The sequence below is a fragment of the Camelus dromedarius genome, chromosome 17 (genome assembly GCF_036321535.1).
Source record: "Camelus dromedarius isolate mCamDro1 chromosome 17, mCamDro1.pat, whole genome shotgun sequence".
Lineage (NCBI taxonomy): Eukaryota > Metazoa > Chordata > Mammalia > Artiodactyla > Camelidae > Camelus > Camelus dromedarius.
The window spans coordinates 27,623,496-27,851,093 of NC_087452.1; the positions used below are offsets into that span (position 1 = coordinate 27,623,496).

The 227,598-nt window shown below is 34.9% G+C and overlaps 5 protein-coding genes across 10 annotated transcripts; 3 read left to right on the forward strand and 2 right to left on the reverse strand.

The window, feature by feature from the left end:
- Positions 1-515: 515 nt before the first annotated feature.
- Positions 516-7,146, reverse strand: PDE12 (phosphodiesterase 12). Its single transcript, XM_010980914.3, has 3 exons — positions 5,708-7,146; positions 4,616-4,694; positions 516-3,955 (listed from the first exon to the last, which is right to left on the reverse strand). Exons 1-3 carry the CDS (start codon positions 7,013-7,015, stop codon positions 3,513-3,515), a joined length of 1,830 nt encoding a protein of 609 aa, XP_010979216.2. The 5' UTR covers positions 7,016-7,146; the 3' UTR covers positions 516-3,512.
- A 97-nt stretch (positions 7,147-7,243) lies between these two features.
- Positions 7,244-158,443, forward strand: DNAH12 (dynein axonemal heavy chain 12). Its single transcript, XM_064496402.1, has 75 exons — positions 7,244-7,792; positions 12,889-13,007; positions 13,843-14,045; positions 19,918-19,999; positions 20,183-20,209; positions 25,289-25,478; positions 26,119-26,191; positions 26,794-26,952; positions 27,169-27,364; positions 28,037-28,225; positions 28,773-28,929; positions 29,566-29,657; positions 41,389-41,567; positions 42,543-42,678; positions 52,288-52,413; positions 53,368-53,502; positions 53,839-54,032; positions 54,584-54,827; positions 59,837-60,022; positions 60,706-60,906; positions 62,577-62,771; positions 64,289-64,410; positions 64,505-64,787; positions 66,641-66,760; positions 67,036-67,192; positions 67,815-67,987; positions 71,311-71,463; positions 71,719-71,958; positions 72,325-72,570; positions 72,878-72,997; positions 75,019-75,128; positions 77,578-77,761; positions 77,909-78,049; positions 81,487-81,570; positions 82,123-82,311; positions 86,924-87,043; positions 89,275-89,463; positions 91,091-91,242; positions 94,880-95,018; positions 95,978-96,144; positions 97,829-98,084; positions 99,766-100,065; positions 100,607-100,785; positions 101,917-102,109; positions 106,619-106,780; positions 108,469-108,663; positions 112,861-112,994; positions 114,257-114,419; positions 114,703-114,783; positions 115,128-115,308; positions 116,398-116,525; positions 118,496-118,585; positions 119,239-119,379; positions 121,306-121,547; positions 122,505-122,652; positions 122,963-123,108; positions 128,585-128,799; positions 129,522-129,714; positions 131,059-131,251; positions 132,198-132,370; positions 136,129-136,269; positions 141,329-141,487; positions 141,650-141,794; positions 145,586-145,736; positions 145,960-146,213; positions 146,395-146,535; positions 147,569-147,706; positions 149,002-149,235; positions 149,512-149,700; positions 151,495-151,598; positions 152,778-152,982; positions 154,682-154,819; positions 155,283-155,374; positions 156,772-156,839; positions 158,027-158,443. Exons 3-75 carry the CDS (start codon positions 13,876-13,878, stop codon positions 158,215-158,217), a joined length of 11,883 nt encoding a protein of 3,960 aa, XP_064352472.1. The 5' UTR covers positions 7,244-7,792; positions 12,889-13,007; positions 13,843-13,875; the 3' UTR covers positions 158,218-158,443.
- Positions 158,444-158,592: 149 nt separating this feature from the next.
- On the forward strand, positions 158,593-182,926 carry ASB14 (ankyrin repeat and SOCS box containing 14). Its single transcript, XM_064496407.1, has 11 exons — positions 158,593-158,865; positions 160,151-160,294; positions 161,300-161,336; positions 161,773-161,914; positions 162,012-162,170; positions 164,411-164,656; positions 165,553-165,724; positions 166,194-166,737; positions 168,577-168,730; positions 169,446-169,645; positions 182,070-182,926. Exons 2-11 carry the CDS (start codon positions 160,173-160,175, stop codon positions 182,103-182,105), a joined length of 1,812 nt encoding a protein of 603 aa, XP_064352477.1. The 5' UTR covers positions 158,593-158,865; positions 160,151-160,172; the 3' UTR covers positions 182,106-182,926.
- APPL1 (adaptor protein, phosphotyrosine interacting with PH domain and leucine zipper 1) lies at positions 170,699-204,803 on the reverse strand. The gene is made up of 22 exons (XM_031470572.2): positions 204,611-204,803; positions 199,846-199,944; positions 198,547-198,606; positions 197,957-198,028; positions 194,086-194,173; positions 192,582-192,623; positions 191,955-192,013; positions 189,053-189,199; positions 188,075-188,157; positions 187,181-187,339; positions 186,298-186,486; positions 184,522-184,564; positions 183,210-183,266; positions 180,704-180,795; positions 180,132-180,314; positions 178,591-178,643; positions 177,822-177,996; positions 177,686-177,722; positions 177,051-177,197; positions 176,418-176,468; positions 176,024-176,113; positions 170,699-174,968 (listed from the first exon to the last, which is right to left on the reverse strand). The coding sequence occupies exons 1-22, from the start codon at positions 204,662-204,664 to the stop codon at positions 174,822-174,824; spliced, it is 2,127 nt and encodes a 708-aa protein (XP_031326432.1). The 5' UTR covers positions 204,665-204,803; the 3' UTR covers positions 170,699-174,821.
- Positions 204,804-205,169: 366 nt separating this feature from the next.
- Positions 205,170-227,188, forward strand: HESX1 (HESX homeobox 1). 6 transcript variants are annotated; one of them, XM_064496405.1, is made up of 7 exons: positions 205,224-205,304; positions 207,069-207,187; positions 208,160-208,285; positions 225,246-225,517; positions 226,071-226,270; positions 226,542-226,643; positions 226,740-227,188. In XM_064496405.1, the coding sequence occupies exons 4-7, from the start codon at positions 225,361-225,363 to the stop codon at positions 226,836-226,838; spliced, it is 558 nt and encodes a 185-aa protein (XP_064352475.1). In that variant the 5' UTR covers positions 205,224-205,304; positions 207,069-207,187; positions 208,160-208,285; positions 225,246-225,360; the 3' UTR covers positions 226,839-227,188. The 6 variants fall into 6 exon arrangements, with proteins under 6 accessions (XP_010979207.1, XP_010979210.1, XP_010979209.1 ...); XM_031470584.2 differs by lacking the exon at positions 208,160-208,285 and having other exon boundaries at positions 225,231-225,517; XM_010980905.3 differs by lacking the exons at positions 207,069-207,187; positions 208,160-208,285 and having other exon boundaries at positions 205,170-205,304; positions 225,231-225,517; positions 226,740-227,187.
- Positions 227,189-227,598: the final 410 nt, after the last annotated feature.

Sequence of the window (227,598 nt, forward strand, 5' to 3'; positions counted from 1 at the left end):
TGATCTAGCAATTCCACTCCTAGATATATGCCCAAGAGAAATGAAAACATGTCCAAACACTTGAACACAAATGTATAGCATTATTCATAGAAGCCAAGTAGTGGAAGAATCCACATGTCCATCAACAGATAGATAAATGTGCTATGTCCATAGAATGGAATATTCATTATAAAAAGGAATGGAGTACTGATAAATATTACAACATGGAAGAATCTTAAAAACATACAAAGTGAAGCCAGTGAAAAAAGACTACATAACTGTTATCCCATCATGTGAAATGTCTGGAATAGGCAAAGCCATAGAGACAAAAAGTAGGTAAGTGGTTGCCAGGAGCTGATGGGAGGGAGGATTGGGGAGTGACTGCTGATGAGCATGGGGTTTCTTTTTGAGGCCAGTCCTTGTCAATTGATTTGACATGCAATGACAAAAAGAGAGAAAAAGATCAATTTTGGATTGAAGGACCAAAGCATCATGGGACTCTCATTTAGGATAAAGAAAAAGGACACAAGCCAGGATGCAAAAAGCCATCTTTAGGTATGTAATAAAAGGATAATGAAAGGGGTAACATCATTCCATTATTTACAGTACTTAAAAATTCTACAGCCACAGCAGAAAACTTTGGCTTAAGATATCCAAAATACCATACTTAACCCTGTTTTGGGAGGAAGGCCAGCTATATTTCTAAATGATTTTACCCCTGGATAGGTAACACTATTTCTCCAAACTATTCCACAGGGAAAATAAAGTTTATACGCAGTAAATTATTTTAAAATTATGTATACTCTTCTAGTATAAGAAAGCCAGCTAAATAAAGCCTATCCAATTCCCTGCTGAACCATTTTCAACTATGAAAGAACACAAATGAGATGAAACTAGCAAAAATGACAACTAGGAATACATCAATATATTAAGATGTACATTAGCAACACTCTAGGATAACATTAAAGTGAGTTACTGGGTAAAATGGATTGTATTATATAAAACCTTGGACCAACAGAAAATGGACGGAAGATAGAGATGAATGATTCCATTTGTTTTGAGTGAAGTTTCTTAAGGAAATTGAAAATAGTCATCACCCAGTAAAATTCTTGAAAATTAGAAACAACTGACTTTAGTTTCCAGAATTTTAAGTAACATCACATTATAGCCAGAAATTATTTGCTAGTGAAATATGAACTACTAGGGTGTGTATCTGTAGTGGGAACTGTGTAATAACAGGATAATGTGTTCTAAATACTCTTTGTAATTTATAATCAATAATATAAAATTTTGAAATGTTAACTCCTATAGCAAGAACCTGTAACATCATAAAATGTGGTTCACCAAAGTTGCTAGACTTTCCATACTTTATTAAATGTACTAAAAAATCCAGATGTAATAGAAAAATTCCATCACAAAGATGTTTTTAAAACTCTTAAATATTTCTGAATAACACGTTATTCTAACTCATATACAAGGCAATTTGGGTATATTATTTATGCAATTTTCTTAGTGTTCCCTACCTTTGGACTAATATGAACATATCTGTATACTAGAGACTTGACTAGAGTATATGGCACTTCACAAGAGTATTCTATATTCTAATATTCTGAAGTGCCTATATACAATCTGATCACATTGTTTAGTCAACAAATACCAAATTTAATGAACCAGGATGTGGAATGTTTGATAAGTGTTTATAGAGTTTTTCTGACCAGAACTCTAATCTAGCTAGCCAAGGTGTTAATATAGGAAGTGTGTATTTTTCTCACGGGCATGAGGCTGTCTTGTTATTTTTTCTTTTATGTTTCTCTGCTTTTTGTTTTTTCTCAAGATATTGTAAAAATCCTGTCAATATGTTTGAAAGCAGACCAAAGCCAAATTTTTAAAAGGAAAAAAAGATTGCAAAAGAATCAGATTCTGGCTTTAATCTATTATTTATATATTTGTAAAATGATGTTAAAATGCTCTCAAAATACTATTTAGGAAGGCAAAATTTGGTAGCATCAATTTTTCACTCATAGTTTTTTCTAAACAAAAATCTCAAGAAACTGCCACCTTAATTTTTTCCTTCAAGTACTTTAATATACTTCCAGGTTCAATCTAAAGTGCAGGTAAAACCCTCTCATTCTTAAAATTACTAAACTAAGAGTAAACTATATTGGATAGTGAGCAGAATATGAAAGTACAGACTACTTTAACAAAAGAGGAAAGTTCTTGTGGCGTCAAGTTCAGAGATTAAAGAAACTGGAACAAAAGCTCTCATGAATGTGGAAAATCAGAGTTCTTCTTGAAGTAGGTGGGTTTTTAATATCTAAGCTAGAAATTAAATGCAGAAAGAAGAGGTAACATGGTTATCCTGAACATCAAGAAGCCAACAGCTAAAGTATTACAAATAAGGTATGGTGATTATTAAGTTAGAAAAGCTGGGTTACCATCCTAGGCTACGAACTAGTCAGTAAAACTACAATTTCTAATTTTAAAAGGAGTTTGGCTTCATATTTAATTTTTTTCTTACACTATATAAATTATATATACAATGTTTTCCTGTAACTCAAACTATAATGCTCAAGTCTATAAAAAGTTTATTCCAGAGATGCTCAAAAACTGTTACTCCCCTTTCTCCTGTTTAGAAAAACCAACAATTTCAAAAATACTTCTAGCATAGAAATCCTCCATGATTCATCCAAAATTTCAAGCCCGTATCAGTAGGCAGTTTCTCATAAAATGATGCATTGTGCTGTATTCTCTAATATCATATGGTCAAAATACCCTGTTGATTTATGAACATTTTTCATGGGTAAGAATATCAAAGACAACAGGATCAAGTTAACTGTGTTACTAGTCAGTTGGAAAACTAAACTGTGCTTGCATCCCCAAAGTTAAAATGAGCTGCAATAAGAATGAGAATATAAATATCTCCATTTGTACCATACACTAAAAGTTAAAATTCTAAAAATAAGAAAATGAAAATATCTTATGTTAATTGAAAAATGAAAGATGGCAAGCAATAGCAATTGATGATGGTATATTTTAATCTTTTGTTAAAACAAATTTAAAGTTGTATTAAATTGCTAACTAAATTGAGGTAGAGGTAGACTCTAATGTTATTCCTTCCATGTGTCAGAACTTAGGCCTCTCACCTTAACTGGTATGCACTTCCCCCTAATTATATATACTGATTTAATTTGAAATGTGTGTTATGATATGAAAATTATAGTATCATTCAAATGATTTGTTTTAAACAATTCTTAGTTACTAGCTAAAAAAAACTTATAAAATGTACACAATAGTTCAGTGTTCTTCGTGCTAGTTATAAATAATATTTGTTTTTCCTCCAGGGGTAGTAAAAAAGGGTAGAGGAACTATACTATGCAAACATTATGAACAGTCATGTAATAAAGACACTGGAACATAACTAGTAGGATAAGAATATTTTACCTTGGTGTCTAGTTTTCCTCTTTGAAAGTTACACAAGCTTTGATTCATATTAAATTTCCAACTAAAGCAGACAAATTCCATTAAACACAAACCTACTTCCATTTTAAATCACATACAAGTGCTATGTGATCAGAGGGATGGGAAACACTAGGTAAGGCTTGGTGGGTGGTAACTTCTTCATGACTAGGTAATGGAATCACCTGTTCAACCTCTAAAGCATTTAAGTCAATGAAAACATAATCCAGACATCCATGAAAGCCACCAACGTAATTTGTGTAAGCAGGTTCACCACAAGCACTTTTCAGTTTGAAGAAATGGGTAAGAGACATGTTGCACCGTTCCTCTTCCCCATTGGAAGTCCAGTCTTCATGATCCTCTGGAATGTTGCCATTGATGACAAAATGATACATTCCTGTTGATGGAGTACTATTAAAGTCCCCACAAAATATAACTGGTATGCCAGGATACAGATCACATGAGACATGCCTAATGTGAGCCAAGGCTACTGCCATTTGAATGAGACGAATGTACCCACCTAAGAATATAAAAAGCATTAATGTTAAGTACTTTAAGGAAAAAAACATATATACCTATACACATGTATTCTTTCTTTTTCAGATTCTTTTCCATTATAGGTTATTATAAGATACTGAGTATAGTTCCCTGTGCTATACGGCAGGTCCTTGTTTATCTAATGTTAAGTACATTTTAAAGTTGCCTTTAAGTTAAGAAAAGAAGAAAGATAGAAATTTTAAAACTCACTACACTATTTGGGTGAGATTCAAGATGCATATTTGTGTGGTGGGGAGGAGTTGCATGAAGGTGGTCAGAAGTTAAAACCTCCAGTTGTAAGATGAATAACAGTACTGGGGATGTAACGCACAACATGACTATAGTTAACACTGCTGTGTAGTATATTTGAAAGGTGCTAAGAGGGTAAATCCCAGAAGTTCTCATCACAAGGAAAATCTTTTTTTTGGTATTTATATGAGGTGATAGATGTTAATTAAACTTACACTAATCATTTTGCAATATATATACATCAAGTCATTATGCTGTACACCTTAATCTTGTACAGCACTATGTCAAATATTTCTCTAAAAAACTGCAAGAAAAAAAGATGTATTTGTGTAAAACAGCTTTACTGACCTTAAGCTACCATGTTCAATTCACTTGTGAAAACCAATAAACCTACCTTTAGGATGCCAGTAGAGATGGGTATTGGCAACACATATCTTTTTAGAAGAGTCCTTTGTAGACTGAAGAACAGAAACCTAAAATAAAGTGCCAGAGTTCAGTTGCTATTTGCCCATCTGAATTTTTTTTTAAGACTGTATGACAGATTGACATTTTATTCCATATCCTTCCCTACTGATGACATATGATTGAAATTATTAAATTTAACTTTTAATTTTTAGAATATACATGAATAGGACTTGGTGTAACACACTTTAATAATAGTCTAACATATAGAGGTAGCATGAAAAGAATACATTTTAGGTGATAACGCTAAGGTTGCAGACTGGTTTTGAGTGGGTGAGTGCAGGGTTTGGAGTCAGGCTAGGTTTGAATACTAACTACCATTTACAGCAGTGTGACCTGCAGAGAGTCCACACGTTTTTTTCCCCCCTAAATCAGCTTCATCATTAGTAAAAAACAGACAGTATTTACCTCAAGGAGGGCAATTGTGTGGACTCAGATGAGCTTACTCAGAGGTGCATGAAGCACAGTAGGTGCTCAAAAAATGGTTGCTATTATTCTTAGTATGAACAAAACCAATTACCTAAAAATTCTGGACAGAGTTTTAGAATATTATCTATAAAATGGGAACAGCAGGATTACTATGAGCCAAAATTCAAATAATAGCGAATATTTATGTAGCACTTTGTAAAGCATGCCAGCCACCTAAATTTTCTTTAAAATGTGTCATAATAGTGCTTGGCAAGTAGTAAGAAAATATTAGCTATTACTATTTTTCTTGTATTTAGCTAAACACACTAAATTGTAAGCACTATGAGAAGTTCCTGTTTGTCTTGTTCAAGGCAGCCTGTATTTTGTCTGGTGCACTACAGGTACTCAAGAATTATTTGCTCAATAAATGGATGAATTAATAAGGAAGGAAAGAAGGATAAACTATGTGCTGAAGATGCAAGAGCAAACACATTTCAGTAAAATCTGAACTGTTTTCGTCTCAATTATAAGCACCATCCGTCCAACCCCCCGCCGCTCCCCTTCCAGGGCCCTAAAAATGGACGAGTATGTAAGGAGACTGGCGGATTTACTTTACCTGAAGGACAGAAGATCTCTGGAACACCCTCTCTTGCGCTGATGGGTACAGAACTAGTTTCTCCAGCAGTTCTTTGTGAAGTGGGTCGGACTGCAGGGCTTCATGAAAAGCAATGTCATGCTGGCTAAGGAGGCTGAACTTAGACTTTCGGTAGAAAGTGGCCAGGCCTTCGTGCTGCTTGATTCGAAACACGCCCTCCAACCCAAAGGCCTCGAGGGCTGGCACCAAGCTGTCTGTAAACACGTTGCGGTCAACTTCCTGTAAACAGATGAGGTCGGCGTTGTAGCCCGTTAGTTCCTTTTGGATAAGGTTCTGGCGGTAGTCGAGTTCCAGGGCGTAAGGGGCACAGTACGGGTACAGGACTGTCCGCGAGAACTCAGTCTGGGCGTAGGTGTCGGCCAGGATGTTGTAAGAGACAGTGCGGATGAGAGAGTCGTCCGTTACCTTCTTGGTGTAGAGATGCCGGTGGTCAAAGGTGCAGGTGCCGGGCCCGGCCTCCACTGGACACACACTTTCCAACTCCCGGCTTGGGCCGAAGCGCTGCCCATTGCCTGGGGTGCAATGAAGCTTGAGCCGTAGCCCGATGTCAGCATTGGACGGGGTGTAGACGCGCTCGTCCACACCAGTCTCAGTCCAACCGTGAGAAGGCGAAGTGCGAGACAATGACGAGGGGCCTCCGCTCTCTGGCTCCGCTGTTCTGGGTTTGGTTTCCTTGTACCAGCGGAAGAGGGAGCCGGTAGGATCCCCAAACTCGACGCCGAGCTTGGGGCACACTGGGAAGCCGGCCATGATGTAGCGCGGCAACTGCAGCTCAGTGAAGGCTGGCGGGTTGCGTTCCACCTTGTACTTGACATCCCCGATCTGCAGCACAGCACCGTCCTGCCAGGCGTCCACATTGAGCACATCTTCAGCCACTGCCTCCTCCCGGTAGTACAGCTTCACCACAGGTTCGCTGGCCGCAGCCGGCTCGGGCCCAGGCCCCGCACAGGCCCCGCCACCACTTGCGTTTGGCCGGTTCTTTTTGCTCTTCTTGACGGCAGCTGCCTTAGCGTGGCCTTTGAGGGCATTGGTAGCGATCCGGTTGAGAGCCCGACCCAGCGGCTCGCTCTGGTCGCGCTGCATGTTCTTGTGGCTGCCGTCAGCCAGCGCGAACGACAGGCTTAGCTTAGGCTCCGAGGGCACACAGCGCACTACAGCGCGCTCCATCGCGCCCGCCGCGGTCTCAGTTGCCGCCTCGGCCCGACTGTGCTGCTCCACCGCCGTGCGGACCCCACGAAGCGCGGCGCGGGCGCCTGGGAGCCTCCACATGAACCTGGTGGCCCAGAGGCTGACGAGACCGGCAGCAGAACGGCCGCTTAGCGTCAGGTAGAAACAGAGAAGCAGCAGCCGCCGGTTCCGGGACCCATTGAGTCCGGCAACTTCCGGCCGGCGAGGAGAGGGTGCACGGTACTCCAGCGTGCACTTTCGTCAGGCCCGTCACCTGCTCCTTTTTCCCATAGCCATGTCTGTCTGTAATCCCTCCCAGCTTAATTTTTATATTCAACTCAAGTAATCAGGCGGGAAAAGTGAAGAAAGTAGAAAATATAGAGGTTCCAGAGGGAAATATTAGACTACATGGTTTTAACGAAAATGCAGTTAGCGGGAGGAAGAGTAGGTGCGCTCAAACCGGAAGTGGCTGAGGCAGTGTCAAGGGTTTCGCTTCCCCGAAAGAGGCCTGCCCCTTGCCTGGATTCTAGCCACCTGCTTTCTCGCGCCGCTTTGGGTCCCCTGCGCGAGTTCGTAGGGAACTCCACCCAGTTTGCTAGCTTGGGTTCGGGCGTGAAAGTGTTGTTCAGTTCCTCTTCACAAGATTCCTGACGCTGCTTGCCCTCTTCTGAGGTGTGGTGGGTTCGCCTCAGGCCAGCCAGCGCCGAGCGCGGAGCGGAACCTTTGTGGTAGTTAATAACAACTAACGATATATAATAACTCCCATTTAGTGAGCGAAGACTGCTAAAAATGTCTTGTACAGATGTGAGGTCCAGAGAGTGTTACCTGCTCAAGGCCAGACATTGCTGAATGAATGACAGGATACAGAATAGCCAGTGGGTAAGAGGAAATGAAAAGTGTTGCTTCTTTGAAAACAAAGAAAGTGAAGAACGTATTTCAAGAAAGAGTGCTTTTGTGTTAAGTGTAATTAATATTTTGTGATTAACTGAAGGAAAAAAAGACCCCTAAGATTCAAAGAACAAATTGAGAAGTGGCTTCTCGCGACAAATGATTTATTTGTGTTCACTCTCACTTATCCTACAACTGTACTGTTTATTGGGTATTTAATAAGAAGCCATACCTTTCCCCCTGGCTTACAATGAGGAAAATAAGCCTTTTCTAAAAGAAGGATGATTTGGTGGTGGGGGTGGTATTTAGGTTTATTTATTTTTAGAGGAGGTACTGGGGATTGAACTCAGGTCCTCCTACATGCTAAGCTTGCGCTCTACCACTTGGGCTATACCCTCCCCCTAAAGGATGAATTTTGCAGTCATTTGAAATTTATATTCCTGTCCTCCACTCTCCCTACACAGTGAACATTTAACAAGCCGACTGCATGCTGATGACATACATATATGTAATCTGTGGCTACAGTGTAGGGATAAAAATCATTACATTATGTCAATTGACTGACCTAAGAAAGGAAGAAAATAAGGTTCAGCACTCCAGTTTATAGTGTCACATTAGCAAACATAATTTTTGCTATGGCATTTTTCTTATGCACAGCATTTTCCTTCATGTAACTTTGCAGAACTCAATCAATCTTAAGTCAGCCTACTTAAAGAAAGATAAAAGCCCTGTTAGAAAATGACTTTCTTTCAAGTAAGCTGATTTAACTCTAGCAGAGTCTTAATCCTGGTTTTGAGACAGATGCCTTGAAATGTACTTTCTTTTAGGTTTTTTAATATATATATTTAAATTTTTTTAGAGAGTAAAACATATTCATAGTGAAGAAAAGTAATCTTCCCACCCTTGACTCCTATGCATACACAAACATTTATGAATTTATAGCCCTCCCCCCACTTTTTTTACACAAATGGAAATGTAATGTACCCCTGGTTCAGTACCCTTCTCTTTTCACTATCTTTTGTCAGTTTTTTCAAGAGAAAGTGTCTGTGGTTGTTCCAAAAGTGTCACAACTTCTCATAGAAAGTTTAATTTGAACTCAACAGACTTGAAAATAAGACAAAATAAATTGTATATTTGAAGCTATATTTTATGAGGCTAAATTGTAGCATAATTATATATATAAATTATATTCATTATAATTATATAATTAAAATTTGAGATTGTAAGTCTGAACCAATAATACACTTTCCCTGATACCAAAAGGAGAAGCGGCTAATAGAAATAATTTTATTCATCCATTCTCAGTTCATACCAAGAAACACAAGCTAACTTTCACTAAGCAAAAGTTAAGAGTTGATGGAGTTATTCTTGTTACTTATACATATATCTGCAGAGATTAGTGTGTGAAGATTAATTTCTTACAATTACCATTGTTTGGTTAGTAACACTGGCAGTTAACAGCATAGATCACTAATGTACCTCTATCTTTTCTAATTTAAAGTCAACATGAAGCTATAGCACTCAGAAATTTTGAGTAGTACCTGCTGATAGCACTTCAGGGTAATCTACTTCCTCATACATTCAAATTTTAATAATTTCCATTTGCTTTTTATTTAAGGGACCAACCTCTTTTTAAAAATTACTTCTTTTAAAATTAATTTTTTTCCAGTTTTATTGAGATATAATTGACATATAACATTGTATTAGCCAAGATGTACAACATATTTGATATATGTGTGTATTGCCAAATGATTCCCACAGTAAGTTTAGTTAATATCCTTTACCTCACACAGTTAACAATTTTCTTTTCTTGTGATGAGAACTTTTAAGATTTAGCAACTTTCATATATACAATTCAGTATTGTTAGCTGTAGTCATCATGCTGTACATTACATCCTTGGAACTTGTTTATGTTATAACTGGAAGTTTTTACCTTTTTGAACACTATCACACATTTCCTGCAATTCTTCCCAACAGTCTGTTTTCTGTATCTATGGATTAAATTTTTTTTAGATTCCATATATAATGGAGATCATACAGTATTTGTCTTTGACTTATTTCACTTAGCGTAATGCCCTCAAGGTCCATCCGTGTTGTCACAAATGGCAGGATTTCCTTCTTTTTTATGGTTGAATACTATTCCACTATATATCTATATTTATATTTACAACTATATCATATCTGTATGTATCTCACATTTTCTTTATTCATTTATCCATGAATGGACACTTACATTTAGGTTGTTTCAATGTCTCAGCTGTTGTAATTAATGTTGCACTGAACATGAGGCTTATGCAGGTTTCCTGGCAGGAGGAATTGGTGCCTGCCCACTGCTGGGTGGAGCTTGGTCCTAGTCTTCTAGTGGGTAGGACCCTATCTAAGGGCATGTCTAGAGATTGTGGCTTAGGATGTCTGCTGATGGGTGGGGCTGTGTTCCCACCCAGTATGTTGTTTGGCCACCAGCTTTTATGTCCACTGGATGAGCCACAGCCACCCCCTACCTCCCCTGGAGACCCTCCAAAACCAGCAGGCAGGTCTGGCCCAGGTTCCTATGAGATCACTGCCTCTGCCCTTGGACCCAGTATGAGCAAGATTCTGTGTGCGCTTCCCAAGAGAGTAAAGTCTCTGTTTCCCCCAGTCCTGTGGGGCTCCTGGAGCTCAGACTTGCTGGCCTTCAAAACCAGATATTCTGGGGTCTCCTCCTCCCAATGTCAGAACCCTGGGCTGAGGAGCCTCATGTGGGGCTCAGAACTCTCACTCCTGTGGGAGGCCTCTGCAACTTAATCATTCTTCAGCTTGTGGGCCGCCCACCCTGGGGGTATAGGGCCTGATTATATCACGAGCACATCCCCTCCTACTGTCCTGCTGTGGTTCCTTCTTTATGTTTCCAGTTGAAGATCTTTTTTGCTAGGTTCCAGTCTTTTTTTTCAATGGTTGTTTAGCAGTCAGTTGTGGTTTTGTTGTAGTTGTGAAAAGAGAAGAGCTCATGGTCCTACTACTCTGCCATCTTGACCAGAAATCCCAGAATATAAAGAACTTTTACAGTGCAGTGATAGAAAGCTGAATAATCCAACTTAAAAATGGATAAAAGATTTAAATAGACAGTTATCAAAAAAGAAGATATGTTAATAGATAATAAGCACATGAAAAGATATTCATTGTTATTTGTATTTAGAGAAACGCAAAGTAAAGCTGCAATGAGATACCACTATATGCCCATTAGAATAGCTGTAATAAAAAAGATAGGCAATACCAAGTCTTGGCAAGGATGTGGAGAAATTGGAACCCTTCTGTTTTGCTTGAAGGAATGTAAAATCTTCTAGCCACTGGAAAACAGTTTGACAGTTTCTTAGAAGGTTAAACAGACTTATCATTCATCCCAGCAGTTCCCACCATGTAATGTATGTTTATCCAAAGAATTGTACCTGAATGTTCATTGCAGGATTATTCATAATAACCCCAAACTGGAGGCCATCTGTATGTCCATCAACTAGTGAATAAATAAAACAAATGTGATACATTCATGTAATGGAAGACTATTTATCAACAAAAAGAAATGAACTTCTGTTACATACTACAAATGGCTGAACCTCAAACACATCATTAACTGAAAGAAGCCAGACATAAAAAACTCTATATGATTCCATTTATATGAAATTTTCAGTAATTGTAAGCCTATAGGGACTAAAAGCAAATCAGTGGTTGCCTAGGGCTGGAGGTAGGAGTAGGGTTAGACTGCATATGAGCTCAGGGGAACTTTTTGCAGTGATGGAGATGTTTTAGAACTGGATCTTGGTAATGGTTACACAACTGTATAAATTTACTAAAAATTCATTGAACTGTATATTTTGAAATGGTGAATTCTATAGTATGTACATTATACCTATAAAAACTGTAAAAAAGATGTACATTGTATTAGGTTAATGAAGGAAGCAGAACCAGTAGATTATACATATCCCCTATATGTATGCATCCATATATATGTATATATGTACAGTTCATTATAGGGAATTGACTTATGCAACTGTGGAGGCTGGTTAAGCAGGTCCAAGATCTGTAGGGGCAGGCTGTTAGGAAGGGAAGAGCCACAGAGGGGAGAGCAATTGTAGACCTAGCTGCTGTTTGGTGTCTGACTCAGGGCATTCCCAAACTTTCTATTTAAAAGGACTTCCACTGATTGAGTTAGTCCCTCACAAATAATATTTCCCTCCATTAACATCAATTTACCAGGGGACTTGAATTACATCTGGAAAATCTCTTCATAGCAGTCCTAGATTTGTGTTTGATTGAATAACTGGGAGAAGGTGTGCATGACATAAAAGACTGCTGTCCTCCTTTCAGTCCTTGTAGTTTAGCCTAACCAAATTGATGTGTCAAAAAACCACACAAGTGTTTCGTTTTCTCCGGACAGATGGTTTGTTATTACAAGCTGCAAGGATGTTCAATTTGTTCATTTAGTCACCCAGATGACATTTTTTAGAGGACCTACTGTGTGTCAGACACAATAGTGTAGGCTGTATTCTCATTAAAAAAATTCTTTACATACTGGTGGGCACATAGAAGATGCTCAAATATTTGTTGAATGAATATACCCATCATTACACTACCAGGATTTATTCATCCCCCAATTTTATTTATAAACATGGCATTTGAGAAAGCTTTTATCTTTTAGATGGAGTATCCATTATGCAGCCTTAAATAGCAAAGTTTCACATTTCTCTCTCCATGCATACTTACAAAATTTACACAACTTAACCTTTTTTTTTGCCAAGAGTTTCTTGAAGGAAAAGTGCTCTCTAAACAAATAACCACATCAAGAAACAAGACAAATTGTACTTCTGATTAGTTTTAATATTTACAGGGAAGTCGTTATAGGGACACTTGAAGACTTGACCCTGCTTTGAGAGCGAGTATTTACATAAATCTGTTTTCCAGCAGATCCAAATTTCCAGTCTTGCAGTTATCCACAATTTAAAGATCCTGATTCCCTGCCCCTTCCAAGGGAAAGTAGTTGGGGAAAGAATCTCAACCGCCACTTATTTAAGTAATGAATTATTGTTGTGACAGGTAATCCTAATCTGTTGCAGCTTCAGCAACTACTTCTCCAGGCAACATTTACCCAGTCTTTCCGCAGCGACCGCGACAGTTTCCATGGCGACAACTTTGTTTCTGCTCGGCAGCTGACCGCCCAGCTCGGCAGGAGTCGGTAGGGTTCCGGGTGTTTCACCCCTCATTTTCTCCTTCCTTTCACCACTGGAGAAGTTCACTGAACGTTTCCCTCTTAATGTGAGCAGCTGGGAAACTGAAAATAATCGGACAGGTACTTCCTTGGCCTGAGGTTTTTCTCTTCACCCCTCTCTCGGGCCAGGAGATTATGAATTGGGTGCCAGCAGAGTTAGTTTCTTCTTCAAGGCGGGAATCTCCAAATTGTGTGGGCATCCGCAGCAAATGCAGTCGATATGACAGTTAATTGTTCAGTATTTATATGACATTTTAGGTTTATTATGCATTTAGTATGCCTATTTTTGCTTGACCATAATATGGCTTTTCAGAAAGGCAGCAAAACTAACATACTATATTGATGTTTGAAAATATTAATGATGTAAAGTGTCAGTTTTTTGGGGGAGAGGAATTATACCTCAACAACTGGATTTTGTTTTTGTGAGTTGCATCTTAGAGAAAAATTTGAACCTTCAATTTTAGAACTGTAAGAGTGTCTAGAGAGCATCCGATCCAAAATTCCTTAATTTCACCCATGAGGAAACTGAAGCCTTCACTCACTGGGAAGTGACTGGCTTCATTTCTTCATAGCAATGAGTGGTGGAGATCTAACAGGAATCCCTACTCATTTATCTCAACTGCCATTCTCAGAAGGAAGATCTAAAGAGGCCTAGAATTTTTGGTATTGATGTGTAAGATATGTTATGAATATATTGAGGCTAGCTTTTACAATAATGGCTTTATGGATTTTTTTCTCCTCAGAGTATAGAGTATTTTCTTTCTTTCTTTTCTCTCTCTTTATTTCTTTCTTTATTTTTTAGAATATAGAGTATTTTCATCTTTAAGGGATCAAGATGTCAGATCCAAACAAAGCTGCCATTGCAGCAGAAAAGGAGGCTCTGAACTTGAAGTTACCGCCCATTGTCCGTCCCCCTGAAGACATAGGTGTTGACACACCAACACAGAGTAAGCTGCTGAGTTACAGAAGATCCAAGGAGCAGCAGAAGACAATTAATCAGTTAGTGTAAGTAGCATACTACTAAATAATCCTTCTTTGGAATGTGAATGAAATAATTAGTGTTTGTATTCTCATAAAATGTTTTATTACGTAGGTTGTTCATGGGCAAAACACCATCTTCAAATTCAATTAGGAAAACGATTTACAAAGTAATCATGATAGTAAATGTTATATAATGCTTACAGTGTTTATTCTAAGCATTGTTTTTATTGTTTTACCTATACTTCTTATAGCCCTATAACATGGATACTGTTGTTATCTCTATTTATAGATAAGTAAACTGAGATGCAAAGAAGTTAAGTAACTTGCCCAAGGTCACAGAGTTGGGGTTTGGACCCTGACAGTCTGGTCCTAGAATATGCATACTTTGAACACCATGCTATTCCTCCTCTTGATATATCATAACCATACTGGTCTCTAAAAGTAAAGCCAAGTAACTGGGCCTCTACAAATAGCATTGTATTTGAGCAAATACTTAATAAAATATCTTGAAACTACTTGTACTTAAAATTTTTTCCATACAAAAGGAAATATAGCCCAACTTCCTGTGCTTTCCCCTCCGATTTAGTGAAAATTAAAACTAATTTAGGTACCAGCTACCAAAGACTGTCATAAGGATAGTTCAGTTCAATTCAGCAGTTACTGAGAATTTCCTAGGTACCTGACACTGCTGGGCTGTGGGGATAAATAAGAAGAAAAAGACACTGAGCTCATCTGTAAGACTTGAACCTAACACTGAACTATAAAATAGGGGATTTCTCTCTAGTGGATTTCTGCTTCTCTTTCTGCATTCTCTTTCCCTTTTTGGTCTGCCTTATTCATACATATTTTTGGCAACTGACTTAAGTTTTACTCTGTGTTACATTGTTTGATGATCATATTGTTGCTAGTTTAAAATAATTTAAATTTTTGCTAATTTTACTTTCCTTACAATTGAACAGGTCTACTAATCATATAACTTCTTTAGATTTATATTTTTATTAGTCTATTAATCATCTAATCATATTTAAATCCAAATATATAAGGTATATTAACTAATGTCAGTATATATATTATTAGATGCCCTTTACTCCTTTCATTTGTAAAATGCTACTCAATGTTTTAGTAGACCTAGACAGTAGAGAAAGGGGTTCCTTAGGAGTTACATATTGTTCTTGTCCAAAACCTTTCATTATTTCAGGTTGTCATGTTGAACTGCTTGCCTTTCCATGACTGTATTATATTTTTTCAGTTTAGTGAAAAATAAATTTCATAATTGCTCCCTGCAGTTTCCTTCACTGGAAAGCATTTGTCTGCCTGAATATTTATACTAGCTCTTCAAGGCTTAGTTTTTGAATCACCTCCTCCAGAAAGCCTTCTCCTAATACACTTTGTGCAGCTTTAACCCTTTCTAAATATTTCTTTTACATCTATTTAAAGATGTTCAGTACCTACTGTTACACAGACACTGCTTGTTACTGGAAAGACCATAGAGAACACAATAGAAAGTACTGTAGACTTTCAGAAGCTCATATTCTAGTGGGAGGAGACAGTAAATATGTTTTTAAAAAAGAGTATGTTAACTCTTTAGAAGGTGATAGATACTATGAAGAAATAAAATAGTGGGATAGAGTGTGACAGGGAAGGTGTTCCTAGGAACACTGCAGGACAGTCCTGTGGAGATGATATTTAGTGATCTACAGAATAAGAAGCTTGTCATTTAAATGAACATGGGAACACCACTCTAGCAAAGGGGATAGCAAGAACAAAAGCCCTGAAATGTGAATGCTTTCAGTTTGTTCTCAGAACTGACAAAGGTCAATGTCAGTAGAGTATCAGGGGCCTGGGGAAGAGTGGTATCAGGTGAAGATGGAGAGAAAGGTGGAGGCAGATTGTAGGTCGCGATAAGGAATTCAGATTCCTTTAAGTGCGATGGAAGCCATTGGACTGTTCTAAACTGGGGAGTGACATGAAATCCAACTTACATTTAAAAAATATCACTCGGACTATTAGGAATAGATTGAGGTGGAGAGGAAGAGGGCAAGAATAGGAGGAAACAGAGCTCGGGTAGGATTTTTTGGGAGTAGTATAGATAAGAACTTAACAGTGGTTTGGATAAGGCTGGAGACAATGGAGGAGGAGAAGAGAAGTAGATTTATAGGGGATATTGGTTGGATCCAGAATCAGTAAGACTTGCTATTGGATTGGCTTTGGTAGCAAGGTGGATGGTAGTGACTATATTTATAAAGAATTGGAAGTTCAGGGGATGATGGGTGTAAAAAGCAATAATTCTCTTCTGGAGTTGAGGTTCCTCTGTAACATTTAAGGGGAAATATGTTAAGTAGGCAGTTGGTTATGTAAGAGAAGAGGTCTGGGCTAGAGATACAAATTTGGGATTCAGCAGAATATAGACAATTTTTTAAAGCTATGAGGAATAGCTGAAATCACCCAGAGAGAGAAAAAACATTGGGAGGAGAAAGCAGCCCAGGACTAAGCCTTTAGGAATTATGATGTTTAGGTGTTGCATAGAGTAGGGTCAACCCGCAAATAGGTTGAGGAAGTGCTACCAGTGATACAGGAGGAAAACCACAGGAGCAGGTGTCATAAGCAGAGAGAGCAGAGTACGTTATGAAACAGTAAGTATTGTTGTTTATTCTCTTAGTTGTTCTCGTCTACTTTACTGTGACATGCTTAAGGACAGAGATCTCAGCACAAAGCACAGCGCCTGGCATGTTATTGTTGGTGAATGAATGGGTGGATGAAGGAATTTTTGAAGGAGGAACTTTACCTCTTACTGTGTTTCATACAGGTCTATAAGTCGTACTTCTCTCATTTGATGAAATGAAAAATACTGCCTCAAAATTACCTGAAGTAGAGCACTGTATTAATACTGAGATTAGGATTGTCATGTGTTTTATATGGGGAAAATGCATTTGGAATTAGAGATTTTTATACTAGAAACACATTTTTCTGGGTGGCCATGGATTTTGTGATTGTACTTCTACCTGTTAGGTAACAGGAATGTAGACTTCCTTGTTTCAGAGATGGGATGAGCTCTGTGATGAGAGAGAGTTCCAGGAGTGAGGTGGGCTGTTAAAGGAGTCCTGGGCAGAACTGGGCCCTCTGCTGGGATCAGTTCCTGGGAACAGTTGGCAGAGTGAAAATCGAATGTAGTCTCTCACACAGTCCTTTGAAATTATCCAGTTTTTCTTCATTTATTTGTTTTTGATTATTAACACAGAAAGCAAAAACAGGGAGTGAAAATCCTCACTCTCATATTCTTGTCAGCTCTTTTTATTTATAGCAGTAGGAGAAAACACACTCCCAGAAATTGTTGCTATGTTAAAGGGTGGCATTTATACATAAAGAGCTCAAAGAAGTTAGGCATATTTATGTTGGGATCATTATAGTGCAAGGCAGCTAGTGCCAACTAGCATGCCAAAATAGTAGTCAAGTTCCTTGAAAGTATTGATCACTGAGAGCTACACTGCTCAGGGATAATGACGGATGAAGGAAAGTCCGGTCTGGGCCTTGATGAGTATCAAAGAAAAGAGGAGGCCGAGGATATTCCAGGCACATTTTCTGCTCCATGTGAAAAAGCCTTTGGAATTTTGGTTTAGTCAGACTCAGTAAGATTCAACATGGAAATGAGGCTACTCAAAAAAGCTAATTCAGTCTTAGTCTGTTTTAATAAATGAAGAATGTCTAGAATGTGGGAGAGAAAATTTTTACTCTGCACTGGTCAAACGACATCTGGAATTCTGGGATCATAATTTAAGAGGGATGTTGATAAACTATTATAGTTACTGAGGAGAGCAAGGAATTTTAAAACTACCTAATTTAAATGAAACTGATTCGCTTAATGGGTAAGAGTACAGACTCTGGCATTAGACAGGTCTGAGTTCATGTCCCGTCTCTGCAGCTTATTAACCTGGTGAGTTTGCAAGTCAAGTAACTTTACTTATCTTCACCTTCCTGTTCATAAGATGGAGACAATAATAGTGGTTGCCTCTTGGAATTTTTGTGAGCATTAAATGAGATCCATGCATATAAAGATCTTAAGCCGATTCCTAGAACATCATAAGCTCACCATAAATGGTAACTTTTATTGACAGGAATGGTTGAAGGAACTGCATAGGTATCATTAAGTTTTGAAAGAGTAGTATAGAAGAGGAATGTGGCTTTTTAAAATAAAGCTCTAGAGAATAGAAGTTACAAGGATACAACTTAATACAAGAAATTTGTTTCTAAGAATATGAGCTAGCTGACAATAAATTGGGCTACTTCAGAAAGTGATGAATGTCATCCCCCTTTACCCATCCTGAACTACAACTTGATATTTTTGAAAGTATCCATGCATCAAATAGGGTACTGACCTAGACATGCAAGATTTTTTCCAAATCCACTATTCTGATCGTTCATTCTACAGATATTTATTGACCTTAATGTCACTATGGACACTATCTAAATGATATAGATAGAGCAGTGAGCAAAATAGATATGGTCTTTATCTTTATGGAGTTTACAAGTTTTTGCTTTTATGGTTCCAGTGGACATCCTTTCCTTGAAATTCCTTTTGGTTCTCCTCTTGCCTCTCTGACCGTATCTCATTTGCCTCCTTCAGTTGGTCTTCCTCATTCCTGTCACATTTGGCATCCTCCAATCTTCTTTCTTAGGTCTCTTTTCTTTTCCTTGTATATTTTCTGCTTTGGCCATCTCTTCTGGTGTATCTAGTCTTTACAAACTGGTAGATTTGTCTTCCTAAAGATGTTCCCAAGCTTAAAAACTCTCAGTGACTCTCCATTGTCTATTAAATTAAAAGGCTGGCTATTTGCGGCCCTTAGCTAGATACTCCAAACCACTTCTGCAAACTAATCTCCATCTGGTTACATAAACTCTGGGCATATTGGATAACTCCTCATTCCTAATTTTTGCCTTTCGTCATTCCCTTTCCTTCCTGTTTCTCAAGATCTTTGTTTTTTCAGATCCATATACCCAGGAAAACCAGTCTCCACCTGAGAGTCTCTTCTTCATTGAAAGCTCATTGTAAATGCTAACTTGTCCACATAGCCTTCACAGATAGCTCCAGGTAGAAGTGAACTTGTCTGTCCTCTAAACCATCAGGGTGCCATACTTTTCATATAGTACTATGATCTTATCTTCCTACCCTTTCAATTTATAAATTCCTTGAAACTTGTTGCTGCTATATTTTAATAAAACTTAGTAGGGTATCTTGCAAAATAGAAGCAGTCATTAAGTATTTGGTGACAGATGAATGTATTATACAATGAAATACATATACACAAGTATAATGTGTACAATGATATAAATAAACTTTATTTAAAGAAGAAGTTAATTTTATGGGTGATAAATTCCTACATTCAAAACTGTTTATTAAGTACCTAATATGTGCCAGGTACTATTCTAAGCTTTGGGATAAAGCAATGAATAAAATAGTCTACCACATATAACATTGCAAGTGAGGGTAAGTTCTACGAAGCAAGGTAAGTGAGGTTAAAAGTGATGGACAGTGAAGGAAATACTACTTAATATAAGGGGTAAGGGAAGGCTTCTCTGACAGAGTGATATTTGAACAGAGATTAATACATATAAGGGCCCACAGTGCATCAGGATTAACTTAAAATTGTCATGTTATAGTTGTAAAAAATTTGTTACCATTTTTAGTCTCCTTTTATAGTACACATGAATAATTTGAAAATTAAGGTCTCATTGCTAATGGCTATTGAGATTTATTTCTCAGAAAATTCTGTGTGATAAAGAACTCTTGAATATCTCTTCTTTAAGTATAGCTGAAAAATGTTGAAATTGTAATGTTTTAATCATATATTTTAATGTTATATTCAAGAGAGTCATACATTTTTCTAACTATAAATTTCAGAATTGAGGGAGCCAAAAGAAATTTAGACAGAATACTGGATAAAAGAACACCTTCATCACCAGAGCCAGATTATCTCCCAACTGTAAGTTTATATTTTTTCTTTAAAAAGTTTACCCTTATACTATTTTAATTATTAATTATTTTAAGTCAATCTCAATATAACTAGTATTTTTAAAAAGCAATACATATATATAAAACTATTTATATTTTTAATTAAAAATTTTCTTATTGATTTAATTATGCTTTGTTTATTTGCTTTTGACAGATGACCAGTGAAATTAAAAAGAAAGGAGTGAGTTCAATTTTTTATATTTCTTGTTTTAAAAATGCTCAAACAAATGATTACAAAGTAGCTCCTTCTAAGACCACCTGCTAAATTCCATTCTAGAGGAGAAAGAAATTTAGAAACAGATTATTTTTTCTGCCAAAAGGAACAAGCATGTCCTGGATGACAATATGGGTTTTATTTTTGTTGCCATTCATTACCTGAGGATTAATTGTAAATATTTTTGTTCTTATTCCAAACAACTGAAAAAATATTTGAAGTGGTAGTTACAAAGGAAATACGTCTCCCTTTTTACTGTCCTAATATTGATAAAAGATGACTGCTTATTGACAATCCGTTGTGTGCTACCCACATGCTAGATGATAGAGGTTAAAAAAAAAGACACTGACTGCATGGTTGATAACATGGGACTATGATGTGATTTGTGGGAAGATGACAATATGTAAAATTTCTTTAATAGCAAAGGATATGGAAACTTCTGGTATTAGTTACACAAGAAAGGAATTTATGCAGCATGTTCCCAGATGAGGGGACAGGCTTTCCAAATCCATTAAAGTTCCCTCTTGGGATAGAGGGCTAAAGATACCTTCATACAGACTGAGGATCTTTGGAAGAACCTCATTTTAGCTATTCCAAGTTTTTTTGTCCTTTTAAAATACTCTTCCTCCTCTTTCCTCTGCCTCCCAACCTTTCTGGAGACTCTGGCTGTTGATTTGCCTCTTTCCTAGGTGTAAGATCTAATATAAACACCCCAAATATTCATAAATATTTAATGTGAGGCTGAGTGACTGCAAGATATTTTTGTCTGTGTGTTTAGGATCCTCACTCTTCCTCCACATTTCTTGTCTTTAGTGTCTTACAATCTAAAATAAGTAGCTGGATATGAAACAGTCATTCATTCCTGAATGCTATTGGCAGTCTGACTTCTGGGAACTCCACCACCTCATCATTAATGTCTGCGATGACCATTAGTTGCCAAACCTAAAGGATGTATTTAAAATACTTCTCTTACTACACCTCCAGCTGACTTTTAAAAAACCTTTTACTTTTAAATAATTGGACACATGGATGAGTGGAACAGAATAGATGACCCAGAAATAGACCACACAAGTACAGCCAACTGATTTCTGATAAAATGCAAAAATCAATTCAATGGGGGAAAAAACAGTCTTTTTAACACATGGAGTGGAGCAGCTGGACATCCATTAAAAAAAATAACAACAAAAACCCCCCAAACCTCAGCCTAAACTTAACACCTTGTATAAAAATTAACTAAAAATTGATGATAGCTTTAAATGTAAAACAGAAAGATTAAAAATTTTAGAAGAAAACCTAGGACTAGGCAAAGAATTCTTAGACATGACATCAAAAGCACAATCCATATTAAAGACCTAAATGTAAGACCAGAAACCATAAAACTCCTAGAAGAAAACATAGGCAAAATACTCTTTGACATAAATCGTAGCAATTTTTTTTTTGGATCTGTCTCTTAAGGCAAAGGAAACAAAAACAAAAATAAACAAATGGGACCTAATTAACCTTAAAAGCATTTGTACAGCAAAGGAAACCATTGACAAAATGAAAAGACAACCTACTGAATGGGAGAAAATATTTGCAAATGATATGACTGATAACAGGGTTAATATTCAAAGATATAAGCAGCTCATACGACTCAATATTAAAAAATAAACAAACAGCCTCATTAAAAAATGGGCAGAAGACCTGAATAAACATTTTTCCAAAGAAGATATACAGATGGTCAATAGGCACATGGAAAGATGCTCATCGCTAACCATCAGAGAAATGCAAATGAAAACCACAGTGAGATCACTTCACACCTACCAGAGTGGCTATCATGAAAAAGACCACAAGTAACAAATGTTGGTGAGAATGCAGAGAAAAGGAAACCCTTATACACTGTTGGTGGGAATGTAAATTGGTTCAGTCACTATGGAAAACAGAATGGAAGTTCCTCAAAAAAACTAAAAATAGAACTACTACATGATCCAGCAGTTCCATTCCTGGGTATATATCCAAAGAAAATGAAAACACTAATTTGAAAAGATACATGCACCTCAGTTCATAGCAGCATTATTTACAATTGCCAAGATATGGAAGCAGTCTAAATGTCTATCAGTAGATGACTGGATAAGGAAGATGTGGTGTATGTATACAATGGAATACTACTCAGCCATGAAAAAGAATGAAAATTTTCTATGTGCAACAACATGGATGAACCTGGAGGGTATTATGCCTAGTGAAATAAGTGAGACATAAAGACAATACTGAATGTTATCACTTATATGTGGAATCAAAAAATAAAACAAATGAATATAATAAAACAGAAATACATAGATATAGGAAACAAACTAGTGGTTACCAGTGGGTAGAGAGAAGGGAGGAAGGGCAAGATAGGGGTAGGAAGTTAAGAGGTACAAACTAATATGTATAAAATAAGTAAACTATAGGATACAGTGTACAGCACAGGGAATATGGCCAATATTTTATAATAACTTTAAACAGAGTATAATCTATAAAATTTTGAATCACTATGTTGTACATCTGAAACTAACATATATTGTAAACCAACTATACTTAAATTTAAAAAGCACAATCCATGAAAGAAAAAACCTAGTAAATTATATTTCATTAAAATTAAAAACTACTGTTCAGTGAAAGACCCTGTTAAGATGATGAAAAAACAAGCTACATACTGTGAGAAAATATTCACAAATCACATATCCAACAAAGGACTTCTATCTAGAATATTTAAGAACTCTCAAAACACAATAGTATAAAAAAAATCCAGTTAGAAAATGAGTAAAAGCCATGAATAAACATCAATAACATATGTGGATGGCAAATAAGCACACGAAAGATGCTCAGCATATTCATTATTGGGGAAATGCAAATGAAAACTATGGTGAATTATCACTACATACACATTAGAATGGATAAAATTTAAAAATTACAATTCTAGCGGACTTTTTGACACTGCTGAATATTAATTTCCTTCTAAATCCCCTTAGACTTATCTTTCTGGTCCTGTAACTATTATTTCTCTGTCATCTTCATGGGTGTTATTTGATTTCCTCATTTGTTTTTGTTGCTGCGCAGACTACAGTGTGTGGATATATAATTATTTAGCCACTCCTAAATGTTTCTAATATTTTGCTGCAATGAATAAACTGTAAGTGTGTTTTCATACAGTTGGAGGTGTATTTTCAATTTCTCAAAGTAGAACTGCTGGGTTTAGTTAGAGACTGCAAAATTTCTCTCCCAAAGGGTTGTTCCAATTTGTGTTCCTACTTGCCGCTGGTGAGAGTCCTTGATTCCCCACAGTCTCACCACAGAATGTAGGAATCATATTTTTTATTTTTTGTCAGTCTGAAAGGTGACAAATGGTATCTTCAACTCATTTAAAGTTTCTTTTTCTAATTATGAATAAGATCAAATACCTTTTCATATGGTTAAGAGCCATTTTTATAATATTTTCATTATGAAATGTTGGTTCATGTCTTCTGCCCATTTTTCTATTGGTTTTATTTCCCCCTGATTTTAAAAAATTGCAGTAAAATATGCATAACATAAAATTTACCATCTTAACTATTTTAAAGTGTACTGTTCAGTGGTGTTAAGTATTTTCACATTGTTGTGCAACCAATCTCCAGAATATTTTCATCTTGCAAAACTGAAACTCTATATTCATTAAATCACTCCCCATTTCCTTCTCCCCCCAGTCCCTGGCAACTACCATTCTATTTTCTGTTTTATGAATTTGACTACTCTAGATATCTCATGTAAGTGGAATCATACAGTATGTGTTTCTTCGTCATTGGCTTGTTTCATTTAGCATAATGTCCTCCAGTTTCACCCATGTCTTAAATTTTTAAGCTTTCTTTACACTTTATTTGAGAAGTATGTTTACAAGTATTTTCTCCCAGATTGTCAGTGTCTTTTGACCTTTTTTATTATGATTTTTTTTGCCATCGAACATTTAAATTTTTTTTAGTCAAAATTTGTCATTCATTTTTTAATTTTTTGTACCTGGAATTTGAATCATAGCTAGAAAGTTTTCCCCTATCTTCAATTATAGCAGAATTTACCAGTTTTTTCTAGTCCTTGTATAGTTTCATTCTTTAATTTAAATTCCTAATCTATTTGGAACTTATTCTTATGTATGTTGGAAGGTACAAGTTAAATTTACTTTTTTCCAAATGGCTAACTAGTTGCCCTAGAACTATTTATTAAAATTGTTATCTTTGCTCCAGTGATTTGAGATGCCACATTTATCATAATATGAATTTTCCTGTGTCCTGGATCTATTTGTAGACTTTCCTTTTTTTTTTCCCCAGTAGTTTGTCTATTCATGCTCCTGTACTACACTATTCTAATTAGGGGGCTTTATAGTATGTTTAATGTCTCCTACAGCTAGTCCTTCCTTATAGATTTTCTTTTTCAGGGATTTCTTGGCTGTTCTCTCATGTTTATTTTTCCACTTGAATTTAGGCTGTACTTGCCTAGCTCCTTAAAAGTGTGTGAAGATGTTTTTATTGGCATTGCATTAAATTGTTTTGGGGACAGTCTGAAATTTTCATGTTGTTAAAGTATCTTTACCAACATCAAGTGCTGTCTTTCCATTTGTTCATGTCTATTTTTGTCAGACTGCTTATTGTTATGGGATAATTTATGAAATTATTATACTGATATTATACCAGAATATAATCTTCAAGAAAGTGGGGCTTTTTGTGTTTTGTTTTCTACTGTATCCTCAGCATTTGGAAAAATACCTGAAGACTTGTTGAATTAAAGAATTAAATGAAAGAATAGTAAGTTAGACAAAGGATTTTGTTTTGCCTTGAGAACATGAAGATTACAATAAGAACATTAATTTGGTGAGAACTCATCATAAATAAAGAAAAATATAAAATAGTTTCTTTATATGTCATACTTTTGGATAAAATATTTGTATTCTGAAAATGTTTTTTTCCAAAATATTTTTACTCTGAAATGCTACAGTTGAACATACATCATTGAAATGCTACACCATTTAGAACATGTAATTTTTTCTTATTACATTCTCAGTTCAACTATCTTTATTTGAAACAATGTGTAGAAAGTAGTCCGATAGTACCTATTCAGCAGGAATGGCTGGATCACATGTTAATGCTGATACCTGAGTCTTTAAAGGAGGGGAAAGAAAGAGAAGAACTCGTTCAAAGTCTCATAAATGAGGTGTCAAGTGATTTTGAAAAAAGCATGAAGAGATATTTGGGTAAGTATCATTTAACATATGCCAAACTTGTTTGTTCCCTCACCTCTCCCAACCAAAAGTAGAAATATGAAGAATGAATGACGAACATTATATGTTTAGCTATAAGTATTTCTTAGGTATTTTTTTTAAAGTTTTTATTTTGAGCCTATAATCTAGTCAAAATCTTTGTAATTTAAGGGCACTTTTTGTAATTTTTTTATGTGCTTATTAACTAAAAGCTTCTTACTTTTTTACTTTGTCTTTATGGTTGTAGTTATACTATTTACAAGATTATAAGAAAATACTAATATGTTTGGGGAGATTTATTAGGGATTTAACCTTTGCAGTTTTAATTGGATCAAAATTTTTTAAGTGGCCATCCTAGTGGCTTTTGAGTAGATAGAATGAGAAAAACTGAGAACTTAACTAAAGTTTTACTGTATCTGAATTTACCTCCAAAATAGGACCAAAATAGTACCAAGAGCTTGACTTTGTTTCAAATAAAAGAGCTTTTTCTTATACTCATTTTTGATGTGTATTAAAGCATACTAGCCATTATCTGAAGTTAGAAATTTTGATTTAAGTTACGTCTTGCAGGGATTTTCAACAAGAGTTTATATATATGTTTGTTTGTTTGTTTGTTTTGTTTTGTTTTTTTAAGTGCGGAGTGTTCTTGTGAGACCTCCAGTTAAATGGCTTGAAGATGAAGGAGGCCCTTTGCCTGAATCTCCTGTGTGAGTAAATTATTTTAAAAACAGTACTGCATCTAGGTTTTGATAACAGATTGAAAATAAACTGATTTTACATTCAAGGCTACAATTGTGAAGCTCAGAGGTATTTTGAAAACATTAATATATAGCACTACTGTTTTTTTTTTCCCTGAGAGGAATCCTCTACCTTAAACTTGTCTAGTTGTTGCATATACAATTATGGGAACCTCTATGGATGTATATAGCTCAACTTGGTCTTAAGTAAGCTGGAGTATGCCAGACAGACTTCTCCATCTCTTCTCCCTAGTCCTAAGGACTGAGTTTGCTTATCTCTACTTAGGGTAACTTAGCCAAAACACAGTGGAAGTTGGGGCATTCATGCTTGGCTCATCACCCTGCCTTAACCACAGATGATCTCTGTTCTTACTGAACATAATGCACTCTCAGGATCTTCATGTATTTTTATTACATGCATATCTCATAAGTTTTCTATTGCTGACCATATTTCTATCTTCTTAATCCCCAGTCTTCTCACTTTAATACTAATTTCATGTCATAAATATTATTTCCTAAAATTTACAATGTGTTATTTGAATCCTGTTTGATGTGGTGTTTTGCTTTTCCAGGGGCCTGGATTATTCTGATCCTTGGCATTCTAACTATCTGCAGACAAGAAGTCAAATATTAGCTAATTTGCACATTGTTCATCCAACTATGAAAATGTTACTGGACCTTGGTTATACAACGTTTGCCAATACAGTTTTGCTAGACTTAACAGGAATTAGGTAAAATCCCATATTTATTAATTAGCATTTAAAATTTGAATGTCTTCTGCTTGAGTCTTTCTGATTTTGACTGTATAATATTTAAAACTGATAAATCTTCAGGACTTTTCTTTAGATTTAAAAAAATTTTTAATTTATCTTACTTGTTTCAGTAATTTGGATCAAGACCAATATCTGTTATTTGCTTTAAATCATTTTTATTTTTCTCATAAATAGAGCTAAAGGCCCAATTGATTGTGAATCACTGAAAAATGATTTATCAATACAAGCTAGAAAGGCAGAAGAGAAGATAATGAACACATGGTATCCAAAGGTTATAAATCTTTTTACAAAGAAGGAGGCACTAGAAGGCATTAAACCTGAGAAATTGGATGCATTTTATAACTGTGTTTCCACGCTTATGTCAAATCAGGTAAATACATTTTATATATTTTAAATGATAATGTTACTAAAATTAGTATTTTAAATAAATCTTATAACTTACAGTGTGCATTTCTAAGTTCCAGCTAAGTTGTAGTGGCTTCATCTTCACCTAGTAGAGTGCTGGAAATCTGACTCTCTAGGGAAAAAAAAAGCCCTGATTTGTAGTGTTTGCCAATTTCCATGGTGTAAATAATCCCACCATGGTGATTTTCAAGCATCCAAGGGTTTAGTAACTGGCTCACGAAATTCTTGAATATTTGACAGTTGGCTCTTGTAGGAGATAGCTCTAGTATAACACTGTCCCTCATCCCATATACACATCACCCCATGACACCCTCAACCTTAGGTTTCAGGCCTCTCCTCCCTTCAGTCTTCACCATGTTGTTTGGTCTTCTGGAACTTCTTCTGTACCAGGGACAGAATTATTAAAGAATTTAGAAGATTGTGAGTTGCCATTTTAAGATTGTTGATATTCTATAAAAAAATTAAAGTTTGTATATATTCTATTTATTTTCGTAGACTATATTTATGAAGAATATATTGTGCTGAATGAAGATAATTTTCAGGACTAAATGGATTGGTAGAGTGAAATAATTACTGATTTTAGTTAAAGTTTGAATTTCTACTTTGTAAAGTAATAATAATTTATGAAATCATGCAGCTAAAGGATCTTTTAAAGAGAACTGTAGAAGGATTTGTAAAACTCTTTGACCAAGAAGATCAACGAGGGTTGCCAATATTTAAGATGGAATTGACATTTGATGATGATAAAATGGAATTTTATCCTACTTTTCAAGATTTGGAAGATGTTGTTTTGGAATTGGTTGAGCGAATAGCTGAAGCTCTGCAGGTATTCCTTTATCCATCAGGTTTCTTTAAATGGCTCTTTTTCAAAATTTTAAACTGAGTTGAAGCTGTATAAAGTGGATGTGTACATAAAATGTTACAACTCATTTTATTTCCATCCTCCAGCTTATTTTAAGTTAAAAGTACTTTCGCTTTGAGAAAGTTTCTTGGCTTAAGATGACTTTTTTCTTCTTAGAACTTTTTTTACTATGGTTACGAATTGATATTTTTGTACATGTCTCATCTTCCCTACTGAGTTGTGAACTTAAGGACAAGATCTAAGTCATCTTTGTTCTTTCTAGAGCTTTTCTAGTATAATCACTCTGACACTGTAGTTCCTTAATACATATTTGTTGAATAATAGGAAACTAACACAACTAAGGTTTTATATTAGACTACAAACAATTTTAAATCACGTTACTTTGCATCAAGTTATCTTTTCTTGGACCATTGAGATATGAAAAAAAAATTTAACAATATAGTTTAAGATCTACATATAAATCAATTGCACAGATATTTATTTCACGAATTGTCATTTTTATTTATTTTAGAATGTCCAAACAGTACCCTCTTGGCTGTCAGGAACTTCAACAACTGTGAATCTTGACACAGAACTTCCTGAACACGTGTTACAATGGGCTCTTAATACTCTGAAGGTGGCAGTACATCGTAACTTAGAAGGTGCAAGAAAACATTATGAGACATACGGTATATATGACACATTATATCTCTTTTTTGTCACAAAAGAATATCATTTTATTTTTATTAGAATTTGGTCAGATATTTGGTTGTATGGATCTGTCATGAAAGAGCAGAGAGAACCAGAAGTGAGCATAGGCATGACTTTTGGCAGAGTCAAGGATCAAACCCAAAAAACCTGAATTCTGTTGTTCGGTCCAAAGGGTGAATGTTAACTGGAGCAGGGTGATAAAGCCAAAATGTAGAGAGATGTTGGCATAAGGAGAAAGTTAAATCAAGGGAGAAAGCAAGGTAATTTCTAAGAATAGTTTTTAAGAGCCTGTAGCTCAATAGTCTCCTCAACTGTATTATGGAGTCAGAATAGATGTTATTTGACATTCTATTAACTAAAAACTTTTATTAACTGGCTTATCTATACCTCTAAGTTATTTTACATACCCTGTTATCTTTATTTTAAAACGTCTGTGTTTAACCTGCTTTGCTTAAGTCTATTTTACGTTATTCTGTCTCTTCTTATTAAAGTATTTTAATAGTCTATTAATAATATTTAATTGAATAGACTACTCCATTCCATGACCATATGAAAAAAGCACTTTATTTTTTTAAAGAGTGTTTTGAGATTTTAATTAGATTATTAATTTTCAGTTGAAAAATATAATTGGCTCCTTGATGGGACTGCAGTTGAGCAGATAGAGACTTTTCAGGCAGAAGATCATACTTTTGATGAATACACAGAGGTAAGTGTTAATTCTGTTTTTCATTAATGTCTTTTGAATTTCTTTTTAAAATTAGGACCTTTTTATTATATAAAATAAGTGCTTCAGTTTAAGTTAATAGAATTTCTTACTCAAAACATCATTTTAGTAAACTCATAGGTTCCTCTAATTATTTAGTTACTCATATAACTCATTAATTGATTCAACAAAAATATCTTTCATCATATTCATCATACACATAGCAAGATTTCAGTGATGCAAAAATAAATAATACCTAAACATTCTCCTCAGGAGCATATATGTGGCATGGAAGTCAGACATAGAAATAACAACTATAATATATTGAGATAAGTACTAGAATGGAGATATGGACAAAGTGTTGTGGAAGCTCAGAAGAGAAAATGATTGCTTTTACCTTGGGAAATTGGTGAAGGTTTCTTGAAAAAGTGAAAAGAAAGCTGGACTTTGATTATAGGTGACAAGAGAGGGAATATAGCATGAGCAAAGGCCGGAAGTCTTTAGAGGTGTGCAGACAACATCAAATAATCCCCAAATAATTGAAGAATAGGTAACTAGAAATATAATATGTGGCAGATTTAGAGTCTGAAGTTGGAACTATAAGTTGGAGTCACATGGGAAAATCTTTCGGTATCTTTGCTCAAGAGTTTGTACTTTGTTTTGAAGGTTTTTAGCCATGGAAGTAATTTACTTGAATCTGAGTTTTAGAAAGATAATTCTGGCAGCAATAGGGGAGAACCCATTGAATCAAAAAGATTCCTATCTCCTGAAAGACCTTGTTCTATTAGTTAAAGTTAGGCTTCTGGCTCTTCATGGTCTTCCTTTCTACGGGGTCAGGGGCATCCCCAGTGCCATGTCTGCGTAAGGGACCCAGGTCTGCTTGAAAACTCTGCACCAGCACTTGCCCCCACTGAGTGCTAGAACTCTACTCCTTGCTTGTTTGTCTTAGAGGTGCAGGTTCACAAAGGCACCTGCGCAGCAAATTAGTCCCCTCTGCCTGTAAAAATCTCAGCCCTGCCTATGAAGTTGTGGAGACCCCTGGGTAGGGATTCAGGTTTCAACTCCACCTCCACCTGGGAGCCACACAGCGGGTTTCCCAGCATAAGAGCCCTCTTCCTCCTTTGCCACTCCCTCCCTGTGGGACAAGTCCTGCACTAATTTCCTTTTACTTTTTTTTTTTTCTTCTACCAGATTTTGTGAGGAATCTTGTCTTTTGAAGTAGATGATTTTCTGTCAAAGTTTAGCAAGTGTTCTGAGTGAATGGGTGGGTCTGTGGCTCTCTCTCTTCATGGGAGAGCCTGAGCTAAGAGCATCCTTCTACTCCTCCATCTTGGCACCCCGCCTTGTTATTTTATTCTTTTGATGCAGTATGGAATTGTTTTTTTTTAACTTATCTTTCTTTTATTATTAGTGTATAGAAACAGAACAGGTTTCTGTATATTAACTTTGTATCCTTCAACTTTCCTGAATTTATTTATTAGGTCTAACTATTTTTTGGCAATAATTTTAGTATTTTCTTCATGTATTATCATGTCATTCGCAAACAGTGACAGTTTTACTTCTTCCTTTCCAAGTTAGATGCCCTTTATTTCTTTTTCTTGTCTGTTTGTTGTGCTAGGACTTCCAATACTATGTTGAATAAAGTGGCAAGAGTAGGCATCATTGTCTTCTTCCTGATCTTAGAGTAAATGCTTTTAACTTTTCACCATTGAGTATGATATTGGCTGTGTGATGTGGCCTTTATTATGTTGAAATATGCTCCCTCTAGACCCATTTTGCTGAGTTTTTTTTTAAATCATAAATGGAGTTGAATTGTACCAAAAGCTTTTTCTGCACCTATTGAGATGATTGTATGGTTTTTATTCTTCATTTTGTTAATATGGTGTATCACACTGATTGATTTGCAGATATTGAATCATTCTTGCATCCCTGGGATAAATTCCACTTGATCAAGGTGTATGATGCTTTTAATGTATTGTTGAATTTGTTTTGATACTATTTTGTTGAGGATTTTTACATCTGTGTTCATCATTGATATTTGCCTGTAATTTCCTTTTTCTTGTATCATCTTTGTCTGGTTTTGACATCAGGGTGATGCTGGCTTCATGTAATGAGTTTGGAAGCATTCCTTTCTCTTCAATTTTTTGTAATAGTTTGAGGATAGGTGTTAAACTCTTCTTAAATTTTTGGTAGAATTCACCTATGAAATTGTCTGGTCCTGGACTTTTGTTTTTTGGGAGTTTTAAATTATTTATTCAAATACTTTACTGGTAATTGGTTTGTTCACATTTTCTATTTATCCTATTCAGCCATGGGAGATTGTACATTTCTCAGAATTTGTCGATTTCTTCTGGGTTGTCCATTTTATTGCTGTATAATTGTTTGTAGTACTCTTATGTTATCCTTTTTATTTCTGTTGTGTCAGTGGTAACTTTTCCTCTTTCATTTCTAGTTTTGTTTATTTTAGCCCTCTTTGTTTCTTAATGAGTCTGGCTATAGGTTTATCAATTTTGTTTATCTTTTCAAAGAACCAGCTTTTGGTTTCATTGATCTTTTCTATTGTTTTTTAAAATATCTATTTCATTTATTTCCACTCTGATTTTTATTTCTTTCCTTTTACTGTTTTAGATTTTGTTTGTTTTTCTTCTTGTAGTTCCTTTGGGTGTAATGTTACATTGTTTACTTGAGAATTTTCTTGTTTCCTGAGGTGGACTTGTATCACTTATAATTTACCTCTTAGAACTTCTTTTGCTGATCCCAGATATTTGGGGGTCATTGTGTTTCTATTTTCATTTGTTTCCAGGTATTATTTTATTCCCTCTTTGACTTCTTCAGTGGCTGATTGCTTGTTTCATTGTGGTTTTAAATTTTCATTTCACTGACAATTAATGATGTTAAACATCTTATAATGTGTTATTTTCCATCTGTCTTATCTTTTTAGAAGTAAAATGTCTGTTATAATAATTTTTACATTTTAAGCTGCATTTTTGTATTCTTAATGTTCAATTATAAATGGATTTATTTTATTGTGTTATATTATTATCAAAGTTATTATTATTGAATTTTAAGGAGTCTTTATATATTTTGAATAAAAGTCCTTTATCTGAAATATATTTTGCAAATATTTTCTCCCCGTATATGACTTGACTTTTTATTATTTGTAACCATGTCGTTCAAGGAGCAGGCATTTTAAATTTTAATGAATTTTAGTCTATCAATTTTTTTTTCTGTTAAGGTTCATTCTTTTTCTGTCCCATGTAAGAAATTTTTGCCCACTCTGTGGTCAGAAAGATTTGCTTCTAGACGTTTAATAGTTTTAGCTTTTACATTTAGGTCTATTACCCATCATACATAATTTTCCCATTTGGTGTAGAATATGGGTCATGGTTCAGTGTTCTCCACTTGGGTATCAAGCTGTTCCAACATCATTTATTGAAAATATCATGTTTTCCCCATTAAATTATCTTGGCATTTTTGTTGAAATTCAGTTGACTCTATATTTATGGTCTATTTCTGGATTTTCTATTTTTTCCCATTGTTTAAAGATCTGTTCTTATGCCAATACCATGGTCTTGATTTCTGTAGTTCTCTAGTAAGTTAAAATTAGGTATTATAAGTTCTCTACTTTGTTCTTCTTTTTCAAAATTATTTTGACTACTCTAGGTCTTCTCCATATACATACCATATGTAAAATACCATATTCATTTTAAAATAAATTTCTATAAAGAAGCCAGCCGGGATTTTGATTAGAATTGCATTAAATTTCTTGATCAATTTGGGAAGAACTGTCATCTTAAAACTGAATCTTTCAGTTCATGACCATAGGATATATTTTGTTTTGTTTGAGTCTTCTTAAATTTCTCACAGCAATGTTTTATAGTTTTCATTGTACAGTTCTTGCAAATACTGTTCCTAAATTGTTTCAGGTTTTCTCAATTTTCTTGTAAATGGTATTGTTTTGTAATAGGAATTTTCATTTTCATTGCCAGTATATAGAAATATAATTCTTACATATTGAACCTGTATCTTGGGACATTGCTAAACTCACTTAATAGTCCTAGTTTTGTTTTGTTTTTTAAGTCTTAGTAGTTTGTTCTTTCTTTCTTATTTTTTTTTTATTTATTTTTTAGGGGGGAGGTAATTAGGTTTACTTATTTATTTTTAGAGGAAGTCCTGGGGATTGAACCCAGGACCTTGTGGATGCTAAGCATGCGCTCTACCACTTGAGCTATACCCTCCCCTCCTCTTTCTTTCCTTTTTCTTTCTTTCCTTTTTCTTTCTTTCTTTCTTTCTTTCTTTCTTTCTTTCTTTCTTTCTTTCTTTCTTTCTTTCTTTCTTTCTTTCTTTCTCTCTCTCTCTCTCTCTCTCTCTCTTTCTTTCTTTCTTTCAACATTTTTTATTGAGTTATAGTCATTTTACAATGTTGTATCAGATTCCAGTGTAGAGCACAATTTTTCAGTTATACATGAACATACTTATATTCCTTGTCACATTCTCTTTCGCTGTGAGCTACCACAAGATCCTGTATATATTTCCCTGTGCTATACAGTACAATCTTGTTTATCTATTCTACACATGCCTGTCAGTATGTACAGATTTTGAACTCCCGGTCTGTCCCTTCCCACCCTCCTCCCCCTGGGCAACCGCAAGTTTGTATCCTACGTCTATGAATCTGTTTCTGTTTTGTACTTATGTTTTGGGTTTTTTTTTTTAGATTCCACATATGAGCGATCTCATATGGTGTTTTTCTTTCTCTTTTTGGCTTCCTTCACTTAGAATGACATCCATGTTGCTGCAAATGGTGTTATGTTGTCGGTTTTTATGGCTGAATAGTATTTTTATCCAGTCATCTGTTGATGGACATTTAGGCTGTTTCCATGTCTTGGCTATTGTAAATAGTGCTGCTATGAACATTGGGGTGCAGGTGTCTTTTTGAAGTAGGGTTCCTTCTGGATATATGCCCAGGAGCGGGATTTCTCGGTCATATGTTAAGTCTATTTTTAATCTTTTGAGGAATCTCCATACTGTTTTCCACAGTGGCTACACTAAACGACATTCCCACCAGCAGTGTAGGAGGGTTCCCTTTTCTCCACAGCATCTCCAGCATGTGTCATTTGTGAACTTTTGAATGATGGCCATTCTGACTGGTGTGAGGTGATACCTCATTGTAGTTTTGATTTGCGTTTCTCTGATAATTAGTGATATTGATCATTTTTTCATGTGCCTATTGATCATTTGTATTTCTTCCTTGGAGAATTGCTTGTTTAGGTCTTCTGCCCATTTTTGGATTGGGTTGTTTGTTTTTTTCCTTATTAAATTGTATGAGCTGCTTATATATTCTGGAGAGCAAGCCTTTGGTGGTTTCATTTGCAAAAATTTTCTCCCATTCCGTAGGTTGTCGTTTTGTTTTACTTATGGTTTCCTTTCCTGCGCAGAAGCTTATAAGTTTCATTAAGTCCCATTTGTTTATTCTTGCTTTTATTTCTATTCCTTGGGTAGATTGCCCTAGGAGAACATTTTTGAGATGTATGTCAGATAATGTTTTGCCTATATTTTCTTTTAGGAGGTTTATTGTATTTTGTCTTACGTTTAAATCTTTGATCCATTTTGAGTTTATTTCTGTGTATGGTGTAAGGGAGTGTTCTAGCTTCACTGATTTACATGCTGCTGTCCAGTTTTCCCAGCACCATTTGCTGAAGAGACTATCTTTATTCCATTGTATATTCTTGCCTCCTTTGTCGAAGATTAGTTGACCAAAAGTTTGTGGGTTCATTTCTGGGCTCTCTATTCTGTTCCATTGGTCCATATGTCTGTTTTTGTACCAATACCATGCTGTTTTGATTACTGTAGCTCTAGTTTTTTAAAAAAAGATTCTTTAGGAAAATATTACACATACACTCATACTGTAATAGATTCTGCAAGTAAAGATATTTTAATTCCTCCTTTCCTATCTAAATGTCTCTCTTTTTCTTGCATGATTTCACTGTCAATATAGTGTTAAATAGCAGCAATGAGAGAGGACATCTTGCCTTGTTTATGATGCTGTGGAAAACACATTCATATATTCACATTAAATAAGTATAGGTTTTTTTGGTAGATGCCCTTTATCAGGTTGAAGAAATTATCTTCTATTCCAAGTTTGCCAAGTGTTTTTTATTATGGAAGGGTGCTGATTTTTGTTACATACTTTTTGGGCAAATATTGAGTTGATCATATGGTTTTTCTTTTCTCTATTAATATTTTGAATTACATTTATTGATGTTCAAATGTGAAACCAACATTGCTTTCCTGGGATAAACCCAAAATTACCCCCCAAATTAGCAGTTTAAAATAACAAACTTTTGTTACCTCACATTATCTTGTGGGTCAGGAATCAAGCTTAGTTTAGCTTCGTGCCTCTGGCTCAGAGTCTTTCTTGAGATTTCAGTCAAGCTGTCAGCTGGGTTGTGGTTTCATATAAAGACTCAACTGGAGCAGAATCGTGCTTCTAAGTTCACTCAAGTGGTCACTGACAGGATTCATTTCCCCACAGGCTGTCAAAGTTCTATTTTTGTTTACATACACATTTAGGATTACTACATTTTCTTGAAGAACATCCTTTATATCATGAAATGTCTCTTTTATCCCTGACAGTATTCCTTATTCTGAAGTCTTTTTCTCTAGCTTTAAGTTAATACTCTCTAGGTTTCATTTAAAAAAACAGCTTTATTGAAATGTAATTCACACACCATACAATTGACTTGTTTAAGATACAGTTCAGTGTTTTAAAGTATATTTATAGAGTTGTGCAAATATCATCACAATCTGATTTTAAAATATTTCACCCCCACTAAAAAATTTTACACCCAATAGCTGTCACTCCTCATTCCTACCCCAAGCTCTAGGGAACTACTAATTTCTTTCTATAGATTTGCCTATTCTTGATGCTCATATAAATGGAATTATACGGTCTTTTGTGACTGGCTTCTTTCATTTTCAAGGTTCCTACCAGCAGTCCCCTCCTCTGGCTCTCTTCCTCAAACTAGCCAGTCTATGGCTTAAGCCCATATCTTCACTAAATCCCTGAATCTTCCTCACTGTTGCTCCCTACCACAACCTTCACTGTTTTTGAGGACACACTTAGGCTTGAACTTTTCTGTGCTCTATTGCAAATGAAGTCAGTTCCTTTGGGAAAAGATTAGGAGGTATCTATTTTCTTTTCTTTTCTTTTCTTTTTTTTTGTATATATTTTTATTGAAGTATAGTCAGTTTACAATGTTGTGTCAATTTCTGGTGTACAGCATAATGCTTCGGTGATACATGAACATACGTATATTCTTTATCATCATAAGTTACTACAAGATATTGAATATAGTTCCCTGTGCTACACAGTATGAACCTTTTGTTTATCTATTTTATATATATTAGTATCTGCAAATCTCGAGCCCCCAATTTATCCCTTTCCACCCCCTTCCCCCCGCCCCCATAACCATAAGTTTGTTTTCTGTGTCTGTGAGTCAGTTTCTGTTTTGTAAACAAGTTTGTTTGTCTTTTTTTTAGATTCCACATACAAGTGATATCATATGGTATTTTTCTTTCTTAGGAGGTATCTGTTTTATGACCTGCTTCCCCTTCACCCTCAGGAAAAATCTCTGGGCCAAGGCCCTGGAACTGGGAATGGGGATGTGATATGCTTCTCTCAGTGATAATCCCACTTAAGGAGCTGAACATTCAGTGGAACAGAGAGCAGTAACCTGAGGTTTTCTTGTCTTTCTTCTGGCATGGAACTGCCACCTTTACCAGCTGGGCAAGTGTGATTGGTGTCCCAGTATTCTCAGTGGTACCAAGACCAAGGTAGACCCTCCCTTCCATGAGTGGTATCTGGGTGAAACAAGGAGTCCTTGCCTCCCGGTTGCACTCACCAGGAATCTTGATTCAGCAACAGCTAGTTAAGCCCTTCAGCTGGAAGCTATGGGGAGAGAGAGCCCTGTTCTTGAGTGCACTTGTCTAGAGTGGAATTTCCACCTTGCTGAGCTGGGAGCAGGGAGGGAGGGAACAATCCAGGTTCAAATACTACAGAGTCTCAACTTTTTTTAACCAAATTTTAATGGATTTTAATGAATAGATATTTCCTCATTTTATGCATACTCTTATGACCATTTTCAGAAGCTTTAATTTAAATACTTGTTTTTAAAGTAATTTTCAGCAGGTGCACAGAACTCATGTTGTCATGCTGGAATTCTTTTCTGGGTTTCTTTCTGTAATGTTTTTAAAATCTGGCTTCTTTTAAGATTTTCTCTTTTTTGTTGTTTTTAGCTAGTTGATTGTCAAGTGCTTTTGCGTTGTTTCTTTTGTATTTCTTCTCAAAAAATACTGTTAAGATTCTTAGATCTGAATAGTTCTCACCAAGCTTGGAAAACATTCAGACATTATTACTTCAATTTAACATTCAGACATTATTACTTCAATTTTTTCGTCTGTCTTCCTCTTCCCCAATTCTAAAATTTCAATTATGTATATATTAGACTGTTTGACATTATTCTAGAGGTTACTGAAGTTCTTTTTTGTTTTTTTTAATTTATTTTTTGCCAGGAGAGGGAGGTAATTAGGTTGATTTATTTACTTATTTTTAGAGGAAGTACTGGGGATTGAACCCAGGAACTCTGCATGCTAAGCATGTGCTCTACCACTTGAGGTACACCCTCCCTCCTGAAGTTCTGTTCAGAGTTTTCAGTTTCTTCTCTCTATGCTTCATTCTGGATAATTGTAGCATCATTTTAAGTACATTAATCTTTTCTTCTCTGGTGTTAAGCTGCCCTTATTCATATAAGTAACATTTTCATTTCAGGTATTATATTTTACCAATTTTTTGGTAAATTTTATTTTCTCTTTCTTATGTTCATATTTTCTTTTACATTCTTGAACATATAGAGCATATTTCTAATAGGTTACATGGAGGCTGGTCTGCATCATTTCAATCTGTCATATAGTGCTTTTCCACTTTTCCCCCAATTTTTTGTGTTCTACAAGTCCTGTACTTGTTTTGTTAAATTTAATTTCTAAGTATTTTATTTTTTGAAGCTATTATAAATGGAATTATTTTCTTAATTTCATTTTTGAATTATTGATCGCTAATGTCTAGAAGTAGTTGATTTTTGAATATTGGTATTTCTGTATATATTATCCTACAACTTTGTTGAATTTGTTTATTAGTTGTCATAGTTTTATGTGTATGTGTGTGTATTGTTTAGGATTTTCTATATACAATATCATGTCATTTACAAATATAGATTGTCTTACTTTTTCCTTTTTTAATATGGTTGCCTTTTATTTATTTTTCTTGCCTAATTTCCCTGGCTAGTACCTCTCGTACAATGTTGGATAGAAGTAGTGAGAGTGGATTTCTTTATCTTGTTCTTGATCTTAGAGGGAAAACATTAATTTTTTAAACCATTAAGTACAATATTGTAGATTTTTCCTAAATACTCCTTATCAAGTTGAGGACATTGCCTTTTATGTCTTTTATTCCTGGTTTGTTAAGTGTTACTATCACAAAAGAGTGTTGAATGGTGTTAAATGCTGTTTCTGCATCTATAAGATGATTATATGTTTTTTTCTAGTATGCATACTTTTTATCTTACCTGGTTTTTATGTGTTTGTAAAAATACATAATGGATTCATAAATGCATTATTACTTTCACAAAGTCAGAGATGGCATATTCTCTTTCATTTTTATTTTATCATATATCGATACGATGCTGTGCAGAGAATAGGCACAGTAAATGTTCTATGAGCTAACAGCTACATTTTTTTGGTCCTAGCCATAACCTGTAGTATCTGTAAACCCTAAATATCTAAGCTGAGCATATGTTTCATTGGGTTTCACAATGACTCTTTCCTTAGGTCTAGTATTTTACTGTGAAACTTTCTAGAATTTTATAATTTCTGGATGGTTTACATAACTATATAAAAATTTACTTTTAAGTTTAGTAATAGATCTCTGGGTTTCTTTGTCAATTATGAGATACTGTAGTTGTGACTGGTATGCCTATTTGGGAGAAATAAAAAATATGAACTATAACATATATATAGATGAAATGATGTGATGCTTAGAATTTGTGTAAAAATAAAATGGAAGGGGAGTGGTTAGGGGTATAGAGAAAACAAGGTTGGCCATGAGTTCATAATTGTTGAAGTTGGATGATGGGTACATTTTGCCTACTTTTGTGTGTTTAAAATATTCCACTTAAAAAGTGTAATATAACTGTGAAATATAATATAAAAAAGTATATAAAGCATATATGTACAGATTTTTGTAGATAATTATAACTTAATAACCACCTAGATTAAGAATTAGAATTTTGTAGCATTTCAGAAGCCACCCATGTGCCTCTTTTCAACCATGATCCCCCTTCTTTATTGGTAACTATTATCCTGACATTTGTTGCTTTTCTTTCTAGTAAGCACCTATACATTCATCCTGAAGTAATATAGTTTAGTTTTGCCCCATGATAAGTTGATATGAAAGATATATCATATATATATATATATATTCTTTCACTCATCATTGTGAAATTCAACTATTTTTTGCATACAGTCATAGTCTGTTACAACATAGCACTCTAACGTATGAATATGCCATCCTTTCTACTGTAAATGGACATTTGTGTTGTTTCCAGTGTGCCATATTTTCTTTTATCCAGCCCATTTTCTTATCCATATAATTATAATCCAGAAAAACTGGATGATGGCACTTGAGAAAAGTGAAATATCTGTTCTCCCTTCTCTGGTGCCATCAGCTCTATCTACTCTCTATTTGGTATATTTCCAACCAAGAACCATGACTGCTCAATGTAGTCTTTGAACTAATTAATTAGTATCCTTGGTTCCATTAAACATTGAAAATTTTAAGCCCAACTCACCAAATACTGGAGACTCTAGAAAAATAGGGTAGCTTTGAGAAAGAAGGAAATAAAGAAAAACTCTTCTCAAGGCAGAATAAAAGCAACATGGGGCATTTTGGTGGAGGGTGGGGATGAGGTGAGGAGGAAGGTAGAGAGGGAACATTAAAGATGGATTGTGAAAATTCAGTCAAAGTTACCCAAAGTTGGTAGATATGTTTCATTTTCCATAAAACTTGTTACAATACAGTTTGTCAGGTTTTCTTCCATACTGCTTTGCTCAATTTTTAAAAATTATCCCAGTGTCTAGATATTAAGAATTTATATAAATTCCAATATCTTGGAACTTTGGTAAATAGCAGAGCACAGTGTTTCTCTCCTTCTGGATTATTTTGACCCAAACCAAATATAAGTGTTTCTTATATTTATTTCCCTGAAGATTGAATTAGAATTTTCAGTGAGGTATCAGTAATGGCACAAGCAACTATTAGTCAACTATACAAATTGTCATATGATATAGATTTGATTTTAAACCAAGAGCTGAGTTTACTTAGATGATAGTTTTTTTAATTGTTACTGAGGGAAATTTCACCTTGTGAAATGTCCAGATATTGATGGTATAAATGGCATTGTATTGGATTTTAACTGGTAAATTGGTAAATTCCTTAATGAAAGGACAGATGAAAAAAGATTTCATGTAACAATGGAAAAAATTTTAGTCACTTAGCAAAGAGAAATGAGTTTACGTTTATATCATATGATTAAGATTTTTCACCATACTATTGTACTAAAAAATCAATGATGAATTTGAAAATTCTAAGCATTTTTGTTTTAAATGCTTTTTTTTTTTTAAGTTTATAGGAAAATTTTTCAGCCTTGCTTCAGAAATAATGCTTTTGCCTCAGTGGGTTCATTTTCCTATGGTGCGTTTGGATTGTGAAGATTTGAAGACAGGCCTAACAAACAAAGCAAAAGCCTTTGCAAACTTATTATTAAATGACATAGCTTCAAAACATAGGAAAGAAAATGAATGGTAAGTAGAATTAGTTGCCAAGTAGAATTAGAAATTAGAATTAGTTGCCAAACTGAGAATTACAGGGCTAGAAGAGGTAGTTTGCTGATAACAATTCTTGTTTAAAAATAAAAGATTAACATGTAAGTAGTTACAAGTTTTTCTCTATTGATGCCTCCTAAGGAGGTTTCTTTGTGGTCCTGTTGGTCTGGTTTCTTCTCATTTGATACTGTATGAGACTAGTTTTGAGGCAACCCAGGATTTTTTTCAAATAAGAAATTGACATAAACCAGCATTTGGATACAGGTTGCACAATAATGGAAAGACCACAGACTTTCAGTGATATTGGGAAGATCTAGGATCATTCCTGACCACAATATTTACTTGTTGTGTCACCTAGTTTATTTTTTGCATCTGTAAAATGGAGATAGTAATACCTAGTTTGCAGCGTGGCTGTAAGATTGGATTCATGAACTACTAGCTGAATGTGTCATGCAGATGTGTTTTATGTGTCTCATATTGTGTTGTATTTTCTTCAAACAAATTTTGAATTTGCTATCAACATTTCAAACTTAGGAGAGTACACACACATACACACACACACGCACTCCAGATCCTTATTTCTCTTGAAGAAGTTGGAAGACCTTGCCACACTGGGCTTGCAGTGGTAAATGGAGCTGAGAAGCACCTTTCCCTTTGACAGGGAGAATGTCCCTGGTTCATTCACCCAGTGTTCAAGCAACTGATCCTCCAACTCATTTAACTCATTTGTTACCTGTCTGGCCCCTCTTAGTTTGTAACTTCTGTAAGGATGTGTAGATATAGATGTATGTTGAATAATGTAAGATAATTTATACTTAAGTATTTTAAGATACCTTAGTGAATTAATTAATTATTTTAGGATATTACAGTTTCTATTTTATGGTAATCATAATGACACTAAGTGTGATATGTTATTAGTTACTACAATTATAATAAAGCAGAATGTTATGTCAGTATTTGCAGTGAATTTGAAGCAATTAAAGAGCATGCATTAAAAGTCCCTGAGACAACAGAAGAGATGATGGATCTTGTATCTTATGTAGAAAAAGCCCGAACAGTAGGAATTCATGAGTTGGTTTCACGGATCAAGGTAAGAATTTTTAATATATAAGAATAGATAAAAAGCAAATTTCTTCTGTATAGCACAGGGGATTCTATTCAATATCTTGTAATAACTTTTAATGAAAAAGAACATGGAAATGAATATATGTATATATATGCATGATTGAGGCATTATGCTGTACACCAGAAACTAACACATTGTGAATGACTATACTTCAACTAAAAGAAGAAAAGAATTTTAAAAATTTACATATTTTAAAAGTTTTTTTCATTGTGAGATATGATAAACATATTGAAAATGTATAAAGCATATAGTTAAACAAAGTTATAATGGAGCACCTATGTTGCTACCACGCAGGTCAAGAAATAGAATATTGCCAGCACCCCAGAAGCCCTCTGCTTATGACTTTCTGATCATAACTAATTCCCTTCCTCTATCTCCTATAGATGTCCACTTAGTTTCTTGATTTATAATCATTTTACAATGTTGTGTCAAATTCCAGTGTTCAGCACAATTTTTCAGTTATTCATGGACATATACACACTCATTGTCACATTTTTTTTCTCTGTGAGTTATCATAACATTTTGTGTGTATTTCCCTGTGCTATACAGTGTAGTCTATTCTACAATTTTGAAATCCCAGTCTATCCCTTCCCACCCTCCACCCCCCTGGTAACCACAAGTCTGTATTCTCTGTCTGTGAGTCTATTTCTGTCCTTTATTTACGCTTTGTTTTTGTTTGTTTGTTTGTTTTTGTTTTTGTTTTTTAGATTCCACATATGAGCGATCTCATATGGTATTTTTCGTTCTCTTTCTGGCTTACTTCACTTAGAATGACATTCTCCAGGAGCATCCATGTTGCTGCAAATGGCATTATGTTGTCAGTTTTTATGGCTGAGTAGTATTCCATTGTATAAATATACCACCTCTTCTTTATCCAGTCATCTGTTGATGGACATTTAGGCTATTTCCATGTTTTGGCTATTGTAAATAGTGCTGCTATGAACATTGGGGTGCAGGTGTCATCCTGAAGTAGATTTCCTTCTGGATACAAGCCCAGGAGTGGGATTCCTGGGTCATATGGTAAGTCTATTCCTAGTCTTTTGAGGAATCTCCACACTGTTTTCCATAGTGGCTGCACCAAACTGCATTCCCACCAGCACTGTAGGAGGGTTCCCCTTTCTCCACAGCCTCTCCAGCATTTGTCATTTGTGGATTTTTGAATGACAGCCATTCTGACTGGTGTGAGGTGATACCTCGTTGTAGTTTTGATTTGCATTTCTCTGATAATTAGTGATATTGAGCATTTTTTCATGTGCTTTTTGATCATTTGTATGTCTTCCTTGGAGAATTGCTTGTTTAGGTCTTCTGCCCATTTTTGGATTGGGTTGTTTATTTTTTTCTTATTGAGTCATATGAGCTGCTTATATATTCTGGAGATGAAGCCTTTGTTGGTTTCACTTGCAAAAATTTTCTCCCATTCCATAGGTTTTCTTCTTGTTTTATTTCTGGTTTCCTTTGCTGTGCAGAAGCTGGTAAGTTTCATTAGGTCCCATTTGTTTATTCTTGCTTTTATTTCTTCTAGGAGAAAATTTTTGAAATGTATGTCAGATAATGTTTTGCCTATGTTTTCCTCTAGGAGGTTTATTGTATCTTGTCTTATGTTTAAGTCTTTAATCCATTTTGAGTTGATTTTTGTATATGGTGTAAGGGAGTGTTCTAGCTTCATTGTTTTACATGCTGCTGTCCAGTTTTCCCAGCACCATTTGCTGAAGAGACTGTCTTTATTCCAATGTATATTCTTGCCTCCTTTGTCAAAGATGAGTTGACCAAAAGTTTGTGGGTTCATTTCTGGGCTCTCTATTCTGTTCCATTGGTCTATATGTCTGTTTTGGTACCAATACCATGCTCTCTTGATGACTGTAGCTCTATAGTATTGTCTGAAGTCTGGGAGAGTTATTCCTCCAGCCTCTTTCTTTCTCTTCAGTAATGCTTTGGCAATTCTAGGTCTTTGATGGTTCCATATGAATTTTATTATGATTTTTTCTAGTTCTGTGAAATATGTCCTGGGCAATTGGATAGGGATTGCATTAAATCTGTAGATTGCCTTGGGCAGTGTGACCATTTTAACAATATTGATTCTTCCAATCCAAGAGCATGGAACATCTTTCCATTTTTTAAAGTCTTCTTTAATTTCCTTCATCAATGGTTTATAGTTTTCTGTGTATAATTCTTTCACCTCCTTGGTTAGATTTATTCCCAGATATTTTATTACTTTGGGTGCTATTTTAAAGGGGATTGTTTCTTTACTTTCTTCTTCTGTTGATTTATCGTTAGTGTAAAGAAATGCAACTGATTTTTGAACGTTAATTTTGTAACCTGCTACCTTGCTGAATTCTTCAATCAGCTCTAGTAGCTTTTGTGTGGACCTTTTAGGGTTTTCTATATATAGTAACATGTCATCAGCATATAATGACACTTTTACCTCTTCTTTTCCAATTTGGATCCCTTTTATTTCTTTCTCTTGCCTGACTGCTGTAGCTAGGACTTCCAGGACTATGTTGAATAGGAGTGGTGATAGTGGGCATCCTTGTCTTGTCCCAGATTTTAGTGGGAAGCTTTTGAGTTTTTCACCGTTGAGTACTATGCTGGCTGTAGGTTTGTCATATATAGCTTTTATTATGTTGAGATATGTTCCCTCTATACCCACTTTGGCGAGAGTTTTTATCATAAATGGGTGTTGAATTTTATCAAATGCTTTTTCTGCATCGATTGAGATGATCATGTGGTTTTTGTCCTTTCTCTTGTTGATGTGATGTATTACACTGATTGATTTGCGTATGTTGAACCAGCCTTGTGTCCCTGGGATGAACCCCACTTGGTCATGATGTATAATCTTTTTTATGTGTTGTTGGATTCTATTTGCTAAAATTTTGGTGAGGATTTTGGTGTCTATGTTCATCAGTGATATTGGCCTATAATTCTCTTTTTTTGTAGTGTCTTTGCCTGGTTTTGGTATCAGGGTGATGGTAGCTTCATAGAATGAGTTTGGGAGTATTCCCTCCTTTTCAATCATCTGGAAGAGTTTGAGAAGGACTGGTATGAGTTCTTCTTTGTATGTTTGGTAGAATTCCCCGGTGAAGCCATCCGGTCCTGGACTTTTATTTGTAGGGAGGTTTTTAATTGCCATTTCTATTTCCTTTCTAGTGATCAGATTGTTCAAGTGTTCAGATTCTTCTTGATTCAGTTTTGGTGGACAGTATGTTTCCAGAAACTTGTCCATCTCCTCTAGGTTATCCAGTTTGGTTCCATATAGTTTTTCATAATATTCTCGTATGATATTCTGTATTTCTATTTTGTTTGTTGTAATTTCTCCATTTTCCTTTCTTATTTTGCTAATTTGTGCTCTCTCTTTTTTCTTCTTTGTGAGTTTGGCCAGAGGTTTGTCGATTTTATTTACTTTTTCAAAAAACCAGCTTTTGGTTTGGTTGATTTTTTCTATGGTCTTGTTAATCTCTATTGTATTTAATTCCTCTCTGATCTTTATTATTTCCTTCCTTCTGCTGCTTTTTGGGGCTTTTTGTTCTTTTTCTAATTCATTCAGGTGGTGGGTTAAATTGTTTATTTGAGATTGTTATTCTTTTTTGAGGAAGGCCTATATCGCTATAAACTTCCCTCTTAGCACTGCCTTTGCTGTGTCCCATAGGTTTTGAGTGGTTGTGCTTTCATTATCATTTGTCTCAAGGTATTTTTTAATTTCAGCTTTGATTTCCTCATTGATCCATTGTTTTTTCAATAACATATTGTTTAATCTCCATGCTTTCCTTTTTTTCTCCTTTGTTTCTCTGTTGTTGATTTCCAGTTTCATGGCATTGTGGTCAGTAAAGATGCTTGAGATAATTTCTATCTTCTTAAAGTTGTTGAGGTTTCTTTTGTGCCCAAGTACATGATGGATCCTGGAAAATGTTCCATGTGCACTTGAAAAGAATGTATATCCTATTTTTTGGGGGTGTAATGCTCTGAAAATATCCACCAAATCTAGTTTTTCTATTGTAGTATTTAATTTCTCTGTTGCCTTGTTTATTTTCTGTCTGGAAGATCTGTCTAGTGATGTTAATGCAGTGTTACAATCTCCAACTATGATTGTATTCCCATCAATATCCCCCTTTATCTCTGTTAGTAATTCTTGTATGTACTTAGGTGCTCCTATATTGGGTGCATATATATTAACGAGTGTAATATCCTCATCTTGTATCACTCCTTTAATCATTATAAAATGTCCTTCTTTATCTTTCTTTATGGCCTTTGTTTTAAAGTCTATTTTGTCTGAAATCAGTACTGCAACACCTGCTTTTTTGGCTTTTCCATTTGCATGGAATATCCTTTTCCATCCTTTCACTCTCAATCTATATGTGTCCTTCTCCCTAAAGTGGGTCTCTTGTATGCAGCATATTGAAGGTTCTTGCTTTATTATCCAGTCTGCCACTCTGTGTCTTTTGACTGGAGCATTTAGTCCATTAACATTTACAGTAATTAATGATAGATGTGTGTTTATTGCCATTTTGAACTTATCTTTGCAGTTGAATTGGTATATCCTCTTTGTTCCTTTCTTCTTCCTTTTGTGGTTTGGTAATTTTCCTTTGTATTATCATGGACTTTATTTAATTTTTGTGACTCCTTTGTAAATTTTTTGCTTGTGGTTACCCTTTTTTGTAAATCTATCAACCCATTACTATAACTGTTTTTATTAAACTGATAGTAACATGATCTCAAACCCAACCTACTGTTAAAAAAAATTTAAAAAGAAAGAAAAAAATATTCTATATTTCCCTGCCTCCCTCTCCCACTCTCAGTAATTTGTATGTCTTCTTTTATAATTTCATGTTTACTTTATTTGTAATTCATGAATTATCACCATTCCTGTTGTGTGTTTCTCATTTCTGTAGCATCCTGCTGCTTTTCTATTTAGAATAGCCCTTTCAATATTTCTTTTAGCATGGGTTTAGTGTTGCTAAACTCCTGCAGCTTTTTTTTGTCTGTGAAACTCTTTATTTCTCATTCTATCCTCAAGGATAGCCTTGCTGGATAAAGGATCCTAGGCTGCATCTTTTTTTCATTCAGGGCTTTGAATATATCTTGCCACTCCCTTCTGGCCTGTAGTGTTTGTGTAGAGAAATCAGCTGAGAGCCTTATGGGGGTTCCCTTGTAACTTACTCTTTGCTTTTCTCTTGCTGCCTTTAGAATCATTTCTTTATCCTTGACTCTGGCCATCTTGATTATGATATGTCTTGGTGTGGGTCTATTTGGGTTCTTCCTGTTTGGGACCCTCTGAGCTTCCTGTACTTGGATATCTGATTCCTTCTTTAAGTTTGGGAAGTTTTCAGTCATGATTTCTTCAAAAACCTTTTCAATCCCCTTTGATCTTTCTTCTCCTTCTGGGACCCCTATGATGCGAAGATTGGGACGCTTTCTATTATCCCATAGGTCCCTTATGCTATTTTCATTATTTTTTATTTGCTTCTCTTGTAGTTCTTCTGAATGGGTGCTTTCTATCGCCCTGTCTTCTAGATCACTAATTCGTTCCTCTGCATTATCTAGTCGGCTTTGCACAGCTATTAGATCATTCCTCATCTCTGTCAATGAGTTTACCCATTCTACTTGGCTCTTCTTTATAGCTTCAGTTTCATTTTTGACATATTTTATATCTCTAAACACTATCTCTTTTAATTCCTTCAGCAATTCGATCACTCCTTTTTTGAAATCTTGATCTAGTAGGCTATCGATGTCTATTTCGTTGATCTTTCTTTCAGGGGATTTCTCTTGTTCTTTTAATTGGGAAAGGTTTTTCTGCTTCTTCGTCTTGCTCATACCTCTTTGGCATTGTGGTTTATGGAGTATCAGTCGTTTATTTTGGTCCTTAAGGATTTTATCTCTCTGATGCCTATTTAGGAATAGAACTTAGGAAAAAAAGAAAAAAAAATAAGAGAGAGAGAGAAAGAATTTTAAAAGAAGGGAGAAAGAGGGTTTGAAAACAGTGTATAATGAATAATAGAAGAGTGAGTTGAAGCAGAGTATTAATCGGGTCACTTAGTTTCTACAGTAATCATACTTTTTCTTTAATTCCACCATGTGTGCATCCTCATAAAAGTTTAAAATTTTTTTTCTCTTATAGTTTCTACATTTAGCAGTATGCTTATGCCTTCCCAGCACAAAGTTATAAACCTATTCACCTATATTGTGCATAATACCCTCTAGGCCCATCCATATTGTTGAAAATGGTAAAATTGTATTCTTTTTTGTGTCTAGCTAAGTAGTATTCCATTCCAGTATGTATCTTTTACCCATTTTTCTTTTGGGTTGTGTGTCCTTTTTTTTTATTGATTTGTAAATAGGTTTTTAAAAATTGTGATAAAATATAACATAAAATTTACTATCATAACCATTTTAAGTGTATAGTTCAGTGTAGTAGTTTTGAATATATTATTGATAAATACCCATTCCTTTACTTTGTAATTTATTTAAATTTTTATTGGTGTTTGATGAACAGAAGTTCCTAATTTTAATTTAGTCAAATGGAGCAGTCTTTTCTTTTATAGGTAGTGCTTTCTGTGTCTTGTTTAAGAAATCCTTTCCTGGGGGAGGGTATAGCTTAGTGGTAGAGTGCAGCGTGCTTAACATGCACAAGGTGCTGGATTCAATCCCCAGTACCTCCATTAAAAGCAAACAAATAAGTAAATAAACCTAATTACCCACTCCACCAAAAAAAAAAAAAAACAAAACCAAAAAAACCTTTCCTATCCATGGTCAAGATGTTTTTCTTGTATCCTTTTCTGGAAGTTGTTTAGTTTTGCCTTTCAGGTTTAGGTTTTCAGTCTTACTGAATTTTATTTTTGTGAATGATGTGAGGTGCTATTTCATTATTTTTTCATATGCATAAGCAATTATGTATTTATTGAAGAGTCTATATTTTCCTTACTGCTCTGTGATGCCATCTCTCTTATATATCGTGTCCATGTATATGCAAATCGGTTTTAAGACATTCTAATCTGTTTTATTGGCCTTTTTGTCTATCCTTATGTCAATACCACATTAACTTAATAACAACAGCTTAATTGTAATAGCAATAATAAGTCTTGATACCTGGTAGAGCATGTCTTCCTTCCCTGTTCTTCATCAGGTTTCTTGATTGTTTTTGGACCTTAGTATTTTCATGTAAATTTTAGAATTAGATGATCACATTACATAAAATAACCTTTGGGGATTTAGATTGAGACTACATAAAATTGATAATAAATTTAGAGAATTAGAATTAGCATTTTTTCAATATAAGTTTTAGAATCAATTTTTCATATTCCACAAAAATCTTCTGGGACTTTGATTAGAAATACATTAAATAGATGGGGAGAATCAGTACATGCAATATGGAGTCTTCCAGTTCATGATATATCTTTTATTTACCTCTTGTTTAACATCTCTCAGTATTTTATAATTATCTCTGTAGAGTTTATGCACATCTTCTGTTATACTTTCAGGTACTTAATCTCTTTTAATGTTATGTTAAATTATATATTAATTTTTTCATCTTTCAGTTACTTGAATACAAAAATACAATTAATTTATATAAATAATTAATGAACTTTATTTTTTTAGAACAGTTAGATTTACAGAAAAACTGAGCACATACTACAGAGAGTTCTCATATTACACACACAGCCTCACACACTCAATTTTCTCATTATTAACATCTTACATTAGTATGGTACATTTGTTACAGTTAATAAACCAATATTGATACATTATTAACTAAAGTCCATAGTTTATTCAGATTGCTTTAGTTTTTATTGAAAATCCTTTTCTTGCTTCAGGAACTCGTTGAAGATACCACGTTGTATCTAGTTGTCATGTCTCCTTAGGTTCCCCTTGGCTGTGAGAGTTTCTTAGACTTTCCTTGTTTTTGATGATCTTGAAAGTTTTGAGAATCTGGAAATTGGCTGATATTTTGCTCATGATTAGAGTGGAGTAGTGGGTTTTTAGGAGGAGGATCACAAAGGTAAAGTGATCACATCATACCAAGGGTACATATTATCAACATGACTTGTCACTATTGATACTGACCTTGATCATCAGGCTGAAGTTGTTTATCGTGTTTCTTCACTCTTTTACTCCCCCTTTTCACACTGTCTTCTTTGGAAGGAAGTCACCATATGCAGCCACACTTAAGAACAGGGGAGTTGTGTTCCTTTAAAGTGGAGTAGCTACATCATTTATTTGGAATTATTCTGCATGGGAGATTTGCTTCTTCTCCTCCAGTTATCAATTTATTCAATTATTTATTTGTATGAAGTTATGAATTTTTATTTTATACTTTTTACATATAATATAAAATTATTTTGTATTCAAATTAATAATTATCACTAAATTTTTTCTTAAATTTTTAAAAGATTTAAAATTTAAAATTTATATTTTTTATTTCTCTTTTTAATTTTAATAGTTTCTTTTAGCACATCTGCATTATATAACTTATAAATAATGACAGTTCTGGTTTTGTACTCATTAAACATTACACATTTTCAAAACTTTATTTTCTTTGCTGCAGTGGTTTGGTTAGGACTTCTAGTATAATGTTGAACAGAGGCTATCTTGATCCCAGTCTCAAAGTTAAAGCCTTCAAGATTTCACTCTGAAGAATGAAATTTGCAATAGGTTTTTTATAGGTACCCTTATCAGATTAGTAAATTATCTTTTATTAGATTTTTAAAAAAACATTATTAGGAATGGCTGTTGAATTTTATCATTTTTTTGCATCTGTTGAGATGATCATATGCTTTTTCTCCTTTAATCTATTAATATAATTAATTACATGAATCAATTTTTATTAGGTTAATTTCTACATGCGATATAATATATAATGCATTTTGCACATTATATTATATACATATACATCATACCTGTATCTCAAAACAAAAACCTTAAATTAGCCTTTGAATCTGTATTTCAGTTCTTAAAAATTACAGCACTGCATATGGATCAATGAAGGCTATAGTGGGTAAAGATATTAAACTTCTCTACTCAGGTAAAACTACTGGTTTTAAAGGTTTTGTTTTTGTTTTTTGAGGTTTGTTTTTGGCCATTCACTCCTAAACTGTTTCTGGAAAATTGTTATATGCTAATGGTAGGCAAAAAGGTGGTAATGTCATTGAAGATGCAAAACAAAATAAAGGATGCTAAAATCTTCATCTCCAGAGATTCAAAAATTAAATACATAAGAATAAAAAATGTAAAATTCTTTAAATGTAAAAAAATTTAAAGGGTTGCTGAACAGAAGCTGCATATTTGATCACCATTTTTAGTCATATACAAGGAGAGTCAAGAATACCATTACGTTAAGTCAACTGCAAGTAAAAACTTTTAAAAAGCTCTTTTGGGGGGGTGTAAAAATCTGTAATTGTGTGTTATGAAACCAAATAAATAATCCTATAGTTATTGAAATAACTGATTTGGGTGATATGAAATATCAATTAGTAATCTAAGTCAGATGGAAATTTGAGAGTATTAGAAATTACTGTTGGTTTTTCTCTTTTTCATAGTGCTTTAGATTTTCTATATGGTTTAATATATCTGGAGTTTCTTCCATAGGAATCCAAACGCCGGATGATTTACTTTTTTGATGTATTTCTATTTCCTCAAGAAGACTTAGCTTTAAATTCAGCTGTCCTTATGTGGCCTTGGAAAATTAATCCTGTCTTTGATGAAAATGATGAGGTAAATATATTTTTCAGTATGTATTTTTGTATTCTGATATTTTAAGCACAGTGTTCATTTAATGTTCATACATACTTGCCATATACCTTTAAGAAGTAACTTCATGTGTCACTATGAGTTTGGGGTTAGCAACATTTATGGTCCTGCAGGCTTCAGGCAGACTGTTAAGCTTAACTCAGAAGGTTGTAAAAAGTGGGATTGGCAGTAAGAAAGTCAGAATTATTATTCAAATTAATAATAATAATAGTAGTAAATACTGTGCTAAGTACTTTCCACATATTAAATCATTTAATACTCACTAAATTCCCAGGCGCTCCTATTTTCCCTATTTCATAGATAAGAAACATGTCTCTCAGAGAAGTTAAGTAACTTTTCCAGTCTCACCAAGATAAGGAGTAGCAGATTCAGGATTTTATATAAGACTGAATGTAGTTCAGATTTTGAAAAAGTCCTAATGTAAACCAGTTTCTCTGAAGTTGGGAAGTGAGATGGTATAGTAATGAGAAGCATGGACTTCAGTCAGATAAATCAGAGTTCTAATCCAGATTTCAATTTTCTGACATTGGACATGCCTCTTACCCTCTATAAGCCCAAGTTTCTGCATCTCTGAAATGAGGATAATAATACTTGTAGTAATGTAGGTAAGATGTTTAACAAGTCTGGAGGTAGCAAGTGCTCGATAAACAATAGCTTTTATTATTTTCCCAGAATCTGTTAAATAAAATATCTATTTAATAAATAAGAATTTTTACAGTCACTTTGGAGATATAGGAAGGGTTTTCTGTGTTGTTCATTATTCTTTGCATTTTTATGTCAATGTTTTATTTTTGTACAATGTTTTATTTTTACTGCTCTGATGGTTTTTGTTACTATACAAAGTGTTCAGATTTCTGATTTGATAATTCTTTGCTTTGTAACAAAATAATTAACATGTTTAAATTGTCTTTTGAAAAGCTCATCGAGAATGCTAAACATAAAAAAGAAAATGAGCTAATAGCCAAGAGAGAGAAACTGATTTTGGAAATAGAAAAGGAATCACGCCGTATGGAAGAGTTTGCAGAATTTGCAGAACTGGACCGCATGCAACAGGTCTGATAAATATGTAAGACAGTAGCTATGGCAGGCTCGTAGATGAATACAGGACATGTTTGCAATAATTTAAAAATACAGAAAAACATGTGCTTAGTAAGGCAAACAGGGGCCTGACTCTTAGGCCTGGAACTGCTGCTAATCTTTTTTTGTGATTTAGTTTCTATTTGTAAAATAGACATAACCATACCTTTTGCCTCTGTCTTAGTAATGTTGTGAAATTGATATTTAAAGCTGCTATATAAATGCAAGGACATAGCCTATGCTGTATTATATAATCCTATTTTTATAACGTTACTTGGCTATTTCTTGAGATAAAAAATTTTTTGCTTTCAGTATGTAACAGATGTAAGACAACTACAAAAACGTATCCAGGAATCTGAGGAAGCGGTTCAATTTATTAATAAAGAAGAGGAACTTTTCAAATGGGAATTGACAAAATATCCTGAATTGGATAAATTAAAAGTTAACATTGAGCCATATCAGAAGTTTTTTAATTTTGTTTTGAAGTGGCAACGAACAGAAAAACGGTAATTTCTGGTAATGTAATAAAAAATTAAGGAAATGATATAAAAAGATGTGTAAAATGTACATTAATTTTTTTGTTGGTATTTGCTAAGTTTAAAAGTAGGACTTATCTGTCCATTTGAAAGAAAAGCCAAATATCATATAGGAGAAGCATCAAATATTGGAAACTAACCTTACTAATATAATATCTAAACTCTCACTTGGGTTTTCCAGGGTTGATTCTTTTTTTTATGCAATTAATTAATTTGACTAATTTGACTAATATTTACACCGAAAATTAGAAGTATGGAGTCACATCTCCATTTTATTTGGATACCGTTAGTTGTCCATTTATAGTCTGATTCATTTTTAGGGCATGCAGCATAGCTGAAATGATGGTTTTAGTCTTGTCACTCAATTATCAGCTCTATGTGTATGGCTGAGAAAAACCATTAGTTGCTCCTGCTCTCAGTTTTTTCTCTTATAAAATGAAGGGCCTAGCCGAAAGAATCTCTAAGGCCCTTGCAGACACTAAAAGTCTCTGAGTTTATTATTATTTTTTCTCTCAATTCAGGTGGATGGATGGAGGGTTTTTGGATCTTAATGGGGAAAGCATGGAAGCTGATGTAGATGAATTTTCCCGAGAAATTTTTAAGACACTGAAATTTTTCCAATCAAAGCAAAAGAAGGAATTACAAGAAAAAAGAAAAGCAGCAAAAAGACGATCTCTGGAAGAAGAGAAACTTGAAGAAGAACCAAAAGAGAATCCTACTATTACTATGTGCGCTACAGTAATGGAGCAGATAAAAGTTTTTAAGGTATGAGCACATTTAATGACATTTTAGAAAGCCCTGATAGAGCTATTCACATCATGTGCTAATGAAGGCAAATAGAAAGACTGGAAAGCAAAATCAAAATTGAATCCAGAAAACTTGATCTGTTATTGAATTCATGCTTCATTCTTTCCTGATGAAGTCATTGAAATCAATTTCTTCATAGAACAATGCTTGACAAATAGAGAAAACTATAATGACAGCTACAATGATATGAAGAGGATAAAAAAATTAGTAGAACAAATCAGCCTATACTATAGGCAGCAGCACAGGGTAGCAGTTAGCTGAGAAAGCTTTAGAGTCACACTACCAAGGTATATATCACAATATAAATTTGCTTGGTAGTGGCAGTATGCCACTTGGGCAAGATATTTAGCCTCTCATCTCATTCATAGAGTTTCTGTGACAGTGGATAATGCATCCAACTTCCCAAGGCAGTGGTGGCAGAAGATGTATTGGTAGTGCCGTCTCCACTGTCACCATACTCAAGAGTGCAAAACTCTGTCCTGGGGTTTTGAGCATTGTCCTTGTCTGTGCCTAGCACTCTCAGAGATTTTATGAGCTGCTTGAAAAATTTTTTTAAGTAACAACTTAAAATTATTTTCAATATTTAATACACTTGCATGGTTAAAAAAAGGTATATCTGAAAATTCTCCTTCCTGTGTTTCTCACCTGTGTAACTTAGGTTGTCAGTGTTACTACCTCCTTGTGTATACTTCCAGAGTTTTTTACACATGTAATAATGTGAATATATATTCTAATCCTTCCATATTTTTACATAAAAATAGCATACTGTATGTATTATTTTCCCCCTTTATCTTGGAAACATTTTTTTCATTCTTTTTGTACCTATATAATATTATATGTTGGTGTAAAATTTCTGTGTATAAAGGTGTGACTACAAAGTAAACTGCAGAAGAGTAAATCCCAGGTCAGAATCTACAGTTGAATTACCTTCTGTGTGTGTTTTATGAGTATATACTTCCCGCCTACTTTGGTTTTTTTTGTTTTTGTTTTTAAACTTTTTTTGTTGAGTTATAATCATTTTACAATGTTGTGTCAAATTCCAGTGTAGAGCACAATTTTTCAGTTATACGTAAACATACATATATTCATTGTCACATTTTTTTCACAATGAGCTACCACAAGATCTTGTATATATTTCCCCGTGCTATACAGTACAATCTTGTTTATCTATTCTACATATGCCTGTCAGTATCTACAAATTTTGAACTCCTAGTCTATCCCTTCCCACCCTTCTCCCCCTTGACAACCACAAGTTTGTATTCTATGTCTATGAGTCTGTTTCTGTTTTGTATTTATGTTCTTTTTTTTTTTCAGATTCCACTTATGAGTGATCTCATATGGTATTTTTCTTTCTCTTTCTGGCTTATTCCTGCCTACTTTGACAACAGAATATCATCAGACTTGAATTTTTGCTGATCTGCTAGGAGAATTTTCATTTTTTTTTATTACATAAAGGGTTAAGCATATTTTTATGTATTTAAGAATATTTTATATTTCTTTGCCTGTGATCTGTTTGGTTATATTGTTGTCTATTTTTAAATTGAGTAATTGGTCTTTTTCTTAATGATATCTAGGACACGATCAGTCCTAGAAACAGGACTAGGGAGATTAGGCTTTATCTCTGATATGCTTTGCAGATATTTATTATTTGCTTTTTGACTTTGTTTATGGTGGCTTTTGTGCTGCAGAAGCCCTTTTTAGAAATGTAGTTATTAATTTATCTTTCTTTTCTATTATGTCTACTGGTTTTTGAATTATAGTTAGAAATGCCTTCCCCATTCTAAGACAATGTTTTTTTCTAGTACTTTAATATTTTTCTTCTAGTTTATTTTATTCTAGTTTATTATTTGTTAATATTTTATTGAGGATTTTTGAGGCTGTGTTCAGGAGGAATATGATCTTAATTTTCTTTTCTTATAATGTCTTTGTCAAGTTTTGATATCAGGATTATGTTGGCCTTATGAAACAAGTGGGAGGTTTTATCTCTATGTTCCAAAAGAGTTTTGTATAAAATTGTTATTTTTTCTTAAATATTTTAGAGAAACATTCACCAGTGAAACCATTGACCTAGAGCTTCACGGGAAGGATTTTGAAAACAGTTTTAACTTCTAAAATATATAGGGATATTTAGATTTTGTGTTTAATTTTGTGTCAATTTTGGTAAATTGTATTTTTCAAAGAATTTTTCCATTTTTTAAGTTGTTGAGTTTATTGCCATAAAGTTGCTCATAACATTTATTTATTATCTTTTTAATGTTTGTAGGATCTATAGAGATAACTCCTTTTTCATTCCAAATATTGATAATTTTAATTTTCTCTCTATTTTCTTAATCAGCCTAGTTAGAGATTTAGTTATAGTTTATTGTTAACATTTAAGCCTTTGATCATTTTAAAATTTATCCAGATGATACTCTTTTCCTTTCTTATCAGCACCATCCACTACCCCTTTCTTCATAGCAGTGTGTTACTATCATCTCTGGAAGCCATCTTGAGATGAAAGAAAAACAAATTGTCCCAATATCACCAGTAGTATCACTAAATTTTTTGCTTGCTATTTCTTCTTATTCTTTTCAGCCTCCTAATATTGGAAGGTCTTCAGGCTCATTCATCCGTCCTTTTCTCTCTCTACTCTCACTCTCTAGATGCTTTTATTAATCTCATTAAAAAAAAGATGAATTTAAATACCATCTATAAGCTAGCAACGCCCAAATGTTTAACTCCAGCCCAGACCTCTCTTCTAAGTTTTCCAGCTCTTAGTTACATTGATTTTTTTTCCTTTTTTCTTTCTTTCTTTCTTTTTTTAGTTTCTGTTTTATTTCCACTCTTGTCTTTATTTCCTTCCTTCTATTATCTTTGAATTTTGTTTGTTCCTCTTTCTCTAGTTCCTTCAAGTGTAAAGTTAGATTGTTTATTTGAGAATTTTCTTGTTTCCTGAGGTGGCTTGTTTGCTATAAACTTTCTCCTTAGAACCGTTTTTACTGTTTCCCATAGATTTTTGAATGTTGCATTTTCATTTTCATGTGTCTCAAGGTATTTTTAAATTTCCTATTTGAGTTTTTCAGTGACCCAGCGGTTCTCTTTTTTGTGTGTGTATCTGTTGTAAGTTTTTGGTTTGTGGTTGTCAGAAGGGTCATATATAACAATCTATAAATAGGTGTCTATTTTAAGTTGATGATGTCTTAAGTTTGAATGCCTTACATTTTTAGTAACCCCCCAAATGTTTTATGCTTTTGATATCATATTTTACATCTTTTAATTTTTATATCCCTTAACAGCTATTGTAGATATAATTAATTTTACTACTTTTGTGTTTTAACCTTCCTACTAGCTTTATAAGTGGTTGATTCACCTCTATTACTGTATGTTTGCCTTTCCGGTGAGATTTTTCCTTTCATTATTTTTTATATTTTTAGTTGTGGCCTTTTATTTTTCATTTAAGAAGTCCCTTTAGCATTTCATATAAGGTCTTTTTGATGGTGATAAACTCTTACAGCTTTTGCTTGTCTGCAAAACTCTTTCTTTCTCCTTCAAAATGATAACCTTGCCAGGCAGAGTATTCTTGGTTGTAGTTTTTTCCTTTTATTATTTTGAATATATTGTTCCACTTCCTTCTGGCTTGCAGAGTTCTTGCTGAAAAGGGTGCTGATGGTCATATGGGAGTTGCCTTATACGTAACTAGTTGCTTTTCTTTTGCTGCTTTTAAGATTCTCTCTTTATCTTTAATTTTTGTCACTTTAATTATGGTGTGTTTTGGTGTGGACCTACTTGGGTTCATCTTGTTTGGGACTCTATGCCTCCTGGACCAGAATGTTTGTTTCCTTCTCTAGGTTAGGGAAGTTTTCAGCTAATATTTCCTTAGATAAATTTTCTGCCCTTTCTCTCAATTTTCTCCTTCTGGGACCCCTATAACATGAATGTGAGTAGGCTTGATATTGTCTCAGACGTCTCTCAAACTATCCTCGTTTTTTTAAATCTTCTTTTTTCTTTTTTCTGCTCAGCTTGGGTGGTGTCCACTACTCAGTCCTATAGATCACTGATCTGTTCTTCTGTATAATCCTATCTACTTTTGATTTCTACTAATGTATTTTTCATTTCAGTTATTATATTCTTCAGCCCTGATTGGTTCTTCTTTATATTTTATAATTCTTAGTTGAAATTCTCACTGTGTTCATCCATTCTTCTCCTGACTGGATTGCTTCTCTACCCCTCCTACCCATCTTGTTGTCACTCCTTTATATCTTCAGTTATGGACATCTTTTCTGCTAGTCTTCAGGTCATTCTCATAGAGAGTTGCTCTGTAAGTAGTTGTAATTTTGCTGTGCTCATGGGAGGAGATGAGTTCAGGGTCTTTCTGCTCTGCCATCTTGACCCTGCTCCTCCCCCATACCTTTTATGTATTTATGTTACCTCAGTGGCTGAGACACTCAATACAGTGTTGATTTAAAGTATTAATAATAAGTATGCTTATCTTGTTCCTGATTTTAAAGAAAATGTTCTAATATCAGTATCAAGAGCAATGAACTAAGTTTTTTGTAGAATATTTAATTTTTATCTCCAAACAGTTACCTTTTGGCATTTTGGTGCAGGCTTTTCCCCATATATGTTATGTGTGTATGTGTATTTATAACTATATATTATAATATGTTATACTATATATTTCTCCATGTAATATGTAGAATAAACTTAACTTTGTATTTACATAATAATATGACCATTTTAATTACCATAGCTTTATCATATACTTTAATATTTTATAGAACATTTACCCCTTTGCTTTCTTTACCGTTATAATCTTCCTGGGTATGTTTATTTGTGCAGATGAACTTTAGACTAATTTTGTTAGTTTTTCTCCCACTCCAAATCTAACTGGATTTTGATTGGGCTCACTAAATATATTACATAATTTCAAGTGTTTATATATGGAAATCACATGAGTAACTCATTATTATTTCTATTTTCACCATTAGGACTATATCCCTACTGTCTCCATCCTGTGCAATCCTGGAATGAGATCACGTCACTGGAAACAGTTGTCAGAAATTGTAGGCTATGACTTGACTCCAGACTCTGGAACTACACTGAGGAAAGTTTTAAAATTAAACCTTACACCATACTTGGGAAAATTTGAAGTAATAAGTGCAGGTGCAAGCAAGGTAAATATGAAGATCAACTGAAATACCTTATTTGATGAGTTTGTTAATCAAATAATCAGTTTTTGTTGTGAATGTATCGTACTGGATAGCAGTGGGAGGACATGGGGGAAAGTGGTAGAAGATCACTCTTATTTTTCCCTACAAAGTACGTGCTTCTGTACAACTTCCTTGTCCTGAATCCAGACTACAAATTGTTCCTTTGCTGTCTTCTTGATTCTGCCACATTCTGATATGCATGGATGATATGCTAATCTTGATATATAATTTTCCATTATGAATACAGAATACGTGTGTGTGTATGTGTGGCATGTGATGTTTGTGTATTCTAGTAGAGTAAGTATGGCCTTCTAGTGTTCTTGAAATACACTGAAAACATCTTCAGACTGTAGACTGCAGAAAAACCACTTCAGAGAAAATCCAGCAGGTCTTTCATTCTGTTGTCTAGTTTGATACTGACAGCAGTAGTTTTCAGAGCAAGTGAATTTTTAAAAACTATGTTGTCATTCTCCATAGGACTTTTTAAATTGTTTTAAAATTTTTTCTGACTTAAAGACCGTTGCAGATTATCTTAAGAAAATGGCTGTGTAATGTACCAATGCTTACTGAATTCACTAGGGAAAGGTAATATAGTAAATAAGATCCTTTCTTCATTCTCACAGTCTTTATACTTTCTTCCCTTTTAGGAATTTTCATTAGAGAAAGCCATGCATACAATGATGGGAACTTGGGATGATATTGCTTTTCATATAAGTCTATATCGTGATGCTGGAGTATGTATTCTGTCTTCAGTAGATGAGATTCAGGCTCTGCTTGATGATCAAATTATAAAAACTCAGACAATGAGAGGCTCACCTTTCATCAAACCATTTGAAAAAGAGATCAAGGTATGTTAAATATGATAGTCAACTCTGGTTATTTATAAAAATTGCAATCTTATTACATAAATGCTCTTGTGGAAATAAATCAGTTTATTGGATAGCTTTGGTGAAATATAGGAACAGATTATGTAAAATTAATGTGAAACTATATAGAACAGATCTGAGACATTAACTCTAATGATTTTAAAAAGAACAAATGGTGTTTTATTAAGAAAAATATTCTCCAATGACAGTGATACACTTGGAAGGAAAAAAGTTGGTATTATTTAATCTAAGTTTAGACAGCCTAGATCCCTGTTTCATGCTATATTCTTGTAAACAGTAGTGAAGTTTTGTAACACCATTCTTTAATTGTATTTGTGAACAACAGCTTGAGGGTCTTTTAGAGTAATTAATGAATTATTGTCCATTTGAGAAAAACAAATGATATTTGAGGATAAGATTATTTAATATCCTTATAGTTGATGTGGGTAAATATAGAAAGCAAATAAATTATAATAACCAATAGCTTTATAGGTAGTATCTATACTATCTAAAATTCTGACTGGAGACTATATGAAATGGGAAAGAGATCAACAACAAATGGATTTTTTCCCCTGATATTTATTAACTTCTAAATATATGCCAGATACTGCTCTAGGGGCTTTGTATTTATTAACCAATTTAATCCCCACAGCAGACCCTCAAGGTAGGCACTGTTACAGTCTGCATTCATAGATAAGGAAAACAAGGCATAGGAGGATAGGTAATTTACCCAAGTTCACACAGCTAATAAATGACAAAGCTGGAATTTTAAACAAGGCACTCTGGTTTTAATTTAAGCATAAATGGTGTTTTTAGAGAACACCTTGGCTTTCAATATTTGGAGAAGATAAAGAGTTGTGTTCTTCCAAAAGACATCATGCTGCATATTTTCCCTTGAATCAGGCTGACCTGCCATTTCCTGATGGCTTTTGCAGAAATTTTTTCGTTTAACAAGGGTGAATTTACAAGACAAACAAAAATATGAGGCCCAATCTCTTGATAAACAGGAATTTAGGTCATGGATTTCAGAACTAAACAGAGATTATATGAATGAGCTTTGGCTAATGAAATATCTGCAGATTCTCAGAGATCTGTGAGAATAAGGAGACTCCCACCCCCTCAAATTGTGTTTACGTAGAGCAAGGTTTCTCAACCCAGCACCGATGATATTTTGGGCTAAATAATTCTTCGTTGTGGGGGCTGACCCATACATTGTAGGAAGGGTTTAGCAGCATCCATAGCCTCTACCCACTAGATATTAGTAGAACCTTCATCTCACCAGTTGTGACAAATGAAAATGCTGCTGGACATTGTCAAATGTCCTTTTGTGTAGGGGCAGAATAGCCCCTAGGTTGATAGCCACTGGTGTAGAGTAGAATATATTCCTGGATGCTTTCTGAGCATGGGATGGTTCACCTAGAGATTAGGAAATTGGTCTATAACTACAATTATTTGCAATTGTGAGTTTCAATGATTTAGGAAAACTTCAGATCTCCTACTAGAGTTTTTCTAAGCCCATGTGAAATGCCCATAAGTGACTTTGAACTGTTTTAAATTGATTTAAAAATAACAGTAAATTTTAGATAAATATTCCTTGCTACAATTTGTGGGCTTTGTATACCTGGAATTTAGTATAGTGTGTTTTCATTAAGGCCTGGGAGGACCGTTTGATTCGAATACAAGAAACGATTGATGAATGGTTAAAAGTACAAGCTCATTGGCTGTATTTGGAGCCTATTTTTTGTTCTGAGGATATCATGCAACAGATGCCAGAAGAAGGGCGTCAGTTTCAGACAGTAGACCGACATTGGAGGGATATCATGAAATTTTGCGCAAAAGATCCAAAGGTGAAGTGTTTGTTTTCTCTCTTACAAATAAAGGGGATTATTATTTTTGGCTGTTACAGAAAGCATTTGGCTTTTTTTTTCCAACTACAAAAATAAAACCTGCTCATTGTATACGAACTGGTAAGTTCAGAAAAATATAAAAAAGCATAAAATAATTTTACTTTTCAATTCATAAGATATGCTTACTCATAACTTTAATATAGATAGTGGAGCTGCTTCAAACGTACATTTAATTCACTTGGCTTCTAGTATGTATACTCAGTGGCCCCATCTTATAAAATAAATAGTAAAATAAAATAAAATGAAGAGAGCAAGAGGGTGGGAGAGAAAGAGAGAGAGAGAGAATGAATATGAATGCATATGAGTAATGCAGGTGATTCACCTGATATTCCACTCAGTGACTCTATATGCTTATGAGTGATAGAAAAAAGATATCAGCAGTTCTCTTAGCTGGTCTCACTTGCTATGTGTCTCTCCTAGTGAGTATAGCACCTTGTTGAGTGTGATTCTAATGTTGAAAGACTATGTATTTTTCATACACACAGAATACAAAATTCATACATATACATCCACTTTTTAAAATCTGGTATTCAGTTTAAGAAATAACAATTTGTTTCAACATTGGATGAAAAAGTAGCCATGCTGGACTTACTGAGGGTCAGTAGTCCATGGAAATTTATGAGTTTCAAGGATTTCTTGTACACATTGACTTTAGAACCTTTGTAAGACATTATTTCTTATAGACCAGAAGTCAGCAATTTTTTTCTGCAAAGGGCCACGTGGTAAATATTTTAGGCTTTGTGATACATACAGTCTTTTTCACAACTATTCAGCTCTGCTGCTGTTGTAGCGAGAAAGCAGCCAAAGACAGTATGTAACTGAATATGTGTCCATGCTGCAATAAAACTGTTTTTGGACACTGACATTTTCATGTACCATGAAATGTTATTCTTCCTTTAAATTTTTGAACCTTTTAAAAGTGTAAAAATAATTCTTAGTTTGAGGGCCATACAAAAACTGACAGCACAATGTATACATATATCAAAGCATCAAGATGTGTATCTTAAATATATACAATTTTTATTTGTCAGTTATATCTAATAAAGCTGAAAAACAAGAACAAGAACAACAACAACAAAGAAACTGGTAGTAGACTGGATTTAGCCCATGGGATGTAGTTTGCCAACTCATACCACAGATTGTTATAGTTGACCATTGTGAATGTAAAACTTAAATCACACACAAACCTAACAGACTTCCCACATCATTCAAAAGAATATAGCAGAAATGAAAACATGCATGATAATCTCAATTTCTCAATTGTAACTAGCATCTTTGGATAAGAATATTTATGATTTATTGAATTTTAATAGTTTTATATTACAAAAAATTTTATGATAATTTTCATAAATTTTTTGATGTCTTAACATTTTTAACATATAACATAAACTATTGTATAGATCTTATCATTATATCTGGTACATAAGTGCTGACCCAGACAAATGGGTTTCTTTTAGGTTCTTGCTGCTACTTCTTTAACAGGTTTACTGGAAAAACTACAGAACTGCAATGAACTTTTGGAGAAAATTATGAAGGGCCTGAACGCATATCTTGAAAAAAAAAGACTTTTCTTTCCTCGGTATGATGGATAATCAGTTGTGCTATAATTAAAGCATTTTTTGATGAGTGGTGAATTATAACTAAAGCTTTTATATTTGCATATTTCTCCCTAGTTTTTTCTTCTTATCTAATGATGAAATGTTAGAGATTTTGTCAGAGACCAAAGATCCACTTAGAGTTCAGCCTCATTTAAAAAAATGCTTTGAGGGCATTGCTAAATTGGAGTTCCTTCCCAACCTGGACATTAAAGCCATGTATAGCTCTGAAGGTGAGCGAGTGGAGCTGATTGCCCTTATTTCCACGTCTGCTGCGCGAGGTGCTGTGGAAAAGTGGCTCATTCAAGTGGAAGATTTGATGCTCCAGAGTATTCATGATGTGATCGCTGTGGCCAGGCTGGTGTGTTTCCTAGAATTTAATACATATCCTATATCCTGTAAATGCTTTCTTTTAGGAGATTTTGAATGGGTACCAGTAAATTAACACTTAAAGTTCTTACTATTTTAAGCCATTTATTATTTTCTTTACTCTTTGTTTCTAACATTGTTATTAAAATAATAATAGTAGTAAGAATTGTTAATAATATGTGATTAAGTGCTACAAGAGAAAAAAAAGGTGTTGTAAGAAAGAATAATGAGGTGTATATAATTTAGAATGGGAGAGGTGGGTTGCTAGTGATAGGCTCTTAAGAGGAAGTAAACTTGAAACAGAGACCCACAGGATAACTAGGAATTAATCAGGTAAAGAGCAAATGGGAGAGGGTCTGGGTATCCTGTAAAAAGCCTCTAGGATCAGAAAGAACTTCAGACATAGGGGTTAAATGCATGATCTAGTTTACTTATTGCTGTTTATACTCAAACGATTACTTAAAAACTCAAATGAGATGAACAAACATTAAAGGAGGACCTATAATATTTGAGGGAAAAATAACATCTAGGCACTACATGTGCCTCACTTATGCTAATGCAATCAACCTAATCTTGAATGATAAACATCAGTATATTTCTGCCTTTAGGACCAGAAAGGAACAGCTATGTAGTAAAAATGTCATTTTAAAAGGTGCTGCAGCCCAATGTCCAGCTACTCACTTTATATAAGTAAGGAATCCTTTTTCCTTCACCAAAAGCCCTATGAGACTTATCTTCTGGCAGTGACTATCCTGTTCAGCTTCAATGTTCCTGCAGATAAATCTTGACTTTTTCTCTCCTTTTTCGGTTTATAATTCCAAACAAACTAAAACACATAAGAAACAAGCAGCATTATCCATGAAAGTATTTCCTTAATCCATGTAGAAATTTACCTTCTGTGTTCCTAGCAATAGTTCATCCATTCTTTGAAATTTAACCTTCTTTGAAACTTAGGTTAGTTTGTTATTGCATTCACTTATGAATATTGCTAATAAAATGCATTTTAATAATATTTATATTCTCATGTTTAATATTCTTATATCTAAGATGGTGTTATTGTATTAAAAATGTAGTTTCCATTAGTATCAACCTCATACTTTGCAGTCATTTTTTTCAGTTTTTAATTTGGGATCTGCTATTATCATTTACTTTTGAAATGAGTTATTTTTAAAAAGATTATCCCCCAATAAATGCATTTAAATGCATTTTGAACATAAAAATGTTGGACGAAATGAAAGTGTACTTTGAACTCAAGAAGCACAGATTGTTCAATTGTGTATATTTGAAAACATATATAATTGTTCAAATTATATACTCTGGTCATATAAGTTTTTAGAAAAACTATGGATAAATAATAAAAAAGTTCTAGCTACTAGTTCAGCTTTCTAGTAGATTGCATAGTTTTCTTTTCAATTAAATCTTGGCATCAACATACATAACCTATAGACCGATTTATTTTTAACTTTAATAATCTCATATTTCAATATAAAAGAGTAATATGTATTCTATGTAGAAAACTTGACAACTCCCCACAGCAAAGGAACATAAAAATCCTATGAAAAACAACTTCCAGAAGAATCAACAATCAAATTCTTCCAGGGATAACTGATTATTAACATATTGGTGCTCATCTTTCCATTCTTTTATAAATAAACAAATATTTCAAAAATATAATCATAATTTGAAAAAAAAATTTTAAGGTCTCTTAAATAGTCATCTAAAAATTTCATGACTATATACTAGCCTACAAATGTACCAAATATTGTACTTGTCTGTTGTTAAACGTTTAGCTTTATTTTCCCTTTTGTAGCCTTTTAAAGTTAGAAATGCTTTTTAATTATTCAGGCTTATCCAGAATCTGCAAGAAAAGACTGGGTTCGAGAGTGGCCAGGCCAAGTTGTACTTTGTGTTTCTCAAATGTTCTGGACCTCTGAGACACAGGAAGTTATAAGTGGTGGGACAGAGGTAAAGAATTATTTCAAATAACATTCTTTTCTATATGCTTTATTTTTTCAAGTTAGCTTATCTATTCTCCTCCCCATTTCTACATGTAGCATTAAAATTGTACAATTATTTAAAAACTTGTTCTTAATATATTACTAGGCTTAGACAAAATCACTCTACTTTATAATTTGCTTCTGTACTGAGCTTCATTATGAAGCCACAGTTATTTTGTAAAAGAATAAATGTATAAAATACATGTTTTAGCTACTATATAACATTAGTTTATTATTTTGTAGGGATTAAAGAAGTACTACAAAGAACTTCAGAATCAACTAAATGATATTGTAGAGCTTGTAAGAGGAAAATTGTCAAAGCAGACCAGGATTACTCTGGGGGCATTGGTTACTATTGATGTCCATGCTAGAGATGTGGTCATGGACATGATTGATATGGGTATGTGACTTCGGTAATATTAAAGACAAAATATCAATAGCTTCTTGTGAGTGGGTCTTGAGATGAGTTAAGGCCATGGGACCCAAGGCCACGATCAGAGCACGTTTGTAGTATGCAGTAAATAATGGCTGTACGCATGCATCAATTATATAAGATTTAGAACAAAGGAAATAGAAGTACGCATGTGCTAGAGATATTCTGTAAGCCTAATGAACAAAGAAATTCACATTGTGCATGTGCTGGGAGAGAACAGATAAAAGCAGGACAGGTGCATCATAGGCGCACGCACCACCCTGTGGCAATAGAATAGAGTTTTGTTAACCCCATGGTGTCTCCTGCTGAAGTCTGTCCAGTGGTATGGCAACTTCTTGTGTATTTTTTCATTTGGGCCACTCACCTTCTAGAACCCCATGTCAGCCCCGCTGGCTGACACTTCTAGAAACAGACTTACACTATATGTCTTTTTCTCTCTCAAAATAATGTATTTCACATGATCTTTTCTATAAATTAGAAAACATGAGTTATTTTAATATTTGCTGTTATAAAAGATAATTAAAATACCTATTTTTCAAATTATTTCCATTTCAGGGTTATATGGCTTGTTTTGATTTATTTCTTCTAGGTGTCTCAAGTGATACAGATTTCCAGTGGCTTGCTCAACTTCGATATTATTGGGAATATGAGAATGCACGAGTTCATATCATTAACTGCAATGTAAAATATGCTTATGAATATCTTGGGAACTCACCTCGGCTTGTCATTACTCCTCTAACTGACAGGTGTTACAGAACACTGGTACGTGCTTAAATTATTTTGCTTTACACATTAAAGGTTACTTTTTGGTTTGGTGTCATATTTCTTGTCCAAATTTAACATGGCTGTCTTCATTTTATCCTCTAATCTGTAGGGTTGAATATAGTTTATCCTTTCCCAATTGCAAATTCCTCTTATGGAATATTATAGTAATGAATATTTATTGTGGCTGCTTTTGTGGAATTTAAGAGTTTGAATTCTAACGTTTGAAAATTGTGAGTCACTCCCATTGAGGATAAATAGAAAAAGAAAGGCTCTGGAGATTTAAAGAGGAAACCAGGGCTTCCGAAAAGGGTATCAATTATTGCAGTGGATTTCTGGGAGAGATGACAAGAAGATGAGGAAAGTACATGTGGTCCTTAGACCTCCAAGTTAGTTTTGTTGAACAGGAGGGGGAGAGCTGAAATGTCTGCAGGTGGTGCTGAGGTCTGTGCTTGTTGGGAAGCTATGGAAGACAAAGCCATGACTATTGGAAAAAAAAAAAACCCAAACCTGAGAATACGGTTGCCAGATAAAATACAGTACTCTCAGGTAAATTTGAATTTCAAATAAACAATGAATAATTTGTTAGCATAAATATGTCCTGATTATCACATTGGGCATACTTATACTAACAAATTATTTATTGTTTATCTGATTTTCAAATTTAACTGGGAATCCTGTATTTTTATTTGCTAAATCTGGCAACCCTGCCTGGGACTGGAGGAGGAGAATCAAAAGACACCAATTCACCTGTGCTGAGTAAGTAAATTAAAGTGGCTGAGTTCTCTGGAAGGAGAGATGAGATGGGATTATTAGGACAATGATTTTCAAGGGAATGCCCTCAGTGAAAACCTATTTAAGGAAGTGAGGAAAACAGAGGTAAAAGTAAGCAAAGATGTGGTTTCAGCAGATGCATGGCCTTAGCCTGATCTCACGGGGAGCTTTGGAGCAAGAATGGCATAATAGAGGTACCCCATTTTAAGGCAAAGGGGTCCAGCTTTTCTGTCTCTTGATTGTCATTGGCTTTGGTTCACTCCTGGGGCTGAGGCGGGCCGGGGGTTGTTTGTGAATAAGGGAGCGTCTATTAACTGAGGGCAAATCTCAGGAGAAAAGGGTAATTGTGAGCTATTTGTAGACGACACTCACAGCAACTGAGGTATAGATGCAATGACCAATAAAGGATTCTTGTAAGGTGCCAATGCATCTCTGATAAAATCTTTCACCAAATTCTCTCCTCAGGAAGCCTCATGAGGGCCAGGCCATGTCTGTCTTGTTCTCTGCTCTAGTGATGAACAAGTACATAGTTACTCCCTCAATATTTCTTGAGTAAATGTCTCAGACCTCAGTGAAATCAGAAGCTGTGAATATTTGTAAGGTGGAAGCTAACAACTTTTGAGTTGTAAAATCAAAGTTGTAAAAACTATAAAGGGGAGAGATTTCCAGCAATCAAGTTAATAGACATTAATAGTATAACATTTACTGTAAATTTAAAACAGGTAAAATATTATCGATATTGCCTTTATTTAATGAATTCTCTATTGTTTTATTTTAGTAAATGAGAAAATATTTAAGATTTTTATAGGTCTATTTATTATTATTTTAAAAAATACTTTTTTTAAGAGCAGTTCTAGGATCACAGCAAAATTAAGCAGAATCAACAGCGTTCCCATATGCGCCCTGTCTCCCCGTATGTACAGTCTTGGTCCTTCAACACTGTTTTATCTAAAAGGAGTTAAGTTTCACAAACTGTCATAGTGGTTTTCATGAAACAGACTTCATAGTTCGAAAAAGCTGACGTAATTTGCATGCTTCTAAAAATTTCCAGCTGTTGTTCTAGTCATTGTGGGGACCTAGAAAGAATTCAGCTATTGCTAATGTTACTTTTAAGAAGCTTAAGGACTAATTGAGAGGGAAAAAAATGTATGTAATTAATTGTATTATAAGTGTTACCAAACCAGGTTCACTTGCCCAACTTGCAGCAAGCCAAACGCTGAAATGCTGAGGTTTGCTCTAGGTTTTTGTGTGTGTGTTTTTTCTTTTTTTTTTTTTTTTGTGAGGGGAGGTAATTAGGTTTATTTATTTGTTTATTTTCTTCAGTGGAGGTTCCTGGGGATTGAACCCAGGACCTCATGTATGCTAAGTATATGCGCTCTGCCACTTCAGCTACACTCTGGCTCCATCTCTCCCACAACCTCCCCACCCCCAGATGCTGAGGTTTGAAGCAGAGAAAGGGTTTATTCACAAAGCAGTCAAGCAAGGAGACAGGAACACAGGTCTTAAATCTGCCTCCCTGCAGGCGAAGGGCTCAGGAATTTTATAGGATAAAGCTAAGGTGTGGGGAGCCTGGGGAAAGGTAATGGGAGACAAGAAAACTGTGAGGCAATCATTCCTCTGTGCATACGCAACTCCACAGGTTTCTTCATGGGACAGATGCTCAGGAAATGGTCGAGTTAGCATGCTCTGAGGGTGGAGTTTTTGGCCTCTGACATCAAAATGTCACCGAATGGACACTTGCCCAGATGGAGGGTTGGTGGTCTTAACCAGTCTTAATCAATTCAAGCTTGATTTGACACACCTGACTCCAAATTCCTAAAAAGCAACTTGGGCACACATCCCAGTGCCCAGACTGCGGGACGCTTGGAGGGCCATGCAAGCTTTTATAAAAACAGTGAAAATGATCCTGACCAGTGAAGACAGGTCACAGTTCACCATTTATCAATGGCTAGCTGATAATTACCCTGGTTTTCACAAGATAGAAAGTAACACTACTGGTAAGAGAAATACAGCACAGTGCTATGGGGATGGAGGAAATGAAGACCAAAACCAAGAGTGGAATGCAATAGCCAGGGGGAATCATAGACAAAATTACATAATGGGTTATTTGTTTATCTTCCAACTGATGGGTCCCTGTTTATTGCATTCACTTTAAGGTGTTCATTCTCTTTGCGGCTAGCCATTGAGATTGCCATTATTGTTCTCTGCAACCATTTTTGTAACCACTTCTAATTAAACCTTTCTGACCAACTATTAACACCTCAAGACTAGATTCTCTTTGTTTTTATAGGCAAATGGGATACGTATGAAGTATTAGAAGAAAAGGAGATTTGGATACATTTTCACTTTTTTAGATCTTTTAAACTGCTTTTTCTTTGTGCAGCTAAAAGATTGTGTTCTAAAAATTAACTAAATAATGTAATTGTATTACTGCCTCACTGAAGCTACAAATACGACTAAATCCATTTATAAGCAATTGTCCTATTATAGGGTTTTTGTTTATTTTCAGTTAAGCATGGATTTCTTTTCACATTTATTTTTCTTTTCAGATAGGTGCCTTCTATTTAAACCTTGGAGGTGCTCCAGAAGGGCCAGCAGGCACAGGAAAAACTGAAACCACTAAGGACTTGGCTAAAGCTCTTGCTGTACAGTGTGTGGTATTCAACTGTTCAGATGGACTAGATTATCTAGCAATGGGAAAGGTAAAGTTACACGTTAAATGTTACAAATTTATAGCTAGGTCTAACTGGGTAAACTGAAGCAAACTAATGTTTAAAAAACTGTTTGAATATGGTTCAAGCATTAGTTGAACCTTTTGTTTTTAGGGATAGAGACACTGTTTTTATCCTTAGGGATTTTATTAAGCTTAACTTTCAATTTTGACTTAAAAGGCTAAATATCTATTTTAACAAGTGATGCCCTTTCCTAAGAAAAATCATCTTTTTTCTTGTCCTTAGTTTTTTAAAGGATTGGCTTCTTCTGGTGCTTGGGCTTGCTTTGATGAATTTAATCGAATTGAGCTGGAAGTGCTGTCAGTGGTAGCTCAACAGATTCTTTGCATTCAGAGAGCCGTTCAACAGAAGCTGGAAGTGTTTATTTTTGAAGGGACAGAACTTAAGCTCAATCCAAACTGTTTTGTAGCTATTACTATGAATCCTGGCTACGCAGGACGTTCTGAATTGCCAGATAATCTTAAGGTAATATTTTTTAAGAGTGTAAATTTGGTAATCAAAAGTAACAGCATAATCTACTCAAAATGGTATAATTTTCTCACCATGTATCTGTAATCTCCCTTTTACCTTTTCCCATTTGCTGTAAGGTAAGCCTCTAAAAACTTTTTATCTGAATAAAGTTTAGAAAAACTTTTCAATTTTTTTTAATCTAAAAAATATTGGAATACATAAAACTGTTGAAGTGCTGCTGAAAAAATTAGAGTTAATGAAAAGGTGCTGCTTTGGAGGAATAAACTTAAATGTCAGCACATCATCTTTGGGTGCTTATGCTTAGCTTTAAAAATGGTTTTCTTTATGTAAATAATATATTTCATTTATTATATACTTCAGGTTCTTTTTAGAACAGTGGCTATGATGGTTCCAAACTATGCCCTCATAGCAGAAATCTCCCTCTATTCCTATGGATTTTTGAATGCAGAACCTCTGTCTGTGAAGATAGTAATGACCTACAGGCTCTGCTCAGAGCAGCTCTCATCGCAATTTCATTATGACTATGGGATGCGAGCAGTAAAAGCAGTTTTAGTGGCTGCTGGAAATCTCAAACTAAAATTTCCAAATGAAGATGAAGATATACTTGTAAGTATTCAGTGTATACATAGTGAAAGTTTCAGTAGAAAGATAATTTTTTCAGCAAGGTTGATCATGAACTATAAAGAGAGTTGTTGCATTGAGCCTTTTACATGGGGTTGATAGTTTTGGCATTCTGTTTTTCATTATACTTTATGTGAATCCAAAGGCCTTTTGGTTTGATAAGCGTAACATTGGCTTTTTACTATGGGGATTTCATGGAGCAGCATAAAAGAAACTTTGACTTTTTGTGGGGTTGCGGGGGACAGGCAAACACTGGCAATTAACTTACATTGCACTTTTTGGATGGTTTTAGCTTCTTCGATCAATTAAAGATGTAAATGAACCAAAGTTTTTATCACATGATATACCCTTATTTAATGGAATAACTAGTGACTTATTTCCCGGTGTTAAACTTCCTGAAGCTGACTATCATGTAAGTAAATCTGTGAGAATGACTTGATCTGCAAATAAATTCATCTGGTGACAATAGTTTTCAGAGTTTTATTAAATGAGTGTTTTAGTTTGTTTGGAGGATAAACCCCTATTTTGGCCACTTTAATTAATGAGGAAGAATAAATTTTAGTGCCTTATGTTATATGATACCTGGGTTAACAAGATTCAAAGATAATGTTCATTGTAAGAGAGTAAGTATTTTATTTCCTATCTTGTGATTTATAATGTTTACTACTATATACTATATTATATACTTTAGCAGATAGAAAAGATGATAAACTTAAGTGGCAGAACATCCTATAGCTAATCTAAGTATTTGGTTCTCACATTTAAGTAATGTGCTGCCTTTTTTTATGAAGGAAACAAACCACGTGCATTTCCAATTTCATTTAAATTATATAGACTTTATAACGAGAGCTACATATGTATACACATAAGAAAAGTGCCTACCTCTTATAGATGTTATATAATGTAAAATCAAAATAAATCTTAAACTTAATTACAAAAAACAGTCTCAATTTAATGAGATAGATGATGTATGGCTGAAGCTAAACTATTCTCAGTAATAATCTTTTAAAATATTTTTTCTACCCTGTTTTCTGTCTCCAGTTTTTCTGGGACTCCAATTACTTGTTATGTTAGACCATTTTATACTGTCTCACATGTCTCCTATGCTGGGTTTTTTTTTTTTTAATCTGTGCTTTAGTTTGAACACTTTTATTGACGTGTCTTTAAGATTAATAATCCTTTCCTTGGCTTTGTCCAGTCTGCTAATAAGCCTAGCCAATGAGTTCTTAATTTCACAAATTTAATTTTTTTGGTTTTGTTTAAAGACTCCATTTCTTCGCTTAAATTCTTCATCTTTTCATCTGTTTTTTGTCATACTATGTATTTTCTTGTCATACACATTTACAAAGCTTATTTTAGTGTTCTTCTCTGCCAATTATGACATTTGGCTCACCTGTGAGTTTGTTTTATTTACTTTTTTTTTCCTACTGATCATCATCTATTTGTGTTAAAAAAATTGTGTAGGAAATAATTGTAGAGGCTGAACTGGTATTATTTTCCTGCAGAAAGACCATGTTTTTCCTTTGTTAAATAGTTAGATTGAGCAGCTGATCAGTTCAATCAGGAGTTGACCTGACCCAGAGTTTTTGTTGCAGAATTATTGAGCTTTAGTTTGCCTCTGGTTTCAAATGTCTTTAGAGTGAGAATTGTCCTACTGTATAATACGGTCCCTCCTCTAACAACATTTTGGCATATAAGCATCCTAAGACTAAGAAAATCTTTCTCTGTGTGCCTTTCCAGCTAAGCCCTGGATATCTCGTGTTACTTCACACTCAGCCAAAACATGGGTAGTGGAAAACCAGCTTTGCATCTGAGGCTCCTTCAGATTCAAATCTGTCACACAAGCCCAAATGTCCATTAAAATATCTGTTGGTTTCTCCTTACTTCAGCAAAGTCCCTGTGCGTATAGCAGGCCCAACCCAGTGTCCAACTGCGTCTATGCTTGCTCCCAAAGGCAAAATTAGCTGTTGACCTGTGTTCACCTAGGAAAGGCTCATCCTTTTCTGAAATTTAGTTTCTTTAGACTGATTTGTACCCAGAGCACTCCTGTATCTTTAAAATTTTTATTTTTATAGACTCTGTTTATTTCTATTTACTACAGTGTGGAAGGTTGTTTGACATGTCTTTTTGTATTCTAACCAAAAGTGAAATTCTAGAAAATACTATTAAGAGGCGTGTTTGCATCCAGCATACACCTAATGCTATGGTGCCATGATCATTCATAACTTACAATATGGAATACTAATATTTTTAAGTATTTTAATTCTATTTATTCCCCCTTTTAATTAAAAAAATTAAGTTTTAAATAATTTATAAATATAAGAAGATACAACTTTCTTATTTCTAAATGAAAAGTCTACATTTGTAAGACATATATGACATGATTTATAATAGCATTTTATAGAAATGCATTCCATTTTTCTTTGATTTTAGGAATTTTTGGAATGTGCTCATGAAGCCTGCAGAGTACACAATCTTCAGCCTGTCAAGTTTTTTCTTGAAAAGATGATCCAGACATATGAAATGATGATTGTTAGACATGGGTAAGATTATAGACAGTCTACCATAGTTACATGTTATTTTTAAGTTAGATTATTAAAACAACTAAAATTTGTGAACCAAGACTCAGCAAACTTTGTGTCATAGGTAGGCTAGCATACCCCCAATCTCCATCCCACTGGCTTAAAAACAAAGATTTGTTTCTCTCCCATGCTGTATGTCCAAAAAGGATTGGTAAGGAGTGCTCATTCAGTGATAAAGCACTAGTGACTGCCACAATTTGCCCATTTGATCATCAAATATGTTATTTGCTCTACTTCATGCACATAAAATATGCTTTTTCTTTCTTAGGGAAACAACCTAAAAGTTCCAGTCAATCAATGAACCAGACTCAAAGTTCAGGATCTCTAGGAGATGCATGATAGTTGGTGTATCAGATTTAGGAGTTGTTCCACTTGATCCGGAGACCTAAAAATTGCAAAAGACAAGTTATCTGCCCTGCACACATCCAGTGTTACAATAGTGGGTTTACCAGAACAAACACTCCCATTCAGAAACCGAAGAATAGGAGACAAAGCCAAACTTGCTGGTAGCAGTTCTGATACTCAGCTGGGCATGTGGGGTCCCAGTTCCAGGGAGAGATTGACTGTGAAATTATTGGAGTTTAAACTTTAGAACCTGTTATTTGTAGAGGCCCCTTCAGGGAGTCATAATCATTTTATACATAATCTATTATATAAGGTGTTGTTAAAATGACTAGATATTTTATATTCATAATTACATATATATGTATATTTTTCCCTTAGAGAGCCTCCCCCAACCAATTGTATAAACTTAAATCCCCATAAATCCTGGATCTACTTCTGCTTAATTTTGCTCCCTGAGAGGCTTTCCAGTAACTTATCCTCTGTGGACTTTGGTTCAACCTTCTGAGATGTTTTTCCATCTCCATTTTCTTCCCTGACCACATGTGACCTGGACAAAGGAGAAAATATTTTTGGGAACTGAGAAATATTTTCTTCCTGCTTACTGCCTATAGAAAGTTGAGGTCTCAAAGGTCATGATTTTTTTGAAGGCAGAAGTTTTTTAAAAACCCTTTGTATTATGTACATTTTCAAGCCTTTCTAAACTTTCTTGTAGTATCCTTGAACCTATCGGGCTTAGGTGAGAGGGCCACACTTTTACTCTATTTTCCCTGAATTACTTTGTCATCCTGAAATGATTACTGGGAACCATATTAATCTTTCATAGGTTTTAATAAAGTTATACAATGACCCTACCCTTGGTTTGATCCTTGATGCTAGACTGAGTTGATCTTTGTTGTTCAAAAGTTTTGTCAATTTATCTTTTATTAATTGCAGATGAGAATAAATTGTCTCATTTAGTCCCTCAAGTCTATGAATTCTAGACTCCCTTGACTCATTCCTGCTTGCAAACTGACCATATTTTCCTGGACTCATTTCTTTTGTAGTTCCTTGTTAAATACAGCCATAAGCTGCCAATATTTACTAATAATACTCTGTTTACTATCATTTCCCCCTAAAACTGCAGTTCTGTTAGGTATATTATCTATCTTCCAGGTTATCTCAAGTGATAAATTTACCAAATGTTTCATTGTTACATAACATTAATTGCCAATCTTTCAGTCTCCGATAACAGTTAATTTGCCACCCACAACCTAGCCTGTAAGCCAGTGCCAGTTATTTTAGTCTTTTGTATTATGGCAAGAATACCTTCCCCCACTTCTAGGTACCAATTTCAGCCAGTAAGGATGGGCTAGGTTATTCTGTAGAAACAATTAGCACCCAAATCTTAGTGACTTAAAAAGAAAAGTGTATTTCTCATTCATACTGTTTCCACTATAGTTTAACAAGGAGGTTCTGCTCATCATAGCTACTCAGGTCCCAGGCTGTTGGAGCACCAGCTTCTCAACATTATGGGTCACAGTTGTGCTAGAGGGGAAAGAGAGAGGTCTGTAATTTCCCTCACTGGCAATTATCTCACCTCTAGTAGGAAGTAACACCCATCATTTACACATACTATTCCTTAGTCACCTAGAATTCCCACAAGAGGGTAAGGAATATTGCCATGTACCAGGAGAGGGGAGATTCAGAAGTATTTGCAAAGAGCACTAATAACTTCTATAGCAAGTGAAAACTTGAGGAAAAGGGGATCCTTTCTACTTCTCTCCTTTGGAGACCCAAGTCATTTAAAAAATTTTAAGAGTGCACAATTATTTCCATTTTCATTGGAGATTTTTTTATTATACTCTTTTGTAGAGAATGGTATTAATGTTGAGAATTTGATTTAGAGATCAATCAGTTAAGAAGTTAAATTATTTCCCTTATGTTTTAGAAAAACTCATATAATTTAAAGATTATGTGTAGTAATGATCATAGGGTAAAATGTTATATACCAATATATAGGCAAATAATTTAATTAACCATTATTCTTTTAGAACCTTATTGTGTAATTACTTCTTTTCCTTAATAGTTTTATGTTAGTAGGAGAGCCTTTTGCTGCTAAAACAAAAGTTCTGCATATGCTGGCTGATACTCTAACTCTTATGAATGAACGTGGCTACGGAGAGGAAGAAAAGGTTGTTTATAGGACTGTAAACCCCAAATCCATTACTATGGGCCAACTTTTTGGACAATTTGACCCAGTGTCTCATGAGGTAAACTGCAGTATAAACATTCTCAACTCTTGCTGACAGTGTACATTAAGCCAAGAAATTTGAAATGTTTTTGTATTATTTTATAATACAAAATGTACTTTATAGTTTTATAAAGGAAGCTTTCCAACTCTCTTTTTTCCTCCTCAGTGGACTGATGGTATTGTGGCTAACACTTTCAGAGAATTTGCTTTATCAGAAACACCTGATCGGAAATGGGTTGTATTTGATGGTCCCATTGACACTTTGTGGATAGAGAGCATGAACACAGTACTGGATGATAATAAAAAGGTAAATCATCATGATTAAAAGCAAAACAGATGCATGATATGAATATACTTAACACTACTGAACTGTAAAGTTAAAATGGTTAATATGGTAAATATATGGGTTTTTTTTTAATCACAATTAAAAAAAGGTAAAGCAAAGCAGATGTAGACATGCTTAAGCAACATTATGTGTTCAACAGCTAATCATTTCATACTATATATCTAAGATGAAGGATGCAGCAAGTTGACTAAGTTTATAGATTACCTTTTCAATGAAAACTGTGCTATGGTAAGTTCTTTGCTTCATTTTTTTTTCATAGAATATGAATATATTAAAACTGCTTTAGTAGGAAGGCATAGTAATATAATGGGTGATAATAAGTTGTTAAGTGACTCTAGTCTTAAGGTTTCTTATAGAACTTTAAACTAATATTTTATGAGAAAATTAAAAGCCCTCATTCTTTTTTGAAAAGGTCAACTGCTTCTGTGCTTATATGTGTTACATTACCTTAGAAACTATGAGATATACAAAAGAATGACAAAATGGAACTCTTATAGTGTTTATTTTAATTGAGAGATTGCATATGTAAAGTATAAAATGTGCACTAATGTTAAGTTTAGATTCTGATTTTTTTTAACGTATCTGTACACTCACATAACCATCTCCTAGATAAAACTGCATAAAATTTCTTGCACTCTACAGGGTTCACTCCTGTCCCATTCCAATCAGTACAACCTCCCCAGGGGCAATCATTGTTCTGACTTCTATTGTGATAAACTAGTTTTGCCAATTCTTGAACTTCGTGTAAATGGAATCATACTCTTTTGTGTTTTCCTACTTTGGGTTGATATAGTAATCTGTGATATTTATATTAGAGTTCCATTTTATATATGTATGTATTCTTTTATGTCTGTACTAGTATTCCACTATGTTAATATATCACAATTTATTTTTATACTTATATGAAATAACTACTAAATAAGCAAACAAATTTAATGTTTTTAATGTTAATATGCAAACATATACTCCAGTACTTAATCATAGGTGGTTGGTCATTTTTTTCATATCCTTCTTTTCATTCATTCAATCATATTGATTGAGCTAAGAGGCAGAAGTAAGCAGACAAGAAGTAGTGATGATTCAGAAAAGAGAATGTTAATCAGTAGAGTCAAGTCTAAGGATTCAGAGTCAGGTGAAAGAATAGTCTCATGTTGGATGAGACGGAGGCAGGAAAGGTGAATGTATGGATTCGACAGTGGAAATTTAAAGGCAAATCCTTTCAATGATTTATTCTTTCTTTGTGAAGTGGTAGGCCCTGGTTCTTTGTACACTAGAGTAGAAAGGGGAAGATTTAAATTAGCCATTATGGAAAATGAGAAAGAGAGCTGACTAGGAAAACATAGAAGCACATCTGAGTGTTTGTTATAGAGAACATGATGGAGTTGAAGACCATGAATTATTTATTAATTGTAGTGCCAAGGTCTGCCTTTTGTGAGATTTTCTATACCAGTCTAAGCACTTTGGATGTGGGTGTAGATAATGTTGCTAGACTGAAAATAGAGAAAGACTTTAAAGATACTGGCATGAGAATGATAGAAGTGCTAGACCATAGAATAGAAGCTACCTAATGAAGGAAGTGAAAACAACAGAGATATGATAATCCCTGTGAAAATGAAGAGCAAATGTAGTAGGAGTCAATGAGTGAGACAGCTGGGATGGATAGGAGGTGATGAGCAGAGACTGGAATGCTTGAAATTATTATTTCAGAATTGCGTGGTGTTCCAGGAGAGAAGGTTCTGGGTATATAAAGTGGATGACTGGAATGGAGTAGTAGGGGAAAGATACATGAAGACAAGGTAGTTGGGTACTGGGGGGCTGCTGTGTTGAGATGTTTCCCTTCATGAACACTGACTGGATCAGGACAGAGTTATAGTAGAGAGAAAGAGATTGAGCCAACCACCAAAGGCTTTATTTAGCCAAGCAAGGATTGTCAAAGGATCAAGTGTTGTACTGGAGGGTGGAGTAGAAGTGGTTGGGAAATAGAATAAGGGAATGAGGAAAATGTTGACTCCACCTCCCCAAATTTGTAGCAAGCAGGAGAATATTTGCTGAAATAATCTGGTAGAAAGTTAAAAGTATTCTGGACAAGCCCTGTCCAATACAACTTTCTGCAATGACAGAAATATCCACACTGTCCAATAAAGTAGCTACTAATCACATGTGACTATTGAGCATTTGAAATGCAGCTAAGTGCAATAGAAGAACTGAATTTTAAATTTTAACTAATTAAAATTAAAAGAAATAGCCACATATGATTACTAGCCATCATAGGGGACAGTCCAGCACTAGGCATGCATTCATTTTACAAATAAGAAACAGATCCAGAAATGTTAAATGCTGCATTGTTGACTAACTAGATAGGGGCAAATCTGGGAATAGAGTAATGATTGTAGAATTAGAGAGTAAACACTGAAAAATAGAGAGAAAGAATTTAAAAGACTTAATAATGTAATTAATTTGGAATATCAACAATTTATAGTTACTGACAACGTTATTAAAACTTAATGATAATTCCAAAGGTGGAAGCCAAGGAGACTGAGAAGATAGAAAGGCTTTAACAATAATGGACAAGATAGGAATTAGGCAGAAAGGATGCAGTTGATAAATTCAGCTTTTTACATATTTTATTAAAGAGGAATGTTTTAGATTAAAACAGACCAAGGGAACATAGCAATCACAATGCATGATCCTTGATTGAATTTTGGTTTGAATAAGTCAGTTGAAAAGACACTTCTGGTACAACTGAGAACATTTGGGTATTGGCTGAGTATCAGATGACGTTAAGGAATTATTGGTAACTTTGTTAGATGTGATAATGTTACTATGGTTATATAAAAAAGTCCTTGTTTTTAGAGATGAATATTGACATATTTGGTTGTGAAATGCCATGATATCAGTAATGCTCTTTAAAATACTTTAAAAAAGAGACAAAGCAAATATGGCAAAATGTTAACATTGGGTAAATCTAGGATTTGGATATGTGAGTGTTCATATTATTCTCTATCTTTTCTTTTTCTCTTTTTTGTTAATAAAAATGTTTTATGACAACTTTATAAAATCAGGAATATTTTATGTAATTTTATTAATAACAAAAACTGACATTTGTTTAGGATTTTATGGGTTTTTTTTAATGTCATGTAGTTCCCCTCTTCCCTAATTCTGTGAGAGAAAAATGATCCCTTTTTATAGATGAAGAGACTGAGACTCAGAGGTATTATGTATTTGCTTACCTATTAAGTAATTGACAGAGCAGGACCTACAATTAAGATGTTCTGGCTTTCCTTCTAATACTTACTCCATTATATCACAGGAGATATTTTAACAAATAAATAGAATAAATTTTTATTTGAGAAGTTTGAGATTAAAAAAATTAACATTTGAAAAAAAATTGCCTTTAGCTTTGCCTTATGAGTGGAGAAATCATTCAAATGTCCCCTCAAATGAGCCTCATCTTTGAAGCAATGGACCTTTCCCAGGCCTCAGTAAGTCCATGATTTAATCTAACAGTAATTTGTTTGTTTGCTCATTTATTCATTTGTTCACTTAGTCAATAAGTATTTTTTTATTATGTATCAGAAAGTGAGTTAGGCACAGTATACAAAGATGAATAAGATACAGTGTGTGCTCATTTAGAGAGGATGAGAAGTATGCTAATAAATATATATATATGTATATATATATATATATCCCAATATAGGGCTACATGTAAGTGCTCTAAGAATATGGAGGGAGTGAATGCCCAAAAGGGGAACTGTAGAGGAGAACACTGAAAAATGTTTTTTGATCTGATTTTGATGGGTAAGACTTTTCCAGGGAGATTGGTTGAGGCTGGGCATTCCAAATATGCCAAGATGACTTGTAAAGACTTGGAGCCATGACATTTCCAGGGAACTGTAACTGCAAATAGTTTTGTCTAGTGTATACGAGGCTACAGAGGAAGACAAAAGCCAGATCATGAAGGACCCTGTAAGTCACGTAGGGAAGTAGTTAATAACTGCTAGGTTGGAGAAGGAAAACTTGTCTTTTTTCTCTAGCCTGCCACTGTCAGCCGCTGTGGCATGATTTATTTGGAGCCCTCACAGTTGGGATGGAAACCGCTTGTGTCTTCATGGTTGAATTCACTGAAAGGACCTCTACAAGAACCAGAACATCAAGCTCTTCTGAGGGGACTTTTTGACTGGTTAATACAGCCCACATTAAATCTTCGTAAGAAAAAATGCAAGGTAACACTATAATTCTCTTACCCACTCAAGTTTCTTGACTTCCCATTCAATGTGACTAAGTCTAAAGTCAGAATGGTAGGATAAATAAAATCAGTTTCCCCTTAGACATGTATTGAAATATTTATTGTGACAATCCATGATTCATATGCAGTTGTAAGAAATAATACAGAGAGATACCATGTACATGCCACCTAATTTCCCCCCATGGTAACATTTTGCAACATTTTGTTGCAATAATATCACAACAATTGACATTGATAATACCTACTGATCTTATTTAGATTCATCTAGTTATACCCATACTCAGATGTATATGTGTGTGTATGCATGCACATGAATTTATCCCTCTGTTTAATTTTTTAAACTTTTAAAATAAAAATTATATATACTTAAAGTGTACAACATGGTGATTTGATATACATATATGTAGTGAAATAATTACCACAGTCAAGCTAATTAACATATCTCTTCAAACAGCTGCTATCTATGTGTGTGTGTGTATGTGTGTGTGGTGAGAGTACCTGAAGTCTACTCTCAGCAGATTTCCAGTACTGATACAGTATTGTATCGATATAATTAACTATAATCATCATACTGTGCATTAGATCTCTAGTCTTATTTATCTTATATACCTGTAAGTTTGTACTCTTTGCTAAGTATCTCCCTATTTCTCCCAACTCGCTTCCTGCTTCTTTCTATGTATTCAACTTTTAGATTTAGTTTTATTAGGGTAATGCTGGCTTCAGAAAATGAGTTTAGAAGTATTCCTTCTACTTCTGGTTTTTTTTTTTTTTGAAGAGTTTGAGAAGGATTTGTATTCTTTGAATGTTTGGTAGAATTCAGCTGTGCAGTCATCTGGTGCTGAGCATTTCTTTATTGGGAAGTATTTGATGACCACTTCGATCTCCTTCTTTGTTATTGGTCTGTTGGGCTTTCTATTTCTTATTGATTCAGTTGTGGTAGGTTGTATGTTTCTAGGAATTTATCCATTTATTCTAGGTTATCCAATTTGTTTGCATATAATTTTTCATAATAATTCCTTATTATTTCTTATTTCTGAGGTATCCATTGTAATGCTTCCTTTTTCATTTCTGATTTTATTTGAGTCTTCTCTCTTTTTTTCTTGGTTAGTCTAGCTAAAGTTTTGTTGATTTTGTTTATTGTTTCAAAAAACCAACTCTTAGTTTTGTTGACTTTTTCCTATTGGTTTTCTATACTCTATTTCTGCTCTAGTCTCTATTATTCCCTTCCTTCTGCCAAATGTGGATTTAGTTTTCTCTTATTTTCTAGTTCTTTGAGTTGTAAAATCAGGTTGTTTATTTGAGATCTTTTTTTCTTTTTCAATGAAAATGTTCATTGCTATAAACTGCCCTCTTAGTACTGCTGTTGATGTATCTCATAAGTGTTGGTATGCTTTGTTTCCATTTTCATTTATCTCAAGATATTTTTGATTTCCTCTTTGACCTAGTGATTGTCCAAGAGTATTTCATTTAGTTTCCATGTATTTGTTAATTTTCCCATGTTCTTGCTATTTTTGGTTTCTAGTTTCAATCCATTTTGTTTGGAAAAGATACTTGATATAATTTCAGTGTTATTAAACATGTTAAGACTTGTTTTATGATCTAACATGTGATCTATCCTGAAGAATGTTCCTTGTGCACTGGAGAAGAATGAACATTCTGCTGTTGGGTGAAGAGTTCTATATGTGTATATTTGGTCTATGGTGTTGTTCAAGTTCACTGTTTGTTTACTGATATTGGAGTATTGAAGACTCCTACTAGTATTGTATTGCTGTCAATTTCTCCTTTCATATCAGTCAATATTTATTTGTTTTATATAGTTAGGTACTCTGATGTTGGGTGTATATGTATTTATAACTGTTGTATTTTCCTATTCAACTGACCATTTTTATCATTATGTAATGACCGTCTTTGTCTCTGAGACAGTTTTTGACTTAGTCTACTTTAAGTGTAGCCATTCCTGCTTTCCTTTGCTTACAATTTGTGTAGGATATCTTTTTCCATCCCTTAACATTCAGCCAAATGTGTCCTTGAATATAAAGTGAGTTTCTTATAGATAGGGTACAGTTAGATCTTTTTTTTTAAATCTATTCAGCCACTCTGTATCTTTTTATTGAGGAGTTTAACCCATTTACATTTAAAGTATTTATTTATAGGAAAGGATTTACTATTGCTATTTTTAAAACTATTTTGTGTTTATTTTGTAGTTCTTTTGTCCCTCTTTTTTCTCTTGCTATCTTCTTTTGTGTTTTGTTGTTCTTTTGTACTGATAGGTTTTGATTCCTTTCTCTTTTTCTTTTGTGTAACTTCTATAAGTATTTAGTTTGTGATTAACAAGAGACTTGCATGTAATATCTTAAAACAGGCTATTTTAAGCTGACAATAATTTAACTTTATTTGCATATGAGAACTCTTCACTTTTATCTCTCCTCCCCCCACATTTTATGCTATTGATGTCATAATTAACATTTATTTATAATATGTATCCACTAATATAATTTTATAGTTGTTTTTAATACTTTTGTTCTTTAACTTTTATAGTTGAATTAGAAGTGGTTTACCCAGCACTGTTATAATAATATCCATCTTTGGTTTTATATTGCTCAAGTTATATCTGAATAAGCCAGAGGTAAAATTTATTCCAGCTATACTCTTTGGATAAAACTATGGTGACTAAAGCTTTGAAAATCCCAATTATTTCCCATATTTCAAAAGTATTTTAAATATGTACCTTTAAAAACTCATATATGCATGCATATAGTATTTTATGAGAAAGTTTTACATATTGTTTTAGTTTCTTAGGGCTATCATAACAAATTACCACAAACGTGGTGACTTAAAGCAACAGAAATTTATTCTGTCTCACAGTTCTGGGGCTAGAAGTCTGAAATCAAGATTTTGACAGTACTGTGCTTCCTCTGGAAGAAGCTCTAAGCAGAATCTTTCCTTACCTCTTCCAGCTTCTTTTGGCTCCAGGCTTTCCTTGACTTGTGGCTGCATAACTCTAGTCTCTTCATTCGTGTTCACATGGCCCTTGTACTTTGTGTGTCTCTCCACTGTGTGCCTTTTATAAGGATTTATGACTTTGAATTTAGGGCCCACCACATAATCCAGAATGATATCCTCATCTTTAGATCTTTAACTTAATTAAATCTTCAAAGACGCTTTTTCCAAATAAGAGCACCTTCATGGCTTTCTGGAATTAAGACATGGGCATATCTTTTTGGGGACCACCGTATACACACACCCATACATATATTAGTTACTTACATATAAATAAATATATTGATATAGAGAAGGGAAAAGGGTATTCAGTAGATTTTCATCCTAAAATACTATTTTGGAGGTAGGAAAATCTCCTGCATAAAAGAAAAAAAATCACTTTATGAAGATTCTGTACAATGTCTCATAGTGAAAATATACAGATAATCATTTTTCAGTTTTGTAAATTTTAAAACTATAATACTGTATGTTGTAAATAATACAAAATTGACTTTATCTTTCTGATAATGAGCTTTAGATTTTCTTTTCATAATGAATTCCCAACATCTATTGACTTTCCTTCATTGCTAACTTTTATATCTGTCCTCTCCTCTCCATGGCAATTCCTTTGACCACCCCCTTCTTCCTGTTGTAGCCACAGTTCTGACCTTTTTCATTTCCTAGCTGAATCAATACAGTAGAGCTACTCTGGTCCAGTCTACATCCTGCTACCAGAATGAGTATTCCAAAGCACAAATTCATTCCATTTACTCCCCTACTTAAAACCCTCCATTGGCACCCTCTTCCTCTTAGCATGAGATCCTTAATACAGTCTATAAAGCCTTTCAGGATCTGACCCCTGTCTCCTTGTCAAGCTTTATTTCTTGCCATTGCTCTCTCACACCCTATTTTCACATCCTGCAGAACCCCTTTAACACAGTGTGTCTACCCACATCTCCATGTCTGTGTATAGGTGGTTTCCCCTGCCTTGAACATCTTTCCCTTCTGCACCTGGATAACTCATATTTTCCTTCCAAATTCAGCTCAGCTATTTTTTCATCTGGGAAACCTTCCTGAATTATTCCTCTCCCATTTCTCTGTTATCTTCCTCCCTGGTATCTGGGCTAATTGTTTATCCTGAGTATTCTGGTAGCCTTCCATCACCCTGGGACTTCCTCTGTCATGTCATTATTATACTATATGATTTTGGTCTATTTAATTTCAATGCCGCTTCTTTTCAGAGATCATCTGTATTATTTTCATATCCAGCTTGGCATGTAGTTATATGATGTTTTTCATAAATGTTTGTTGAATAAATAAATGAATAGATGGCTGTTAAAAACTTCATTTCTGCTGTCTCTAGAACACAACTAGTTTTCATTTCTCACAGAATTTGGAATAAGAATATGTTTTGCACAATTGTGTAATATAATATGCTAGACTAAAATATTTCAAAGATTGGTATTGTGCTTACAATTTGAATTCTTTAAGTTAAAATTCTGTTAAGACTTTATAAATATGAGGTTTTTTTATTTTTAAATGAAATATTTAGTTTCTTTTATGATCCAAATAAGATGAAAATAAAGTACCTTATTCTTTTCACTTTGCAGGAACTGATTCCTACAAGCGATAGCAATGTGGTTGTATCTCTCACACGCCTCTTTGAAGCACTACTCTGTAACGTGGTAGAAAATGATCCTACCAGCAAGCACATTCGTGTTTGGATTATGGTTGGTTTTATACTTAATGTGATTTTTAATTATAGAATAAAACATGCCTCTGGCAACTGATACTTGCATTGAGAAAGACATTACAAGATCCCAAGCTCTTTTTGGTGAGCACCAAAACAATACTTGAAGACATTAAAGTTGCCCTGACCTGGTATTCTGATTTAAAAAATGATTTAGAGAAAGTAAAACATGTCGGAATGAATCTAAATACCCTGTTATTCATTACAGATCATACTTTGATAAATAAGTAGGTGACTTAATATTAAATCAATGTAGCCTTTAGGTGAATTGATTTTTGTCTAAATGTTAAGCCAGAGTGTAGGCTGCAATAAATTGCCTACATGGAGACTGTAGTTATCCAGCCATAAGCCAAGGAATGCCTGGAGCTACCAGAAGCTGAAAGAGGAAAGGAAGGAATCTCCCCTAGAGCTTTCAGAGACAGCATGCCCCTGAAACACCTTGATTTTGGCCTTTTGTCCTCTAGAACTGTGAAAGAATACATTTCTGATGTTTAATGTCCAAAAAAAAAAAAAAAAAAAGGCTGCCTACAAAAGACTAGGAGCAGGCATTCGACCAACTGGGTGTAGCATTGTAGTCAGAATCCACAGAGGATACAGGTAGGGAGGAGTCAGTGGTCCAGGTTAGCTAACGTCTAGAGGTCAGAAGGCCAGAGAGCAAGGCTCTAGGGGAGCCAAAGGAAAGAGGTGTTCTGTTCTCTTCCCTGGCCTATTATGCTACTTTCCTATCCACCAAATTATTCCCAAATGCCTTGATCAGTCTCCTCTACTCAGGCTATCTTCTCTTCTACCCTGTGGTGATAGCAGTTCCCTCCTATTGTTTTCCCTTCATCTTGTTGCCATAGAAAATCTACCTCAGACACTCACATTCCAGGATCCCCTGCTAATCATAACCTCTTCCTTTCCTTCTCCCTTTTAGCCTTTATTTCTCTCCACTTAAGGAGAAATTGGACGTGCTTGAAGTATAATTAATTCATATTCCTTTTTTCCTCTAAGTTTGGAACTACCTTTTACAGAACTGGTTTTTAATATTCTTCCATACCTATCAGTGTTACCTTTTATAAAATAGAAGTATCCTAGGAATAATTCACCTATATAACCTTCATGTTACATATTTCCTGAAGATTTTCATTCTGTTTGTAAACTTAAACTCCTTCCAACTTTTAAATTGTTCAGAATCACTTTTAGAGACCAATGTAGATTGATAACTCTTTGAAAATTTTCTCTTAAAGTATATTTGATTTTCCTAACCAGATAAGGCATGTATCTAGAGCAAAATTCAAGACAAAAGTAAGTTTTCTATCTCTACTAGTCCCCCAGGCACCCTCAAGGCAACCACTGTTACAAATGCCTTTAGTAGCCTGGTAGAGATATTTGATGCATATTCTCTTTCATATGTATACATTTTTAATACATGTTAGTATACGATACATACTGATTTGCACCTTTTCTCGCAATATATTTTGGACATCTTTTTATATCAGTGTTTATCCAGTTACCTTCTTTTTTAACAGCTACATGTATTCCAGTGTATGTAGCATATTCCAATGAAACTGACCCCAACTAAAGAACATTTGGGTTTATTCTGATATTTTGCTGCCACAAACGGTGCTTCAGTAAATATTCTTGTACCTGTATCATTTTAACCGATGGTAATACATTTGTGGATAAACTCCTAAAAGGGAAATTCCTAGGTCATTTGGCATGAGTATTTTAAATTTAGATAGATAATGCCAGAGAAATGACTCTTTATATGGTTTGGATGTGGTCCATTCTAGTTTTTTCTTTTTTCTTTTTTTTTTTTTTTTTTGGCAGTGGGAGGTAATTAGGTTTATTTATTTATTTTTAGAGGAGGTATTGGGGATTGAACCCAGGACCTGGTGTTTCTAAGCATGCACTATACCCTCCCCCCGGTCCATTCTACTCTATTTATATACATGACCTTTCCCAAGTAGGTTAACCAGGGCTTAATATATTAAATTTTAGTTAATCTAATATACTAAATTTTCTCCTAAATGAATACTTTAAACTTTTTCCTTTTTTGGGGGGGGGGTGGTAAATACGTTTATTTATTTATTTAGTTGTGGTTTTGTTTTTGTTTTTTTTAATGGAGCTACTCTGGATTGAAACTGGGAACTCATGCATGCTAAGCACACACTTTACCACTGAGCTGTACCCTCTCCACCTAAACTTTTTTTTTTTTTTAACCAACAGGCTTGCTTTATATTTTCTTTGATTTGGTCCATTGGAGGAAGTTGTGATACAGATGGTCGCATTGTTTTTGACATGTACATACGATTAGTCATACAGGGAAAAGATGGAAACAACCCACTGCCTGACTCTGTGGGTAAATGGGAATGCCATTTTGATGAAAAAGGCCTGGTCTATGACTACATGTATGAGGTATAGTATAAAATGCTTGTTATTGATAAGCATAAAACACAGTCTGGGATCAGCAGGCAATACTGGGTTCTCATTCTAGAGTTATTTTTACTCCAGTGGTTAGCGTTTTAGTTCCTTCTCACTAGTTTCTCTTCCTATAACTTGTGGACAGTAATAAATAGATAATCTTGCTTTAAGCATGTTTTATCATTTCAGATTTAAATTAGATCTGTTTTCTCCAATTTAAAAAGGAATTCGCAAAAAGATTCTTTTAAACAGCAAGTATTTGCATAATCATTTGCTTTATGCGATTTTTACTTCATAGAACCATAAGATCTGGATAGACCCTTAATTACGATTTTACAATTTTTAAATCTCAAGGTCTATAGGTTAAAAAAAAAAAAACCTAGGAAGGTATCAAGAGCTAGGACTTGAACCTAGCTCTCCTGATTGCCAATGAAGAAGTCTTCCCGTAAAACTATGGTAGTGCGGAGTTTTAAGAATATGCCCAGAAGGAGTTTCGTCCCCGTTAGTCACAGTGGGAATAGGTGATAACACAAGCATATTTTTTAAGAATTGGAGTTAAATACAAAAATATCCAGCTTAAAGAGGTAAAGGTAGTTGCTGTTGGAGAAGAGAAAATGAGAATGGAAAACTGCTCTTTTCCTTAACCTTGTAAAACTTTTGACTCTAAAATATGTGTATATATAACTTTGATAAAAATAAAAGTTAAAACCTAAAAAATTAAGACTAAGAATTACTAAAGAAACATTGACCCAAACTTGCAAAATTACAATCATCTAGACACAAACCATGTATATATACAATTTGCTAGAAAATATTTAAAGATTCTTAGATGACAGCCATAGCACTGGAGCAGGATCCAAGAGACCGCCTACTTTGCCAGGTGTTAACTATTTTGCTGCTTGATGGTGAGTCTTTAGGATCTCCAGGGAAGTGCAGGACAAAGGGAGAAGAAGATACTTGTGTGTGGGGAGGGTGGATTAGGGAGGCTTACAGGATGTCAGGATAGCAGCTGTTAACCACTGGTTCAGAAGAATTTCAGTAACTGTAACAGTCAGTTCAGCCATTTTAGTATCATCCTGGCTGAATATCAGCCTGGATCAAAATGCCAAAAGGAATAATTTTAGAGAAACAAATATAATAAGTTTGATATTTTGTTTCTAGTTAGATTAATTAAAATGTGAAAACATGAAGCCAAAGTCCAGGCAATTGTAACTTGAGTTACATCAGAGTGGCTCTCAAATAAATTCTTCATATATACGCAAGGACATCTTGAAGGCATTTTGGAGAGATGAGAGTGTTAAGAAGACAAAAGCAAAAATATCTGAAATTTGATATATGTTGGATTTGTGATAACTAAATTGCATTAAATTCTTCAGGTTATTGTTAAAAGTTAAAGAAAAATGTGTGTTTCTTAAACTGGGTAGTGGATTCATGGATGTTTATGAATCTGCTTCATGACTTAAATATGTTATATACATTATTTTAGATGAATCTAATATTATACAATAAAAAGGGAGAAAAGAGTATAAAGTTTATATAAGCAAATATGATAACTGCTAAAAGAGCCTTTTAGATAGCAAGCACATGGTTATAATATTCTAAAATTTATGTTCTCTTGTAGTTGAAAAATCGAGGTCACTGGGTCCACTGGAATGAATTAATTAGAAGTACTAATTTAGGAGATAAACGTGTCAAGATTCAAGATATCATAGTCCCTACAATGGACACAATTAGATATACGTTTTTAATGGATTTGAGTATTACCTACGGAAAGTAAGAAACTCTGTTATGAACATGCATTTTAAATTTAGTGCCATTCTAATAGGATCATAGAACTTTTGAAGTAAACTTTGAGATCATCCATTTTCAGACCTTGAGGGATTAATTGATATTTCCACAGTGACATCTGTTAATAGTGGAAAACCTGGAATCCAGTTTTCCTGTGGGCCACTCCAAAGCCTTTGCCGTCATACTTTGTTTCCTCATAAGCCATCTTTTATTTCCTTTATTTGTAACAGTGAACTAAAAGTCAGTTGCCGTGTTACTGTTAAAGAGGTATGCATTCTATTCAAATGTTCACTGTACTCCTTAGGGATCAGACTAACCATGATCTACATTCTCCCATTATATTTGGCATTTTTCAAATATGTCCTATGTCGGCTCTTCATAATTTAAGATGAACATGAAAGACTCAGACTTAAATCAGAAGAGCACATCAAAAAAGATGAAAAGCCTAGCATGTACCATAGGCGTATCCATACCAACTTTCTTAACAACTTTTATAGTTATTTTTCTTTTATAACACTAGGCATAATTTATCATTAATACTATTTAAACTACACAGGCTTACATAATGTGCATGAATGTCATGGTTGGTTTGGTTTTGATGAAGAACCTGTTTCTGAGTGAATTTTGTGACAATTCTATCTTGTTTAACTTTTTAAAAAATGAAAAATAGGTTATGAGGGACCATTATTTTATCCCAATATTGTACCCATAGTTGCATTTTTACATTTAGAGGCTGACATTGAAAACTTTCTTAGGCAAAGAAGGCACTTGTCAATTCTGAGGGACTCCTAGTATGGGAATTCTTTTGTTCCATGAACCACTTGTTGGAATAATGCTTTTAAATGAACAAATATAAACATAAGATTATAAAGGAAACCACATATTAAAATATATTCATTAAAATATTGAACAGGTTTGAGCTGTAGTAGTAATACATGTACTTCCTTTTTTTTTTTCAAAATTGAAGTATAGTTGATTTACAATGTTGTGTTAGTTTCTGGTGTATAGCAAAGTGATTCAGTTATACATATCTATATTCTTTTCCATTATGGTTTATTAAAGGATATTGAATATAGTTCCCTGTTCTGTACAATAGGTCCTTGTTGTTTATCTACTTTATATATAGTAGTTTGTATCTGCTAATCCCAAACTCCTAATTTCTCCCTCCCCTTGTGTTTCCCCTTTAGCAACCATAAGTTTGTTTTCTATGTCTGTGAGTCTATTTCTGTTTTGTAAATAAGTTCACTTGTATCATATTTTAGATTCCACATTTAAGTGTTATCATGTGGTGTTTGTCTTTCTTTTTCTGGCTTACTTCACTTAGTGTAATAATCTCTAGGTTCATCCATGTTGCTGCAAATGGCATTAATTCATTCTTTTAAATGGCTGAATAATACTCCGTTGTGTGGACATTTTAAAGATGGTCATTCTGACAGGTGTGAAGTGCTACCTCATTGTAGTTTTGAATGGCATTTCTCTGATAATTAGCGATGGTGAGAATCTTTTCATGTGCCTATTGACCATCTATGTGTCTTTGGAGAAATATCTAGTTAGGTCTTCTGCTCATTTTTGGATTGGGTTGTTTGTTTTCTTGTTGAGTCATATGAGCTGTCTATGTATTTTGGAAATTAAGTCCTTGTCAGTCCCATTGTTTACAAATATTTTCTCCCATTCCATAGGTTGTCTTTTCAATTTGTTTATGGTTTCTTTTGCTGTACAAAAGCTTAAGTTTGATTAAGTACCATTTGTTTATTTTTGCTTTTATTTTTATTGCCTTGCGAGACTCACCTAAGAAAACATTGCTAAGATTTATGTCAGAGAATGTTTTGCCTATATTCTCTTCTAGTTTTATGGTATCATGCCTTATATTGAAGTTTAAGCCATTTTGAGTTTATTTTTGTGTATGGTGTGAGGTTGTGTTCTAACTTCATTGATTTACATGTAGCTGTTCGGCTTTCCCAGGACCACTTGCTGAAGAGACTGCCTTTTCTCCATTGTATATTCTTGCCTCCTTTGTCAAAGATTAATTGACCGTAGGTGTGTGGATTTATTTCTGGGCTCTTTATTCTGTTCCATTAATCCATATGTCTGTTGTTGTGCCAATACCAGCTGTTTTGTTCACTGTACTGTAGCTTTGTAGTACTGTCTGAAGTCTGGGAGGGTAATACCTCCAGCTTTGTTCTTTTTCCTCAAGATTGCTTTGGCAGTTCTGGGTCTTTTATGGTTCCATATCATAATAATAAGATCTAGCAGTGAGTCTGATGATTATCATAATTTTGAAGAAATAATGGGCATAAGTGATATTTTTGAGATATCTCTAACAATTGTAATATATAATGTAATATCTGTGTATCCTATTGATGACAAACACACAAGTACTATTATAAATTGCTCCATTTTAGTTAAGAGTAGTGAAAGTAAAGATACAACTTTTATGTCATCCCAGTTCATAGACTCTCTGAAAACTGTCCAAGAATTTCTTTAGTTTGTCCATGGACCCCAAACTAAGAACATGCTTTTATCTGTTAAACTGGGAAGGGGGAGATAATCAGGTTTATTTATTATTTTATGTTATTATTATTATTTTTTTAATGAGGGTTGAACCCAGGACTTTGTGCATGCTAAGCTGGTGCTCTACCACTGAGCTATACCCGCCCCCTTTATTAAAATTATTTTAATAAAGTTTTTATAAGGTAAGTGGTACTCAGACTGGGAAACACAGATGAATTCTCAGGTATCACTGTAGTTCTAAATTAACTGTAATTTTATGTTTATACTTTAATGATAATTAAAAAAATATTATAATAATTTGAGTCATATAGATGACCCCTTATACTTGAACACTGATGCTCAGTTTTTAGTGCCAGCCTTTGTGTTTGTTTTTATGTATTGTGCGGTGACAAGTTATCACTCCAAGTGACAGTATTTAATTTTGAATTCAGTATTTCTCAAACTGGGATTCCCCATTGTTCTGTAAACGTAAAATCTTAGGATTTTTTTCCCTTTAAAGTCAATTCAGATTACTCAAGAATGAGAAACCCTGCCTGAGGAGAACTCCTCAGAGTCTGCATTTTAGACAGATATTTTCTGTTAGTAATACTGACTTGACTGAAAAATGCTATTAAGTGTTATACATAACCATTACCTTGAGAATTCATTGTCATTTAGTTTCTCACAAAAACTTTGTGCTATTGAGGTAACTGTGAAACACTTCAACCTCTCTTATTGTCACCATCCTAATAGACATTCCATACAGCAACCCCTTGCCTGTACCTCTTAACTAAAAAGTTCAAATACATCACTTTTCTGGGGAGACAAACTTTGGCTTTTTTTTTTCCTGAAAAGTTAAGGATGTTACTGCTTGTTTTGAGTGTTTTTGCATATAGCAGTGTTACACATGGTTCAAATACTAGTTTGCTACTGTTTAAGTCTCAGTAACAGTAAGCAAAAATGTGTGCCAATTTTTACTTTTACCAGTCTGATGAAATTATTTAAAATGTGAGTTTTTGAATGAAGATAAGTTGAGTATTATTTATGTTTTTAACTAACTCCAGACTCCTCTAGCTGAAATGTATTCTGACTTTTTCTCCTTTTGAATGATATGTTCACTGTTTTCATAAAGGCCACTACTTTTTGTGGGTCCAACTGGTACAGGAAAATCAGTGTATGTGAAGGATAAGCTGATGAATCACTTGGAAAAGGACCTGTACTTTCCTTTTTATGTTAATTTCTCTGCACGGACCAGTGCCAACCAGGTTCAGGTTAGTTTAAAGCCAGAAACGTGGGTCTATAGTTATTAATGTTTTTGCCTTGTTTGTTTAGTGTTTAAAAATGTATTTTAAATGAGCAGCTGTGTAAATCTTCAATGAATTTAAATAAACTTCAAAACTTTTATTTTTGGCATTACAAGTAAGTTTTAAAAATCAGGTTTTAGGGACAAAAGTTCAAGAGAAGATTTTTGCATTAACACTGAATTATTGAGCTTTGTCACCTTTTTTTAAGCCCAAGAAACAACAAATGATTTCTTAACTGGAGAAATATAAGAGAAGGGAGGGAGGGGGAGAGAGAGCGAGAACCTTTACTTGTTCTTTCAAGACTCTCCTAGATGATCCTTAGGGATATTTGCTGCTTACTAAAGTTCTGTCAGTGAAAGATCTTTCAAACCACAGACTATATATTGTATAATTTTCTGTGACAGGAACCATGTAGCTGTGCATCCCACCCTTTACCTTCAAAGGTGCCAATATGAAAATACTGCATGAGACCTTTTCTAATCACATTTTTATCATCCATTCCTGAGTTTTTGTCTGTTCATTTTCTCCTGACCTATTCATTTCTGTTGTTTTAAGCCTGTGGTATCCCCTAATTTCAAAATACTACAAATTTAGATTAGTGCTTTTAGATATTGAGTAAGTTAAAGTTAATAGATATGTTGTATGTAGAATAAGGAAAATATTTTGTGCATGCATGTGTGTACAAAATAAAAATATAAATAGGTGTGTATGTAACAATTCTGAGCAAATAGAAGGATTTCAATAAATGCTCTTTGAATGATGTTGAATAGGAAGTTTGATATAATCCTAAAAATGAATAAATATAAATAAACACAAGCACATAGTATTGCTTGATGTTTTTTCCTTACATAATTAGATTGTTAAGTTTCTTTTTTTTTCTGGTGTTCAGACTTTTAATATACTACTCTTTCTTCTTTACATTTTAGAACATTATTATGGCTAGACTGGACAAAAGGCGCAAAGGAGTTTTTGGACCACCTATGGGAAAGAAGTGTGTAATTTTTATAGATGACATGAATATGCCTGCATTGGAGAAATATGGAGCTCAACCTCCTATTGAATTATTACGACAATTTTTTGACTGTGGAAATTGGTAACTATTTAATTGAAGTCTTAAGTAGCCATACTAAAGTTATTTTTTGTTCTATTTTTTCTACTTTAGTTTCTCACATCAAAATAATACACTTTTGTGGGGGGAGGGTATAGCTCAGTGGTAGAGCACGTGCTCAATCCCCAGTACCTCTGTTAAAATAAATAAACCTAATTACCTCCCCCACAAAAAAGAATAATGTATATTTTCCAAATTTTTTATGGAAGAAAATGATTTCTGACCTTTTCTTATACAGAAAACTTTGAAAGACTTTTCTATACCTTTTTATACTATGGATGAATAATTCAGTATTGGAAATATTTAATAATGTATTAATTTTCATCCCTTTTAACTACTACTTTCAATTGTTAAAAATAATCTACAAATTACATCTTTTACCATCCACCCAGCATTGAGAATTTGTGGGTGGTCTCTGCCCTAAGTAACCGTAACTAACACCCTATATTTCTACCATTTTAAATTCTCTATATTATCTTTGACTGTTTGGGACTACCAAATCTTTGAGATGACTTGGTTTCAACAGCAACTAGGTCATATTTTCATACTTTCTATGGTACAGTTAGACTAAGAACTGGGTAGTTTTCTCCCACCCCTCCCCCTTTTACAAGAACTTCAATATTAAAGGACTTTATGACCTGTTGGAATTAGGTACCTTTTCATTCTGAGTGGTTTTAACTAAATTGAGTCATTTATATACCCCTTTCTGATTAAAACTTCTTTGGAGTTTTTTAATTCCCTAATGCGGCCCCCTTTTATGTAACAAAGGTATATAGGTCCTATTTAGACATCTTTGTCTCTGAAGATAAGATTTGAGATGAGAAAAAGAAGTCAGGACTTAGCTCTAAATAGAATACATATATATATATATATATATATAATTTATTATTCAAACTGGGATATTTCTGAGAAAAGGGGGAGTATTAATAATTATTATAGGGCAAGCACAAACCAAAATTGTCCTAGGCAAATTGGGACGTATGATCATCCTCCAAGATTGATCTCTCATTCATGCTTCTGGATTTGGAGTGTGAAGAGGCAAAGCAGAGATTCTAACTAGAGAGAACAGAAGAAAAGAAAGGCAAGGGCAAGAGGATGGGATGTTCTAGATATCTAGAATCTGGGTGACAGAGTCGGTGTCACTGAAAGGAGAAATGGAGTGCTGCTTTAAAACAAATTCTCTCTATAGTTAGGTGGTTGCGTGAGGCAGGGGTTGAGGGTGTGTGGGCAAAATAGGTGAAGGGGGGTCAAAAGGTACAAATTATGCATAAGTCAGGGGGCTGTAATGTACATCATGGGGACTGTAGTTAATAATACTGTATTGCATATTTGAAAGTAGCTAGGAAGGTGGATCTTGAACGTTATCACAAGAAAAATTTTTGTAACTATTTATGGTAACAGATGTTGACTTGGGATCATTTTGCAGTAGATACACATATCAATTCATTAGAATGGACACTGCAACTAACATAATATTATGTCAATTGTATTTCAGTTTAAAAAGTGAATAAAAATTACAGGAAACCTTTAAAAAAGTTTTCTTTTACTCCAAGCATGATCTAAACTTCTTTTAGAGAAGCTAAAATCGGATTAAGTTTCTAAGGAGAGCTACATTTCAGTCTGTCTTGTTGGCTTCATAACTAATTTGGAATTTTTATGTACTTTTAAGGTATGACCTTAAGGACACAAGTAAAATCACATTGGTTGACATAGAGCTGATTGCTGCCATGGGCCCTCCAGGTGGTGGAAGAAATCCTGTCACTCCCCGTTTTATTCGACATTTCAACATCTGCACTATTAATACTTTTAGTGATGAAACTATGGTCCGAATCTTCTCATCCATTGTAGCATTCTACCTTAGGACTCGTGAATTTCCTCCTGAGTACTTTTCAGTTGGGAACCAAATTGTCAGTGGAACTATGGAGGTGAGCGAAGGATGCAATACAAAATGTTTTAGTATTACATGTATCCTCATTTGGCCTTTTCTTTTTTAAACCTTTTTTTTCCCCCTTAGCCGTTTACTTTGGTCTTCAGCTTCAGAGAAACTGTTAAAAAGGCTTGAGAAAGGAAGATCATGGGCTTTGAATTTAGAGCATCTAACTGGCTTTGAGCCTTTACTGCTATTTCCTATCTGTCTGGCCTTGAGCAAGTAATTTGACCTTCCAGAAGCTTAGTTTTTTAATCACTAAAATGAGAGATAATACCTATTTAACAAGATTGCTAAATCATCCAGAACCAGTACCTGCCACATCATAGGTGTTTCCTTAATTGTTGAATTCCTACTCTGGTATTTATTAGTTTTTTCTTCTGTCTTCCCTCCCATTCTTCATGTTTGTGTTAAGAAAAAAACTTAAGCAGCTTATGAATACATGATTTGAGGGTGTGTGGGCAAAACAGGTGAACATAGGAGTAGCAGTGAAAAAAATAAGAAAACACAAGGGTAGGAATAGAAAACAAGACTGCCCATATGGCCAAAAGCAGCCCTTAACTTATTCAGGGTATGTAACCTGCCTCTGCTCAGAGGCCAGAGCCAGCCTCATCACTAATGATAAAAGGAAAAAAGTGTATTTAAAGTAAGTTAGTGATAATCTGATTGAACTAAGGTTTCTGGAGCCTCAATAAAATGGGGTTACTTTGAAATCACTGCAACCAGAAGCAAAAAGCTCCCTAGAATCATTCCATCTGTTTCCAAGAGTGTTGTATTTTTCTAAAGTCCTTCTCCCCCTGTTCTGTTGGAAAATTGTGCTATTAAAATGGAGAAACTATGAGCAAAGAGATAGTACATTGTAATTACCCTACTTATTCTGATACATAAAAGTACTTCTATTTGTAAAATATATTTATATTTCAGGCGTCTCCTGGAAAGAGAGGGGAATTGGTCAGGCAGAATGGGATAATGGAAAGGTTCCTTTTTTTTTCCCCTCCTATCTTTGAAGCATTATAGTCCTACCATGTATGGAGGTTATGGGAGGGAGATGAATCATAAACATATATAAATAAAAAATAATTTCTTGTGGATCTTTTAGGCTATATTATAAAAGATATAATTTACCTTCCTTAAAGAGAATATTGAACTTCATTTGATTTTTAGCATGTAGTAAAAAAAATATACTTCATTTTGATACAATAGCCAATTAAGACGGAAGAAGGAGGAGAGAGAAAATAAGAGAGAAGGGTGGAGAGAGAACACGTTGATTTATTTTGAAGTCAGTGGTAGTCAAAAGGACAGTGTTTCCTCCTCCTCTGCATTGCAATTGCTTCAGAATGAGTTATCTGATTTCACTTTCTGCTAAAGTTTTTGTTAGCTATTAATTCCAGGTCATTTACTTTTAAATGGAACAACCATAATAACGGGGAAATAAAAGCATTGTCAATTCTTGGGCTTGGAAGGAATTAGATAATATTAAGTGCCCTTGACTTTATAATGCCTGGTTGAGTGCTGTAAATCAAAATAAATAGATATATGCTATGCCAGGCTCAGTACTATACAATTTTCCAAGTCAGTATAATCTGATAGGATAAATAAAATATTTTATATACTATACTATTTGTTACATGGCTTTGCTGATGAGGAGCATTTTATTTTTGCTTTTTTTTCATATTCAGATATATAAACAATCCATGGAAAATCTTTTGCCCACTCCCACAAAATCTCATTACACTTTCAACTTGCGGGATTTTTCACGTGTCATCCGGGGCTGCTTACTTATTGAGAGAGATGCTGTGGAGAGCAAGCACACGATGACTCGTCTGTTTGTGCATGAGGTTCTCCGAGTGTTTTATGATCGCCTCGTTAATGATGCTGACCGATTCTGGCTCTTCAATTTAACCAAAATGGTTGTAAGGGACCATTTTAAAGAATCATTTGATAGTATCTTTTCACATTTGAGGAAAGAGAATGCACCAGTGAGTATATTTAGTGATTAAAAACATATTAAAACAGTACAATAGCATGAATTGTTACCATCAATTTATCTAAAAAAAATACTTAAAAAATCTTTAAGTATTTTTTAAATACTTGCTTCTTAATGATCATATTCTTTTAACTTTCCCCATAGATAGGCATTTATTTTGAGAAGATTTGTATTCAGAGGGATTATATATGTAACACAGAAGTTATATGATAGGGATTGAGTGATGTAATAGACATAAGATGCCATCCCTTAGTAACTACTCACTAAATAGGAGTTGCTCAGAATAACTTTTCCAGCCTGTGAGGGGGAAAAAAACTTATATGATAGAAAAAAGGTCTTTTCTTTTTATTTCCTAAGGATATAATATAATTTCAGGTGTTAACTTTACAAGTATATTATTTACTACCCTAGTTTAAAAGAATTATCTAATTGATAATCATCTCATAACATAAACAAAACGTTTTTATGTAACATCTTACATTTATTTTAGAAAAAATTTTAAGTTTTGTAATTTGTTGATTTCCATTTTATAGGTAACTGAAGAAGACTTAAGAAATCTCATGTTTGGTGACTATATGAATCCTGACCTTGAAGGGGATGACAGAGTTTATATTGAAATTCCAAATATTCATCATTTTAGTGACATTGTGGACCAATGCTTAGATGAGTATAATCAAACTCACAAAACAAGAATGAATCTTGTCATTTTTAGGTACCTATATTTGGTATTGATGGTTAAAATTACTATTTGTAAGATTTTATTGTGAGATACTTAAAATGTACAAAATGATATAAAAATATGACAAATGACCTTGTGCCCATCACCTAGCTTAAGACATAAAATATTAGCAGTTTATTTGAAGTACCTGTGTAGCCTCTTTCACTGCATCCCCATCATACTTTGCAGGAGTATAAACAAACTCATTTGTTTCTTTGAACTTTTACTGCACATGTGTGATCCTAAATATATGTGCAGTCTTATTTTGCATATTTAAACTCATATAATGATATTATACTGTGCATATTCCTCTGCAAGTTGGTTTATTCCATAGTTAAGTTCACAAAAAAGAATTTTTACTACTATGTAACATTCCATTGTATAATTTTAACACAATGTAGTCCTTCTGAAATAGACTTCCAGGTAACTTCTACTTTTTGTGATTATAAAAAAGGTTTGAATATTCCTGTCTCCTTGGTTACATATATGAGAATTTCTCTAGGCTTCATTCCTAGAAGTGGAATTATTGTGTTATGGTATGTAAGCGTCTTCTACTTTACTAAGTTTTGCCAAAGTATCTTTAAAACTGATTATTGTTTTTAAGAGTTTCCATTGTTTCTCACCCTTGACAACACTTAGGATTGCCAGACTTGGTAAGTTTTGTCTGCCTAAGGAGAGTGGGATGGTATCTCACTGTGGCTCTAATTTTAATTTCCCTAATTACTAGTGAGGCTGAGTGTCTTTCCTGAATTTATTATTTTATAGATAACTGATTTTCTTTTTCTCACATAGAAATTCTAATATTAAAAGATTGAGGAAATGTTTTTAAGAAAAGTGATAATATACCTCCAGTATAAATAGTTAGCATTTGATTTTATTTTTATAATTTATGTATTACATTTCCTGAATTTGTACTTCAAATAGTTTTCCTTTACCTCAAATGATCCAATTGCAACTACATTTGAAAAATCAGTTTGATGAAAATTTTGATGATTACCTCTTTAAAATTGGGATAGTAACATATGGGACTGCAAAGTCCATCCTTCTTGGAAAGTAAAACAATAGTTATATGTAAATATAATTTATATTCATATTTTCAAGTAAGATGATATTGGTATTTCATAGGTATGTTTTGGAACATTTATCACGAATATGTCGAATTCTAAAGCAGTCTGGTGGAAATGCTTTGCTTGTTGGACTTGGAGGAAGTGGTCGTCAATCTTTAACTCGTCTGGCTACATCCATGGCAAAAATGCAAATGTTTCAACCAGAAATTTCTAAGGGCTATGGTATGAATGAGTGGAGAGAGGACCTGAAGGTAAAGTTGAGGAAACCTAGTGTCTAAGATAGTATCAGTACCTTCTTTTATCTATAAAGAGACAGCCAGCCTGGGTCACTGTGTGCTAAGTACATTGGTGATGATGATAATAATGTTATCCCCAGAGCAGTTACTGTGTGTGCTGAGCACTGTTCTAAGTGCTTTACATCCATGATTTCATTCTATAGGTATGACAGTTCAGTGCAGCAGGTATCGGTGTTTCTGTCTTTTACTGATGAGGAAACTGAAGTTGAGGGAAGGTATGCACAGCAGAGCAGGATTTATAGCTTAAGTCTTATTCACTGCACTGTTACCAAGGCTATTGTTGATTTTATCTTTATTCTAGTTCAGAGAGGGCTTATTTCAGATAAATGTATGTTTTCCAGCAGACTGTTAAATATGAACCTCACTGATGATGATGTCATCAATGCTGTCAAATCTTAATAGCTTCTTTGGAGATGTGTTGTTGCCCCAGTAACCAATAGAATTGTGGAGTGCATACTTGGGGCTTCATCCCTGTGTGCCTGTGGCTCTGCAGGCCCCAGAAGAGAGATGACGCAAAGTGGAAAAAAAATAAGGGCAATGTTGTTGGACTTTTTTTCACTTTCACTAACCCTCACATACTAACATTCTACATCCTAAAAGTTAGAGAACTGAGCCTTTCTTGGCTCCTTGCAAGTGGAAATTGTAGAATCCAAGCTGATATCAAAGAGGTCTATAATCAGACTTGGAAGGAAAAAATTACTCTTTTTTTTCAGCTCTCACTCTAAAGGAAAATTTTTGGTACATTTATTCCTGAATGATCCAATAGATTTAGAAAGCAGTATACTATAATAGAAAGAACACGGACTTTGAAGTTAGGCAAACTCAGTTTTAATTCCTGCTTTGTATGACTGTTAGTTATATTATCTAGGGCATGTTACTGAATTTTTTTGTGCCTTAGTTTCTTCATCTACTTTGTTTTCAGGAATTTATCCATTTCTTCTAGGTTATACAATTTGTTGGCACACAACTATTAATAGTATTCTCTTCTAATCTTTTGTAATTTGCTTACCGTCAGTTGTAATGTCCCCTCTTCCATTTCTGATTTTAGTTACCTAAGTCTTCTCTCTTTTTTTTTCTTAATCTATATAAGGTTTTGTCATTTAAAAAAAATTTTTTTAAAAAACAACTCTAAGTTCCATTGATTTTTTTTTCTTATTGATTTTCTTTTCTCTCTTTTGTTTACCTCTGCTGTAATCTTTTTTTAAAAAATTGATTTACAGTGTTTCAGATGTACAGCAAAGTAATTCAGTTATACATATATATATTCCTTTTCAGTTTCTCATTACAGGTTATTAAAAATATTGAATATAGATCCTTGTTTTTTTAAATCTATTTTATATATAGTAGTTTGTATCTGCTAATCCCAAATTCTTAATTTATCCCTCCTCTGCTTTCCCTTTGGTAACTATGAGTTTGTTTTCTATGTCTGTAAGTCTGTTTCTGTTTTGTAAGTAAGTTTGTATCATTTTTTTTTAGATTCCACATTTAAGTGTTATCATATGGTGTTTGTCTTTTTATGGTTTACTTTATTTAGTATAATAATCTCTAGGTTCATCCATGTTGCTGCAAATGACATTATTTCATTCTTTTTATGGCTGAGTAATATTCCATTGTATATATATATGTATGTATATATATATATATATATATATATATATATATATACACACTATGTCTTCTGTATCCCATCATCTGTTGTTGGACATTTAGATTGTTTCCATGTCTTGACTATTGTAAATAATGCTGCTATGAACATTGGGGTGTATGTATCTTTTTGAATTATAGTTTTCATCTTTTCTGGATATATGTCCAGGAGTGGTATTACTGGGTCCCATACTGTTCATAGTGGCTAGACCAATTTACATTCCCACCAGCAGTGTAGGAGGGTTCCCTTTTCTCCATACCCTCTCCAGCATTTATTATTTGTAGACATTTTAATGATGGCCATTTTGATGGATGTGATGTGATACCTCATTGTAATTTTGATTTGTATTTCTCTAATAATTAGCAGTTTTGAGAATCTTCATGTACCTGTTAGCCATCTTTATGTCTTCATTGGACAAATGTCTATTTAGGTCTTTGGCCCATGTTTTGATTGGGTTTTTTTTTTTTGTTTGTTTTTTATTTTTTATTTTTTTGATATTGAGCTGTATAAGCTGTTTGTGTATTTTGGAACCTCTGCTCTAATCTTGATTATTCCCTTCCTTCTGCTAGCTTTTGGTTTAGTTTGTTCCTCTTTTTTCTAGGTCTGTGAGATGTAAGATTAGGTATTTCATTTTAGATTCTCTTTTTTAATGTAAGCATTCACAACTATAAATTTTCCTTTTAGCACAGCTTATGCTGCATCCCATAGTTTTTTGATATGTTGGCTTTTCATTTTCATTTGTTTCAAGAAATTTTCTAGTTTCTCTTGTGATTTTTTTCTTTGACCTGTTGGTTGCTTAAAAGTGTATTGCTTAATTACCAGTTTGTGGACTTTGCCATTTTTCTTCTGGTATTGACTTCTTGTTTCATTCCATTGTGATCAGAAAAGATGTTTGTTATGATTTCAGTCCTTTTAAATTTGTTAAGAGTTGTTTTGTGGTCTAACATGTGGTATATGCTGGGGAATATTCTGTGAGCACTTAAGAATGTGTATTCTGCTGTTGTTGGGTAGAGTGTTCTGTATGCTGCATGAGGGGAGGAGCTAGGCTGGGAAAAATGCAAAGAATTCTCGTACCCTCCATGTATTATCTCTCTTTTTTATGTACTTGTGGGGATGCTGCAGCCCCTTAACTAGCTTCTAGAATTCTCACAAAGGTATTTTGGCCTGTACATTGCTAATTTGGTATCTTCATGGGAGAACAAGGTCCTAGAGCTTCCTAGTCTGTCATCTTGCTGATATCACCCCTTAGTTTCTTCATTTGTAGAATTTGGATAATACCACCTATTTCATAGGGTTTGTGATTGAATTATACAACATATATAAGGTTCTTTGTAATATTCCTGGCATATAATTTGTATTTTGGAAATGTTAACTCTCTTGTCCTATTTAGAAACAGTTTTATACATTGCATGTTTGTATATGACTTTTAAATATAGTAATGCTTATTGCAATAAGCTAATTCTATTTATATTGTATTTTTCTATTTATTTTTATATGATACTAATAATTACAAAAATAAAAACTAAATAAAATAATTGTGAAGCTGGCATTATTAGATGTAATACTTCTTTAAAAGCTAGATTCACTAATTTTGAGGATACAAATTTCTAGGAATACAACATTCATATTGGAAGATGGCTTTAATGGAAAAAAAGTGTAGTTTTGTGTAACAGTAAAATTCAACATTTATGTAAGTGATGATTTATTTAAAGATATGATTTTTGAAACAGAAATTGAAGTTTATTTTAAAAGTTTCTTGCAGAAATAATAGTGCTATTTTTTACTTGAAATACATCCAGTGGAAAATGTTTAATAACCAACTCTCCAGAGAGTTGAGGGGACCATTTGATTTGTAGCATTTGCCAGTTTCTGTGGTGTAAAAACTCCCACCATGGATTGTTTAAAGATATCAACATGGTAACACTGAAAACAGAGTTGGGAAGGGTTATGTGTTTGAACACCGTTACATGATAGTTTATTGTATGGCTACAATAGATTTAAATAACCTCTACAGCATACATAATAGTAAATATAATAAAATAGTTAGGAGATGATGAGATTTATGTATTTGTTACCATTGTTTTTAATATAATTTATTTAATTACAACTTAATGTAATTTAATTTTTAATGCTGGCTGTGTTTAACATTCTGCTCACAAGTTCCTGAAACTTTAACAATTACTTCTAAAATCCTAAAAAAGTCAGCTCCAGCATATCACTGGGTTCATATCTTTATGTTAGCTGGGAATCTTTTGTTGCAATTGAGGAAAAGCAAAAAAACATCAAAACCAAAAACAGCTCAAACTAGCTTAAGCAAAAGAAGGTTATTGGCTTACATGACAGAATGGTCCATAGATAGACAGGCTTTCGACATGGCTGAATTTTAGGGCTTAAATTAAGTCCTGAGTAATTACTTTTTAAATCTCCTGGCTCTGTTCTCCTCCTCCACTTGACTTTCTTCTCCAGCAGACTCATTCTATAAGGTGGCACAGCTGGACCCTAGTAGTTCTGGATTACTGGCCTTTATATCCTTGATCCCAGAATGACAGAAGTTGTATTTTCAAGTCCATCTCAGTACCTGAAGTAAGACTGTGATTGGGCCCTGTTAAATCATATGCCCTGCTCTGAATCTCTGATCAGTTAGAGTCTCCCACCTAAGGGATGGGAGAAATGGAGGCCTTGATTGATAGTCCCACCAGAATGGAAGACATACTACACTAAAACTGAGATGTTGTTATCAAAAGAAGGGAAAGGGGAAAGAAAGCAAAAACAACAGATGTCCACTGCATTCTGCTTATAAAGTACATTTTTATTTTAAGGTTCTATTAAGGAATGTGGGCATGAGGGGCCAGAAGACAGTCTTTCTCATCACGGACACACAGATTAAAGAAGAAGCTTTTCTAGAGGATATCGACAGTGTGCTCAATACTGGAGAAGTACCTAATATTTTTGCTGCAGATGAAAAACAAGAAGTTATGGAGGTAAGTGCTTTTTTTGGAGTTGTGCTCTCATCATAGAAATTTTATGTTGAAACTTCTTTTCTACTCTTCGTAAATGTAGCTTGTGCAGAGGATTTTGGTAACTGAAAACTTAATGTATATTATCTTAATACATCTTTTTTGGGGTGAATTTTAAATAGCTTCTTCTATAGTTATGAGATAGAATTTTTGTTTAATAATTCCTTTTTTCCATAATGATGACAGTGTGTTACATTGTTTATCTTTTCTTCTCATCACTTTGCTACAAGGCTTTTCCATTGCTTCACTACTATTTTATGGTATGAACTCTTGCTCTACAGTTACAACAGTGTATTACCTTTGTCTATTTGAATACCCCACTATTAAGTCAGAGTTAATGCAGGTAGACTACCTGAACATAATTTCATAGATTGATATTGATCATAATAATCATAATTTGAGAATTACTGTTGGAATGAATATAGAGTTGATTTAGTTTCCCATAGATACAGCTATCACATAAGGCAGAACATATCTATAGTAGAGAGAAATAAATTTATTGTAGTAACAGCAGAAATTGTGTGATCATTGTGACCACTCCCTAAACCGGTTATTGAAAAAAATTGAAATCTATATATAAGATAATTTATTAACTCTGAAACCTCTGTGCTCTGAACAAGGAGAAAGGTAGAATTTTAAAAGCTGAAAGGTACTTACCTATATGGCAAGAACTATTTTAAGTGTTTACATGTAATAACCATTTGATCTCTCAACAACTCTCAGATGTAGGTCCTCTTTTCCCCATTCTATAGATGAGGAAACTAAGTTACAGAGAGGTTAAAAAAACTTGCCTCAAGGTCACATAGTTTATCATCTGCAGGCTGGGATTTGATTCAAGTTTAGTCCTAGAGCCATTATGCCTAACCTCATGTAAGATGCCTTTCAGTATGGAGATATACAAAGATAGAACATTAAAAGTGACCTACAATCTCATTACTAAACAACTCTAATAGCATTAAAAAATACAAATATTATAAGAATAAAGTTATATAATTCAAACAGTGTAAGAATGTCCAAAATGAAAAAATTATATAAACCAAGAAAAATGTTCAAAATAAAATATTGAAGTCTCCCTCTCACATTCTCCCTTAAGTCCATCTCACCAGATGTTAATAGTCCATCTCACTGTTAATAGTTCTTTGTGATTGCTTCCATAAAAAGGTGCTCATACATGGCACCTATATGTTTTTTAATTTAACAAAATTAACTGTTGCACAATGTGATTTTTTATTTATTTTATCTTCCTGATCTTGCCATAGCATGTATGTTGATACACCTTATTATTAACAGTTGTATAAAATTACAAAAATAGATGTTTTATAATGTTTTTAACTGTATGCTTTAGTTGTTCAAATTTTTTTCTCAAAGAAATGTTGAATTATAGTCTCATATATATATTTCTTGGTGAACTTTTTGTGAGTATCTTTATAAGTCAAATTCCTGGCAGGTATTTGTTTTTAAATTATAGAATTATGGAATTGAAAGTAGTCTTCTAAGTGCAAGCTATATCAAAGTCACTCTATTGATATAAAAACAAAACTTCTAAGATATTTATAAGAGGAGTAATAAAAATTCTTAATATTTCAGTATCTACTAATCTTATTATCAGCTTACCAATCTCTGTTTATGGGGCTTTTTCTGATATTCCCTAGGGTGTTCGTCCTGTGGCTCAGGCTGGAAATAAACATGATGAACTCAGTCCCTTGGCCCTGTTTGCTTTCTTTGTGAATTGCTGCAAAGATAATCTTCACGTTGTAGTGGCCTTCAGCCCTATTGGAGATGCCTTTCGAAATCGCTTGAGGCAGTTTCCATCCCTCATCAACTGCTGTACCATTGACTGGTTTCAGGTTTGTAATTTGGGGTGGTGGGGGTGGGTGGACAGCTAAATGTTTTGGAGTTTTACTGAAATCTTACCCAATCTCCATTAATGTACATTCATCAAGTGCTTCTTGATCACTTACTCTAATGGCAGGCGTAATGCTTGGCACCAGGGGCTGATAAGACTACATGATCACCACGAGGAGCTCATACTCTAAACTGGAAGACAAAAAAGGCAATCAGCAAATGAGCAACCACAATTACATAAAAAAGCCACATTCTTGGTGTTCAAATGGTGTACTTATTAAGACAGTAACTTTCTGATGTATGAAAATGAGTTAGTTACACAAAGGAGGGGTGTATTTGGAACCAATAAAATGTATTTTCTGTCTATATATGTATACACACATAAGTATATGTGTAAAGATATATATAGAGAGAGATATCTGTATCTATACATATATTATAAGGAACTGATTCTCATGATTATGGAAGCTGACAAGTTTTAAGATCTGCAGTTGGCAAGCTGGAGACCCAGGAAAGCTGATGGTGTAGTTCCAGTCTGAAAGCCAGCAAGCTTGAGATCTAGGAAGAGCTGATGTTTCAGTTCGAGTCCAAAGGCAGGAAAAAAACTCACGTCCCAGCTTGAAGGCAGTCAGGCAGGAGGAGTTCCCCCTTATTTGAGGGATGGTCAGCCTTTTTGTTCTATTCAGGCCTTCGACTGATTGGATGAGGCCCACTCACATTAAGGAGGGCAACCTGTTTTACTCAGTCTGTTGATTTAAATATTAAACCTGTCTAGAAACACATGTCACAGAAACAACCAGAATAATGTTTGACCAAATTTATAGGCACCCTGTGGCCCATAGTCAAGTTGACACATAAAATTAACTATCACAAGAGGATAGTATGTGCAAAAGTGGAGCAGTGGGGAGAGCATGGCTCATTTAGGCAAATAGTTTGATATGGCTGCAGGAGTTAAGTTGGAGCCTTGAGTGGGTACAGGCTATAAAGGAGTCTGTAAATGTGCCTGGGAAGTTTTTTTGTATGTTGGGGGTCAGATAATTAGGTTTATTTATTTTAATGGAGGTACTGGGGATTGAACCCAGGACCTTGTGCATACTAAGCACACACATGACCACTGAGCTATATCTTCCCCTCTGGAATTTGGTTTTATACCAGAGATACTGTGGGGGCATTAACATGTATTTAGCTAATCTATATTTTAGAATTAAACCCTAAAGCATTTGGAGACTGAATGGTGGGTAATTTGGAGTGAGGCAATATAAGAGACAGGAAGACCAACTTGGGTGGCAATTTCAGTCATGTCAGCAGCAAATGATGAAAGCTACCACCTCACTTAACCAAGGCAAATCGTCACTGCCTGTGTTAAGACCATTAAGTATTTATGCTCTTGAGAATAGTAGTTAATGGTGCCTTCTATTTAATTGTTTTATGGCCAATAGAATATGGACTGTAGATTGACTCTGGATAATTTCTTTTAAAAATAAATTTCTAATACTAAGTTGTCTTATTCTCTTTTGTTTATTTATCAGTTGCATGTGTGAAAAACTAAGTCTGTCCTTCTGAGGACTGTACATACGTTTCAGCTAGTGTATGCTGCAGTGCTTGTACAACAATAAGAGCTGTGCCAAATGGTTTTGCTTTATGCAAATATCTTAATATTGTTTCCATTAAGTAGCCCAAAACCAAAACCAACCAACTAACCAAACAAAACCTGTCCAACCATAAGTTTTTCTTCTGTGGAATCTTATAAATGCAATTCTACTACTTCTGGATATCTTTTTTATAACCGTAAGACTTTCTATTCTGTTTTATGTGATTCATACTTGTTGGGGGAAATTTAAAAAGAAGGAGCTAGGAGGTGCAAATAGATAAGGGAGATTAATTGGATAACAGAGAGAAAAAGATTTTACAGTGAGATAGTGGGGATATAAAACATGTGTCAGGGCAGCTGATGGCATTGTTTGGGGCCTGGGTCTGTGAAACTCAGGAAGTGAGTGTAAGCCACTTTGTGTCACATAGTCAGGAAGTCACTGACTATCTGGGTAGATCTGTGTTCTCCAAAGTATGGTGTACGCTACCAGGGCTGCCAAAACAATTCAGAGGATAAGAGAAGGAATTACTGGAATATTCATTTGTGTATAAACTATTTCATATGGATTAACATTGACACCCTAACTCTGTATGTCAAATGACCATGTGTCATAGATGATATGCAAGGTGCCCTGAAGGGCCTCCTGCAATGAACTGAAAATTAAAGATAAATAATACAAGAAAAAGTGTGACCTGCAATATTAGCTTATGATGGCCTGGGGCATACCATTGGTTACCTATCAACAGCCATTTTCTACCCATTCTATCTTTGCAGACAGAATTCTGATTTTGTTTAGGAAATCACTATCCATGTAGCCATGTATCATAGGGATTAATTCCCTATTGGTTGGTCTAAATGAGCATTGGTGCTCTCATTCCTCTTACTATTGTTTTACTCATGAGCCTGTTCATTACCCATTCCTTGCCAGTGGATCTTGATTTAGAGTCTACCGGGGACCTTGAGGAAGAGCTTTTTCACTATAAAAAATAGCTACATGATCGGAAAAGTCATATAATACTTATTCTGGCATTTTACAAAAGTTCACTTATATTAATAATAAATATTTAGACTCCTCTTTTGAGGCTCAAAAATATTATTTGTATGATAATACCATATGAATATAATCTATCTATAAATATGTATACACTGGTAGTGTGTGCTTAAAACTTTTCTTACTAATGAAGTACTTGATCAAAAAGTTTGAATTTCACTAGGATAGAGAGTCAGATACTGAAAAAATTATCTTAAAATATATATTGTCTACTATACAGGAAAAAAATTACAGATATCTTGTTGACTCTAAGTGAAATGAAATTTGGAAAATAATGAGCAAGTGAAGATTAATTATTCATTTAACATAAATTATTTCACCGAATAAATATTTCAAATATTTGTTGACAAGTGCTGTTTTAGGCACTGAAGGTAACAGCAGTGAGAAAAAGTCTTTGCTTTCATGGATTTTACATTTTAGTGGTGAGTCAGGGAGAGAGACAAAAACAAATGAATAAATATACGTCAGATATTGGTAAGTGCTAAGAAAATTCAAGATAAGGGAAAGAATAGTGAGGGAAGGAATGCTGCTTTAGAAAGAGTGCTTTGGGAAGACCTTCCTGATGAATTTCATTTGCACAGAGACATAGAAGAGTGAACCACACGGAGGTCTATGTGAGGAGGGTTCTAGGCAGAGGAATCGCAAATCCAAAGGCCCTGAGACAGAGCACCCTAGGCATATTCCAGGGAAAGCAAAGGAACCATTTCACTGAGATGGGGAAGACTGGAGGGGAATGAATTTGTAGGGAAGAAAATCAAAAGTTCAGCTTTGATGTTATTACAGGTAAGCATTATGATGGGCTGCTAAAAACCCAAACTAAACACACAGGAATTTTTTTCTCTCTCATATAGAAAAAAAAAAATCTGAAGGTAAGCAGACTTGGACTTTTGTGACTTAGCAAAGTCATCAGAATCCCAAGTTCTTCTTTATTATCCTTAGCATGTGGTTTTCATCCTCAGAGTCATCATATGGTCTAAGGTGGCCACTGGAACTCCAACTTGTCTGTGTTCCAGGCAAGAAGTAGAAATAATGGAAAGTAGGGCAAAAAGGATAGCTCTGTGTAACTCTCTAAAGAGCCTTCTCTGACATCCCCATCCAACATCTACTTATATGTCATTATCCACTCTGAATTGTAAGGGAGTCTAGGAAATGTGGTATTGTAGCTGGGCATACTGCTATCTAGAATAAAGTTGAAGTCCTAAGGAAAAGGGGCTTATAGGTATTAGGAGGTCAACTAGCGGCCTCTGCCATTGTCATGCTAAATTTGGGATGCCTACTAGACATCCAAGTGGAAGAGTTAGGGAAGCACTGTAGTGTATCTTTGATATGTAAAATATTATTGACCTTTCCTTTATATTGCATTGTCTTTAATTCTAACATGTAAAATATTTATTGGATATTTCATAGATTTACTTGTGACCTTAGTCCCCCTAATTCTGTTTTCCCTATTTAGGTGTTAATTTTCTCAACACCAAATTCTTCTCACATAGGAAGACAATTTATATAATTGGAGGGTGACTATCTTAAATTTCATTTGTTTTTTTCCCTTATTTTTAGCCATGGCCTGAAGATGCTCTTGAACTTGTGGCTGTGAAATTCTTAGAAACACTGGAGCTTACTGAGGTTGAACGACAAGAGATAGTTCCAGTCTGCAAGCACTTTCACACTTCCATTATGGAGCTTTCAGAAAGGTTAATATTGATAAATTTTAAAATGACAATAATGCCTTGTATTTTAAAGCATCTCTTTTGTGAAAGCCCCAATTTTAATAGGATTTCTATGTCTTATAAGTCTCTCTGATCATTTAATTAGTTAAGATATGAAAGTAATAGAAAGCTACTATCTAGGTTTAACAAAGAGGAGAATTTATTATAAGGATACAGATGTGTCTTACAAAGCCTAAGGGAAAGAATACAGTTGGATCTTAGAAGTGACTGGAAGCAGGAGTTAAGAGACCACCAGAAACCCAGAAATGCCTTTTCTCTGTTTCTCACCCTTGTTTCTCTTGGGGCATTTGCTTTTTTCTTTCTCTTTGTAGACTGAATTTTCTACCTCCCAGTGCATATGGAGGAAACTGGCTGCCTCTCAATTCTCAAGTTTACTTCTTTCAATTCCAGCTGTAAGCGGAAACTGACTATTTCCAGCTCCGTGTCCAAATTTATTCCCAAATGTAATTAGCCTCCTTTGTGTCCAATGCCCAACCCTGGTCTGTGGCCAGGGTAGCAATTTTCATGGAACAAACATTGCTGCTGAGGCACTGGATGGACGTTCTCAGACATAGAGGGAGCTGGTTGGTGGGCTGTGGATACCTTAAAAGTATGTGTTTTACCTCTGTACATCTCTGAGGTCCTCATTTCAAAGGTGCTCATAGCATGTTTGCCTATCCAGAGTTTTACAGTCAGCTAGCATGTTTGGCTTGGACAATTACACCAAGCAGTGGGCTTGAGTCTACATACTTGCCATGAAACATCATTGCATCCATTGTTTTTATGTGTATGGGTAGTGGTCTTGTATTTCTGGCCAAACCCCATTCAACCAACATGTGACACGCGTGTGCAAGGAAGGATGACTTGTTCTTGCTACACTACCTGCGGTCCTCTTTCCTTCAGTGCTTGCCTACTGTACCTCAGGTCTCTTGCAGGGTTAGACCCTCCTTGCCTATGAAACATGTAAAAGGCCTATATCTTTCTTGCTGTAGTTCTCTTTTGAGATACGTTTTTGTTCGTTTGTGCTTTTTAAATACATCCTTGCTATTTGATATTTTGCAGAGAAGAAACTAGGATGTGATTCTGTGTAAAATTCTAGAATTTTTACAAAGTTCAAGTACCCTGCTGCTTCTGAATAAAATTAACCTTTATTCTTAAATGCTTGCTGTTACTGCTATGTTGAATTTACTCCTTACTCTGTGAAACCCATTGCTTTTAGTAAGATATGCTATCTGCCTTTCTTTTAGGTTCTTGCAAGAGTTAGGACGACATAACTATGTTACTGCTACTTCTTACCTTGAACTAATTGCCTCATTCCGACAGCTTTTGACTAAGAGGCGACAAGCTGTCATGGAAGCAAAACAGCGATATGTGAATGGGCTTGACAAGTTAGCTTTTGCAGAGTCTCAGGTAAATTGGATGAGCTGCCACCCTTTTCTCTATCTGCGTTTCTTCCGTGACAACTGCATTCTCCCACTGCCCTGTCATACTCAAGGAAGATAAAGTCTTTTGTGAAACAAAACCACACTCTCATGGTTTTGTTGTTGTTGTTGTTGTTTTATCATGTAAAGAACTAGAAGAAAAAATTAAGGTTTTCTGTCTCTAATACCTTATGATACATTTAAGTTTCAGATTTCTGTGTTGGCTTCTATAGCTATTGTATTTATGAAAACTAATGACAAACTCTATTTAGGTTGGTGAAATGAAAATGGAGCTTGTTCAATTACAACCCAAATTGGAGGAAGCGAAAATTGAAAATGCACATATGATGCAGGTAGAGTATCCTGAATTTTAAAAAATTGATGCCAGAAGACACCTGAAATATACAAAATCAGCCTTGAAAATAAGCCTTAATTTCTTGCCACTAGATGTTAGGGGTGTTACCCTTTTCAATTGACTGGCTACCTCGTTGGGTTCTACATGGGTTCTGTTGTTTTTGAAGGGCAGTGGAAGCCCATTACCAAATTAGGTCACGTATATTTGCATTTCTTCTCATTTTACCCTTCAAAATGTTCTGTTGGGTTCCCTGATTTTCAAATATTCTTTTGTCTCTAGGATAGAGAAAGCAGTAGGATGTTTAGGGAAATATCTTTTTTTTTCTTTGTTTGTTTACTTTAGATTATTGAAATAGAGTCTGCACAAGTGGAAGCAAAAAGAAAGGTTGTGAAATTTGATGAAGAGATAGCCAGCGGAAAGGCAGAAGAAGCCCAAGTTCTGAAAAATGAGTGTGAAAGTGACCTAGTGGAGGCAATTCCAGCTTTGGAAGCAGCTCTGTCTGCACTGGATACACTAAAGGCAAGTGTTTGAATTAGCTGGTGCTTCATCAACAAAGTAAAACTATATACAGGTATTTGGTTACATGGACCAGGAGGCATATGTTAAATACTGATGACCTGAACTGGTAGGGTTTAAAGGCATCAAGAATTCCCTTTCATTGAGAGTCTGTTGTTTGTCCCCTTCCTGTCATAAAATACTGTATTATAGGAGTTAGGGTTCAGTTGCAGAGAAGAGAATTGACTCTATCTAGTATTAGCAGACAGAAGTTCTTTAGGGAATTTTATAAATGGATTAGAGAATTGTTGGAAGAGCTGAAGAAAGAGATTCTAGACTGAGCTGCCAGGAATGACTCACAAAGCCAAGCTGAGGAAGTAGTCTGCCAGAGGAATGAGCCCTCTCAGTTGGAAGCCTGCAGAGCCTTCCTACAGAGCCATACCACCTCCACCATAATCCACATCAGTAAAACAGATGCTTCACGCCCTGCACATCTCCCCACTTACTCATTCTGAATTCTGGCATCACGCAAGTGATCTGATGGTGGAACCTAATGACCTTCACAACTCTAGTTGCTTGGGAAACTAAGATAAATAGTTGCTAGCTTTCCAGGAATTGCAAGGGAAATCAAAAGGATATTGATGTGGATAATAAGTGAATCTATTATGTCTGTCATAACAGTATATACCTTTTTAGAAAATAAGGTTGGAATTGGGATCTACTTCTTTCATTTTAGTGGGGTAAAACTAATGTTATATGTAAACAAATGCAGAATTAAATCTTTATCTAAGTTCTTAAGCTGGCTTCCATGTATGAGCTTATTATGTGATTGTATAAAAATTTTGTGTATTTGTGCAAAAATATTTTTTTCTGAAAGGTTCATATTTGCCATCACATTCTGATAAGGATCCATGAACTCTCAAACACTTAAGAACCATTGGTCTTAATCTGTGTTTAAATTCTCTTTTGTTAATTCTTTCATAACCATGCAAAGCAAAAAAAATTTACAATTTCAAATAAAAATTAATGCTTTTATTATTGCCCAACGTTTTTTTTGAAACTCATTATTTAAAATAAACTATTCTGAAGATACCCTGTTTTCTTTTGATTTAGCCAGCTGACATCACAATTGTGAAATCAATGAAGAACCCTCCATCTGGTGTTAAACTAGTAATGGCTGCTATTTGTGTCATGAAAGATATAAAACCAGAAAAAATTTCAGATCCTTCAGGAACTGGAGGCAAGGTAATAACTAGACACAGGTTTATATCATATTCATGAATATTCAGAACACTTTACGTCAGTTGTTATCAAATGAAGTGTCAACAGTACCCACCCAGTCCAGGGAAGACACATTGTTTTCCAGGTTATATGTGTTCCAGGGTAAAGCTAAGACAATACAGCATCAGAAAAATGTAGTTCAAATTGCTTCTGTCTCCTTTTCTATGCAGTATTCCCCACTATTGTGCAGTGGAACTGAATGAACAGGGAGATACCTGTGCTTTTCTGGCTGAGATTCTCAAGAGTATGATGTGGTTATATAGGTGTTTCTGAGCATTCAAAAATCCTGCTGAGTTAAGCAGAATAGTGAAGTTGTTAAGAGCATGTGCTCTGGAGCCAGGATGTCTGTATTCAGAAGTCATGACTCTTTTAGCAGTGTGACCCTGGAGGAGTTGCTTAACCTCTATGGAACTCTGTAAAAAGAGGATTGTTATAGTACCTGCCTCACAAAGGTAATGTGAGGTTTAGGTTAGTTAATATGTGTAAAACTCTTACGTATAAAGCCTTACAAACAGTAAGCTCACAATAAATGTTAGCTGTTACTATTACTATTATTATTCAGAGCTATATTCCTTAAAAAGAAAAGCATAGCATCCATCTGAAACTAAACTTACAGATTTATTTTCTTTTCAGGTTTTTACAATACCTAGGTTTGAGTCTCTGAATTGGAGAATTGGGCTTTTTTGGGTTTTTTTTTGCCACCCTATCCTTCATAGAGATAATAAAGAAAATAAATAGGCTCTTACCTTATCAAGGTATTCTCATTTACACACACACACACACACACACACACACACACAGACACACCTGTTAGGTTTCTGAAATTAAGAAAAAGAATGTTCAGCTAGTTATTTAACACCTTTTATTAGCACAAGTACCATGTGCTTTATCTTATAACTGGCAGAGCAATGTGTAATCTGTGTCTTTCTGCTTTCTCTTCTTTTTTTCACTTGGGGAGCCTAGGAAGGTGAGGAGATTGTCTACAAGAAAAAATGGTTCCAACCTGTCTTAGTTCATTTGGGCCACTGTAACAAATTACCATACATTGCAGTGGCTTATAAACAACAGAAATTTATTTCTCACACCTCTGGATGCTGGGAAGTCCAAGATCAAGACCATAGTAGATTCAGTGTCTGATGAGAGTTAATGTCCTGGTTTATAGACTACCATCTGTTGGCTGTGTCTTCCTGCGGTGGAAGGGAGAGGGCATTCTCTGAGGTCTGTTTTATAAGGGTCCTAATACCATTCATGACCTAGTCACCTCCCAAAGACCCCCACCTCCAAATACTATCACACTGGGGATTAGATTTCAGCGTAGGAATTCTGGGGGAGGAAACAAACTTAAAGACTATAGCACTACTGTTCTGATTTGAAAGTCAAGAATAAAGAAAATAAAAGTTGAAATAATAAAACATATTTTCTTATATGAAATTGTGAAGGTGTTTATACCAGCTGCTTTTCTTAAATTTTCTAAAGAAGAATAATCATCTTTTCTTTTCAATGTTTAATTTTTAGTAACAAATTTAATATATAAGTTCATGTACATGTTTTAAATTTTGATATGTTTAACCTGTTCTCAGGGAGAGAACTCTCTTTATTTCATATCCAACAAGATGTAAGTTGGTATTTTGAAGGTACAATGTATAGTTTTTCTGGATTAATATCTTTTTAATTGAACTATAGTTGATTTGCAATGTTGTGTTAGCTTCTGGTGTATAGGATAGTGATTCAGTTATACATATATATTCTTTTTCATTATAGGTTATTATAAGATGTTGAATATAGCTTCCTGTGCTATATATACTTAGGACCTTATTGTTTATCTATTTTATATATAGTAGTAGATTAATACAGCTTAAACTTCACGAAGAAAAGTTTTATAATGAGCATCTTTAATTATACATTTAATAAGTCTCCATAAATTTTATTTATAGATATTAGATTACTGGGGACCTAGCAAAAAACTTCTGGGAGATATGAATTTCTTAAGAGATTTAAGAGAATATGACAAGGACAACATTCCAGTGAGTTTGATTGGATTTTTTTTCTATAAATATAATTTTGCCAAGATGTATAAAATCTTTAACATTATGCAATATTATATAAAACGTAAGATAGTCCATCTTTAAGATTAAAATAATAAAGGAATGTTAACATTTATTAATGACTATATTATAAATACTCTTAATGCATTAAACCGTTCCTCTTTCAGACCATTGAAAGTCATTTAATAAATTACTGTTTTAGTGTATTATTGACATAAAAGAGTTCCCTAAGTGGTTTCTTATAACAGTTTATATCTTAATAAATTGAATATATAAATTTATGTGAGATAAAAAAGTATAGTGTGCTTTTTTCCATCCAAACTTTTATTTATTTATGTTTAATTGTTCTTTTCCCTTGTTTCCATATGTTTTCCCTACCTGTAAAAGTCTTTTAATTTTTTTAGATGAAATATCTTGCCTCAGTATCTGTAATAAATTTGCATATTGTGCTCACAAATATGACGTGTTTCTGCTACAATTATGCTTATTTAAAAAAAAACTCAAAGTACTGACTTTGGTTTTTAAAGACAACATAAGTTTTTAATATAATTTTTTACTATACATGATTATTTTTTCATCTTATTGTATGTGATAAATGTTGAAACTTCAAGATCTGAATCTTTGTTGTATAGGTGACTGTTATGCAGAAGATTCGTGGCGAATACTTAACAAACCCTGAATTTGACCCCCCTAAGGTTGCTAAAGCTTCTTCTGCCGCTGAGGGTCTGTGTAAGTGGATCATGGCTATGGAAGTTTATGACAGAGTTGCAAAGGTATTTTGAGGATCAGTACATTTATTTTCTATTGAAATATTGCCAGAAATTAAAATCTATGTGTGTATTTACTCGTTAAGTTTCTGAAAGTCATGCCTCAAAGAATTTGTCCTGCTGCAGCATAATCATCAGACACTGACTGAGTATCTAGTAGATGAAAAGAATACTTGTGTGTGACATAATCTGGTTAGGGCTAGTGTAAGTGAGAGCAGGGATGACTGACCTCTAGTTACAGGGACCTGGGGCAAAAGCAAAGAAAAATCCAAAACATCAAGGGCAAAGTGGCAGATTAAAATCCTGATTCAAAGGTCAGAAGTAAGAAATTCCAGTAGGGTTAAGAGGTGAAGCACGGAATCAAGCCATTGCATGCAGTGATAGGGAATCTTTTATGGAGTGACCACTGGGGCCAAATTCCTGGGAGAGCAGAAACTGGTTAAGAGTGTCTTGTAAATTTGACTAGCAAAGGACCAAGGAAACACTGGCCTTGCCCTCTGTAGCTCTCAGAATTCTACCGGGGGAAGGAGGAAATATAAATAAAAATACTGATGGAAATACGTGGTAGCATGTGTTTAGAACAACCTTAGAGTATGGGGTGAATGATCAGGCTGTAACAATTGAGAAGATATTTCTAATAAGGCATATGTGCCTGCAGAGAAGTAGGGGCTTTGTTAATTTCAGGGGGGAGTGAACCTGTATACACCTGCTAAAGAAATAATATTAATTTTATCTGGATGTTCTTCCCTTTGAACATCTTGTCCCTCCCCATAGTAATCTCAACAAGTCTGTGAGCTCTCAACTCAGCTAATTTCCACATGTCTCATAAGACATGTGAAATCTTCTGGATCCTTTTTATAAAGCAGGGAATCCAAGGTATTCAGGTTCTTTCCCGACTTCTCCCTCTACACCTCTGCACTGCTATTTTAATTCTGATGCAGCTGCCCCATGTTGTTAAGGAAGGGTTGAAGGAAGGTATCCAGCAAGATCTCCTCCAAAGTTAAAAGTAGAAAGTGGAGCTTCCTGAGTCCTATCCATTTAATTTAATATGTTCTCCCTTCAGGATTTCAGCCCAGAGGAGAGAAAGCAGGTCATTCGGTGTCTGAAGCTCTAATGCTTTGCCTCATTCTTCTCTGTTAGCCTTCAGCCCATTCATGGCAATGTGCCAGAAGACGTTTCAAACTGACATATACTCTCTTTGGTCATCTTGTAAATTCTTTCTACCAGTGGCTTACAGTATACACAAATGATCAAGTTGGGAAAACCCCATTCTTGATATACTAATAAGCATAATAAAATAAGAACTTCAGAAAATCGTGTTTGTCTCAACAAAATGTCACTTTTTAAGGTTTGTTGAAGAAAGTTCAGTTTTGGTTATGGAACTGAATACTAAGGCTTTCTTTCTGTTTGTATTTCTGCTATCACTGGCTTAATCCCTCCAAGGCAAATGTATGCCTCAGCTGACTGGGAAGAAAATCAAAGACTTGGAATTGTAAAAAAAAAAAAAAAAAAAAAGCACATTCATATATTTTAACCGTTTATAATTCTTGTTAACATGTTTTTCTGTTTTTGGCAACAGTTGAATGGCAACTCCTCATTATTTTATGATATTTTGCTATATTTTAATGCCATTTTTGTTACATGTAACATTTTGTTAGTCCAAAATAATTTACCAATTTTATAGATAGATGACAGTTTGCTAGACCAGAATGATTTATACATTTTATAAGATATATAAGTATAGTTTACTTTATTTGTATATAAAAATACAATGTAGTATTAAGACATTTAAAATTTGTGTAATTTACTTATTAATTTTTATAATAATTTATAATAAATAAACATTTTAAATTCATAATATCCATAAAGGATTATGTAGACTTTTGGTTTTATGTAGTGCACATTGTAACTGCATATATTGTTCCCAAACAGGTAGTGGCTCCTAAGAAAGCCCGCTTAACAGAAGCTCAGAAGTCTTTAGCCGAGACAATGGGGCTTTTGAATCAGAAGAGAGCAGAACTGGCAGAAGTAGAACATCACTTGGAAAATTTACAGAGAACATTTCTTGAGAAAACTGAGGAAAAGGCTCGTTTAGAAGACCAGGTGGAACTCTGTGCTAAGAAGCTTGAAAGAGCCTCAAAACTAATTGGAGGACTGGGTGGAGAAAAATCGAGGTCAGATTTCTACTTATTTTAACAATATTTTTAAGTGTCAGTCTTAAATAAGACTTTCTTTGGGTATTTATCATGATTACTGATTTTTAAATGGCTGGTTAAGAATGTGGGACTTTCTATAAAGCACTTGGCCTGGCTTCTCCTAACAGATATAAATACCATTGATGGTTGTTTGCAACTTGCTTTCAAATGTTAAAAAAAAAAAAAAAAAAAGAAAAGAGAGAGAGAAAGAATCAAAAAGGAAATGATAATTTTTAATCTAAGTGGTGAATATGTGGGTGATCATTGTGTCATTCTTTCCAATTTTATGTATATTTGAAATTTTCAGAATAACGTGTTTGAGTAGTAGATATATGGCTCATTTTACTAAATGTATTTCAAATAACTGACTTGATATAACAGTTAGCTTTATTCTAATCTATTTATACTAGCCAACCAACTACCTTATTAGTTTTGTTGAATGAATAGCATCCATAAATGTACTTTTTTATTATAATGACTTCATTAAATGAAAAAAATATCAATTTTAGCAATAGTATGCCAGCTGCTATACAATTTAAATGTGATTTTTCATAATGAATTGGAAATGTTCCTGTGTTTACAGACTAAAACAAATAGCAGGGCCACTAGACCAAATCATCCTGAATAAAATTATTAAACAAAATGCTGGTGGTTTTTTTTTTGTTTTTGTTTCTGCTTATTCTGAAGATCCAAGTCCTGTAAGAAATGCCTAATATTCTAAAAATGGAAGGTAGATTATCATTTGTGTAACATAGATATGTTTTATAGTATGTTAGAGCTAGAAGGGACCCAATCTCCTCATTTTATAGGTAAGCAAGTACCCAAATTTCATGGCTTTGTGTTATAGAATTTGGACCAGAAGCCCCTTGCCCTATTAATCACTGTCTACCATCATTCTCTGTGATGAGGCTATTTTGCCTTTGGTTGATCTCACAGATGGTCTCAAGCTGCAGATGACCTTCAGATAGTATATGAAAATTTGACTGGTGATGTCTTAGTATCAGCAGGAGTAATAGCCTACCTTGGTCCTTTCACTTCTGGCTTTCGGCAAACATGCACAGAAGACTGGAGTGTGTTGTGTAAGGTAATGGTTTTATATTTCCTAAGTTCCTTTTTGAACATTTAAAGTATGTGTTGGGGTATTTGGGGGGAAAAGACGATAATAAAAACAGAGAAGGGAAGAAATGACTGGAAATACGGGATTTTTCTTTTCTTTTCTTCTTCTTTGATCAATAAAATATTTCCATAGTCCAACTTTCAGTTCAGTTTTTTTCCTGTTCTTTAGAATTACTAAATAATATCTAATGACAATTAGATCAATATTTTAACTTTAAAAATATTTCAATCAACAAGATAAAAGAAAACATCAAAAGAAATGTGTTTATTTCTTACAGGAGAAAAAAATCCCATGTTCAGAAGAGTTCTCACTGAGTAAGACCCTAGGTGATCCAGTAAAAATTAGAGCTTGGAATATTGCTGGATTACCAACAGATGCTTTCTCCATAGACAATGGAGTGATTGTTAATAACTCCAGGCGTTGGTAAGGAATGTAAAGTATTAATTTTTCAGTTACTTTATTTGAAAGTTTTCAAACAGAGAAGAGTTGAAAGGATTTTAGAGTAAGCACTCATATAGTTACTACCCCTTACATCCTGCAATTAACATTTTATTATTCTTATCCATCCCTCTATTCATCCATCAACTCATCCTTTTTTATGCATTTCAACACAAGTTGCAGACATGGATATACTTCCCCCCAAATACTTCAGCATGCATATTATTAACTAAAGTTAAATATTTGTTAATTTGTTTTTCTTTTGAGGTAAAATTTATATACAATGAAATATACAAAATTTAAGTATACCATTCAGTGAGTTCCAACAGAAGTATGCACTTATGCAACCCAAAATTCTATCAAGATACAAAACATTACCAATACCCAGGAAGTTCTCTTATGTCCTTTCTCAGTAAACCTCACCCCCCGATCATTGGAAATTATTAGTCTGATTACTTTCTACAACAGGTTAGTTTTGCCTATTTTTGAACTTCATATAAAAATAGAGTCATACTGTATTAGTATTTCATATTTTACTGAAATACTAAAAGTATGCATTTTGAGAATGAATATCCTTAGGTTGGAACTTCTAGGCAATTAGTAAAATTTATTATAATCTGAGAAAGTATATTTAGCTGTTCCAAAAAATGTGTTCTCTTATAGAGCAGGAAAGTTCTATTTAACAGAGTATTAGACCCTGAATCTTTATTAATTCTATTTTAGAACTCTTTTCTATGCATTTGGTGGCCATTTGGATCTTTTAAATTACAGTTCAAAAATGCTATTGGGATGTCTACAAGTCTTAATTGAAATTCAAGGAAAACAGAGGTTTCAGGAGTGTACATAAATTGAAGAAAACCATCTGTCATTTTCTAGCAGAAAGCTAACTCTTCTAATAAAGTAACATTTCAATGGTGTTACCCTTTCTACCAGTTATTTTTGGATGGGCTGGTCCACAGGTCATGGAGTGGATGAGTTTTGATGGATGAATCACCATCCTTATAGATTGGACTTGACTTCCTAACCATTTGGGACCAGTGTGGTCAACTATGACTGTCATCCTTCTTGATACCAGCATGAGTAACCACAGAGACCTAATCTCTCTGTACTTCCTGACAGCAAAACCCAGTAATGTAGCTAGTGTTCACCCTTTCGGTTACTCACTTTAGAGTATCTTAAAAATATCTCAGAAAAAAGTTGGGCCACCAGGACTTTGGAATGTGAAAATTGTTATCTCTCCCAAACAATCTCAATCTTTCTCTCTCAAGCTGTAGGACCTATCTTCTGTGTTATTCTCTGCACAGCTGCTTCATTGGTCTGTCTCTGATTATATACTGATTCTGGTTTTTCTGTGCACATGGCCATTTACTAAGCCTTAGTTCCTAAGTTCACAGAATGTATCAGTTGAATAATGTACATTAACCAGAACCATTAAGTCCAACTTCAAATTCCCATGAGACGAGAATCTGATTAACCTAGCATGGGACAAACATGTACCCTAGGTCTAGTCACCTGTGGCTGGGGCCAAGCCATTATCGTAACAAACATGGGTAAGTTAGGAATATAGTTCTCAGAAAAAGAGCCATGAACTGGGAAAGCAGTTTAAAATTAGGACTCTATTGCTCACTTCTTTTTGCATCTTTGGATGTAATGAAAGGTAAGGATCTAATTCTATTTATTTATTTTATGATAGCCATTACCCCAGAGCTGTTTATTGGTTATCCATACTACTCTCACTGATTTGTAATGCTATCTTTGTCCCTTCAGTCTTTTATTTAGTGAGGACTTATGAATTGGTCTGAAAATGCATTTGTTCTTCATTTTATTTTTTAAAATTTTATGTCAGGCTTATTGAGGTATGATTTATACAGTAAAATTCACCTTTTTTAGGTGCAGTGTTTTATGAATTTTGACTAAGGCCTGTGGTCATATGATCCCTGCCAAAATCGAGATGCAGAAGATTACCATGACATTTTTTCTGTTTTTTTAAATAGAGGTATAATTGACATAATTCTCACTTATAATCAGAATATTTAGATCACTTATACTTAATGGAATTATTGATGCATTCAGATTTAAATCTACCATCTTGAGTTCTTTTCTGTTTGTCTCATCTCTTCTTTGTTCCTTTTATCTTTTTTCCATCTAGCTTTGAATCAATTGAAATTTTTTATGATTCCGTTTTATATCCATTATTTGCTTATTGGTTATACACTCCTATTTTTACTGTTTCCTCTGGAGTTTACAATATACATCTTTAATTTCTGAATACTTTCAAATAAAAGACACTGCTACACATATAATATAAGAGTCTTTCAACAATATAGTTCCAATATCTCTTTCCTATCTATTGTGCTGTTGTATATTTTATTTCTCATACGTCATAAATCCCATAATATATTGTTACTATTTTTGCTTTATAGAGAAATGTATGTTCAAGTGATTAAATATAAGAAGAAATGTCTTTTATGTTATGTTTATTTTCCCCATTTTGGGGCTTCTTTGTTTGTCTTTCTGTGTGGTTTCATACTTCTGCCTAAAGAGTATTTTTTAACACTAATTGTATATAGGTCTGTTGGCAGTTAATTCACTCAACTTTTTTTTCTTTATTTCATCATTTTAAAAAATATTTTTTGCTGAGTGTAGAATTCTGAGTTGACAGTTTTTTGGATTCTTTTGATTTTGCTTTTTTCCTTTAAAGATGTCATTCCATTGCTCTGGACTGCATAGTTTCTGATGAGAAATCTGCTCTTATTTTAATTCCTTTTTATGTAATGTCCTTTTCCCTCTGACAACCTTCACATTTTTCTCTATTTTTCAGCAGTTTTATTAGGTGTGTGAGTTGTCTAGGTGTGTGTGTGTGTGTGTGTGTGTGTTTTCATCTTGGTATTTCTCCTGATTGAGGTTCCCTGAGCTTCTCATATCTACTTCATTTACCTTCTTCTCTTTCTGGAGTAACATACACTTGTGAGTCTTTTTGATACTGTCCCAAAGCTGTTGGATGCTCTGTTCTACTTTTAACCACTCTTTTTTCTTTTTGAGTTTCAGGCTAAATAATTTTTATAAAACTACCTTCAAGTTAACTATATTAACTGATTCTCTCCTTAGTTGTGTTGAGTCTACACAGCCCATGAAAGAAATTCTTTAGATTTGATATCATATTTTTTATTTCTAGTATTTACATTTAATTCTTTCTTATGATTTCATCTTTCTGCTGAAGAGCATCTCTTCAGGCATGGTGTCCACCTTTTTCACTAGCTCTTTTACATTTTAATCACAGTTATTTTTTAAATACTTGTCTAATATTTCCAACATTTGTGTCATTTTACATCTGTTTTTATTAGTTTCTTTGTCTTTTGGGAATGTTTTGGGGTTTTTCCCTTGCTTATTTAAGTATCATAATATTATTTAAGAATTTCATAATATAATATCTGTGTTTCTGGCACCTATCTTTTTCTGTATGTATGTATTTTTTAAATGCATGTCACCGGTGTATTTTTAAAATGTAGTATTTTATCTGCCAGTAACAGGTGGCAGGAGGATTTTTAGATTATTTAGCCTGTCATGCTGTTGGAACCATAGTTTATTATTAATCAGTCCTTGTTGTGCTTGCTCATAATTACTAAAGGTTTGTATGTTTATAACATTGTACAGTGGTTGAGAGCAGTGCAGACTCTGGGATTGGCTATTTGGAGTCAAATTTTCTTCTATCATTTTCTGTCTTGAGGTTTTCGTAACCCTTTTCACCTCTCAATGCCTCAGGTACCCTATCTATAAATGGGGATAATAGTAACTCCTACCTCATAGGAACATTGTGAGAAAGTGCTTAGCACATGGTAAGTACTCAATAAACGTTAAGAGTTTAAAATGATTATGATCTTCAAGTTCCTCACTTTAGTGTCTGTATCTCATGTTCTAACTTTGTTTACTTTTTAACTATGATGAAAATACTGTGCTACATTATTATTGTTTAGTAACACATCTCTGGCTACTTAACAGCAAAGCTTTGTTTTCCCCCAAATTATCGTCTCTGTCAGAAGCATAGCTAGATAATGCTTTTTCCTTCAGAAAAAGGATCTCAAACGTAGATGAGCACTATTTCCATACCTACAGTGAGGTACACGTGGAATACAAGTACCTTGGCCTATCTCTCTAATTGAAACAATAACTCAATTTTCCAATTGTATTTGTAATATTCACACAAAGTTGTATTAAGTAGGAGTTGGAATTGTTTAGAATAAACAAGAATCTCTAATTATTGCATTACTGAGAATACTGATTGATTTAGGCATTACCAAGAACATTGATTAACCTTAAAAATGTTAACTTACAGAAATTGTTACTTTTTGCAGGGGAATGAATAAATAGTGTATTTTTCTGATAATAAGACTGTATAAGGAAGAAAAAAAGTCCCTTTAAACAGGGCCTTAAAAGGTACTGAAAGCAACTAGTCTAATTCCTGGGCAACTTCTAAGCACTTATATGCAAAATAACTTTCTGATTTCCAGAACAGTTTTCCTCTATTTGCTGTGATGACAAAAGTAAATTTTAACTAGTATCTGGACCTTTTTGTGCTTTCAGTAGGATTTCAGTATGATTTGAATTGAAAAAGAAAACAGTAATTCAGCTAGTATTGGATTGTTTTGTCTTTTGGAAAGAAAAGAAAAAAACAGAGTGGTCTAGAAAGAATTGATTAAAGAGCTTATTTGCAGGCAAAAGAAAAAGGGATTTTATCCCTAGAAGCTGTTGAAACAAGGAGACAGGGAAAGCCAAAGTGACATCGGATCAAAACTCCCCTTTCGGTATTAATATTTTTTAAAGATAATTTAATGCACAGTGCTAAATACAAAAGGTACCTAGGACAGTCAGCATCATCACTGAAGAAGAGGGAAAGCGCATCATATTTTGAAAATCTGAAACCATGAATCATATGTCCTTGAACCCAAAGTCTTTACCATACTTACATAGAAAAAATAAATAGATGTCAAATATATACCAGACTAAACTTGGAAACTTAGTTTATGGCTCTGCTTATAACCTAAGGAAATCCATTATAGACTAATGGATCTCTTACTTTAAATTTTTATCAAATCATAAGATTATTTTTTATATTATGTTAACTTTGACATGTATTAAAATTACCATGAAAACAGTGTGTTATATTGGAAAGAGTACAGCTTATAGGTTCACAAGGTCTTACTTCTGACATTGAACTAAGTTTTAAATCTCGAAACCTTGGGCAATTTACTCCCTGAGACTGAATTTCTTCATTTCAAAAATAAATGAGAATAAAACTGCTTTTCACTTCTTTCTCACAGGACTTTTATTAAAATTCATCCTGATAATGTATGTGAAACACTTTGTACAAATTGAGGGTGATGTTTATTATTTAAATTATATAATTTTCAAGAAATCTCAACATGTATTTATTCCCCTCAGGAATTTTCTTGTTGTATTCTAGGCCTTTGATGATTGACCCCCAGGGTCAAGCCAATAAGTGGATCAAAAACTCTGAGAAAGAAAATCAGCTCAGTGTTATTAAGCTATCAGATTCAGACTATATGAGAACCCTGGAAAACTGTATTCAGTTTGGAACTCCACTTCTATTAGAAAATGTTGGTGAAGAGCTGGATCCATCTTTGGAGCCTTTACTACTTAGACAAACTTTTAAACAAGGTAAAAGTCAATTAATATTAGTTGGTAGAACTGAGAGATGATTGGATTATCTTTGAGACCAAAAAAAAAAAAAAAAAAACCCACTGCATACATTCAATAATAATGTTAATAACTCAGAGCTTCTGTGTCACTGTTATGCATGGAAGGAAATTTGGAACAAGCACAGATATTCAAAAATGAATACTTTGTCTTCCCTTCATTGTCTTAATCACTGTTAATCTAAACTGCTGTTCAGTAGAGAACGTAAAGTTGAAACCAGCCTGAAATTCCTTTATCTTGTGACCATGGACCACACAAAGTCCCTTATTACAAACAGTAATAGTTACTGTGGACCAAGAGTTGACTTAGGGAAACATTCCCCGCCTTACATCTTTCTGCTTATAAAAATTTTATCTCTGCCAAACTCTAGTACTGTTAAGGCCTTAGTCATATACATATAATTTTGAAATTGTTACTGAAACTTAATAGAGGAAATTGGATGAAAAGAAATCTTGATTTAGAAGGTTCCATGACAATCAGAAAAAATATCTTATACTATCCCAGAATGAGTCCTGCTGTATAATTGCTTACTTACCTCTGTGTCTGTGACTTATGTCACACCTATATTCTATTTTAAATTACTTTATGACTTTTTACTTGTAACCTAGGGAAGGCCTTAACATAGAGGGAAGGGCTATGTAACTTTGGCTTACTTATTATGTGTTTTTTTTTCTGAAATATAGGTGGCATTGATTGCATCAGACTTGGTGAGGTCATTATTGAGTATTCCTTTGATTTCAAGTTTTATATCACCACAAAACTAAGAAATCCACACTACATGCCAGAGCTGGCTACCAAGCTATCTTTGCTCAACTTCATGATAACTCCAGAAGGACTTGAAGATCAGTTACTAGGTATTGTTGTTGCAAAGGAGAGGTATGTATTGTCTTAGATGCTTCCAGATGGTCTAGAGAAGAATATTAGTAGGCCATTAATATTTTTGTTATGTGATTATTTTGAAAGCTTGTCAAATTTTTATATTTTGTATAAGTTAAATAATTTTATAGTTTTTATACATTAAATAATTATATAATTATTTAAAGTAGCCAACAAGTAAGTCATAAGCGAACCGTGTTATACTGGCCTTTTAGTAGGGGTAGTAAGATTCAGGTGACATGCCATGACTTCTGACTTGTATCTGATTGTTTGAACCAAAAATGGAATGTATGCTATGAACAAAATCAGAAATGTGTTCAAAGACTTATATACAGGATGTTAAAGAAATTAGAACATACTTAGGGCAAGAATGAAAAAGCAGGATACAAAACTATATATGGTAGGGATAATATTTTGTTTAAAAATTTTAACGTATGAACAGATATCCATTTATACTCAAGATTTGGAAGGAATATACCAGAATATTAACAGTGATTATCCTTAGGGCTGGTAAGATTATGGGTAATTCTTATTATTTTCTTTATACTTTATGTATTTTTCCATTACTATTTTTTATAAGAAAAAATATTATGTGTTATTTTTTAAATAAGAAAAAATATTATGGTACCTGCAAGGGCTACTAGTAAAGAATTACTTCCTGAAGGAAATCTTTGATTTCACTTGAAGTTTAATATAGCACTATCAAGTAATCTGTTACATGAAATCAAGTTATAAGTGAAAATATGTACCATGAAGGACTTGTGTTATTTCCAGTATTTGATTCCATTTGCATGGTATCCAAGACAGAAGCATGTCATAACATATTCTATAACATGGTGAATTATATTATTTTGAAGTTTCATACCATCTCTGTAGGATGTAAGTGCCAATTTTGTCTTTTACTTGAAGAGCTAATTGTATTATGAGTCATCCTTTCTATGTCTACTATTGTAGAAGAGATGATGAAAAAGGGACTGGATATGACTAAGCCAAGGAATAGATAAGTTTCATATTCTAACTTTCTTCTCCAGTTCTTAGTCTTCTATAATGAGCTAAGCCATGTGGATGAACTTAGCATATTCTTAGACTTACTGTAATATATGTTTTTGCCATATTTTACTTATATGTAATTAATGCTTTTTTTGCTTGAATTTTTCAAATTATTATTTGTATGGAAGTACTTATTTCCCTAGGTTAGGATAAAGAGATTAATCATCTTAATTTATGTTTCATGTCTATGATATTATTTAAATGTCTAAAAACTGTGATATCTAATATTTGGCTGTGAATTTAGGTAAAATACTACAAACTTAGACTAAATGTCTTTTTAAAAATCTCTTTTAGACCAGAATTAGAAGAGGAACGAAATGCTCTTATTCTTCAGTCTGCAGCTAATAAGAAACAGCTAAAAGATATAGAGAAAAAAATTTTAGAAACATTATCATCTTCAGAAGGGAACATTTTAGAAGATGAAAGTGCAATTAAAGTCTTAGACTCTGCTAAATTGATGTCCAATGAGATAACAAAGAAACAGCAGGTGAAAAAAGAATCCTAGAAATTTTTTGATTCTTAAGATTCCGGTTTGCTTCCATTCCCTAAGGAAAGTACTGTGTTAGACTTTCTGGAAAATAAAAACAATTCATAAAATACCAAAATATAGAAACTAATTTTAAACTCACTAGAGAATATCTTTTACTTTTGAATTATTCAAAACCTGGTGTTATCCACATGGTATTTATACACAGAAGAAATAAATTTGGAATGAAAAATTTTTTAAATATCTTTTTTCATTATTGTATAGGTAGGGCAATCTAGTCCGTTTTTTTCAAGTTTTAGTTGACTCTTCCTAAAAATTAAGTTTGGGAATTTAGCTTACCTCTGTTTCTAGTTAGAACTTAAGATGTGTGGATGTAATGGCTGGTTAATTGAACAGTAAGTGGTTCCAGGAATTAATAAGAATGTTCTTCTGACATTGCCTTGTCATTTGTTTGTCAGGGAGAGAGGGAGAGTTGGGGGCGGTATGTAGTGGAAGGAAGACACACACAATAAAGTACTTAATACAAATTTATCTAACACAGCCAAATATTGCATTTTTTTTAGAATCCCACAATGTTATAGGTGGAAGAAACTTTAGGTTTTAGTCATCTTGAGCATTTCATAGTCAAGAAAACTAGGGCCCAGGAAAAGTAGTTAAGGCCCAAGTTCACACAATTAAGTGATAATGAAGAATGACTTCTACAGGCTGACTGTATTGATTTTCAGACTTTTCAGTTCTCCTTGGCCCACCCCATGAATTAAACACATCTTAATACTGGGGGTAATTAAAAATAAAAAGGAACCTAAATGTCCTTTCATGTAAACTATGCTTCTGTAATTTTGTCACTGATCAAGGGGTATTTTTTACTATAAATTTCATTATACAAAAAACCACATACTTAAAACACATTTTCTCTTTCTTAATCTTGATTTTTCTCTTCTTCTAGATTGCAGAAAAAACAGAGCTCAAAATAGCAGAGTCTCGAGAAGGCTATAGACCCATCGCTAAACATTCCTCAGTGTTATTCTTTAGCATTGCAGACCTGGCTAACATTGATCCCATGTACCAGTACTCGCTCACCTGGTTTGTGAACCTTTATATCAGCTCTATCCATGACAGGTAAACATTCTTTAGCTTCATTCATCCTCCCTAGATTGGATTTTCACCACCCTTTCCATTAAAAATAATGTAACTTCTTTTATTATTATTTATGTCATACATATTCATTATGGAACATTAAAAATATGGAAAATGTAAAAAGGAAGGAAGGAAAGAAGGAAGGAAAGGAAAAGAGGGGAGGAAGGAAAGCAAGAAAGAAGGAATAAAGGAAAGAAGAAAAGAAGGAAGGAAAGAGGGAAGGAAGGAAGGGATGGAGGAAAAAACAAGCAGGCCTCCTTTCTATTTTAAGTTTTGTTTCACTTGTACTCAAGATTTAGGCATAGAGGGATTGGCTTTAGTCCTTTCCACCCCTCTCTTTTAAGTATTTTGATAAAGCACATGACCTATCTTTGGTAGAAACTCCAGTATATCTTTATCCAGCCTTGAGGTCTCTAAAAAGCTTCAGCCCCACATTTCTAATCATTTGCTAAACATTTTCACTGTAATCAATTAATGAATGTACACAGCTTTTGGAGTTAGACTGTTGTAAGGGATTAAATTTCAGTTTTGCCACGTAGTAGCTACCTGAATATAGGCACATCAGTACACCTTTCTGTAATTGCCTCAATTTTCTTTATCTATAAAATAGGGATAATAATAGTACCTACCTTTAAGAATTGTTGTGAGGTTTAAAAAAGATAATATTTGTAAAGTGTTATTAAACAATGTCTGGCATTTAGTAACTTGTTAAGGAAAATAAAAGTATGATTTGAGCCTACCGTATGTGTTCTACTTGGGCTCTTGGTAGAGCAATCTTTCCTGAGTGATTTCCCAGTTGGGATTTAGAATTTGAATTAACACAACCGACATGATGAGGATATTCAAGTTGAATTGACATAAATGTGAATAACAGGTGTCCATGGGGATGTGACATCATCAGAACCCTCATATTCTGCTAGTGGGATTGTAAAATAGTGCGTCTGCTTTGGAAACATTTTAGAAATTCCTCAAAATATTAAACATAGATTTGCCAGAGGATTAAGTACGTCCAGCAAATCAAGCAATTCTTGGGTATTTCCTAAAGAGAACTGGATGAATATGCTCCCACAGAAACTCACAGTTTTTTTGTTTCTCTACACAAAATACTATATTGAAAAGTTACTGGAGTTAGTTTTTCCCCCTTCAGTACAGTGATGTTTGTTATTCATGTGAAATAAAGTTAGGGTAGTTTGTTTATTTTTGTATTTCATCTTAGAGTTTCCCCTTCATCCTTGTTTATTATAATTTTATTGTATTTTTGAGCACATAAATCATCAGTATGACTCCAAAAGTTAATCCTATACAAGAAGGTCTGCTTAGAGAAGTGTCACCATCCCCTACCCTCTCATCCCATTCCCATGAAACCAAGTATTAGTTTTTAAAAATTAAACTTTTAATTTTGAGATAAATGTAGATTCTCATGCAATTATAGGAAGTAGTACAGCGATCCCATGTACTCTTTACCTAGTTTCCCCAATGGTGACATCTTGAAAACCTGTAGTACAATGTCACAACCAGAATATTGATGTTGACACAGTCAAGATACAGAGCACTTTCATCACCATGAGGATCCCCGTGTTGCCCTTTTATAGCCATACCCACCTCCCTCCCATCCCCACCGTATCGTTAACCTTTGACTATCACAATCTGTTCTCCATGTCTGTAATTTTGTCATTTTAAAAATGTTACATAATGGAATCACACAGTATGCAACTTTTGGGGATTGGCTTTTTTTTTAACTGGTGTAATTATCTGGGGATTCATTCAGGTTGTTTGCTCCTTTTTCACTGCTGAGAGTTATTTAATGATGTTGATGTACCACAGTTTCATCATTCACTTGTTGAAGGACATCTGGGTTATTTCTAATTTTTGGCTTTTATGCATAAAACTGCTATAAAATGCATGTATAGGTTTTTGTGTGAACATAATTTTTCAGTTCTCCAAGATAAGTGCTTAGGAGTGCAATTGCTGGGTCATATGGTTGTTGCTTGTTTTTTTAAAAAAGTAACTGCCAAACTTCCCCAGAATGGGTGTATCATCTTACAATCCCTTAAGTATTACTGAAAAATTTTTACATTCCCACAAGTATAGTAAAAAAATCTTAAACTAAAAAATTGAAAATAATATATTCTTATTCCAAAAATTTTAAACATGTAAGAGTATAAAGAAGAAAATAAGTATCAGTCATAACTCCTTCCAGAAGTAACCATTTCTGTTCACATGTTTTCTGGCTTTTTATAAATTTTCTTTAACGTATGAAATTGATTTAGATTTTATGCTTCTTTGGGGCAGGTAAATGTTTCATAAATCTTTATCTCTTACAGTTCCCTCCCCAGCATAGATCCTCACACTAACAGAGATTCAATAGGTGGTTTTTTGTTTGTTTGTTTTAATCGAAGTACAGTCAATTGCAATGTGTCAGTCTCTGGTGTACAGCACAATGCCCCAGTCATGCATATACATACGTATATTCATTTTCTTTTTTTTTCCATTAAAGGTTATTACAAGATTCAATAGGTGTTTTTAAATTAACTGATTGTTTTTGGTCATTTTGGAGTACAATAAGAAGTTTAGAATTTTGAAAATAGATGTGTAAACCATATTTCATTTTCTCGTAGAATTATACCCTGTTTTTAACATATAGATTCACAAGAAGTTAAACACATACAAAACTGTACAGGTAGGTCCCGTGTAGCCTTCACCCAGTTTCTCCAGTGCTAAAATCTTTTTTTTAGTTGAAGTATAGTTAGTGTACAGTATTATGTTAGTCTCAGGTGTACAACCTAGTGAGTTGACATTTAAATACAGTAAGAAATAATCACCATAACAAGTCTAGTAACCATCTGTCACCATACAAAATTATTAAAATATTATTGATTATATTCCTTATGCTGTATATTGTATCTCATGATGTTTATTTTATGACTGGAAGTTTGTACCTCTTAATCCCCTTCACTTATTTGGCTTCCACTCTCTCCCCTCTGGCAACCACTAGTTTGCTCTCTGTATCTGTCAGTCTGTTTCTTTGTTGTTTTGTTTGTTCCTTGGTTTTGTTTTTTAGATTCTACATGTAAGTGAGATGATACAGTATTTCTTTCTCTATCTGACTTATTTCACTTAGCATATACCCTCTAGTTCCTTACATGTTGTTGCAAATGGCAAATTTTCTTTTTTTATGGGTAAGTAATATTTTTATTGTTAAGTATATATTGTGTATATGCCACATCTTCTTATTCATTCATCTATTGATGAACACTTAAGTTGCTTCCATATCTTGGCTACTGTAAATAAGGCAGCAGTAAACATAGGGGTGCATATATCTTTTTGAATTAGTGTTTTTAGAGGTTTTTTGGGGCTAAATACCCAGAAGTAGAATTGCTAGGTTATATGGTGGTTCTATTTTTAATTTTTTGAGAAAGCTTTATATTATTTTTCATAGTAGCTGCACAAATTTACATTCTTACTAACAGTGCATGAGGGTTCCCCTCCAATGATAACATCTTACATAGCTATAGTACAATATTACAACCAGGAAATTCACATTGGTGCAATCCAGAGACCTTATTCAGGTTTCACTATTTTTATATGCACTCGTGTATGTGTGTGTGTAGTTTAATATCTTTAACAGTGGTTATTTTGATAAAATAAAAACAACTTGTATGTTAATTCTTATGTTACTTATTTTTTTTCTTGGTTTTATTTGACTCAATATATTTTCCTTTTTTTTTTTAACTTTTTAGTAATAAATCCAAAATTTTGGAAAAGCGTCTGCGATATTTAAGTGACCACTTCACATACAACTTATATTGTAATATATGCCGATCACTATTTGAGAAGGACAAGCTGCTGTTTTCCTTTTTATTATGTGCCAATCTTCTTTTGTAAGTTATTTGCTTTTTCTTTCTTTGTTTAAAAAACCTGCCTGGAAAACCTAATCAATGGCTTCTCACAGAAGGATATCATGTTTTTGCTCTGTCTAATTCATGGTCTTATTTGTACATTTCTCTACATTAGTATTGGTGGTTTGGTGTTTGAGTTTTAAAATTTGGATCATACAGTAAAGCTCACAGAATGTTCCTGTACAGTTCAGTAAATTTGTACAAAGCAAAAATCTGTGTAACTACCACTCATATCAAGAAATAGTCTTTTTAAGTTGGCTTCTTTCAGTTAGTAATATACATTTAAGATTCTTTTATGTCTTTTCATGGCTTGATAATTCATTCTTTTTAGCACTGAGTAATATTCCATTATCTGGATATACTACAGTTTATCTATTCACCTATTGAAGGACATCTTTGTTGCTTCCATGGTTTGAAAATTATTAATAAAACTGCTATAAACATTTGTGAACACATAAGTTTTCAACTTACTTAGTTAAATACCAGGAAGTGTGATTGCTGGATCATGTGGTAAGAGTATGTTTAGTTCAGTAAGAAACTGTCTTCCAAAGTAGCTGTACCATTTTGCATTGCACCAGTAATGAAGGAGAGTTCCTGTTGCTTCACATTCTTGCCAATATTTGCCCTTGTCAGTGTTCTGGATTTCACCATTCTAATAGATGTGTAGTGTTATCTCGTTTTAATTTGCAATTCACTAATGATATATGATATTAAAAATCTTTTTCATATGTTTATATCTTCTTTGGTGAGGTGTCTGCTAGGTCTTTTGTCCATTTGTTAATCAGTTATGTGGCTCATTTTTTATTATTGAGCTGGATGACAGTCCTTTATCAGATACATCTTTGACAGATATTTTCTCCCAGTCTGTGACTTGCCTTCTCATTTTCTTGACTGTCTTTTGCAGAGCAAATGTTTTAAATTTTAATGAAGTCCACCTTATCAATTCTGTTTCATGAATCATGTTTTTGGTGTTGTATCTAAAAAGTTATCACCATACTTAAGGCATCCTAGATTTTCTCCTGTTGTCTTCTACTTTACTTTACTTTATACTTACACATTTTACATTAAATCTATGGTCCATTTCAAGTTCACTTTTGTGAAGGGTGTAAGGTCTTGATCTAAATTCTTTTTTTTTTTTTTCATGTGGATATCCAGTTGTTTCAGCACCATTTGTTGAGAAGACTATCTTTGTTCCATTGAACTGCTTTTGCTCCTTTGTCAGATATCAGTTGAGTGTATTCATATGGGTGTATTTCTGGGTCCTTTATTCTGTATCATTGAACTATCTATTCTTTTGTCTTTATTACACTGTCTTGATTACCTGATGTAGTAAGCATACTTGATTAACTTTCCAGTAAGTCTTGAAGTGAGGTAGTGTCAGCCCTCCAACTTTGTTCTTTAATATTTTGTTGCCTAATCTGGGTCTTTTGCCTCTTCATATAAAATAAACTTTAGAATCAGTTTGTCAACATCTACAAAATAATTTGCTAGGATTTTGATTGGGATTATATTGAATCTGTAGATCTGTTGACTGTATTTATTTGGGTCTCTTTCTGGGCTCTCTGCTCTGTTCCATTGATCTGCATGTCTAATCTTTTATCAGTACCAGACTGTCTTGATAACTGTAGCTTTATCATAAGTCTTGAAGTCTAGTAATGTCAGTTTTCCAGCTGTGTTCCCCTTCAATACTGTGTTGGCTATGCTTGGTCTTTTCTCCCTCCATATAAACTTTAGAATCAGTTTGTCAGTTATACACCAAATAGCTGGCTGGGATTTTGATTGGGAGTGCATAGAATCGATAGATTAAGTTGGGAAGAACTGACATCTTGACAATATTGAGTATTCCTATCCATGAATATGGAGTCTCTCTCCACTTGTTTAATTCTTCTTTGATGTCTTTCATCACAGTTTTATAGTTTTCCTCATATAGATCTTGTATATAATTTGTTAGATTCAATTTTTGAGGTGCTAATGCAAATGATATTGTTTTAATTTCAAATTCCACTTGTTTGTTGCTGATATATATGACATTTGTATATTAACATTGTAACCTGAAACCTTGCTATAATCACTTATTAGTTTCAGGAGGGTTTTTTGGTCAATTCTCTAAAATTTTCTACATAGACAATCATGTCACCTGTGAACAAAGATGGTTTTATTGCCTCATCTCTAGGGAGGAGGTTAATCCTGCTTGGGATTCATAGGGCTTCTTGAATCTGTTATTATTATTAACTGTTTTGGAAAATACTCATAATTTAAAAAAATACTACTTCTTCATTTTCTCTCCTTTCCTAGTTCCATGTATTTAAGACTTAATCATGCATTTCCTATATCTTTTACCCTCTCATCTGTATTTTCTATCCCTTTTGCCTTTCAAAGCTTTATTCTTCTAGTTCATTAATTCTTTCCTCAGGTGTATGTAATCAGTGACTAAATCAATCCATTTAATTCTAAGCTTAAATTATTGTAAAAAGAAGCAAAAATATATTTATGTGTGTATATATACACACACACACATATATATTTGTATATATGTTTTTCTTATTTTCTTTTCTTATACAAAGGGAGCACATTGTAAATGTTATTTTGCAACTTTTTCTACTAATATAAATGAAAATCACTCAATAAAGAGCTCCTTTTTATCCAGCTTTATTAGGTATAATTGACATATTATGCAGTTTCCGCATTGTAAGAATACAGTTAGATGATTTTTAGTGCACTTATACAATTGTCCAACCATCACCAACATGCAGTTTTAGGACACTTCCATCATCTCAAAAAATTTCCTTTTGCCAATTTAGGCAATTCCTACTCCTGCTTTCAGCCCCAGGTAACCACTGATCTGCTTTCTGTCTCCATAGTTTTTCCTATTCCAGAAATTTTAAGAATGAGACGTTAGAAGGCCCAGAATATGATCTATGTTTGTAAATGTTTTATGTGCTCTTGAAAGGAATGTGTTTTGCTGTTCTTGGGTGGAATGTTCTAAAATGTCAAATAGGTCAAGCTGGTCTATGTATCTTTTATATCTTTATTGATTTTCTATCTACTTATTTAATTATTGAGGGAGATTTGGAATCTCTAGCTATAAAGATTTCTCCTTGAAGTTCTATCAGTTTTGCTTTGTGTTTTGGTGCTCTATTATTAGATGTATAAATGTTTAGGACTGTTATATCCTCTTAGTAAATTGACTTGACTTTTTAAAATCCCTGTTTATACCCACTGCTCTGAAATCTACTGTGTGTCATATTATGGTAGCCCCTCTAACTTCCTTTTGAGTAGTGTTATCATGGTATGTATTTTTCCATACTTTTACTTTTAACCTGTTTGTTTTACACTTAAACTGTATCTGTAGACAGTCTGTAGTTATGTCTTGTTTGCTTTATCCAATTTGATAATCACTGCCTTTAATGAAATTGTTTAGACCATTTACATTCAATGAGATAATATATAGAGTTATATTTAAAATCTACCATCTTATGATTTATTTTGTTTTGCTCATATGTTCTTTGTTCCATGTTTCTTCATTTTCTGTTTTTCTTTAAAGTATTTATGATTCTCTTTTATCTCTTGTTGGTTTATTAACTATAATTTTTTTTATTAGTTTAGTGACTTGTTTACGGTTATAGGATACATTTTAACTTATCATAGTCTATCTTCAGGTAAAATTATACTACTTCATATATGTATACATAGTATAAGAACTTAAAACAGTATACTTTTATCTCTCCCTTTGTAGCTTTTGTTTTATTGTTGTCATACATGTCATATTTGTTATAAATCCCACAGCACATTTTATTTTGCTCTGAATGGTCAGTTATCTTTTAAAGAGGCATAAATAGTAGAAAAATGTCTTTTATGTTTATCTATGTACTTACCAGTTCTGATGCTATTTTATTTTTGTTGTTGTCAATTCAAATTTCCATTTACCTAAAACTTCCTTTAATATTTCTTATAGTGTAGGTCTACTGGTAATGAATACTTTTAATTTCTGTAAATCTGAGGAAAGGCCAAATGCATTTTTCTTTCAGATTTTAATTTTTTATTTCTAGAAGTTTCATTTGGTTACTTTTTACATTGCCAACTTCTCTCTTCATTATGTCCATGTTTTGCTTTCACCCTTTCAGCATATCTATAATAGCTTTTAAAACATTCTTTTCTGTTTGTTGTATCATCCCTGTCACTTCTATGCCTGTATCTATTGGTATTTTTCTTCTGTTATGGAAGTTGTGAATTTTACATTGGTAAATGCTGGAATTTAAAAAATTCCTTTAAAGAGCATTAAACTTTACTTTTGCAGGTACTTAAATTACACTGAATTAGTTTGATCTTTTCAAGTCTTACTTATAGGCTTTCTGTAACAGTTTTACTGTAGACTTTATTCTAAAGCTCAGTTAGCTTCACTACTAAAGTGTGATCTCTCCAATGTCACCAATGAATTGCTCTGGTGTTCAATAAAGATTCAAATTGTAGTTGGCAAGAACTCATACCTTCAGTCCTGTGTGAGCTTTGGCAGCTACTCAGTTTACCGCTCCCCAGATATTCTTAGCCTGGCCTCCTGGAGTTTTACCCTACTCATACAAAACTTAGCATTTAGCAATAGAATCAAGAGAATACATATGCAGATTTCTGGAGCTCCTGTTCCATGTATCTCCCTCCTTTCTGGTACTCTTCTCACAAATTCCAGCCATCTCAGCCTTCCTCAACTCTGATCTCTGTCTTTTCAATTCAGCAATACTCTTAAATTCCAGTTTTTATTGCCTCCCTGCTTTGTAGTCTGGAATGTGCCTCCAGGCAGATAGCCGAGACAATCACAGGAATCACCTTATTTGTCTCTCCTTTTTCAGAGACCACAGTCCTGCACTGGCTATTATATAATTTCCAAAAAATGGTTGTTTCTTTGATTTTTCCCCCCAGTTTTCTAGTTGTTTATAGCAGTAGGGTAAGTCAGTCCTGATTATTTTATCCAGGCTATAGAAGTAGACACTGACTTCATTCAATTTTAAAACAACAGTTTACAAGAGTCCTTCTTTTGGAAACACAGGGCAAAAAAAGAGATTGAATATCAGGAACTGATGTTTCTTTTAACTGGAGGAGTAAGTCTTAAGAGTGCTGAGAAAAATCCTGATCCAACCTGGCTACAAGATAAAAGCTGGGAGGAAATTTGTCGTGCAAGTGAATTTCCTGCCTTCAAAGGACTCAGGTAATTGTTTAAACATAATGAGTTAGCACTGACTAGTGATAGGTAAATTTGTAATCTAGTGGTTTTTTTTAAATGCTTCTATAGCTGTCTTAATTCATCTCCTCACTGAACAATCTCTTCTAAAATCGTTTCCCAATGACAGGATGTTTTTCTTTCCATTAGGAATCATTTTTGTGACAATATAACTGAATGGCGAGAAATCTATGACAGTAAAGAGCCACACAATGCTAAATTTCCAGTACCAATGGATACTAGGCTAAATGAACTACAGAAAATAATAGTTCTTCGGTGCTTAAGACCTGATAAGGTAAAATACAAATGTGTTCTATCTGGAACCTAGATAATTTGCCATATATGAAGTACTAGTTTTAAAATTGTTGTTATTTGGTTCTTTAGGCCTTATTTCAGATGCTCAAAGGGTTCATTGAGTTCGTTGGATCTATAGGGTTATAGTTTTCCTCAACTTGAGAAAAACTTTGGCCACCATTTCTTCAAATATTTTTTTTGTCACCTCACCCATAATTCCAATTAGTTATGCATTAGACTTCTTGATATTATACCATGTATCAGGTGGTTGATACTCTGTTAATTATTTTAAAATCTTTTGTATCGCTGTGCTTCATTTTGGGCAGTTTCTATTGCTATCTTTAAATTTGCTGATTTCCTCTTTGTAGTGTCTAGGCTGCTATTAATCCCATCCAGTTAATTTTTCTTAGCTACTATATATTTTATTTCTAGAAAGTTCATTTGGTACTTTTTTATATGTTCTATTTTTCTTTTCATTCTGTTTATGTTTGCCTTTAAATACTTGAACACGGTTATAATAATTGTTTTTAAATCCTTGACTGCTAATTCCATCATGTTTGGATCTATTTCTGTTGACTGATTTTACTCTTGGTTGCAGATTGTATTTTCCCACTTCCTGGAAGGCCCTGTACTGTTTGATTGGCTCCTGGACATAGTTGTCTGTTTGTTTGTTAGAGTCTCCCACTAGGCTCTGAGCTTCTTGAGGTCAGGACCCATGTCTTATTTTGCTCAATATCTCCAGGTCTTAAAGCAGTGCCTGGCAGATGGTAGGACATCTCAATAAATGTCTGTGAATTGAGTTGAATTTAATTGAATTAAACCAAATTCAATTAAAAATTGTGTTAGGATTCTCCAGAGAAAGAGAATCAGTAGGACAGATAAAAATAGAGATTTTGAGGAATTAACTCATGTGATTGTAGAAGCTGGCAAGTTCAAAATCTGCTGGCTGCAGACCCACAGAAGAGCTGACGTTGCAGCTTGAGTCCAAAGGCAGGCAGTCTACTGGCAGAATTCCCTCTTCCTCATTGGAAATCGGTCTTTTTCTCTTAAGGCCTTCAGCTGATTGCATGAGGTCCACTCACATTATGCGAGTAACCTGCTTTACTCAAAGTCTGCTAATTTAAGTGTTAATCTCGTCTTAAAAATATCTTCACCGCAACATCTAGGCTAGTATTTGACCAAATATCTGGATACTGTGCCCTAGCCAAGTTGACATATAAAATTAACCATCATAAAGCCCATCTCGAGGTCTGCTTAAGTCTCCATTTCTTCTCTAGTGTGTCTTACATGAAGGATCAAAATATTATAGAAAAGTCTTATAATCTTTTCTTATGTTAAGTTACTGGAACAATGTTCTTTTTTTGTAGAAAACTATCATACTTGAGCACAGTTACATCATCTCAGGGAGCACTGCCCCTGACCAGTGCACAGAGTAGTGGAGAGCAAGGTCTCTCTGTCCTTAGCATCTCCCTTTCCTTAAAATGTATACTGAAGATCTACTGTGCTAGGTAGAAACTATACATAGTGCTAATGGTAAAAGGATGAAAAAGATTTCATCATTGCTCATGTGAAGTTATTAAAGAAAGAAAGAAAAACTGTTATATCCTTGTGAGCTCCTTTTTAAAAAACCTTCAGTAGCCAGCCTGTCAGTACCTGTAGAATAATGACAAAATTACAGCTTGGCAGTCTTATTACCTTGGCTAACCAGATCTCTTTTCTGCCATTCCATTCTTATCTTCTCTTTAAAACTCCTACTGTTTAAAACTACAGAATGCTCACAACTACATGAAATTACTCATATAGAAGCCTCCATTCATCCTTCCCATGCATTCCACAAACCCTATAGGACTGCAGAAGCCTGTGATAATCATTCCTCCCTCCATCAAATTCCTACAGGTTCACTTTAAAAAGTTGTTTGGCATGTAGAGGATAATGTGTGACATCTCTTTGTACTTATTTTCTGCTGCTAATGTTGATAAGATGCATTCTTTCATTTTTAATTAATTTTAATATAATTTATAAGTAAGTCATATATTCCTGTGGTTCAAAACTGATGCACTGTTTTGAGTCACATGAATATATGAATACAATGAAAAGTGTACCTCCAGTCTCCATCTCTCAGTCACTCAACATACTTCATTTAGGCAGTTAATGTTACCTGCTTCTTGTTATTCTTTTATGCACATATAAATGTGTTTCCATCGTTGGACCTTTATAATATTTATATATTATGTTATTAAAAAGCTGCAATGAATAACCTTATTCAAAAGTTATTTCTCACATGTGCAACTATCTCTCACAATAAAATCCTGGGAATAAAATTGCTGTGTCTGTGAATTTGCCCTCTGATTTTATAGATATTTTCAAACTGTCCTCCATGAAGGTTATACCAGATTCCACAGCAGTGTATGAAAATGTCTGTTTACCTGTGCTTTAGCCCACACAGTATGTTGCCAAACTTTTGGATCTTTGGCATTCTGTGCAGGGAGTTTGAGGATTCTGGGGCTGATCGAGGTGACAGTAGCACACATGAGTTTCACTGGATATTGCTTTGACCAGTTTGTTGGGGAGGAAGGAGTCTGTTCTCTCACATCAGGAGTCTGTCCAGAGGCTGGGAGTGAGGAGGGGAGGTCCATTACTCTGAAGGAGAGGGGAAGGCAAGGGAATTCCTAACTGAGGGGGGACTTGTGTGGTATCTAGATAACATTATTCATCAGAATGGTGGCTGGGAGTCTGGATCAGAACTCTGAAGGGGAGCAGCAGCTTAGGGTCTCTATGTCCTGGGGCTTTTTTTTTTTTTTTTTTTTTTTATAACTAGCAGATGTTGGGTGCAAAATAGGCAGGCTCTAAATGGCTAAAAAAACCTGCTGACTTGGGCTAGGTTTAAAACAATTGAATGTGTAAAATTTGACTTTGGTAGCAGTGGGCTTTTGAGCTATCAGATTTCAGCCCACTGTGAAACAGAAACAATTAGGGGTGAATACACAAAGGCTATCTTTGTCCCATTTATATAACAATCTGATAGGTGAAAAATGGTATCTAAGTATAACTATGATTTATATTTTTCTTATTATTAGGGTATAGACTAAGCTGCTGTAACAAAGAGACCTAAAATACAATAGCTTAAATAAAATAGGAGTTAATTTCTCCCTCTCCTAACAGCCCTGAGCAAATGCTTGAGGGTTGCCAGGGCAGCTCTGCTCTTGAGATCATCCAGAGATTCACATTCCTTTTCTCATGCTAGAGAAGTCTCCTGAAGTGTGGTCCTCATTAGCAAAATTTAAACTGGCTCATGATACCACTTCTGTTGAAGAGGAAAGGAGAGTTTGAAGGCAACCAGCTTTCTTATAAAAATAGGATCTGAAAGCCCCATATGTAATTTCTATTTGTATTTCTCTGGCCAGAACTTAGTTACATGGCCACATCTAGCTGCAAGAAAGGTTGGGTAAACTTGGGGTTCAGTTACCAAAAGGAGACACAGAATGGGGACAGTTTGCAGTCTCTGCTGTACTAAGTGAGGTTGAGCATCTTTTCATATGTTTAAGATCTATTTCTATTTCATTTTCTATAAACTTTATCTTCTTTGCCCATTTTCTTTTGGATTGTTAGTCTTGTCCCATCAGTTTATAGATGTTTTTATGTATTAGAAAAATTTGCACTTTGTCTATGATATGCTGGATGCTTTTCTTGTCCATTAGACTTATATTTTACTCTTTGTTGGTTTTCAGTAATAATCAAAGTTACATGAAATAAAAATTTCTTTAAAGATCATATCTTTTCTCTCTTAAACAGATAACTCCAGCTATAACTAATTATGTAACTGACAAACTAGGGAAAAAGTTTGTAGAGCCTCCATCATTTGATTTGACAAAGAGTTACTTGGATTCAAATTGCACTATTCCTTTAATTTTTGTGTTGTCTCCAGGAGCAGATCCCATGGCCAGTAAGTGCATATTCTGTTAACACTTAAGAAATTATAAACAAATCATCTTGTTCAATATCTGTTTCTTAGTTGATTATAAATCAGTTAGTAAATCTGGTATTTATAAGGAAAGGTAACTAGGATTTTCCGCAGTTAAATACCTATACATTGAAACGTAAGGCATATTTTATAATTTTAGAGTAAACAGTGAAACCATTTTGTGTGTGTGTTCCTGTACTCTTAGGCTTGCTGAAATTTGCAAATGATAAAGCTATGTCTGGAAATAAATTTCAAGCTATTTCACTGGGGCAGGGACAAGGACCAATTGCAACAAAAATGATTAAAGCAGCAACAGAAGAAGGAACTTGGGTTTGCCTACAAAATTGTCACCTTGCTGTCTCCTGGATGCCCATTTTGGAAAAAATATGTGAAGATTTTACCCCTGAAGTCTGTAACTCATCCTTTAGGCTTTGGCTCACAAGTTATCCATCTCCCAAAGTATGTATATTTCCTATGGAATTTAGTACTTTTATTTGGTTATCTGTTACATTGCATATCTTAAATGCTTAACCTTGAAGATTTAAATATACTTCTGGAGTCCTCCCTTATACCACTAGTGTATGCATTTTTAGGACTTGAGTTGGTTATCTTGAGTAATACTCTGTTTATTTTGTCTTAGTTCCCAGTAACAATTTTACAGAATGGAGTAAAAATGACTAATGAACCTCCTACGGGTCTTCGGCTAAATCTCCTCCAGTCATATCTCACAGATCCAATTTCTGATCCTCAGTTTTTCAGTGGATGCGAGGGAAAGGAACTGGTAATATTCAACTTCTGGAACCTTTAAAATGTGTTTTTATAGTGAAAATATGAAAATATAAATACTTTATTTAATGTTAAACTTTAAGCATTTCCTAAGAAGACAGAAATTATACCCATCTTGTTCATCATTTTATTCCCGATAGTTTGTGTTCTGCTTCCCATGTAGAAGATAGTCGAATATTTATTGAATGAATGTATCTTAGTTTGTACAAAAGTCCAAAAGTGCGTTTTGTAAAGACGGTTAAGATACAAGAGTAGCAATCTATTTTCACATTATTTATTTATTCTTTCAACAGATATGTGTGTTAGGTACTAGCTAAAAGGCAGTGAGAATAAAATAGATCCCACCACCACCACAAAAAAAATCTGTCTTCATGAAACTTAAATTCTACTAATGATATTTTGACATATTAATAACACTCTTCAATGTATCCATATAAAACAGTTCTGCACACGGTATTGTGGACTTTAGGTGTCCCCATAAATAGCACTCCCTTTCCCTGCCCAAATTCTTACCAGTTAAGAAACAGGAAAAAGTATAAACATTATGGGAACCATTGCCCTAGGGTTTTTGTACCTGACTGGTTTGTAGACACATGTAAAACTCCTTTGTAAGTCTACCAGAAATAGCTGAGATGTCCTTTGACAAGGCTAATTTATGACCATTGGGCAAGCAATAATCTGAACTGTTATCATTTGGCTATTAAAAGTAAATATGATCTATATTGTCACAGGTAAACTAACATTTTTGGCTTTTGAATTATTTAGGAATGATAAGATATTAATTGTCTGTCAGGTTTATAGATAAGTTTCCTATACTCAGTTGTCTTCCCCTTAAGGGCAGGAATATATTTCTGTACCTCCATTCATCCATCCATCCATCCATTCATTCATTTGTTCAATAAATATTTCTTGAACTCTTACTAGTTGCGAGGTATCCTTCTAGGAACTGGTAATATGGCAATGAACATATAAACATTTTAATGATGGAAATCTGATCAGAATTTTTTCTTGTTGTATATTTTTATAAGGCATGGGAGAAGTTGCTATTTGGAGTTTGTTTTTTCCATGCCCTTGTGCAAGAGAGAAAGAAATTTGGTCCTCTTGGTTGGAATATCCCATATGGATTTAATGAATCAGACTTACGCATCAGTATTCGACAACTGCAGGTAAGGTTAGAAAGGAAGTAACCTAGATGGAGGATCATTGTGTACCAGGCCCTAGGCAAATCCCCCTTGCTTAGATTAACTTATTAGGTTCTCCCAATATCACTAATAGTTGGGAGATAGTAATAATAATTATAACTTTGGTTTATAAAGCATAATCTCCATCTGAATTTTTCTGTAGCAAATAATGGGAAACTTGATTCAAAACTGGCTTAAACCATAATGAACTTTTTTATCTCACGTAAAAAAGAGGTGTAAAGGAAGGAAAGACTCTGGAGTTGGTTGAATCAACAGAAGTATTGTCATCAAAGACCCTGTTTCCTTTTTTTTGCAGTGCTCTCTTCAGGGTTGGCTTTATATATGTCCTCATGATCCTTTTAGCCTCCACTCAGTCAAGTCTACAGTTTAGCTCTATCAGTCAACAATAACAGTAGAAAAGGAATTTATTGTAAAAATATTGGGTAGGTCACAGAATCACCAAGGTAGCTACAGAGCCAAGGGTCCTATCCGGAATCACACCATGTCTGGTAAGAGCAGTCCCTCTATCCTTATTAAATATTAGACACTACAGCCCTCATAGCTGCCACACGGGCTCTGATCTACTGCACACTCTCTGATGTCATCAGAAAGATTCTTTGCTGTACCTGCACATTTGCATACTAAACCCCAGCTCAGTCTAGGATGGCTGCATCTGAGCTTCCAAGCCCAGGTCACAAGCCTAGGCTTTAGCTGTAAGGGAGGCTAAGAAAGTGAGTGGTCAGCTTTTTCAGTTTCTGTAGACTCACAGTGTGAAACATGAGATACCTGAGATGGTTAGCAGCCCTCCTCCAAAGAAAAAGGGAATAAATGTCCACTATAAATTCGTAGTAACAGGCTTTGAACTAGTTATGTTACTTGCATGAATTCTAATCCTCACAGCAACCCTATAAGGTGGATATTATCTCTATTTTGGAAAAACCAAAGCTAAGAAGTAAATTTGCCTCAGAATTTGAGGTAGGATTTGAAGTCAGGACTGTCCAACTCTAACATTTTCCCCATTATTTCTGTCATGTTTTACCAATTATATATTAACACAACTAGACAACCACGGAATATTGTATTTTTCTGCTTCTTCGCTGTATAAGGGACTTTATGATTTAAGACATGGGGCTTCAAAACAACCCATGATAATTTTTCCAACTCCACTTTCATGTGTATAGATTGATATGATTGATTGATAGATATTTAAGGCCATCTTAAAATGGAAATGAAGTGAAAGACATTAAGGTTTTTCTCATTTCATTTTTCCTTTGTTCCAGTTATTTATAAATGAATATGATACAATCCCATTTGAAGCTATTTCTTACCTGACTGGAGAGTGTAACTATGGCGGAAGAGTGACAGATGACTGGGACAGACGTCTCCTCTTAACCATGCTGGCTGACTTTTATAATCTACACATAATTGAAAACTCTCATTATAAGTTCTCTCCCAGTGGAAACTATTTTGCACCTCCCAAAGGCACTTACAATGAGTACATAGAATTCATTAAGGTAACTGATGTTACTGAAAAAAGGGTTAGATTCAAGTGTGATTTTTCTAAAAAGCAAACAGTGAAAGATTCCCCATAATGTATAGGATTAGACAAGTATTGTGGTTCAATCAGCTTTCAGTGTATTTTGTTTCTAGTAATTACTGAAAATTGGGAAAGTTTGATTCCTCTGTTGTTGGATATTTAGTTGATTTTTAACCTTTTTTGGTCTGCATGTGTCTGCCTTATTAACATATCCAGTGAAAATGTGATGCTTGTTGAATCTGTTTTCTGGTAGAAACTTCCATTTACTCAGCACCCTGAGATATTTGGATTACATGAAAATGTTGATATCTCCAAAGATCTTCAACAAACGAAAATCCTCTTTGAGTCCTTGCTCCTCACCCAAGGAGGCTCCAAGCAGACAGGATCCTCAGGAAGTGCTGACCAGATTTTATTAGAAATTACCAAAGATATTCTCAAGAAGGTAAAGTTTAGCTTAAGATGTGTTACTTGTAATATAATATAAATCAAAATGGCACTGAAATGTTAATCTGCAAACTCCATTTAGCAGCATTATGACCTTGTGCGAGATACTTTGCCTTTCTGAACGTTGGTTTCCAAATCTGTAAAGTAGTGATAATAGTTGCAACTATATAAGGTTCTCGTGAACAAGGAGATCGTTAATTTAAAGTGGTTTGCATAATGCCTGGCAACTATTAAGTTCTTAGCAACTACAGTTGTGGAAGAACTACTGAATACATGGTTTATTATCATTTCTAAATAAAGACAGTGGACCTACTTTTTTTAAATGGAGGAAATGGTCTGAACTTGCCAGTTCAAGAAAAGAATGATTTTTAATTTATACCTTCAGAAGTGAGGAGGCACAGGGAGATAAGATTGACACTAAATTAGCTGCTACAGCTTTTTTTTTCACATACTACAGCCCAACATACTTAGCTCTCTTGGTAAAGTGGGATGAAAAAAGTTCTCACTTTTTTCTGTGTCTTACATTCAATATAGAACTACTATGAGGACTTTATGGTCCTAAGAACAGATCTTCACAACTCCCCTCCAGGATAAATACAGTAATTATCCACATATTTCAGTGTCAGTCACTCTGACAGAGCAGAACCTGACCCCTACTCCATCTGCCTTGACCCATGGGTGGCACCTACTCTACTCTCCCAGTTGGTCGCCTTGCCTTACACGACTCCTTAAGGAGAACCTACTGACCTGAAGCCTGGCTGTGGCCACTGGAGAAAAAAAGGGAACAACACTTCCTGCTACTCCTGGGTGAAAGCAAACTAGCCTCCTCCAACCTCTGCCCCTGGACTGCTGCTCTGCCATTTGCCTCTTCTCACCCCTGGCCCCTTCCTGCTTGTGATTTATCTCTTCGGGGAAAAGTTCTTGCCCTCCCAGAATGGTGGCTCTTATAAGATCCCTAACAGGAAGTTACCTGGCAGTGGCATATGAGACTTAATTGGGGTAGAATGCTTGTGCTGAGCTAAAGGTGCCTTGAGTGACACCACCTAGTGTGACTTCACAGAATTCTTTTGTACTACCCAGGGACCATTACCTGGAGACAGTCTGGGCAGCTCAGCTTTCTTAGTTTGGGACTTCCCTGATAGAGAAACGCCTTTGCCCCCTTAAGAGTGTGAATTCCAGTGTTTTGGGGCTTGATCATCAGCCCCAGAGTTCCCTTCATCACTTCTCCTCCAGCATCTCTGAGATACCTCGTTGAAATCAGACACTTTTCTCTCGCTGTACACTTGGAACCTTGCCACATTTACACATTAGTTATTTGATAGTGGCATAAGCAAAGCTTTTTGGAGCCAGATGATAATTTATTGGACATACATATAAAACAGTTATGAAGTGGTAAATCAGTTTTATTAATGAAAAATAAGATTCAATTTACAAAAGAAAATTACACAACTTTTCAGAAATGTATATCTTCTGTGAAGTGCTATATCCTGTAGTAAAGAGCATAGGCCTTAGTGTTAGATACCTGTGGAATTAAACAGACCACTTTCGGGCTCTGTACCCTTGGGCAGTCACTTAACCTCTCTGTACTTAAATGTTCTCATCTGTAAAATGGAGATAATAATAGCCACCTAAGTGTGTATGGTAAGGATTACATGAGATGTTAGGAAAGCAGTTAGCATAATGCTTGGCACATAATAATTGCCTAATGTTAGCTGTTACTGATATTATAGCTGAGTGAAACTGATTATTCATTCTGAGAATAATATATGATCTTCAAAATCTATTCTCTTAGCTACCAAATGATTTTGACATTGAATCAGCACTATTCAAGTATCCCGTGAGATATGAAGAGAGCATGAATACTGTGTTAGTACAAGAAATGGAAAGATTTAACAAGTAAGAAGCTCTATACCCAGTGATTCAGAAGGTTACCAACCAAAGTTGATAGAAAGATACACCGGTATTGAATTAAAATTTCAAGAAGAAAGTACTAAAACCTGCCATCTCATTGGAATTTTTCTCCTTTTTTAAAGTTGCCTAATCAATCTAAAGTTGCTCCAGAAGGGAGAGAATGTTTTATAATGTAAAAATGATGATGAAAAACAGGTCTGCTTTTACTGGTTAAAAAATATTCATTAATCATTTCTCACCCATCTGTTGCTCTTCTCTTCAGGAACTATAAAGATGGAATGAGCCTTATGTAGGCCTATGTGTAGTTCTATCTTTTGTCATTTTTCTACCATTGACACATATACACACCCCTCCTTTTCTTCCTGAGTCCAGTCTGGATTGATTAGGTACCTTAAAATAGCAAACAAATTATTTGCTTTGAATTTTTAAATTGAATTGTCTACCGTTCAATACTGGCTTAAGGAATGAAGAACTCTTTTGGTTATAAATTTTCTAGTGTTTCCAAGTTTATTTCGGTTTCCAGACATTGATGTTTTAAAATAAAACTTACTAAAACCCTATGATGCCTTAATTAATCAGTATTTCTGATGCAAAGACCATATGTATTTATGTATCATAGTATACTATCTGTCAGTTGCTTAGGCTTCTAACCTAAATCTCTCACTTCAGGTATATTTATGGTGTTCTTAGCAATTTGGGCCTAAGTGGGAAGCAAAGTATTTGCAAGCATATAAATGAATGTACACTTTATGTTTTAATGCAGAGTTTCCCAAGTTTCAGCCACTGCATAGTACCTTTATAACTTCTTCCATAGTTTCATGTCAGGAATAACATTATTTACCTGTTATTTTTCCTTAAATCATTCTCTGTTTAAATTACCTGGTCTTAAGCAGTAATATCCAGAAAGCAGCAATTTTGATATGTAAGTTACATTATTTTCTAGATTTAAAAATATGTATGTAATAATTAACATGAAAAATGTTCATCCAAGTATCACCTAAAATTACCTTACATTATTAAGTGGGAGTTGGCCACACTTTATGAAACACTTCCATAAAGCTGTGAATGGTATCCTGTATCTCTTCTTCTGGATAGACTATATGTTGATATTTACTATCCTATATATATGTGTGTGTATAAATGACACAATTTCTTTCCTTGCAGTTTAATTAAGACTATACGCAACACTCTACGGGACCTTGAAAAAGCTATTAAGGGCGTGGTTGTAATGGATTCTGCACTGGAGGCACTCTCTGGCAGTCTGCTTGTTGGAAAAGTTCCAGAAATATGGGCCCAACGATCATACCCAAGTCTTAAACCCCTAGGAAGTTACATCACAGATTTTCTAGCCCGGCTGAATTTTTTACAGGTTAAAATTTATATGTACTATATATGTGTAATATATATAAAATTTCTTTTCTTTTCTTTTTTTTTTTTTTTGGTTGACCGAAGAGATACCAGACATTGGCTGTAGTCACTTGAAAGTCTCTGAGTTGAATGAAATGGATTAGTGATTTCACTGTAATCTAACCAAAATTTTTGAATATTAAAAATCACACATTTCAAAGTACTAAGTAGAAAATTAAGTTTTATTTTCCCAAACCCAAGTAATATGTGACATTTATATTTTTGAAGATCTGTTTGTGGTTTCTGAAATAACTTGGTCTTGTGATTTTAATACTGGTGGTGAATCACAAAAAGAGGCTGAGGCTTGGATTTATCAATAATTGGCTATTATCTAGAAATCACTGCCTCTTCCCTCTTACCTTATAAAACCAGGGAAAAGATTTTAGGCACTTTGAAATCTCCGAACCCTTTACCCAACAAACCCACATATAAAGGATACACAAGGCAGCATACTGTTTTTCCTCCTCAACTCCTCGGCTTGCCCCATCCTATGGTGGATGGTTATGCGAGGGTGGGGCGAGCCCCCAAAATACATTTTGGAAGTTCACATAGGTATATGACCTTTCAGTGTTTATTTGCCTTTTTATTTTACAAAATCTCTATTTGTTTCACTATAGAAGCTATTCATAAAACAGCCGTACTTGTGCAGATGTGGGGAGAGAGACTTTCTCATACATTCCTTTTTAATTTTTGCCAATCTATAGGTCACCCATATCTGATTGTTTCAATTAGAGTTTCTTTGATTATTAATGAGTCTCTTTTTCTTTTGGTATGTGTGCTTGCCATTTGTATTTTCTCCTGTTAATTGCCCGTTCATCTCCTAGGCCCATTTTTCTTCAGACTATTTTGTTTGTTTTTATTTTTTTACACAATTTTAAAAGGTTAACTTTCCATTTACAGTTATTGCAAAATATCGGCTGTATTCCCCGTGTTGTGTAGTATATCCTTGAGCCTATCTTACACCCCATAGTTTGTGCCTCTCACTTTCCCACCCCTACCTTTCCCCTCCTCCTCCCCCTCACTGGTAGCCACTAGTTTGTTCTCTGTATCTGAGTCTGCTTCTTTTTTGTTATATTCACTAGTTTTTTTTGTATTTTTTAGATTCCACATATAAGTGATACCATACAGTATTTGTCTTTATCTCTCTGACTTATTTTACTTAGCATAATGCCCCCCAGGTCCATCCATGTTGCTTCAAATGGCAAAATTTCATTCTTTTTTATGGCCAAGTATTATTCCTGTGTGTGTGTGTGTGTGTGTGTTTGTGTGTGTGTGTGTGTGTGTGTGTGTGTGTGTATACCACATTTTCTTTATCCATTCATCTGTTTGTGGACATTTAGGTTACCTAAGTCATTGAGTGGGATTAAGTAATATAATAAATACCCAAATAATTTACATTTGCCATTTTGTAGAAGATTTAAATCTTTCAAATTTTATTTTATTCAGGTTAATGTTAAAATTAGTTTGAATTTTCCAAGAGTAACTATTAGGGATAAAAGGTAGGAGGGCCAAGGTGGGTTGTGTGTTTGGTGTCAGGAAAGAGAGCCCTGTGGTGGGAAGTGTGGGCAACATACACAAAAAGCAGAACCAGGAATGGTATGTCAGGTGATTCTTGCCTAAGTTGAAAAGTGAACATAATGCCTTTTGTTTTTCCTTTGTAGGACTGGTATAATTCAGGAAAACCTTGTGTGTTTTGGCTCTCAGGTTTCTTTTTCACCCAAGCCTTTTTAACTGGAGCTATGCAGAATTATGCCAGAAAATATACCATCCCTATTGATTTACTAGGATATGAATTTGAGGTACAGTAACACTTTAAACTCCGTATAATTTAAACTCCATATAATTACATCAAAGGCATGCATTTAAGCAAGGAGGATATGCATAATTCATATTTTATAGCCCATTATAAATAATTTGACTTCTTCCCATTCTTTGTGTTTCATGAAGAAAGTATACAATATTTATCTTGCTATCTCTGGGAGAGGACTTTTTATATAGCTCAATATTAAATTCAAATATCTAATGCTGCTCTTCTATTTTAGCAAAAACTAGTATGAGGTATAGTAAAATCAGATAAAATGCTTCAAAAAGAACTGTATTGTATAATTTACATTTACATTTTACTGAAAAAACTTACAGTTCAGGAAGCTATTATATAGAGGGGTTTCCCTGAATGTGTTCTGAAGATTTGGCTCATGCTTTCTTTATGAGACAAAGTTGTCTGGCGAGGAAATCATTACTAATGTGTGCCTCTCCCCTCAGGTTATTTCATCTGACACTTCTGAGAAAGCACCAGAAGATGGTGTTTATATCCATGGATTATATCTCGATGGAGCACGCTGGGACAGAGCAAGGTCAGTAGTTTCAAGTGCAAAGACCTCTTTGACTATGGCTGAATTATAGGTGAGGTAAACTGTCTGCTGCCTTTCCCCCACTGCCCAACCAAAGGCTTCTTCTAGGGAACACAAGTAATAAATAATATCAGAATTGTTGCTATAAATCATTACTCAGGCTGGGGCAATTAGTGAGCAATTTTAGGCTCCAAACAATTTTTAGTTAATATTTCAGTGGTCTTACTAGTAGAAAAATTAGTTGAAATTATTTTTCTTCTTCTGTTTTGTAACAGTTACCTTCTGTTTTGTGATGTGTAGGAACACCTCAGTTTTAAATAGTTTTCAGTTATAGTAAAGTTCCCATTCCTACTGGTGAATGAAAAATTTTTTCTTACTTTTTTTAAACACTTTTTATTGAGTTATAGTCATTTTACAATGTTGTGTCAAATTCCAATGTAGAGCACAATTTTTCAGTTATACGTGAACATACATATATTCATTGTCACATTATTTTCGCTGTGAGCTACCACAAGATCTTGTATATATTTCCCTGTGCTACTTTTTCTTGTTTTGATGATGTAATAAATAAATATTTAAAATAAATACTCAATTATTCCCTATTTTAAATCTATGGAGGTAAGAGAGAAAGGGAAAGACAATTTCCCTTGGAGCCCTGGTCTTTAACAATCCATTAATCTATTTCCAGAGTCAAGATTAGACTTTGCTCTCAAGAAAGGATTAAAGGCCAAGGAAGAGAAAATCGCTTAGGAAGGAGCAAGAAGGTGGTTCTATAGAGATAGGATAGAGATATGAGGAGACTTAGCATGCTTATAGTTCATTTGATTATTTCTATCTCTTTTCATTTTCATTATTCTACTGACGTGTCTTTTGACTTACTTTTCCTTATATATATATTCATCTTTTCCTTCCTTCTTTCCCTCCTTCTTGCAAGCAAACAAGCAAACAAACAAATAAACAATGTAGCATAAGGAAAATAAACCCCATTATCTAGTTAGATAGATCTGTTTGAATCATGACACTGGAACATAAGAGCTGTGTTACTGTGAGAAAAGTACTCAACCTCTCTGAGCCTCTACTCTTAACCTGTGGAATAGGAATGGGGACAAGACTATTTTGAGGGTTAAATGTGACAGCATAGTGTCTGCCCTCTTGGACAGGACTTTAAAAATGGCAGGAATTTATATTTGTCCACTGTTTGTATACATTGCCTTTCCATAATTTTCTTTTGTTTCTCTCAATTCTTCATTGCCTCTTCCTTGGTTTGGTTTTGTTTTTACATTTCTTTTCCTGCATATCTTTGGTCCTCTCTTATATTAAAAGCCAATATCTAAGTAGCAATTTCTAAGATGCAAATTTCATCCTATTTCTGATTAACATCTGTTAATTTCTCTTCACAGTGGATTGCTTGCTGAACAATACCCCAAACTTCTGTTTGACCTGATGCCCATCATATGGATAAAACCAAGTAAATATATTTCTAACAAATTTTGTAGAGTTTTAGGGAGGATAATGATAGGTATTTTTAACTGCTTCCCCAAATAAGTCTGTTCAAACCTATTAGGATGTTGTACAGTTATAGTAAATAGTGACTTTATGTTTACATTGGAAATATATTGTTCCCCTTTTTGTAGTGCATTGACATTACATTAGGAATATTCTGCCTCTTATCTCTCTTATCCCATGGGATGTAACATTTTCATTGCCCCTCCCCCACACTTCCAGGGCTTCCCATCAATATTTTGATTGTGAAGTGCCTTTGTACTTCTCAGAGACACAAATAGGCTTGACACAGTTTCCGGCTAGCAACTAGAGTTTTCTGGTTATAAGAAACTCCCCAGGCCTAGGAGCCAGCCTACGTGCCCAATATATAGATGTTGCAAGCCACATAGGGTAGAGGCCAATTTTTGCCCCCTTGGGAAACCTACATGCTCCTTCCCTCCTTTTGCAATCATCATTTCTCCACCTAGTCTGAATGACTGTTGCTTGTTCTTTTGTTTTCTCTTTCCTCTAATTTTTTCATTCTCAAATAACTATAAATGAAAACACTTAAAAATCACCCACAATCACCACCCAAACAATTAAGTATTTTTATTAAAGCAGTTCATTTATGATAAATGGCCTCTGTTTAGCAAGATTCCTAATGTCTCATATCTGACTTTTCAAGGATTGTGTATAGATTCTTTTTGTGAATAGATAAGAGTTGGTGTGTTTTTCTAAGTAATAACCTGCTGAAAACACATAGTAACTGCAGCTTCTTCTAATTTATGGGTTTCTTGTATTAGAGCTCCCAGCAGCTGCATTTCTCTTGTTGCATCTCCCCATTATTTATGCTGTATTTTATTCCTTCTTTACCTTCTCCTTCTCTCCCAAGTCCTCTTGAGTGTTTCCATGTCTGTTTAGTGGTCAGGTCTTTAAAATCAATTCCTGTCCTGTAGACCCAGAATCATGCGTTTTATGAAATCATTGCCTTGTTTCACAATAATAAATATATGCCAGATGTAAAAAACAACTACTTTAAAATGTTTAGATATCATAACCATGATCTTAGATTTAGTACTGGTCATTTTATTACAGGATAATTAATTGTTCTTTTAGTACCAGTGGCTGCTTTCCCTTTATCAAATGAATGCATTTCTTTTTTTTTTTTTCAAGCTGAAAAGTCTCAGATTGTGAAGTCGAATGCCTATTTCTGTCCCCTTTACAAGACAAGTGAACGTAAAGGCACTCTTTCCACCACAGGACATTCTACTAACTTTGTCATTGCAATGTTGTTAAAAACAGACCAACCCACTCAACACTGGATCAAACGTGGGGTTGCTTTGCTTTGTCAGTTGGATGACTAAATTGGACAAATTAAGAAAACATCTGAAAGAAGTAAAAAAAAAAAAAGTATTGTCTTCACTTATTTGAAAATATATATTATAAAACCAACTCTCACGATGCCATTCTTTTACGTGATCTTTATGAGTGGTCTTTGCATTGTTCTCCTCCCTGACGTACCCACTCTTGATTGAAATACAGCCTTCTAGGTGGACTCTCGAGATCACAGACATCTGTGGAAGAAAAACATGAAAAGACATTTTATTTGAAGCATATGAAAAATCTTTGAAACTTTTGTTTAGTTCCTTTTTTATTTTTAGTTTTGATATATATGTGAAAAATAGATTTGGGAAGACCAGCTGGATAAAATTTAACTAATATCAGAAATTATCTCATTCACAAGTGTTAAGTCATTTCATCAGCTTCAGTAATAATTTACTTTCCACTTACTTACCTGAAGTGATTATACACAAGCATTTCAAATACATCAATAAATAAATTGTAAATAAGGAAACTATTGAAACAATTTCAGAACTAACCCTTTCCTTCATATTTTTAAAACACTAGTTCCATTTCTCACAGTACCCCTGTGATGAGGAAAGGAATCTCAAAGCAGTGGAGTTGACGTGCAAAGGCAGCAAGACGACTGGAGGGCCTCCTGCAGATTTGAGGTGTTGGTGTGCTTCTCGGCATTTGCTTCATATTTAATTGGAAATGCCAAGTGGGCTCTTTGTTGTTTTTAATAGTTATTATTCTTATTATTTAGTATGAACTTATAATACTAGTGTATATTCATAATTTTTAAACATTTCAACAAAGCAAAATTATAGTCAAAGTTTTATTATCTTGTGTAGTTAATTCCTTCCTTAGGATTCCCTGGACATTTCAGGCTGTGACTTGTAACCCAAAGGAAATGTAGGTGTACAATCCCAGTGAATCACAGCCATTGGGACCGTCACTTCTGATAATTTAGTCAGAGCAAAATGTTTGGCCTCTCAGGTGGAAAATTGATTCTAGTTTAAAGTGGCTATGGGCATGAGTCCTAAGAGAATGAATTCACTTCACGAAGAGGGCCAACCCCCTGCAAAAGCATTTTATTCTGGAAATAAAATGTTTAATCCTTTAAATTTGATGAATATGCAGTGAAGAAAAGAGATCAGGTTTCCAAACAGAGCTAAACCACATGTAAAAAAACAAGGAGAATGTGCCAAACTGTCTTATGATGAAGTATTTATAGTAAAGCTATTAATGGAATGGTCACTGCAGGGGAGTGGAGATCCTAAATATAAACGAAAATTCTGATGTGCTAATCCGTAGCCGTGAAAACTTCAGTGCCGTGCTAAAGGATATAACAAAAGGTAAAAAGTCTTCGGTATGTGATCAAACCTATTGTATGTTAAAACTGAAATGTTCTTTGAAAACCATTGAGATATTGCCTAATAAAATATCTTGGCTTTTACTACCACTATTCCTGTTATATGTTATATTATGAGAGTACATTTATTCCTATAACATATTTATTTTTAGTATTTACTAGCTAAATAAAATGTTATTTTCAGCATAGTACTCACTGTGTGTAGGAAAGATGTTCTTTTGAGTGAGTGCTACAATCACTGAGAAAAACTCATAAGCCAAGTTTAAAATAGATCAATATGAACATTTTCATAGTTACAATGGCACTGACCTAAGTTTTGTGTGACAGGTTGTGTTTCCTGAATAAGCTTTAAGTAAATGGCTACTCATGGAAACTTTGATTTATGTTGAATCTGTGGCAGTTCAGAAAACTGTTTTGCATTTGAAAAATTTTTAATGAATGTATTGTTTTCTAAATGTTTGCATTTTTTCATTTATCAATCCTTTTAATTTTTTAGTTTTCCGATCTTCATTTATAATTTTAAGCAGTTGATAATCTGTTTTCACAACTGGGAAAATATTTTTAATTCATTTTGACTTCAGAGTAAATCTGTCTGCGTTTCACATGGATAATTACACCAGTGATGAAGATGTAGACAATGACTTTGACACCCAGCTAATCATTCAACAGAGTTTACAGGATATTCACAAGCCAGGAACTATACAGCAGGCACCTGATGATGAGAGGTAATGACATCTCACTGGCAAAGTAGTATAAGTATTCAACGGCTGAGACTTGTCCTAAGCACAACTCTAGTGTTATGACAAAAAACAGAAGAGAGGGTCAGAATCCAAGGAGCTGTCACTTAAATATCTATGAGACTTGATGCCTGCCCAGACAGGAGAAATTTCAAAATAATTCAGAATTTAAGTAGGCATTAAAGAAAATAGTTGGAGGTTAGTAGCAAATACTGGTGAGGAGATGCAGACTGGAAATCAGAAAGAAGAAATACATGAGGATATGAAGGGCTAGAGAACTCTAATGCATCTTGTCTTTGGGGAGATACAGAAATGCATAAATCCAACCCAGACGCAAAGTTATCTTAAACCTTAGTGGGGTGGTTGGGGTGGGGTAATGTCTTTAATCTAGTCAAGTCAAAAAGAGTAATTATTGTAAACTTAAACCCAGAAGATACTAACCCCTTCCGAAGGGTGTGGATTCAGAGTTCTAGTATGACAACACTAGGAGAGGCCTCCACGGATCCCTTGAGAATCACCCAGGATTTGGGCTATCTACAGCCAAGCACATCGAGTCAAATGCTGTCTGTGATCAGCGACTTCAGGTCTTTGAGTAGTTGCTGTTGTTTTTCAGGGGTAATAAAACCGTTTGCTTTTGATGGTGACCTCTGGAGGTAAAATGGGATAAACGTGTTTTAACCCCAAGAGATTTTATAATTAAATTTAGAGATGTTGAAGTATATCAAATCTACAGTATTTTTTTTTAAAGTAACAAACTCATGGAGTGATCACTGTGTGCAACACTATTTGAGCATTTCATAAATATTAACTCATTTAAATTCTAATTCTCATTACTTCTGTATGTGTTAAGAACTATTATCATCCCCATTTGGGGGGTGGTGTTCATCCTTGGTTAAATACTATTATTGCCTTTATCTTTTCTTACTGTTTTATATCAAATGCCTTCATTTTTCCTCGGTTTTGGAATTACATACATTTTCTTTCTCTATGCAGCTTTTTGAGCACTGACTATAAGAAGATAGTTGAAATAATAGAGACAGTTAAGTACTCTTTCCTATTCTCTCCCCTTCAACTTGTGCTAAGATGTGATGGTGACAACTGGCAGCATTTCCCCTTTAAGTTCAGGAAGCCTAGAAGCAGACTCTCCCAAATGCAGAGCACTGTGGGGTCCACAGCTGATTGTCAAGAGTCTGATGTGGCCTTTCCTGGGAGAAACTACTTCAGCACAACTTAGCAAAATCTCCTGGGCTCCTCGGTGGACAGAGCTGTTTTCCTGTATGTAACAGGATAATGGGTATTCACAGGCCTAGGTGGTATGAAATCCTAAATGAAGGGCCTTACTGCTTGTTTGTCCCATGCCATTGAAAAGAGTTCTGCTGTCTTATGCACCGACATTAATGGTGGAATTCAGAAGCAGCATGGGCTGCCTCATATATGTGCCAAACGTGAATATGTTCTCATTTGACTTGTCAATAGGTAAGGAAGATGCACTGTCACGCTTGACCAAGTACCGTTCTGCTTTTGATGAAGCAGACGAGATAGGCTGGCTTCCCCTGCATAAGGCTGCAGTGCAATTAAATAAGAACATTTTGGAAATAACCCTGAATGGTAAACTCCCTTTGCAACTCTTCTTGATGGTTCTGAGACAGACATTTAAAAGTTATTTCTGTATCTTAATCTGTGTGGTCTAATGTGTTTATTTCAGCTTCAAAACCCAGTGTGTGGGAGCAAACCACCCACAATGGTGAAACACCACTTTTTTTGGCTGTCAGCAAATGCCTCTTAGAAAATGTCGCTTTTCTTCTTCTCAATGGTTGCAGTCCAAATGTCAAGAATTTCGAAGGCAATTCTCCTCTTCTCACAGGTAAATTAACACTTTGGCTCTGGAGAACAATGTGTCGCTCTGAGTCTCCTCCAGGCCCACAGGTTTCAAAGGCAGCTTTTGTGCATGGTTGCAGCATGGTCACTCTGGTCCCAAATGATCACACATGGGTACTTGACCCCCAAGAAGCTGTATATAGGCTGGCCTGTGAGGTGGCCTGAGGCAAAGTCTCTGCCCAGTTGGGAGCTGATCATTCTACATGGTACGTCAGTTGAACCAGTTAACTCTGGTATAAGAAATACAGGACGGAAGCAGAGTAGGTCAGGTAAAGATGGCAGATTCAATACAAATGACTAATTTTGATCCCTCCCGAGTCTTCCGGATAATTACAGTTCGTTAAGTGTTTTAAGGGGGTAAGGTACAAAAGAAAGGGAAGAACAAGAGAGGAGGCAACAGGCAACATGATTTTTTAAAACTGGAAGAGTAGATGAATGAGTAGTAAGTGACAAGAAAGTCAAATCTTAAATTGGAGTGGGGACAGTCAAAAACCAGTACAGTTACATCAAAAGGCCTGGAAATTGTTGACTGTGGTTACCTCATGGAGCATAGATGATGGACAGGCAGCTAAAATAGGAGGATTGGTTAAAAACTATTGTGAAACAAGTAGTCAGATACCTAGATCACTTCTCCCAATCTACCCCACTGGCACAGACTCCTCCCCAACCCTCGCAGAAGTCTAGAGGTTTACTCTCTGAATAGTGTAAGCAGAGGCTCTCTGAACTGGGCATTGTTAGGCTAAGGCAGGAGTACTGGACTGAAAACACTGGAGGAATTAAGCAAACAGGCTAAGATCTCCCAGCTCTCCTCCTCCACCAGATTTCTAGAAAGCTGGCCCCTAGAACTTCGCCCTCCAAGAGGACGCTTCTCTGGAGAATTTGATTAGCTCATGAAGAAAGACCTAAAGTGGAATTAGGGGTTCCCCAACAAATGGCCCAGGCATATCACCCTACAGTTAAGACCACAGTCAATGTTTAGAATTTCCAGTCAGCTTTTAGTCTCCAGCTCTTAATCATGAGCAAGATATTCAAGGACTATCTGAGGAAAGTCTTCAACAGAAAGAGATGTGATAAGAGATAAGAAAGAGATAAGAGGAAACAGATTATTTAGGGAAAAGAAAATGTAGGGGGAAATTATCATTAATTTTCTCAGAGAAATTAATGAAAATATAACAGGATACTACCAAAAATTTTGAAAACTGGAACAACAACAACAACAAAAAACTCTTGAAAACTAAAAATACAATGTCAGGAAAAAAAACCTCAAATGCTGGGAGATAAAGTTGGGAAAGCTTTCAGAAGAACAAGATAAAAAGTGAAAAGTAAGAAAGAAGAAGAAATAAGAGAACTCGGATGACAAATGAAGAGGAGCAACACGTGAATAACAGGAACGGTAGAAAGAGGACAGATAAGTCGGAGGCAGTACACCATCAGTGAAGCCAGTCAAGAGAAGTATTTCCTAAAGCAAAGGATATGTGTCTCCAGAATGAAAGAGCACGGTAAATGCCAGCTCAACGAATTAAAAAAGACCCAACACCCTTGGCACTTTATATTTCTAGTCTTAGAGCAATTATAGCAGTTTCTATGGCTGTGCCATAGAATGGCACGTTATAAATGGTTATGAGCAGAATTCATACCGATTCAGTGTCCGGCCCCTAGCAAGATTCCTGAAACACAGTTGGTGCCAATAATTAGCGAATGGTTAGGGGGATGGATAAATTAAGATGCTTTAGAATCTTGAAGGACTAAAGATTACCATCCAAATGCGAATTAACAGAATAAGTGCAGAAAAGCCAGTGAGAGAATTTTGGTTAACAAAATATGAGGTTAAAAGTAATTTCCTAATCATTACAGTTTTTGTTTTTCTTCATTTAAAGCAGCTTTAAGCATCTCCAGGACTGTACTGGGTACTTAAATTTCCATTTTCTTGAGAACATAAAGATGATAAGTGAAAATTTCATGTTTATGTTTTTCAGCCACTTAAGCAGCCAGTAGACAATGAATAATTTGGTCATGGCTTCCAGGAAAGCAAATAGCCTACTGATGTAAAACACTATTAATATTATTTGCTATATGCCTCATTTTACAATCCGTTTCCTAGACACAAATTGCTGGCATGTGGCGGGTAGGTTGGAAGAGCTCTTTAAGAAGGGAAACTAGCTGCTCTGATACTCTAGCCTTATTTTTCTATTGAACATAATGTCCACCTCGCCTCTAATTTCCCAGCCGTTCTACATGACTCCTACAACACGGCCGCCTTGCTGATCAGCCATGGAGCAGACGTCAATCTGCGGTGTGCCAACGAGAGGACGGCCCTCCATGAAGCAGCCAAACTGGGCAGACGGGACATAGTGCAGCTACTGCTGGCTTCTGGGGCACACCCTGACCCACGGAGCTCCTACGGATTCACTCCTCTTGCTCTTGCTGCCCAAAGCGGACACACTGAAATCATGGAACTATTACTGAAGAAAGGCAAGATTTTCTGTACAGTCAGCACACTACTAAGGGGTAACACGACCCAAGCATTCTCCTCTTTATGGAGAACTTCAAAGTAATAGAAGTTAACATTTTATTTAAGTTTCATTTAATGTTAAAATTTATGTTTATATTAGCTACTGAAAAGCCTAAAATTGGATTGGTATTTCTCATTTGGTGTGAAGTAATTTCCCTAAAATTACTAGGATGCAGGTTACTCTTTTACTTATTGTTCCCTGACCATGCTAAGAGGATGGTTGCTTTTGGTTTAACTTTTTTTGTGTTGTTGCCCTAGATTCATATGATGAAAGACCCCACAACATCCCCTATATGTTGTTTCTGCTTAAGCTAAGTTAGGAGGCAATCCAGTCTGCTTTCAGATGAATTAAGTTGTTAGGAAATTCTTCCTGATTTCTTCCCCTTGAGTCCAGTTCTCCCCTCTAGTAATAACCAAAACTCTGAGAGAAGGGGATGGTTTTTTCACCAGAAGAGCTTTATTAGGTAGCACGGGGACACAGTTCAACAGGATTGTTAGCACTATCTAACATAAGTGTGTGATGAGATAGGTGAGCTTTTTCACGCTGGTCTGGAAATAAAACCACCTTCTATAAAATTCTTCCTTGTGGAAGTTTTAAGTTCTAAACAGATAACTTATAAAATTACTCTGAAAGCCAACCTACTTATAACTTAAGAGACTGCTTACATCATTTTTTCTCTCCACCTAGATTATAAGCTACTTGAGAGCAGGAAGTACATATTTCTTTGATTCCTAGTGCTTTGCTAAATAGCTGCACAATACTTGCTTTTTATGGTAGTGGTGATATATTTTTAAGAATGCTTAAGCGTTACAGTGGAAAAGATTCTTTGCATAACGTGACTCTTTCTCCTCCTAGGAGCTAATGCTCTTGGTCAGGCCTCTGATTCTTCTTCCATCTTACTTGAAGCTGCTAGTGGAGGAAATCCAGACTCTGTGACTCTCTTGCTAGAGTATGGAGCTGATGCCAACATCCCTAAGAATTCAGGCCACCTGCCCATTCACGTGGCAGCTGACAGAGGCCACTTACTGTAAGCTCAACTACATTATTGCAAATAATAGAAATAGTAACAACTATAAGGGGGTTTGGAGCAGTTTCTGGGAACTTTATATTCTTCATTTCTGATCCTACAACTCCAATACCCCTTTTAAAGATGAGAAACTCTTGACCAACTAGAAAATGATAAAGTCAGGCTTCCTCTGTAGCTACTGAAGAGACAAAACTATTTTATTATCGGGTCCTTTGGCAATATGGGGATCCTCAGGTCTCACTGACTGGGATAACTCTGAGTTTTATATCTAGACCTTAGAGCCATTTAACTTTATTTGGTATCTGAGCTTTTGCTTGCAGGAATTATGATGTTCTTTTGGTTGGGAGGAGGTATCTAGATACCACCTGATACTAATACCATCCAGTGCTAGCATAAAACAGTCATAAACTGATTAATGCTGCATCCTAACAAGAACTATTTCTTAATGCACTTTGAAATTCTTTCTCAGAGCCCTAAAGATTTTGGTTCCAGTTACGGATTTTGCTGCCATTAAGCGGAGTGGCATCAGTCCAGTTCACTGTGCAGCAGCAGGAGCACACCCCAAATGCCTGGAACTCCTCATCCAGGCTGGGTTTGATGTAAATTTCATGCTAGATCAGAGAATTCGCAAACACTATGATGACCACAGGAAGTCAGCTTTGTATTTTGCTGTATCAAATGGTGACATCTCTTCAGTTAAGCTGCTTCTGAATGCCGGAGCTCTGCCTAATCAAGACCCCGTTAACTGCCTCCAGATAGCCCTAAGGATGGGCAACTATGAGTTGATAAGTCTGCTGCTACGGCACGGGGCCAACGTCAATTATTTCTGCAGAGTCAACCCCTTACATTTCCCATCAGCACTGCAATACACACTGAAAGATGAAGTCATGCTCAGGATGCTGTTGAATTATGGGTATGACACAGAGCGATGCTTTGATTGTTCTCATGGAGACAAAGCTCATCCTTTACGTACTTTTGAAGGCTGGACATCTACAGTTATCAAAGATACTATGGTAAGTGCACAGTATTAGCTGTGTCACCCTACATAGTTATTATCAGTGGCCCTGAACTAGGGCAATAGATAAAACTCCATCCTCTCCAGAAGCTCAGGGTTGGAAACATTTTAATATGATAAATATTTGATAAAATAAATATGGTAGTCGAAAGATGTAAAAGATACAGAAACAGTTCAGAGGAAAAAGTGATTTAACTCTTGCCTATAGGGAGTTTCACAAATGAACAAGGTTTTGAAAAATGAATGCAGTCTTATATACGTTATGCCTTTTTCTTTGAATAAGTGAGTTATTTAGCTAAAATGCTTCTGGGTTCCTGACATCTGTACCCCTAGGGTTTTGGCTGTCTGTATTAGCATTAACATTTGATTGATGGTTTTCTTTGGTCACCTTTTTTTTTAACATTTTTTATTGATTTATAATCATTTTACAATGTTGTGTCAAATTCCAGTGTTCAGCACAATTTTTCAGTCATTCATGGATATATACACACTGTCACATTTTTTTCTGTGAGTTATCATAACATTTTGTGTATATTTCCCTGTGCTATACATCTTTGGTCACCTTTTGATGAAAAAATAATCACGATATAGTTGACCACTCCCTCCTTGAGGCGTTTTTCTCTTGGCTTTCATCATAATCCCTATCCACCATCCCAGGTACTCCTGCCCCCTAACTGATCAATCACTTCTATTTTCTCCAACTTGAGCTCTTCCCTTACTTTTCAAATAGCTGCCACCTTTCGTCTCCTTTCAAGTGTTACCTCCTCAGAGAGGCCCTTCCATTATCTAAGGTAGTTCCATTCCCTAATCATTCTCTTATAATGCTGTTCACTTCTTTTATAGTACTTGTCAGTTTCTGAAATTGTTAATATTTTGCTGATTATGTGTCTCCCCCACGAATACCTGAATGTAAGCTGTTGTTCACCACTTTCCTCAGCTTACACATCTGTGCTTAGCACACAGTAGATGCACTATAAATACTTGAATTCATATTACTGAAATCTGAATATAGAAATTAAATGATGGAGAAAGTACTTCAATTGGTACTTTCAGTACCAATTCTGAAAAGTGAAAGGCAAATATTATTTTAACAGTGCATATTACTTTTAGGTTGATTCATGTAGGACTTGACATTTTGGCATATTATCATCTTGTATTATTTCTTGACTTTTCATATACTGTTACTTTCCTCCTTACATAGGCACCTTGTCTAAGGACATGGAAATTACTTAAAGCCAGAAACTATCATATCCTGGGGGGAGCAGGTTATGAATGATAGAAAACCCAAAATAAGAGTGGCTTTAATAAAATGGCTTATTCCCCTCTTCTGTAAATAAAGGCCAGAGGAAACAGCCTTCTAATTGGACAGTTCCATGATTCACAGGAGAAACTCACACCCACATTCCAGCCAGCAGGAAGGCAGGCAGGAGGAAGCAGCACACACCTTGCACTTCTTTAAGGGCATTCTGGGAGTTGCTCACACTTCCATCTCATTGGCTAGAACTTACTCAAGTGGTCACACCTAGGTGCAAGTGAAGCTGGAAAGGTAATCTTTATTCCAGACAGCCATGTGGGCAATCAAAGGGGATAACAGGTATTATGTAACAATCTTTTTCACACCCTCATTATAGCTTACAAAGTTTGGAAGACATAGTAGTGAGTATTTTCCCAAATGTTAGAGCTAAGAAATGTTTTCTTGTTCAACATCTTAAGTTTATAACTGAGGAACTTGAGACCTTGGTTCCTAACTCTGAGCTTAGTGCTCTTTTGATTACTATATTAAACCAGAGATACTTAGTTTTCCATTTAATTTCACAATTCTGATCTTCTTCCTCAGTTCTGTGAAGTAATAACTCTGTCGTGGCTGCAGCATCTCTCTGGAAAGGTTGTTCGAGTGATGCTTGATTACGTTGATCAAGTTCGGATCTGTTCAAAGTTGAAAGCTGTGCTCCAAAAACAGGGACTCTGGTCAGAAATCCATTTTATCTTGAGTGAGTATCTTCTTTTCTTGAAGATTCTTACCAAAAAATACAAATTGAACTCTTGTAGACTTCTCTTCTCTTTGGTTAAAAGCTTGACCTAAAGAAACCAAGAAAAATACTATTCCTATCTAAAAAATGTTACTGTGTATAACTACACTTAATTTCTACTTACTTATTACCATTTCCCAATAGATAAAATCTATTAGGTAATTATTTATTATATAGGTAATACTTTTTTCCTACTATGGAACACCGTAGACGTAGGAATTAAAAACTATGAGATGGCAATAAAAACAGGGATGAGAAAAAGCTAAAATCTCAAGGTGGTAGAGGGTATTAAATGACCCTTCGAATCCGTTCTAGCACGTAGGTCAAATTAAACATTTCTTTCATCTAATTTCCCCACAGGTGGTGATCTTTCGTTTTTAGCCTGACCTTGAGGGGCAGGACAGGGGTTAATATACATGTAGATTTAAGAACCCTAGTTTTCACAGGCCAGACCCACAACTGATGCTTGTCTTTGGACTCTAACTTGACATGGCTCTGAAACCGTATCTACAAGATACGCAATAAGAAGTGAAAAGCTATTTCCCAATGAACTTTTCCATTTAGTAACAGCAAATAAAAATCTTGGTAGCTTAGGTATAAAATACATTTGCTAATATCACTAAGAAATGAAGCACTTCTTTCTTCTTTTGGATAATGTGACTATTTTTCATTTTAGCAAACCCTCGATCCCTGAAACATCTGTGCCGCCTAAAGATCCGGAAGTGCATGGGACGTTTACACTTGCGCTGCCCTGTCTTCATGTCATTTCTTCCACTGCCCAATCGTCTGAAAGCGTATGTCCTTTACAAAGAATATGATCTTTATGAACAAGGAATTTTCACGGAACCTCGTAATCAAACTATTCAGGATGAAAAGGTATAATTCTGCAGCTTTATTTCTTAAAATTTGACTTGTTACATGATTCATATTTCTCACTTTATCTAGCAACTAAGATCTCAATGCAGTCTATGTTCTTTAAAAAGTCACTCTGAACATAGTCTCTCAATAGATGCTAGCATTCTGAAAGGCAGCTTTATGAAAATAAAACCCAAACAGTAAAAATTTCAATTAACTGAAATATATCAGTTCTGTTATTGATCTTAATTAAATGTATGAATTCAACATTTCTACATGCTCAAAATTATATGCCACTCTGATAAATTCAAGATAATTCTTAACAGTAATTATTTTTATAGAGAAGTATATATATAAAATGTCTTACTGATTGCACTGAATAAAATACTGACCCCAGTACATGATCCTAGAAATCAGCTGCTGTGCAAAAGTCCCAAGGCTAGCTTAGTGTCTGTTTACTTGTAGAGTCCAGTACTAAGGTGAAGTAATTCAGTTAATTGAAATAGACCTTCAATTGTAATCTCATCATTAATGGGATATATGTGTTCCTTCTTTCCACAAAACTCTGGCTAAGGTTTACCATTTATTAATGTGATCACTGGAATAAAAACTAGAAGTGTTTTCAAATGGAAGATGGCTTATAATTTATTTACTGAACCTCACCCAGTACTGGACACACAGGAGGGGCTCGCTGATAGAGGCAGTTACAGGATGTTAGTTTAAATTTTCATTTCTGTGTAGTCTATGCTGCATTTAAGTACAGGTTTCTATATGGGAAAGTGAGGAAAGAAATTGAGGAGACATTCATTCAGCCACACCTGTGCCACTATATGACACATCAACAGAGAAACGAGAGGTGGGATGACCACAGGCCCAGTCAGTTACAGTCTTGATGTCTGTATTTTCAATCTTAGCATACTTTTTTTTTTTTTAGCATAATATAGTCCTTCTTAAGGAAACAGAAGTTATGTGATTTCTTTCTGATGTAGGGATTAATGGCTACATAGACTTTCAGTAAGCACAGACTTAAAATTACTCTTAATAGTTTTCACATAAAAAACATGCAAAACTAGCTGGCATGAACAGTTTTTATTTTTTTTAAATCAAATTGTGGTGTCTGTTTATAAGTGAGTGGTGGATTATATGTACGTCAATATACAAATATAGGATGTACATGCACTTAGATAAATTACAGAATGCTGAAGTTAATTTTATCCGCTCCCTGGACCGTCTACAATTGTATACATTTTATAAAATTCAAAACAAATTAAAACAAACTGCCAGTAGAAGATAAGAACCTGGTAAGTGTTGTAGGAAATAATAAAGAGCACATGGAATGAATATGCATTATTATTAAAACTATAGGCTCAGGTGTACACAACAGCCTGGCCCTTTAAATCACAGAAATTACTTTGAATAGGACCAAACATAGCAAGTATACACTATCTGTTAACATGTCTAGGGTAACTGAAAAGTCTCTAGGGTAATTACTGAAAAATCTCTTAATTTTTCTGGGGAAAAAAGTCACTAGTGATGAATTAGTATTACTTCTCAGTAACTGACTTTTCATTTTAGCTATTATGAAATTGCAGTGGGGTTAGATGTGTAATAACTGTCATAACAAACTAAGAAAGTCCAATTGTTTTATAAGCATCATTTGAAATTACTTGGAGAAATAATTCACAGTATATATCAAATATTTCATACAAAAAAGATTATACAAAAATCATGGACTTTTTATTATACATTAAAAATCTCCTAACAGCATATTTCCTGAAGCCTTGTCAGGAATACCAATTTTGACAAAATGAAAAAATAAGTTCTCCACTCCACATGTATACCACCATTACATAAAATTGAGTTCTTCAAATCCAATTTTAAAGGGAAATGTAGCATAATTTTTAATTGTATATGCATGATTAATACAGTATCAGTGAAATAAGAATTAACCAATTCACTTACATTACAAAATCACCAAATATACAAAGCGGTTCTGCACATTAGCTATTAACTTAATCCCCAGTTCTCTTATTAACCTAAGTAAATTACATATGAGTACAGCCACGAGAGATTAATTAAAAAGTATAATATAGTTCCAGTTTCAAATTTTTATGTATTACTAACTAATGTGGAAGAAAAAAACCTCATGAACGAAGAGTAAGCCAAACTTGCTAAAAATAAAAGCAAAGGATTGCTTGCTACAATCAGTCTGTTTGAATATTTAAAGTAGTTTGAGTGCTAGGACATTGTTATCAAAACCAATGTTAATAGTTTCACTTTATTAATTTGGTGGCAGGTTTTGCAAAACACAGGCTCTTAGGGTCAGTCAGTATGTATAATAAGATTGAAATCATAAATACTTGCAGTTCCTATATATAACTCAAAATTAACTCAGATGCCTTTACCGCATAAGATTATATGTTATGTAGGATGTTATGCACACCCTACTATCCTTTTTCCAAGCATAAAAGTACCATAAATTTACTACCCCTAGATTGTGGAGTCTGACAATTCTTCTGAAACTAAACACAAAGTAATCACTGTAGACATGGCAAAAACTCGACTGGCTTTGGAGGACTGTGTTCAAGGGAACAGTTTCAGTCCCTTGTTAGCAAGTTTTCTAAATTTTACAAGGGGGAAGGAATAGTTTCCCATCTACTGACTTCATTACCATGGTTACAAAAGTACTGCTGACACAGGCAGCAAGAGTGCCCAGCAGAATTAGGCAGACTTCATTTCTTTCTTTTTAAAGAATCAGTTTTGTTAATTTCTAAAAACCATTAAGTGTAGGTTTGAATCTGAGAAAGATATTCCAAAATTGAATTCAGTTACTACTAAAGCGTCCAAAAGCTAGACGGGATTTCAAAGGGTAACAAATACCAGCTTTAACGTTATGCAGAAATCCATGGGCGGCTTTCTTTAAACAAAAAGGAGTTTATTAAAGTTGATACCTAAATATCTGCAGGAATGGAGTAAATAGTTCATACAGTTCTACAGTAATGGAGCAGAAGTTGAATCTAAAATTGTTAAACCCGCACATGACTTCTATTTGGCATTGGAATGTGCTTTGGTCCTACCCGTGGATATGACTGTGTTATTATGGAAATTCCTATCAAAACATGACTTAAAAGGAACTACAAGTCTGTCCAGCCTCCCTAGGTCTGCCAGTACACTTAACTTTAGTCTACACTTTGACCCCGAGTACTTGCCAAGGGCAGCACTTCACTACTTCACAAAGCACCAACCAGCCCAGTAAAACTGCTCCTAATGCCGACTACCTTCCTTGCACGGTGGCTAAGAAGTTTCACCTGAACTAAGTAAGGTGACAGCTTAATAGTATGAACAAAAGACTTACGACACAGAAAGCTTACTAATTCTCAAAAACACCTTAAAAGTAGGACCTGCCATGACCAATTAAATGCTGACCAGAGAAAAAATTTCAATTTCTACAAAAGGGAATGATACACAAACTACTGTGAAAGTATTCCCTTTAGTAAGGACAAAACAAATTTTTTCAAAAAGTATTCCATAAATTTCTACTTTTTTACTCTATGTTTTGGTAACATAAGGCTTCAAAATAATGCTTAAGTAATTATTCCCATTTGGCACATGGCTAAAAAAAAATCATGATCCTAAGTATAATTATCTATCTCATTCCTGCAGAAAACTGTACATATTGTGTCAAACAGCAACACTATACTGTTGGGAACTAAAACAAATGCCATTTCTAATTCAGAACTAATAAGAAAAAAAGGTATATCAAATAACAAAAAACTTTTCCCTTGTAAAGTTAGTCTTAGTGGCTAATCTCTTAAATTTTAATGCATATGTAAAATATTTTATTCAATACATTTAACTTGTCCATATATATTTTTACATGTGAAACACAGGAACATAATTTCTATCAGTAATGTTAAAAATCCAAGTAAAGAAAAAAAATCAAGGTTTGACATAGAAGTAAGCAGTAAAGAAATGTCACTTTAACCTTGGCACCAGGCTAAAATCCTCCTGGGTTGACTCTCCTATACCAAGCACTCAATTTCTCTTCAATCTTTCGTGGAAATAGACCTTTTACTCATTGGAAAAGTATAACTATTTACAATAATTAGTGCAAATTATTCTATTCTCATATATTATTTGCCTTCATGGATATAAAGTGGTGATCAGTATTTTATAAAAACATGGAATTATGAAAATACTGTGGGTATCAGTCTGAAATTTAAAAGATTACATTTTTTAAACTAAACTCTGGGAATATCTACTTTAAGCAGGAAACATAATTGTTACAGAACGTCTTTCGAAATGCTGCTTGATCTTCAATAAAAATTATTTCACGCAATGCAGAAAATACAATGTATTTATCCTGTAACAATATCTTTACATGTTAAGTGCTAGTCTAAAACGTATTTGAACAACAAAAAATCCCTTTTAATAAATTCCAAAATCTTATTTTAACCATTACTGCTCTGCAGCAATAATTCAAGTCCCAACCTGAGAACTAAAAACGTAATAAAATGCCAAGGGCTGTATCCATCTTGAACGGAAGACACTTAAGCTTCTCTCCCACTGGCATCAGGTGTAGTACATCAGAGAAGGGTGAGCAATCAAGGAAGTACCCTGAAATCAACAGTACCACCTGCCACAACTTGAAACCTTAAAAGTCTAAAATCTCTGTTCTAATTATTGTGTAAAAGTTCTATTGCACATTTTATATTGTTAAAATACTTGCAAACTTGTATAATTCTCTGTATAAGGATTTTGAACCTATTCAGTCAAAAAGCTTCCTCAATGCCAGCAAAATGTTCCTAATGAAAGAGAGGGAGCATATCCATGACTATCTGAAGCTGAAGATTAAATGATCTCTTATGGTCCTAGACAATTACAATGCAAGGTAACAAGTTCACAATTTGAAGGAAAAAAAGGCTTGAGCAACTGTAATTCCTAAGGTTTCTTTCAGACATGTGGAATTTGAATTTACTGCATAGTATATTACTTTTAAGGAAAAAAAAATCAATGCAAACCTAAGTTATCAAGGTCAATCTTAGTTTAAAAAATGAAGTTAAAACTACCAATCAAATATAAACTTTAGTCTCCTCCTTAATATTTCAACATCGCTGTTACCTTGTGCCATTTTCATCACAGAAACTGTCAGTAAATTCCAAAGGGGTAAATATCAACCAAAAAAGCAGGGATAAGTTTATGCTTCTGACTCTCTCTTCTTTCCTTCTTCTCCCAAATCACTCTCTTCTGACTGGCTACTGCTAAGGACAACAAACTGCCCCTCACTACTGGCTTGGTTTGGTCTACTGGAAGCAGCTATCAACCGACTTTGTTCTTCTAAGTCCTAGTGGAAAAAAAAAAAGAAATTTAAAATTAATTGTAATCAAATGGAAAACTATGCAGTTAAAATATACAATTGAGATCCACTTCAGTCCTTCTGTCATAAATATGTATGCATAATCTGGCAACTGACTGAAAAGAAAGGCTACACACAACCAATGGAACACCAAAGTGAATTCTGATGACATTCTAGAAATCCTATAAAAGCCATCATTTCCCTCCTCTCCATTTTTATGGCTAATAACTGACATTCAGGCCATCATATCTCACTCGAAACTATAGTAAAAGGCTCATAATAATCACTCCACATTCCCTCTCTCTCCCCTTTCCAGCCCTTTTCTCCATCTTTGTCCAATTTATCTTGTCTTCCTTCAGCCTAACCTATCACGTAAGCCTTGGCTTCAGTGTCATCTTTGTCACTTCCCTCTCCTTTTGTCCCTACATCCAATCCATTGCCAATTCTTACTGGTCTGTTCTCCTTAAGTATCCCCCAGTTATCTCCTCTTTTCCATTGCTACTACCACTGTCACAACCCATAACTGGCTCTTAAAATCTCATGGATCACCTATTTAATGCATTTTCCAGATTTTGCTCTGAAATTTGTCTACCTTAAAATTATCTTGTTGGATGGACAATGATTTAACACTCTTGGTAACATCTTATACACACACACACACACACACACACACACACACATATTATTAAGGCCAGTATGGCTTTCAATAATGGGAGTTAAGCATGTGTGTGTATGTATATATATCTCCTCTTAAGAGACCTGCTTTGACAGACAACCTTCCAAACTTCACTGTAATGTGGAAATATGAAAGTTGTAGTATGTTTGCTAAACAGCAAGTCACACTACATGTCAATATAACTATAATGTAAACATCACATCAAAAGACAGACATCACCCTTTTCTGCTATGAATCATCTGTGAAGTGGCTGAGCAAGCAGAATTTTCATTTGAAAATTCCAACCTGAAAGTACCAGTGCTGAATTAAGGAAACTTCATAAACATCACATCTAGATAGAGAAGATCTAGACATTAGGACTGCATACCTTTTCAATTTGTTTTTGTTTACTGAGTTCTTTCTGTTGCTTCTCTTTTACTCTCTCTATTTCTTTTTGTTTTTCTGATGCCCTACGATCCTGAAGAACAGATGAATACAACTAATGAATTAAATATGAAATAACTTTAAATTTTAGACTTTTCAATTAATATTACATTTGTAACCTTTTCAAATTATTATCTGCATTTATACAAGAAAGCACACCAAAAATTTATATTCTAACATTAATTTATCCAAGTTCTAAATGCTATATATATATATATATATCAGCAATAGCATTTATTGCTAATCTTGCATTGCAAAATCATTTTTATTTACTTACTAATATGAAAGATCTTAAATTCCTTAACATTCTTGGATAAATAAGTGTCTTGAATTCTTACCAGTTCCGCATGCAAAGCTATCTGTTTTGCCAGTCCAACAGAATCACAAATCTAAAAGGGGAAAAAGTAAGAAAAACTCAGGCAGTTCTTACAACAAAGTAGTAATTTCAAGTATCCAAATGGCTGATGTAACTAGTTTTATAATTCATTATAATACACTGCTTCAAACAAAAGCTGATTTAAGAATGTCCCAGCCCCCAAACCAAGGCTTTGTATATTTTCTTCAGTGTCTATGAGCTCCCACTGCTGGCTCTCACCTCTTTCAAGTACCCACTTCCTATTATCTCAAATTCATTAGTGAGATAGTAGGATTGTGAGGAATGAAGCAAGAAGTGCTTGCTGTTGCTCTAAGCTGAAGACATTTGGAAATGGCTGATTATGGGAAGATTCTGCATTCCCAGGATAAGCTAATGAAGCCAGAAGACTGCACCAGCTATCAATGGCCAGGAAGATACAGGTCTGTAGAGTCGGAAGGCCCAACCCATCAGCTCAGCTCTCTTCAGAGCAACACGCTTTGGTCAAGAAACTCAGTTGGACTAAGCAAAGTTTGGGAGTTTTCCCCAGAAATCTTAGTAAAAAATTTGCCTATGATACGTATTTCACAACAGAAACACATTTTGAAAAGCCATGTACCTTTTCACCTTCATTGTTTGATTCAAATATATAGCAGACTGATGACAGGTTACTTTCACTTCTCCCCCCTGATGTCCGAAGAACAAATCCAAAAAGCCTCTTATTTTCCTGGTGTGTAGCATACAAAACTACACTGGGTAAGGGAAACTGCCACAGAAAACATCAGAAGCAAGCATCAGAAGTAACTCATGTACTAAGTAATTAAGTACCATAAACAGAACATTAGAGCCAATTGTTTTTCTTAACAGAATGATAATCCAAAAACAATGTCATATTTGGTTTGGATTACCAACTATATTATTAAATGATTAAACAGAAGCACACACTTGTAGCTATTTCAAAACAGATCACTATAAAATCAATCATGCTGGCCTTTTAATTCCTTAATTTAATTGTTAGTATCTTCAGTGCATTATACATGCTCCCTAGCTAAGTTATCACACCAGACTGCACTGTTTCTTTAAGTTACAGGGTAAGTTCAATTATAACATTTTTAGAGAGGTGGCCATAGACTCAATTATAACAGCCTAAAAACCAGACATAATTCATACTACCATATCTGAACATACAGAATCAGGATTATAATTAAGATGTGTACATGTACAAAGAGACTTAAAATTAAACATAGAACTCACCGTGAGCCTTGTAACTTGTGTCTGTGGATCAATTAACCTGTAATAATAATTAAAAATTGGGGAAACATTTTAATTACCTTAAGATTATGTAAAACATTTTTTCCTACAGTTTTCTGAGGGACAGATTATTACTTACTTTAAACAATCACAAGTGACCAATAAATGTGATTCTGTCATACGAAAGATGTTATGGATGGCCCGGGCAGCTAATATTTGGCGCATTGTTTCATAAACAACATCTGGATTGTCATCTGATTTCACTTCCATAGAACCAAGGAATCGGACAATAAATAACTGATGAAGAATAGAATCTAAAACAGAAGATGCATTATGTAGTTTTAAATTCCACGTTTCTTTTCCTACAGAATAAAATACACTGCCTTCTTTTAGATTTTCCAATGAAAACTTTAACCTAGTAGAAGTATTTAAAAACAACTCTAACTGCAGTGTTCAAGTTGTAGAAAAATTAAGATCTCAAATTCAAATAGCAAAAGGTTATGCTTCAACAACTGGTGGTTCTGAGTAAAAAGAATTCCTGTTACTATTCTTACAGCTTTTCTGTAAGTTTGAAATTATATCAAAATAAATAGCTACTGGAAAAACAAAAAAAAAGTCATGCTCCAGTACCAGAAGAAAACAGCAGCTGTTAGGAAAAGCTCAAAGGATATCTTATACACTGAGAATTTGATTATGAGGTTAAAGTATAACATTCTATAATTTTGTGTGGATAATGAAATCTTAAGTCTGATTAAGGTGTTGCTTTAAGTGTACTATGAGTAAAAAGAGAAAAATGCAGTAAAGATACCATTAAAACAGCGGATAGCAGAATAAATGTAAACAACGAATTCTTCACAGTTTACTGCTCTTGAGAATTTCTAAAATATAAGACTACACTTCTGTTTTACCTTCAGTTTCAGATTTTGTACCTCCTTCAGATTCTCCAAATGGATTTGTACGCCTGAAAAGTATTTTAAAAAATATGAAGCAGTGGTCAGCTACCATGAGCCACATGGAAAGAATCTCAATCACTAAACCCAGAGTTAAAAACTATAAGTCACAAAACCTTGTACATACATTTTTTAAAAGCTCTAAAATACCCCTTCCTGTTAAGGAATACTACCTATGACCAACTTACTTGTGGTAAAGGCCCCTGACCTCACACGAAGTTAATAGGCTGAACTCAAAGTTGCTACATTTTAGAAGATGCAGATGGAGGAGGATATAGCTCAGTGGTAGAGTACGCGCTTAGCATGATCGAGGTCCTGGGTTCAATCCCCAAAACCGCCATTAAAATAAATAAATAAAGCTAACTACTCCCCCTCCCCCTGCCAAAAATAAATAAATAAATAAATAAAAATAGAAGATGCGGATGGATTGGATGTTTAGCCACACACACACACACAAATCAACATCATAATAAACCATGTTGCAAAAATTCTTGAATTTAAATAAACTAGGACAGAATAACGGCTGATTTAGCTTCAATTTTAACTACTTGAGAAAAATACAAAGGGTTTCCTGGGATTGTGAAAAATCTTTCCTTAGGTTCTCTAAGTATGTGTCACAAGTTAACTATGATAATGTGAACATTTCCTAGTTTTAAACCTGAGTTTCTCAAAGCACACATAACAGAATACAGGAAGAAAGGCCACCCATAGATGGAAGCTCCCTCTCTCCTTAGTGTGCTTGGCTTTTGGCACACCCACAGTGAAGGAAAACAAGTACAATTCAAAGTGGGTTTTGTAGGCAGAGAGCTAAGTGATTCTAAATAACACTGGTTTTAAAATAACATGATCCCCCTAAAACATGCCTGACCTATTGTATCAAATTCTAAGTATATTTCTGTGATCAAATGTAAAGTGCCTTTTCTTGGTCACAGCCATGTGTATCCAAATTACTACCTTATCAATTTATTAGGTGTTCAACCTACTTAATAAATGTTTTGCCTAAAGTTACATTTCCTTCATCCACAAAGAAAAATTTTAATTGCTTTGACAAAGATTTCTCATTATATAAACAAAAGGTGATTAATAATTTATAGTATGATATTTTAGTACCTTCCTGGAAATTTCTTATTCTGACATAGGATAATATTTTCTAATAAACCAATAGCACATGTATTACTCTCAAGAATTTTTAAAATACTGTCATGACCTAAAGATAGGACTATCAACTTTCTTTAGTAAAATACCTTAGAAGTAGATCTAATAAGCAATTCAGAATTAAATATTTTTAAAACCAAATTATCTTAACTGATTTAACTGAGGCAGAAAACAAAGAGAGAACCTACATGGTTCTACTCCAACTATCAAAATTATGTTAGGTAGTTAAAAGAAAGTAAAACATAGCTGATACACAAGATACAGAGAGAAGACTCTCAACTGAAGAAACAGAACCGTAAGCCTTACAGAGCACAGACCAGAATTTCTATGATGCTACCACCCACCTGCCTCCCTGGCCAAAGGCCTTTGCCTGGCCAGACTGATCTTCACACACGGGAGAAATGATGTCAAACTGTATTGGAGTGTCTGGAGCAACCAGAGAATCTAGAGAGAGGGCAGCCAAATTTGTGGACTCAGATCCTAGGGATCCTGAACTGCTGGTTCGAGCTGTTGGCGGCCGAGATGGTCTAAGCAGAAGAAAACAAAAAGGCATTGCATTTAATTTTCTCTTTTGGAAACTGAACACCATCTATGAGAAAATAAAATACAATTTTATAAGTCAGTAAAGAGAGTAAGTTTCAATATACACAATCCCAAATCATAGCTACTTAATCAAAAGACTTCTTTCTTTCCAATTACTAAACTCAGAAACATAAATCACTTCAACCTAGAGATAAACACTAGGGAAATTTGGCATCTTTATTTAGCACTCTGGCTGGTAAATTTACCACTCTGAAGACACATTTTCTCGAACTATTTCATACTAATGTAAGTAGCACTGCTAAAATCAAAATGTTCACTAACACTTTCAATAGCCCATATAATTCTTTAAATAACCCCCAGTCTGGTAACTCACCCTGCTGGCCGCAGGCTCTCGTGCCTCTGCTGGAAAGATGGGGAAGGAGTGACAGCTTCCAAAGCTGACTGATTTACTCGCGCAGCAATTTCCTATTTTTTTTTTCAAAAGGACTAATTAGTAAAGCAAGAAAACCAAAAGTTTAAATATAACTGTCTGAATTATCAGAATGTTCTTGAGTCACACTTAAAATGCAAACAAGTGACTAAAGTAGTTCTACATTGTCCTGTCTTAATATTAAGATACATAATTAACTTCACAATATTATACTTGAAGTTTCCTCTTACTTCCTGTAAATCTAGGAGGAAAATCTGATTTTCTTCTACTAATATACATAATAGGAAATATTTTTTCTTTAAATTTTTCGCTGCCAGATTTTTTGGATTACAGGGTGTACTGCTAGCACCTAGTACAGTGCCTAGCATATGGGGACTCTAAATTTTCCAAATAAAGAAATTTAAAAGGGGTAGGCAATAGGCACAAAATATTGAAGTATTATATATGATGCTGATGTTTTCATAATTTTCCAGAATATATTTATGCTCAGAAATATCTATATATTTATTAATTGATAAAGTTATCATGGATATTTTCAGGCCAAATTTGAAAAAAGCTTTCCATAAGCAATATTTTAAAACATTGTTTTATTTAAAACACTAGCTAAGTAAAATAGTATTTACATTAGAAAAAATAATCACAAAACATTCTTTGTACTTCTATGTCTTATAGTTAGCAAAAGTATGAGACAATAGCACAAATTAATCAAAATTTCTTCTCTCATTAATATAGATAAAATAGTTCTGGACAATGAGGAAAATACTAAAACTTAGACTTCTGATAATTGGTAGGAAGCATAATAAGCCTGAATTATTCAAATCCAAACACTGTATTCTCCATGTATTCTCTAGGTATTAACAAGTCATCTAACTTGCATTTTACTTTTTGCTGTTTCCAAATGACATAACAGGAAGGAAAAGCTAGACTGGCAGGAGATCAAGTTACTAAAAGCAAAAGACTCCTCCACTGATTTTCTTAGATGAAATTCCTAAGATTATAAAACTAAAAGAAATTACTAATTTTTGGAGGTGATGAGATTTTGTTTCTTTGATTCAAAACGTTTCCCTAGGCATCTAAATCATACATGTCTTGGCTGATACCTCTAAACCGTTATAACAACAGAACTCTTCTTTTCCAAATTATTCTTCTCTTCATCCAGGCTTAAAACCTAGAAGTCATCTTTAATTTGTCTCCATCCTTTGCATCAGTCAGTTTCTTCATCCTTTACATCAGTCAGTCAGTTACTAACTCTAGTGCAGTCAATTTCTTTTTACCTGTTTCAATGACTCACTCTTCTCTCTTCCCTCAGGTTACCACCCTTTTCAGACCCTCAGTTCATGCCTGAACTATGATAATGGCCTCCTACATGTACCCAGACACTCCTTTCTAATCAACCTACATCAACAACAGTTAGAAGGATGAGGGCTTCCTAGAGAAAATAGCCCTGCTCTGCCTCAACTGAAATCATCAGCCTGCACCATCAACCCTGAACAGCCCTGGGAGGCAGCCGGGTTCACAACCTAGCTGGACTCATCAAGACTGGCAGAGGTCAAATGGCTCCTTTCTTAAACCAAGTCTTCCCCCAACTATACTGCAGTATGGGCCCACTTGATTCCTTCCAGAGTTCTCTGCACCCCTGGGTTCTGTCTGTATGTTTGGACTGCATCTACAGCTGTGCCTACATGGCTGAGCTCATCTGATCTGATACTCTTGCTACTACTCAAAGCGTAACTGGCAAAACTTGAAGTTCAGGCTGCCACACCCCAGACCTACTGAAACATAATATGCATTTTACCAAGATCTGCAGGTGATCTGTATGTACCTTTCAGTTCTACTATTCTCCAGCAAGAACCTTCAATTCTAATTACACAACTTGTTTCATAAACCCATCATTTCCGCATCTGTGCTTTTGTTTTTATTCTCTTATCTGCAACGTCTTATCTTTTCCTCAAAATATGGACAAATCCTACCCAGCTCAGGTTTCTACCGTCTCCACAGAGTTTTCTCTAAAACTGAAGTCCATACTGATTTTAATGTTCTCGAATCTTTAGCTTTTAGTCACCACCATACACTTTCAATTACATGCTGATTTATATGACATGTTAAAGTTTTAGTTTGTCTTCCCACACACATGGGCTCCAGGAGGGCTGAGGCCATGGCTTATTTTTCTTCTGTATCCCCTTAGTCCATGGTGCTCAACACAGTGCTAAATACAAGGTCAATGCTCAGTAAATATTTGTTGGTTGACTAATTTCAGCACCTTTTGAAATAATTTACTGTTCTAGGAAGACCAGATACTCATTCTATACATGATATATTAAAGCTACCCATTCAAGGGCAAATTAAAAGATTACAGAACTTGAGAAAATACAATAATTAATAAAAGCCATATAAGCCACAGAATTATTCAATTTTGCCAGATCTGGATACCATAAAATAAAAATATTACCTCTGGGTTTTCACTTAAATATATTTGTTTAGATATGTTATTTATTGTACAGATCCACTGTAAGGGGAAAAAACAGAAATATGATTAATACTTTTTCTACAATGCTTCTCTTCTAAAACAATGTTCAATATTTAACTGACACAGGAGTTTCATTAGAAGTAACATACTTTCTTGTAAATACCTTCCTATCTACATAAGATGTATATAATATTTGAGTGTATTACAGAGCACTGAACATATTATTTTTAAATCCCAATTTCATACAAGGAAATAAGAATATTGCTATCATGTTAAATTATAATTTAATAGTCTATATTTATCTTTTTATATCACATCCCCCTTTAATCCCCACCAAATAAGACAGTCTGGACTCAGATACCATGATTAACACTGATGTAAAAAAAAGTTAAGAGCTAAATATATTCCTTGTGAATGCATTTTACATACTTCCCTTTCAGGTTTATAAATAACAGAGAAAACACTCTCTGCCCCACATCTTTTGCTTCACTCTCAAGGATGCCAGTGCGTGAAGCGTCTCACAAAACTAACTTAATACTCTGGTAAACTCTGCAAAGAGCAGACATACGTCTCTGTTCTTCAGAGACCAAAAGCAAGTTTTAATACCTACCCTTTTTAATAAGAAGTACATAAAAGTTGATCTCTACATAATTTCTAACCTTGTCTTTTACCAACACAATTATAACACCAGATAAAATGGCTCAAAACCAACCTATAGTACATTTTCATTGAAGATTTCTCAAGACAAAGTTTTTGAAGTGTCAGTTCTTGGTAGTAACTTACCTTCCATACTTGGTGTACTAGAAGTAAAAATGGAGCCAAGAATAAAAGACTCACAAGCAAGAAAAGACACTCCCAAATTTTTGTTTTCCTGTCTTTCATTTCCCTGAGGTTTTAAGCTTTAATTGCTTCCTGCCATGCTACACCTGCTGCCACTGTGCTCTTAATGCAGCAAATACTGTCTCAGAGATTTGGTAAGAGAAGGGAATGAACTGAACTCTCGCCTCATGATACTAACAGCCTGCCAGAAAGCAACCGTCATAAGGTCATTTTGGAATTTGAGCTCTTAAAAAGACAGCGAGAGATGATCTCTAAGTTCTCTCCTTACAGGTCCAGTTATAAAATTCTGTGTGTAACTTAAGAATGCTGCTTGAGAACAACATATTTTTATGAAAAAAATTTTTTAATTAAATAGGATTTTCCAAATTTCTATAATGAACACATCAATATGTGCTTTGTCATCAGAAAAATATCTTAAGATGATGCTAAAGAAATTAAGTAGGTAAAATTTTACCTCTTCATGGTCCTTTTTACTCTCTGCTTGCAAAATTGAAGATCTGAAGAAAAAAAAAGATGACATTTAACCAAGTCAAAAAGGAAAATCCAACTTTTTTCTAAAGTGCTTTTAACATGAGGTAAGAAATTTTTTATCTTTAAAGGTACACATAAAACCAATCAGTATCAAAACAAACAAAAAACCCTAAACACACAACCAACCAGTATCTTAGGGAAAGGAGACTACCAAAGGCATAAGGACTCAGATTTTAACAACTCTTGATTTTGTCTATCTATGCCAAGATGTACCAAAAAAGAAATATGCTGGTTTTCAGAGACAGCCTGTAACAAAGGTACACTGCAACTAAGACAATACGTTTCAACTTTCTGACACTTCATATATACTTCACACATAAATCAGTGGTCCTAATATAAAACACTAGTTTTACTTCATTACTTATTATTTGTCCTTGAATACAGTTTAAAAATTTTCAAATATATTATCATTAACATAGGGATAATTTTTCTTGATGTTAATATTTTAAACTTAGAAAATTTTTCACTGATTTTGAATCATACCAGGAATGTGAAATGGGAAATTATGTTAAGCATTAGCAAAAAACTGAAAATACAAAAATGCAAGTATGTGCAGTAACATTAACCATTTGGTAATTTTGACAAATAAACACAGGCTCTTCCAGTGTGATAAATGACACACACTAATTGACATTCATTATGTGTTTATATTTGGAAGATGAACTACACATTTTGATAAAACATAATGGGCCATGACATCTTAATGTACATAAATTTAGGGGGGAAATGACTTTCAGGGAACCTGGAAGCTGCTTCTGAACAGTAAGAAAGACCCAAACAATATTTTAATTAAACAGGAAAACTGCAGGTAACTTAAACGTAGGAAAAATTTTAAATTATGGCGTACATCCTTAGGGAATTATAATGTAACCATTATAAAAAGCTTTTAATATGTGGATACAGACCCAAATGATATATACAGTATTTCCTTAACTATTTAAGAAATGTGCTAAGAATAAAAAATAAAAACTGTAAGGCAACTGACCATAAAGTTCATTGTTGCTTCTGGTTAGTCAGATTATAGTTTTTTTTTCACACTCCATTTTACAATTTTATATGCTTTTAAAAAATTTGTTCTAAAAGCTACTCTACAGATTCTTATTTAATGTAAAGGTAATAGAAGTTCTAAAAATGGCAATATAAACATTAATGGCTTAAGAAATTAATCTGATCAGAAATATTTGATTAACACTTAAAAATAACATTGTTACTACTTCCTACATGCTGGGAACATTACATATGTTAGATTGCTATTCTTCATAACAGTTTACAAAATGGAGATTAGAATCCCTCACCCCCATTTTACTTGTAGAAAAATGAAGGCTAGGTAACTTGTCTTAAGACCACCCAGCAGGTAGTGGATGCATAATTTGAACTTTATGGCCCCAAGTTTGGGGCTCTTTACACTGATTTGTGCTGCCTTCCCCAAACCATGCTGGATTTTCAGTGATCGGTTTTTTAAGCTGAAACCACAGGTTATTACCTTATATCCCCTGCTTTGACAACCTCAAAATATTAAGATACCATTTAACCAAGTCAAAAAGGAAAATTCAACTAGTTTCTACAGCATTAAGAAGAAAATTATGTTAATACATAATAATTCTATAATATCTATACAGTGTCCAAATGAAAAGGAAATATCCTGCATTTCAGTAGTTTAAAATAGGACAGATATTTTTAAGTAGGGGAAAATACTAACTTTTTTCCATCAAAAGAAGTGATCTGAAAACAGTATCTCCTGTCTTCACAGTCCACAGCCATTACTGAACAGTTGTCTATGTCCATGGCCAGGCCTCCTGCTACGTCCCCTCGGGCCTGACTCATTAGGTTTCCACCCTGCGTGAAGTAAAACTGTCTGTCCCAGGTAGATGACACCAAGCCTGTTTTACTAAATGAAGAAAGTACATTCACTCTTTAATAACAACATACCTGAAATCTCATCATAAGCCAGACACAAGATAAAGCACATCATAAAGAATCACCTTACAAAAAAGCACCAAGGTGCCTAGAAAATATAAACATCAGGTTTTCAGTCTCTAAAATAAATTCACATAGGCCAACCCACTTGTATGTGTGTGTGCATATACATTTCCAAAACAAGGCTGGCAATTATCAAATTGCAGGTGTTATGATGATGCACCACAAGATATACAGTCCAACTTTCAAGGGAATACATTCAAAACAAAAGGATTTATTTTACTGCTAGGGTTAACTTGCTTTATCCTATCTTCAAGTAAAAACTAAAATTTGACTTGATGGTGTAATTACAGATATTTTAAAGTATGATAAATGATGTTTAATAGCATTCATTTGTTATGCTGGATTTATTACAACTCAAATTGGTTTCACTTTTTAAAATAATTCTAAATTATTCAGGAAATATATAATAGAATTTTACTTTTGAAAATTACTCATGAACCTCATCTGTCAAAAAGTTGGCATAAATACTAATACCACTAACTGAAAAGATTCAACATTAGTAAAACCAAAACCATTTGGAGAATATATCAATTATGTATTATATTCACCTGCTGTTACCCTAAATGATATACAATATGTGAAAATAACAACAGTTTTCTTACTTCCTAGCATTAAGATAGCCAGCCTTTCGGGTTAAGTTACGATTGACAGGAAATTTTGTGGGATCCGGGTCAGGCAAATACAAGGGGTCACTGGCTACTTCCAAATCCTCTATAGTCTGCTGCATGGTCTCTACATCATTGTCCATTTCCCTGCGAACACTAACAGAGAGAACAGATTATTACCAACCACAACAGACAACTCTTTATCGATCACATTCATCTATATATTTGTTCTGAAAATATTTTCTTACAGAGAACAGCAGTGGCATGGGTGGTTAAAGCAACATGAACATATTATAAAGCAGCTTTATATTTTATTTGAAACTTAGATATTTTGGAAACAATACTAAATTCCAAAACTAATGAAGTCACACTGAATGCCTGACTTTGGAGGAATTTTCAAACTGCTCTGTCCTATGCCTTTAAAACAACAATCATTTTCATCTCCCTTCATACCTCAGATTAACTACATCACTGCTCAGACTTTTGAACTTGATTAGAATTGCTCACTCTCTAAACTTTCATGGCTTGGAAAGCAAGATTTATTTGGTAATCTCCCATCCATACCCTACAATTCAGATAACTATGAAGATAATTCACTTATAGTTACTGTTATGTGTCTGTTATATTCAGACATAAAACCTAGTTTAGAATCAATAAAATACCATTATATTTGACAGTCCACAACCACTGTGAAATTCAGAGTTCATATTCTGTGGAAAAGATGGTGAAAAAAACCAAGCAGCATCCACAAGCCACTAGAGAAACAATCTGATGGAGGGAAAACAGCCCCTTAGAAATTAAGTAGTAAATATTTTTAGGTTATGGCATTTAGCTGTCAACTTATCATTCTCATAATTTCGTCTGAAATTTTTTAAGGAAGAAAATACTTACTTCTGTACACTTGTTCCAATATTAGTTAAGAATTCTTCCAGTTGGTCACTGAGATTTTCAGAACCCATCTTAAAGAAACTTATCTGGGGCAAGAGGATGTGGGAGTAGAAGGTTGAACAACAGAAACACACAAACAAAATACTTAGAGGGAATCATATAAACAATTGCCAAGATACATGGTTAAGTAAAAGACAAAGGATTATTCTCATTTGTGTAAAAATAGGCTGTAGTTCATAATGACTTCTACTGAGCACAGAGCCAATGAAGAAATTACTCTTAAATTTCACTGTGCATCCTCCTATATTAATACATGCATATGGTATGCAAGTTTTTTAAACTGGAAAATATATTTTAAAACATTTCAAGTAAGTCATATGGATAAACTATTTCATGTTTACTTCAAAGATAAGTTTTATATCTGAGGAATAATAAACACTCATATTTGACAGAATATTCAAATTTCTTTAAATTCTTGCTTTTTAGGGGACTGCCATTTCATTTTATGTTACTCAAATTTAGTTTCCTAGCTTCCTTCCTGATGCACACCTCTTGGAATACTTTGAACTTCATCTATTATTTCTAACTCAGGAAGTATGGAAGGAACATGAGACAAAGTCAAACCTGTCCATTCTCTTTCAGATCTATTATGAAGCAGGAGTGAGTGGAAACTCCAGCAACAGGAGTAACTCCAGAATTCATTTAGCTTTCTGGTCCCTGTCCCCACCTGTGATTACTTCTAAATACAAGGTAAATGGTTTCATTTACCCTAAAATATTTGAAAGCTTCATCTGCAAGGAAAACCATTCTCCCTAACTTACTTCAAATAGCATTCTGATGACATTTTCTGAAGTACTTTAAAAACAGACACAAATGAATATTTTGACCTTAGTTTGTAATATCCTGTATTTAACATAAAAATCAAACTTACAAAGTTCTATATAACCCAAGTTATAATCCAAAACACAGTACAGTATTCACCTGAGCTTGCATGTACCCAAGTAGAGGTTCTAACAGTGCTATTTTCTTTTTGTACTGAAGAGTATTTAATGCACAAAAATAGTGCATCATGGTCTGGTGTTGTTTTTTTCTGGAAGTGTAGACATCTTCTGTTACTTCATACTTCACCTTTGAGTGAAAAGATTAGAAGTCTTATTATTTATTTACTTTTAATTATCTTTAATAATGACTAAGAGGAAGAGCCTACCCAAGGAAAAAGGTGCATAACCAGCAATTGTGCATACCTTTCTTATTTTCAGATAGAAATCTGCAGAATATTGGCTAAGATAGTTTTCCTGTTTTACCATCCTCTACTTTATTTAAAAATGTACGTTAAAAGCAGAATTCTGCACATAACTTATAATGGTAGAGTAACTGAGCTAAGAATGGCAGCAAAAGTCTACCACATGGAGGAAAAGCAGAAAGCAGTCTGGTGTTAACCATTAATCTCTGAGCTTTTTCAGTTCACAGCATGCCATTCTTTCCTACAGGTTCTCTGCTTCTCTCCCTAATGTCCCTCTCTGCTTGTAGCTGTTTTCCTGCACTCACACTTAAAGTATGTGTGCTCTCTTGAGTTCTCGTATGCAGATGACAAGTATTTATTGAGCACCTATTATGTAATACACTGTCCCGTTCTTTTCCTGCTTTCCTTAGAATACCACATCAAGTACCAAGAATATTCCAGTTACCAATGACTCCCAAATTTTTATCTCCTGCCCCTGACTCTCCCAAGTGTCAGAGGAAGCAGATCTCCAGATGGGTTCTTTATGTGTGAATGTGCTGGGAACATACAAAACTAAAGACAGTATCTTCCCCCACAAAACCTGCTCCTCTACTTTGTTTCTTAGCTCTCTGAAATTTTCCTAGATGCACCCCATCATCCAAGGACTTTAGGACCCACTTTTTATTCCTCCTCCTATCTTAAGTATTATCAATTCTACTTATGAACTATCTTCCAAAACTATCCCTTCCTCTCCTTTCAGTAACAATCTTAGCTGAAACTCTCCTAATACCTTGCAAACTATTCTCATACCTTTTCACTGGATTCCCAATTTCATTGTCCCCTTCACATTTCCACTAGTTTTTTTATTCTGTAACAACTGCATGGTGTTACTCACTTACTTAAAACCCACTGGTGGCTGCCCACTCCCTCTAATACACATTTCAGTCATTAACATAGTAATCTGGCCCCAACTTCCTTCTTGTTGTTCTGCCATGCCTCCCCAAATACATCCTATGTCCCAGACACACTGAAATGATTATCTTTCCATTATCATAATAATTATTCCTAGAAATAATAATTGCTGTAAGTCAGGTGCTCTACATGCATTCTTGTTTCACCTTCACAACTACTGAGTTTTCTCAATAAAGAAATAAAGGCTTGTAATTAAGTGAATAGTGTACAACCTCAGAAAATAAGCCACAGAGTGAGGTTAGTCCCCCAGCAGTCTTACTTCAGAGTAAGACTCTGAACCTTTACACTCTCCAGACTCTACAATGTGCTTCTGCAAAGGCTGTTTTCCTTCCAGAAATGCCCTCTCCCCAATCCCAAACCAGTGACATCCACTCATCTTCAGTGCAAATGGCACCTCCTAAAAGTGCAACCTTTCCCAACTCACCAAAGATATGCTGCCCTCTCTGTGCTTTCCCAGCATTTTGTTAAGACTTCTTTACTGCACTTAACTCTGTTAATTCTTGTGTTCTCTTCATCCTTGTACTCTGGCATCTGGTCTAGCTGCATGCCTTCACACAGGAAGCCTTTGATAAATGTAGATTATCCACCCCCTGAGAGTAGGAGTGGAGCCTGTTCACACTGTTGCCCCACACAGTAGGTGCTCAATAAATTTTTCAACTAAATGAAATTAGTGGAAGAATGTTTTTAAAAATACCTGCAATAGCCAGAGGCAATGTAAAATATATCAGAATTCATACTTAGCACCTTTAACTACTTCTCTATGGCAAAGTAACAAACTAATGTAGATCTCAAAATTTATGTATTAATACTTGCACCATCAAGTAATCAGTGAACTCAAATTAGAAATGGAAAAGCAGATCTTTGTACTGAATTTTGTGTGAGAAACATTCCCTTTCTGTGTCACAGTAGCTGTTGAACGGTAAACCATACCCGGGTGTGGATTCCCACAAGTGGTCACTGTGTCCCACGCAGCAGCTGCAGCCAAGGCTGCAGACACCAACTCCCAGGCACAGAGATCACCTCACTCACAAATATCTAGTGGAGGCCTACTCACCAAGTCTTGGATTAGGCACTGAGAGAGGAATGATCTTAAGGAGCATCTAGATGAACATAACATTCTGTTCTTTGTTCTTTACTCAAATACGTATCTCCTCAAATGTAGTGTAGTATTTCTGAATTTCACTCACAGAAGTATTCAAATATATATATATATATATATATATATATATATATATATATATATATATATATATATATATTCCTTACAAATGAGAAAGTTCTCATAACAGAATTTCATTAAACATATATGTAAATATTCAACTTTTTAACCACTGCATCTCAGAGGACACTTTTGAATACATATATACGATGCAGTGTTATCAAAATACAAAGCAAAGGAGGCAATGTCATACCCTGGGCATCAGTTACATTTTTTTTTTCTTGAATAGTTATGTTTACTTATAAAATTCTGTCAGCAGGAAAATATTTTGTTTAAAAAGACAATTATTAATTGTCTAATAACTGATTTAACAAAAAGGCTTTGAAACAACTAGAAGGAAAATATAAACTAAGGGCAATATGGCAAAACATACAAAGTAACTACTGGCTACCATTTTAAACAGGAAAAACTAGACCACCTAATGAAACAGTTGTTAACTGTGATACTGAAAAAGTAAGTATGTATCACACCTTGTCATTTTCTCTTTTTTTTGATAATCTGCTATATCGGTTAATCGCAGCATCATGATCTGGAAAACAGAAATGACTATTAACAGCAACACAATAAAACTTTGCAAAACTTGTAAGTGCTTTACATGGTCTTCACATGTGCATCTTTCAACAAACATAGTAAAGCAAAATAAGAATTCCTTACTGTGTGATCATTCCACCCAAATGTTCTCTACAGCCAAATTTCCCCTAAAGTATGTTTCTGCTTATTAAATTTGTTAAAAACATTTAATTCCAAGGAAACTGTAGTCCACTGAAAGTTTTTTAAAGTATTTTTTAGTACAAAAATAGCAAATGCTCATTAAAGAAAATATGGAATATACAGGAAAATAAGGAAGGGAAAATACATTCCCTCCTTAGGTATTATGAAGATAACAAACCACAAGATTTAATTTCTTTTAAAATTTTTCTTGTAGCATAAACAGTGCAACTAAAATAACAACACTGATTTTTAAAAATATTCACTTAAACTTTTAATTACGATCATTTTTTTTTTTACAAATATTACATCAAATCTGGCCACAGATTTGTGTTGATAAAGAAATGCGTCATTACTAGAAAAAACTATGTAAAATATTCAGAGCTTACCATTACTAGCAATCTGAAACACTTCCTTTAATGTCAGTATTTCTGGAAAAATTCAGGAAAAATTTCAGTTTAGCATATTTATGACCCATCTTAAATTCTGTTTAGAAAACAGTAAATGACATTTAAGCTTAACTGAAACTCCAAATAAAATTTCAACATTCAAAGTGAAAAAGTTAGCGTTTGAACTTGCCTATGGAACACTTACTATTATCATTAGCAACAGTTACACCACCAGAAAATGTACTTGCCACAAATTAGTAATAAGACACAAAAACAAAATTTAAAACCATTGCGAATTCTAAGCTATACAAATATTTTGATTTAGTACCAGAATTCAACTGACTGATTTTTTCATATTGACTCTAATAAGTCAAATGCTAAATGAGAAACAAAGTACATTTTATTAATAAGATTATGATACTCAGTACCCTTAGATTGAGAAGAGATCTTATTTCTTCTTGACCTTAGAAAAGATCATTCTTGAGAATCACCACCACAAATATTAATTCCATCTCTGAAATACATTTGTCTTTATTCTACATATAATGTTAATACTTTACCACCCACTGATAGCTAGTCAATGTCTTTATAGTCTATTTAAAAGTCTGTATGATCGTCTGAGATTGTAAGTTATGAGAAAACAGAGCCAAGTCTATAAAACTCTCATTTTATCACCTAAGTATCCAAAATGGGGAGGGGAAAACCACCACAAACTACCAAGTCATGGATTGCTTGATGGGCCAGCCCCGCTACCGCCCACCACTCCAGCCCACTGACACATCTCCATCTCCTGTGCCACTGTCCCAGTTCAGGCCCTGGTCACACCTCACTAGACTCTCAAACTTCCTAATCCCTTCTCCCAGACATCAAATCCACTCTATTCCTTACTCCAAAAACAAAAGAATTGTGTCTCTCTACTTCCTAAAGACCTCTGTTGGCTTTTCTTTGCTGATAAACTCAAGTCCAACCTCTTTAGCATGATCTAGTCCCAACTGATCTACTTCTAGATTTGTCTCCTGCCGCGCCCCAACAACCCAAAACTGCAGCTACACTGAATTTCCTGTCATTGTCAACAAGCCACGTACTTCTACAATCCATACCTTTGTGCTTTCTAGTCCCTCTAATAGAACAGTGACTCTCTTCTCCTGGCAAATTCTTCTTTATTGTTCAATGCTGTCACATCCTTGGTGAAGCCTTTCTGACCCCCTCCTCTGAGCCCCCACAGCACCTTGCTCATCTCTAATTATAAGCAACAGGGTATCACAACTATCTGTTTGCCCGTCTCCTCTGGGCTTTCTCAAGGAAAGTCCTATCTTACTTGTATCAGTATTCCTCAGTATTTAGTTTAACATCTAGCAGGAGCTCCTATAAATGTTTAGTGACTTATTAAAGTAAAAGTGCCACATGCTGTAGTCAGAAATGGTTAAGGTGCAGAGTAATGCACATTTTCGAGCACTGATCTTCTGACAGGTAATGAAAATAAACATAAACTTGACTTCAATACCTTTCAGATCTCTCTCTTTAAACTGGGTAATGGGGAACATCATGGCATCAGCAAGCTGTGTTGAAAGTACTGCATGACAAGAGCTAAGCTGGTAAAAGAAAGACCAAAAAGGCCAAATAACTATAAAGAAACATTTAATCAGCATTATGAGAAATAAACAAAATTAGTCAACAGGGGTCGATACATTTACATAAGAGAACACTAAAAATCATGTTATATTATTACATAGTTATCTAGCAATCAAAAAAAATTCCATTTAAAATTCTCAGAATGACCCTGGATTTGTAAAGGTTTCTTAGATATGACACCCAAAGCAACAAAAGAAAATATAAACTGCACTTTATCAGAATAAAAACATTTGAGCATCAAAGCATACTATCAAGAAAATAAAAAGACAACCCACAGAATGGAAGAAAAATGTTTACCAATCACATATCTGATAAGGAGTTTGTAATCTTTAGAATAAACAACTCTTAAACTCAGTAGTAAAAGACAACCCAATTTAAAAATGGGTGAAGGTCTGAAAAGACACTTCTTCAAAGATATACATATGGCCAGTAGGCATAGGAAAAGATGCTCAACATCATTAGCCACCAGGAAAATGCATATCAAAACTACAATGAAATGGGGGAGGGTATAGCTCAGTGATAGAGTGTGTGCCTAGCATGCACAAGGTCCAGGGTTCAATCCCCAGGACGTCCATTAGAATGAATGAATGAATGAATGAATGAATAAATAAATAAATAAATAAAGCAAGCAAGCAAGCAAGCAAGCAAGCTAATTACTGCCCCCTCCCAAAAAAAAAAAAAAAACAAAAAAAACCTACAATGAAGCATTTTTTCTGACCACAACAGCATGAAACTAGAAATCAACCAGAGAGAGAAACAAGAAAACCAACAACTACAGAGACTAAACAACATGCTACTTAAAAAAACCAATGGGCCAATGATGAAATCAAAGAGGAAATTTAAAAATACCTTGAGACAAATGACAATGAAAACACAACCATACAAAATCTATGGGGTAAAGCAAAAGCGGCCCTAAGAAGTAAGTTCATAGTAATTGTGGCCTTCCTCAAAAAATAAGAAAAATCTCAAATAAACAACCTAACCTACCACCTAAAAGAATTAGAAAAAAAGAACAAACAAAACCTCAAGTCAGCAAAAGGAAGAAGATAATAAAGATCAGAGACAAAATAAATAAAATACAGATTTAAAAAATGAAAAATCAAACCAAGAGCTGGTTTTTTTGAAAGGGTAAACATTCTCTGACATAAATCATCAGTCTTCCCAGGCAACAGAAATAAAAGCAAAAATAAACAAAGGGGACCTAATCAAACTTAAAAGCTTTTACACAGCAAAGGAAACCATAAACAAAATGAAGACAACCTATGGACTGGGAGAAAATATTTGCAAACAACACAACCAACAAGAGCTTAATTTCCAAAATATACAAACAGCTCATACAACTCAATAACAAAAAACAAACAACCCTATCCGAAAATGGGCAGAAGACCTAAATAAGCAATTCTCCAATGAAGATAAACAAATGGCCAACAGGCACATGAAAAGGTGCTTAACATCATTAATTATTAGAGAAATGCAAATCAAAACTACAATGAGGTATCATCTTACACCGATCAGAATGGCCATCATTAAAAAGTCCAAAATAATAAATGCTGGAGAAGGTGTGGAGAAAAGGGAACCCTCCTATACTGTTGGTGGGAATGTAAACTGGTGCAGCCACTATAGAAAACAGTATGGCGGTTCCTTAAAAAACTAAAAACAGAGTTACCATATGATCCAGCCATCTCACTCCTGGGCATACATCCAGAGAAAACTCTTAATTTGAAAAGATATATGCACCCCAAGGTTCATAGCAGCACTATTTACAACAGCCAAGACACTGAAGCAACCTAAATGTCCATCAACAGATGAATGGATAAAGACAATATGGTATATATACACAATGTAATACTACTCAGACATAAAAAGAATGAAATAATGCCATTTGCAGTAACATGGATGGACCCAGACATTATCATACTAAGTGAAGAAAATCAGACAAATACCATATATCACTTATATGTAGAATCTAAAAAATGATACAAATCAACTTATTGACGAAATAGAAAAAGACTCACATAGAAAACAAACTTTTGGTTACCAAAGGGGAAAGGCAAGAGGAGGAATAAATTAGGAGTTTGGGATTAGCAGATTCAAAGTACTATATAAAAAGTAGATAAACAACAAGGTCCTACTCTATAGCACAGGGAACTATATTCAATATCTTGTAATAAACTATAATGGAAAAGAATCTGAAAAGCTATATATATATAGTCTAATATATATATATGTCTAATATATATAGTCTACTATATACATGTCTAACTATATATGTGTCTAAACAAATCACTGTGCTGTACACCAGAAACTAACAACATTCTAAATCAACTATACTTCAATAAAAATAAACAAACTACAATGCAGTTCCAATTTATAGCCCTCTAAGTGGGTATAATAAAAAATTAATGAACTATCAAGTGTTGATGAAGATGTGGAGAAACTGGAATACTCCTACAATAGCGGCAGGAATGTAAAATTGTGCAGAAGTTGTGGAGAATAGTGTGGCGGTTTCTCAAAAAGCTAAACATAAAATTACTATATGATCCAGCAATCCCCCTCCTGGGTATACACCTAGAAGAACTGAAGACTGGTATTCAAAACAACCACCACCACCACCACAACAGCTTGTACTTGAATGCTCATTAGCACTGTTCACATTAGCTAAAAGGTGGAAAACAGCCTAGTTGTCTGTCAACTAATGAACGGATACATAAAATGTGGTATACATACTACAGAATTTTATTCAGGAAAGAAAAGAAATGAAATTCTGATACTTTCTACAACATGAATGAGTCTTGAAAACGTTATACCAAGTGAAAGAAGACAGATTCAAAAATCCACAAATTGTATGAGTCCATTTGTATGAAATATCCAAATCAGGAAAAGTCATACAGACAAGAAAGCAGATTTGTGATTGCCAGGAGCTGAGGGGAGGGGGGAGTGACTGCTTAATGGGCACAGGGTTTCCTTTGGGATGATGACAAAAACCATTCTGGAACATCAGTGGTGGTTGCACAACACTGTGAATGTATGAAATATCATTAATGGTAAATTTTATATTATGTATATTTTACCACAATAAAAAAAATTCCATTTCCTATAACTATTTCTTTATATTGATCTAATATAATATTTTGCTAAAATGAGTTATTAAAATATTTCAAAAAATTACTTTCCCAGTTAAGAAACTAAAAAGACAGAACTACCTAATGGGTCATGTAAAAAGAAAAGCTTTCATTGCACTAGTGGAAACAGTTATGGATTCTCCAAATATTTCTCACCACCTTTCTTCCTCCTGGCTTCTAGGCCTTTTTTAAATTATTTTGATGACTGGTTAGAGAAATTAGGGATTGATATTGGCTGTTTGAGATGGAAGGATTAATGAACTTCCATTACTTGATGTTAAAAATAGAGAAACCATGAAGAGGAGAACTTTACTTCACAGCTTAACTCCTCTCCCTGCCTACATCAAACACCACAATGAAAGGTTGCATGTTACATGGACTGAGAGTAGAGAGAGCACATCTATATGATTATTCCTTGAAAATAATTTGTTTTAATCAGACAAAGTATTGTTTTTATGAGACAGCCACCAAGATGTGGAAGTAAGACACTTCTTAAAATAGTAATACTTTATAATAGAAATTTACTCACATAATTATAAGAAAAGTTCTCAATAAAGGTAAACAACTTGAGTAACTTAATTATAAGACAACTTATTCTAGCAAAATAAAATAAGCATTCACCTCATCTATAACTTTTGAAAACTGCTGCAAAGTAGAACTCATAACTTCATCATCACCCCCCAGTGGAAAGCGCTGAAAAGTAAAGCAGAGATGAGGTAAAGGTCCAATGCCGCATGTCTTTCATGAGTTACATTATAATTTTCAGTTTTAAATTACTTCAGAAGACTTCTAAAATTTTGAGAAGCTCTAAAAAATGTCATTTTAATATAGTAGTATAATTCATATAATTAGTAAACATTAATTGAAACATCTGCTAAGTAACCAATTAACAGGGTATACAGGAATGCACACCATACTGAAAGTTCAAAGATACAAGTTTAGTTCTAGTTCCTCCACTAACCAGCTGTGTAACCATGAGCAAGCTTCAGTTTCTTCATGTGAAAAAACAGGGGTAAACTAGATAACCTCTGTATCTAACATTAAATAATTAAAATTAGATATAAGTGCATAATGGAATTCCAAAGGCATATCAAAATTATCTTCTGTGAATTCAAAAAGGCTTAGAATTCTTGATGAGAAATTCTGTTTATCTACAAAGATACTGTATCACTGCATATTTTAAATACTTTTACAATGTTGATGTACAGTACCTGTTTTTCATATTCTTTTAAAAGTTTTGAAGTCAGGTGTGTTGCAGCACTTAATTCATTCTATGGGAAAAGATTAACATTCAAATGAACACAATATTAAAGAGTAAGAAAAAAGTTTTAAGCCACTTTTATCACTTCAATAGAGTACAACATGCTCTCCAAATCCCTCATTAAAACACTGGAAAGGAAGCTACCACAAAAGCACTTGAAGGGAAACTCAAACCTTAAGACAGACACCATCAAGAAATTCAGCAGTGTTCCAGGTATGTGCTCTTTCTTTTTAGTTAATGAAAACTAACTGTTAAAGCTTTAAAGCTAGAAGTAAATTGTACATAATCTTAGCAACATCTTAAAAGATTCTACACTGATGACTGATGATCCCTCTCTCTAGATGCTGATACTAGACCATGATAAGCATTTAATAACATACAACCAAAATGTGGTCGATCTAGTCATTATAATACAGTAATGTAGCCATATGAAAGAAATACTTTTTTAATTTAAAGGTTTTTTTTTTTTTCCAGAAACAAAAGTAATGTTTCTTTTACATATTATTCTCTGGTCAGAAATCAAATTCTTGAGAGACCTAACTCTAGGAAAAAAAGTAAACAACTATCACAGCAACTTTAAAGTACATAATGAAAATGTGAGTCCAGAAAGAAGAGAAAATGAGAAGGAAAAAAAAAAGAAAAGAAACTTGTACACTTAATTAATCCCAAAGAGAGTTTATCACAGAACCCAGGTTCCTATTAAGGCTTATAATTAACTTACATAAACAGAGCCTCAAATCTTATGCCTGTTCAACCAAAAAAACCTAGTCATATCTTTTTTAAATTCATCTCCTGGTACCCTGGAGCTATATCCAAATTTTAGTACCTTCTTCTAACAAGATAGAGGTAAACTACTTTCAAACCCTCTGCTCAGAGAGGGGATGTATTCCATAAGATTAAAAGCATGATTAGAGAAAATACTGGTGACAATTTGGGGTTTTCAGTTAGATCTTAGGTAAAGATCACTATCATGAGTTTCATTAAGAAAGCCCTTATACTGTGTTTAGGGGAAAGCGGCAAATGCTTCAAACTTCATCACTTTTGTAGTGCTACAAACTATACACTAGTAATTGAAATGTGAGCTCTGTAATATAAAATACTTAATGTTCATACATCCATTCAACAAATATTTATTACTATGTGCCCTGGACATGGCTAGGTACCAGTAAACAAGACAGACGCTATCTCTGTCCTCATGGGCTTAAAGATTCATTTCAAAAATGCACTGAGTCAGTCTTTAGCCCTTTACCTGTGCATCATAAATCCGACGCATAGCTTGATACAACTGGTTCATATAGTTGGAAATAGCTGTAGCATCTTCTTCAAATACACCCAGTAAAGACCTTGTCTGTATAAAATAAAAGCAGTAAGTTTATGTTAACCACTATAAAAATCAGATAGACTTCTTTTTCCTAAAGGAAGGAAAAACCCTCAGATATTAGAGCTCTAATAATTCTGAGTTTTAATCTATTTTCTCTCCTTTGATAGTAATGCCAGGATGTCAGGGTTCTTTGTTCTCAATTTCACTTAATTAAAATAGAGGGAGTTTCCAACTTAGTCACACAAACCTTAGAAGAAACTACAAAAGTGTATTTTTATGAATTAAAAAGTCTGATATTAAACTAAGAACAAATCAACAGAATTATTCAAAGCTAAATTAACAGTATTCCATGTATAAATATTTAAAATGTCTTATTTCAGGGTAACTTAGCATGATTATTTGTCTTTACCAATGGTCTCCTCCAAACCCCTCCCATCATAATCCAAAATAATACTACAGTACCCCTCCCCAATATGGCCTATAAAATGCTAATTAGGTTTTTTTATGAGTGCAGAATTTGGGGTTATTTTTTATTCTTCTTTATACATTGCCATATTGTTAGGCTTTTTTTTTGGCCCAATGAGCAGGAGCATGTAAAAGTTACCTTAATTGTAAGAGTAAAAACTCATCAGTCAGAAAATGTTAAGACTGTCAACAAAAAGGATCAGAGATAAGGAAACTCAACATATCAAGGCAAGGTAAGTTCACTTTCTTATATCCCAAAGGGAAAGGAAGAATTAAATTTCAACAATTATTGAGATCACTACAGCTTAAAATCTAAAAGATAACTTTGTACTTTTATTCTACAGATAGTTAATTTATGCCTCAGTCTTAGAAGTTGTTTTTTAAAAGTCAACTTATTCCTTAGCTTCCTATTTTCAGAAGAGGAAGCTAAGTCAATATGGTTTAAAAAAGAAAAAGCAGCACAAAATCATTATGCCAGTATATGAAGTCCATGTTATCTCAGTCCTCTACATGCCCCAGAGATTTACATCTGACAGAATCTTTTTATCTTTTAGCCCTAGTGCACTATTCCCATTCTCCAAGTGCTGTTTTAAGATGTAACAAATAAAGCATCATGAAATTATGTTTGGCTAATTCCATTCCTAAAAAAAAAAAAATAGATCTGCCACTTAAGGTTTTTTTATTCCCCCAAATTATCATTCTAACTCAAGACATAACACGTTTATGCAAAACGCGGTAGTGGAATTACATTAAAAAGATGTTCTTAACCCCAGAGTTGAAACAGCTTCCTTACGAAAGCTAATAATAGTTCAACATTGTATAATGACTGTTTAAAGTTAACATCTTACAAAAATGCATCAACATGGTGCCATTTCACTGAATCTATGATGGCATCCACTGTGATTTATATACTAATACATACAACTGTGATATATACATTTTTATATACTACTAAAACAAACCAATGCTGGCGATTAAGCTATGATTTAATGTTTTCTTATGTCTTGATGTTTTTACTTGATATTCATGGAAACAGACCTTTAGACAAAGTTTTATATGTAATTCTCATATAAACACAAAAAAGAAAAGCTGCATAAATATGATGCTAAAATTTCAACTCCTCTGAGTCATTTTTTTGATACAAGAGTGATCACTATCCATGTTTTCTCATCCAGTATTATTCTATGCCATGAACAGGTGATAAATATTTCTTAGAAGCACTCTCCCTTTGTCCCAGTATTTTCTTCCAAACCAGTGATACCCATTCAGCAAGTTCTGATGGTAGCACTTGCTTCATGTTACCAGGTGTCAAAGGAAAATTTTCAGACACAAACAAGCTGGATCCTTCAAGTGGTTGTGGCTTATTGAAAGGTTGCACTTGGCCAGTCATGCCACTAAGACAAACAACCAAATGTGTACGTTTTCAGGCAATTACAAATAAAATATCATCAACTGTTATATCATCCCAATATAAGAGATGTCAGAATATGAATTTTAAAAAAGTCTGTCTCATAATCTATGAGTATTCCATATTATGCCAAAGAAAGAAGCCTCCATTTGGGACTGGAGTTTGTTTTTAAAGTTCCAGCATGGATACATCATTGATAAGATTTTTTTTTAAAGATCTTATGTGTTCTTTTCATTTTGTTTCTGATTTTCAAAACAATATATAAGCAAGGACAAGTCATCTAGTGTAGTCTTAAGATTTTCTGCCTCAACAGATGGCATCTTTTGCAGAATGGTATAATTTGGGCAAGATGATTCTGAAGATGTTTATGTTCAATCATCTGGATTTGGCCTTGCAAATACTCCACTATTTTAATGCTTAGTTACTGTAAATTAAAACTAAAAGAGGATAACCATACCTCAGGATAGTCTTCCATGACTCCCAGGTTCTAACTTTTTATACACCAACTGGCAGGCCATTTTTGATTAGGATCAAATAATCTAATAAAAACTTATCTATATCAGGAGCTTTAGAAGTTTGTTACACAACTTCTTGGACTCTATCTAAATAGTCCAGATAAGAACAAAAATTTATGCCCAAAAGCATTCATCTCAGCCCTATAAAAACAAACCTTAGGAAAAATTCTAGAAGTCCAACAATAGGACAACTATTAAGTCAGTTAAGGAAACATGCAGCCTTTAAATTTTTTATTCAGTATGTAATAATATGTTAAGATACTTAGCTGTAATGTTAAGTTAAAGCCGAATAAAAATTGTCATGCTCAATATGATCTCAATCATATTAAAATGGCAAGAAAAAAACTAGAAAAAAGAAAGCAAACTGTTAACAGAGTTTGATGCTGGGTGCATGACAGGTAACTGGTTTCTGTACCTTCCAATTTTTCTGAAGCAAACAACTATTATTTTTATAATCAAAATACAAAAATTAAAACATTCATTATCTATAACAGCTGAGGTTCAGAGAAATTAAGTGACTTGCCCTAAAGCAGAAGGTACTAAGTGGCAGTAAAGACTAAAACCCTTATACCCTGAATTCCAAATTCAAGGCTTTTCACCTTGCTGCAGATTTTCCCCAAGAATTGCTTCCAAGTTTCTTCCCTTTCTAAATCCCAGTTCTCCCAATTAATTTTTCTAAACAGTATTAACTAGTTCAAATTTATTACTCCCAGAAGTTGGAAGACTATTAATGTGGCTATTTCATTAAAAATGACCATAAAACTGATAACAATATGGCACATGCTTGAAAAAAAATACAAAAAAAATCTAACGCTCAGGTTATAAACTGTGTGAAAATTTCAAGAAATTAGATGAGTCAATAGATTATACCCTCCTCACCAGTCACGGCTAGAGCACTATGTAATCCATTCTGAGCAGTATATAGTCTTTATGAGTTATAAAAACCACGCCAGGTAAGAGAAGAAAGGTTAAGGAAACCTGTTGAGTTTTATAAAATAAAAAAGTAAAATGACAAAGTACACCTGACCAATACATCCCACAAAACTTTTGCAAAACATACGAAACAGATGTAGCTTACAACTTTATACTAGAGAAATCATTGAGTTTGAACTGGCTATTCTGGCAGTCAAGATAAGCCAAGAAGTGGGTTTCTCTTTGTATCAGTATAGGCTGATAAGAGTACATTACCAGCAGGCAACTGGCCTGTGAAAACTTTCAGCATGAAAAAACCAAATCAATTCCTCAATCAGAGCGCAACTTCAAATTGGCAATCAAAACTGGCACAATATCCGTGGCAGACATGTCACCTAGGAAGGGGGATCTACCCCCTTCCTCCTGCGGTCAAGACACATAAATTATGTGCAAACTGTACTTCTCAATGAACATTTCAGGAAACTTTCTTCATTCTAAGTAGTAGCCAACCAGCAACATCGTCTTAAATCCCTTACTATGTAAAAGCCAGGCCGAGGGATGAAGTTTCTCAAAGCGAGTTACAGCCCACACCCAGATGTTTTTAATATAGCTGATTTCATTCTTCAGTACTGAAAACATAACTAGTAGTTACGTTCTCCTAGACTGCCTTAAAGCTAGAGCAACCACTAGTATCATCCCCAACGCACGAAACAGGGCTTTTATTTTGATGAGTTTGTTAGAGCCAAGCCTGCAACGAGGGCGCAGCAGTAGGGGAGCGGCGAAGGCGCCGTCCATCACCCGGTGTGCACCGCCCTCGAGTGACAGCAGCTACACTCACAGCCACGACACTAGGGGAGGCTCCGAGACGCACGACGGGCTTCGCCGAAGATTCCACACGGCCAAATCAACAGCCTTTCAGCATCTCCACAAGAAAAACTATCCATTTCCTTCCCTAGCTTGCTCAGAAATCATTAAGTAAGCTTACAGGGTCTTTTCTCCTTCTGCATTTTCTCCGAAGAGGTTCTCCGGGAGAAAATTCCAAGATCGGGATTTATCCCTTAACATCACGGCAATAAAAAAAAAAATCTTCCGCCAAATACAAGGAGCCCCGCGCGCGTACGTGACCGCCGGGCCCACGAGCCAACGCGAAGGCGGCTCGGTTGCCGCCCGCCGAGGTCCCAGATCCCGCACGCAGCTCTCGGCCCAGCCGCGCAGGCCCACGCCGGCCTCGGGAGGGCGGCCCGGCCTCGGCGGCTCAGGGCGCGACAGGCGGGAGCCCTGGGCGGCTGAGCCTACCTGGGCCAGGGCAGGCACCTGCGAGCGCGGCGGGGCCAGGCCTGGGGTCGGCCAGCCCGGCTCCTTCCCTCGCCTCCCGCCGCCGCACGCGCCTCACCTGCGGGCTGTCCTCCAGCGTCTCTTCGATGGGCAGCTTGTCGATCCCTGGCATTTTGGTGGAGGGAGGGCGGCGGCAGGAGAGGCAGCGGCCGCCCACAGCTCCGTGCGCCTGCCCGTCTGCAGCAGCTGACCCCGACCCGCCCTCTCTCGCTGGCGAAGCAGCCCTCGCCAGGCGCCGAGCGGCCGCGCCGCCGCGCGGGAAATCCCGCCCTCTCGTCCTGACTGCCACGCCTCCCGGCGCGCTCATTGGCTCGCGGCGACGCCCGTCGGCGCAGCGGGACTGGCCGCGAGCGGCTCTGCGGCGACCGCGGGCCTCTGCGCACCTCGAGCACTTCGGCTGCGCGCGGACGGCTGCGCGCGGGCGTTTGGATGTAAATCGTAGGGGGCCTGCTGCCCCCAGCAAGGCGTGCGTCTGTGGGAACCAGAACCTCGAATGACGACCGCATTGGGGAATTTGGAGCGGTTTTAACTTCTCCCGTAACGTTTTTCGTCAGAGACCATGAAAGAGGCCTCACTTTAGTTTCCTCAAATTATAACCTTCCCAACCCTGCCTGAAACGTCCAGTCTCCCCTCTCCAGCAAAATGGTGCTGCCTCAGATGCCTGCGAGGTCAGAAGTTGTGTCGTTAACTGGCTTTCTGGTAAATTCGTGGACAGTCGACTCGAAAAGATTTTTCTGGGAACGTGGATATCGGTATGTTCAGTTAAAAACGTGGCTTTGTTACCATGTCATCAGTTCTTACCCGGCTTTGAAGGGCCGACTCGCCACAAATTAGACATACATTTATTTTAAATCACAAATGAAAACGTCTTTTGAAAGTCAGGGTACACTGGTGAATTATGTTGGTAACTGATTAGCATTTCTGATAGATTAAAAAGTTTTGGAAGAAGATTTAAATAGCTTCTTCGGGCTCTAGTCCTCTTTTCAGGAGAGAAAAGTGAAGCTCTATTTCTAGAACTTGGTCTGGATTAGAACTCCTGTCTGTCTGTCCATCTTCCCCAACCTCACACTGTCTCATTTCTCTGTTTTTTATAAAGGAATCAGTGTACAGAGAAAATGGCAAAATTACTAGTGTCTTCTAAAAATCTAGGCACGAATCCCACCAGTCCATCTCATCTTCATTCAAGAAATAAAAGAAATGCTGAGTAAAGATTGTTAGTTGCCTGGTTCCGCAGATAAATTGGAACAAATCCAGGTACAGTGGAACAACCTCAAATACAGTAACTGGAATAGATGTTACATATTTTAAACTAAAATACTAGATTTTTCCCATGATCTCTTAAAGGAGAGGTAAAATCAAGCTTTAAAAGTTTTACCAGGTAGACTTGCAGTATAGTTTCACCGGATTATCCTTAGTGTTATAAACTTTCTTTTTTTTTTTTTTGTATATATATATATTTTTATTGAAGTATAGTTAGTTTACAATGTTGTCAGTTTCTGGTGTACAGCATAATTCTTCAGTCATACATGAACACGTATATTTGTTTTCACATTCTTTTTCATTATAGGTTACTACAAGATATTGAATATAGTTCCCTGTGCTATACAGTATGAACTTGTTTATCTATTCTATGTATATTAGTTAGTATCTACAAATCTCAAACTCCTAGTTTATCCCTTCCCACCTGCTTCCCCCTGCCCCTGTAACCATAAGCTTGTTTTCTATGTCTGTGAGTCTGTTTCTGTTTTGTAAACAAGTTTGTCTTTTTTTCAGATTCTACATATGTGATATCAGATGGTATTTTTCTTTCTCTTCGGTTTACTTCACTTAGAATGGCAGTCTCCAGGTCCATCCCTGCTGCTGCAAATGCCATTATTTTAAATTTTTTATGGCTGAGTAGTATTCCATTGTATAAATATACCACAGCTTCTTTATCCAGTCATCTGTTGATGGATATTTAGGTTGTTTCAATGTCTTGGCTATTGTATATAGTGCCTCTGTGAACACTGGGGTGCATGTATCTTTTTGAATTAAGGTTCCCTCTGAATATATGCATAGGAGTGGGATTGCTGGATCGTATGATAAGTCTGGTTTAGTCTTCTGAGGAATCTCCATACTATTTTCCATAATGGTTGCACCAAACTACATTCCCATCAACAGTGTAGAAGGGTTCCCTTTTCTCCACACCCTCTCCAGCATTTATCGTTCATGGACTTTTGATTGATGGCCATTCTGACTGGTGTGAGATGATACCTCATTGTGGTTTTGATTTGCATTTCTTTGATAATTAATGATATTGGGTGTTTTTTCACGTGCCTATTGGTCATTTGTATGTCTTCATTGGAGAATTGGTTGGTTAGGTCTTCTGCCCATTTGTGGATTGGGTTGTTTGTTTTTTTATTAAGTTAGCTCTCCTCTTAGATGTTGATCAGCTAGTCACCCTCTAGATAAGAGCTTTAGTTTTTGAAAGGTGGTTTGGAGTTTGTTCTTACACAGTATTAATGTTAATGTTACAGTCGCTTGGATATACCCAGCATCGTACAGATCTCAGCAACACAACTCTGATTTTTGACATTTCTTTCCTACTCTGTCAGCACAGTGGCATGCAACCTGGCTCTAAAGACAGATTTTCATGGTAAGTGACATTCCTGGTTAAACTGATTAGATTATGAGTGAAGGAGAAGAAAGGCAGTGGCAATTGATAAGAATCAGGAGTAAGTGACAGGTAAAAACTAAGTGTAACAAAGAGAGTAATTATATGGTATAACTGAAGGGGTTTGGCCAGTTAATTTGGCCAAACCAAATAATTCCGATGAAAAATTCTCTTAGGTATCTGAATTATCTGGGTGGGGTAGTGTCATCAAGTTAAATGGTTTCCTTTTTTGTATGTTATGTGCAAGTAAACTGTATTTTTGTAAAGGAGGCTATTGTATTATCAGAGAAGTGCAAGGAATTCTTGCCAGGCTCAGTTGATTAAAAACAAAAAAAGCAAAAACAAGTTGATATTCAATTGGATAAAGAGGCAGTTACATCAAATTATAAAACTAGAAAGAATCTTAAAAGACTTTCTATTTGGATCCTCTAGCTTTAGGCTATTACGCACTCTGCTCATTCAGAAAAATGAATGTATTTCCTATTTTAAAACGTCTTTAAAGCGGCAGAATTATAGTCTCCTTTGGAAACCAGTTTGAGTTTCATCAGCTTAAGTACTGTACAGTTGACCAAACTCAATTGCTTTTATACAGGAAATGAGGCTTCTTCAGATAGTGCCTCAAGGGTTACTGGAGACTCACGTGTGGGTAGCATAGTAAAAACTTTGGCCAGCTCCTTAATTTTATGGAAGGCAAGTCAGGATTAAACGACATCCACCAAAGAATTCTTTGAGACGTTTCACACATATAATCCATTAAGAAGTTACACATATATAATTTACAACGAAAGGACATACAGTCTTGTAAATAGATTTGTTAATTATTAGTCTCCTAAAATTATATTTGATCTGCTTGTAATTAGGTTTTTACATGATACTTCTTGAAGTTCTGGTCTGCGGTCTATAATAGGAAAGAATGCAACAACCCAAATGACACTGGTGCTTTACTTTTCAAAGCTATCCCCCTAGGCTAGTGGTTACCAAACTCATGCACACGTAAAAGTCATCTGGAGAAGGTTGAGCCCAGCTAGAAGATTCTGATGCAGTGGGTCAGACAGAGATAGAGCTGAGAGTCTTTCCCAGGTGAGTCCAAAGCAGATCATCCTCAAACCACATGTTGAAAAATTCTATCCAAAATGGAAAATAGCCATTTCTCTTTCCTAAATAACATTGTAGTTTAGAAAATTTAGAAAGTCAAGTAAACACTTAGGAAAGAGTCTTTGGTTCCAGCTCAAGATGGTGAGAAGGGCACCATTTCCAGAATCACCTAGAGAGCTTGGGAATACTGCTACTTACAGATATCCCCTGAAAGTCTCCATCAGTCTGAAATTCTGGGGGAATTCATACTCCTTTTGAGAGTCTAATGTATAGTGCAAATAATCCTGGATGTTACCTAATAAATCACACATTAATGAGACTCATTTTAACAGGTAATTCTATTGTTTTCTTAACATCCAGGTGAGATGAGCCAAATTCAAGAAATGAGTATTTTAATTGGTAATTTGGGAACCTGAGTCATTTCCATCTACTTTAAAACATTTGAACCAGTGGTAGGGCACGGGGAAGCTTTGGGCAATTGGAGGGTAGAATCAAAAGTTCTGAGGAATGTGTTGCAAAAGGAGGTGGGTGGGCAGCAAGGACCTACCAATTCTTCAGTGTGCCACTGCGAATGCCTCTCTGGCCTTTAACCTTAATGTTGCTTTTGCTCTTTGCCACCGCAGCCTTAGATTCGTGGCTAAACCTTAAATCCTTAGAAAGGCAAATTCTGTAGCTTCTACTTTCTTGACTGTGAAAAGAATAAAACTTTTATTTCTAGGATAATTGTATATGCTTGTTTCTTTTATAGTTACCTTAATTCTTTTTTGGAAGATGAGAACATTATAAACTAATTTCTTTGACTAAGCCAAGAACTTTGAAACCAAGAAGCATCACTTCTGTTTCTGTTGAGAAGTAGTTGAAAGCATAGGCATGAGCTCATGGACATGGACTGTGGAGCCAGCATAGCTGGCTTCGAATCCTGGCTTCACTCTAGTAGTTCTGTGACTGTAGTCAAGTTACTTAACTTCTCTGTGTCTCTATTCTGTCATCTGAAAAATGGAGCTTAGTGTAGAGAAACTTACATGATAGACTTGTGAAGATGATTAATACGCTTTCAGAATAGTGCTGGGCATAATAAGTATTCAATAAAAATCAGCTAGTTATTCTTTTCATTATTTACTATTAAATATTAAATATTTTAATGCTTTTAAGGCAGCATTCATTTTATTCATTTTTCCTTCATCATATCTAAAGAAACAAATATTTTCTAAGTCAGAAGATTGTCCTTATTATGTTAGAGAACCCTGATACTGTTTTACATAGTATTACCATTACCCTTGCTACTGTTTTATCACTTTGATTTAGGGGCTTTTGTGACCAAACCAAAAATTTTTAAATCAATAAATATATATTGTGATATTCTGGAAAAGTGGTGTAGGTACCAAACCAGCAAAGGCTATTACCCTGTTTTTGTTTTTTGGCTGTGGGAGGAGGAGCGATACCCCAAGGTTAAGACAGAAGACTTTCGTAACACTCCTACTCATCAGAAATTCTGGGGAGCAACAGGCAGGCAGTAGAGAAGAGACTGCTCTGAAAGAAGCCAGTATGTGCCATGACTGTTTAATCATTGAAATAATTTTACTTTTTATAGAACCACAGAGGGCAGTAAAAAACAGAGCAACTGAGGATTGATTAAACCATACTGTTTATATCACAACTAATAGAGGTAGGTCTCAGAGTTAATCAGCACATCCTTCCAAGAACACTAGATGGTGCTCTGAATTTAGTTTTGGGGTTCAAACTACATCAGGAAATGGCTGCCTTCATTCAACAAATATTTATTAGGTAATAAACAAAATATTAAAAAACCCCTGCCCTTGTGGAGCTACAGTTTAGTGGGAATGGTAGGGAGAAAAGACAATTAAAAAAAAAAACGTTTAAGTACTATTAGAAATACAGTGTATTAGAAAGCGGGAAGTGCTATGGAAAAATGGGATGAGGGGGCAGTTGCAATTTTAAATAAGCTTGTCAGAGTGGATTTCATTAAGAAGGTGACATCTGAACAAAAACTTGAAGGAGTCACTGGAATGAGCAGTGGGGACATCTGAGGACAAAGTGTTCCAGGAAGAGGAACCAGCAGGGCAGAGGCCCTAAGCCCTAAGACAGGAGTGGCTTGGCTCATTTTAAGAACTGTGTAGACTGAATCAGGGTGGCAGGAAAGGAGGGAGCCTAGGGGAAGAGTCTGGTGGGGACGAGGAAGAGGAGGCCAGATCATGGACAGCCCAGTGGCCTATGTGAGGATTTTGACTTTTATTCTGATTTTGGATAAAAACACCTTTAATAGAGATTGGGATTTGAAACAAATGTTGGAGGAGTTGGATGAATTAGTGAGATGAGATATAAATTCTGGGCAAAGTAACGTTGTCTTAAATAAACTTGATACTTTATGAGATATATTGATTTAAAGGAAAAAGTACATCAGTGGTTTAGCTAAATCATATTTTATGTACAGAGTCAAAAGTAATGTCTTAATAACAGAAGACAATGATTTCATGTAAAAAGAGATATATAGTTTTTCCCCTTCTCTTTCTGAATCATTCAGTCCTAAAGGCCTTAAGTGGGGCCAAATAAAGTAGGAGTCTATGCAGGGTGGGTGGCCCACGGGGCCCAGAATGGGTATTGGAGTCCAGCAGGGGTAATGAGGGCATCCACGCAAAAGGGGCACCCTGGTGTGGGATGGAGAACCTGTCCAAGATGAGGAGGACATCTGCATAGGGGGGTGTCAGAGCTCAAGATGGATAAAAATGGCATTTTGGTGGAGGGGCAGCCCATAGGCAGCAGGATGTTGGAGCAAAAGTAGGGCGAGGGTGCCTGAGAAGGCTGTTCTGGAGTCCAGGCATGGTGAAGATGGCTTTTGTGCAGGTTGGGAGCCCGCTGCAGGATTTCAGAATGCAAGGAGTGTGGGGAGTATCCATGAAGGGCAGCCTAGTGTGGGGTTTCAGAGCGCCAGTGGGGTGAGGAAGGCATCCACACACAGAGTGGTTAGGTGTGGGGTGTCAGAACACCAGCAGGAAGAGAAGGGCTTTTGTGCAGGGGGAAGCACCTAGGACAGTCTTCCCTAGAAGACTAAGGGAATTTTATTATTTATGTTTACAAAAGTAGAAAAATAATGAGTCCACATTGTTATATATCTATTCATCAGTGATAATGAACCCACATATACCTGCCACTCATCACTCCAATTGAACACTCATCAACATTTTGCAGCACTTGCTTCAGTTATCTGTTTTCTTTCTTCTTTTCCTGAGGTACTTTAAGTAAAACCCAGACATCCTGAAATTGTACCTGTAAATACCTAAATAGAATCTCTTTTTAAAAAGCATTTAAAAAAAATGTAACCATAATCACATTATTTCACCTAACAAAATTAATATTAATTACTGTCTTAATCATGAGTTTCATGAGGATAGAAATCATTTCATCTCCTAGGTGCCTAGAACATCCCTGATACATGCTGGAGTTTAATAAATGTTGTGATTCAAAAGTCAGCTTTTAAGTTGATAAGAACCATAACATTTATCCTCTAGAAACAATGTTATAAATAACAATCAGGTTCTCAGGTTAACTGACAACTCTCATTTAATCTGCAATGATTAGATTAAATGGCACTAACGTGTAGGCCTGAGCCCCTGGGAGCCCTAAATCCTAAACTATTTTATCTTTGATTATTGAGTCTGGGGGAAAACCTGAGGCTAATTTAGCCTAGTCCTGAGTTTTCTTGTTCCCACTGTCAACCCTCGGAGGACATAAGGACAAAGGCTAGACTGGGTGAGAGTGCTCATTGGTAAAGATTTCTTAGAAGGAAATATGGCAGCATCCACCAAAAAAATTAGTACATTCTTCAAAGAAAAATTTTCAGGGACATACTAGTTTTGCATGTGTGCTAACATGTATGCACAAGATACCTATTGCTATAATGTTTACTATAGTTTAAAAAACTGGAGACAACCCTAAGTGTCATTATCAGCAGTATAGTTCAGTAAATTATGGTTCTTCCACTTGCTGAAGCACCAGGCAGCTTTTGAAGAATGAGATAGAGCTGTGTACATGCTGACATAGCGTCATGTCACTGTGTGGGAACCACACTGAAAAACAATATATATGTCTGACTCCATGTAGATAAAAATGTGTGTGTGGGTTTGTGTTTATCTACCTCTTTATGTCAAGGCATTCTAAAAGACAAGAGAAGCACTAAACTGTTAGTATCTGTAGCCAGTAGGTTGGAGAGTAAAAATGGGGTAAAACTGAAGGATACTCTCGTATTTTATTCTAGATACCATGGTATTAAATGAATCTTTTAAAAATAAAAAAATGCATCTGTGTTTTGGATGACTTTATATCAAATTTTTAAAATCAAGGGCTTGATATATGCCAGGCACTATACTGAAAATAGTTTTAACTGATTTGAAAGTATAAAAATATGAAACTGTACTCTTCTGAGATTGAGAAGAACAAATGCTGAGATGTTTTTTAAATGTTATAAATAAATGAACTTATTTAACAAACCTTTATTTAATATCTCCCATGTGATGGGCACTGTGATGGGTGCTGGGAGAGAGAGAAGTATATGTGGAAACAGTTTCAACTCTCCTGAACCTTGTAATCACTGGGAAAGATACCATGCGCCTCAAGTAACAATGGCTGATAAGAACCTTAGTAATGATAGAGCGTCACAGATGTGAACCGTGGCTCAGGATTTTTAAATTTTAAGCTCAGATTTTTCAAATGAATCCCCCATATCACTTTTTATTAAGCTTTAGTTAGAGAATGGTATACCACCTAACTTGTGGATTGCCCTGGAGTGATATATACTTCTCAGTTTTTACTTCATCTTGTACATATAGATGTTTAAAATACAGACTGTTCAATTTTACAATTCCTAGAATCTCTTCTCTTCAGTGTCAGTGTGTCAGGCTTTTATGTCTTATATCAAAAGAAGTGTTGAAAGATATTGAGAATGTATCATATGCAAGGTTTCACAACCTTTTTCTTAACTGATCTGTACACTTTGATGTTTATATCATGAGATCATTGGTGAAGATGTTACAGAGACCATTAATTGATAAAGTCAGTAGAAAAGGGAATTTAAAGACAGAAAACTTAAGTCAACTTCAGTTACCACTTGCTGGTTGGTGACTTCTGCAAGTTACAACTGAACTCTCAGTTTGTTTTCTCAGCTACAAAATAATAAAGGATTTGTCAAAGAATTAAACAAATATGCTCACATGCTTTAGAAGCTATATAGCACTATAGACATTTTGTGTTTGTGTTCATTATACCATTTATTAGAAACCAACAATAGGAGGGAGGTATAGCTCAAGTGGTACAGTACATGCTTAGCACGCAGGAGGTCCCAGGTTCAATCCCCAGGACCTCCTTCAAATAGAAATAAATTAATAAACCTCATTACCACCACTACCACCCCCATTAAAAAAAAAGAAAGAAACCAACAGTAAATATTGTATTAATGGTGAAACACTATTCTCATGTCAGGAACAAAACTAGGATGTCTGTTTTCATCATCACTATTTTCAACACTGTCCTGTACTTCTAGACCAGAATTGTCCAACAGAACCTCCTGCAGTGATGGAAATGTTCTCTGTCCTATCTAATATGGTAGCCACTGGCCATATATGGCTACCTAAATTTAAATAAGTTACAACAAAATTAAATTTAAAATTAAATTGCACCAGCACTTGCACTAGCCACGTTTCAAGTGCTCATTAGCCACATGTGGCTAGTGGCTACCTTGTTGGATGGTGCAGACATAGAACATGTACATCATCTTAGAGAACTTTATTGGATTGGAAGTTCTGTTGGTCTACAATTATATAATAATGTTTAATTATAATCACATATCTATCCATCCACCAATTCATTTTATGTTTTATACATTTTAAAGTTACAGACATCAATATACTTCTCCTCTAAACTCTTCTGCATGTGTATTATCATTAACAATAGTTCAATACTTGCTTATGTTTTAATAGATAAATTTTTATATACAGTGAAGTGAATAAATCTTAAAGAGTATTAAATAATGAGTATTGACAAATGAATACAACTGTATAATCCAAACCCCAGCAAGATATAAAACATTACCATTACCCCTCAAGTTTCCTGACTCCTCTTCCCAGTCAGTCTCCACCTCCAACTCTACATTCTGTTTTTTTTCAGTATGAACTAGTTTTGTCTGTTCTGGAACATCACATAGGTGAAATCATACTTCACGTATTCTTTTGTATAAGTCTTCTTTGACTTAGCATAATGTTTTTGAAATTCATCAATGTTGTTGCATATGTGGTAGTATATACCTGTATATTGCTGTATTCTATTATATAATTATACCATGGTTTACTCACTTTCCTGTTGATAGACACCTAGTTGTCAATTTTGGCTATTGTCTATGGAGCTTCTATGAATATTCTTGTATATTGTTTTGTGGGCATGTTTTCATTTTTCTAGGAATTGAACTGCTGGATCATAGCATAGGTATATGCTTAATTATTTACCTCTAATATATGGAATTAAATTGATTTTTGTATATTTACCTTTATACTATATCTTTGCTAAATTCACATTAATTTTAGTAGCTATTTTGTAGATTTGTTAAATTTTTCTGTGTAAACAATCATGTTATCTGTGAAAAGAGACCATTTACGTCTTCCTTTTTGACCTGTATGACTTTTATTTCTTTTTCTTGCTTTATTTATTGCACTGACTTAGATCTAATACAGTGTTAAACAGAATTGCTAAAAGTGAACATCCTTGCTTTGTTCCTAATCTTAGGGAGAAAGCATTCAATAATTCACCTTTAAATAGTACGTTATCTAGTTATTTCTGTAGCTGCCCTTTATCAGATTGAAGAAATTACTTCTAATCCTAATTTATTGAAAAAAAATTTTAAGTTACGAAGGAGTATTTTTCTGCATCTGCTAAAGTGATCACGTGATTCTCTTTTTTTTCCTGTTAATATGATGAATTACAATGATTGATTTTTGAGTTTTAAACCATCCTTGTTTTTCTGGGAAAAGCCCCACTTAGTCATATTGTATTACCGTTTTTATATATTTCTATATTAAATTTGCTAGTATTTTAAGGTTTTTGTGTCAGTGTTCATGAGTGATATTTGTCTATTATTTTTTTTGAAATTTTTTAAAATCAGAGTTACTTAGGCCTCATAAAGTTAGAAAAGTCCTTCCCCTTCTGTTTTCTGAAAGAATTTGAGATTGGTGTGTGTTTAAGACTTTTTAAAAAATGTTTGATAAATCTCACCAGTGAAGTACCTGGGCCTGGTGGAAAGAATTTGATAACCAATTCACTTTCTTTAATTGGTATATGACTAGTCATACTTTCTGTTTCATTTTGTCTCAGTTTTGGTAATCATATGTTTTTCTAGGTTCTTGTCTATTTCATATAAATTGTTGAATTTATTGGTATAAAGTTGTTTATAATATTCTTTTTAATATCTGTAGTCTCTGTAGTGATATCACCTCTTTATGCCTAATATTGGTAATTTGTATTCTCTTTTTTGTTCTTCATCATTCAACAAAAATTTTCTCCTACTCCCTAGTTTTTTCTTTTTTAATTGATGGAACCTTACGTATAAATTATCCAGTGCTCCATAACAAATGAGCCAAAGTTTAATGATTAAAATAGTAGTATTCATTTAATACCTCTCACAGTTTCTGTGTCAGGAATTCAGGAGTGACTTGAATACACAGTCCTATTTTGGAGTCTTCATTGAGATTGTGGTCAGATATCAGTTGGGGATTCAGTCATCTTGAAATCATTATGAAGGCTTGACTGGGACTGGAGGGTTCACTCCCAAGTGGCTCATTCACATAGCTGGCAAATTGGTATAGACTGTTGACAGAAAACCCCATTTCCTCTACATGTTGGCCTTTACACTTGACACGGTGGCTGGCTTCCCCTGGAGAGAGCTATCCAAGAGACCAAATCAGAACCTGTAGTTACTCATAACACGTAACACAGGCAGCTGCACATGGTTGCTTTGTTGTAGTACATGTCTGCTGATGATAAATTCTCTTAGTTTTTGTCTTAAAATGTCTTTATTTTGCCTTCATTCTCTGAGATATTTTTGTAGGATATAGACTTCTTGGTTGAAAAGAGGGTATTTTTGTTGGTTTGGTTTTGGTTTTTTTCTTTTTTGCAGTTTCAGGATGTTATTCCATTGTCTTCTGACCTCCATTATTTCTTAATAGAAGTTAGTCAAATCATACTGTTATTCCCATGTATATAATGTGCCATTTTTCTCTGCATGCTTTCAAAATTCTCTCTTTATCTTTAGTTTTCATCCATTCAACTATGATGTACCTCGGTATAGTTTTTCTTGTGTTTACCCTGCTGGGGTTTTTTGAGCTTCTTGAATCTGTAAATTTAGGTCTTTCACCGAATTTTGGGAAATTTCAGCCATTATTTCTTCAAATATTTTTTCTGCTGTAGTTGCTCTATTTATCATTCTGTAATTCTAATTACACATAGGTTAGTTTTTTATATTGTCTTACAGGATACTGAGGCTGTGTTAATTTGACTTCTAGTGTTATTTTTTTCTATGTGTTCTTATTAAATAACCTTTTTTTTAATATGGCTTCAAGTTCACTGACTCTTCTGTCATTTCCAATATACTGCTAAGCCCACCCAGTGAATTTTTTATTTCTGATACTTTATTTTTCAGTTCTAGAAGTTACTTTTAGTTCTCTTTTATGGTAAACATCTCTGATAATGTATACTATTTGTTCATTTATGATCATATTTTCATAAATGTACTTGAGTATCTTTACAATAGTTGCTTTTAATCTTTGTCATCTTATTTCAACATCTGTATCACTCCTGGGAATTTCTCCACTAATTGCATTTTCTTGTGAATATGGGACACAGTTTCCTATTTCTTTGTTAGTCTAGTAATTTTGGATTGAATTGTAGACATTCTGAATGATATCCATAGTCTCTAGATTCTGTTATATTCCTCTCAAGAGTGTTGATCTATCTTATCTATCTTTCTTCCTTTGGTTTTATTTTGTCAGGCTATGCTCTACCTCTAAAATCTGTCTCCCTTATAGTTGTCATCAGCTGAAATTTCTGTTCAGTCATTTTAGTGTTAGCTGAGATGTTTGGTGTTTTCCCTGTGCATGCCCAGTTCAGCCATGGATTTGGGCAGAATTTGGGGCCCTCCTCTGTATCTCTTTCCTTCCTAGGCTTCCCTGTCACTTTCTAGCTGCTGTGGTCACTCTGGACTCTCTCCTTTGATTTTTTTTAAGTCAGAAAGACCATGAATCATCCCACATAGTGCTGATTGGTGCCTGCCTTCAGACAAAAAGCCGTAAAAATGAGTAACTTATCCAGGGCTTTTCACTTGTTCCAGATTCTCCCCCTCTTCAATTTCTGCCAGCTTTTGGCCAGTTTCCAGTATTTTGGGATAGTTTTTAAAATATTTTGCCCAGGGTTTATAGTTTATATCTTTGGGAGGATAGGTACAATAGAAACTACTTGCCATTACTATAAAGGGAACTATAAGGGCCTTTTTTAAAGGCAGAAACCATAAAGGGTAGTATCAACACATTTTACTATATAAACTTCGTATAACAAAAGACAGCATCAATAAAGTAAAAATGTAAAGGGAAAAATGAGGAAAATGTTTATTATATATGCCAAAGAGTTATTATCTTTAATATATGAAAAACTCTTAATTCATTAAGAAACAACAACAAATCACCCTGATAAAAAATGATCTAAGGACATGCTATGGTCTGAATGTTTATGTACCCCCAAAATTCATATGTTGAAATCCTGCTGCCCAGTGTGATAGTATTAGGAGATGAGGCCTTTGGGAGGTGGTTAGGTCATGAAGGCAGACCCTCATGAATGGAATTAATGCCCTTATATAAGAAACCCAAGAGAGCATCCTTGTCCCTTTCACAAGAGGATACAATGAGAAGTATGCAGCCTGGAAGAGGGCCTTCACCCAACCACACTAGCATCCCCAATCAAAGAATTCCAGCCTCTAGAACTGTGAGAAATAAGTTTGTGTTGTTTATAACTCACTCATTCAGTAGTATTTTGTTATAGCAGCCTAAAAAGACTAAGGACGTAAACCATCATTTCAAAAAAGAAGGAACACATTTGGCTAATAAACATAGGAAGAAGTAAATGCCAACCTTATTTGAAGGAATGCAGAAGGAAACAATGAGATTCTTTTACCTGTAAGATTGGCAAGAGTTTTTAAATGTTTATAATAACAAGTGTTGGCCAGGGTGTGGATAAGACACCCTCATGACTGTGTCCAGAATGCCTTTAACTTATCTACTGAGTATATATCAATAGTTATATATATTTTTTTGTTTTATCAAATGCATTTGGTTCTTTTAAAAATCTTCCCAGACATTCCTGATAATTTCTTTCTGTTTGTCTCTATTGATGATTCTAACTTTTAGAATCCTTAAACTTTCATTAATAGCTATTACATATTCTATACCTGATAATTCTAGTATCTGAATTTCTTCTGGATCTGTGTTAGTTAGGGTATAGACTTGACTGCTATAACACAGAGACCCCAAATCACAAGACAGACGTTTATTTCTCCATCCAAGTACATAGTCCAGCGCTAGAATAGAAAACTCCAGTTCCCAGGGGGAGGGTATAGCTCAAGTGGTAGAGCACATGCTTAGCAAGCATGAGGTCCTGGGTTCAGTCCCCAGTACCTCCTCTAAAAACAAACAAATAAACAAACCTAATTACCTCTCCCCTACCAAAAAAAGAAAAAAAAAACCCTCAAAAAAATTAAAAAATTTAAAAAAAAAAGAAAAATCCAGTTCCCAATCAACAGTGTTCCCAGCTCCCTCTCTCTTTTATTATTACACTGCCATCCTTAACACTTCACCACCCACTATCCTGTCCACAGTCCAAACAGCAGGAGAGAGAAAATGGGAACAGGAAGGGCACAGCCCTAAGTTTTAAGAGCAGGACTTAAAAATTACACCCATTGCTTCTGCTCACATTTCATAGGTGAGAAGTCATAGGATCATACCAACATGTAAGACAGTTTGGGAATTGTAGTTGTTAACCTTTACCTAAAAAGTATAGTGCTACTGAAAAGTGTAGAATAGATATTGTGAAACAACTAGCAGTCTCTGCCACATGGTGTAAATCTCGTTTCTGCTAATTTTCTCTTGTGTTGTCTAGCTTCATGTGCTTGATGATCTTTGATTATGAGTTTATATTTGCTTGCTTTTAATCTGTGGGAATCCCGTGGACCTAAATTTGGGAAGCTTTCCTCCGGGGAGGATTTGGTCTGCTTTTGCCAGGAGCCAATGTTGAAGGTCCTGACCTGAAGTGAGGGTCTTCAGTTCAGCTCTCCTATACCTACTTCCAGCCTGAGGGTTAGAATCCTGGTTTCCGTAATGCTAAGTGTTTTTGCCCATTTGGGTGACCTCATGTTTATTGCTCGGTTACTGATCACTGCTCCCAGTTCTGATTTCAGTTCGTGGTTGTTGGGTTTTTGTTGTTTTCTTTGGTGAACAAATAAAGTTTCCCTTACTTGTTGGGATCCCAGCAATGCATTTGAAGGTATGTTTTAGCATCTAATTGTTTTGTAGTAGAAAGGTCTTTCAAGGAATATGGCCCAGGATGTTGCTAGACCAGAAATAGTTCATTGACTCTCCAATTTACTTCAAGTCTGGCTTTTTTCTCTACCCATCCAGCTTGCCAAAGTTGCCAGTAACCGCCTCCTTAACAAACCTAGTAGATACCTTTCTGTCTTCTTACTCAACCTCTCAGCAGCATTGACAGCTGACCTTTCATTTATTCTTTGATCTAGTATGAGCCAAGCACTGTTTTGGATGCTGGGGGATGACTAGCACAGACAAAAACCCTAAAGACAGAAAACAGACAAAAAATAGTAAACACAATAAGCAGGTATGTAACGAGGCATAAGATAGTAAATGCTTTTAACAAAAATTGGAGCAGGGCAAAGGACATCAGGAGTCCTGAGAGAGAGGCTGAAATTTTTAAAGAAGCAGAAGAGTAAGCCTCATTGAGAAAGTGATATTTGAGGAAATACTTGAAGGAGGTAACGAAGTAAACCATGATGTTACGTGAAGAAAGAATATTCTAGGTAGTGAAAACAGCCAGTGTAAAGGCCTGGGGCAGGATTGTGCCTGGTGCTTTCAAGAAGAGCAGAGGTCCAAGTGGCCGGAACAGAGTAAGCATGGGAGATGCAATACGGGATAAGATCAGATAGAAAAAGGGGGCTGGCATATCATATGGGACCCTGAGGGCCCCTAAAAAGACTGACTGTTACTAAGATGGGAAGCCATGTTTTGAGCAGAGTTGTGACATGAATTGACTTATTTTTAAATGATTCCTCTGGCCTCTTGCTGTGTTGATTAAAAAAGCCATAAGGGATCAAGGATGGAGACAGGAAGACCACTTGAGATGCTATTGTAGTCACCCTTCTCCTTGACCCTTTTCCCTCTCTTGGATCGATTCCATATCCCCAGATTTTTCTCTTGCGTTACTAGCTGTTTCCTTCTCCAGTTTCTTCTCCAGCACATCTTCTCCAATTTCCAAATGTTGGAATACCTTGGACTTGGTCCTAAGATCCTTCTTGTATCTAGTTCCCTTCACTGGGTGATCTCCTGCAAACCTCTGGCTTTTAATGGTTTTAAAACTGATGATTTGTGCTGGTGATGCACAAACTTAGAGATTCAGCCCTGAGCTTATAGTCATAAATCCAGTAGCCAACTTGCTATCCAAACTGGAACACTTCATTTCTCCCCAATTATTTCCTCCCCTAGTCCGGCCTTTTACAACCCAGTAAGTGACACTATATTTGCTCAAGCCAAAAAACAGTCATCCTTAATGCCTCTCTTTCCCTCATTTCTATATTCAATCCATCTGCAAGATGTGTTTTTCTATCTCTGAATGAATGAGCTATTTCCTCCACAATGCTGTGTGTCAAACCCCCCAAATCTCAGTGATTTAAACAATGAATATTTACTTTTCTCATTCATGAAATTGCAGGTCATTTAGTGTTTGACTGAATTTGCCTGGGCTTGGCCTACTTGACTGTAGGCTGCAGGCTGCAGGATGGGTTGGGGTGTGCTCCGTGTGTGTTCATTCTGGGGCTCAGGCTGAGCGGTGGCAGCTACCCCAGGGATGACCATATGGTGATGTCAGAAGCTCAGGAGGGCAAATCAGTCATGCTGGCACATTTCAAGCTTCAGCTCACATCACTTCCCATTGGCCAAAGCAAGTCACGTAGACAAGCCCAAAGCTAAGGGGTGGGAAGGACACTGTATTTACTATGAGGCCATAGCAAGAGTGGTTATATAATATACTATTGACGTTGAAGAATTGGAACCAATTATTCAATTACTCAATCTCCCACAGCCTCCTGAAGAATTGTACCTCTCTCCAAACCCACTGTTAGCCATCATCTCTTGCTCCTAGACAATTACCTGTTTTCACCACACCTAGAACAATGCCTTGCACGTAGTATATGCCCAGTAAAAAATGTATTGAACAAACAACTCCCAACTGATCTTCCTTGTTACACTCATCTGTCTCTAGTCTTTTTCCACACAGCAGCCAAGGTGAGTGTTTAAAAACAAGTTCTGTGATACAGAAAGGAATGTATTTGGCCTTTGTCCCGAGTTTAGGTACACAGCTACTAAATATCTTGGAATTTCCTGAGTAATAAGAGCGATAGAAGAATCTTTCATTCTAATAACATGGTTCTTGGTGGGCTTCTAGATAGCTTTAAAATGGGGCTGGTCGCCAGAAAGAGCAAACTTAGATTAGAGGCTTATAACTTTCAGCCCCACCTCCCAACCTCAGGGGAGTGGGGAGGAGCTGGAGATTTAGGACAATCACTGATAGCCAGTGATTTAATCAATCATGCCTATGTAATGAGACCTCCAATAAACCCCCTAAGGGACAGGTTTCGGAGAGCTTCCAGGTTGGCAAACACATTGAAGTGCGGGAAGGGTGGTGTGCCCAGAGAGGTTATGGAACCTCTGTGCGCCTTCCCCCATACCTTGCCCTCTGCCTCTCTGCCATTTGACTGTTCTGAGTTGTATCCTTTGTAATAAGCCAGTTAATGTAAGTAATGTGCCTTCCTGAGTTCTGTGAGCCATTCTAGCAAATAATTGAACCTGAGAAGGGGGTCGTGGGAACCCTGGGTTTACAGCTGGTTGATCGGAAGTACAAGTGGCAACCTGGGACATGCAGCTAGTATCTAAAGTGGGAGCAGCCTTACGGGACTGAGCTCTTGGCCTGTGGAGTCTGTACTAACTCCAGGTAGTTAGTGTCAGAACTGAATTGTAGGACGCCCTGTTGGTGTCTGTAGAAAATTGGAGAATTGCTTGGTATGGAAAACCCGTAACACATTTGGTGTCAGAAGTACTGTGAGTAAAAACAGCTCAGACTGTCATTTGAGTCTCAGCTTAAAACCCTGCCCTAACTCCCCTTTGCACTTGAACTCCTCACGATGGTCTCTATAAAGGCATACGTTATCCAGCCAGGTCTGGCTCTCCAAACAATGGCGTCTGGTACTACTCACTTCCCTCTGGCTAACTGCCTTTTTCTTCCTCAAATATTCCAATGCTTTTCAGCTGCAGCAGCTATTCTTGCTGTTCCCTGTGACTGCAGTGCTTTTTCTCAAGATCTTGGCATACTGGTTGTCTCCTGTCCTCAGCTTCAGCTAAAGTATCACCTCCTTTGAGAGGCCTCCCTGACCATCGATACTTACAGACCCTCTCCCCACTCTACACCCACCCTCCTTATGTTTCATCACCGTCACCTTGTTTATGCCTTTCGATGAGTTTACCACTCTCTAAAATTACCTTGCTTTGTTCATCTTTGATCTCTAGTGCCTAGAATGGTGTCTGGCACATGCTAAGTTCTCTATAAAAATTTGTTGAATGAATATATGTGAAAACTTTTCCTCTACATTTTCAAAGTATCTTTTCTATCTTTTATTTTCATCTACTCATCCATGTATAAAATGGTATTTTGTAAGTCCAGATCAAACTAACTCAGGAGAAATGAAAATATTATAAAGTCCTTGTTGATAAAAAAGAAATTGGGGACTGGCGTTGCTTCAGCACATGTAGCATCCTTGTAACTTGTGCCGCTAGGGCATTAATCTGTGGGGTCAAAGGTCTAAGTGAGGCCACCTCCTGCCTCCCATACTGATGAACCAGCTTTCCTGGCTTCCCTTTTTCCTTTTCCATTCTTACCATTGTTGTCTGATTAATGTACAAGATAATTTACTTATAAGTATTGTTTGTTGCCTGTCTCCTCACCCTCCCATCCATGACACCACTGTGACCTTCATGGGCACATGAAGGCAAGTATCTTACTCTGTTTTTTCTGATACTGAGTAGATGTTCAACCAATTGTGGAATGGATGGATGGATGGATGAATGTTTCAAAGGAAAGAAAGAAATCTGCAAGGTTCTGAATCTCTTTCTCTTCTTCAAGTGTGCCCAGAGTAAGGTCACCCCCACTGTTGCACAGTCTACCTCCCAAGATGCTCTAGGCGAAACCTCTTTGAGGTGTAAACGTTTACAAGTTCTTTCATTCTCAGGTTGGCTTTACTTGTATATTTATAAATGCATCTTGTGTGCCTATTGATATTTTGTGTGTGACTCCTTTCTCCACTCTAGAGCTTGAATAAGGAGGAATTTAGCTCAGTATTTATGACATCATGACAGGAAGTGACATCATGAAAGGGAAAAATCTGATGAAGCTGAGCTCCATCCTGTAGAGGTTATTACCTCTGTGAGCACAGACCACTTTTCCTCTTCCCTCAAGAAAAGCCCAGGAGTTGTCTAAATGCTGGACAAAGCTGAGCACTTAAATTTATTATCAAGAAGGTCCTGGAGGAAGAGGAGCAGGGGAGTACAAAAACTAAGAAAGTATCCCAACTTTGGTGAGGAGTGGCTGCTTCAGAATCTTCCCAATTAACAGCTGTGTTTCTCTTTTAATTTCACATTTTCCTAGGATGATGAAATTAAAATACTCTGTTCTTGCTTATTTTTTCACAAACCTTATTGTCCTCATGAAATGTCCACATGTCCACAGTCCCTCAAAAGATCAGCAGAGGGAAATTTTTCTTTAAAAGATGCAATAGACAATGCTTTTTCCTTTGAAACAACTGTGATGGAAAGAGAAATTCTTCCTTTCGTTTGAATAGTCATGCTTTTAAGTTGCTTGGAGGTGGTTATGTATGAATCTTCATATAAACTTGTACCTCTCTCATTTAAAAGAAAAAATGAAAAAAAAAAGGGAATTAGCTCATTAATTATTTAAAATACTTGGTGCAACTGTTCCTTATGAATTAATGCAGGCACTTGGAAGACAATTACACTCGGTGTTAATAACATTGCCAACCTTTTCCAGTATGCTGCACTCCAAATTCTATTGTGTTTTCATTGACAACATTCACTATTACATATGCATATGAAAAACAGGCATTTTCATCAGAATTACTGTAATAGCATTAAGAGATTATTATTTTTTTCCAATTTCTTTGGAAGAAAAGTCACTCAAATTAGATTATTTATTACTTGACTGCTCTCCTATCTGGCCTGTATGTTTAGGTAACTAGAGTCCATGAAAGTGTAAACTTCAGAACAAAAAGCATGATTTTATACATTAATGATTTCAAATAAAAGAGAAGTGGTAGTTTGTGCATCACTTCTTTCGAGAAAGTTAAGTCTGTGCTCTGCTTAGGAGAGATAACACTTTTTGTCCCTGTAGGTGGCCCCCCTGGTGTAGCCATTAGTTGCTAATTACTTGCAAACAAATAAACAATTAACTCCTGAAGCTGCTGGCTGGGCCAGTGTTCATTGACATGCTAAAACTTTCTAAGACGGGATTTTAATTAGTGACGTTCTAAATCCAGCCCCCTTGTCAGCAGAGCCATAAGGTGAACTGCAGGAAGGTCCCAGCCCTGTACACGTGGGGCACAGCCAGCCTGGGAGGCTCCGAGAGGCTAGAGCCCAGAGCCGCAGCTCTGTGCAACCCACACGAAGATGTCTCCCAACCTTCAGGAAGGTGCTCGGCTTGGGGAAAGCAAGCCCTCACCCTGCTCCTTTTCAATTGAGAGCATTTTAGGACTGGACCAGAAGAAAGACTGTGTTCCATCAATGAAGCCTCACAGGCCATGGGCAGACACCTGCGGCTCCTCAGGTATGCCACAGCTTAATTTTTAAAATTCTTTGTTATTCGTTTGCAAGATTCAGTTTGGCCTTTTTAAAAAAAAAAAAAAATATATATATATATATATATATATATATATATATACACTACATAGAGAAAAACTGCAGTTTCATCTAGTTACATAATTGAAGTATCTAGCACTTTTAATGTCTCCAGCTGAATCCTATGGGAAATTAAGACTATCAGCCTTAGACCCAAGCGGATATAAAATTCACTCCCAGGAAATTCTAAGAACCTTCATTTACTTTGTAGGATCTCTGTGTTTGTCACATCAGATATTCTAAATCTCTTTCCACTGAAAAGTAAATGACATTTGGAGACCAAAATGTGTCCTCTATCAGCAAAACAGGCTTTCATTTTTGTTTGCTTTTTGGATTTTAGTTGATGAGAGATCAGTTCTCCTGTGAAACCCAGAAGAATTCTACTAGGAAAATTAAAGACAAGTTCCTGAAATTATTTCTTATAAAACTTTGTGGAATATAGAATTGAACATCTAAGATGGGGTTTATTTTTCTGTTTTTAGGGAAAGATGTTAACCTACGTCTACATATCCCAAGTCTTCCTAATGGGACCTCGTTACCTTGTACTTTGGATCACCCAGTGCAAGAAGAAAGAGTTTCGAAATATGAAAATTACCTTTCAGCCTCAGAAAGACTTTCTTTGAAAAGAGAGTTGAGTTGGTATAGAGGCCGAAGACCAAGAACTGCTTTTACTCAAAACCAGGTAGGCAATTTTTTCAACCAGCAATCGTAATACAAAGGCTTTAGCTGACACGCTGTTGGGCAAAAGCCCATTCACTGTGGAACCTCAGCTTAGAAGCCTTATTAATGAAACAATAAATTATATCTTTTTTTTTGTAACAGTTTCTGGATAGTCATTTAAAAAAAAAAGGTATACAGATTAATTGCTCAAGATTTAAATGCAACTATTTTGCTATACAAATTAAAGTCTTATTTTATGATGACACTTTAAATAACTGTTTCCTTGTTCTTAGATTGAAGTGTTGGAAAATGTCTTTAGAGTAAACTGCTATCCTGGTATTGATATCAGAGAAGACTTAGCTCAAAAATTGAACCTAGAGGAAGACAGAATCCAGGTAATTTTCAAGTTTAGTTGTTACTTGTGGTGATTAAAATGTTAAAAATAATAAAATAATATTTCTGAGATATGTTTTATTTTTCCTTAATTTTAGATATGGTTCCAAAATCGGCGTGCAAAGCTGAAAAGATCCCATAGAGAATCACAGTTTCTCATGGCAAAAAAAAATTTCAACACGGATCTCCTGGAATAAATAGAAAACTAAACATGTGAGATTACCTTCCAGTTTCAGAACATGAAGAATCAATGGAAATATCAAGTGTTAAAAATGTGTATTTTCTTTTCTGCATTTAATCTGAGTATTGTCATTTTTTTCTGAAAATATATTGTAAATAATTACTGTTATACCATGGTACCTATTATACTTAGACACTCTTAGTTACAATAAAGGCCTTTACTATATATTTTAATAAACATTTTCAGAAAAAGCCAACTATTTTTGTGAGCAAATTTAATCTAATAAATCAATTTGCTAAAATCAGTAAACTCATGAGTAATTAATTTCACAAGCTGGATTCCATTTCAAAATAATTCAAGTCAAATAATCTAAAGAATGGCACAAAGATGAGATTTGTTTAAATAGATTTGTTTCCTTCAACTGCATTTTGAAACATGATTATACTTAAATACAGAGTATGATTTATTCATGAATCTTTCATTTCTCTTGATTCTGTCATAAAGCAGTGAGAATTTCTCACCATATATCAGTGTAAATTTTATAGCATTCTAGTTTCAAGTTGTTGGGTTTTTTTTAATCAAAGTTATTATGCCAAAGTAGAGATATAAGATCATCAATTGTCATAGTCATGCCATTAGTATTGCATTGCACAGCAGAATTGAGCTGCAAATGCACATTTTAAAATATTTTCCTAGTCCCTTTAATGTTGTGTTTTACTTTCATTCATCGAAGTGAGAATGATCATCTGGCTTATACCTGTTTCCAGTTTAGTGAT

Coding starts and splice junctions, on each gene's coding strand:
- PDE12 (XM_010980914.3), bottom strand. CDS start 7,015: ATGTGGAGGCTCCCAGGCGCCCGCGCCGCGCTTCGTGGGGTCCGCACG. Junction 4,695..5,707: donor AGAGATCTTCTGTCCTTCAG/GTAAAGTAAATC, acceptor ACTTTATTTTAG/GTTTCTGTTCTTCAGTCTAC. Junction 3,956..4,615: donor TCTCTACTGGCATCCTAAAG/GTAGGTTTATTG, acceptor TTATATTCTTAG/GTGGGTACATTCGTCTCATT.
- DNAH12 (XM_064496402.1), top strand. CDS start 13,876: ATGTCAGATCCAAACAAAGCTGCCATTGCAGCAGAAAAGGAGGCTCTG. Junction 108,664..112,860: donor GTACCATTGACTGGTTTCAG/GTTTGTAATTTG, acceptor CCTTATTTTTAG/CCATGGCCTGAAGATGCTCT. Junction 149,236..149,511: donor AGTACATAGAATTCATTAAG/GTAACTGATGTT, acceptor GTTTTCTGGTAG/AAACTTCCATTTACTCAGCA.
- ASB14 (XM_064496407.1), top strand. CDS start 160,173: ATGGATAATTACACCAGTGATGAAGATGTAGACAATGACTTTGACACC. Junction 166,738..168,576: donor CAGTTATCAAAGATACTATG/GTAAGTGCACAG, acceptor CTTCTTCCTCAG/TTCTGTGAAGTAATAACTCT. Junction 169,646..182,069: donor AAACTATTCAGGATGAAAAG/GTATAATTCTGC, acceptor CTCTTCCCTCAG/GTTACCACCCTTTTCAGACC.
- APPL1 (XM_031470572.2), bottom strand. CDS start 204,664: ATGCCAGGGATCGACAAGCTGCCCATCGAAGAGACGCTGGAGGACAGC. Junction 188,158..189,052: donor TTGGGTACATGCAAGCTCAG/GTGAATACTGTA, acceptor CTCTTGCCCCAG/ATAAGTTTCTTTAAGATGGG. Junction 177,198..177,685: donor CACAAGTTACAAGGCTCACG/GTGAGTTCTATG, acceptor TTTCTGTGGCAG/TTTCCCTTACCCAGTGTAGT.
- HESX1 (XM_010980905.3), top strand. CDS start 225,361: ATGTCTCCCAACCTTCAGGAAGGTGCTCGGCTTGGGGAAAGCAAGCCC. Junction 225,518..226,070: donor AGACACCTGCGGCTCCTCAG/GTATGCCACAGC, acceptor TTCTGTTTTTAG/GGAAAGATGTTAACCTACGT. Junction 226,271..226,541: donor CTGCTTTTACTCAAAACCAG/GTAGGCAATTTT, acceptor CCTTGTTCTTAG/ATTGAAGTGTTGGAAAATGT.